The 245,191-nt window shown below is 46.8% G+C and overlaps 2 protein-coding genes and 1 pseudogene across 2 annotated transcripts; 2 read left to right on the plus strand and 1 right to left on the minus strand.

Moving 5' to 3' along the window:
• Window positions 1–12,425: 12,425 nt before the first annotated feature.
• On the plus strand, window positions 12,426–28,122 carry RNF34 (ring finger protein 34). Its single transcript, XM_043977080.1, is given in 12 exon segments — window positions 12,426–12,622; window positions 20,954–21,172; window positions 22,703–22,882; window positions 22,884–22,932; window positions 22,935–22,958; window positions 22,961–22,990; window positions 22,993–23,019; window positions 23,022–23,107; window positions 25,517–25,573; window positions 25,765–25,966; window positions 27,421–27,439; window positions 27,441–28,122. Coding segments are annotated over 12 exon segments (1,068 nt in total). The 5' UTR covers window positions 12,426–12,616; the 3' UTR covers window positions 27,610–28,122.
• Window positions 28,123–30,256: 2,134 nt separating this feature from the next.
• Window positions 30,257–183,466, minus strand: KDM2B (lysine demethylase 2B). The gene is given in 23 exon segments (XM_043976047.1): window positions 30,257–33,647; window positions 36,780–36,998; window positions 38,369–38,390; window positions 38,392–38,531; window positions 38,649–38,812; window positions 39,423–40,096; window positions 40,321–40,359; window positions 41,159–41,419; window positions 41,623–41,709; window positions 43,025–43,168; window positions 46,078–46,302; window positions 89,955–90,041; window positions 97,403–98,013; window positions 102,147–102,273; window positions 114,182–114,297; window positions 123,178–123,331; window positions 127,960–128,053; window positions 144,683–144,789; window positions 145,884–146,062; window positions 174,889–174,935; window positions 178,323–178,401; window positions 181,845–181,989; window positions 183,147–183,466. Coding segments are annotated over 23 exon segments (3,936 nt in total). The 5' UTR covers window positions 183,180–183,466; the 3' UTR covers window positions 30,257–33,465.
• On the plus strand, window positions 54,699–55,140 carry LOC122734885 (annotated as a pseudogene).
• Window positions 183,467–245,191: the final 61,725 nt, after the last annotated feature.

Raw genomic sequence — 245,191 nt, forward strand, 5'->3', positions numbered from 1 at the left:
AAAACAATTTGAAATTGTACAAATAAATTAACTAAAATGTTTACATTCTTTGGCCCAGAGATTCCCCTCCTAGTTATGTTTGCCAAGGAAGTTACTGACAAAAAAAAGTCTCCATATATATCCAAATATTTATCATTGCACTTTTTGTGGTAGTAAAGAAAGGGGAACAAAGTACATGTTCATTAGTTGGAGAATGGTTTAAATTAGATGAATGTAATATAATATTATTATGCAGTAAGAAATGGTGAATGCAGAGAAGCACTGAAAGACTTATTGAACTAATGCTAAGTAGACAGTCATAAAAAAACAAGATATACAATGAATACAACAATGTAAATGGAAAAAACAACCACAAAACAATGGAAACCTTAGGTTGCAAAGTATAAAGAACATTATGTTGCAAAGTATAAAGAACAACGACACCAAAGAGATTTGAGGAGACTACTCAATGCCCTGCTCCTTTGAAGAAGTAAGGATCTATAGGTGTAAAATAGTGCACTTAACATTGGATTTTCAATGTAATGTTTACTTTTGATGAAAATTTTTCATTCCTTTTTTTAAAGCATCTCATAAATGTGTGGCTCTCCAGAAGGAGAGAGTGATATAGTAGGAATTTTAATAGACTAAAACAAGGTTAAAATATCAAGTCTTCAAAACCTTATACCTCCTTGATAGATGTGAACACTTCAATAAAACTTCACAGAACTTGGATCAAATAGCTTTGGAGGGAGTGGTGTGTATCATTGACTAAACTTGTTGACCCATTCTTACCACATTTTTGATGAACCATTGAGTCATGGAATTAATTGGGGAAAAGCGGGGAAAGGGAGTGGTTTGATTAGGTCAGGTTCTTGTAGATCTGAGCTGTGAGACTTAGAAAAAGGAGATGGAGAAGCAGTGTGATAAGCTAGAAAGGGAGGTGGATTTGGAGTCAGATAACCAGTATTCAAATTTCATGTTCGACCTTTATTACCCATGTGACCTTGGGCAAGACACTTTTCTAGGCCTAAGTTCCTCATCAGTAAAATAAGGGGGTTGGACTAGATGACCTCTGAGGTCTCTTTCATCTCTGAATCAATGATCCCATGAAGAATAATTGAAGACCTCATTCTTTAGCCTTGTTAAAAAGCCCAGATTTATCTATAGTCATATGAAAAAATGCCCTAAGTCACTATTGACCAGAAAAATGCAAATTAAAACAACTCTTAAGGTACCACCTCACACCTATCAGAGTGGCTAATATGACAAAAAAAGGAAAATGTTGGGTGTTGGAGGGTTTGTGGGAAAACTGGGATGCTAATCCACTGTTGGTGGAGTTGTGAAAAGATCCAGCCATTCTGGAGAGCAATTTGGAACTATGCCCAAAGGACTATAGAACTGTACATACCCTTTGATCCAGCAATACCACTGTTAGGTTTTCATATCCCAAAGAAATCCAAAAAAGAGAGAAAGGACCTATTTGTACAAAAATTATTATAGCAGCTCTTTTTGTGATGGTTAAGAATTGGAAATCTAAGGAATACCCATCAGCTGGGCAATGGCTAAATAAGCTATGGTATATGATTGTAATGGAATATTATTGTCCTATACGAAATGACGAGCAGGATGATTTCAGAAAAAAACCTGGAAAGACTTACATGAACTGATGTGCAGTGAAGTGAACAGAACCAGGAGAACATTGTACACAGTAACAGCAATGTTGTTTGATAAAGAACTGTGAATGACTTAGTTATTCTCAGTGACACAATAATCCAAGACAATCCCAAAGGACTACTGATGAAACATACTCTCCACCTCCAGAGAAAGAACTGAGATTGATTGAACACAGACTGAAGCTTGCTATTTTTCACTTTTTCTTTTTTTCTTTTATTCGAGTTTTCTTTCTTTTTTCTTTTCTTTTTTTTTTTTAGTGAGGCAATTGGGGTTAAGTGACTTGCCCACGGTCACACAGCTAGTAAGTGTTAAGTGTCTGAGGCCAGATTTGAACTCAGGTACTCCTGACTCCAGGGCTGGTGCTCTATCCACTGTGCCACCTAGCTGCCCCCTCGAGTTTTCTTAAACAAAATTACTAATATGGAAATGTTTTACATAAATACACATGTATAACTGTGACATTTAAAATTTAATGTGTGGATGCCTTATTACTATCCCAAGTGTAGGGAAAATTAGCTAGGGTAATTATAAGTAATTATAAATTAGAAGCTTTAGCACCAGTTTTGGGCATTAAGCATTTATTAAAACATACCAGGTATTAGTAAAAAGAGAAAAAGTTAAGAAAAGGCCTATTCAGCCTACAGTTGCAGCCTGGCCTGGTTCTTCCTCAAGTCCTCCTCCACGAGCCTGTTCGCAAGACAAACTGAGCATGTAAGCTTCTGCGAACCAAGGAGAGGCAGTCCTTCCACGATGCTTCAAGCTAATTGGCTAGCATCACCCAAATTCATTGGTTCACTGGACTTGAGGGTGGTCCTGTGTTGAGGTCAGAGTCCGAAGTCTCTAAGACACCCTCACGAGGACCAGGCAAGTGTGGCTTCAACTGAATTAACTTTAAGTGAGTTAATCAGTGAAGTCAGTCAATCCCAGTCAATCCAATCAATCCAAATCAATCCCCTCAAACTGGGGCCTTTGGGCGTTGGCAAAGCCCATTATTTTCTTACATAACCTATATCTGACTGCTTACCCCATCTGAGAAGAAGAGATGGATAGAATTTGGAACTAAAAGCTTTAAATAAAAATGTTTATTATAAAAAAGAAAGGGATGGAGGAAAAAAGCCCAGATTTATTCTTAGTCATGCTATCACAATAACATATTCCTTGAACTTTCCAGAATAAAGAGTTATAATTTTTGTTTTGTTTTCTTATCTGTAAAAATGGATGGAGGGGAGGGGCAGCTAGGTGGCGCAGTGGGTAGAGCACTAGCCCTGGATTCAGGAGGACCTGAGTTCAAATCAGACACTTGACACTTACTAGCTGTGTCACCCTGGACAAGTCACTTAACCCCCATTGCCCCGCAAAAAAAAAAAAAAAAATGGATGGAGGGAGGTAAGGCTACCCTCCTATTTGGAACTAGCCTGAGAGGGGAATGCAATTATAATAAAATAGTCCTCAAAAGAAAAATCGCAAAAGATTAACAACCATATAAAAAGTTGTTTCAAAGCACTAATAACAAGAGAAAGGTAAATAAAAATTATTGTTGCCTCACACCCAGAAAAGTGGCAAAAGATGGAAAGTCCACATTGGAGTCCATGCTTCCTGAAGATACAAACACTAATATACACTGTTGGAAAAAATATGAATTGGTCCAATCATTGGGGAACCAACTGGGGATGACATTTTTAAAAGAGACTTTTTGACCCAAAGATGTCACTGCTAGACATATCGATAAAAAAAGGATTTATTAAGCACCGACTATGTGTCCAGCATTGAGCCAGGTGCTGGGGATATGCAGACGACAATGAAACATTTCTTGGCTTCTGAGAGCTTCCATTTTCTCATAGGAACGGTGTACATTTCTATGTCTTCATCTACATGCAATGGGGACTATGGAGCATACCTAGATCATGGAGGCATCCTTAACGAGGCTCACCTGGATCTCCTAGGATAGAGGCACTCTTGCTCCACTAGCTCAGTGGGTAGGTGTAGCCTCCTGTGATCAGCTGAATCACTGCAAAGCTGGCAAGCCTGAGACAGTCTCTCTCTTCCTGGCTAGAGCTCTCCCTAATGAGCTGCAACTTCCCTCCTGGTTCCAAGGTCATCATGAAACTCCAGAGTCCAGTGACTACAGCACTTGAAACTGAGGACAAATGACATAGAAGAGAAACAAATACCCCCAGACCCATTTATGGGAGTTGGGGTAAAAGGGAAGAACAGAGGAAGGAAGTCCTTCCCCTCCCACCAATTCAGCTCTTGGCACCCAGGCTGTGGGTAAACTGTGACCTTCCCTCCCTGGAGCCTCGAGGGAGGAGGGCACTAGCAGCTAGGGGGGGTTTGAAGGAAACAAGGCATTGTAAGAGGCCAAAGTGAGGAAGGACCACATGCCAGGCATGGGGGAAAGCCAGTCCAAGGGCATGGAGATAAGAGATGGGAATGTCTCATGCAAATAACTAACAAGGCCAGTTTGGCTTATAGGTCAGAGATCAAAGATAGAGAGATATATCCCATATAGACCTAAATAGTCATTCCAACACTTTTGGGCAGCAAAGACCTAGAAACAAAAAAGACACCCATTGACTTGGGAATGGCTAAACAAATGTTAGTAGTTGAATGTAATGGACTATTACTATGCTTTAAGAAATGACAGAAAGAAGTCAGAGAAACACTTTTGTGAGCTGATATACACGACTGTTTCAAAACTGAAAAGAACAAAGAAATACAAAACTGAGCTGAATTATATAAGCATGATGACAAACCCTGGCCCCAGAAATGAGCTCTCTTCTTTGAAGAGGTGGGAGGCTGTGGGTCTCTAATACTCACATGCCATCTGACATGTTTGGTGAATTGGCTTTTGCTGAACAACTTTTTTCTTTTGATTTGTTATAATGACGGTTTGCTGGGTAGAGACTGGGGAAAGATAGATCAGGAAATGGATATGATATAAAACCCAAAAAGCGGAATAAAAATAAGGCTTTCAGAAATAAAGTCTATTAATCTGCAGAATGAGTGTGGAGGGGTCACGTCACTCCCAAACCCAGAGACGGGCTGGAGGGCAAGCCGGTCGTTTCTACTGCCTCCAGACCACCTTGGATCAGCCTGCAGCTGGGCTGTTTCCGCGGCCCCCAGTCTCCTCGGCTGGGGTTTTGGAGGTCAAAGACAGAACGCAATGGAGGGAAGGGGGGCAGGGGAGATGGATGCACCACGTGGGTCTGAGAAGTCCTCCCACGGGGCCATGGATGGGAGGCTCGCTGCCCTGCTGAGGCTCTGGGCAGGCCCTGGTGGGGGGCGCTGCTGCAGGGACCTCCAGCCTCAGAGGGTCTGCTCCGGGCAGAGGCTAGAGGGGACCTTCGCCAAGGTAGGAAGGCTCCTAAAGCCACGTAGCGGCCCTTGATGACAGCTGCGAAGGGAAGGCCGGCTCTCTGAGAGGCGAGAGGTTTGATTGGTGGGCACTCAAGTACCTCCAGACTGACGTCAGAGCCTGAAGGTCCCACCCCGGAAGTGAAGTTTGTGGAAAGTGAGCCATACGTGCCCCGAGGCGCCCGAGCCTCCAGGAGCAGGGTCCGAGTTGTCCTGAGGGAGGCTGGGCACTGGGGTGGGCCATGAAGCCGACCCCTGAAGACGGGTCCGGCCACAGGAGAGCAGCCTGAGCCTTCTAGGGGCCCAAAGGTGGGTGTTATCTGGCCCCTCATACTGCGTGGGTGCAGCCACGCTTCCACACACATTCATAGACAGATGGCTCCACTTTCCGTCCAAGATATTTGTTGTAAATATTCATAATTGTTGGCATAATTATTACTATAGTGTGCATATATTTTCCATACTCACTCCACTCCCTCGTTACGGTATATGGTGTAGGATTCTTTTTATTATCAATAATAGGCATTAACATCATTATTCATGTTGTGTATATATTTTCTATATATTATACTTACAACAGGCTCTATTAGGGTATATATAGGCATCTTCTTTTAAAATGGTGAGGCCTTTGATAAGAATGAAACTTCAGAACCTTAGACAGTGCCCCCTTGGCAATGATTACATAGAAATGAAGGGTTTGACAAAGATACCGAGAAAAATATTTCTAAATGGGGGGTGGGGGTGGGGAGAGGGACTTAGTCTGCTTCCACACTAGCATAAGGGATTTATTGTAGAGAGCAATCTTCGAGGGGCCCCTCCTCCTTCCCTGTAGCCACTCTAGGCCCTGGCTTACCCTATGGTCCACAACCCCCAAGCAGACTGTCCTCCCCTCACTCCTCTCCCCTAACCCCGTCCTCCACGTTTTTGCTTCAGGAAAACAAATTCTCTAGACCTCAAAATCTCATCTTCCCAGATTGGGAGATCTGCCTTTCAGACCAAGTGTTTAGGAAGTGACTCAGTCTCTCACATGATGGCTTTGGTTTATTCAAGGACATGACTGCACCTTCTCACTTTCTGTCATTTCTTAAAGCATAGTAATAGTCCATTACATTCAACTACTAACATTTGTTTAGCCATTCCCAAGTCAATGGGTGTCTTTTTTGTTTCTAGGTCTTTGCTGCTGAAAAGTGTTGGAATGACTTACCTTAATCCAGAGACTTGTGAGAAAAGTACTTTGTAAGCCTTTAAGTATGATATGAATCCAATTTATTAAACCACTGGTTTGGACTCCCCATTCAGCATTCCTTCGACTGTGATGCACAGGTATCTTTTAACTCGATCTCTCCTACTTAGGACATAAAAGCACTTGCTCAGTAAGGGTTTGAATAGTGGGGTAGAGATGCCTTTTTGAATTATCCTGCTTTCCTCTCAAATACCTAGAGAAGTTGGTCCTATAGAAGAAGCCTTCTACCTCATTATTCTCCAACTCAATACAAACCAGCCCTCCCCATGTCCCTCATTTCCAGCTTCACACTCAACACACAGCAGGGTAAGGATTCAGTAAATAGTTGTCAACTCTACAAAACCATGATTCTTCTCACCTGGAATACTTAGTAGAGTGTGAAAACATTGAGAGAGAGGGTCAAGTGAAATAATCAAAGGAATGCAGAGACTTCAATACTGAGATAATAGTAAAAGCTGACATGTGTACTGGGCAACCCTAAAACAGGAGCCTGTGGGTATGAGTGTGTACCCAAACAGAGTATGAGAGTGTGTGTGTGTGTGTGTGTGTGTGTGTGTATGTATGAGAGAGAGAGAGAAGGGAGAAGGAGAGGGGGGAGAGGAAGAAGAACAACAGAGGGAGGGGGGAGGGGAGAGAGAAAAGGGAGAGAAAGGGAAGGAGGGAGGGGGAGGGAGAGAGAAACACAGAAAGTGAAGTCAGTAAGTATATACAGATTGCTATAGCTATAGCTTTATATACATTATACCCTAACAGAGGAAGTAATATGTAGATAGAAAAAATATTAAATATATCTAATATATTTATAGAAATAGATATACACACAGTATAATCCACAAAGTGGAGTCAGTATGTATAATATAAACACACATATTTACATACACATATATACATACTCTGTGTATTGTGGACATGCCCTAACAGAAGAAGTCCAGTCATTAAGTATATCTAGAGATGCAGATACATACAGGTAGCTATAGATATGAACAGAAAATCCAACCATTCTGGAGAGCAATTTGGAATTATGCCCAGAGGGCTGTGAAGCTGTGTATACCCTTTGACCCAGCAATACCACTTTTGGGTCTTTTTCCCAAAGAGATCATGGAAAGGGGAGAAGGACCCTTATATACAAAGATATTTATAGCTGCTCTTTTTGTGGTGGCAAGGAATTGAAAGTTGAAGGGATGCCATCAATTGGGGAATGGCTGGACAAGTTGTGGTATATGAATGTAATGGAATACTATTGTGCTGTAAGAAACGATGAGCAGGAGGAGTTCAGAGAAACCTGGAGGGTCTTGTGTGGACTGATGATGAGTGAGATGAGCAGAACCAAAAGAACATTGTACATAGTATCATCAACATTGTGTGTTGACCTACTGTGATGGACTATATTCTTCTCACCAATGCAATGGTACAGAAGGGTTCCAGGGAACTCATGATGGAGGAGGATCTCCAAATCCAAACTGTGGAGTATAGATGCTGAATGAACCATGCTATTTCTTTTGTTTTTGGTGCTGTTGTATTTCTATTTTGAGGTTTTTCCTCATTGCTCTGATTTTTCTCTTATAACATGACTAATGCAGAAATATGTTTAATGTTATTATATATATAAATATACATATATACATACACACACACACATAACCTATATCAGATTACCTGCTGTCTAGGGGAGGGGGGAGGGAGGGAGAAAAATCTGAAATTGGAAAGCTTGTATAAACAAAAGTTGAGAACTATCTTTACATGTAACGGGAAAAAAGTATTTTCTTATCAAAGGCCTCACCATTTTAAAAGAAGAGGCCAGGGCAGCTAGGTGGCGCAGTGGATAGAGCACCAGCCCTGGAGTCAGGAGTACCTGAGTTCAAATCCGACCTCAGACACTTAACACACACTTACTAGCTGTATGACTCTGGGCAAGTCACTTAACCCCAATTACCCTACTTAAAAAAAAATCTTCTTTCCCAAGACCAGTTACTCCCCTTCAGATGCACTGAGCAGAAGCCCCTGTGACAGGCCCTCCCCTCAGTGGCCCAGGCAAGGATCCCAATCCATCCCATCTTCTGTCTCTCCTCTGTTGGCTGCTTTCTGCTGCTTCTAACAACACCCATGTCTCTTGCCACCCTCAGTCCCCCACTCCACCAATCTTTCTATGCCTGGTGTCTTCCTGTATCTCTCCTTGACATTGTGGCCGTTCTGCAATGGCTATGTCTCCACTTCTTTTCCTCTCCTTACCTCTCTGCAGTCTGACCTCTGAGAGCTCTTCATTCATTTCAAACTGCTCTCTCCAGAGTGACCAGTGATCTCTTTTTTTTTCTTTTTAGCAACATTTATTTTTTCCAGTTACATGTAAGGGTAATTTTCAACATTCATTTTCATAAGATTTAGACTTCCAAATTTTTCTTCCTCCCCCCTCCACAAGATTGCAACCAGGTTATATATGTACAACCCACAAGTGTTCTTTTTATCAGTTCTATGGGGGTGCATAGTAAACTTCCCCATTAGTTCCTTGGGATTGTCTTGGATCATTGCATTGCTGAGAGTAGTTAAGTCATTCACAATTGCTCATTGAACAGTACTGCTGTCACTGTGCACAATGTCCTTCCAGCTCTGCTCACTTCACTATACATCGATGTTCATTAGTCTTTCTAGGTTTTTCGGTGATCATCCTGTTTGTCATTTCCTGTAGCACAAGACCATTCCACTACAATCATATAGCACAGCTTTTCCCATCATTCCTCAATTGATGGACATCCCCTTGATTCTCTATTTCTTTATTCATTTGGATTTGCTTTATTGTGTCTTGGTTTCTCATAAAGTCACTGGCTTCCATTTGTTCAATCCTCATTCTTAAGCAATTATTTTCATCGGAGAGCTTTTGTACCTCCTTTTCCATTTGGCCAATTTGACTTTTCAAGCTGTTGACTTTTTTCTCATGTCTTTCCTGCATCACCCTCATTTCTCTTTCCATTTTTTCCTCTACCTCTCTAACTTTATCTTCAAAGTCCTTTTTGGGCACCTCTATGGCCTGAGACCAATTCATATTTTTCTTGGAAGCTTTAGATATAGGGACCCTGATGTTGACATCTTCCTCTGAGAGTGCACCTCAGTCTTCCTTGTTACTGAAGAAACTTTCTATGGTCCTCACCTTTCTCTGTCTGCTCATCTTGTCTTTCTTTTACTTGACTTTTAGCTCCTTAAAGTGGGGCACTGTTTCCAGGCTGCGGTACCCAAGGTTAAGAAGTCCCAGGTGGTATAATTTAAGGAGAATCAGGTTCTTCCCTTGCCCGGCCTGTTCCCTGGTCCTTAGATGACCCCAGACCAAATTGCTAATCAACCAGCTTTGTGTGTTGTGGTTGTTAGTTCCGATGAGTCTGTGCCCCTCCCCCACCTGGGCCACTGCTACTCAAGCCTACCTCCTGGTTCTCAGCAGGGGTGAAAAATCCAAATTCTGCCTCAGCACCAGCATAGACCCCTGTAGTCTCCCCCCTGCCCAGGGCTCAGCGCTCTCACCAGACTGTGAGCTTAATTCAAGATAACACTGGCGCTTCAGCTGATTCAGAGGCTCTGGGGGTCTCCTTCTCTGGTGAGGCTTTCCTGGGACTGGATCTGTGTCAGGGTGACTGTGGGGTTGGTCTCCACTCCTGTATCAGCACAGCAAATCCCTCCTTCTGACCTTCCAAGCCGTTCTTGCTTAGAAGATGATTTCAGCACATTCTTCTGTGAGTTTTGCTGCTCCAGGCATTTTCCTATGGCATTATTTGGATGTTTTTGGAGCTATTGTGTCAACCAGTGAGTGATTTCTTTTTTTTTTTTTTTTAAGTGAGGCAATTGGGGTTAAGTGACTTGCCCAGTGTCACATAGCTAATAAGTGTTAAGTGTCTGAGGCCAGATTTGAACTCAGGTACTCCTGACTCCAGGGCCGGTGCTCTATCCACTGCGCCACCTAGCTGCCCCAACCAGTGATCTCTTAATGGCCAAATTGAATTGTCTCTTCTTGGTCCTCAATTCTTCTTGACCTTTCTGCAGCCTTGGACACTGAGTCACTCTCTGCTCCGGGTTTTCATGACTGTCCTCTCCTGGATCTCTTCCTACCTGTTTGACCTTGGTTTCTCAGGCTCCCTTGAGTCTTCAGGCCACCACTGCTAAGGTTGGGTGGCCCCACCAAGACTGTGTTCTGGGCCCTCTTCTCCTTCTATTCTATTTCATTTGCTGGTGTCTTTAGTTCCCATCTCCTTGCTGATGATTCTCAAATATATTTATCCAGTCTCACATCTCCAACTGTCTATTGGACTTACCCATCTGGATGTCCTATAGACACCTTGAAACTCAATGTGTCCCAAATTGAACTCATTATATCCCCCCCCCCCATCTTCCCTTTTTCTAAACTACTTTATTAAAGTCTCTGGTACCACTACTATCCTTAAAGTCCAGTCCATCCTCCATTCAACTGTCATCCTCTTACACAGTAGACTGCAGTGCTTTCTTCTCACCTCCAGGATCAAATACAGCAGGCTCTGTTTGGCTTTCCAAGTTCCTTATAACCCAGCCCCCTCCTGCCTTTCTGGTCTCTTTGGGCCTTGCTCCCTGACACATTCTCTTCTATCAGGGACACTGGCCTATGGGCTCTGGGCTTTCTGGGGCTGTCCTCCGGCCCTCTCCTGCTCTGATTGCTGATCCCCCCTGCCTTCCTTTAAGTCCCCACCAAATCCCCATCTTCTACAGGAAGCCTTTCCCTAAGGACTGTTCCTGCCTGCCATCAGACTCCAAGGGCATCCCTGGGGCTTATCCCAGGGCCTGGGACACAGTGGGCTCTGGTCATACCGAGTTAATTCACTAAGATCCACAGCCAGAGTCCCCATTTATCCAAGTCAGAAGGAGAGGCCTTAGAGGAAGCAGATCCCTATCGATCCCCGATTGATTGGGGAGCAGGGGATGAGTCAGAGCTGCTCCCAGCACTTTGGCCTGGCTAGGCGGGATGGTGGGATGTCACCTGTTTTCCAAGCCTCTGAACTACATGTGGGAAGAAGGGGCTTGGGCCAGAGATGGTCAAAGGTGGCGGGTCGGGGTATCTGGTTGGTTGGGGGCCCGGGTAGGGTTGGGGTCCGGGCTGGTCAGGATCGGGGCTCCTCCCCTCATACCTCCGAAGACCCACACACACACTTAGCAGAACTTAGCTCCACGGCCAGAACCTCAGAACTCCCGGTGCCTGAATGTCACAATGAGACACCAGCTCCTCCGCTGGATGGTCTGGAGGAAGCCCCCACCCACCATCAGGAATGTCAAGAGGCGGACAGGACAAATGGCCAAGAACCCCGGCCGGCCCCTGACCCCCGCTCCTGCCTGCAGGACGGGCGGACTAGGAGAGCCCTCCCTGGTTGTACAGCCCCCCCCCCCGTAACCCCCATGTAAAATATGGGGTTCAAGGGCCCTTGGCGCGCCCTGATTGGTAACAAGTTGTTTGTTTTTCCTCTGAAACTTTCCCGGAGGCCTGAGGAAGGCCAAGCCCCTTCCTGCCCGGGACCTGCACACAGTAGGCGCTCCTTGGTGCCTGCGGTCCACGGGCCGCCCGAAGGGGGGAGGGGCTAAAATGAGGCGCTCTGGGCCCTTGAGACACTTCTGCCCTGCTGACCCCGGGAGAACTTTCGTGTTTGATCCGACGTTCGGTTTCTGAATCGCTCGTCGCCTCATAAAGCCCGGAGGGCCTCGTTCGGGCGAAGAGGAGCGTGGGCAAAGGAGAGGGCGCGAGCGTGGCCCGCGAGGGGCCGTTACGACCGTTAGAGCCGTTTCGAATTCCCCTCTGCCTTTCGCGCCTTCTTCTTTCCCCTCCTCCTCCCCTAGCTGACGTCATTACCCAGCTCTGGAAGGATGGGGCGGCCCTTACCTCCGGAGAAAGATGACTAAGGAGCTCTTCCTTCTTGTTCCTTACTGGTGAAATCCTCCTTCCCCCCCTTTGGCTGAATGGTTTCTTCCGCCCCGCCCTTTTCCCCCTCCCCGCCCAGCCCATACCCACCGCCTGGTTGCAGATCCTCCCCTTTTCCCACGCTTGATTGGCTCTCATGGCCCGTCCCCTTTGGGCTCTCCCTCTGGATTGGCTGCCTCGGCCGCCGCTCGCCCCTCACTCGTCCCCTCCCCCTCCTAGTCTTTCCCCGTTCTCGCCTAGCGTCCCCCACGCCCCTTACGTGGCGACGCTGCCGCCGACGCTTCCTCCATAGACAACCGAGCGGCTCGCAGATCCGGAGTCGCCTGAGCTATAGTTGGAGGGGTTGCCGTCGCCCTCGCCCTGTGAGGACGGGAGGTCGGTGACTGGCCTGAGGTTGCTATGGTGCTGAGTTCTCCGGTAGAGCCGACTGAGGAGAGGTGGTTGCGGCCATGAAGGTGAGAGGACTCCCTCCTGGGGAGGGAGGGGGGGCGGGACGGGACCGGGGCCGGCGGCGGCCCACGACCCTCCTCCCCGTCTCCTCAGAGTCCCTCGGCCGTCCCTCCGCGGAGGGGCCTCCTCCGACTGCTCGCCTCGGGTTCGCCGTGGGGGGGCGGGGCTGTGATTGAAATCCGGCTCCCTGGGGAGACCCTCTTCCCGCGTTTGCCGAGCCCCCCTGCCCTCCCCGGCGGCCGGAGAGGCGCCCGGCCCTAGTCCGTCGGCCCCCCAGCCGGCTTTGGGTGCGCACCGCCAGCCTCTGCCCAAAGGGATCCCCGGAGCGCACGCCGCGCTCCCGGGCGCCGGTCCCCGCCGGCGATCGGCCGGCCTCGCCCGATGTAACCGCGAGGGTTCGGAGCCGGCGAGCTCGAAGCCTGGGCTCCTACGAGACGGATTGGTCCGTACCTGCGGTGCGCGGGCCCCCGGGGGCCAGCTGTCTGACGGGCGGCAGTCCTGAGCGACGGGGCCGCTGTCCCTGCCGCAGGACGGGAACTGCGGGACCGGGGGGGAAGGGGGGCTGTTGGGCCGGACGGGGCAGGAAGCTGGGGCAGCCCGGGAGCAGCGGGCCCGGGGCGTCTGCCGTCCGGGCTGCTCACGGTCGCGAGCCTCAGCCGAGAAGGGCGGCCTTGGGCCGGGGTCGTGGGGTGAGGAGCTGTTGACTTGGGAGCCCGGGGAAGTTCCGGCCCATACCTGCCGCCACCGCCTCCCAGCCCCGATCCTGTTTGCCCCGGGTCCAAGCTGGGACCAGATGGAAGGGGCCGTGTTAGCCCAGGAGGGACGGTCTCTTCTCCACCCAAAGGCAGCCCAGCTTTCCGATGGTTTAACTAGTTGTGTCTAGTTTTGCGCAGCACGATTTTAGATCTCCACAACAGGAGGTGACATCGGGTACTCGTCCTCTCCCAGCAGCCCTGTTTGCTGGAATCTGGAGAAAATCCACTTCTCCGTGTCTCTAAATTGGGGCTGATCATCCCCGAGTGTCAGCAGTGCAAAGAGTGAAGAAGGCACGCGGGTTCTGTGCCAGGGCCGTTTAAGTCCTGTGGGTTTTCGAGTAATGAAATCCGGACCGGTTAGAGCTATTGAGGCATTTTTCCCAAAGTGATTGTGAGTTGAAGTGGAAGGAAATTTTCTGAGGGGACTTTAGAAGCGGAAGGCTCCATGGCATTTGAGTGAGCCGTCTGACTCTTCCCAAATACCAAACTATTGAGTGATGGTCCCCATATGGTAGGAAAATAGTGAGATTTGGGAATGTAACAACATTCATATTAGTGCCCTGAACTGACTCTTAACTATGTATCCCATTACAAAATTTCGAGAACATACAGGAAGATGAGGGTTTCTTTAAGGAAATTCTGAGAAATTTTTTAAAATTAAATCTTCTATTTGGTAGCACTTTATCTGAAAACTGAATTAAAATAGCCCTCTTTTTTTCCTACTAATAACTTTAAAATATTTAAAATCTTAAGAAACAGAATGAAAAGTTGGATTGTGCTAACTGGATTCTCTGTAAAAGCAGATTAAATACTTCTGTCCTTGAACCTTGCCCTCTGATTAACAAAAAATAACAAGCCTAAAGAATAGAAAATTTTTACTAACTAGTAAATATGAATAAAATTTCTTTACATTTTAGTTGTTGTGAAACCGGTTTTTTCAGGATATAAGTCTGTACACAGAATTATAGCTATTTTATTGTTGCTTTTTAAAGGCTGGTAAAAAGTAATAATAATGGGTTTTGGGGGCATACGCACTTGTTCTGATTTCAATACTACTAACTACAGGGAATAATAAAATATGGGCATTCAACCAAATAAGTTCTCTTTTCAATGAAGTTAAAATGACTTTTTAACTACTGGGCAGTTGAATCAACATTGCAACTTTGCCATGAAAATGACTGTTTGGGGCATTTTGTTTTTTTCTTAAATTTTAGTTTTTATGAGCATTAGCTTTTCCTCCCACTCCCCTTCTCACAGAACAATTTTTAAAAGCATCAAAAAACAGAACCCTTAACAGCAAATATGCATGGTCCAGTAAAAACAATACACATATCTCATTCTGGATTTTGAATCCATCACCTCTCTAGCAGGGGGTGTTAGTGTCACGATTAATCTTCATTCCTCTGGACTTGGTTTTTCATTGCATTCATCAGAGTTCTAAAGTCTTTCTGTGGTGTTTTCAACCACAATGTTGTTTTAATTGTATGAATTGTCCTAGTCTGCTTTACTTCGTTTGGCATTAGATCATAGAAGTGTTCCTAGTTTTCTCTGCAACCATCCAGTTTATCATTTCTTATCACAATACGTTAGATTCATATACTATTGTGTTAGCCATTTTCCCCCAAAGATGGGCACCTGCTTAATTTCCATGGGGGAGGGGGGGGTATGACAAAAGCTGTAGCCACTGTAATTATATTTTGGGATATATGGGTAGTTTTGTGCAATTCTTTGATCTTTTGGAGTATAGGCCTAGAACCGATATGGTAGGGCAAACTGTATAAATCTAGTATGTATGGTTTAATAACCTTTGGGGCACAGTTCCAAATTGTTTTTCTGGAATGGTTGGACCAGTTGACAGGGCCACTAACTATTCATTGGTGTGCCCATTTTTCCACAGCCCTCCTAATATGTGTCTTTCTCTTTCCTGCATATTTTTTGTCATTACTGTCTTAAAATCAAATAACTTTCTAATATGAAGGACAGCCATTTCTCTTCCCACTTAGAGCAGGATTTTCAAACTAAAATCCACTCTCACGTTAATTAAACTTAGCTCTTGTATCTATTCTTTCATGGTCCTGGTGGTTCTGACCCTAACTAATTACATCTGTATATGTATCCACTGGATTTCTTACTTCATCCTTGTGGAGAACTACTATTGTAGAAAATTCCTTCCAGCCAGAGAGATGGACAGCCAGTTCATTTTAGAGTCTTCTCCGAGGCACTGAGAAGTCACTTGCTCATACTACTTTACTACCTATCAGAGTCAGAATTTGGACCCAGCACCTACCACTTCCAAGGCTGACCCTCTACCCACAATGCTGTACTGCTTCTCAAATATAACAAGGAAACAGAATGTGAAAGGGAAAGAGCCCTGGAAGAAGTAGAGTCTTAAGGATCTAAGTTTAAATCTTGACTGTGCCACCTAGTCCCAGTGAGACCTTTTACTGGTAACTCACTTCCTTGGTCCTCCATTTGTTGGAAAATGATGGTGTTGGCCGGCCTCTGAGGTCCCTTCTAGTGCTAGGCCTATAGATCTGTTACCAGGGCACTAAAGAGCAAAGTGCCTTAGATGATAGTGGGTTCTTCCTCACTGGAAGTTTCCAGAAGGAATTTATAGCTAACAATTAATTAGTGCTCCAAAATTCCTCAGCAGAGAATATTGCAGATTAAAGCATGGCAGGAGGAGAGTGAATCACCTATTCAGTTTTCTCTCCGCAGCTGTTTTTCTTGAATTCTTTACCTAGTTTAAGGTCTGGTGTGTTTTGAGGTTAATATATATGTGTAATGGGCAAGTTGTTTTGTGAATTCTATACAGAATGAAAGTTACCTCAAAATTACTTGTTTTCTATTGTCTGCAGTAACAATGCATTCAGAATGTTGTAGGACACCTTTTGAGAAAATCTCCAACATAGTGCAGATAATGCTGAATATCTGATCAAATATCCTGCATGAAACTTCATTAAGTTGTTAATAGTAATGCCTGTCTGTATAGGAATTTTCATTTCGAAATAGCTTTGTTAACATTTTGAGTCTATAATTTGTTGAATGAAAAAAGAATTCATTTATCATACGCTTACTAAGAATGTATTAGGTACTTTTTTCTCTTAATACTAGTAGGATGTCAACAGAGTTGAGTTCTATATGTGGTAAGCACAATAGATATTTATTGAATTATTATAATTTCTCCACTTTTGAAAATAGCTTTTAAAAATAAATCCTTATACGTGGTAGGGTAATTGTCCTTAGGGTCAAAATATTAGTTACCATTTTTAGATTCTTTGTTCATCTTTAATAAATGCTCTGGGGAAAGTAACTGACTTGAAATCTTTCTCTCCTATAAATAATATTTAATTCCAGTCAATGCTACGATTTAGGTTTTCTCCTTTTGTTAGGTGAACAGCATTAGGTTCATATTTTGCTGGTGCATTCGGTTTGGATGACAGATTCCTCCCAGATGACTGACCTGATGGTGTTAAAACATCCAAAATCTGAAGTTTTTTTGTTGCTGATTCAAATGACCTCTGTTCCTTATTAAAACAATCACATAAAATATTAGTGTGCCTGATTCTTAATATAGTTTGTTACAGAACTTTACCAACTGGGACTGAGGTTCAGGTGAAATAACTTAGGTTGTAAATGTCCAGATAAATTTGGTCAGATGTAAACTGCAACTTCCCCCTATTGTTCTGTACGACCATTTAATTTCCTAGGACAACAACAAACTTGTTTTCTCCCTCTAAGTTTAGGCTTGTGTGTCTGAATCACTAAAAGGGCTCCTATGCATGGGTTGTTAACCTTGGGGTCTTTGGAAACCCCACAAAGGGTTTGCAAATTGGAGGGAGTCTGTGAACTTGAATGAAATATTACAACTTTTAAAAGCTATAATTGATTTCCTTTATGATCCAATGTGTTTCACGAATTTAAATGAGCCGTTTTGCATACAAACATTCTTTGGCACAAAAAGGGTTCTAACAACCTCTGGCTCTAGTGACATTAGGACTATATTACAAACATATGAAGTGAACTATTTTTTTAAAAACCAGTTTTGAACTATTCTTTATGCAGGATTATAAAGTCACATTAGATCAGTGCCCATAAATAAATAAGATTTGAAGCTGACTGGCTCTGTCTACCTCTGTTGCCATCCTTGCTATGGAATCCATTTTTGTTCAGGGCAATTATAACAATGTGGGACAGTGTGGTTTGAGGCTACCTTAGTACTTTCATCTAATTTTTTTCTAAAGAATTACTTAAAAAGAGAAAGCTTAAAACTAGAGAGCTTGGGATGTAGTTTTGGAAAGGAGAAGAGCCTAGCCTACAGCATGCAAATTGTTTAGCTTTCCACATAAAGTTAAACAGTAATATAGTTACAGTTCTAGGGGGCAGCAAGTAATTTGATTCTCACTACAATGTCTAATAAAGCTTTTCACCGTGTTTTATCTCAAGATTCTGATTTAACATAATGGCTACTGTGGTTTCAATCTGTAAGGCTGTATTCAGACTCCCATCATCTGGGGGAGAAAAACCAACAAAATATGTATGGTACTGATTTCAATGGGCAGTATTCTTTGAGCTCTTTCCTTATTTGCTAAAGGTCTTTGTACTTATTTGAAGCCAATATTTTAATGGGGGTGGGGGGGGTCAAGGGAAGGCTTTAGTGCTTAGTGATCTCATTTAACATGGTTACTCCTTCCAGTGATGCCCCAGATTATATCTCATCTATCCTTTGAATTCTTATCCATGTTCTCCTGTAAATCCTCCACAGGGGGTTCACCTATTTCAAGCATTTCTTATGAGCCAATTGTGTACAAGGCACTGAGTGCTAGGTGCCTCAATCCTGGACCTTGCAGTCTGGAAGACCCGAGTTCTAATCCTGCCAAAGATACTAACGGTGTGACCCTGGACAAGTCATTTGACTTCTCTGCATCTCAGTTTCCTCATCTGTAAAATTGGGCCTCTAAGACCCCTTCCATTTCAATATCTGATCATTTGATTCACTTCAGGGAGAGATACAGTACTAATTGAGTTTTGATAATGAGATCAAGGTTAGGGCACTGCTTCTTTGGACTTGAGTAAGTACTGGTAGATTTCTCTGTAGTCCAAAAGAACCTGAGACTAATAAAAATAAACTTAAAAAGCCTTTCTCTATCACTAAAAAAGGAAATGGAGTGAGTTTCATATGCTTCCATCATAAGTCACACCTCAGACAGGGCAGGCAGAATATACTCGAGTATTTCCAAAGGCCAAGTAGAATGTTCTAGTGTCCCTGAATCACTAAGAATACTACATCAAGGAAGGAAAAATTTCCAGGATTCCTTTATGGTATTTAAAAAATCTTTGCTCATATTCAACCTTTGCCCCTTATCAGGCAAAGGGATTATATTGTGAAAGAACACTAATGCTGGCTTCATGTCTCACTTCTGAAACTACTCCCTCTGTAGGCTTCTTCAAATTGTTTGAACTCTGGACTTGGGAGGTTTCCTTATTTTTAAAAAGGGGGTTGAATTAGATCTCTATATTCCTTTCCAGCTCAAAACACATAGAATTTCTATGTATATAAATCATCATGCTACTGATGGGGGGGAGGGGGTTAACTCCAGGGGTTTATGAACTTGTGTGTTGATTTTTTAAAATCCAAAACTACTTTGATAATTTTCAATATCATTGGCTTTCTTCGTAATCATATGCATTTTATACATTTAAAAACATTCTGAGGTTTCATCAGACTGACAAATGGGATCTGTGATACAAAAAATGGTTAAAAACTTCTGTTTTGGATTTTTTTGGTTTTGTTTTGTGAGGCAGTTGGGGTTAAGTGACTTGCCTAGGGTCACACAGCTAGTAACTGTTAAGTGTCTGTTTTTTAAAAAAAATCCCTGTTTTTCAAGAACTTTGATGCAGGAACAGTAATCACACCTGAAATTCCAGGGCCGGTGCTTTATTCACTGCCACCATCTAGTTTGCTTTAAATGGTGTACCTGTCTACAGCTCCCACAGTTAAGTATTCTATATAACAGCTAGAGGTAGCACTTGTAATGCTTTACGGTTTACATAGCTGAACCTTACAATCCCAGGAGATAGTTGTTATTATTATATGTTTTAAAGATGGGGAAACTGAGGCAGGCAGGTTAAGTGATTTGCCCGGTGTTGAACAAACTAGTAAGTATCTGAGGCCACATTTCAATTCCAGGTCCAGTGCTCTATCGTGGTACCACTAAGCTGCCTCTTTTAAAATTCAGTTCATTAAACATTTATTAAGCGTGCTTTATATCTCATTTGGTCTTCACAATTCTGGGATGGAGGTGTTGATATCATCACTATTATTTATATGAGCATTTTTTTTTTAAGTGAGGCAACTGGGGTTAAGTCACTTACCCAGGGTCACACAGCTAGTAAGTGTTAAGGGTCTGAGGCCGGATTTGAACTCAGGTACTCCTGAATCCAGGGCCGGTGCTCTATACACTGTGCCATCTAGCTGCCCCCTTGAGCATTTTTTTGTATTAAGTCAATAAGAATGTATTAAGCACCCACTATGTGTCAGGCATTGTGCTAAGTTAATGGAGCTACAAAGAAAACAGCAATTCCTGCTTTTTGAAATCATGAGAGAACTCTTATCGTATTATTACCCAGAGGCAGCACTGTGAAGGGGAGAGTCAGTGAATTTGGAGACCACACATGGGAGGTCTGAGCCCTGGGCACCTTTGGGAACGGTTTTTAATCTCTTTATACCTCTGTATCCTCACCCTGAAACATTACTATCTAGCTAACCTGTTAAGTTGTAAGGCTTAAATGAGATTGGGTACAGTAAGTGCTTTGTAACTAAAACACACAGATCAGCAGTTAATTACAGATGCTACCCTCTAATTTGGAGATCTCAAAAGTAGCTTCAGAACTTTGGGCTATGGTTGATTCCCAGTGCTGTTGACCTGTGACTTCCAAGTATAAGCAAGAACTAAAATTATATTCTTCTTTGGCTAGACTCTCTAAATTAGACTTTTACAAATACTGCAGTTAATATTTTGATTGCTGATTCATAGAGGAATCAGACACTATATGTAACTACATTAAGGACTTAATCATCTGGCAGCCTTACCAGGAAACAGAGCCAAAACGCACCTCTGAAAAGCCAACATAAATGTCACAAAGCCTTTACATACTAACATGCAAGACAGATTGCTCAAAGCTTTTACTTTACACACAGTTCTAAAATGTTTTTGTTATCTGAATTCTAAGCTTAATAGCAAGTTGCTAAGACAGGGACTGAGAGGGAGCTGCTATGGGCAAGCACATAGCAGCTAAGTAGCTACTGAGCATTTTACTGTATTCGAGCAAATAAAATAATTCATCATAATGTTAACCATACAACTTTAAAAATCAAATTATGTTTATTATTCTTTAAAGCGCTAAGTATGTAATACATTTTAGAAAGATTTCTATTCATAAAATGAGAAATCTTGGTGCTTAAAGGGTTATTAAACCCTCGGCTAATTCCTAATAATTCATTTCCAGAGAGGTGTCTAGCTAGCTGAGGCTTACTGTACTTGGAAATCAATTTACTCATTGTCTGATGCTTTCTTCCAGGCGGGAGCCACATCTATGTGGGCTTCGTGCTGTGGGCTCCTAAATGAAGTCATGGGGACCGGAGCGGTGAGAGGCCAACAATCGGGATTTGGAGGAGGTACCGGCCCATTCAGATTTGCACCAAACACTGACTTTTCCACATACCCACCAGCAGCTACAGGAGGAGCTAATATAGTTTGCAAAGCCTGTGGACTTTCATTTTCAGTTTTTAGAAAAAAGGTGAGTTTGTTTATTTTAAAATGCAAAGATGGTCTTTGATACTTTCAATCAATAGAAGGTAAATTCCTTTAGGTGAAACTGTGAACTCCTTCAAGAAGTTTACCTTTTTGTTTAGTAAAGTTCTCAGAACCGGAAGGAGGTGAATTATATTTACTGCTCTGATTTCCTTCTTTTAGAAACAACTTGATGTTTTGTCCCGATGGCTTAGCACCAGCATAAAGCTGGGTTTTAGAATTTCAAGGTTTAATGTCAGTTGTGTTTCCAGGTAAAGGAGTGCTTTGCTGAAGTTTCTCACTTTTTCTGCTTCCAGTTGCCAGGGTTCAAAAGCTGTGTTAAATATCCCAGGATTCTATGTGTATGTTGATTTTGTATTTATGGCTGAAGATTCCTTTAGGGTTTTCAAAGAAGTACGCCTTGGCAGTAAGGTTTTATTAGATGGGTAAACTGAGGCAGATCCCAACTTGAACCAGGCCTGAAACCTGCCTGTTGACTTTCACAGCTTGCCTCAATACCCAGGAATCATGTGGTTTAAGCAATTACACTGCAGCTTTTGTTTAAGGAAGAATGAATTGTTTTCATAGAGATCTGTAGTCACTTCGGGGCACCAAGGCTCCTGCTTGATCTAATTGTACCAAGTGACTAGACCCTTATACAAAAGGTTTGAGCATTTGCCCAAATTTGTTGGGTTACCACAGTATTATTCTGATACAAATTTTTCAAAATCATTCATTGCTATAGTCTTAAGTATTAAATGAAGAGTCACAGAATAAGGAATTAGCTGCTGTTGCTCTAATTTCATAACATTTTTCATATTGCAAAGTAACTTTAAATGTTCTTTTCTAGGGTCGTCACATTCCCAGGTTGTCTTGAATTCTCTTAGCAGTTCACATCTTAATTTTTTTCTTTATGAAATATTATTAGCTTGTGGGAACACTGCAACAAATAGAAATAAATGATTGCATTTCTTTAACTACCATCTCTCTAAGCTGGGGCATAGAAATAGCTTTGAGAGTGATTAAGGCTATGAAAAGGTACAGATTATTGTATCAGCAAGGTTCTCTCTTTCCTAGGATTAACCTTGAAGGATCAATTGTCTTTTTCCTTTATTCACTCTCGAAGTGTTCACATCTTTTCTTTAATCTGGGAATAAATGTTCCATGAAAAGATCCAGGAAAAAAGTTTCACACTGTTTCTTCTCCACTCAATGGTGTCAGCTGTGCTCTGCTAATTATATGTTTGGGCTGGGGGTGGATAGGTTTTAATTCATTAACACAAGCTTGTATGGTTTTTTCCAAAGAATTCTTATTGAACCTCGCTGAACCCAAATTGTTAACATTTTTTTTCAAGTGTTCCTTCCTCCCTTACAATTTAAAGACCTGTGGAAGTGGGTCAGTGACATATAGTGCTTCCCAACAATGTCATGTAGTGTATTCATATTAAGAACTGCAATGCAAAAAAAACCAAAGAACTAAAGTAGTTGACTGTCTGGCAGCCATAATTAAGTGGTTTCTTTCCTGTCCATTTCTTTAGCATGTATGTTGTGACTGCAAGAAGGATTTTTGTTCTGTCTGTTCAGTCATACAAGAAAATTTTCGAAGATGTTGTACTTGTCACTTGTTACAAGAAACTGCCTTTCAGCGCCCTCAGTTAATGCGACTGAAAGTCAAAGATCTGAGGCAGTTCTCTATTCTTCGAAATATACCAATAGACAACTTGGCGAGAGAAAGCAGACTTGGTTGATCTTGTACTGTGCCATCATGGATTGGCTCTGAGGAAGACATGGACACGCACAGCTGAATTCTTCAAGGTCACAGACTTCTGCTTTTTTACACATCCATTTTTTTCAACGTACCAGTCCCTTCTCCAACAGTGTCTTCATCGCAGGGAGACCTCACAAGCCAAAGAGGAAACTCAGGCCCTGCAGCACTTTCACAGGTAGCTGACTTAGAGGGTAATTTCTATTAAGTACATGATGTTTGTTTGCTATATGAGTACTCTAGATAGAAAGTTCCCTAGGATTATTTAATTGTAGGTTATGTGAGTAGGAAGGACCCACAGAGGATCTCATCTTAAAATAAAGTAGTAAACAAAGTACCTGAAGCTGTAAGTATGCAAAATAGTACAATCCAGGTTTTCCTGATCTTTAGTCTGGGGTATCTTAGCAACTTTGAGGGCCTTTTATAGCATACTAATGGAAGGTGTCAGAATTGAGATGAGTGATTCTACCCATGCATCCCAGTTTATCTATTTTTAATGGGAATAACATTCTCTACCATTTTCTAGGAATGTTGAATTAATGGCAGCACATGCTGCAAAATGAGTATGTTCGCGGAATTGAATACATGTAGATGTCCCAAGTATTATAGAAATCTTTATATTATACAGATTCAGCACTGAAAGGTAACCATGCTTTGTTGCAGTATTGCCTCACTAATTCAGATTAACTGGGAAAGAAGAGCACTACAGTAATACCTCTAAGACAGCACTTAAGGAAAGTTAGTTTTATGTCTTCAGCAATTCAAAAGCAAAGTGTTGCTCATTAGCAATCCTCAGATTTAGCAGAATGAGATTTATCAATTCATATACACATATATATAAAATTAAATAGAAGTGGTGCTTCTGAAGTTTAGAATTTCTGGAAATCATTTCATCCTGTGCCCCTCATTTTAAAGTGAGTGACCTAGGGCCAAAAGAAATTGACTTTATCCTTAAAAATTATCTTAAATACTGTCCTCTGTAATCTCATTTACATTTTGCCATTCAACAAATCTGATGCATAGATATTAGAAGGAAAATCTTGGGTCCTATTATTCTCCAAACTTTAATTGAAGGAGTCAGGCACAAATAACTGATTCAAAAGGGAGTTAAGTGATTTGAGAAATCTTAGATGAGGAACATCTTTGACTCATGAAGGGAAGGAACAAGATCACCCATTGTGGGGGTGGAGGTCATCAAAGAGAAGGATCCCATCTGCTGGGGATGAAGTCTGTCATGGGGCTGGCATAAACAAAGACGGTAATTAGAGGGCAAGGTACAAAGTGAAACTTAAATAACAGTTGAGAATGCAAAGGAGTAATAATGAGATAAAGCTGAAAAGACAGTTGGGGACCAGTGTGTAAAGAGCATTGAATACCAGGATCTATTTTTATTTTTTAAGGAAGCAACATGATCAATTCTGTGCATTAGGAAAACTATTTCAGCATAGGCAGCACTGTGAACAGTGAAATGTGGGAAAGATATCTTGATCAGAGCAGGAGTTAACTTTTTTGTATCATGGACCCCTTTGGCAGTCTGGTGAAACCTATGGACCCTTTTCAGAATAATGCTTTTAAAGGCACAAGATAAAATACATATATGATAACAATGGCAACCAATTATATATAAGTATAGTTAACAACAAATATAAGTTCCTGGACCTCAGGTTAAGAACTAGAGGGGGGAAAAAAGAATTAGAGGGAGGAAGATTAGTTATATCCAAGATGACCTGATAATAATATTCAGGTGGTAGAGTAAATAAATATAGGACTGTAGCTGTAGGGAAATGGGAAAATACCTTAAGAGAAGGGAAAAGGACAAAACTTGGAGAGATGGCTATATTTAAAGGGTAAGACTAGGATGTGATGTGAAGACAGAAGAGAAAGAGTTGGGGGGGGGGGTTAGGGTTAATTTCTGCTTGTTCCTAATTAGAGGTTTTATTATTACGGCTACTCAATTGGATGGTGGTGGATATTGGAGAATGGGAAATTCATCTTAATGAAATTGAAGGCCCTGCTTTTAAACATTTTTTTAAAAACCCAATTAGCTTCAGCTGTCATTTTTAATGGGTGAGAGAGTAATAAAAATTTTCTTTTGGGGTATCCCCATAGGGCCTGGCTTTTACATTTCCTCTAGTATTCATTCCTTTTGGAATTAGCATTATAGTTAAACTGGCCATATTTTTGTGATCATATTTCTACGGTATTGGCATAACAACAACACTGGTGGACTCTTCCCCAGTAGATACTGTAGTTAGGTTTTGTCATTTCCTTGGTTGCTTTACTTGCATAGAAATTTTAAACACTAGATTTTCAGGCCTTTTTAAGGTGCAATGGGTTCTTTAAATTCAAGGGAATATACTACCTTTGCAGGGAGAAGTAGCTCCAAAGCATGGAATCATCCTAGGAAGTATATGGGTGCTCTGTCTAGAAAGCAAGAAACCTCCAAAACATTGGAGACTCTGGTGCTGTTTATAAAAATCACTTTCATCATTGTGTGGGAAAAATGGTTTTTAGAGACTGTCATGATGGCCTGAGTTTTATTAGGAAGGTGTCTTTTTGGTCCTGATCAGATTCATTATGTGCACAGGGACAAGGTGGAACGCCCTTGACAAACCCAGAAGATGAGGAAGAAAATGCTGAAGAGGTGAGGGAGCCCTCCCATACCTTTCAAACTTCAGATTCCTTTTGGCAGATTCTAGACTTGGTGGGTGGGGAAGAAAGCTGCCTTCCTGTGCTGGGGGGTATTGAGGTTGGAAGTACAAGTAGCATGTACATCAGTGCTGGAGAGCAGTCTGCTGTGCGGTGCAACATTGTGGGTGTTCTTTGTGTTGGTAGAGCCCTGGACTCTCTAGGAAGCGGATGAGAGCTTCATTATCTGATCTATCAAGTCTTGAAGATGTTGAAGGGATGAGTGTCCGGCAATTGAAGGAAATCCTTGCTCGGAATTTTGTCAACTATTCTGGCTGTTGTGAAAAGTGGGAGCTGGTAGAAAGAGTGAATAGACTCTACAAAGAGAATGAGGAAAACCAAAAATCATGTAGGTTTGTTTTCTTGTTTTCTTCCCCACAACTTCACTTTTATTTATTTGTTTTGTTTGTTTTTGCCGGGGCAAGGCAATGAGAGTTATGTGACTAGCCCAGTGGGTTCCACACAGCTAGTAAGTGTCCAAAGTGTCTGGGGCGTGATTGAACTCGGTCCTCGTGAATCCAGGCCAGTGCTTTTACCACTGCACCACCTACGCTGCCCCCCACCCAGGCATTCACTTTATTTATACTAAGGGGAAATTGGTGGCAGTTGGTATACAATGTGACTCAGTATATACACAAACAAACTTCCATCCTTTTTCACCCATACCAAAGTATAACCCTATAATAGTGTCAGTCACTAAAAAGGAAAAAAGGCATATCCAATGCACGCCTTTGGCAGGGCCAGTATCTTTTACGTTGTCGCATTTGTAAATCCTAAAATTTGTTTTTAAAGGTGTGGTGGGTATTCCTGTAATGAAAATAAGTGACTGAAAGGTCTGGGTAGGAGTCACCGAGTCACTTAAAATGAAATGTTTCCATCATCCTAGGTCCTCTGACTCCAGATCTTAATCTTCCTTCCCGTTATACCAGTCTGTCTTCAATGGACATAGAGTAGTGACTTTGGGGACATGATGTGTGGTCAAGGAAGAAATGCAAAAATTCTGCGTTGTTTTTGTTACTAGATAGTCAAAGGTTTACTTACTGTTCTGTGCCTTGGGCAGTTTTTATTTCACAAGCTAGCAAATCATTCAGCATTCTCTTTAGCAAGACTATTTTTGAACACGCGGGAAGGAATTGGACACTCTTAAGTTCCTGAAATAATACTTAAGTTTTTGGTGGGAACTGCCTATTAGATGTAGAGAGTCAGTCATCACCAGGCTACCATGGCCAAATTGCTTTTTTCTCCTCTCAATTCTTGTTCTTCAGCCATCCATGCCCCACACCAATATGGTTGTGGAAAGAGGACCCTCACATTTGGCTCTGTTGGCAACAGCCTCTCTGGAAACTCCCAATTCAGACCTAAATTTTCTGAATGAAGGCCCAGATAACTCAAATGAGATGTAATCTGAATTTATTTTATTTTTTGGTGAGGCAGTGTGGGTTAAGTGACTTGCCCGGGTCACACAGCTAGGTTAAGGTGTCAAGTGTCTGAGGCCGGTGCTCTATCCACTGTGCCACCTAGCTGCCCCATAATCATGATTTCTTGTTGGGTAGTTCCAGCAGTTAGAATGTGCTGTTGCTGAACACCAACCATTCCTGAGTTATCAAGTAGGCACAAGCACATGTGTGCATGTATGTATATGTATTTGATCTTGTCTCCCTATCCTTGAGTAGGAACCTGCTTCCTGATCCAAGGTTAGGAAAAACGGGTCTGTAGGTGCTCATCTGTCAGGCTGGGGTCGTGGGTGGTTTGGCTCACTGGGCACTTTCCAGGGGTTCTGCTGCACTTCTTCCTGCTTTTCAGATGGTGATAAGATGCAGCTCCAATAGTGAAGATGACAATCTCTGCAGGATCTGCATGGATGCAGTCATTGACTGTGTTCTTCTGGAGTGTGGCCACATGGTCACTTGCACCAAATGTGGCAAGCGCATGAGCGAGTGTCCCATCTGCCGGCAGTATGTGGTTCGAGCTGTGCATGTGTTTAAATCATAGAAAGTCTCCTACTCAGCCCCACAATTTTATTTCAATAAGCAGACAGGATTTGAAACCATTACTGTTCAAAGGCTGGACTTTTTTTGTTTTGTTGTTGTTGGGGCTTGGTTGGTTGTTTTTGGGTTTTTGTCTTAAATTTCATTATGAATTGTGGAAAGAAGAGTCCATCTTGCTCAGTTTGATGTGGAAACACTTTCTTTGTGACATTTCCTTTGGCAACGTGGGAGGGAGTTTAGGGGTGGTAGAAGGTTCCCAGGACCCTTCCCATTGACAAGAGCTTCCAGGTTTGTTCACAAACTGTTATAAGGAGTCAAACTGTTTGAGCTTGCCTGTTGCTCTCTTCTTAAGAATACTGCCCCCCCTCCCCTTCATCGCCCCAGAAATAATTTTTAACTGCTGCCCCCTTCCAACAAGATCAGTGTCAGTAAGTGTACTCTAAGCAGTGGTCACACAGATTATTTACCCTTTTAGTTAAGTGTGTTTAAAATGCTAATCGATAAATGTAAGTTTCCACATTGTTGCTCTTCTAGTGTTTAAATTCAATATAATCGGAGACGAATGAGTCTACTTAGAAAACTGCCAGCGCCTTAGAATAAACCTGTCGATTTATGTTCTGATTAAGCATTTCCTCCCAATGGCTGCATCAAGAGTATTTGTCATTACAGAAGTTTGTGTGTTAAGGACTTTTTTAATTAGCCTGTAACATCATTTTACATTCTTGTATAGTGAAGGTGTTTTTGTTTTGTTTTTCCCTCAGTGCTATCCTGCTAAGTCATTTCAAGTTTAGGAATAAATTACAAATTTTAAACAAGTCTTCACAGGTGTGTTATCTTGTACAATTTCAGTCAATTTCAAACATCTGTAGTATGGAAATAACTAATGTGTCATCAGGGTACTGTAATCTGAGGTGAATGTAGAAAAGAGTGCGTAATTTAGAACTTCTGCTTAAGACCCAAAGTGTGTCCGTTAGCATTCTTTTCTTCACTTGACACTTAACTATACAGAAACAAATCCATGAACCAGACAGGCTTTTTTACATTTTACATTTATAAAATGTAATAACTTGAATTGGCTCATTGTCTTGACTTATCACTTCCTTTTCATCTCTTAATAAGCATTTCTGGAGAGGCAAGCATTTGAGTCAGGGTCTTGATGTTAGACTTCTTACACTTGACTTTAAAACTTCCTGTGCTGTTCACAGGATTGTGTTTCTGTTTACATTCTCCAAACAGGTGTAGAAGGTAGGGCTCTCAACCCTCCTCTTTTGAAAAGAAAAATCCCTCTTAATTTACGTGTTGGCTGCTTTTAAACCATAGCCCCTGGAGCATGCCCAAATCTAGTCAATGTTCTAAGGAGGTGTTAACAACTCATTCTCTTCCTCCGAAGCATCCCCATGATCCTTGCACCTGCTCTTGCCTGAAGCAGCACTTAGCTTTTCTGAACTGAACCTAGAAAATAATACTGTTTCCCCCTAGCAACAAATAGAGGTGGTTCTTTCCCACCCAAGCTTCCCAGTGTTTTCAGAAATCCTAGAAGTAGCAGGTAGAGGGATGTTCATGAAATCACAAAAGCTGCAAGTGTTTTTGGGTGGAAATGGGGTCTACAGTTAAACTAAAAAAGATTTTAATCCAAACACTGTCACTTTAAATCTTTTTTTTTAAGGGAACAGAAAAAGCTGCTTGTGTTTTTAGGTACCACTCAAAATCCCCACTATTGTGACCTGTGTACAGGATATACTCTGATGGAATTGAGGTGTTTGGCATCTCAGGGGAGATATTCCCCAACACTGGCTCCTTTTGAAAACTAGATTCCCTGGATTAAGATGTTGAAATCTTATGTAGCAGAATCTTACTCGTTCTTGGGTCTGCTGCTAAGAAGAGATGTTAGCTGCATCTTGTTTAAGACCTCTTCCTTACCCCAAATCAGTCTTTGTTTACTTTTTTTTTTGGCTTAAGTGACTTGCCCAGGGTCACACAGCTAGTAAGTGTCAAGTATCTGAGGCCGGATTTGAACTCAGATACTCCTGAATCCAGGGCTGGCGCTTTATCCACTACACCACCTAGCTGCCCCTTTTGTTTACTTTTAAAATAGATATTTGTCAACTTCAAATACGGCTTTTTCTGCTGTTTAACATCCTCTGGAGAGCTTGGTTTGTCAAGAGTAGAGCAAGCTTTTCCTTTGGCCACTGTGAATCCTCTTGCTTGACAAGTCCTTGGTATTACTGGGCTCCTCTCCTCAGCCCCCTTCTCTGCACTAGCCTGTCTCCATGAAGGGGGAGAGGCACTTGCCACAGTGCTAATAACCATATGGTCTTTGTTGCAGCTGTCAGGCTAAGAACCTCTGTTTGCAGGTAACAACGGTTTGCCTGTGCTTAGCTTTGAAAAGCAACTGTAACCAACCAAAGAGCCATTCCCAGGAAGGAGCCTGACTTCCTGAACACAATAGCACCTTGGAAGTCCAGTGGGATCAGGAGAGAGCAACAGAAAGCCATAGCTGCTACGTGGACATTTCATGAGTGAGCTCCAGCTGCTCTTAGCAGTAATGGAAGAAGCTTTATGAGCCTTATGTGGCACTAGGGGTAGCTTGGGAGGGTAGGCATGGGTCACCCCCAAACTGGGTCATTTGAAAGTTGCCTGTTTAGGGGGCTGATTTTGGGGTGGCCTGTGTCCAAGATGGAAGTCCTAGATCATGCCTCCCCTCCTCTGACTCTATGGCAAAAGATGCTTTGGGAAGCCTTAATCTAATAAGCAGTTGGAAAGATTAAAAAATGACAGGCCTAAAAATCTACAGGGCAAGGAATTCTGAAGGCACAGGCCAGAACAAATTTGTTCTGGGCAAAACTCTAGATGACGTTAAAGGGAGGACTAGTCAACATTTCTCTCAAAAAAAGTGACCACTGAGACCCATGTTGGCACAGCAGTAACAGGGTCCCATAGGAGGACTGGGGAAGCAGTACAAGGCAGGGTTCTACTGAGAATCACTGGAGGATGGCAGTCCAGATCTAGAGAGCATTTGAAGAGGTACAGATGTAGATTTAGAACTAGCTAACTGCTTCACGTCAGCCTTGTAGGAAGTCTGCAGTTGAGTACCCCAAGGAGCAACACTTGGCTGGTTTTTATTTTCTCAATGGCTACTTAGAGGAGGGCTTAGATAGTTAACATGCTTATTGATTTTGCTAGTGACACAAAGCTAGGAGAAATGGCTAGACCAAAAAAAGTCAAAGACAAAGATCCAGACTGGCTATTGGGCTGAATAGAAAGTACATTTTTAATAGGAACAAATAGGAGTCATTCAACTTAGATACATGATAGGAGTTGCTAGACAACTCTTCATCTGAAAGATCTGGAGCTTTTAGCAGCCTTGAAAGCTAACAGATTCCACAGTGTGCTATGACTACATTGAGAAGCACAGTATCCAAGTCCTGCAGTAACGGGTCAGACCACGTCTGCAATACTGTGTTCAGTTCTAGGAATCCCATTTTAGAAAAGACATCAGTGAGGTGGAGAGCGAGATCAGGCGGCATCAGAAGTAGAAATGCTGACCCTCTGGGGGTGCACAGATTGGCCTTCCAGAATCCGGAGGGCTGTCATATGGAAGAGAGATTAGATTTGTTCTGTTTGACCCCAGATGGCAAAATGAGAAGCAGGTGGGGGTTACGAAAGGGCCAATTTAAGCAAAACCTTTTTAGTGACTAGAACTGTTCAAAAGTGATAGGGAGCCTCTGGAGGGAGTGGATCCTCTTTTTTACCGGAGAGCTTTAAACAAAGGTTAGGTGCTCACTCGTTAGTTACATGGTACAAAGAATTCTGAAGGCTGCTACTGAAGGGAGGAGAGATGGTGGCCTAAGCGACAAGGTCTTCCCAAACTCTGAAATTCACCTCTGCAGATGACAAGAGGCTTGATTTTATGAGCTTACCAGCAGGGCCTCAACTTTGTTATCTGCTACGGACAGAGGAAGCTCTCCATGACTGACATGACTTAATCTAAGCCTCTTATTATACAAAGAGAATGCTCCCCACGTGGACAGGCTGAACCCTGTGGTGAGGCAGGGTATAGGAAATGGCTTTGATGGAAACAACTCCCATGCACCCCATGCTCACTTTCCTCATGATGATACTGAGGCTGAGAGAATGGCTTGTGTATGTCACAGGCCTCGCAGATAATGGAGACCCAGGTCTCCTAAAGTAATTCAGCACTCTTTCCAAATGCCCTCCTACCTCTGGCAACAGAGGCAAAGTTCCGGAGTGAACTGACTGATACCCTGAAGGGCAGCGACCCGAGCTACCCAAATGTGTACGATGTGTTTTTCTCAAAACCCTGCTAGTCATCCTGAGGAGACTTGTTCTACCTGAACTATGTTGGAGATTTCCCGTCCCCATTCTCTAGCAAAGCCAGAAATTCAATTTGAGACTTCCTGAAGAAAAACCAACAAGAAAAAGTGAAAAGAACGTTCAAGTAGACATTTGGCTCCCTTACAGATGAGGACCCTGGACAAGTCCACTCGGCCTCCTTGCCAAGATGACCTGGTATCTTCCAGCTCAAAACCCAGGAGAGTCATCTGGGTTACTAGCAGCTAGAGGGCATTCCCATTCCCCGTGGTGCTTGCTCTCCTGTTACATGGTCAAGATGGGTTTGCCTTCCAAACCAATTCTTCCCACCTCCTAGAACAGAAACCCTCAAAGGCTCGTGGTGGTGTCTTTTGTACAACTGTTTATACAAATTCAACAAAGGTAAAACTTCATTGGGAAGGGCTATGAAAACACCACCTTACAACAATGGCACTTATGAATGCATAATCGTACAATAAGGAAAAAAATAATGGCAGAAAACCTGAACCGAGAACTCAACTCACACTGCAAAGGAAAAGAGAAAAGAGAGACTATGTTTGACCATTTATTCTACGGCTTGACTCACTGTATAACTTAGGTCTAGAGAGTAACAAGAGCTCATGCTGGAGCAAAAACCTCCTATGTGCAAAAGCTGAAATTGGAATTGGAAAATTTTGAGGAAAAAAGGTGAATTCTATACAGAGAAAACTTGGCCAAATGTCTTCAACTATGATTGACACCATTTTTCCACAACATGCTTATGTCACTTCTGAAGGATACAAGCAGGATATAAACTCCCATTCAAACATGCTTAAATTGAAAGTGTGAGCCTGCTTGGCCAGACCTGGGCACATTTGCTGAAGGATTATTTGTATCTATGAAGTTGAGGTTAAGTTCTCTCCTACCTTAATTAAGTAAACCATAAATGTTGGCAATCCCAAACCAAAATCAAAAACGAAAAACAACACTGGTGTGCATTCAAATGTTGCATAAATAACCTTTAAACAATTTATACAAAAATAGTTCTGCATCATGTCTCATGTAACAAAAACAAAACAAAGGATGGGTTGAGGCGGCAGAAATGCAGCTTGTGGTCCATTGGAAAGATACTAAAAACTTGGCAGGGGGAGGGGGGGGGGTCACCACGGGAAACAGAGGAGCAGAAATTAAAAAAATGTACACTTCCAAGCTCATGCTCTGGTACTTTAAATAATATCTTGACAGTCCATCCTTCCCTCCCCCCCAACCCCATCCCCCACGCCCCAGCTGTGAATGTCTCTTAGGAATCTCACAAAAGCCAGGGGGTGCAGAGTGCCCCGACCGTGCGCTGGGCTTTCACAACGTGGGAGGTGAACTCGGTCCTTTCTGGGATCGATCAATAGGCAGGGCTTGTCAAATGGGATCTTTACTCTCCTCTGCGAGTCAAAGTTCCAAGTGTAAAATAAAACCCCCTGTATTTGGAAATGAAAGTCATTTCCCCCTTTGCTCCCCCCCTCCCCAGTCCACTATTTACACACCTGTCCTTGGACTAACTCAGTTTCTGTAGGAGTTTTTCTTCCACTTGCCCAAACTGGACACTCACTGACATCTCGGCTATGAACTGCTCACAGCCTTCCTTGGTCACCTGTTTACAGTACCTTAGGTCAATCTGACAGATATTTCCACAACGTTTAAAGAAGGACAGGCACTGGTCAGTAACCTTATTGCAGTCTGCAACAAAGACAAAACAAAGAAGACAAACTGTCAGTGTTCTTGTGTTTCAGGACATTGACATGCATTAAGGTATGACTGATGCTGGTCAGGGTCTGGCAGGGGAAGCCCAACCTCCCTCCCTCCCACAAACAACCTGAGGAGCGATCATGTGTTTGTAGGTGGCCAGTGAGATCCTAGACTGAGAATTGAAAAGGACCTGTGAGGTCATCATGTTCAACCTCCTCTCTTGGTAGAGGTGGGACTGAGGATTAAATTAGTTGTCTGTTAAGGAGCTGAGCAGTTTCCCATAACAGCCCTCCTCAGAAAGAAACTTAGACGCCATCTAGTCTAATTTTACTTAGAAAGAAACTGAGGCCCAGTAGTCCTTAATGAGTCATTTGTTGAAATGACTTGTCCTGGATCAGAGCTTTGCAAGGTCTTGGTAAGACCTACCCCTGCGGCCCCGCCCCTTCAGTTTCCTCATTCTCCTCCTGGAAGCAAAGACAAGTCACTTGAGACCCAGGAGGACAAGCCCCATGTCCCTAGGCCCAAGTGGGGGCCAAGACGAGAGATCCCACATACACCCTGGAAGCTCAGGGTCCACAGGGCATGTTATGTCCACATTCCACATGCTGGGGGGGGGGGGGTGTTAATGACCAAAAGTGAGAGTCCCAGGGCGGCTGGATGGCGCAGTGGATAAGGCACTGGCCTTGGATTCAGGAGGACCTGAGTTCAAATCTGACCTCAGACACTTAACACTAACTAGCTGTGTAACCCTGGGCAAGTCACTTAACCCTCATTGCCCTGCACCAAAAAACAAAAAAGTGTCCCCATCAAGTAGCCCCATAAGGGCCCCCTCTGCCCCTCGCCCTAAAACAAAAGCTGGTGTGAGTTTCCACTGCCAGGCCAAACCATCTGTTCCAACAGGGAAGCCCTGCTGGAGGATGCAAATGATCCTGCTCCCCTGCCTGTTTCAGCACCAGAGGGAGGGATGAAAAGCATAGGCAGAGTCATGGGGTAAACCCTGTAGTATGGAGGGGGCCACAGGGAAACAAAAGAATCAAAAAGGTGGGTCTTAGCACTACCAATTCCACACCCAGGAGTTGGGTTGCGACTTCAAAGGCCTGGAGGTGGCTAGAGATTCTGCCACCAACCAAGAGGGCCGCCCACAGTGGAAAAGATGTGGCCCCTGTCCTCAGCAATCTTTATGGGGAAGCAGAAGGAGCATAGGGAAGGGAAACAAATCAAGTCTACAGCAGAATGTAATGATGCGGCTGGCCAGCCTGGCCTGCCTCAGAGGGGAGGGGACAGGCTAGAGTGCTTAGGATGAGAGGAGGCCCCGCAGGGAAGGCAGAAGCTAAGTTACACAGGACAAGAAGGAAGACCCCACAATCTAGAAGAGACACCTGTAAGCTGGAGACCACCAGCATTTAGGATCCTGGAAAGTCCTACATTCATGACATGTGGCAGACCCACTGAAGGAGCTGAAAATACTGAACCTAGAGAAGAGAGAATGTAGGGGACAGAATCTCTGTGTCAAGTGTCTCAATGAATGAATAAAAAAATGTTGACTCAGCCTGACTCCGAGGCTCACTGTGGATGCCGGAGACAGGACACAGAAGTGAGACAGTCGCTGTCCTTCAGGGGCTCACTTCCAGCACGTGGAGAGCCAGGGAGGTGTGTCTGGGGGATCTAAGTGGGGCCATGACAGCCCAGCCCCTGGCTCTCTGCTGATGCAATGGGAGTGTTTGTGTGACATGTCCGGCTGTCAGAGAGGAGAGACTTGAAGGCAGAGGCAGGAACTTGGTGAAGTTTCAAAGAAGTCAGCTCAGATGATGTTCAGAAGCACTTCCTAACAACAGGAGCTGCTCCCAAGTGGGAGGCCTTCAAAGAGAATGATGCCCACTTGTGGACCCATTTAGAGCCGGAAGGGATGTCCAGCTCAGATAGAACTAGAGCCACCCAACCACAAGGCGTTAACTATGTTTTACTGGGTATTTATCTTGTTAACATGTCCCCCACTGCATCTGAATCTGCCCCACTAGGGAAGCTCTGCAGCAGCTGCATGTCTGACATCTCTGATCCAGGTCAAGGCTTCTTAAACTTCTTCCACCTGTGACCCCTTTCTGCCCAAAAAATGTTTATGTGACCCCAGGTATGTAGTATACAAAATAGGTACTGACTTGTCCAATTTTTCACAACCTCCACATTCAGACCTACATGGGGTTGCGACCCAAGTTTCAGAAGCTAGGATCTATCTAGTCTAATCCCTTTTTTTTATGGATGAGGAAATTGAAGCCCAAAGAAAAATGACCGCCCCCAGATCCAGCAGCTTGTCAGTCTCAGCTCTGAGCTCTTGCTTCTGTATCCTATGACTCGGTCATAGAAGCCTGACCTGGCCTGCTTGGGACAAGGTGGGGAGGCTGGGAACTGTCATGTGATGAGCAGAGCGTGTTCACCCAGTGTTTCTGCAGCCAGGGCCACAGCCAGGGCAGGGGGGCTCCCGGGGGGCAAGTCTCAGGCAGGGATGGCCCATGGCTCAAAGGCCACCAAGAGGGTGGATGGAGAGAGATCCTGGCTCACTCACAGAATAGTGGTTGGAGCAAGAAGCTACAAATGCAGGAGGTGGGGCTAAGGGTTATGGGAGATAGGCTTGGCCCAAACCACAGCTAATCAAATGGACGGAGAGTTCCCTGTTAACCCAAAAGAGAAGAAGGGGAGGGAGGAGATGGGGGGTGGGGGACTTGAGCTCTCTAAGTATCCTAGGGACTTTCAGGCACCATCTGCTTTGGTCAAAGGATTCAAAGAAGAAAGCCAGAGTGACCTACCACGTGTGCGCACGCACACACACACACACACACACACACACACACACACACACACACACGCCCACAGACACTGCGGCAAACAAGGTGTGATGGTGCCTGCCCCGGGTGGGGTGTCTTTCCCTTTCCCACAGGAGGAGTAGCAGAAGTGGGTGTCCAAACCACAATGGTGAGTAGGCAGGGACAGGAGTGTACCAGCTTTCCTCAACAAAGGGAATGCCTGAGCTCCTAGGGGTGGCTCCGCTTCTGGCCAAAGCCCTAGGTCATGGTCCTCACTGGATCCCTCCTTCCATAAGGCCCTGGCCAGCTGCAGACAGGTCCTCACCTGATAAGTTAATTTCCGTTAAGGAATCCCTGGTAGTCGTCCCTACTGCTGTGAGCAGGTTGATGGACTGGTCAGTGACATGGTTACAGTAACTGAGGTGCAGTTTGGAGAGCAGGGGCATGTGGCGGATGATGAGCCGCAGGGAAGCATCGGTGATGTCCAGACCAGCTAGGCGCAGTTCTACAATGTTACGGAGCTTACTCCTGTTGTCAATCTGGCCTGGGGAGGGGAGGGAAGAAGCCGTTGGGTTAAAATTAAGTTTCAAAAAAAGAGCTGATCCTGGCAGAGGCCTCCCATAAGTGGGAAGGGGCCGTTGGGTGAGAGCCTGGAGTGGTGCAGCCCCCAAAAGCCCAGGTCCAAATAACCCCACAGCCGCCAGCCTCAGCCGCATTTGGAGAAGGACCGGCACTTAACGAGGCCTATGCTGAGGCCCCTATGACAGCATCTGGTTAGTGCAGGGGCAGCCAGGAGGGAGGAAGAGGGCAAGGAATCTAAGAAAGAAGGAAGCCTATGTGGACAAAGGCACTTTCCTTGCACGCCCTGGTGGGAGCAGGAGCAAGTGTGACCATACGTAGATGGTGAGACACACACTGCAGATACGGTTTTTAAAATTCAAAGCTCCATCACATCAGCAGAACATAAGCCACCTGATAGCAGCAAACATGGGGCACAGCGTGGAGTGTGTTAAGGGACTTGCGCAGGACAGGAAAGAGGTGACCCAATGAAGGGCCAGTCAGTGACCAGGAGGCCTAGCCTCCTGGGGAAGGCCAGGGCCCAGGCCTCTTGTCCACCTGATAGACTGGAAGGGAAGGGCCTGAACCTGCTCTCAACCATGCCCCTCGGTGCTCCCCTTCCACACCAGTGCTCGGCACCGAGTATGGCATTAACGTGAACCTTTGGTTCCCATGGACAAACTTTGCCGTTCCTGAGCCATGAACAAGTCAGAGCAAGTTGGGGAAGACTCAGGAACCGACCCATGCCAGATGAAGAAAGGAGCACCCAGAGAATTTATAAAATGGCCAGTGCTGCAAACTGAAAGGACGTCAACAGAAGCAAAGCCGGTCGATGATAATGATGGACCCACTGGATGGGGGGGGGCGCCGTGGGCATGGGCAAGGGAAGACTTACTGAGATGGCATTTGAGGGAATGGACAGCTAAAAAGTCTTTGATAGGAAAACAAAAGCTGTCAGCAAAACCTTAAAAAACTCTAATAAAATTAACTTGTTGAATGTGTTTGGACAGTGTGATGTCCAAGAGCCCTGATCCATGTGAGTGTGCTGGCAAAGGGGGTGGGATCTGCTGGGCAGACAGGCCCCCCTCGGCCACCCAGCTCTGGCATCCCTGCACCCCTGGCCAGTGCCTTCCCCACCTCCACCTGCCCTGCCGTCTCTCGCAGTTACCTACTTATGGGCCCTGACTCCACCGTTCCAAGGTGAGCTCCCAAGGCAGGGACGGATGTTTTTCCCTTGTGTCCTCAAGGCCTAGCACAGTGCCTGGCACACAGTGAGTGCTTAATAAATGCTTACTGGTTTCCTGCTCCCGGCTTCCGTCCCTGCCCCTTGACAAAGGTAGCCGCCTGCCATCGTACCTGGCCGGTTGTCTGTGGGGGGGGGACAAGAGGTCCCGCATCTGGGCGTCCCTGAGTCCTTCCACCCACTGCACGTCCAGTGTTCGCAGCAGAGGACAGCTGGAACTGCACAGGGCAGAGACCGCAATCCAGGAGCAGCCAGACAAGAGCAGGTCCCGGAGCCCTGCAGAGAGGCGAGCACGGTCAGCAGTCGGCCCTGCACCGGTTCCTGCTCAGAAGGTTCCCCCTTCCCCCCTGCGGCTCCTCCCAGCTCAGGGGTCCCAGGGGCAGGCCCACTCACCAGGCAGCCTGTTGATGAGCCAGCTGAGTTGCTTCTTAGAAATGTTGGTCCAGCTGAGGTCCAGGGTCACGGGCTGTCGGCGGATGATGCCGCTGAGCATCAGCGGGGTGATGGATTTGCAGTGGTTCAGGTCAATTTTGGTCCATAACCGCTTATCACAGCACCTGTCACCAGTGCCCATGGAGAGAAGGTGAGAGGCCCAGAAGCAAAGTGGAAGGGCCAGGAAGGGGCTGGCCGGACTGGACAATGTCACAGAATCCTTTCCGGGAGACCCCAAGGGCAGCCCTTACTTTCCCCTTGGCCTCAGGGACTAGCCCTACGATGCCTTCTGCTAAAGGAGTCCCCTGCCCCAGAGCAAGGGGCTCTTCACCTGGGGTGGGGCAGGAATGGGGACGAGAAAAAAACCACCTCTTTCTGTTCGCTGAGCTCGACCTGAAATTTAGTGTTTTCTTCAATTTAAAGAAAAAAAAGATTGTGCCTGGAACCTACAAGGTCCCCCAGGTGGCCAAATGCCACAGAGCTCATTCCCATTTCCTTGGAGCCCTGCAGGCCTTGCCCTCCAGGACCTTCTGTGCCACCCACCTGGGTCCCGGTCTTTAGCTCAACCTGTCCACACCAGCAACAAACACCACTCCCCACGGCTACACCATAGCTGTCTGGTGCTGGGGTCAGCCTTCCCCAGGGGGACTAGCTGCCCCAAACTGATAAGTATCCCCAGCGAGGGTGGCTTTCCAACCCCCTACACCCCCACTCCCAGCACCCCACCCTCCTCACCAGCGGTTCCAGGTCTTGCAGACCCGCATGCAGACACAGAGGTCACTGTGGCTGAGGTAGCTGAACACGGCCATCCACACTTCCCGCTGCATGACGTGGGCGGCGCCGTCATCCAGGGGCAGCGAGTCTGGCGGGGGGCTGATGGGCGGCGGGCGGATGACGTGCCGCTCCATCTGGATGCACTTGGGTGGGGACAAGGACGGCGGGGGCCGTGCCGGTATGCGGGGGGGGCTGCGTAGGCTGGGCACGAGTGGATGCCGCGGCTCGCGGGGGGCCCCATTGAGGCCCTTGCTGAAGCGGGGGGGCCGCTCTCCCCCTCCCAGCATGCGCTTGGGCTCCTCGTTCTCGCTCTCCGGCTCTGACTTAATGGGCTGGTGGTTCTCGTTGGCGAGGCTGTTCTCAGTCTTCTGGATCTCTTGGTTCAGTTCCTTGCTCAGCTCCTTGCTCAGCTCCTTGTTGGGGAGCCGTCGCTTCCGGCGGACCTTCATCTTCTTGTCGAGGCCCTCAGCGCTCTCAGTGCTCGGCCCTGCTGTGGGAGAACTGGACCTGGACTGGTCACTCTCCTTGTTCTTGGGGGGCGCCTCGGGCAGGTCTTCCTCAGGTTCCTGCTTGAAGCGCCGAGGGGGCTTGGCGGTCAGCCCCGCCCGGTCCTCGGCGTTCTTCCAGGATCGTCGCTGCAATGACAAGGCAGCCTAGCCTTAGAGGAGGCGTCCATGCCTCTTCTTGTCTCCCTGAACAAGCTGGCTCTGCCCAGGACCTCTGCACATGCAGCTCTGCCCACCCTGGGAGCTCAGGGCTGGAGCCCCACATCTGCAGTGTGGCAGGAGACAGACAGACAGACAGACACACGGTTCAGTTGAAACTTGCAAGGGGGGGGGGGGGGAGGAAAGGAAGGTACCTTTTTCCTGAAGAGTTTCTCCTCCTTGCCCAGTTTTAGCTGTCACAGTAAAGGAAAAAAGAACACAGAACTTGGCCCCTGTTTCTAGGGGCAGGCCCAACCCCAGTGTGGCTCTCCCCATCCTTGCTCGGTCCACGGTCCCGGGGGAAGCTTCCGGTCCCATCCCTCCCTCTCGCTCCCTGGGCAGCACCAGACTGCTGGACGGTACCAGGGGGGCCCTGCCTCTGCTTTGTGGGGAAGCAGAAAGTTGAGGGAGCAGAATCAGAGGCCTCCAGAGCTCCTCTCTAAACTGGGCTCCTTCCCCTGGACAAACCCCATTCCCTAAGTATCTGCTGGAGGCTGGGCCCAGCAGAGCCCTCTGGAGGCAACGTGCCCAGGAGAGACCCAATCACAGCCAAAGGGAGCAGAGACTGCAGGCGCCCCCCAGTGGACAAGGAAGGGAAGGTGGACTGTGGCCGAGATCCTGTTACTGATGCTCCTAGAAGTGCTTAAGGTTTGCAGAGCACTTGGCAAGCATTAGGGGAAGAGAGGCTTTCTCAGAGACGGACTGATGCATAAAGGACTAGACCAGGCCCATCCTGCTGGCAAGAACCAACCTGATGCTTCTAGCTCAGCTGGCCCCGGGGAGGGCTGGGACAGGCCTGTGCTCCCTCCCTGTCCCCAGGCCTTCCCCTCTTTGTGCAGGGCAGCAAGCAGCCAGGACTCCTGGGCTCTCCCCCACTGGCCCCATACCCAGGTCACTGGGCTCACTCTTCTGGGGCCACAGACCTGACCCCACCCTTCCTTTTCCCTCTCCCTGCAGAGGCATTACGCCACCCGCTGCCCAGCCCAGCCCTACCCGCTTCCGAGTGTTTAACTCCTGGGGCTTCTCAAACTTCCGCTTCCGCCTCAGGTGAACTTCATCGGACTTTCTGCGAAGGATGGTGTCAGCGGGCACCTTCTTGGCATGCTCTTCTGACTTCCGCCGGGCAGCCTCCTCACACTCTCCTCTCCGTTTGGCCGAGTCCAGCCCCTCCTTGTTGTCCCGGTTCATCTTCTGCTCCTTCAGCAGCGAGCCAGGCAGGTTCGAGGCATACTTGAACCCGGGGCCGCGCTTTTGCTTGTACGCCAAAAAGAGAAAAACACAAACAACCTTTATATCTTCGGACTAGAGCCTTCCTTTATCCATGCCTGCCCGCTGGGATGGGTTCCCAGGGTAGAGCTGAGGCTGGAGAGCATCCCCCATGTGGACCAGCCAGCCAGGCAGGCTCCGCGCCCCCTCCCCCTGCCCAGCCCTTCCCCGGCCTGGCTGCCGACACTCACTTTCCCGGTCTTGCCAGCGTGATTGCACTTTGGACATTCCCAGCAGTTAGGAAGCTCATCATTGACCACACCATCCGACTCCTTCACCTGTACAGGAGGAGGCATGTGCTGAGTATGGAGGATGAGAGAGCGTCCCTGTCGGAGTCACGCCTCCCCCCCTTCCAGAGCCACCGCTGCTGGGCACCCCCTGGCCAAAGCCCCACCTCGTCCAGACACAGGAAGAACGTGAGGCCCAGAGGACGGTGGACGTGAGGGACAGAGAGGACAGACACAAGAACCAAGTGGCCCCCAGGCAGCCTGGCCCCAGGGAGGCCTCCGCAGTAACCATACCCCGCCTCCTCTTTGCTGCCTTCATGCCTGTTACTGCCTGGGCAGGGGCCAGGGGTTAAAAAAGGTTTTCTCTGAACAGCAGGTGCCTGCTGGGGCCAAAGCAGCATTTTCCTCTCAAAAAAGTTGCCAGCTGCTGCAGGAAGCTGGCCCTGGCCAGTGTCTAAGCCAGGGAATAGAAGGGATGAAGTCATCCTGCCCCTTGGGCACCAGCTTCTATTCAGGTGCAGTGAGGTCAGCCCTCAAGCACGAGTTCCCCCAGCAAATGCCACAAAGGGATGTGGGAAATCCCTGGGGCCCCCAGAGGAACCAAGCAACTGATGGCTGAGGCCGAGGGCTCAAGAAGGCTTGTGAGTGTGGCTGGAGAACGTCACCAGCCTGGGGGGCTCCACCTTCTCCCCTCCGCCCTGCTCCTGGGAGGCAAATTAGTCAGAGATCTGGGCCAAGCTAAGAGAGCAAAGGGCCAGCGTGAGCAACCCCCCGGGCTCCCACCCTTCCCCAGGGCCCCTGCCTGCACCCAGAAGGGCTCAGGGCCCTCCCCCTCTGCCTACACCTCCTTTTCTATGGCCAGGGGCCTCTCTGCTTCCCTCAGAGGAAAAGCAGGGGAGCCGGGGAGGGCACAGCCACAGGGGATTCTAGGAGATGTAGTTATGACCAGGGTGGAGATGCCGGCTGACTCCTCAGACGATGCTGGTGACCACGCAGAACCCACCGCCGGCTCTAAGGGCCTTCTGGGGCGGGCCCAAGGAAACACACCCATGGGTATGTCCCAGCATGAGCAGCAGCTCCCAAGTTAGAGGGCCCAGAGCCCAAGCCTGCCAGGTACAAAACAGACGCCCTGAGGGGGTACAGAGGGGCCAAGCCTGGAGCCACGGGACCTGGCTCTGGCATCTGAGCCCTGTGTGACCTTGGGCCTCCCTCGGCTCCTACCCAGGCCACCTCAGCCCCACTGTAACCGGCCACTCGTCACCATGGAGACGGACCACAGCCCTCCTCTGCATCCCCCTGTTGTTCCAGAAGCCAGGTCTAAAGGCAGGGGAGGCTGGGGAGTAACCAGGAGGACCCCATCACTCACCTTAAGGCATCCAGGGTGGATGATTTCGTTGCAAATGGAACACTCCATAAGCATGAGGTTAAACTTGCCTTCTTCCTCCTCCACCGTGTCCTCCTTCCCTGCCTCTCCACACACCAGACACACGGCAGTGTGGGGCAGCACTGGCTGTGATCACCAGGAAAGACAAAACAGAGGGAGAGTCAGGCCCTGCCAACAGGCAGCATCCACGGTGACCCGTCCGGCACCAGACGACTCACTGCCATCCCCCTCAGGTGTGTGACCCTCCATCAGCCAACCAAGTGGCAGCTCTGCGCCTCCAGCCCCTGGAGGACCTGCAAGCTGCCTCCAGGGAGGATGCCAAGGCACGGATGAAGCCACCAAGCAGAGAGAGGCAAAACCACACATTCCGTCATTTCTGGGCAAACCCCCGAGGAATCAGAAAAGGGGCAGCCCTTGAGTTCACGACAACACAGGCACCGGCAATTCTAATACCAAATGGGATGTGCCCGGGACCCCGGACAGAGAAGGGGGAGCTCAGGACTGCTGGGTCTGAGGCCGGGACCCGCTGCCTGGAGGAGGTGGTGCGTAGATGAGCTGGGCCTCCAAGGACTGGCAGGACCCTGAGGGGGAGGACAAGGATTGTACTGGAGTTGGGATGATGGCTGAAACAGAGTCCCCCCATCCGTATCAGGCAGAGCAGAGGGAAGAGAAAGTGAACGGCCAGTAAGTCAGCTGTCATAACTCAGGCCAGTCCAATGAGAGCCTGAACAAAGGGAGAAGAGAAAACTATGCCAGAAGCTCAAGAACTTGCAGGTCAGACCAGAGGAGCCAGACAGGCAACGGACTCAAGGGGTCAGTGACGGAACATGGGGTCGAGTCCAGGCACAGGTGCAAGGGAAACCAGAATAAGAGCATCGATTTGGAGCCAGGAGGCCTGGGGCGAGAGGGCCCTGGGCAGCCGCAGCAGCTCAGCCAGAGACAGGAGGGACATTCAGCCGGGCTGCTGACATCAAACGGCAAGGACGACCTCATCATGTGCAGGGCCAGGGCTGAATATGTGCCGTGTGCAAGTGGGACAGCGGAAGGTCCAGAGGCAGAAATGAAGAGCTGGGAGTCACCTGAGCAGACAGATCCCAGGATCCCAGATTTCATGCTGGTGAGACCTTCAGAAGGCATCAAGTGTAACCCTGAAGCTCAGAGAGGTAGGGTGTCTTGGCCAGGGTCACCCAGCTGGGATGCAAACCCAGCTTCTCCTAACTCTTTAATACACCACACACTAGCAAGGGCCAAAAGGCAGGGTCTGGGAGCATTGATCCAGGGCCTCCTGTGTCTGAATAAGAGCCAGAAGCATCTCCACAGCTCAGTGGACAAAGCACTGCGCCTGGACTCAGGAAGACCTGAGTTCAAATGTGGCACTCACTGGCTGTGTGACTCTAGGGAAGTCATTTGGCAAAACCACTCCAGTACCTCTGGCAAGAAAACTCCATGGACAGATGGTCCACAGGCTCACGGAGCACTAGGCACAAGTGAAACACTGAACAGCAAGCTCGGGTGCCGGGGAGAAACCTACAGCTGGGCAGGCCAAGTCAGTGGTGGAGACATCAACAGGGTGCAGGACCCCAACAGCCCCGCCTCAACACCCACGGAGCTGGGTGGAGAAGGGCGACTAGGGCAAAATGGCCAGTCTCTCCAGTCTCCGTTCTGCTCCGGGCACCTATGTGGTCCTAGGGGTTGGTCTGATGTCAGACAGATGTAACAGGATCTGACAGGCCACGTCCGTGACGGCTTCCCCCAAAGACAGACTTATCAACCATCTCCTGCAAGGGCTGTCCAGGGGCAAGGTGATGCCTCAATGGGTGTGGCTGGGCTCCGGAGCCAGGGCCCTCCCAGCCTGCCTGCCACAGCCCAGCCTCGCTGCCAAAGGAGTCCAGGGTGGGATCTGTGGGAGATGCCAGCCTGGCCCAGCTCTGCGGGCCATCGATTACCCCACATCTCGTGCAGGAGTCCCTGGTGACCGAGACCTCTTCCTTCGAAGACAGAAAAGGAAAGACCTGAAATATTCATCAGCCCAGCTCCAAACTGAGGGCAGTCAGGTCACAGACGGGACACGCTGCCGCTGGGGGCCGAACTCTGTAAAGACCAGCCTTAGAGAGGCTGAAAATGACCGGGGGGAGCTCGCTCCTGAGGGCAGCTCGGGCCCTCCTCAAGTTATGACCAGCCGTCCTTGGAAGGGGAGCCCAAAGAAGCCTCAAGGCTGCCCACGGGCCATGCTAAGGACGGGCCCTCTCCATCTGGGGGTGCTCTGCCCACCTCTTGGCATTTTTCCATCTTTTTTTCTCCTCCAGGTCTCATAGCAACCTCCAAGCAACAAAGGGCCAAGCTGGGGTGAAATGCAGAATCATCTGGGAAAGGGGCTGCCTTGTGGGAGCCCAGGTAATTAGTAATGAAATTAAGTTGGAGACTAGTATCCTGTGAGCCACTCGAGGGCCACCAGTGCCAAGGTCAGCTCCTAGGCAGGCCCCTCCATCCCAAGATGGGACGAATGACGGGCAGCCCGAGAGCCCAGGAGAACAAGGCTGGGGCTCCCCAGGCTGGAGCCTCCCAGAGCTCCCCATGTCTAGCACAGTTCCTAGACCATGACGGATGCTTCATAAATGCTTGGCTATTGACCTATTCCTTTGAGAGAGCGAGGATCGGGCTGCTGCTGTGGGATGAGACTGGTGAAACCCCCCAAGTGGTTGGCAGACTTGGTGTCCCTGCTGGCTTGGCTTGGCCGGCATGGCCTCTCAGAAGCAAAGGTCCTCTCCATGCCAGGATTAGGCCTCTGAGAGGACCTAAAGAGAGGAGTGCAGACTAGACTGTGTCACTGCCTTATGCCTAAGTTCAGAGCAGCACAGGGGCATACGAGGGGATACTATCTCTGAGACTCTGACTAAGGAGCTCCCCGACTCAGTTATTCCCAAACTTACTGTAAAGGGGCAGAGTGGGGAAGCCCAAGGGCCGGCAAACTGGGTAGAGGCACCCTGGCCCTGACAAATCCTGCCCCCTCCAGTCCCAAGCCTGCTGACACTTACCGCAATGCACTGTCTCATGATGCAGGACTGCTTCATCCGCCCAGGCCCCCCAAACTTCTTCATGTCCTTGCAGAAGTGACACTCGCCACACTCGGTCCTCAGGCAGGCCTCGCACTTGCGGCATCTCGTCCGTCGCCGGCGCGCCCCTGCCGTCGTCCGATTGGCGGCCAATTTCACGGCTGAGGCTGGACCCAGCTTCCCCTTGGGCCGACCTACTGCCCGGTTCTGCAAGACGTCAGAAAAGTGTCTTGATGAGGAGCTGCCCCAAGAAGATCCCCCAGCTACATCCTCATGGGCAGAGCCACGGATTGAGCAGGACGTGGAACACGCAGCAGACGTAGTCTCTGCATCTCTGCTTCCCTGAGAGGACCTCAACCTCTGGGACAGGGAACTAGAGGAGACCAATGGCAGGGACGCTTACTGGCAGAGCGGGGAGTTCAATCCTGGGGTCTTTATTTCTAACCCCTAGCCCCAGCGCAGTCAATAAGACCTGACGCTTCCTCTAACTCTGAGCCACATCATACTGATGCTGGCAATCAGCCGTGTTCCTCTGCTCAAAACCTATTTTAAAAAACCCAACCCCCAAACAAAAAGACCCACAAACACTAGAGGCAGTGCAGGACCATGGGAAGAGTGCCAAATCTGGAGTCCTTTAAATTTGGGTTCAAATGAACCTGGGTTCCAATCCAGCTCTGCAATTCACCTCAGCGAGCAATCGCGGACTTCACTTCAACCTCTCAGAGTCGGTTTCCTACCTCATGACCACGGCAGAGAATTTTTAAAGCACTTTCCCCACCTTATGGCATTCTGACTCAGCCACCAATCCCAGCGTGTCCTATTTCTGGAGTGCACCGGGGATAGCGATGCCCCTTGGTGCTCATATCCCATCCTGCACACAAGGAGTCGGGGGTTCCATGGCTGGCCCAGGGTCTCCCTGCTGCTGAGTGTCCCAGGCAGGATCTGCCCTGATTGATGTCTTCCTGCTCAGAGATGAAGGGCTTGCCCACGGCCTGCACTGTCTCTCCAGGCTCTAAATCTAGGAAGCCATAAATCTCTCTAGGAGAAGGAGGCAGAGCTTTCAGGCAGGGCGGGAAAAGGTGAGTCCATTTCCCTTCCTCTTGCCCAGGCCTGGGGCCTATGAGCTGTCTGGGTCACCTTCTACTTAGTGTAGCCTAGGCCACCGCTGCTTGAAGCTTTCCAGCCTACTGAACACCGGGCATGAACCCCAGGCCCTGCGAAGGCTGAACCGTTTGGGACAAGAGACATCTGCCACATTTCAGGCCATTCGACCAGGAAGCAGGGCAGCTCATTCTAAGTGCTGGACCCCCCCCTTCCCAGGAAACCACCCAACTGTCTGTTCCACCACACACATCCACAAACACCCTGGTTGCCGAGCAGGGCAGGAAGAGCAGAATGCCCCCTCGACATCGGGGCCCCCCATCCCAAGGGGCTGCCTCTGGAAGGAGAGCAGGCCCCAGAGGGCCCTCCCTGCTGGGCCAGAGGCCTAGAGCCCGGCAGGGGCCATTACCATAGGGTGGCAGCCCCAGGGCAAACCCAGTCCTTCAGTTACAGTGCAGGAAAACTTAGGCAAGTTCCCTAAACCCAGCGGGGCTGGCTTCCCCATCAATAAAGGAGGAGGTCTGGCCTCTGAGGCGCCCCCTGCCCCTGTGGCTGCTCTTCCACACCACCTCTTTTACATTTCCCTTGCTGGCAAAGCTCACCTCGGGCACTCCGGAACTGGCACTGAAACTCATAAGCGAACACACCCCCTGCTTCTGCGATCAAGAGACTGTCTACTTAGAACTAGGGCGTCAGAACCCCATTTCTCAGGTGAGGAAACTGAGACACAGATAGTAAATGACTTGCCCAGGGTCACCCAAATAGTCAGCGTGAAGCTAAGACTCTAAGGTCTACTTAGAGTGTGAAGCTAAGACTCTAAGGTCTACTGTGCCACGCTGACAGTTTCTCCTGGCTCTGAAGGGCTCCCCAGGGGAAGCCTGCAATGCCCCTCCCCCACCTGCTCCAGGACCACAGGGCAGGAAGCTGGTTCTCCAGTCGCCCCACCCCCACCCCCTATCTCAGGCCGACTGGCCCATCAAAGCCAGCTTTACCCCCAGCCACTGCCCAAGGCTGTTCAGGCAACGTGCCAGGAATTCACGTGTGGGTAGGTGCTCAGTGAACGCCCCGGAGGGAAGTGTAGGCCTTTGGGACCATCTCAGCACCCCGGGAAGCCCCGAGCTTGCTAGAAAGGAAGGAAAGGCACAGCTGACTGTGGAGAAGCAGCTCCTGCCAAGGTGCCCCAAAGGAAGCACAACAAGACGTTGAGGAAGGAGGCAAAGGAACATCTGCCAAATCCACCAATGAGGAAGCACTTAATGCCTTTGCTTTCTTGAAAGCCCATAGGACCAAAAGCCCAGAGCTGGCAGGGACCTTGGAACCCACGCTGCTCATCCCCCAATCTTACAGACGAGGACGCCGAGGCCCCAAGAGGGGAGGCCACTTGCCCACACAGCTATGTGGCTGAGCCAGGTTCCTGACTCCATCTAGCAGACTAACCACTGTCATGTGCCTCTTCTCCATCAAAAACGCTGTCCATGTCGGGCTGATGTTTAGCAGGAAAAAGAAAAAACCAGAGCCAACGAACCACAGTTATGGGGCCCACATGCCATATAATTTCTAGAAAAGCTTACATTAGTATAGCATTTTATTTTTTGATACACTTTCCTCAACTCATGCAACCAGGCGTGCGTCCATCCATCCACCAATCCCTCCCTCTAGAATGTCCGTGGTTCAGCGGCCCAGGTTCCATGCTAGGGATGAGACATCAATTACGGCAGAACCTGTCAAACCCCACAGGCAAGAGACCGCCTCTTCAGGCTATGGATTCCCCCTCGCCAGGTCTTCACGCCGAGCCTGGTCTCCCTGCCTTGGTAAAGGGCACATTCAGCAGGAGTGAATTTGGCCAACATCTCACAGTGCTGAAGACAAGCACTGAGTTCATTTCCTAAGTATCTCTGGGTGTCCTCATCGTCCCCAACAGACTTCAAGCCTCCTGAGGGCAGGACTGGTCTCTTCTTCCCCAACACAGTGCCTGGCACAGAACTGGTGCTTAAAAACACTTGACTGATTGGCAGGAAATGCATTCAGACTATCAAAGACAGAAGAGAATCAAAGCTAGGAGACCTCAGAGGTCACCAAGTCTAACCCTGCCATTTTACATCTGAGGAATGAAAGGAGAAGGGACTTTCTCAAGGTAAGTATCAAGTGGGATTTGAACCCAGGTCCTCCTGACTTCAAATCTGGTGCCCTCTCCACACTACATGTACCTGGGGCCCTCCAATGACCCCAGCATCAGCTATGGTTTGGAGGTGGAGGGCATTGTCCATGATCAACAATAAGAAAGTATCTGGAAGGGAAAGGATGAGAGAAGGGAGTACCCAGGTCAGAAAAGGCATGATGGGAAGAGGCAGCAGAAAGGGCCAGGTCAGGAAATGGAGCCTGAGACCCGTCCTCCACCTTGGCCATCCCTCTGGTCCACAAACCACACCCCCACCAAGCAGTCTGTAAATCCTAGAGACAGTCACAACCTCATGAAGACACAATCTAGAGGAAGATGTGGGTCGGACACCCAGACTCCTTCACTCACCAGCATCCTGTCCTCTCTTTTCAGCCGAAACACAAACGAAACCAAAACAGGCAGATATAAACAACTCTGATCACACTCTTCTCCTCCTCCTCCCCCAGGGGAGTATGCAAGACAGCAGAGGGCTTTTGTGTGTGTTACAGAGGGTGTCACCTTCTCATCCTAGCCCTCCCAGAGAGCCTGGTAAGGTGACTTTCCCAGAATCACACAGGCAGCAAGTGGCAAAGCTAGAATATGAAATGCAGACACCCTGACAATCAGCCCAGCTGGACTCCCAGATCCTCGGACCCCAGCAGATCAGAGCTGGAATGGATCTCAGAAGCCGGAGTCCAACTCTTACTGAACAAGAATTCCCTCTGTAACACACAGAAACCTCCAATGGCTCCCTAGTACCACTCAGATGGAAAACAAATTCCTCAGGATGGCTTAATTTAAAGCCTCCCACAATCACCTGGCTCCTACAGCCCCTTCCAGGCTCATTAGACAAGCACCAGCCACACCCTCCTGCTGGCTCTTTTCTTTTCTCCTTTGTGAAATTCCATCTCCTAATCCCATGCTTTAAATCACTAATAATTAAAGAAATGCAAATCAAAGCAACTCTGAGGTCCCACCTCACAGCCATCAGATTGGCTAAAATGACAGAAAAGGCAAAGGACAAATGCTGGCAGGGCGGTGGGAAGAGAGGCACACTGATGGAACTGTCAGCTGTGCCAACCTTTCTGGAAAGCCACATGGAACTATACCCAAAAAAGCTATTAAACTGGGCATACCCTTTGGCAAAGCAATACTGCTACTGGGCCTAGAGCCCAAAGAGTCAAAGGAAGAGGAAAAGGACCCTTTTGTGGCGGCAAAGATTTAGGGAATGGCTGAACAAGCTGTGTTCTCTGAGGGGGACAACACTGATTTCAGAGAAACCTGGAAAGACTTGTTTGAACTAAAGCCAATGGAAGGGAGCAGAACCTGCTTCCTGTTGGGGAGGTGATAGAGACTCAGTGTAGCCCAGATACTTGTTTTTTGCACGAGTCAATCCAGAAATTGGTTTTGCTCCACTCTTCCTATCTGTAATGAAGCTCTTGTTTTTCTTGCTTTCTTTTTGTTGTTTGTTTGTTTTTTGTTTTGGTTTGGTTTTTTTGGTTTTTTGTGGGGCAATGAGGGTTAGTGACTTGCCCAGGGTCACACAGCTAGTAAGGGGCTGAGGTCGGATTTGAACTCAGGTCCTTCTGAATCCAAGGCTGGTGCTCCATCCACTGCGCCACCTAGCTACCCCCTCTTTTCTTGCTTTCTAAATGTTTTGGGGGTGGGGGGGTTTAAAGAGAAAAAGAATGAGGGCCTGAAATGAAAATACTCAGTCTTCCCTCTGCTGCTTACAACTGACTGAACTGCCAGGAGAGACTGGGCCCACACCAGAGCCATCCATGTGATACTTCAGATAAGGAAGGGAGGCCTCCCCACTGCAAGCAGTTTTAGACAACTCAAACCCTGTCTTACAAGCCTGAGAGCCAGGGAGCCTGGAAGTGTCAGGCTCGGGCCTGAGTTTCAACCAGACTCCTGAGTTGGAAGGGGGTTAGGGGACCATCTGGCTCCACCCCTTTTGCACAACCCCTGGGAGCAGGCTCCGTCCCAAGCAGCTCCTTCTGCCTTGGGCCCACCTAACTATGGGGAAGGCTTTTTTCACATTAAGCTTGAAACCTTCCTCTCAAGGCCGGCCTCTAGATTTGTGGCCCATCAGCCTGATTCAGGATCAGGCCCATTTCATACTATTACAGAAGCCAACAATCTCAGGAAGGTTATAAACCTAAGGGATTGAAGTAGGCACTGGGACAGCAAGAGGGAGCAGTGGATAGAGTGCCAGGCCAGGAGTCAGGAAGACCGGAGTTCAAACCTGGCCTTGAACACTGACTAGCTGTGTGACCCTGGTTAAGTCACTTATCCTTGTCTGCCTCAGTTTCCTCATCTCTAAAATGAGCTGGAGAAGGAAATGGCAAAATCACTCTGGTATCTATGCCAAGAAAACCCCAACAGGGTTGCAAAGAGTCAGACATGACTAAAAAAGACCCAAGAAACAGACACTGGGAACAAGGAGGGAACAGTGAATGGAACGAGAGCAAAAATAGACTCCTTGGTGGGTCATGAGCTAGGATTTCACATGGCCCCTCCTCATTTCACAGAGAGCTGAAGCAATTCGCCCAAGGTCATACAACTAGTGAATATCTGAGATGGGATTCAAATCCAAGTCTTCTTGACTCCCATGCCAGCACTCTAGCCCTTACGTTACTTATGTCACTCAACACCACCAATGTTTGAACCTGGCTATCCCAGCATCTCCATCCCTTCCATGGCCTGTGGCTGAAGGTCTCTGGAGAAGGGGAAGCCACCACCAAACCAGCCACAGCCCCAGGAAGGCCATTCCATCCAGGGCGTCTCCAAACAAGCCTCTACTAAGCTCTGGCTGTGTGCTGGGCATTGCGGAAAACAAATACAAAGAATGAAGCGACCTGCCCTCAAGATGCTGGCGTTCCAATGGCATACAGAGAAGGGCACGGTCTGAGGAGGTGTGGCAGCTGATGGCCAGGGAAGGCCAGGGGGCAAGTGAGGCACCAGGAGAAGGCTGATTCTGCTGGGAGGCAGAGGTCAGGGCTGCCAATGCCCTCCAGAAGAGCTTCTGCCTCATCCGAGACAATCACTGCTATTGAGTCTTTCCTTAGCCCAGTTCTAAGCTGGCCTCTCCCTCTCGGCTCGGCCCTTAGCTCAGCCTCTCCAGGCCTGGACCCGGGGACTCCAGGCCCTGCGTGGGTGTCCTTGGGTGGAAACCCCCCAAATCCCTCCACTCTGGGGTACTGAGATTCACACTGACCTTGGCATCCTCAGCTGGGCCCCAGGGTAAGGCTCATGAGAGATCAGAGCAGAAACCAAACCACAACACGAAGAAAAGAAAGGCTTAGATGAAGATGGGATAAGCCCAAGGGTCTGGGAGCCTCATCTACTCACCATCTGCTCTCCAAAGTGCCCAGACAGAGCCCTTGGCCAGCAGGGTAAAAGAACACCAGCTCTGGTGTCTAAGGACCTGAGTTCAAATCTCACTTTTAATCTACTCTGGGCCCCCGTTTCCTCTCCGAGGGGGTGGATCCAACGACCCTTTCCAACTCCACACCTACCATCCTACCCAACAGTATAGTTCTGCTCTACCCCGCCAAAGCCCCCAACCTCATCACGGTGAGAAACTGAGGTCTGGGAGAAGTGGCTCGGCCCAGGCCCCAGCCATCCCAGGTCCTCAAGTGCCAGGCCCAGGGGCTCTGCACAAGATGAGCGAGTGGACTCCACTGCTTCCCGCCCCCTGGGCTGAGCTTTGCCCTCCTCTCCTCCCAGCTCATCCACCAGCACCTACAAACAGGAAGCCCTTCCTGATACCCGCCCCCAACCTCCATGTGCGTGTAGTACAGCAGAGGGAGGGAAGCGTCCGGCCAAAGAGCCGCTGCCACACACGGAGCTGGGTTTCTGAGCCGAAGATCTCTTCTGTGCCGGCAGAACGTGGCAAAGGGGCATTCTAAGGCAGCAGAAAGGCTGCCTCCCAAACGCTAGGGCAAACATTTGTTCTGGACAAAACAGTCCCTGAGCTCCTACAGTTTCCACTCTAATGGCAAGTGATGAGAACAGGAAAAAGAGGAGCTATACACAAACAGACGAAGGCCATGGCCGTACAAAACCGGACAAACGTACCAGGAAAGGTCTAGTGCCCTGAAGGAATCGAGGCCCTAAGAGGTAAAGGGGTGGAGGGAGTGTCCCTAGCAGAGGGCACAAAGAGGCCACATCCAGGGACCAGCAAGCAGGTCAGTCTGGAAGAGAGAGGTGGGAGACCGAGGGTGGGCGGCTGTAGGCGCCAGCCTAAGGAGCTGATACATTATCCTAGAGAAAATAGGGAGCCAGAGAAGGTTTGAGTAGGGGAGTTACAAGAAAGTCTCCCCAAACTTCTCAGGGGTCTGACGTGTATGGAAGGTACTCAGACCCTGGCCGCTGAGTCGCACTGTCCCTAAGATTATTTACAGAGCCCATTTTAGACACCCTGTGGGGGATGCTGGCTATTTCACAAACCAAGAACTTGCCTGGCACCTGACACCTGACACCCACTTCAATGTCAGTGGTAGGTTCAGATCCCGCTCTCTCCTGCATTGCTCTAAGCTGACAAGGCACCGGAGAAAAAGAACTAGACTTAAGAGCCACCAGATGTAGCTGCCTGTATGGATACCAATCCTCTCACTCCCATCTGCCGGGTTCTTACATTGGGACAAAATTAGGAACCAGAGGATCTGGGTTCAAATCTCGTCTCTGATACTCCCTCCACAGTGTGTGTCCTCAGGTAACATGTCACTTCATGCTTCCTTGTATACAAAACAAAGATATCTGGATGATCTCTAAGGTCTTTTTCCAGCTTTAAAATCTACGAGATCCTCTAAGCCTCAATCCCAGTCCTTCCATTAGAGCGCACTGACTCCCCTCCTCCCCAAGGCCCAAACCTCTTTGAATTAATGAGGACTGACAGTGTATCTGATTAGGGAGAGCTGGACTTGGTGTCCAGCCTCAGACACTTAGCAGCTGTGTGACCCTGGCTGAGTCACCTAACCTCTGTTTGCATCTGTTTCCTCATCTGGAAAATAGAGACAGCACCTCCCTCCCAGAGTCATGAAGATCAGTGAGATTGTAAAGCCCTTAGCACAGTTCCCGGCACATAGTAAGTACTATAAAAATGTCAGCTGCAATTACTATTATTACTATTATTATTAGTTGGGTGACCCTGGGCAGGTCATTTCTTTTAACCTTAACCTATTTCCACATCTATAAAATGGAGATAATAACACCCCCTGTGCTTATCCAATAGGGTTATTAGGAGGACTAAATGAGATAGCATATGTAAAACCCTTTGCAAACTTTCAAGTGTGATTTTTAAAAAAATCAATTCTTTTCTCTTGCAGTGGCATACGATATGCCTTCCCGACTAAGGAAAACACGGAAGCTCCACGGGCATATCGGCAAGCACCAAAGCACCCCAGAGGTCGAGGAAATGCGGGAGGCTTGCACCATCACCGCATCAACTTTAACAAATATTATCTGGGTTACTTTGGGAAAGTGGGTATGAGGCATTACCACCTGAAGAACCAAAGATACTGCCCAACTGTCAACCTTGATAAGCTGTGGACACTGGTCACTGAGCAGACCAGGCTTAATGCTGCCAAATACAAGGCAGGACTTGCCCCCGTCATTGATGTTGTGCGGTCAGGGTACTACAAAGTCCTAGGAAAAGGGAAACTCCCCAAACAGCCAGTCATCATGAAGGCACCATTCTTCAGCAGAAGAGCAGAGGAAAAGATTAAGGGTATTGGTGGAGCTTGTGTCCTTGTGGCATAAAACCAATGTTATCAAATAAAACAAATGTCTTTATTAAAAAAAAAAAATTTTGTTGTTGTTGTTACATTTTGAGTTCCAAGTGGTCTCCCTCCTTGCTTCCTACCCCACATCAGAGGCCAACATTTGATAAAGCCCTATATGAGGAATCATATAAAACACCCTTTCATAGATCAGTTCTTTCTCTGGAGGTGGATAGCATCTTATCTTCCGTCAGAGTTCATTTAAATGTTCACATATCAGGGGGCAGCTAGGTGGCGCAGTGGATAGATCACCAGCCTTGGATTCAGGAGGACCCGAGTTCAAATCCAGCCTCAGACACTTGACATTTACTAGCTGTGTGACCCTGGGCAAGTCACACAACCCCCATTGCCCCACCAAAATAAATAAATAAACCAATAAATAAATGTTCACATGCCTCAGAATAGCTTAGTCATTCACAGTTACTCTTCGAACAATATTGTTACTGTATCCGTTATTCTCTTGGTTCTGCTCATTTCACTCTGTTATTTCATGGAAGTCTTTCCATGTTTTTCTAAAACCAACCTGCTCATCATTTCTTATAGCACAACTTGTTCAGCCATTCCCCAGTGGATGGGCCTCCCCTCAGTTTCCAGTTCTTTCCCACCACAGAGAGATGCTATAAATAGTTTAGAACACATAGATTCTTTTCCCTGATCACCTTGGGAAACAGATCCTTTGTATTGCTGGGTCAAAGGGTATACAGAGTTTTATAACACATTGGCATAATTCCAGATTGCTCTCCCAGTTCACCAACAGTGTATTAGTGTCCCGATCTTTCTATAATTTTAGCCAATCTAATAGGTGTGAGATGGTAGGCCTCAGAATTGTTTTAATTTGCATTTATTTAATGAATAATTAAAAAATTTTTTTTCACATGTGATGTTAATGTCAGCTTGTTATTGCTTTTCTGGAGGAAGACGAGCAGGAAGAGGAGTACCATCAGCCCCACGGTAGGCACCGTGGAAGACACAAGAGAATCAATCAATCAGCAATCATTGAATAAGCACTTACTATATGCTAGGTAACTATATCAGGTAGTAGGGATGCAAAGACCAAAGAATGAGATCATAAGGATCCTTGTTGTACACTTTGGGTTCTCTGCAGACCCAATTCTATAAAATCAAGATGCCTCTGCCTTCCAGGAGTTTACCCAGATCAGTTAATACATCACATGTACAAAACGAAGGCCAAGTGATTCCAGGTGGGGAAGGGGAGTGGCCCAAGCAGCTATCAAGGTTCCGCAGAGTGCAGAGTTAAGGAAACAATTCTGACTATCAGGGAGTTGCCTCAGAGGGAGCCGCCACGAGCCACAGGTGTGCAGGGAAGAGGTGGCTGGGCAGGTGCTGCTTCTCTCCCCTCCCACTCTCCTTACCCCAACACCTCAGTACTGCTGACAACACTTTACAGGATGTGATGGGGATGCTGACAAAAGGGATGCTCAGGTTCTCCCCATACCTCCCCAGCCTCCCAGGCAAAGCTGCCACAGACAAAGGCAATCAATGGGTAGAAGTCGAGCATGTCCAAAGATCAGGGCCAAGGGCCTGGGCCTATGGAAGACTATGTCTTACCTAACGGTACCACCAAAGGTGGTAGCCTAGGCCTGAGACAGAAGTGGCCAAAAGTCTGCCCCTTTCCCACCAGCCATCAGCTTAACCGAGCCACTCTCCTAGGCTAAGCTCTCCCTTCTAAAACAACATCCCCACACAGGGGTGGGCTGACACTCAGAAGCCAAGGGCACAGCAAATTCTAGGGAACAAAGGAGGAAGACAGGGTGCTGGGGGACAGGTCCCAAAGGAGAAAACTGGCTGGGCATCAATAAGAAATGATGTTAGTAAACTCAAGACAGTGGAAAATGGAATCCCAGCTCTGCCTCCTGACTGCTGCACAAACAATGTCCTTCATCTCTCAGCTCCAGGCAGTTTCTCTGGCTGTCCCCATGCCTGAAAAGCTCTTCATTATCTTCCTTTAAGTGCCAGCTAAGGTCCCATCTCCTACAGGAAGTCCTTCCCCGCCCCCCCCCCTTAATTCCCTCCTCAGTTATTTCCTGTTTATCCTGCAGGTAGCTAACTTTGCCTATATTTGTTTGCTCGTGATTTCCCCCAAAGATGGTAAACTCCTTAAGGACAGGACTGATTGTCATCAGCCTCTTTTTGTGTTCCCAAGAAGGATTAGCAGTGTAAGGGGCTAAAATTCTAGTGAATCTGTCTAAGATAGCTAATGAGTGGTCGCCAATAAATTATAAACTTAGGAAGAGTTTAGACTTTTAAGCATTTATTAAGAAGATTAAGAATTTGGTGGAGAGAGAAAGGCCTAGATTCAGCTGTCTATCTCGAGGAGCTAGCATCTCCTGCTCTACTCTCCACTTGAGTCCTCACTCCCAGAGTGAGCCACACCTCCTTGATCCCACAAGCCTCCTGTGAAACTGGAAACATCCCATCCACTCTCGCACGCGTATCTCCAAGCTAACTGGCTGGTAGCCTTGATTAACAGTACCCACAAGCAAACATCACTTCCTGATACCAAGGAAGTGCATGGCTTGCCCTCAGAAGCAGTAACTCTCTAGCGGGTGGTGTCATTCCAATCATTACAGTAGCATGCCTGGAATACAGCAGGGGCTTAATATATGTTGACTGACTGATTTACAGCGAAGGAAACAGAAGCCCAGCAAGGGGTGGTGACTGGTCCAAGGTAGCAGAGTAAGCCAATGCCAGAGCTCCTTGAGGGCAGGGACCACCCTTTGGCCTCTGTTCAGCACAGGTCTGGCAGGGTAGGGGCTTCATAAATGTTTCTAGATTGAGGGCAGTTTACTCCAGGCCCTAGTTTAGGCATCTAGAATAAGGAAAGGGTCAGGCCAAGGTCCCTTCCCTTCCTGTTCTTTTTTCTTTTTTTTTTTTTAGTGAGGCAATTGGGGTCAAGTGACTTGCCTAAGGTCACACAGCTAGTAAGCGTTAAGTGTCTGAGGCCGGATTTGAACTCAGGTACTCCTGACTCCAGGGCCGGTGCTCTATCCACTGCGCCAACTAGCTGCCCCCTTCCCTTCCTGTTCTAAATCTATTACCTCAGTTATGGGGAAGAGTCCAGGACCACAATGCTTCAAAGGTTCCCCAAATCCAGATGGAATTGAGAAAATTTCTAGAGGAAAGACCATGCCTTTAAGAGGTTCTACAGAGTCCCCAAACTCCATCTCTTCATTAATAACAATAATTATTAATAATAATGAATATACAGTCACTTTAAGTCTGCCATGAGCTTCTCGCAGGTTGTCTCACGTGAATCTCACAACCACCCTGGGAGGAAACTAAGGCTTTGAGAGGTTACATGACTTCCCCATGACTAGTAAGGATCAAAGGCAGGATCTGAACCCAGATCTTCTGGACTCCAGGTCAAATATTCCATCTGTTCCACATGACCTTTTCACGCCAGCTGGGATCAGATTAGTGCAAATGAATTTGCCCAAGTGGCTGCATTATCTGAATTCACACAGCACATTTCCATGGGGCTGAACCCAACAACCACACTTTACATAATAAGAATTTGAACACGGCTGACTGTGGGATTCCTAACTCTCAATGCCTGCCCCTACCTGCAAGGGCGTCAGGGAAGAGGTTCTCCTCCCTGCACCCCCCCCCCCAAGCCCACCTTGGGACAGCTCCCACATTACTTCTGGTTCTGCCCTCTTTGCTGTTCAGGAGTTTTCTTTATTGGAGTGGTTTTGCCATTTCCTTTTCCAGATCATTTGACAGATGAGGAAACTGAGGCAAACCAGGTTAAGTGACTTGTACAGGGTCACACAGCTAGTGAGTGTCTGAGGCCAGACTGAACTGGAGCTCTATCCACTGCGCACCCAGCTGCCCCTGGGACCAAGCAGAACAAGGACCTCAACAACCCTGCATTATTAACATGTCATTTATATAGAACTTTCAAGCTTGTAAAAGTGTGTGTGCATTCACGTGTACCCTTTGAGATAACCTCTAGGTATCATTACCTCCACTGTACAAAAGAAGTTAGGTAATTTGCCCACCATCACAGTGTCAGAGGCAGGATCTGAACCCAGGTCTTCCAGATACCAAGGGCAGGGATCAGTCTGCACTGCCGTTGAGCTATAATGCTATCTCCAAGGCTTCTCTCGTCCAAGCTAAACAGCATCTTCAACAGGCACAGGAGTCATCACCCCCCACCCCCCACCCCACCCCCCCGTATCCAAGTCACATTGCCTGATTAGAAAGTAAGCTCCTGGGGGAGCTAGGTGGTGCAGTGGATAAAGCACCAGCCCTGAATTCAGGAAGACCTGAGTTCAAATCCTGCCAGAAACACTTGACACTTACTAGCTGTGTGACCCTGGGCAAGTCACTTAACCCTCATTGCCCTGCCCCCCCAAAACAAAACAAAAACAGAAAGTAAGTTCCTTGGGGACAGGGACTGACTGAGGTGGGCATTTTGTATCTCTGGCAATTAGTAAGCTGTTCATTTGCTCACAGGATCCTAGATCTAGATCGGAAAGGCAGGGTCCTCAAAGGTCATCACGTCCAAGCACCTCAGTGTATAGATGAGGAAAACCAAGGCCCAGGGAGGAAAGACTTGCTACCCCTGCCTGCAGCCCTCCCATCTTCGTGGGGCCCAAGACCACACAAGCCTCCTCAGCTGTCCCCATCCCTGACTCAAGAGACCAGCGTCCAATCAAACTCCCAGCTCGTCGGCACACCTCTCCATCCTGGAATCGGGAAGTGAATCTGTGGGACCCAGCACTCCCAAACACTCGGCCTGCACCATTTGGCCCAAGGCTCTAGACTGTGGCGATCCCCCTGAATCCCAGCGGCCACTTCTTCCAGCTCTATCCTCGGCACATCTGATAAAGCCTGCCATTAACAGCCTGGGGTCAAGGGAGCACAGAATCCAAAAAAGGAGCACTACCTGGGGCACTCCCCTGGAGACCTCCCCAAACTGACCTCTGATGCTCGAATGAGGACTCTTAGGGTCTGGTCATTCATCTAGTCCCAAATCTTACCATCTGGCCGTTAGTCCCCTGGGCTGCCATGTGACACTGTGTAACACTGGGCAAGTCACTGGACCTCCAGGCCTCTTTTTTTCACCTGTCAAATGGGGATAACAGCAGCAGTACATATTTCCATGGCTCGTCCAAAAATCCTGCTGTCTCTGACACTGCCCTGCTTTGCCAGCTGGGTTAATTACCTGATCAAAAAGGAAAATGAGGGGGCAGCTAGGTAGCACAGTGGATAAAGTACCAGCTTTGGATTCAGGAGGACCCAAGTTCAAATCTGACCTCAGACACTTGACACTTACTAGCTGTGTGACCCTGGGCAAGTCACTTAATCCTCATTGCCCTGCCAGGAAAAAAAAAAAAAAGAGAGAGAAAATGAGGCTCGTCTGGCATGGCCTGTTCCTAGTGGAGCCATGAAGGTTTCTAGGGAAGAGGTGGGTTCAAATCCTTCCTCAGACACCTACTAGCAGTGTGACATGAGAGAAGTCACATAACCAAGCCATGCCTCAATTTCCTCATCTGTAAAATGGGGGTGATAAATTGACCTTCTTCCCCAGGTCACTGTTCCAAAGAGACATGAAGGTAGATTGCTTTGTAAATCCCAAGACATTCCAGAAATGAGAACAGCAGCACCTTTGGGTAAGGCCCACTGACTTGTCTAAAGTGACACAGGGGGTTTAAGAGACCCCAGGTTGCTTCTTAACTGCTATTTAAATAACCACTGACTGAAAGTACAAGGCAGAAGGCTACATGTGGAGCAGCTGGTTCAGGGTAATGAAGCATGAACCTGCCACTTAGCACCTGGTGACCACAAGCAAGTCAATGAGCTTCTATGAGTCTCAGTTTCCTTATCTGTAAAATGAGGGCTTAGACTTGATGGCTTCTGAAGTCCCTTCCAGCTCCACGGAGGGGACCTGAGTGACCATCTAGCCCAAGGAATGCCCAAGAATCCAGTGTGAGCCAGCCCCAGACTCTGCTAGAAGAACCCCTGGGAGAGCTCCCACACAGAGATCACAGCCTCACAACTGGAGAAACGGCCCCAGCAATGGGAAGCTTAGGATGACCCAGCCCTCCAAGGGTTACACAGCACTTGGCTTTAGTGCAGAAGACCCAGACTTGAAGCCCACTCCTGTGTGGCATTGGTCGAGTCCCCCAACCTTTCTGGGGCTCAGTTCCCTCATCTGCAAAACAAAGGGTTTCAGGGGTCCCTTCTTACTGTACATCTATGTATGCCTTTATCTTCCCAGCAAGCTGGTAAAGCAGGTGAGAAACTGAGGCCTAAAGTCTCACGCTGAGCAAACGTCTGAGGCAACAACCTTGAACCCCCAAACTAGCATTCCAGACACATGCCTTTATAATAACGTAAAACGCTTTAGTACATGGTCTCACACTTGGTCCTCCAAAGGACCTCCTATGATATTATTGTGCCATTCCTATTTTACAGATAACAGGACAGCTAGGTGGATAAGGCACTGGCTCTGGATTCAGGAGGACCCAAGTTCAAATCCAGCCTCAGACAACTTGACACGATTACTAGCTGTGTGACCCTGGGCAAGTCACTTAACCCTCATTGTCCTGCCCAAAAAAACAAACCAAAAAACCACCTATTTTACAGATAAGAAAACTGAGGCTCAGGGAGCTTATGACTTGCCAAAGGGGTCATACAGCTTTTAAATATCCAAGGTAGGGATTCGAACCCAGATGTTCCTAACCCCAAGTTCCACTCACCAGCTTTTGTGAGGGAAAAGCCAGCCACTGCCTCCTGAGGCAGCCTACTCCAGCTCAGGCCATCTTCCCCTAAAGAAGGAGAGCTCACCATGCCTAGCACGCACCCCGACTGTCCCTGGATGGCCCTCCCGGCTCATCGAAGCCTCTTGGCTTCCTTCAAGTCCTAGCACAAATGCCACTTTTTACAGAAAAGCTTCCACTTTCATTCTGGCACTTTCCCTCTGTTAACCTACAATTTATCCCACATATACCTCACAAGGATGGAGCTATTTGCATGTCGTTATCCCCATCAGAACGTAAGCTCCTTGGAAACAGGGATTGTCTTTTGCCTTTCTTTGTATACGCGCAGTCAGCCCAGTGCCTGGAACATCATAAGGATTTAATAAATGTTCACTGACTGAATGACATCAAATTTTGTATTAGGGTACTAATGCAGAGAGTTTGAAGGGACTTCACTTCAACCTGAGATATGCTAGAGCCAGCCCTTAGAGGCTCTCAAGGGTTACACTGCCAGGGTAAGCGTTTACACTTCAGAAAATCTTCGAATGATAGAAATCGGGGTTTGATTTGTTCTGTTGATTGTGTAGAATCTAGCTTCTTAAACTGTGGGTCATGACCCCATATGGGGTCAGAGTAAATGTGTGGCTCAAAAAATCTGGCTACAATAAAAGGTTACATATATTTTATATACCCATGTACCTGGGTCACATAAAAATTCCTCCAGTGAAAAGGGGTCGCGAGTGGAAAAAAAAACTTAAGCAGCCCTGGTCAAGAGACCTTAGAGAATGATGGAGAAAATGTTAATAACACAGATTAAACTTAAAAGTTTATAGGTTCTAGAGAGTTGGTTGTTAAATATTTACTGAGTCTAACCCTCTCACTTTACAGAAAAGGAAATGAAGTCCATTGGTGTTAGTGGCAGAAGAGAAATTTGAACCCAGGTCCTCCAGTTTTAAATCCACTGCCCTTCTGTACCAAAGGAGTCTGGTGCCAAATTGTGGAAAACTGACATGGGCAAAGCTACAGGTGGGAGATTTTTTTTTCATCAAAATTAAGAGGCTTGACTAAATAAGCCAGTCACACTTCTCTCTGTGCCACTCATCAGGTTGTCAAAAGTTGGCAGGCTCTAAGAGGGAGGGGACACTCCTCCGGTTAACCCAGCCCCAAAGGCCACAACCGCCTCCTCCCCCCCCCCCTGCAAATCAGAAGGTAAGTAACCGAGTCCTGGCATAAGCCCTGTGGTACAATAAGACAAACTCAGTGAAACTTGGCTGATTACACCTAAAGAAGCACCCTTAGCACACCAGATCGGCTTTGCCGGATAACGTGTATACCCCCCCCCACACACACACACACAGATTCGGTTTCCTTTCCTGCCTTCTATGATCAGAGACCCATCTATTCTGGGCAGCATCTTCTCTCCATCAGCCCAAGGCTGTGGTTATTATGGAAAAATCACCAGGCACTTCCATGCCCTGCCTCCCCTGACCGGGACTTGAATGCCTCCTCACGAGTCACAGACATAATCTGTACCACATGTTTCTGATATTATTTTACAGATTACTTCATAAAACCTGAACTTTCTTCCCCTCCTTTAAAACCCAATCTGTTTCAGGAGAGGAAAATACACTTACACGCACAACCCAAACCCTCGAAGTAAATTCCAGTTGTAAATACACCCACGGCTTTGTTTTACAAGCATTTCTCCCCTTCCCCCCTCCCCTCCCCCTTGCCCCCAGAGAGAGGATTTTTCCTTATAGATCAAATTAAGGCCAATTAATGCAGTCTTGGAGTCAGTTTCCTGCAGCAGTCATGCCAACGTCCTGAGCATCTCCGAGCCCCTTCAGTAAAGCCCCCCAGAATGGCCCAGGCCGGACCGGGCGAGAGTATGAAGACGAGGCAGGACGGTCCCACCAGAGGCGTGCCCCATAGCCGCTCACCTCCCGCCCCCGCCCCGCCCGGGCGGCGGGAGGCCCCGGTCCCAGCACAACTTTGCAGACTGACAGATACGCGGGCAGCCGGAGCGAGTGACTGACAGGGAGGAAGGGGAGGCCGAGGAGGAGGGAGGCGGCGGGGGCTCGGCGGCCCGGCCCGGCCCGGCCCGGAGCGGCGCCCGTGCCCACCAGCCCCGGCTCCATGTGCTCCCGGGCCGTGGCAACTTGCGAAGCGGTGCCCGGGGCCGGGCCGGGGCCGGGCTCACATTGTCTCCGTCCCTCCTCCCCCCGCCGCACGCTCGCACTCACACCCCCCGCGCACACCCGCACCCTCCCGCACGCCCCCGTCCCCTCCCCCAGGCCCCAGCTCGCCAGTCCGGGCCCGCGCCCCGCGGCGCCCCCGGGCCGGGCCGGGCCGCGCGGGGCCGGGCGGCTCAAACTTTGTTGGGCGGCGGGGCCGCGGGGCTGGGCCGGCCCTGCCTCCCGCGCCCCGGGGCCGACCTGGTCGTGCTCCGGCTCCTCATAGTCGTCCTCCTCGGCGCTCACGGACATGGCCATGGCTCATGGTGGGCCCAGGCTCGGGCTCCCGGGCATGGCGGGAGGAAGAGCCGCCGCCGCCGCCGCCGCTGCACCGCGGGAGGGAGCCCGGGCCGCGGCCGCCGGGCTCGGGCTCCTCGGGCTCCGCCGCCGCCGCCGCTCCGGCTCCGCTCGCGCACCCTCCCTCCCGCTCCCTCACACACTCTCTCACACTCGCACACACTCGCGCACGGAGGGGGGGAGAGTAGGGGGGGCGGGCGGGCGGGGGGGCTCATGCATATTCATAAGCCGAGCCAGGAAGGGGCCGGCCCCCCCCCCGCCCCACCCCACCCCCCACCCCCGGTCAGCCAATGGCGGGGCCGCAGCGGGTTCGGATACACACAAAGGGAGCCCTGCCCGCGGTGACACGGGGCCGCCCGGGGGTGGGGGGGAGGAGGGGGAGGGAGAAGGTGCCCGCCTCCAGCCTCCCCCCTCCCCTCGGGGCCCCTCCCCGGCGGCCCGCGGGCCGGCGGGCGAGCGCGAGGCTGGGGACGGGGGCGGCGTGGGGGCGTGCCCCGCGCGCGGCCCGGGGTGCACATGTGGGGCGGCCGCGGCTCCCGGAATTGCACTCTGGGGCTGGGGTGGGGTCTTTTGTGTGGTCCGACGGATCGCGGACGGGGGAGGCGGCGGGGGGCAGGGCCCATCCCCCACCCCCACCCGCCAAGACGCCCGGCGGGCTGCGCTCGGCATTCGGCGACGCTCCGGGTGGATTGGGGCCGGACCCTCGAGAACGGGAGCGCCCGAAGGGGCAGGAGCCGGCCCGGCCCCCGACTCGGGGACAATACAAAGGAAGGAGAGGCTCGCCCCTCCGCCAAGTGGCCCGTCTAGGCTTTCGGTTGGGAGGGGGGGAGCTCCCAGTGCGGAAGCTCCCTGCACTGATACCCACAGCCTTCCGTGAGACCGAGGGGTGGGACCAGACGGCCCCGCAGGTCCTGCCGCGCTCCAGACCGCCCCGATCCCGAGAACTTGTCCCCGACTTGGAAACTCAGCGTGGCCTCGGGCACGGTGGCACGCTCCGGGTCCCACCGCGGCGAGTCTATGGTGCTTTGCGAGGAACCCAAAATCAAGTCTCCAGCTCTCTCCTTCGGGGGAGAGGCCTTAGGAAAAAGGGATAGCCTGACCCACCCACCCATAATGCCCGCTGCTCCCAGTGGCCAGGCCAAACGCTGAAAGCCTGCCAACCGGCTGCGGAAGGAGATGGGCCAGAGGGAGGTGTGGGTAGAGACGTCCTGGGGTGCCGGACCAAAGCAGCCTTTCCCTATCCAAAGGTGGCTTCTATGCATGCTAAAAGAGCTTCATCCCACCCAGAGGTCCCAACCAAAGGAGACAGAAAAGAAATATGGGGCAGGAGATGCCATGGAGGTTCAGTTCTCTCCACCCTTGGAACACTGAGGATCATACTGTTTCCCTTGGCTAAGTCACTTCCAAGTGTCCTTTTTTCTCCGCTTTAAAATGAGAAGATTAGTCAGAGCCCATTTCAGGGGGCAATGGTCCCTAATCAACTTTTGAGATTGAAATTTTCAAATGAAACAATACAAAAAGCAGCCTCCTGAGATGCTAAACTTGGGTCAGACCCAAGGAAGTCCCTCGGACCTTCAAGGCCAGTGACTCCAATGACCAACACCACTCAGAGCAGGCCCCAGAACCTGGCCTGCCTATCCATCATCTCCATTCCAAAGGCAGCATCTCAGCAATGGGAGATCACAGGAGGGCTCAGCAGGGCCCAGCAGGTCACGGCCTGGGCTTTCAGCTTGAGTGAGCTGGAGGCATGAGGCCTCCTGAAGAAAGCTCAGGAGAGACCCCGAGCCCCAATCCATTCAACCGACAGCTGGATCTTAGAGAACTCTGTAGACAATCTCAATCACCAACCTGAAGACTTGTTCAGCCACTACCAAACTAAACACTAGAGACAAAGTGGATGCCCCATGGCTGAGCAAGAGCTGGGGTAACAGGGTTAAAAGAACATGATGGAATATTGTTGCAGAGTGAGAAGAAACTGTTAAGCTCAGAGAAGACATACAGGAGACAACACACAAACGAATTCTGTGTAAATTCCAATACTCAAACCTAAATAGGGGGATTAAATGAGGAAACATATTTCCTTCCTTTCACTGGGAAGGTGGGGGGCAAAGGGTACAGAATGCTGTATGCCCTGTCGGCCTGGCTCAAACTGTCAATTCTACTTAATTGTTTTGTTTCTTCCTTTATTATAAAAACAGGTTCACTGGGCTAGAAGGAGAAAGAGTGTTTTTGAAAATGACTATGAAGAAAAAAAGGAACTATCAAAAGAAACTATTTTTTCCCTAATCCACTAATATCACAATCCACTTAGCTTCAATGGCTCTTCTTTTCCTCACTGAGAAAAAGAAGGGGTCATACAAGTTAAGCTAGCCCATAAGGTCCATGTTCTAAGTCCTAACATTCCATATTCTCAGGTCCTATCCGGTTTTCAATCTAAGAATCCCACTAACAACAACCCAAAGTCAAACCTCAAAACAGTTTAATTTAAGGCTCCTAAAACTCTTCCCAGCATCAAGTAGGGGTTCCCCAACATTTTCCCTCTTCGCTCCTCAGTTCCATGGTGCCACTGGCTCAGTACAAAGAGAAAGAGGCAGCCATGAAATCCCCATCTTATTTTCAAATCAGCAAGTTCATAAGAATTAGTCAAAACCAACAGAGTCAGGGGGAGGGCAGGGAAACTATTGCCATCAATAAAGAAAACAACAGGCAAAAGGGTTGTCCATTAATAATAACTCATTTCCATAGCAATGTAAAGCTTACAAAACAGCTTTCTGGGGCAGCTAGGTGGTGCAGTGGATAAAGCACTGGCCCTGGATTCAAGAGGACCCAAGTTCAAATCTGCCCTCAGACAACTTGACACTTACTAGCTGTGTGACCCTGGGTAACTCACTTAACCCTCATTGCCCCGCAAAAACTCCCCAAAAAACAGCTTTCCTCTACAACAAGCTCATGAGGTAGACGGTAAATAGGTTATCACCTCCATTGTACACATGAGGAAACTGAGAAAGAGGGAGGGAAAGTGACTTACCCTAAGGTCACAGAAGTGTGTTTGGACTTGCTTTTGAAGTCAGTGTATTGTTATTACTCTCATTCATTTAGTCATTCAACAAATATTTATGAATGGATTTAACTGAATCTCAAAAGTTCTGGGCCAAGTGAGACACAGTCCAAGGAGCAATTGATTGGCAAAATAAAAGACCTGAATTCCAGGCACTGGGGAGGTCTATTCTCCTCTCTGGGTCATTCATAAAAAGAGGGGTGTTGGGGCCATCTCTAAGGTCCCTCCCAGATCCTGCTATGATTTTGACCCCAGATTAAGAAGAAGATAGAGGAAAGGCATAACAACAGGATCATAGGCAACCCAAGAACCATCCTCTTGTCACCAATAAATTCAACTTCTCTCCCTGCTGAGTCTCTGATATACCAGGATATGAACTACTAATACAGAGGGTTTTTGGCCTGGACTTGTGATTTCCTTGACTCAGGGAACTCCTAGTAAGGAAGCTCCCTTTACCAATGCAGATCAACTTGTCTTCAGCAATTTAGAGTGTTCTAGACCTGTTTAGGGGAACCGAGAGGTTATTAAGAGTGACTCACTTGTCCAGGGTGACATGCCAGTTTGTATATAAAGAGAACGTGAATCCATTTTACAGATGAAAAAACTGAAGTCTGGCCCTCTTCCCACAACTCTCTTCCCCCTCCCCTCTCTCTCTCTCAAAACAATCCCAATAACCCCAAAGGCTAAATTTATAGGATGCTGGAAGGTATGCAAAATGTAATTTACATACATCCTCTCATGTGATTTTCCCAACAGCCCAGTGAAGAAAGCACCAGCCCTGGATAAAGCACCAGCCCTGGAGTCAGGAGGACCCGAGTTCAAATCTGACCTCACACACTTGACACTTACTAGCTGTGTGACCCTGGGCAAGTCACTTAACCCTCATTACCCCACAAAAAGGGGGGGGGAGAAGAAAGCACTTCTAGGAATATGATCTCTATTTTACAGATGATGAGACTGAGACCCAGAGAGTACTAGTGACCGGCCCATCCATTCTCACATAGCTAGTGAGTGTCTGAGGCAGGATTCCAACCCAAGTCTCCCCTGGCTGCTCTTTCCACCTCTCTACCGAACTGCCCCCCCCTCCTGCTCCTCCCTATCCATAACTAGCATGACAAAGTCCACATGGGTGTGAAAAGGAGAAAAATGACCAAGGGCCCTCTCTCATCAATATACTTCATACTCCACCAATGGAAAATGGAGAGTTATAGGAAGGAAGGAAGGGAGGGAGGGAGGAAGGAAGGAAGGAAGGAAGGAAGGAAGGAAGGAAGGAAGGAAGGAAGGAAGGAAGGGAGGGAGGGAGGGAGGGAGGGAGGGAGCTGAAAAAATGTTTTTAAGCGCATTGAAAAAAAAGTTTCCAAAAGGCATTAGAGACATCATCTCACTGGAGTCTCTCAACAACCTTAAAAGGCAGGAAATATTCCCCAATGTACAGGTGAAGAAACTGAGGCTAAGAGATAAGTGAATTCCCTCTGAATGAAGAGACGGGGAAATGTCTGAGAGAGGATTTGAACTTTCGGCTTCCTTAGCCCAAGCTCAGTGCTCTGACCCATTAAACCCCATCAGTACCACAGTTTATGATTTTAAGAATTGTAAATTTGGGGGGCAGCTAGGTGGTGCAGTGGATAGAGCACCGGCCCTGGAGTCAGGAGTACCTGAGTTCAAATCCGACCTCAGACACTTAACACTTACTAGCTGTGTGACCCTGGGCAAGTCACTTAACCCCAATTGCCTCACTAAAAAAAAAAAAGAACTGTAAATTTGGGCCAAGCAAAAACCAAATAGGAGATTAGGAAGTGGAGTGGAAGGGCCTGTTCTATGAGGAACCTACTAGGGCTCCCTAAGACATGATTAGGAAGTGTTCTATTTTAAAATAATAATTATGCATACTCATGTGTCTACTGTCTACCCAGTGATGACTAAATACCTGATTCTGGCATCAAGGCCCCCCATAACCTAGTTCTCTTCCTCTCCGTGTGTGCCTGTATGTACACACGAGCATAAAATACATCACTGGGCCTGGAATTGGGAAGGCCTGAGTTTAGATCTGATCTCACACATATATTAGCTGTGTGACCCTGGGCAAGTCCCTTAATCCTTGAAATCAAGGAACCCCAGAGGCCACCTCATCACCTCCCTCCATATCACCCCCATTATGAGTGGCTTTGCCCAAAGACCTCCGGTGAGGAGCAGCCCACTCTGAGTGGCAATAGTTCTGATTCTCTAACCATGGTCCTTGGCTCACAGGTCCCCTAGGCTTGAAGTGAGGCCCTCCCCACCAGCAGATGCCTATACAACACTCTCTCTCTTTTCTTTTCTTTTCTTTTGTTTTTTTGCAGGGCAATGGGGGTTAAGTGACTTGCCCAGGGTCACACAACTAGTAAGTGTTAAGTGTTTGAGGCCCGATTTGAACTCAGGTCCTCCTGACTCCAGGGCCGGTGCTCTACCCACTGTGCCACCTAGCTGCCCCTACAACACTCTCTCAATTAGCTCAGGTGCCCGGCTGAGGCCACCTCCTCCATGAGTCCCTCACTCCCATCCCCATGTGAAAACGACCCCACGACTGCCTCCAAACTTCTCGTGGCACCATTCCCAGCCCTCCCCTGTGTCCAAATCACTGGGCCATTGGGCATCTGCACAGAGAGCCAGGTGGCACTCTAACATAGTGTTTTCTGCAAGTCCTAAGACATTCACAGGGGAAGATTTGGAGGCTAAAACAACCTCAGATCTGGGTCATTGAATCCAAACGCCTTATTTTACAGATCAGGAAACTGAGGCCCACCCAGGTGAAGCCAACTGAGGTCACACAGGTACAAAGTGTCCGAGGTACTTATGCACCAAGCTGAGACCCTCTCAACACTAGGCCTGGGACCCCCGCATCACTATTCCTCACACAGGACACTTCCTGTCTCCATGCCAGGGTGTAGACCTGTGAACCTACTGGCATAAAGAAAAAGAAAGATGCCCTAGGGCTCCCCGGGACAATGACAAGTTAAGGGACTTGTCCACAGTCACACAGTCAGTACATGTCAGAGATGAGAGCATTCTGACTTCTACCCACTAAGCTAAAACGTCTATGGCAGAATAACAGCCCTTGTCCTGGCTGATTCTGTTGGCTGCATGCTGTGGACAGCACTGGGGACCTGGGAATCAATAAGATCTGGGTTCAGAACCTAGTGAGGACACTTCGAGGCTCCAAATGAGGCCACTCGATATCTGAGTATCCTCTAAGTCCCATGGAAGGGCCTCTTTGTGTAGGTGGTCAAAATCTCCCACACCTGTGCAAGCCGGGACACTTACAAACGGCCACTTGCCTGATGGTGATTTCTGCTTAGTAAGCAATAAAAGAATGCTGATTTTATTCATTTTCCTACTTGTCTGTGTGTTCTAACTAACTTGAAAAAAATGAAGGGCTCAGGGAAAAGAGATATTTATTCGAAAATTTGTAGAGAATGTCACCAAAGCAGGATGCTCACATCTGAGTTGGTAGCAAGCCAAGGCCCTAGGGTTCAGTAGAAAAACTATAGAGTGGGGAAGGATGGGCCTGACAGAGGAAAAGGCTACAGATTTTTCTTAAGGAAATTATTAATGTTGCTTCCACAGATGTCTCTTCCTCCTGGGGAGGCCCTATCTGTAGAGCTCAAAGAGAGCATTTATCTCTTGGAAGCTTCTAAAAGGGATCCAATTGCTCTTAAACAGACAGCTATCCCAAGAGGCTTATTTCATGGAGAGGAAGAGCTGAGGGCGAGGGGACCTGAGAGATCACCAGGGGACCAACGCCTTCGCCAGAGCCTGACTGTGAACCCAAGCCTCTAGAGAGCAAAGCCAGCGTTCTTCCCATTTTTCCACTCTGCATTTATTTAAAGCGAAGCGACCCGCCAATGCACATGGAGACCTCAACGTAGTCTTTCACCAGGTAGTATAAAGTAGCAGAGCCCTGACCTAGATTGGCGCGGAAAGCCCTGCAGCAGCTGACTGCAGCCTTCCTTCCCAGCCTGGCTGGGCACGGCTGCTTTTCATCGAGTCTGCAGCATGGCCAAAGCAGACCCTGCACCCCCAGTCTCTGAGCCTCCTGAACTTGCCTGGAACACCACACCCCCACCCCCACCCTTAAAATCCTGATTCCTCCAAAGCTCATCTCATCCAGCTGCTCTTACAGCCACCTCCCAGGCTGCTGGCACCTCCACCTCCAATGACTGTCATGGGTTACCTCCCCCATTAGAACAGAAGCTTCTCTTGGGGGCAGCTAGGTAGCACAGTGGATAAAGCACAGGCCCTGGGTTCAGGAGGCCCTGAGTTCAAATTTGACCTCAGACACTTGACAGTTACTAGCTGTGTGACCCTGGGTAAGTCACTTAACCCTCACTGCCCTGCAAAGGGGGAAAAAAAAATAGAAGCTTCTCTAGGGCAGGGCCTATTTCATTTCTGTCTTTGTTTCCTTGGGGTCTAGAACCTGATAGGCATTTAATAAGTGCTTGTTGATTGATTCTGTGACAACACCTCACCCCCCCCCCCCATCACTATCAATGAGTACACATATTATTAAGCACTCACTATGGACCAAGCAGGCAGCAGACCTGGAGTCAGGAAGACCCGAGTTCAAATGTATCACATCCTAGCTGTGTGACCCTGGGCAAGTCATCTAACTCTGTCTGCCTCAGTTTCCCCATCTGTCAAATGAGCTGGAGAAGGAAATGGCAGACCCCTCCAGTATCTTTGCCAAGAAAACCCCAAACGGGGTCATGGAGAGTGGGGCACGACCGGACAATAACAAAAACCAGGGAGTTGGGCCAGATGGCTCCCAAGGTCCCTTCTCCTCTAATCTGATGATCCTATTAGACTTAGTCTAGCTAGCCCCACAATCAGAACGTTCATTATTTCAAATTCGAGGAATATTTTGAATTAAAGGGAAAGACTAAGCCACGGCTTCTTCCCCAGACCAGACTGCCCACCCTAATACCCTCCAAAGAAAAACAGTGGTTGAGGAATGGGCCACAATGTGCAGGGGCCTCCTGAGTTTTAAAAGCAGGAGGCAAAGATGGAGACATACAGGAAGGGGAGGTGTCAGAAGGCACAGGTTCAAATCCTACCTTGGACATACTACCTAAGTGACCTTGGACAAGTCACCATTTCTCAGGGACTTGGTTTCTTCATGGGTAAAATGAAGGGGTTGGACTAAATTAAATTAAATATCTATCTCCTGTGAGATGCTTCCACCTTGAAAGTTCCGCAATCTGTGTCCCTTCCAGTCCTAAATCTATGTGCCCAGGATCAAAATACCCTGTGTGCTCTTTACATAACTGAGTAGCGTGGTCCCTTGAATAATAGGCAAAATTGATATTGTCCTGTTTTGGGCCACCAGCATGCATTGACTCTGATAGAGGTACACATTTTACAGATTCAATTCTCTCCCAGATTTATTCTTTCTTGGGAGTAACTCCTAGCTGGCTCACCAAAACTGTAGGGGCCAAATTTTAATTGGGGAGTGTTAGCTAGGTGACTCACGGCAATATTGGGGCAAGGAAGGAGACCAACAGCCTCCCTCAAAAATAGAACAGGATAGGGGGCAGCTAGGTGGCACAGTGGATAAAGCACCGGCCCTGGATTCAGGAAGACCTGAGTTCAAATCCGGCCTCAGACACTTAACACTTACTATCTGTGTGACCCTGGGCAAGTCACAACCCCAATTGCCTCACCAAAAAAAAAAAAAGAACAGGGTTTATTAACAAGAATGAATTTAAAAACACAAGCAAGATCAGTAGAATTAAGGGAAAGGAAAAAAATGGGGGAAGGGAAACGATACAACCTGAAAACGCCAGGGCCCAGGGATCAGCTGAGAACACACAGTTGTATCCTGTCACTTTCCAGGTTCAAGCTAGAATGGCAAAACTCCTCCCTTCTCCTTCCCAGCAGACCCCAGGCCAACCACACACAGCCCCAAGCCAATTGGCTGGCAGCCCTGACTGAAAGTCACATGACTACCCTCACTGGGCTTCCAGTCATTATAATTTTGCCAGGCCCATGGTGATAGCTACAAACAATGGATGGAGCACCTTGCCTTGCAGAGGCAGAGGAGCCTGAGCCCCAGCACGGGTTTTTTTTTAAATTCTAGCCAAAAGATGGGGCCATAAAAACCTCAAATAACAATTAATTCTTTACATTAATAATAAAAGGAGAACAGTTGTGGGATGTCAGAAAGATAGCTCAGTTCATGACCAGAGGAAGTAGGTTTGAATCTTGACCACCCATGCTACCTGTGTGAACGACTTCTCCGGGACAGACTAACTGGATTTTGAGGTCCCTTCTAGATAGAGGGGCCCAAGGAGCTTCCATTCTCTTAAAAATAGGCCCAGGGGGCAGGTAGGTGATACAGTGGATAAAGTACTGGCCCTGGATTCAGGGGGGGACCTGAGTTCAAATTCAGCCTCAGACACTTGACACTTATTAGCTGTGTGACCCTGGGCAAGTCACTTAACCCTCATTACCCCACCCCCCCAAAATAAAATAAAATAGGCCCAGTTGGAGCAGCTAAGGGACGCAATAGATGGAGAACTGACCCTGGAGTCAGGATGCCCTGAATTCAAATCTCATCTTGGACACTTACCAGATGTGTGGCCCTGGGAAAGTCACTTAACTCTGTTTAACTTAACCTTTAAAAAAAAAAAAGGCTGCTTTTAACTCAAACTTTAAAAAAAATTTTTTAATTGTTTTAATGTGTGTGGGGAAAATTAAATATTTTTTAAATGGCTGTTTGTAAAGAGTCCTCTTCCACTTCCCTCTATACCCACCAAACTAAAGAGATTAAATCCAAACTAAGCATCTTATTTGACACTGTTTAACACAAGCCTGAAAAAGAGGTGCTATTATTATCCCCGTATTACCGATGAAAAAACTGAGGCAGAGAGTGGTGAGGCAATTTGCCGAGGGTCAGAGGACTAGCACATGCATGAAGTGGGATCTGAACTCGGGTTTTCTCCATTCCAAGCCCAAGTCCAGCTTTCTATCCCCCATATCCCCTGACTACCCTTATAAGAAAGGCAAAGATGAGGCAGAAGGAGGTTCAGGGGAAGGTGGCATTTAGGGTCCCATTGCTAGGTGAGTGGGCAGCCTGGGCCCCAGAGGCCAAAAGTTCTTCCAAGGAGCCGGCTCTGACTTGCCAAGTCTCACCAGCCCCACACAGGAGAGGACAGGGGAGAGGGGAAGGGAATGGGCATTCCTGAGCTGCCACCCTCTGCACTGGGCCCAGCCGGACTCTCAGACATACTGAGGAGGTGTGGCAAACACACCTAAAACAAGCATCACACAAATGTGGGCACCTGTCCATCCTCCTCTCAATCACCCCCTAAACATTCCATAACAACCCAACAGGCATTTATTAAACACCTGCTGGATGAAGGGCACTAGGAAGCCAAAGACAGAAACAAAAACAGGCCCCACTCTCGGGGGGCTCCTGCTGTAAGATGAGGGTCACAGCTCCCACAGCCATCATTCAGTTCAACCAAGTGCCACCCAAAGGGTGGGCAAGCCAGCTCCCAGCCTGAAGCAGCTCATGGAAAATGAGGGTGTCAGCCTACAGAAATCAGTTGGTCAATAAACATTTATTATGTGCCTCCTGTGTGTCCAGTACTGTGCTGTTAGGGATACAAAAAGAGGCAAAAGAGTCCCTGGGGACAGCTAGGTGGCACAGTGGATAGAGCATAGGCCCTGGAGTCAGGAGGACCTGAGTTCAAATCTGACCTCAGATACTTGACACTTACTAGCTGTGTGACCCTGGGCAAGTCACTTAACCCTCACTGAACTGACAACAACAACAACCACAGCAACCAGTCCCTACCCAGGAGCCCTGGAGGAGCTTATAATGGGGGGGGGGGGAGATGAGACACGGCAACAAATATGTACAAACAAGCCCTATCCAGGAAAAAAAGGGAAAAACCAAAAGAGGGAAGATCCATTCCAGTTCTAGGTTTCTGCTCTAGACCCTAGACCCCTCCCTGCCTCCATTTCCTCATCTGTAAAATGGGAGTCACATCAGCACTGACCTTCACAGGGTGGCTGAGAGGATCAAATGAGTCCATATTCATAAAGTGCTGGGCCAGCCTCAAAGCGCAGTAAAAACACTTGCTATTAACACTCAAAAATGTCTGGCATGATTTCACACGTGTAACTGCTGTCCCGTTTAACTTCTCAGTGGACAGGGGAGGGTTTGGAAGGGAAAGAATTGGGAATTCAAATTTTTTTTAAAAGTTAAAAAAAAATAACTTTTTTTGAAAAATCATGAAAAGGTGGGGGGACACACTAGTGGCCATTATCATCCCCATTTTACAGATGAGGAAAACAGAGGCTCAGACAGAAAGAGACGAATTCCCCCAAGGTCCCTCCTTGCACGACACTTTTTTAGGTCTAAAAGATTACTTTCCATCCCACACTCTCAAAGGATGCCAGAATCTCAGAGAAGGTAATGGGAGGGTGAACAGAAGATCTGACAAGACTCCCCTCTACACCCCCCTACCCCACCCCCACCCCCGCCCAGAACCCCAGCATTCCACACCAGCCACCGCCAGAGGAGCCGCCCACTTTGGATCAGGGAGGGAGGGGCTGGTCTGACTGAATGCCTCACAGTGCCCTGAAACCTGGCGAAAACACAGGACCCAGTAGAAAGGCATGGGCTCAGCTCTCAAGATCCCAGACCGGGAGAGTGAAGGTCACTTTTTGATCATCCAATCAAATGCCTCTGTTTTACTGAGGAGGAAGCAGGCCCACAGAGGCCCAATAACTTACTTGTGGTCACAGAATCAGTCAATAAGCATTTTGTTTTGTTTTGGTTTTTTGCAGGGCAATGACAGTTAAGTGACTTGCCCAGGGTCACACAACTAGTGTCAAGTGTCTGAGGCCACATTTGAACTCAGGTCCTCCTGAATCCAGGGCGGTGCTTTATCCACTGTACCACCTAGCTGCCGCTCAATAAGCATTTATTAAGCTCCTACTATGAGCCAGCTACTAGACCACACACTGGGGATTCCCTCAAGGGCAAAGACAACATGGTGGGGGGGGGCAGCGGGGAAAGCATGTTCAAACAAGGTACAGACAGGATGAGTTGGAGGTCATTTAGAAGGAAGGCACCACCATCGAGGGGGGACCTGGTGAGAACAGCTTCTGGAAGGCTGTGGGATCTTCGATGGGCCTTGAAGGCTGCCACGGAGGCCAGGGGGCAGAGATGAGCAGGGAGAGCTCGTCCTAGCTTCCCGCCATTATTGTCAGTGGTCTCTGTTACTGGCCTACCTACCTCCAATCCCTCCCCACACACCCTCTAACACACTGCCCCCAGAGCACAGCTCTGAGTGTGCTCTGGAATCAAATAGAGAGGTTCCCTCCCCAGCTTGCCCACGGAGGCCCAATAACTAACTACGACCAAGATCCTTTCCTATCTTTCTAGTCTTACACCTGACTCCAGTCTATGCCCTTTATTGACCATCTCCACACCTTTGCCCAGGCTGTGCCCCCTGCCTAGGATGCCCTCCCCCCTCATTCTCACCTCTTAGAAACTCTGGTTTCCTTTAAAACTACTCAAGTGCTACCTTCGACAGAAGGCCCCTTCCTGTCCCTACAGCTACTGGGGCCTTATTCTGCATGTATCTAATAGATACTACTTGGATGTATTAACTTGCTCATTAGAATATAAACCCCAGAAGGCAGGGACTGACTGGGCAGCTGGATGGCACAGTAGATAGAGCCCTTGGCCCAGAGTCAGGAAGACTTAAACTTCCTGAGTTCAAATACAGCCTCATACTAGCTGTGTGACCCTGGGCAAGTCACTTAACCCCATTTGCCTCAGCTTCCTCATCTGTCCAATGAGCTGGAGAAAGCAATGGCAAGATACACCAGTATCTCTGCCAAGAAAACCCCAAATGGGGTCACAAAGAGTGAGACAGGACTGAACAACTGTTGCAGTTTCCTTGTATGCCCAGTAACTTCTGAGAAGGAAGTCTCAATGACTTGATTTCATGATTAAACTTCAGTGGCTTTAGCTATAGACACTTACTCAGGGCCATTTCTCCCTGGTATATCATTTCCCCTCCCCATCATCCAGGACCAAACCAAGGGGGCAACCAAGCATTAAGGGGTCACCCCTCCCCCAGCTCGCTCGCTCTCTCCCGTTCTGTTTCTCCTCTCTTTCTCTCTCCTCTCTCTCCTTTTCTCTCTCTCCCTCACACACACACACACACACACACACACACACACACACACACACACACACACACACACACACGCCTGTACCATCTCCTAACTCAAAATCCCAGAAGAAAAAAAGAATGTTGACCCCAAACAGTTTAAAAGCTCTGAAATTCCCTCATCACCCACCACAGGCTACTTGTGGCTGAAAGCCCGGTCTCCTCACCTGCCCACATCTGGGTGTGGGTAGGCAGAGGGGCCAGCAGACATTCAAACACTTTCCTTTGGTTTTATTTTGCTTTCACTTTCTAACCAGTTTACTGACCCGTGGCTGCCACGGGGAGATGTCAGTTTCCTTCAGAAACCTACTTCCTATCGGAGGTCCTCACTTAGAACACTCCCTCCTCCCCCTCCTTGAACCTTCCGCGAATCACAAGTGAAGGCAAATAAAGAGGACTCAACAAGGGGAGCTCCATTTCCACCCAAGCAAAGCCCCTTCCTCCCCGGGGCCCAGGGCCCTGATTTGTGGGATTTCCAAAGTCAACAAGCAAGAAAAAAAAAAAAATCAGCCTCCGGTGACTCTTCCTGGGCCTCCACAGCAAGTCTCAGGGATGTGACCACATCACTCCCTCCCTCAGGAAACTCCAATGGCTCCCTCTGGCCTCGAGAATCCAACAGAAACACCTCTGGTGGGGCAGCTAGGTGGCACAGTAGATAAAGCACAGTCCCTGAATTCAGGAGGACCTGAGTTCAAATCTGACCTCAGCCACTTGACACTTACTAGCTGTGTGACCCTGGGCAAGTCACTTAATCCCAATTGCCTCACTTAAAAAAAAAAGAAAAAAAAAACACTTCTGGCTTCTAGAGCCTTCCACAATTGGACTCAATCTAGCACACCTTGCCAGGCTTTAGTCCCCTTCACCCCCTTCTTAGTAACCACCAAACCAGCCTTCTTCCTGCTCCTCAAACAAGATGAGTTTCCCATCAACAGGCTTTTGCACAGAATGTACCCCAGGTACTCCCCTCCTTATCCTCAACCTTTTAGAAATCCCCAGTTTCCTCCAAAACTCACCTCCTACATGGGGCCTAGCCTGATTCCCCAGCTGCTAATGTCTCCTCCAAATCACCTCATAGGTCTTTAGTATTTATCTGGTATACATACACATATTGGTTATGTCATCTTCTTCCTCCCAGACAGACTATAAGATCCTTGGGGGTGAGAAATATTTCATTTTTTTTCTTTGTCTCCCCAGTGCTTGGCACATTGTTAGGCAATTAAGAAAAATTTGCCGATTGTTTGGCTGACTTATGGAACCTGGGCCAAACTGGAAAAATCCTGCACATACATGATTGGGGGAGCTGAAAATAGAGATGGAACAACATAGGTTCATGGGATCAGGGATTTAGAACTGGAAGGGGCTCAGAGGCCATCCAGTCAAACCTCTTCATTTCACAAAACAAGTATACGGAGGCCCAGGGAAGGGAAGCAATTAGCCTAAGGTCTCACAAGGTTATTCCTTTGTGGCCAAAGTAGAATTCTAACGCAGGTCCTCATACTCCAAAGCCAATGCTACCGATCTAACTTCTGGTAGTTTCCCTCACTTCCTTCAAAGCTTAGCTCAGGCATTCCTGTCCGGCTTTTCTGAGCCCCCAAGTTACCGGTAATGTCTCCCTCTTTTTTTTTTTTTTAAGTGAGGCAATTGGGGTTAAGTGACTTGCCCAGGGTCACACAGCTAGTAAGTGTTAAGTGTCTGAGGCCAGATTTGAACTCAGGTCCTCCTGACTCCATGGCCGGTGCTCTATCCACTGCACCACCTAGCCACCCCATGTCTCCCTCTTAAAGTAACATTTATGTTTCATATCATGCACATTGTCCCACCTCCAAGAAGAATAACAGCTAGTACTTACCATACAGTGTTTTAAAGTCTGATGATCATTTGATCATCACACTAGTCCCATGTTACAGATGGAGCAACTGAGGTTGAGAAAAGTTGAGTGACTTGCCCAGGGTCACATATCTAGTAAGTATCTGAGGCAGGATTTGAACTCAGATCTTCCTGGCTCCAGGCTCTATCCACTAAGTCAACTAATTGACTAAATAAACTCCTGGAAAGCAGGGATTAGATTCTTTTTTTAATCTTTGTAACCCCAGGCACACAGTGTTGTTTGTTGCTCAATCCTTGTTGTTTTTAAATCAACTCTGTGACACTATTTGGGTTTTTCTTGGCACAGATACTGGAGTGGTTTTGCCATTTCCTTCTGCAGCTCATTCGCTAGCGTAGGAAACAGAGGCAAACAGGGTCAAGTGACTTGCCCTGGGTCACACAGCTAGTAAGCGTCTGAGGCTGGATTTGAACCAACAAAGGAGTCTTCCTGACTCCAGGCTGGACACCGTCTACTGCTCACCTAGCAGGCAGGCACCCATTAGGGGGGTCCCTAAATGCTTGCTGGAGTGGATTAGTTTTCAAGTGCCTGTATAGTAAGCTGAGGGCAGGGACCATCTCTGGGTTTGTTTGTTTATTTTTAATCACCTAGCCCCAGAATAGTGCAAGAACTTTTCATAATAAATGCTTGTTCACAGGAGTATCCATTTAAGGCTGGGTGGGACCTTAAATGCCTTCTTATCCCAACCCCCTCATTTGACAGAGGAGAACAACAGAGGTCAGCTGTTCTGCCCACAGTCACATGGGCAATAACCAGCAGAGCCAGAATTTGAACCCAGGTCCCCTGACTCCAAGTCTAATGCTCTCACCATGTCACCAAAGGGCACCCCTTCCAATCTCAGAGGCACTAAGCACACCTGACTTGTCCAAGGTTGGGCGCCAGATTCCACCAGAAGTGACAGCAGATACTCCCCAACAAAGGTGGGCGGCCCTAGTGGGAGCATCCTTCTCTCACCCACCCAGGACTGCATTCCTTTCCACACCCCCTCAAGTGTTCCAGCATGGGGGGGGGGGGCCATAACAACCTATTACAAATGTCTCCTTTGAAAATGGAAGAAGATAAGCTGACATTTGAAAAAGTCACCAAAGTCTGAAGGATCTGCTATTGTTCCGGAAATAAAATCCTGATAACGGAGCGCTGGGCAGTGACAGCGCCTTGCTCCATCTTCTAATTATTTCACCAAAGGCTAGAGCCCGCAATATCTCAATTGCTTCGAAAGAATCTGTCTCTGCCATGATGAAAATGCGAGCCACAGAGCAGGTTATCAGGATGAGAGAGGGGCAGACGCTAATTAAAGGGTATTACTGCTGCCCAGAAGTGAGCTCTAAAGGGGGGCAAGCAGGTCCAGGTAAAAGATGAGAAAGGGGAGGGGCTCTGGAAGATAAAGAGGGTAGGGAGAGGAAGCTTAGGAATCCAGCCAAGAAGGAACAAAGGGCAGAAGACATTCAATGGGATGGGGAAAGCCAAGTGCAGTGGCATAGAAAGGTCCTGTTATCATTAACTAGAGGCAGGGTAGCACAGTGGGTAGAGAGGTGGGCTCAGATCCCAGATTACAAGGGTTCCAGTTCATCTCGAACCCAGACTGGCTGCGTGACTCTGGGCAAAGTCATATAACATCTCAGTGCCACAAGCAACACTCAATCAATACGCATTTATTTATTAAGCACCAACTGGGTGCTAGAGATACAAAGATGGCGGATACTAAACGATCCTGTCCCTAAATTCACAGAATTAGAGGACTAGAAGGGACCTCATTGACCATCTGCTCCAGCCCATGCAAAGACCCATTAGACCAAACCCAAAAGGTGGTCAGACATTTTGCTCGAAGCCTTCCAAGGCCGGTGAGCTCACCACCTCCTGAGACAGGGCCTTCCACTTGGAGACAGAGTGAATGGCTAGGAAGGTCTTCCCAACAGGGAGTCTCAATGGGTCTCGGCAACCCCCCTCCACCCAAAACTGACCATGGGGCCAAATGGAACAAATTTAATCTCTCTTCCATACTGAAGGCCCTTCACACGTCTGAGGACAATTCTCACGGCCTCCCGAGTCTTCTCCAAGCTAAACTTTCTAAGTCCATTTAGGTCACCAGCCTTTGTCATTAACTTGAACCCTCATGAGTTACAGAAAGGGGAAGAGAGAGACAGAAAGACAGAGAAACGCACACACACACACACACAGAAGAGAGAGAAGAGAGGGGAGAAAAAGAGAGGGAGAAGGAAGAGAGGAGAGGGAGGGAGTGTGAGAGACAGAGAGACAGACACACACACAGAGAAGAGAGAGAGAAGAGAGGGGAGAAAAAGAGAGGGAAAAGGGAGAGAGGAGAGGGAAGGAGTGAGTGAGAGAGACAGAGACAGAGAGACACACAGAGAAGAGAGAGAAGAGAGGGGAGAAAAAGAGAGGGAAAAGGGAGAGAGGAGAGGGAGGGAGTGAGAGAGACAGAGAGACAGACACACACAGAAGAGAGAAGAGAAGGGAGAAAAAGGGAAAAGGGAGAGGGAAGAGAGACAGAAGAAGAGAGGGGGGAAATGGGGAGGGAGGGAGGGAGGAGAGGGGAGAGAGAGAGAGAGAGAGAGAAAGAGAGAGGGAGGCCTGGACAGAGAGACTGAGATACAGAGGGATGGATAGATACAGAAAGAAAGAAAGATATGGACAGTTGGATAGTCAGATAGATGGATGGGTGGAGAGATGACAGAGAAGAATGGAAGGAAAGAGATGGTTAGATACAAGGATAGAGGGATGGATATAGATAAAGAGACAGGCAAAGATGAGAGATGATAGAGACAGATGACAGAGACAAAGATAATAGATACATACAAAGATAGAAATAGATGATAGGATGCATAAAAAGACAGGCGATAGACAGACAGACAGCTAACAGGAGAGAAGACAGGCATTACGGATGCATATCATAAGCTCCAGGTACCATACAAGTATATCGAAAGACAAAAACCAAGCTGTCCCTGCACTGCAATTATTTCAATAACCAGGTAAAGCCAGGGTGGGGCAGGGGTCTGGGTGCTGGATGTGGGAGTCCCCAAAGACTCGGGTTTTCTCCCTTGCTGGGCCGATCTCACTGAGCTTCCATTTCTGGCCACGAATCTTACAGAGGCTAGAACTCACTGGGTTTCCCTCACTCTGAGCTCACTTCTTACCTTCTGCAAAAGGCCAACAGTGGGGGGCAGCTAGGTGACGCAGTGGACAGAGCACTGGCCCTGGAGTCAGGAGTTCAAATCAGGCCTCAGACCCTTGACACTTACTAGCTGTGTAACCCTGGGCAAGTCACTTAACCCCAATTGCCACACACACACAAAGGCCAACAGTGATACAGACAGCTGTGCCAGAGGCTGCATACAGGATTTATTTAGAGGGTCTGAACCTGATTGGATTCAATTCAACAAGCTTTTATTAAGTACCAAATGCATGCCAAGTGCCACGCTAGGCCTGGGAGGATAAAGACCAAATGAAAAACAAAACCTGCCCTCAAGAAGTTTACATTCCACTTGGGGATGGGTGGTGGGATATATAGACCCAGACAAGAAAATCACTGAGAGAGATCAGGAAAGATTTGTGGAACCTGAGCCCTGAAGGCAAGGATTCCAGCAGAGGGAGGTGAGGAGGGAGGACACTGGAGGGATGAAGGGCCACAGGCCCTGCAGACGTGGAAGATGGGAGAGTAAGCTGACAGCTAGCAGGACTGGGATGGAGGCTGTATCAAGTGGGGAGCGATATGAAACAAGTCCGAAATAGGTGGGTGAGAGGCAGATTGCAGAGGGCCCTCAACACCAGGCTTAAGAAGTACTGGGGAGCCAACGACGGCTTTTGAGTAGGAACAGTGTCTCATCCACACTTTCTATTTCTGACAGCGCCTCACACCTTATGGACTCTTGTTCAGTCGTGCCCAACTCTCTGTGACCCCCTTTGGGTCATGTTTTCTTGGCAGAGATACTGGAATGTTTTGCCATGTCCTTCTCCAGCTCATCAGACAGATGAGGAAACTGAGGCAAACAGGGTAAAGTGACTTGCCCAGAGTCACACAGCTAGTAAGTGTGTGAGGCCAGATTTTAAATCAGGTCCTCCTGACTCCAGGTCTAATGCTCTATCCACTGCACCACCTAGCTGCCCCAGAGCCATATTAATAACTCTTTTTTTTTGCTATATAGATTCTTGTTGTAATTTGTTTTGTGTTTTTTGTGTGTCTGTTTTTGTTTTTGCAGGGCAATGGGGGTTAAGTGACTTGCCCAGGGTCACACAGCTAGTAAATGTCAAATGTCTGAGGCTGGATTTGAACTCAGGTCCTCCTGAATCCAGGGCCAGTGCTAATTATGCCACTGCACCACCAAGCTGCCTCTCTAATTTGTTTTTATTTTTTATTTATTATTATTATTTTTTTTTGTAGGACAATTGAGGGTTAAGTGACTTGCCCAGGGTCACACAGCTAGTACGTGTCAAGTGTCTGAGGCCAGATTTGAACTCAGGTCCTCCTGAATCCAGGGCTGGTGCTAATTTATCCACTGCACCACCTAGCTGCCCCTATAGTTTGTTTTAAAAGTAACCAGCACTTGATCTAGGTTCAAATCTCTTCAAGCCTTTTCAGTCTGACATCAGGAAAATTCTGCCCCACCAGGACCGTGCACCCCACCAGGCCTATGCGGCCCATGTTCCCTCCCTCTGGGCCCCTCCTTCCCCCCTCGCCCCCACCCCCCCCACCCCCACCCCCACCTTCCTGATACTTGCCTCTTTCCTCTCTCTGGTCCCTCTAGCTCCATTTTTCCTCCTGGCTTCTTCCCCAACTTCCTGCCTCCTCCTTGCCCTGCTCGGACACATCTTGTGTCTCTGGGCTGCTCTCTGCCTGGACTTCCTCCTCTTTGCAGAGGCCTTCTGCTCCCTGGGGCGCTCCTGCTCCCATGGGCTCTCTCCCATGACAGGACAGCCAAACGCTCCCAAAGCTCTCAGCTCGTCCTCACACTGCACTTCCTCTCCTCCTCCCCCATCCGCCGTCCCAACTGCCTCAGAACCCTGGGGAAACCACTGTGCAGCCCAACTGTCCCAGGCCGGGCTCTTCTGCTCCCTCATAGGGGGCACTGGAACTCCAAGGAGGTTACCCAGATTAATAATAGTAACAGCCGGGTTTCTAGGCTGCTTTGGAAAAGGAGGTTTAAAGACCATGTCATAGCAACAGCAAAGGAAGGAAGTACAAAAGTCTGGATGGAAGAAAGGACTCGGGAGAGATGCGATAATCCAGTTCATCAGAAAATGAAAGGACTATCCCACAGAAGAAGGGTGCAATGATCCTGATTGGCCCAGGGGGCCGAACTGGGACCACAGGGTGGGCAGACTTTTGTTTGTTTGTTTCAGGTTCTTTGCAGGGCAATGAGGGTTAAGTGACTTGCCCAGGGTCATTCAGCTAATACGTATCAAGTGTCAGAGGCCGAATTTGAACTCAGGTCCTCCTGAATCCAGGGCTGGTGGCTCTATCCACTGCACCACCTAGCTGCCCCCAGTGGGCAGACTTTTAACTCAACAGAGGGTAACATATGACATAGGAAAAATCAAATTGCATGTCAGACCCTTACTGGCTGTGTGACCCTGGGCAAGTCACTTAAACGTTTCAGGCTCGGTTTCCTCAGCTGTAAAGTGGATATAGGGCCAGATGTAGAACTTGGTATGAGAATGCGCTGTTGGCAAGATCAGATGGCATGACATTTTATAAAGCCCTTTGCAAACTGAAAATGTCAGCAATTATTATTATTTATTCTCACTGTTATTATTATTATTCATTATCACCATTATACAACTACTACTGTTACTGCGGCTACCACTATTACTAGTAGAGCTACCACTAGCATTTCTGTAAGACTTCAAGGTTTGTGAAGCACTCTACTGATACAGAGTGTCCCCAAAGTCTTAGTACAATTTTTAAGCTCTCTAAAGAAGGCCAAAAACTGCATTAAGACTTTGCGGGTAGGGGGGCAGCTAGGTGACACAGTGGATAAAGCACTGGCCCTGGATTCAGGAAGACCTGAGTTCAAATCCGGCTTCTCAGACACTTGACACTTACTAGCTGTGTGACTTTGGGCAAGTCACTTAACCCTCATTGCCTTGCCCCCCCCAAAAAAATACTTTTGGGACACTCTGAATTATCCTTGTAGGAGACATATCAGATTGGTGAGACTTTCCTTACCAGGATGTTCCCTCCATGAGTGAAGTCACTATTATTGAAACTCGAGGGAGGAGGCTCAGCCACCACTGGGCCCTCCCAACGGCACTCGGCAATCAGGGTCAAGTCACAGAGCCTTCCCCTTGTGCAACAAAGAGAGGAAACCGGGACCTGGGAGGAGGGGGCTGGTGTCCTGCTGGGGCTCCGCCCCTGGCAAACTGTGCCAGGGCAGTATCCCATCCTCAGCAGAAAAATCCACTAACTCATGGGATTTTAGAATAAATGAACAAACAAAGACGGAGAAAAGGTAGAAAGCAGAATTCAACTCTCTGGAGACTTAGGTTGTGGTGGAGAAAGTGCCTACCTGCTTTGGGAGATGGATTTCCCTCCTCTGGAAGTCCCCTACACCAGTGGAATCCCAGGTTCAGTTCCAAAGCCCCTCTCAGTATTAGAAAGAGTCTTCTCCAGAAGAATGCACAATGAATGATAGCTGACATGGACGTATCACGTTAAGGACTGAAGGGTCTTTCCAAGAGGCAGTGGAGCACAGAGAGCACCAGACTTGAAGACCCAAGTTCAAATCCTGCCTCTGACACTTTACTAGCTGTGTGAGCCTGGCTGGGTCACTATACCTCTGTCTGCATTAAGTCATCCTACCTCTCACGGTTGTTGTGAGGATATAAATGAGGAAGGTGAGGCCCAGACTTACTCTAAGTCACAAGATAGTAACAAGTAGGATATGAACTGAGGGTTCTCTCTTAACTCCAAATTCTATACAACCTTACCAATTGTACCATGATGCCTCTCAGAAAGTAAGTGACTTACCCAGGGTCACATAGCTAGTTAAGTGCTAGAGATAAGATTCTAAACTCAGGCCTTCCTGCCAGCCTGCTAGCCGTGATCCCATTAAACCCCGACCTACCCGCCATCTACCCTCTGTGATAAACAGAAAAGGAAACCAGGACTCAGAATTCAGAAAAGGAAGGTTATTTGACCTCTTAGACCTCAGTTTCCCCATCGGCACAAGGTGGGGTTAGACAAGACGGCCCTGGAGGTCCCTGTATATATACACAAATGAATGCCGTGCTATTTTATATCATAAGCTCATCAGTAGTGAGAGAAACGAGTCAATAAACATTGATTAGGCACCTACCAAGTGCCAGGCACTAAGCCCCAGGAAGGCAAAGACTATCCCTGTCCTCGAGGAGATCCCATTCTAATAGACCAGATAATATTAAAATAACTATGTACAAACAAGATAGAAACAGGACAAACAGGAAATAATCAGCACAGGAAGAATCCCAGAATGAAAGGAAATTGAGAAAGGCTTCCTGCCTCTCTGGTGGGATTTCAGCTGGGACTTGAAGGAAACCAGGGGAATTGGGGGGGGGGGACGAATTGGGGGGGGGGATTGGGGGAGGAGATATTTGGGGATGAGGGACGGGACAGGTAGGGGTGGTCACAAATATGTCCCAAAGGATAAAGCACCAGCTCTGGATTCAGGAATACCTGAGTTCAAATCCGGTCTCAGACACTTGACACTTACTAGCTGTGTGACCCTGGGCAAGTCACTTAACCCTCATTGCCCCACCAAAACCAAAAACAAACAAACAAACAAAAACTATGTCCCAAAGGAGACACACACACACACACACACACACACAAGACATACCAACCAGACCCATCTCAGCACCCCAAGCTGGAGGTCCTTGACCCCACCCACACTAGCCTCACTTTCCCAGAACAATGACCAGTAATGAAATATAAGGGGCATCATGTTTTAGCCCCTAGAGACAACAGTACAGAAACCAGACCCCTTTCAACAGTCTCTTTTCTAAGGCAAATCAGTCTTCTCTCTCCCAACTCAGTTCCATCCATAAATCCAGACGGATCTTTTCCATCCAGGGATTAGATGGGGCCAGTTAGTTTGGCTGGATGGGGGAGGGAGCTAATGAGTCAGAGGTCATGGGTTCAATTCTCTGGGGGCCTCTATCAGTTTGGCTCAGTTCTAAGGTTGCAGACGGCAACCCCCCACAACTGACCCTACCAGCTGGACATAAAAAAGGAATAAGGCCAGGGGAAGATGGTCCAGCCAGACACAAATCTGCCATCACTCCCGGGGAAACAGTAATTCACGGTAAATACGGGATGACGATGATTAGGCAGCATCTTTGTTAAAGGCAAAGCATTTAGCCACGACCCCCCCGGCCACTAATTGCTTCCAGAAACAGGCTGCTGCCCTCCTCCCAGAAAGGTGTCAGATCAAAGTATTTTTTTAACTAATCATCATTTAGCACTAATCACTTATTACTTGCAGAGGCCGGTAACCAGATCTGTGCAAGGTGGAGGGGGGGAGGAAGGGAGGCGGGAGGATGACATCCTTCCCAGGTAGCCTTGATCTTTCATCCGGCCTGTTTCCTCAAAGCCTTAGAAGGCTAAAGCAGTCCCTTTTTTAATGAGCTTCTGCTTTAACGACCCCTGCTCTCACCCCTCAACCTTAGGCGGAAGGGCATAAAAATATCAACAAGGCTCCCTCTCCCCTCCCCCCTTTTCTGGCTTCTCTCCTAGGGACCTCAGAGGTCATCTAGTCCACCCCCTTCCCTCATTTAACAGATTGGGAAACTGAGTCCCAGGAAGAAAAAGTGATTTGCCCAAAGATACACATGGAAGATGTGGACGTTGAGTCCCTCCTATAGTGCAAGCCTTTCCAGACAGAGACAGACTGGCTTTGATCGAACCAATTTCAGTGGGAATCTCCAGGAGAATGAGTTCCGCCCTCCTCTCCCATCTCCCCCCACTTTCCCCAGTCCCAGAAGTCATCTCACAGTCTCCTGGGTCTTTATGTAAAAAGGCAGTTTTGCAAAGACACTGGAAATCTCCTTGGGAGAGCAGCCAGCCCCGAGATGAGGGAGCCATTGCTGGGCCCTGGCTGGACGAGGCCCGTGTGCAGCTGGGCCATTCCTTTGGGACCCCGCGTTAATCCTGAGAGGAGATCAGGTGGTGGTGAGCTGTCTTTTGGCTGGTTTGGGGGTCTCTTAGGAGTCCATGTTTTCTTGACCCTAATCTGTGCCCTAAAGCTATTCCCCAGTGGATGGGGAGTTGGGGGCAGGGTGTGTGGACAGTGTGGTCCGTGGTTCTGGTCCATGGTTCTTCAGAGCTGCCCAGCCAGTGCAGGACCCCTCAGGAGGCTGAGTTCTCCTAGCATCCCTCTGGATGCTCCGAACTCCTCATCCCTACACGTCAAGAACGGCAAGGGGCACCTTTTCCATTCCCCAGAAATCCCAAAGTTTAGGGAGGTAGAGAAGGGAGAAAACGGGGTTCTGCAGCCCTCTTTTCTTCAGTGGGGACTTCTGCCCCAAAGCAACCAGGGACACTTGAAAAAAGCCAGTGAAAAAGAAGAAAAGAAAAATCAACCCCCGAGACCGAAAAGAGCTAAGACAGTAACAATAACAAACACTGTGATGGAGTTAAGAGGATCTCAGGACTAAGGGGGTGCTGGGGGCACCTGAAACAGAAACCAGAGCCAGCCCTGCCAGGATCGTGTGCTCAAAACATTAAAAAAAGAAAAACAAACCAACCAAAAACAGGAATCTGCCCAGCACCGAGTGAGCCCATCAAGCCAGCCACGCCATTCTCCCAAGCACACAGTGGGTCTGTTCTCGATCATACACTTTAGGGTTTGGTGGGTAAAGCACATTAAAATACAACCTACCAACGGGTGATGGAGAGATGTGGGCGGTGAGTGAACACAGGCTCGCAGGCTGCGGTTTATTATCAACTTCACCATAAAAGACATCCCCAAGTACATGTACGACCGGCAAAGGAGGTGGGCAGCCAAGGAGGAAGAGTGGAGCATGAGAGATGGACACCCCACATGCCGCAGTGCTAGGCACAAATCAATAAAAGAGACGTAGGAAGTCGTCCTCAGGATCAGGCACAACTTCTAAGGAAGGGCATGGGCACGGGTTGCTCACAGTGAGAAGAAGGTTCTCGTCATGGCCTCAATTCCCTGCCTTGTCCCCCAAACCCCATGGAGCGGCCCCCCCAAGACACCAAAGTCAACATACTTAGCATTTTCAGCTGTTGAAAGGAAAGCCACCAAGAAAGCATGGAAAGAGAATATTCCACCCACCCAGCCACCCCCCTGACTTCAGCAAAGGGGTCGGAGAGAAGAGGATACCCAGGGTCAGGGAGGTCCCCTGAAGCCCCAGGGGCATCATGCTCACCTTTGCTGTCTTCTTGGGCCACGTGACCACAGGCACGCCAGTGATTGCCAGGCTTTGATCATCATCAGCATGCTCCTTCAGGACAGTCTGTGGTCAGAGAAAGGGCCTGGATTAGAATACTCGGTAGAAGGAGGGCAGCTAGCTCTGAATGGACTGGACTCGATTCAGATTCAATTCAACTAACATTTAGGGGCAGCTAGGTGGCGCAGTGGTTAGAGCACCGGCCCTGGAGTCAGGAGGACCTGAGTTCAAATCCGGCCTCAGACACTTGACACTTACTAGCTGTGTGACCCTGGGCAACTCACTTAACCCTCATTGCCCCACCCCACCCCCCAAAAAAAAACTTGGTAGAAGAAAAGGGAGCAGGGGCTCCTAGTGGCCCTTCTGCTCTCACTGACCAGTGGCCAAAGGGTCACAAGTAGAGGCCACATCCAGGATCACAATACCTCCACTTCTGCTCTTGGGTCTTCCCAGTGCACCATCCTAGCCTAGAACCCATAGAGGATGGATATAAGCTACTAGCAGACTATTTTGCCTTTCTATCCCGAGTGCCCATATACACTCAGTAGAGAGGTAGTGCGAGCAACCAACCAACCCGGAGGCATTCGCTAAGTTCTGACAAAGTGCCAGGCACAATGCTAGATGCTGGGGATACTAAAAGCACACACAGTCCCTACCATCAAGAAGCCGACATTCTCTCAGGGAGACAATATGTACATATAGCAATCTAGCTAGCTGAGCAACTAGCACTTATTAAGGACCTGCTGTATGCCACTGTCCTAAGCACTGAGTTAAATATAAAATAAACAGTAATTTTTTATACGTAATAATTTATACAACTAGCATTTTTTTTACACAAAGCACTAGACCTAGTCAGTCAAGGAGCATTTAATAAGCACCTGCTGTATGCCAGACACTGTGCTGAGCACTGAATTAAATACAAAATAGACACAAAGTAAACTTTTTTACATACAATAGTATATATGGTCAACTACCACTTATTAAGTGCCTACTGTATGCCAGACACTGTCCTAAGCACTGAATTAAATACAAAATAAACAGTAATTTTTATTATTTTTTTATTTTTTTTTTTCAGGGCAATGAGGGTTAAGTGACTTGCCCAGGGTCACACAGCTAGTAAGTGTCAAGTGTCTGAGGCCGGATTTGAACTCAGGTACTCCTGAATCCAGGGCCAATGCTTTACCACTGCACCATCTAGTTGCCCCAACAATAATTTTTTAAATACATAATAGTGTATATGACTAGCATTTATTAAGCACCTATTGTATGCCAAGTACTATGCTAAGCACTGAGTTATAGGTTTGTTGGTTGTTTTTTGAGGTCTTCATCAGAGGTATTTTAACTTTCCTTTTCTTTTTCATTTTTTTTGGGGGGAGGGGTTTCCCAGACCTACTAATTTCATCAGTAGATGGAACTCCCAGTGCAAAGAATCCCTCCACTCATGCAGATAGTCACCAGGTCTCTAAATTAGACTCCGAGAGGGTTACCCTGCAGGGTAGTACTGAGAGATTTGCACCATGTTGATAGAGCAGAGATTCACAACTAAGAGGACGTAGGTCCAAAACCCACTTCTGGTATTTATTGCCTCTGTGATTTGGGGCAAGTAACTTAAACTCCCTGGGTCTCAGCTCTCTCTTTCCAAAAAGCAAAGTTCAAATCTGACCCCAGACACTTGACACTTACTAGCTGTGTGACCCTGGGCAAGTCACTTAACCCTCATTGTCCTGGCAAAAAAAAAAAAAATTAGAAAAGAAAAAGGGAAAATACTAGCTCAAATTTACTCCTTTAGGGCAAGGACTTTGAACATTCAATATGTACTTATTAGGCACCCACTGTATGCCAGGTACTATGACTGTGCTTAGCCTTAGTAATACAACAAAGAAAAGCAAAAGAGTCTCTGCTCCCTGAAAGCTCAACATCTAATGTGTCTTTTTTGAATCCTTCCCCATGGCAGGAACATAGCATCTTTTTTTTTTTTTAAGTGAGGCAATTGGGGTTAAGTGACTTGCCTAAGGTCACACAACTAGTAAGTGTTACGTGTCTGAGGCCGCATTTGAACTCAGATCCTCCTGACTCCAGGGACGGTGCTCTATCCACTGCACCACCTAGCTGCCCAACATAGCATCTTAATTGTGGTAAAAGCTCAGTAATCAATCAATCAATCAATAAACATTTATTAAGCACCTACTCTGTGCCAAGCACTATGATGAGTACTTGTTGTTTGTTCTTCATTCTTGAAGGGGACCATGACATTGGGGTGATGTCATGATTTGCACTGAATTGGATTTAAGTGAGGCAGGGATATGCAAAGTCACCAGCCTCACTCTCCTCCAGAGCCATCTAGGTCTCATGGCAAGATATATTATCAGGAAAACTGAGATGGGCCCAGAAGTTTAAGGAAATTGGGGTTAAGTGACTTGCCCAGGGTCACACAGCTAATAAGTATCTGAGGTGAGATCTGACCTCATGTTCTCCCAATTTCAAGTCCAGTGCTCTATCTGCTACTGAGCGCTAGGAATGAATGGAAGGACCAAAGGATCGCAGACTCAAAGCCAGAAAGGACCTCACAGCTCACCTACACCAACCTGCCTCACTATACCTTTAGAAGCAATGGGTAGAACACTCAGCCTGGAGCCAGAATACCTCTATTCAGATCCAGCCTCAAGGGGCAATTAGGTGGTGCAGTGGATAAAGCACCAGCCCTGGATTCAGGAGGACCTGAGTTCAAATTTGACCTCAGACACTTGACAGTTACTAGCTGTGTGACCCTGGGCAAGTCACTTAACCCTCATTGCCCCACAAAAACAAACAAAATCAAATCCAGCCTCAGATACTTACTAGCTGTGTGACCCTGGACACATCACTTCCCCTCTGTCTGCCTCAGTTTCCTCCATTGAAAAATGAGGATAATTAACAGCCCCTATCTTCCAGAGTTCTTGGAAGGCTCAAATGAGACAATATTTATAATATACTTAGCACAACACCTGGCACGTAGTTGGTACTTAATGAATGCTTGTTTTCTCCTGTCCTCATTCCAGGGGAGGAATCTGAGGAAATGACTTTCCCAAAAGTACCCTGGTGATGCTCAGCTTCTATCATGTTGTTCGGGTCATTTCAGTCATGTCTGACTCTTCGTGTCCTGACTTGGGGTTTCCTTAGCAAAGATACAGGAGTAGTTTGCCATAGCCTTCTCCAGCTCATTTTTACAGAAGGAAACTGAGGCAAACCAGGTTAAGTGACTTGTCCAGAGTCACACAGCTAGGAAATGTCTGAGACCAGATTGGAACTCAGAGGTGAGTCTTCCTGACTCGAGGCCCAAAGCTCTACCTAGCTGCCCCACATTCAAAAATGCACTTATTGGGGCAGCTAGGTGGCGCAGTGGATAGAGCACCGGCCCTGGAATCAGGAGTACCTGAGTTCAAATCTGGCCTCAGACACTTACTAGCTGTGTGACCCTGGGCAAGTCACTTAACCCCAATTGCCTCACTAAAAAAAAAATGCACTTATTGACAAAAAGGCTAAGTATGGATGGGTAAGTATGAAGAGACCCTGAAACTCACCCCTCCTAAGCCCCAGCTTTTCCTCAGGCCCTAAACATCATAAGCTCATAAAACATCTCAAGCTCATAGACATCAAGTATGGAAAACTTAGGGTGCCTGGTCCTGGGGCCCACTGAGACCCAGTCCCCACTAAGGGGAGCTAACATGTCAATGCTATGGCTCCTGATGGGCCTAGATGGCACAATCTGGGCCTTCGACAGTGAATCACTCACTTCCATTTTAGAGAGAACAATCTAATGAAACTAGCAGGCACTTTCTTTTCAAACTCAGAAGAATTCTCCAAGACACAATGAAAAAAGCTCTGAAGCGGGGGGCCAAATCAAGGGTCCCAGGCCTTTGTGTGGATCAAATGAGCTAATGCGGGAAAAGTGCTTCCTAACCAGAAAATACTGGATAAATGCTAGCTAGTGATAACAGTAGTAGGTGTTGTTATTGTCATTATTATCTTTTTTTTTAATTGCAGGGCAATGAGGGTTAAGTGACTTGCCCAGGGTCACACAACTAGTAAGTGTCAAGTGTCTGAATCTGGATTTGAACTCGGGTCCTCCTGAATCCAGGACCAGTGCTTTATCCACTGTGCCACCTAGCTGCCCTCTATTGTCATTATTATCAACCCTAACCCTTGTTGTTGTTATGGTTATTATTTGTTTTTGTTGTGGGGGTTTTTTGCGGGGCAATGAGGGTTAAGTGACTTGCCCAGGATCACACAGCTAGTAAGCATCAAGCATCTGAGGCCAGATTTGAACTCAGGTCCTCCTGAATCCAGGGCCGGTGCCACTGTACCACCTAACTGCCCCCTGTTATTGTTATTATTACTACCAACTGTGATAAAATAATGGAATTTGGTAGACGCAACCCTTATTGTCATTGTTATAACCCTTGTTGTTGTTAATATCGTTACCAACCCTAACCCTTATTATTATTGTTCTTGTTGTTGTTTTTATTGCTGATTCCCCCCAGGGCAGGACGTGTAAAATCAGAAACTTCCTAGAGAAAGGAGCTGAGAATACATCTGTATTCACACAAAAAAGGCAGGAGGAAGGAAGGAGCAGAGAAGTCTTGCTTTGACAGGGCCAGCGTAAACCTTGAAGAACCACAGAAATGTGAGGGATTATAAGCACTAATTACTACTAATTAATAGCTAACACTCTTAAGTCTCAACATAGCATCTAAATTGATAGAGGAGATTTTCTCAACAGGAGCTCCCTACCCCCATGAAGTCCCAGGTCTGCTCCAAAATGTAAAACATGTAGAATAATGAATCGGAGAAGCAGCATGGGATAGTGACTAGAGAGCTGGCTTTGGAGTCAGGTTCTGGGTTCGGGTCCTGCCTCAGACCCATCCTGGCTGGGTGACTCTAAATTTGTGACTTAACCTCTGTGTATTCCAGATGACTCTCTTAAGATTCTTCACAGAGAATTTTTTATATTGACAAAATCATGGGTCCAATCAAAATCAAAACAAAAAACCACCAACAAATTAATAAATAAATATTAAATAATGATAACCAATTGGTAGTTAATTTAATAATTAGTAAGAGCTTGCTTACCAATAATTAAATTAATAATTACTTAGTTAATTGGATGGTTTGGCCAACTGCTTAGTACTTGCATTAAAGCTCATATGCCTTCACTAGCTCCCAGGTACCTATAGGTTAAGCACTAAATTCACTGGCCTAACATTCTTAAATGTTAAATTCTTTTTTTGGCGGGGCAATGGGGATTAAGTGACTTGGCCAGGGTCACACAGCTAGTAGGTGTGCCCCCAAATTGGGGGCAGCTAGGTGGCGCAGTGGATAGAGCACCGGCCCTGGATTCAGGAGGACCTGAGTTCAAATCTGACCTCAGACACTTGACACTTACTAGCTGTGTGACCCTGGGCAAGTCACTTAACCCCCATAGCCCCACCCCACCCCCCAAAAAATATCTTAACATTCTTTACCCGAATTCTTCACATGGGGAAGCTAGGTGGCACAGCAGATACAGTGCTGGGAGAGAACTCAGGAAGATTCATCTTCCTGAGTTCAACAAGCACAGTGCCTGACACATACTATGGGCTTAGTTAATACTCATTTTGTTCCTTTCTTCCTTCCTCTGAGCCTCAGTTTCATCCTCTGTTAAAAAGAGGGGCCTGGATAGGGAGGGTATTTTGGTGGCAAAGGCAGAGAGAGGCTCTGGATTCAAATCCCAGTCCTACCACTTACTAACTGTATGAGCTCTGAGAAAAATACTTAACTGACTCAAGTCTCCGTTAAGTCCTCTGGGAAATGAAAGGGTTAAGTTCGATGATCCCTAAGCTCCTTCTCAGATCTGACCTTCCATCAGAAACCCACCAGTTGTACAAGGTAAGGCCCACATGGCTTCCTGAAGGTGAACACTACTGCCCCCTGCTGCCTGTACCTGGAGATTCTCTGACAGTGACCCAAGGCTTTCCTCCTGAAGGGAAGAGAGCACCACTCTACTGAAGGCTGGATTTGAACTCAGGTCCTCCTGAATCCAAGGCTGATGCTATACCCACTCCATCACCTAGCTGCCCCTGTTCATTCGTTTTTGTTTTTGTTTTGCAGGCAATGGAGGTTAAGTGACTTGCCCAGGGTCACGCAGCTAGTAAGTATCAAGTGTCTGAGGCCAGATTTGAACTCAGGTACTCCTGAATCCAGGGCCGGTGCTTTAACTACTGCGCCATCTAGCTGCCCCCGTTCATTCATTTTCACCTGAGCCTCAGAACTACCCAGGGACACAGGTCATAGGATATATGGGCATAATGACAATAATATCATTGTTATTTAACAAACAAGGAAACAGGTCAAGTAACCTCTCCAGGGTCACACAGTTAAGTGTCTGAGAAGGAATTCAGACCCACGCACCGGTGCCATCTACATCCTGTCCTCAGGGGTCTCTAACGAGAGACCACAACTCTGGAGATCAGTGAGATTTTGAATCTATCTCTTTACCACAGTGCTACCAGTGACTGGAGATTTCAGTCCTCTGGCCTAACTCTGGATTATCAGCACAGGCTCCAATCTTGACTCTGACACTCAGTAGCTGTGTGACCCTCTCGGCCTCTTTCTCTATTTATATAATAAGACTAGATGGCATGTGTTCCGTAAAATGAGGATAATCGATCATCAAGCATTTAATAAGCACCTACTATGTGCCCCAAGCTACAGTAGCCATTAGGTTTACAGAGATAAAAATGAAACCTGCCCTTAAGGAGTTTACACTCTATCAGGGAAAACAATGGGTAGGTATAGAGGTATATGTGAAAACAGATAACCAGGCCTGTAATACTACACTCAAAGGGTTGTTATGACCCTTGCTTGAGATCACAGACATGACAGGCTGTAGTAGCAAAAAGTAAACAAAAATTTCAAATCAGACACAATGGGAAAGAGTTCGAATCCCAGCTAGACCAGCTCCTTAGTAGGTGAATATAGCCAAGTCCCCAGTAGCTCTGGTGACTTGTCCATAAAACGAGCGGGCTTGATTAGATCATTCTTAAAATCCCCTCCTGATGTGAAATCCTCGGGACATCTGAGCGTGCAGAGCTGCAAAGACCTGTATTCACAGGATCTCAGGCCAATCCTGCCTCTCACGCTTACAGCTTGGATAACCTTGGTCCTCAGCTTTCTTAGCTGGAAAACGAGGAAGGGGCAGGCAGGACGAAGGACACCCACTCACTCTCCCAACACAGTGCTTGGCACACAGTCACCGTCTCACAAATGCCTTTCATCCATCCCATACCTCCTATAAATGGGGCTGGGAGAGCCTGCTGGCATTAGGTCCTTCCCGAGCCCCTTCCCCCTACCCCCTTGTCTAGAAATCCCACATAAAAGGGTCCCCCCCTCTAATGCCCTCTGCCACCCACCTTCATGTCCTCCAGGAGGGCCTGGGGATCCTCAATGCCCTCAGGGACACACTTCTTGTTCTCTGGAAGGGATTCAAGTTTCTCGACCAGGGCTTTCAGGCCCTTCAGTTCAAACTCCGTGAGGTGAGTCCACTTGGTGGAGACTTCCGTGGCAGGGGAGCCCGTGGGGGTTTTGGGATAGTCTGTGGTCATGGCAGACTTGACGCTCTCATCTGACTCATTGGACAAAGTTCTTTTGAGGTACCGCATGGCGGTGGCTTTGGGTTTTTTCATGGCGGCCTCCTGGCCCTCCAAGGGGGTGCTGGTAGGAGAGGCGGTGGCATTGGGGGGCAGGAAAGGCAGGACAGGGGGGACAGGCGGGAGGGGTGGGACAGGCAGGGCCAGTGGAGCCAAGGGCTTGGGTGCCTTATCCACGCTCTCTTCCTTCTCCTCTTCCTTCTCCTTCTCCTTCTCTTCCTTCTCCTTCTCTTCCTTCTCCTTCTCTTCCTTCTCTTTCTCCTCCTCTTTCTTTTCCTTCTCCTCCTCCTGGGGGTGCAGCTCACAGGATTCGTCATCCATCTCCAGCCAGGAATCAGATGAGAAGCCGTCTACACTGGGTTTTCTCGAGGCATCTGAATGACATGATAAAGAAATCATGAAACATGGAAGGCAATGTCTTTCAATTTGTGCATGTGTGCGCGCGTGTGGGTGTGGGTGTGGGTGTCTGTGCATCCATCCCTCTCTCATCTCTCTCTTTCTCTTTCCCTCTCTCTCATCTCTCTCTCACTCCTCTCCCCCTCCCTCTCTCCCTTTCTTTCTCATCTGTCTCCCTTTCTCTCTCTCATGTCTCTCTTCCTCTCCCCTCCCTCTCTCACTCCTCTCTCCCTCTTCTCATCTCTCTTCCTCTCCCTTCTCTCTCTCTTTCCCTTTCTCCTTCCCTCCCTCACCCTCACTCCTTCTCTCTTTCCCTCTTCTTTCTCTCTCTCATCTATTTCTCTTCCTTCCCTCCCTCTCTCTCCTCTCTCCCCCTCCCTCCCTCTCTCTCATTCCTCTCTCCCCTCCCTTTCTTTTCTCTCTCTCCCTTTCTCTCTCTCTCTCTCTCTCTCTCTCTCTCTCTCTCTCTCTCTCTCTCTCTCTCACACACACACACACACACACACACACACACACTCTTAAGATTAGAAATACAACTGACATAGCGGAGAGAGCACTGTGCTCAGAGTTAGGAAGATGTGGGTTCAAATCTTCTCCCTGAAATTTATCAATTCTGTGAACATGAAGCACCTCACTGAATTCCTCAGAGGCCCAGCTGCATCTGCAAAAGGCAGATGATCACATGCATGATACCACATCAGGGAGTAGTGAGGACTGAATGAGACAGTGCAGGCAAAACATTTATTTTTTATTTTTTGTGGGCAATGGGGGTTAAGTGACTTGCCCAGGGTCACACAGCTAGTAAGTGCCAAGTGTCTGAGGCCGCATTTGAACTCAGGTACTCCTGAATCCAGGGCCGGTGCTTTATCCACTGTGCCACCTAACTGCCCCTGGCAAAACATTTTGCAAACTTTAAAACATTAAAAAAAAAGTCCACCATTATTCCTGAGATTGACAAAACATGTTTCCCCTACTGCAAGTCTGTGAGAGAGAGGGCAAGTATTACTTGTCCTATATTACAGATAACAAAACCGAGGCTGTGGGGGCAGCTAGGTGGCGCAGTGGATAAAGTACCGGCCCTGGAGTCAGGAGGACCTGAGTTCAAATCTGCCCTCAGACACTTACTTAACACTTGCTAGCTGTGTTACCCTAGGCAAGTCACTTAACCCCAATTGCCTCACTAAAAAACAAAACAAAACAAAACAAAAACCAAGGCTGTGCCTCCCTCCATTCTTCAGGAAGGCGAGGAGCAATAGGTGTACAAAACATCTTTCTTTTTCACTTTTTGTTGCAAGGGATGACATATAGGATGGAGAGGGGAGAGGGATATATTTGTAAATGAAGGCCACATTAAACAAAAAATACCGAAACAATTATTTTCAAAATATGAAGTAACTTTGGGCCAAGGAAAGGAAGAGAAAAGAAACCTTCCTCCCTTCTTTCCAGAAATGGGGGGCTATGGGTGTGGAATGTGGTATACCCAACTGATGCATTGGCATAGTTTTGCTAACCTCCTCCTCTTTTTGATTCTCGGGTTATGGCTCCTGGTGAGCATCCCGGCTTTGGAGGGGGTAGGGCATGACCGTGGTGGTGTTATTAATGAAGGTCCCGCATCAACTCTTATCCCAAGAAATGACTGCCAATGTGGGGGGCCTTGGCAAACTCTTAGGCCTTGGGCAGCTAAACTTTCTTATGTTTTCTCTCTCCCAATCAGAGCAGGCACTCTTCAAGGAGGCCACTGGTAACAAAGCCAGGACTGTGGAGTCAGGATAAACCTGAGTTCAAATCCAGCCTCACACAATTACTCGTTGGGTGACCCTGGGCAAGTCCCTTCATCTTTTTCTGCTTCAGTTTCCCCATCTATACAATGAGAATAAAAACAGCACCTCCCTTTTTCAGGGTTGTTGTGAGGATCAAATGGGATCAAATTTGGAATGCACTGACCACAATGCTTGGCACAGAGAAAGTGCTCCGGAAGTGCTTATTTCCTTCTCTCCCGCTTGAGAACTGAACCCACTTATAGCCCCAGGGCTTGGCAAGTTTGTCACATAGTAAGCTTGCTCATTCTTTCAATCAATCACAAAAATGCGTCTTCATACCTTCACCCATCTATCTTTCTTCCTTCTCTTTCCCTTCCTTTCTTTCTCTCTCCCTTCTTTTCTTCCTCCCTTAATCTTTATTTACTTCCTCCCTCCTTTCCTCTCTCTTTTTTTTGGGGGGGGCAGGGCTATGAGGGTTAAGTGACTTGCCCAGGGTCACACAGCTAGTAAGTGTCAAGTGTCTGAGGCCAGATTTGAACTCAGGTCCTCCTGAATCCAGGGCTGGTGCTTTATCCACTGCATCACCTAGATGCCCCCCTCTCTCCCTTTCTTCCTCTCTATCCCTTCTTTCCTTTTTCTCTCTTCCTTCTTTCCCTCCTCCCTCTTCTTTCCTTCCTTTCTCTCCCTTCTTTCTTTTCCCCTTTCCTTCCTCCTCTCTCCCTCTTTTCCTCCCTTCCAGGAGATCCTCAAAGATCAAGATGTGAAGTCTTGGGATTGAGAACAAGTGACTCAGTTCCAAATACCTTAATATATACCACTTGTTGAGAAGCTTTGGCAAGAGCATGAGAGCCAAAAAGTGTGCTTAAGCGCACACACGCGCGCGCGCGCGCACACACACATGCACACGCACACGCACACCTCCAATGCCACGGAAGGCGCCAGAGGATGGGTCAGAGGAGGGCTGGGGGAGGAATTCCTGTTGTATGAGAAAATCTAGGAAAGACACCAGGGAAAGAAAAATGGGAGAAGACCCGGGCTCCCTCCTCCCTCGGCTGCCAAGAAAGCAGTGAGCGTGTGTGCTCTAGGCCCAGAACTGAGGAGCTCCAAGGTGCACATTTGGAGTCAGGAGAACCTGGGTTTGCCAGCTGTGTGACGCTGGGGAAGGGAATAAGCACCTACTATGTACCAAGCACTGTGCTAAGTGCTTTTGTGTGCAAGATTTCACAGGAGCCTTGCGACAACACTGTAGGTTGGATTAGTTCCCATTTTATTTATCAATATTGCCTCATTTGATCCTCCTAACAACCCTGGAAGGCAGGTGCTATCAGGGTCCCCATTTTACACTTAAGAAAACTGAGGCAGATGGAGATTAAGTGACTTGACCAGGGTCACACAGCTAGACAGTATCTGAAGCCGGATTTGAACTCAGGTCTCCTCAATTTAAGGCCCAGTCCCTCTCCACTGAGCCATCTCTCTGAACCTCATACCCTAGCTGTAAAAAAAAAAGAGCATCTTACCTACTACAGATAAAACCTCAGATCCAACCTATCTGCAGACTCTCATCAGCAAAAACACATTAGTTATTAAGGAGTCCTGGGCAGAGAGCCCGCTCAACCTTGTCCACAGATCCCCACTGCCTCCAGCTGTTGGGATGCAACTTCAAGATGGATATGTGAGAGAAAGAGAGGGCAGAGCCAAGCGTGGGATGATGTCCCTTTAAATAAAGGCAGGGGGGCAGGGCTACTGCAGCTGCGGGGATAGACGCTCTCTCTCCTTGCCTGGATCAGTATCACCCGCCACCTACTGCTCTCCCTTTCTCAGCCACCCCTCCCCATCTCCCAACCCGATGGCCCCTTGTAGCAGCTGAGTTAAAAATGGGCCCCGGGCATTCTCCCCAAGGGCCTTTCTCCTCCATGAGATAAAAGACACTCACCGATGCAGAAAAATCAACCAGGGACAAATCAAAGGCTTAAACAGAACACACTGTTATGGACACCCCCAAATCTGCAAACATACCAGGGACCGGTCACGCAAAGGGCTCCCCCTTCCCAGGACCCTCCCTTTTTGCAAAGCCACAGATGCTGTTAAGGCTCACAGGTCCCCAAAGAGCCAGGGTTGCCATCATCCAAGGCAGGGACTCTACCTCCCAAAGGATGACCACTCCCCAGTCAATCCCTGGAGTTTTTCCCCCAATGCTCTCATCTCTGTAAAGAATCCTGAGTTCAGGGCTCTCTCCTGCAACATTCCCCAGTGGCTTCTTCCCCGCTCTATAAGACTGAGGCAGGCACAGAAACAGACTTCCCAGATGCATGGCAAGCCTCCCTCTCCCGGCCCCCCCACCCAGCACTCACCAATGAGCATTGATTCTCGCCGGTACTCCTGAGTGAGGTGGGAACGCTGGGTCACGCAGTGTACGTATCGCTCCAAAACATACCAACACATCTCATAGTAGAAAGGGTACCGGAATTTGGCCTGGACCTAAAAGCAACACCCGGTGGGTGGAGGTCAGTTTCCGGAGGAGTGAGCACAGAGGGGGGGGGGCATTGGGGAAGAGGGAAGGGAAGGGGAAGGGGGAGCAAGAGAAGTTTACAGCGGAGGGGCCCCCTGAGGCATCATTTTCATCATCTTAGCAAGACATGAATGGTGTAGGGAGGAGAGGGAAGGCGGAGAGGCGGGCGGGCGGGCGGGAGGGAGGGAGGGGCTGGAAGGGGCCAGATGCCAGCAGCATACACAATGAGGCAGCCAGGGGTGATAGCATCCTTTCAGGGTTCGCTACCGTGCACACCAAGGAGGAGAGGAGAGGAGAGGGCCGAAGGACCAGGGAGCTGGGTGCTCAACAAAGTGCTCCCCCAAATCCCACAGGGCTCCCCACCCACCCCTGGTGATTCACCTGGGTCACTCAAAGAGGGTGCCCAGAGCTAGATCCGAAGTCACTATCCCTACTACAGTAGAGACAGGCTCATCTGGTCGCTTAAATGATACTTGAGGAAGTCTCCCACCTTCCTCCTTTCTCCCTAACCCACTGAGAAAAGAAAAACCATACACCCCTCCCCAAGCAAAAAAACACAACACATTTTCTTTTCTGTCCTCATTAACTCTAAGCCTAAGTGGACTCCAGAAGGCAGAAGACAAGAGCTAGCCAAGCAAGAACAAATGTACCAAGGAAGTATTCTTCCTCTGTCCACACCAGCGTGGAGTGGTGGCTGGACATGGGTCATCCCCTAGAACTCGAGACTTCCCAGTAGGGTCTGGACTTCTGCCCAAAAGGCCAGACAGGGATTAGCTTCTACTACTAACTGTTTCCTCTTTACTTCTGAGGACTGAGGGGGTGGGAAGGGATCACCCTTAGTCATCACTGCAACAGTAACTAACTCAGCTCGAAAGGGAGAGCTGGGGACCACAGTTGCGTAGCTAGGCAAGCTCTGGAAGGAATGGGGTGGAGATGGAGCCTGGGAGAGACCCAACGCCATGAGGCAGCCGCCTCGTTTGGGTTCTGCTAGGTCAATTCTACCATAAGGATGGGAAGCCAGGGGAAGGGGAGGAGAGGATGGGGAGTGGGAAGGAGAAAGGGGTAAGAAGGAAAAGGGAAAGGGAGGAAAGGGAAAGGGAGGGGAAGAGGAAAGAGAGGGAGAGGGAAGGAAAGGGGGGAAGGGAGAGGGAGGGGAAGGGGAGAAGGGAAGGAGGGATAGGGAAGGGATGAGGAGGAGAAGGGAGGAGAGGAATAGGATGGGGAAGGGGGAGAGAGGAGAGAGGGAGGGGATGGATAGGGAGGGGAAGGGGGGAAGAGAAAGGTAGAGAGAGAAAGGGAGGAGGGAGGAGAGGGATAATGAGGGAAAAGGAGAAGAGGCTAAGTGGAGAATATGGGAAAGGAAGGGGGAGGCAGGTGGAAGGGATAGGAAGGGGAAGAGGAAAGGGGAAGGGGGAGAGAAGGGAAGGGGGTCCCGGGCATCTCCCAGATTTTCTGTCTGCCAGAGATGGTCTCTGTGTTTCTGGTCACGCACACAGCCCTCTCTCTCCTCCCCCACTCCCTGACAAGCCCAACCACGTGTAGCATTAAGCCAGCAGGTTTGGGAGCCTGAGGAGTGAAAGAAGTTTCCTTCCCCATTAGGAAGGGGCTTGAATTTCTACTTCTCCAGACTGGTGCCCGGGGAGGGTGTAGAAGACTAAGAGCACATGAGGAAGGGGCAAATCCCAGCTCCCTACTCACTGCCTGAGAGAGCTTACCCAAGTCACTTCCCCAGGTCTGTTTCCTCATGTATAAAACAAGGGGTGGGAAGGGGGCAAATTAAGTGATCTCAGAGATCCCTTCCAACCCTAACCCTCTGATTCTACGCCATGCCCCTTTTCTGGGCCTGGTTCCTCATCTGGAGAATGGAAGGGTGTGACCAGATGGCCCCTGACAGTCTCTTTCAGTTCTAGATCTATAATCTATTCAAAGACTTGTACATATGTGTGAACTTGGACATGCCATTTCCCTAGCATGGGGCCTCGGTTTCCCCTGCTGTAAAGTGAGAGGGTTAGACTAGGCTTCTGAGGTCCCTTTTTGGCTGCTGAGCTGGGATCCTATGAGCCTCACTTTCCTCCCAATCAGAGACAAAATCACTGGGGCCATGAGCCAACACAACCCTACCAGAATCACTTGGCTTTATCCTGACCAGCAGAAGGGGGTCCGGAGAATGAAAGGGCTTCTGTCTTCCTAGGGATCTGGCACAAAATCTCCCAGGATCTAGCACAGGCTAAGGGGGCAAGCCCCTCCATAGACAACAACGAGGACCACGGCCCCCAGGAGTTCTGCCAGAGACCACAAGAACTGATGTGTCCAAAAGTGATCAGCCTCCTCCCTAGACTTTCAATGAGCTTAATTAGCCTTGGCTGTCCCCAGGCCTGATCCTAAAAACATTTCTAGTCCACAAGAGCCTTCTGCTGGGCCTGCATCGCCTTTGGGAAAAAGGAACCTCTGTGGACCCCCTGAGAATCAGCAGAGAACCAAGACTGGGCTAACGCAACCCTCCATCTCTCCTGGGCTAACCTCCCACAGATCCCCACTAAACCCACCTGAAGAGGAAAACCTGCCCAATTTCTCCCAGGTTAAGTAACATCCCATGCCACTTCGAACTCTGTGGGAGCTGGGGCCGCTGATTTCCCTTGCTGGGGCTTCATTTTACCTCATTGGTTCACCCTGTTGTTTCCCTACCTCGGCAGAATGCTCGATATGAAACAAGGTTCCATTGGTCAAATATGCCAGGGTGTCTCTCTCCCTTTTTCTTTTCTCTCTCCCTCCCTCTTCTTTTTTTCTTCCTCTCTCCTTTCCTTCCTCTCCCCCTCCCTCTTTTTCTTCTCCCTCTTTTCCTCCTCCTCTCTCTCTTCCCTCCCTCCCCCTCTTCTTCCCATCTCTCTTGCCTCAACGGCACCTTTGCCGTCACTGGTATAGGGAGTGTCTCGACCAAAGCAGGTCAGCAGCTTCTCTAAGACATATACACTTGGAGTTGCCTGGGGCACCTAGAGGCCAACTCAGTTCACTCAGGGTCCTGCAGCCAGTACTTGTCAGAGGTAGGACTTGAACCCAGGTCTTGTGGCGGCTCTAAGGGCAACTCGCTATCCCAAGTCATGTCCCACTGGCTCTCTGGAGGTCTTGTACTTTGCACTGAGCGTTCTTTGGGGATGTAAGGGAAGGGGAATGTATTAGGTTGGGATTAGAATTGAGTTCATTTGATCCCTACATGTTCTTTCCTTAGCTACCCCAATTTTAGCCAGGTAGAAGATTTTATTACTGTATTTTTTATCAGTACATCAATTCTCTCAGTGTCTTGCAGAAAAAAAAAAGCACCTGGCTAAGGAGCAAATCTGATCCTCTGGGGACGAAGGTTGTGTCAGGTTTCTGAGGACCCCCTCCTTTGAGAATTCCTTCCCGAGTTCTAAAATCAGGCCAAGGCCAGACCATACTCCTTTATTCTGTCCCAATAAAATGGAAACTCCCCGAGGACAGGGGCTGTTTTGTGGTTAGCTTTGTATCTCCAGCACCTAGGACAGCGCCTGGCTGCTTGAAGAATTGCATTCTATTCCCTTTCCTCCAAACCTGAGGCCTCCCTAACTCTGCCTAATCAGACTGGTTCAATTTCTTCCACTCCTTTATATAATATTCTGGGTCAGCATGCCATTGGCCAGGCGCTATCACACCCAAGTGTCTTTCTAGATTAAAAAAAAAAAACAAAAAATGAAAACAAAAACAAAAACAAAAACAAAAACAAAAACAAAAACAAAAATCAAAAACTTGGTCACGGATCAGGAGGGAAAGAAGGATCAATCCTCCTCTCAGCTGCTGAACCTCGAGGGAAATCAATCAGGTGAAAACAGATGCTAACGAAGGAACTCAAAAAATAATAATAATGATGATGATGATCATTTTTTTTCCAAGAGAGCACTGCAGGAAACAAAATTTGCAAAAGAATTGACTTACAAACAGGGAGTCGCCTTCCACCCTTCGCCTTCAAAAGGTTTCAGCCACATGCCTGGGGATATTAAAGACAGCATTGCTCAATATTACTTGGTGATAGATTCCAGAACCTCACCAAATTTCCATGTTACTCATGTTAATCGCATGTGAATAACAAGGCAGTCGGCCTCAAGCATGCAGTGCTCCCGGACTCTCTCAAGTTTTTTAAGGTTCAAATTGAGTTCCTTCCCATTGACCTCGTTGTTAACCCTGACCTTAACAAGAGAAGTCCAAAGCCACACTGGAGGTGAGTGAGCTGAGGCATTAGGAGGTACAGCACAGGGTCTGGGAAGTCCCATAACCGGCTGATACTTCTCTTAGCATTTGAGTGTCAGGTGGTGGAAATCCCCCAAGCATCTGGAGGTGGTTGGGGTGTTTGTTTTCAATTTATCTTGCTTGAGGGAAAGGGGACGGGAGTCTGTTTGGTTCTTTTCTCCTGGAAAAAAAAAATGGGAGTTTGGAAGCAGTCAGTTGGAATGAAATCATTTCCGTGTCTACAAAGATGGCAAGAAGGTTTTTAAAGATTGCTAGATTTGGCGTTGGGTGACCTGAGTTCAAATCCTGGCTCTGACACTAACCTGTGCTTTGGGGCACAAGGAAGGCCACATCACACAGTAGAAACTTGACTGACTCTGGAGTATCTGGACCTGGGTTCATTCACATCGCGGCTTTATCACTTTCTCCTGAGGTGATCTCGGGCAAGGCATTCCACATCATGAACTGTTTCCTTATCATTAAAATAAAAAGGTTTCCCACAGATGACCTCTTAGGTCCCTTCTAGACCTGATCTGATGATCCTGCATCGTTCTCTGGGTCATGACCTCGACTAAGCACAAAATGAAGTTCCCTTCCAGTTCGAAGACAATGATCTTGAGTTAGTTATTTAACCTCCCTGGGCCTCAGTTTCCTGATATGTGAAAAGAAGGGGTAGTACTAAGATGACCTCTATAGTCTTATCCAGCTCTAAATCAACACTTACCACAGTGCCTGCCATGTAGTAAAGGCTTAATGACTACTGATTGATTGACCAAGATTGCTCATTATAAGTCATCTACTGGGGGCAGCTAGGTGGCGCAGTGGATAGAGCACCGGCCCTGGAGTCAGGAGGACCTGAGTTCAAATCCGGCCTCAGACACTTAACACTTACTAGCTGTGTGACCCTGGGGAAGTCACTTAACCCCAATTGCCTCACTAAAAAAAAAAACAAAACAAAAAAATAAATCATCTACCTTTTTGAGCCTCAGTTTCCCCATCTGCAAAATGAAGGGGTCAGAGGAGATGGCTTCCAAGGTTCCTCCAACTCTAACTCTACGACTCTAAGCCTTTAAGCCTCCTGCATTCCAGTTTCCTCATCTGTAAAGTGAAAGGATCAGAAGTGATCGAGTCTAAGGTCCTTTTCAGCTCTAAATTGCTGATTCTCTGATCCCAAAAGGGCAGCTAAGTAAATGATGCAATGGATAGAATGCCCAGTCTGGAGTCAGGAAGATTCATCTTCCTGAGTTCAGATCTGGCCTCAAACACTTCCTAGCTGGGTGACCCCTGGGCAAGTCACTTGACCCCATTTGCCTCAGTTTCCTCATCTTGAAAATGAGCTGGAGAAGGAAATGACAAACCGCTCCAGTATCCCTGCCAAGAAATCCCCAAGCGAGGCGAGGAAGAGTCAGACCCGACTGACAAGACTGGACAAACAAAACAACCCCAGAGTCCTCGGTTCAAGGGGCCCTGGGCAGATTAGGTGATATTTACTTTCACAGACAACTCACATGCATTCTATTTTAGAAACCTCAGTCAGAGTAAGAGGAGGAAAAAGAAAACTCTAAGAGAGATATCTGTCTCTGCACTGAAGGATCAAAGGGGTGCTTTCTGGTACAGCGAGATGCTGAAGAGGATCGCACAGGCGTTAGCCGTTCCCTTAAAGCAGCCTGCATTGAGCTCATGGCTGCTCCCAGGCATGGCCGGCTCTCTAGAAGGCTTAACCCTTTAGGAGACATCAACATTTCTACCTGCTTCAGGCCAATCCCATTTCCAACTGGCTAAGGAGGAGAGAGGAGGAAGAAATGGATCCCTGGATGAGGAGACGCCCAAGATTCCAGATAATCTAAACCATAGGAAGCTGGAAATGACTACCTAATTTCCATCGGTTTCTTGCAACATGTTCAAACAAAAACTACCAGCTGGGTAGCACTCAGAGGATGAGGATTTAACCATCCCTTGGCAAAGCCCTCGAGGGGCGACTGAGGGGCCCAGGGCTGGCTGCTGAGGAAATGTCTTTTGTCCCCCTGGCTGAGCCAGTGGAGGCCAAGTGAGCTTAGTCAACGGGCCAGGCAGTTCCCTAGTTTCTATCATGGGACTGAAAAGTAAAAAACACATTATTTCACCCCCTTCCCCTTTTACTAAATGAGGAAAGAAAACCACAAGGCTGAAATAATGAGTGTTTACCTCTGTTCCCCCATTAGCAGGTGCTTCTAATCCAAGACATGGTTTTTATTACTGCTGAAAAACTATTTTTAAATAGTCCTAACCTTCTTTAGAAGTCTCCCAGGGATAGGAAAAATGTTTTGTTTTGTTTTTTTAGTGAGGCAATTGGGGTTAAGTGACTTGCCCAGGGTCACACAGCTAGTAAGCGTTAAGTGTCTGGGGCCGGATTTGAACTCAGGTCCTCCTGACTCCAGGGCCGGTGCTCTATCCACTGCGCCACCTAGCCGCCCCAGGGATAGGAAAAATAAAGCCGGAGTGTGCATGACAGGGAAACTCAGTATTTTATCTGACTCTGAGAGCCCATTAGCCTCCCTCCCCAGCGTCTCTTTCCTTGTCTTGGTCCCCAAGACACATCGGGTTTGTAGCCAAACCCCTCCAAAGACCAGAAATTGAAGAGGATTCAACAGTCTGCCAATGAGAGGCGGCCTGCACTCATAGCCTTGCCAGGGATGGAGACAGGTAGAAAAGCCCCATCCAGGGACAGTGACTCTGCTCAGGAATCCCTCAGGGACTTCATCACTCTTTTTCATCCTACCATAGGTTTACTATTCCGAAAGAGTTTAAGGTAAAAATGCCTTGGGGCAGCTAGATGGAGCAGTGGATAGAGCACTGGCCCTGGATTCAGGAATACCTGAGTTCGAATCTGGCCTCAGACATTTAACACTAGCTGTGTGACCCTGGGCAAGTCACTTAACCCCAATTGCCTCACAAAAAAACAAAACAAAACAAAACAAAAAAACAAATAAAAATGCCTTTCCACCTTGCTTCATTGGGGGAGAGGGGAGATTTGGATTACAGATAAAATGACCAGTGTAAAGAGCAATAATGATGGGCAACTCTGCTACCTGCTCCTTCCACGACTTATGGAAGGTATGATCTTGGGCAAGTCATTTTCCCATCAGGGAGCTGTAACCAGAAGAACACAGGTGCACAGATTTGGAGCAGGAAGGGACCTTAGAAATCCATTTAGTCCAATCCCCCCATTATATAGATGAGGAAACTGAGGTATAAAGGAAGGATCTGCCATGGTCCCGTGGGCAAAGTGACAGAGAGGGAGATTTTAGACCCAGGCCCTCTCTCTAAGGTTCCTTCCTATGAAAACACATTCTCCATGGGGAAGACGCCATTCTACTCATGCCCACCCCCAAGGAGGAATGGCTTTCCTAAAAGCTTACAACACCTTTAAAATTCCCAGTTCAACTTACAAGTTTGTGAAATGCCTAGAAGACCACAGGCTTGGGCTTTATCTATCTCTCGGCTATTGGCCTATAAACAACATTGGTCATTTCTTATAAGGAAGTTAAGGAGCCCCTGGACCTTAATCCTGAATAGCTCCTGGCCTAGTGGAAAGATGTCTGTTTGTCGTTAGGGCAGTGGGGGGTAGTCGGAGGGGGCCACGGCATCCAGCTCTGTGATTTCTGCATTTTCAGTGTGGAAATGCCCTCCACTGGGACAGAGGGGAAAACTCCCTTATAACGTGAAAGTCTTAGAAAATTACCCGGTGCAAGGGCATGGTTAAATCAACTTGCCTAATCAGAGGAAGGTCTTGAACCCAGGTCTCCCTCTATCCACTACACTCAGCTCTGGGTGCACAGAACCAGGGGTGGCTCCATGACACTGAATGGGTCTTACCACCCCCTCCTTGGTTCCAGCATCCCCTCCCACTGCAGGGCCCAGGAGTCAGGACCATGAAGTAGGGCAGGAATAGTCCTAATTCGCACTTAGATGGACCTTCGGGGCTTGAAAGAGCTCTTTGTGAGCTAAAGAAAAAAGAGAAGATCGCGGGGAACCCCAGAAAGAGAAATCTGAAGGGGAGTCTCTTCCCTGTAAAAGTCTCTGAAAGGGAGCAGCTAGGTGGCGTAGCGGATAAAGCATAGGCCCTGGATTCAGGAGGACCTGAGTTCAAACCTGATCACAGACACTTAACACTTACTAGCTGTGTGAGCCTGGGCAAGTCACTTAACCCTCATTGCCCCACCAAAAACAAACAAACAAAAGTCTCTGAAAATAGACCACAACGAGTGGAGGCCTGTGGCTATTACAAGCAACTAAAAGTGAAGGTTCCCCTAATTATTGCATGCATCTGACTAGGACCCCAATGTGGCCAACTGCTATGAGTTCTGGCTTTTTGAGGCAACAGAGATCTGGGTTCAAATCTTGACTGTAACACTAGTTGCGTGACCCTGGCCAAGTTGTTTAAACTCTCTGTGTCTCAGTGTCCTCGTCTGAAAAATGAATGGGGGGACCTGAAACGGATAACTTTTAGGATTCCTTCCAGACCTAACCCTATGATTCTCCCAAGGGGAAGCCCAGTGCATCCATCCCTCCTCCCTGCTCCCCTCCAACACACTCCATAAAATATAAAACCGGGCCAGACAGCTGTACCTGCTCAGTACCCCGCAGTGGCTGAAAATGGGATGAATTTTTATTAGATTCCCCAAATCCAGAGGCATGAAAATGATAGAAAGAAAATGAGGACTCTACATACCTAGAAGCAGCTAGGTGACGCACTGGATAGAGCACCAGGCTTGGAGTATGGGAGATCTGAATTCAAATTCAGCCTCCCAATACTTACTAGCAAATCGCCTAACCTTTGCCTGCCTCAGTTTTCTCAACTGGAAAGTGGGAATCATCACAGCACCTACCTCCCAAACAGTCTGTCTCAGTGTCAGCAATGGTGGGCAAGAGAGAGCGGAAGTTTTAAAAAGTGAACAACTCAGGGCAGCTAGATGGCGCAGTGGATAGAGCACCGGCCCTGGAGTCAACAGGACCTGAGTTCAAATCCGGCCCCAGACACTTAACACTTACTAGCTGTGTGACCCTGGGCAAGTCACTTAACCCCAATTGCCCCCCACACACACAAAAAAATTAACAACTCAGGGACAGGGAAGATACAGAGGGAAGCCCCCTTTCCCCCCCAATCTCCCCTCTCCTCCCTCCCCCCTTCACTCCTGGTTTTCTTGAGCTAAGTAAAGGAGAGGCAGCTAGGTGGTACCACAGTATACAGAGCACTGGGCCTAGAGTCAGGAAGACCTGAGTTCAAAACTGACCTCGGGCATTTTTACTAGTTGTGTTACCTTGGGTGAGTCACTTAACTGTTTCCTCATAACCATAATTTAAGAGAACTAATGATGAAACATGCTATCCACCTCCTAATTCAAAAGGTGAGAGACTCAGAGTACAGATTGGAGACAGGAAGGAAAGAAGGAAGGGAAGGAGGGAGGGAGGGAGGGAGGGAGGAAGAAGGGAAAGAAGGAAGGAAGGAAAAAAAGATAAAATTTTTTAAAAGATATAGATCAATGTAAATATAGATAAAATAGAGATAAAGATAGATATACCTCTAGCTATAAATATCCATATTGTTATGTTTCTATATACATATGCACATATTAATAGTTTTTCTTTTGGATATGGAAAATATGGAAATTTGTTTTGCGCAAATATACATGCTTGTAATGGGTTTTATCCTTTCATTCTCAATTGTTGGGTTAGAGGAGTGGGAATTGGGGAGAAGGGAGCTGGAAGGGAAGAGGGCAGATTTTTGTTGATTGAAAAACAACTTTTTGGGGGGCAGCTAGGTAGCACAGTGAATAAAGCACCAGCCCTGGAGTCAGGAGGACCTGAGTTCAAATCCAGCCTCAGACACTTAACACTTACTAGCTGTGTGACCCTGGGCAAGTCATTTAACCCCAACTGCCTCACCAAAAAAAAAAAAAAAAAGGAAGAAAAGAAAAACAATTTTTTTTTAAAAATTGAAGTAAAGGAGAGGCTGGGCAGCTAAGTGGCGCTGTGGGTAGAGAACTGGAACTGGAGTCAGGAAGACTTATCTCCCTGAGTTCAAATCCAGCCTCAGACACTTACTAGCTGGGTGACCCTGGGCAAGTCACTTAACTCTGATTGCCTCAGTTTCCTTATCTGTAAAATGAGCTGGAGAAGGAAATGGTCAACCACTTTAGTATGTTTGACAAGAAAACCCAAATGAACAGTCAGACACAACCGAAATGACTGAACAACCACAAAAATGGGAGAGCCTGATACTATTGTCTGCCAAGCTCATCAGCTGATGGGACACTAGACCCTCGGACCCTTGTGGATGAGGAGCCTCAGAGGCAGAGCTCAGGTAATTCCAGGTGTGCCGATCACCGGCCGTATTACCTTTGGGCAAGTCATCTGCACTTGGTCCAAAGTCTTCTGTTGGGATGACTGATTGAGAAATGTTATCACCTAGTTAAAGTGTCAGACTAAAATGACGTGGGGAGAGGGTTAGACTAGGCATCCACCAAGGACCATCCCAGCTGAAAAACCAATGAATCTGAAGAGCAGAAAGCCTTGCGGCCCAAGACTGGGAGCACAGACAGCTGCGATTCCCCAGAAAACCACAAAGCATTGGGAAAGAAGCCGAAAGGACTAGCTTGTGCCTCAGTTTCCTTGGGAGTTCTTTCAATGGGCAAGAGGCAGAAAGGCCCAGGTTGCCCCATTCCCTCTGGGTCACTTCCTAATTGACAAGGGGGATTTTGCTGCCTAGATGAACAGAAACTCTGGGGGAGGAAGGGGCCGGCTGGGCCTGACCTCAAGTGAACATCCCCCTGTTGTCACATGGCCAACTTTGGGGGTAAGGACGGTGACTCTCTCCTCCCACACAACTGACCCCAGAGCCCTTGTCCATCCCCCCTCTGAGAGTCTGGAGCAGAGGCCAAGGTCCCTTCCTGAAGGAGAGGGAGAGAGAGAGACAGAGAAACAGAGAGACAGAGACAGAGAAACAGAGAGAGACAGAGACAGAGACAGAGAAACAGAGAGACAGAGACAGAGAAATAGAGAGACAGAGACAGAGAAACAGAGAGACAGAGACAGAGAAACAGAGGGAGAAAGACAGAGACAGAGAAACAGAGGGAGACAGAGACAGAGAAACAGAGAGAGACAGACAGAGAAACAGAGAGAGACAGAGACAGAGAAACAGAGGGAGAAAGACAGAGAAACAGAGACAGACAGAGAAACAGAGAGAGAGACTGAGAAACAAAGAGAGAGAGACAGAGAAACAGAGGGAGACAGAGACAGAGAAACAGAGAGAGACAGAGACAGAGAAACAGAGAGACAGAGACAGTGAAAGAGAGAGAGACAGAAACAGAGGGAGACAGAGAAACAGAGAAATAGAGAGAGACAGAGACAGAGAAACACAGAGAGACAGAGACAGAGAAACACAGAGAGACAGAGAAACACAGAGAGACAGAGAAACACAGAGAGAGACAGAGATAGAGAAACACAGAGAGACAGAGATAGAGAAATAGAGAGACAGAGACAGAGAAACACAGAGAGAGACAGAGACAGAGAAACACAGAGAGACAGAGACAGAGAAATAGAAAGAGAGAGAGAGAGAGAGAAACAGAGAGAGAGAGACAGAGACAGAGGGCTCCTTACCCGAGTCCTGTCCTCTATCTCATGGATGCGCAGCTGCATGGGCACATTAAAGCTATGCAGGATATTTCCGCCAAACACCAGGGAGTCTACCGGCGTGTACACGGCATGGATCCAGCCTAAGAAAGGAGAGGGGGAAGGCAGTGAGCTCATATAGCCAGACTGGGGCAACCCTCCCATTTTCCAGATGAGGGAACTGAGGCTCAGAGAGTTTAAACCCGGCACCACACAGCAAGGAAGGGGCTCAATTGAGATTTGAACACAAGTCTCCTTAACTCCACCTATAGCCCCCCAACCCACTAAAGCAGCAAGTTTTAGTCTTGGGACTCCTTTGTTGTCTTCAAAATTAGTAAGGACCGGGGCAGCTAGGTGGCGCAGTGGATAGAGCACTGGCTCTGGAGTCAGGAGTACCTGAGTTCAAATCCGGCCTCAGACACTTAACACTAGCTGTGTGACCCTGGGCAAGTCATTTAACCCCAAATGCCTCACTAAAAAAACAAACAAACAAAAAAATTAGTAAGGACCCATACACACACACTCTCAGTTAGGTGGTGCAGTGAACAGAATGAGCAGCTTGGAGTCAGGAGGACCTGAGTTCAAATACAACCCCCAGAAACTTACTAGCTGTGTGACCCTGGGCAAGTCACCTAACCCCATTTGCTGCAGTTTCCTCATCTGCAAAACGAGTTAGAGAAGGAAATGGCAAAGCACTCCAGTATCTCTGCCAAGAAATCCCCAAATAGGATCATGAAGAGTCAGACACCACTGATAAGGCACCAAAAACACACACTCCCCAAGAGATTGCATTTATGTGGGTTATATCCATCAAGTATGCCGGGGCCAGCCTGCAAGAGACAAATGTGAAATTTTCAGTGTGGGCATTTATACCTTGGCAATCAGCAAATGCTAGCAACCCGGCTTTATTTCAGATACGGCTTTGTTGACTGTTTAGTCTTAAGAAAGTGATAGAAAAATGTTAATGATTGAAATTAAATTTAAAAGTGTGTTGGTCACTTAACCCTCATTGCCCAGCCAAAAAAAAAAAAAAAAGTGTTGGGAGCACATTTTCTCCCCTGAGAGACAGTCGTTAAACATTTACCAGCCCGGGCCTGGTCATCTAGCAATATTTACCACGTTAGAAATGAAAATGTCCTGCTATTATTATGAACATCATTTGAATTTGACAGCCCATCCCTCTGAAAGAGTCTCTGGATGCCCAGGGGCCCTCACACCACATTTTAAACGGCTGTGCTACAGCGAACAGGAGGCTCCCTTTGATGCCCCCTGGTTGGCATGGAGATGTTCAGGTGAAGTAGAGAAAGACCTACTGAAGCAGCCTGAGAGACAGGGAAAGACAAAGAGGTGATGATAAATAGGAAAGAGCTAGAAAGGGGAGGGGGAGGGGAGAGGGAAAGGGGAAGGAGGGGGGAGGGGGAAAGAGGAGGGGGAGGGAGATGGGGAAGGAGTGGGGAAGGGGGAGGAAGGGGAGACTGAAGGAGATGAAAAGGGGGAAGAGAATGGGAGAGGAGGGAGTAGGGGGAGGGATATAAGGGGGAGAGAGGGGGAAGGAGGGAGGAGGAGGAGAGTGAAAGAGGGAGAAGCAGAGAGACAGGGATGGATGGGAGGAGGAGGGAGAAGGGGAAGGGATGGGGGAGAGAAAGAGAGGAAGGGGAGGGGGAAGGAGAAGAGGAGGAAGGGAGAGAAGGAGAGAAGGAGGGAGGGAGGGAGGGAGGGAGAGGATCTAGGTAGCCTGCTGCTGCTCTCTTTTATCCAATATATCTAACACCGTCTCTGGGAGCTAGAGAGAAAAATCTACAATACCCCACCACAACCCAGAAAGGTGCTGGCTCCTTCCCAAACTGAAGCTGCTCTTCTTCAGTTTCAAGCCCCCTCCAAGCCCACAGGCAGAGTCAGCTTCCCCAAAGACCAAGGCCAACTGGCAAACAGGGTTGGCAAGGACCCAGGAGACAGGTCCCCTGCCCCCTCAGCAGCTTTCTCATATGGAAAGAGACCCAGGGAGGGCCCAGAACACAGAGGGGAGGTGGTGAGCTGTGTGACATTCCTGGAAAATGGGAGGGGGGATTTCTATGGTATAACATCTGTAAAACGCTTTGCAAAGCGTGCAGTGCAAGCAACTATTAATGACTGTCTAGGTGCCTTAAGAAACCCTAGGACAAACTCAAGAACGCTGCGGCCCTGTTGACCAAGTACATTCCCAATGGTAACAACAATAATGATCACTGACACTGACCCAGCACTCAAACAAACTGCTTTATGGACCGGACCTCATGAGAACCTCCAAACGACCCCATGGGGGTCGGTGCTGCAAGTATTATTGTCCCCCTTTTGCAGATGAGCAAACCGAGGCTCGCAAGGAGAACTAACCTGTCCACAGACACAGAGCTAGCACCAGGAGGAGGTAGGATTTGAACCCAGTTCCGGGGATATGAGATTTACTGCTCTTTCCTCTCAATATCTACCTTGCATTTAAGATTTGCTTTTCAGCTCCTTCCCAAGAGCTAAATCCTGGTGTGTCTTCTCAGTAACTGTGGTTTTTGTTTCTCCTGAGGGGAATGGAAGCCTGGGTTATTATTAGTTGTATTGTTATTACCACCCTCAGCTTCATTGCTTTTAAACAGTGTTTCTCAATGTTCATGCCCCTAGCCACGGAGTCCCACTCACTGGGCAGTTGGGAGGTACCAAGCAATGTGTTCTGTCGCCAGCTCTCACTCACACAAGGTGACTACGCCAACCAGGAAGAAGAAAGGGTCCCTGAGGGTTCAGCCAACCTGGCCAGGCCATGGGAAGGTAGAGGACCAGGGGTCCCAGCTCTACTGGCCCACTCTACAATACTGGGCAATTAATTTCCCCCTCTCTGGGCCTTGGCTGCCCCTCTCCCCACCTGTGAAATGGGGAGAAGGATCCCCACACAAACATACAAACGTCTGAGGGAAAATGGGCTCATCCGTGAACGAGGTACGGGACATGTGATTTCACTGGTGGAAGGACTTCCAGGTGAGGGAACTCCGTCCCCGAGTGCAGGTCAGCACCTTCTCTGCCTGGAGCAATGAGGGGTTCAGGGACTCACCTAGGATCTCACAGTCAGAATGTGTGCCAGGCAAAACTTGAATGCAGGGCTTCCTGACTTGTCCTGCCTACCAACTCCCAGCTGCCTCTGAGTGGGAAAGGGATCAAATTGTTCAAAAGAACGAAACCATTTACAGAGCCTGGCTCCACTGAAGAGCTGAGAAAATCCGCTTCCCTGCCTTCTCTGGAGAGGCAATAACAAGGAGGATGAGGAAGATGATGATAATAAAAATAATAACCTGTATTCACTTAGTGTCTACTATGTGCCAGACACTGCGCTAAGCGCTTTACAAATATTAGTTCCTCGGATCCTCACAACCACCCTGGGAGGTAAGTGGTGTTATTATTCCTATTTTTCAGATGAGGAAACTGAGGCAGACAGAGGTGCAGTGACTTGGCCAGGGTCACACACCTACTGAGTGCCTGAGGCTGGATTTGAACTTCTTGACTCCAGGCCCAGCGCTCTGTGCACTATGGTGCCCCCTAGCTATTTTCTGTTCTGGAAGTCCCTTACCCTGATGAAATCACAGGTCTGGGCAAAGATAAAAAAAAAAAAACAATGAACAAAACAGAAAGGGAGAGGGAAGGGATCCTAGGACCACAGATCTCAACCAGAAAGGGTCCTCCGAAGTCATCTAGTAAGTATATGGCCCACTCTTTACAGATGGGGAAACTGAGGAAAGAAAGCAGAAGTTACTTATTCAAGGTCTCAAAGGCTGGGAAGTAGCAAATTTGAGATTCAAACCCTGGTCTTTCAGCTTCTGGAGTGTTTTCCACTGTACTGTACCAGAAAGTGGAAAGAGGAAGGGAGAGAGGAAGGAAAGAAAGGAAGAAGGGAGGGAGGGAAGAAGGAAGGAGGAAAGGAGGAAGGGAGAAGGGAAGAAGGGAGGGAGGGAGGGAGAGAGGGAGGAAAGGGAAGGAATTAGGCCAAAGGAAGCTCTTTCCTCTATCTCAGATCCAGGGCTTTCTTCCTTGCTCCCCTCCCCAATCCCCAGCCTATAGAGCCAGAGCAGTCCACCCCGCCCCATGGAGGTCTGCTAGCTGGGTTTCAATCCCTGGACCTGCCCCCCTCATCCCCCCAACACCTGCTCCAAGTCTGCACATGGTTATCACTGGGATAAACCTGTAAGGTAGCACAAGCAATGCTGAAGGCTTCCTGAGCCATTCACAAAAAGCCTCCCCCCTCACCCCCAGCATCTCATTACACCCCAGAAACGCTGGAGAACACCTGCTCCGACACCGGCAGGCTGGTTCCCGCATTCGGGAGGCTGGCAAATGCCTCCTGCTTGCAGATTGGGGCCATCACACATCTGGGAGTTATAACCGCACACATATAAACCCTGAGCTCCTGAGGCAAACGGGTCAGGGAAGTGAGGATGGTGGGGCAGATGGGGCAGATGGGGCAGATGTCCCACAGCTGCTGCAGCAGGGGTGGAGAGGGGGGAATCCACTGCTGCGACCTGGTGTCGAGTCTTGTTAGTGCCCTAGGCCAAGGCAGTGGGGAAAATCGGAGTGGGACAGAGTGTGGGATCACCTTCCTCACACCCCATAGGGAAGCAGGTTGATGCAGCAGAGAAGAAACTGCATGGCTGAACCCCCTGAGGAAAGGAGCATGAGCCAGTAGAAAAAAGGATGCAGGAGTCAGAGGAGCTGAGTTCAAATCCCACTCTTATGCTTGCTACCAGTGTGACCTTGGGCAAGTCACCTCCCTAGGCTTCAGTTTGCCCATCTGTAAAATAAGGGAGATGGAAGCCCTTTCTGGGTCTAGACTTATGAGCTTATGGTCTTTAGATAACAGATTATTTACCCATTTACAGATGTGAGAACTGAGGTTCAAATAGAGAAGGGAACTGACTTGGTGCCTGGAAGAAATAAATGCTTTGGGGATGGATGGATAGGTGAGTGGGTGGGTAGATGGAAGGGAGGATGGATGCATGGGTGGGTGAATGGATGGATGGATGGATGGATGGATGTGTGGGTGAAAGGAAGGAAGGAAGGAAGGAAGGAAGGAAGGAAGGAAGGAAGGAAGGAAGGAAGGAAGATGAAGAGATTAAGTGTGCAAGGTCACAGAGGCAGTCAATGACTGAGTGAAAGCCAGAACCCAGGCTACCTGGTTCATAAACCACTGACGCCACACTGCTACCTCCCCACAAAACACTTTGCATCCAGCAGGAGCTGCCAAGTACTCTTTCTCCTAAGAGATAAAACCATTGCAACCTACTCGACGTCACGTGTCCTAAGAGATGAGGAGGACTGGATTTTATTCACCCCATTTTCCAGGGTGGCGAGCTTCCCAGGGTGCCAGGGTGCAGATCGACATCCTCGGGAGGGGCAGGCAGAAGGCAGGATGCAGAGAGAATTGTGACCGGATCTCCCCTGGCCTACGAGGCACCAAGGCCACCCCCATACTACTGAGAAGCAAGTTCAATCTGCAGCCGCTCCCTGGGCCCCTGCCCATGTGGCACCCGGCCTGAATCCCACCTGCTGCTTAAGCCAGTTCGGCCCAGTCCTACCTTTATCTGGCAGAGAAACCTGCCTCTCCATGGTCCTCCCATAACGTAACTTCTCACCCAAATACACCAGCCCCAGCCTCCGTCCCTGCAACTTGAACTCAAAGCAAGGGGGTGTGGGTCGGGGGAAGCGTGTCCACTGGGCCTAATGATCAGAAAGAGGAAGTGCCAACGTTTGTTGTGACTCAGGAAACGTGATGAAAATGGAACCAGTTAGCCTACAAGCTAAGGAACCACAGAATGTTGGAAGAACCCTGGGAAGGAGCTTAGAACAGGGGGTGTCACAGCAGGCTGGGGCCTTAGAACAAGGAATGTCAGAGCTGGGAGGGGCCTTAGAACAAGGAGTGTCAGAGCTGGGAGGGGCCTTAGAACAGAGAATGTAAGAGCTGGGAGGGGCTTTAGAACAGAGAATGTAAGAGCTTGGAGGGGCCTTAGAACAAGGAATGTCAGAGCTGGGAGGGGCCTTAGAACAAGGAATGTCAGAGCTGGGAGGACCCTTAGAACAGGGGATGTCAGAGCTGGGAGGACCCTTAGAACAGGGAATGTGAGGGGCAGCTAGGTGGCGCAGTGGATAAAGCACTAGCCCTGGATTCAGGAGGACCTGAGTTCAAATGAGGCCTCAGACTCTTGACACTTACTAGCTGTGTGACCCTGGGCAAGTCACTTAACCCTCATCGCCCCACCAAAAAAAAAAAAAAAAAAAGAAGAGGGATGTCAGAGTTAGGAAGGACCTTAGAGATCATTTAATCCAGCTTCACCTATTTTACCAGAGGACCCCAGAGGACAGAGAAGATGCCACTTGTGCAAGAACAGGGAGCTCCCAATGGCAGGGCCAAGACCAAAATCTTTTGGGCTTTCTGAGCCCCCCATGAATAGCTCTTTCAGACTTCAGATGTCCAGAGAATATCGGTGCCAGGACCTTTAGAATCTACCACCAGGAGACACTGGATGGTTTTAACTCCCCCACAGGGAGGCACCTACTTTGTGGCTTGGTCCCTGCCCCCAGAAGACCCTCCTCATCCCCTCAATGGCCTTCGACAACCAGCCAGGCTTCGGGACTGAGCCAGGTCATCACCTATGTTCAGGGTTAAAATTCTAGCTATTCTGTCTAAAATATCTAATGAGTGGTCGCCAATAAATTATAAGCTTTAGCAAGAGTTAGACTTTTAAGCATTTATTAAGGAGAATAAGAGTTTGGTAAAGAGAGAAGAAAGGCCTAGATTCCTATCTATTAAAGGGAGAGCACATTTCTAGCTCCACTCTCCACCAGAGTCCTCAGGCAAGAGCCCCAGAGCGAGCGCCAGTCTCTTCCTTCCTCCTCCCACTAGCCCGCGTCATTTCCTGACACCAAAGAAAAGACTCCTGGTCTTGCCCTCAAAGACCTTCGCTTCATGGGCGGAACTCTTCTACAGTAAGTCTCCAGCAGGTGGCGTCATTCCAATCGTTACACCTATCACTATTCCGCAAAGTGGTGATGGAAGGTAAGACTTCACTACCGTAGCATCTAACACAACACTACCGGCCTTCCCTGCTCAGTCTGAGCCTTAGGCACCAGCTGGACCACACAAGTACCCCCACTCCTGATCATCCATACATCAGACAAGCTACCCAGTGGCACAGAACCAACTCTGACCCTCAAAAAAAAATAGAAAAGAAAAAAAGAAAAGAAACCTAACCCTTTATCTCTTTAACCAGTTTCAGAATTGGAAGGGACCCTTGGAGGTCGCTATCCCAACTTCCTGCTCTATGCAGAAATCCCCTCATTATATCCTGGGAGGTCACTTGACCTTCCTCTGCTTAAAGACAGGGAGCTCACTGTCAAAGGGGCAAACCCATTCCAAGTAGAGCTGCTGGATAGCACTAATCGAGAACACTTCTCGATACAGAACTCGGTTTTGCCTGGACAGAACTTTGAGGCCAAGCAGCCCAAATCTATAACCCCTCTTCTATTTGGTGTGGCATGCTAGGTTTCAATTAGCGTTCATTCAGATTCACACTATCTGAAATCATCATTATGTAAACTGCAGTGATTCTATAAAAATGCTTGTTCCAGCCCAATGGAAACATGCCGTGTGATTCTGAATAACGAGACCACTTCACAAGTTCACGATTCACATTAATTAGGGCATAGCTGTCATATATTTGGAGTCCATCCTGGAACAGTGAGATGCTGACTGTGTGACTTTAAGAAGGCCCAAATCCTCTCTTCTATAAAATAAATAAGTAGACTCAAAGGGTTAGAAATCCTAACTCTGCCACTTCACTGTATGACCTTGAACTAGTCCCTGAGCCCTAGACCCTAAATCTGACCCCCTTCTCGGTAGAATGGAGGGAGGGGAACAGATGATGTCTAAGGCACCAAGTCCTCTTGGCACAGGGGCATCAGGACCCTGGGTGGTGAGATGCTCCTTCTCCCAGGTAATCCCAGGTAAATTTACTAAACCGGATGCTGAGGAGGCAGAGAAAAACATGGGACTCTAATCCCTGCTTATCTCCTAATGGGAAAGAACAACAGAGTCACAGATAAAAAAAAAATACAAGGAGTATAGGGAAAAAAGAGACAGGGCAGTGATGGTGGCCTCAGATTTAGAAAGGCCTGAGGCTTGCCTCTGACATAGACCGGCTGTATGACTTTGGTCCAAGACACTGATCACATGAATTATTTGTTAAGATGCATCTTTCCCATATGATTGGGTTGTTTTTTTAATGTTTGTTGTCAATGAACTCCATCTTACTCTAGAAAAAGAAGCTGTCTCACACTATCCTTCCACAATCCCCCTTCTCTTTGCTCCCAGACTGCCCTGGGATAGCTCTCAACACTCTCATCAGACTGGGGTCCCAACCTTGTGGATCACGGGCTTCATGGGCTCTGACCAACTCAGAACCCTTCAGTCCACCCTGGCCCATTCCTCAGATCAGAAATCATGGGGTGGAAGGGACCCGTCCTCTCAATTTTAATAAGCGGGAAACCAAGGGAGACCAGAAAGGGGAACCAAAATGCACAAAATTAAGGGGATGGCAAAGCTATGATTTAAAACCTGGTCCTACTTCACCCCCAATGCCTCCCAGCTCCCACGAGTCAGACCAAGGCTCCAGGGGTATCTGAAGAAAAGAGGAAAGTGGGAAACATAACCCCTACCCTTGAAAATAGACCCGCATCCAACAGACAGCCCTGCTAGACAAAAAGGAGCCCCCAAAGCATCACCACGGGGTTGCAGGGTGTTAAGTTCATCCAGGACTCCCCAAGAAAAGTTGTCTGAGAAGAGCCCAGACTGTTTCCCAAAGACGCATCTCTCTGGCTAGTTACTAGAATGAAGGCAGCCAAGAGGTCATTTCCAAGGACAGAGAGGACCAATGCAGAGGCAGAGACCACAGCCAACCCCCTGGGCCCAGGCCACTTACCCGAGGGAATAAAAAACGTGTAGCCCTGTGTCAGCTCAATTCTTTGGCATTGCTCGACTCGGTCTCCCAGGAAGATGTCGCTCTGTTTTCCTGAGAGTACCCACTCTTCATAGAGTTCCAAGTTATGCAAGGTGGGGGGAATCAGCCAGAAGATCTGAGAAAAGAAAGGAGTCCATCACAGCCAAGCCCAACCCAGAGCCAGGGCCTCTGATGCTTCCCACCTTCTGTGGTGTGGACGTGGGTGGAGATCTGGGTGGAGGAGACAGGGATCTGTTTGGAAAGGAGTGACTGGAGCTAGGTAGCTTAGCTGCCTGTCATAGATGGTTGTGCTGGAAGACCTGGGTTTGAATCCTGCCTCAGCACCAACTGACCAAGTCTCTTTACTTCTAATCTCAGTTTCCCCAGCTGTAAAATGAAGTTTCTATGATCACGGGACCTCTGGCAGCTGTCACTGATGGTGCAGCGGATGGAGTGCTGGGCCTGGAGTCAGGAACACCTGAATTCAAATTTAGCCTCAGCACTAAGTAGCTGTGGGACCCTGGCAAAGTCACTTCACCTCTGTCTGCCTCAGTGTCCTCAGGGATAAAACAGGGATATAATAACAGAACCTCCCCCCTGCCCGCCAGGGTTATTGTGAGGATCAAGTGACATAATATTTGTAAAGGACTTACCAAAGTGTCTGGCATACAGGAGACACTTAATAAATGCTCACTCCCAAAATAAAATAAATAAATAAATGGATGAATGAATGAATATAGATGAATGAATGAATGAACTGATTAAAAAAGAAATGCTTATTTCCTTCCTCCCATAATCCTTAACAGAAGGGACTGTTTGCTTTTGTCTCTGCACAGTACCAGGCACATAGCAAGTGTTTACAAATGATTGTTCTGGGGATCTCATTTGAGCCTGGAAACTACCCTGGGAGGTAAAGCCCTTGGGCTTTATTGTCTCCTATTTTATAAATGAGGAACCTGAAGCATGAAGTGGTTAAATGACTGAGCCAATAGTTAGGATTCCATGGCAGGATCCGAACCCAGGGCTCACCTGCTTCCAACAAAGGCCTCCCGCTTTTCTTTTTGCCTTTCTGGGGGGCAATGAGGGTTAAGTGACTTGCCCAGGGTCACAAAGCTAGTAAGTGTCAAGTGTCTGAGGCTGGATTTGAACTCGGGTCCTCCTGAATCCAGGGCCTGTGCTTTATCCACTGCGCCACCTAGCTGCCCCCAGGCCTCCCTCTTTTCAAGACAGCAAACTGACTCTAATCAACTGGGGCTCCCGAAGGTCTGAAATCCCAGGGGTCCCCTGTTCTAGACTCTGCCCCAGGACGGAGGGGCTCCGTGGGCTCTCAATTGGTTCAGCAGTGTTAAGTGGAATAGGTGGGGCATTCTGCTAGGCAAGGGAAGGGGGCAGGAAAATTTTGTAAGATATGCAAATAAAATCAATCCCCAGCTTCTGTTTGTTTGGCAGGAGGAAAAACATCTAAAAGAGAGACTGCAAAACACACACAGACTCACAAAGATAGATGATACTGTTAAGGGTTAAAATTCTAGCTAGTCTGTCTAAAATATCTAATGAGTGGTCGCCAATAAATTATAAGCTTTAGCAAGAGTTAGACTTTTAAGCATTTATTAAGGAGAATAAGAATTTGGTAAAGAGAAAGAGAAAGGCCTAGATTCCTATCTATTAAAGGGAGAGCACATTTCTCGCTCCCTTCTCCACCAGAGTCCAGAGGAAAAGAGAGCGAGACTGAGCGCCAGTCTCTTCCTTCCTCCTCCCACTAGCCCGCGTCACTTCCTGACTCCTGGTCTTGCCCTCAAAGACCTTCCCTTCATGGGCAGAACTCCTCTACAGTAAGTATCCAGCAGGTGGCGTTATTCCAATCGTTACAATACCTACCCCCATGTCCATTAGGGCATGGGACCCAGAAGCCAAAGCAAACCTATACAGATACATCCACCCCAACATAAAAACAGAGACAGAGGGTGACTTAGAGTCCAGTACAACCCCTTCATTTTGTAAATGAGGAAACAGGCCCCAGGAGTAAAGTGACTCACCCAAGGTCACACATATCCCAAGCAGGTCACTGCTTGAACCCACGTCTTCTGAATCTAAATTTGGAGGGTTTTCCCTTAACCTCTGACCAAGGCACAAACACAACCACAAGAACCACAGAAATACAGAAAGTGCTTTAAACTTTATTAACTCTCTGAGCCTCAGTTTCCTCATCCATTAAATGGGGATAATAGTAATATTTGTTTCATAGAGTTATTTTATCTTCTCCAATAGAATGTAAGCTCTGAGAGCAGGAAATGTTTCTTTTGTCGGGGGGCTTCGTGTGCCCCATCAATTAGCAAAATAATTCTCAATAGCGTTTGCTAACTGATTAACTGGTGGCTCAAATGCAATACCAAATAGAAAGCATTTTTTGAACTTTAAAGCTCTATTAATTTTCTGATATTATGAGAATGTTGATGATGAAGGAGGAGGAAGAGAAGGAGAAGGAGAAGAAGAAAAAGGAGAAGGAGAAGGAGAACCAGCATTTAGACACCGTTTTTGTTTTTAGGGTTTTGTTTGCAGGGCTATGGGGGTTAAGTGACTTGCCCAGGGTCACACAGCTAGTAAGTGTTAAGTGTCTGAGGCTGGATCTGAACTCAGGTACTCCTGAATCCAGGGTCGGTACTTTACCACTGCACCACCTAGCTGCCCCCTAGACACCACTTTTAAGGTCTGCAAAGTGCTTTACACTAATTTTTTCACATGGTCCTTAACAACAACCCTGGGAAGGCAGGTGCTATCATTATCCCCATTTTATTTTTATTTTAATTTATTTATTTTTGGTGAGGCAATGGGGGTTAAGTGACTTGCCCAGGGTCACACAGCTAGTAAGTGTTAAGTGTCTGAGGCTGCATTTGAACTCAGGTCCTCCTGAATCCAGGGCTGGTGCTTTATCCACTGCGCCATCTAGCTGCCCCTATTATCCCAATTTTACAGATGAGGAAACTGAGGAAGACAGGACGAGTGACTTTCCTAGGGTAATACAACTAGGAAGTATCTACAGATCTGAACTAAGGTCTTCCTAACTCCAGGCCCAGCATGAATTCTGGGTTTAAAGGACTCAAAGTCCAGCAGTCTATTCACTGGGCCACGTAGGCACCTCTTTACCATTACTATTAGATTAGATTCCATTATTGTAATTCTCATCTCCCTTGAGTCTTTTTTTTGGTGAGGCAATTGGGGTTAAGTGACTTACTCAGGGTCACACAGTTAGTAAGTGTTAAGTGTCTGAGGCCAAATTTGAACTCAGGTACTCCTGACTCCAGTGCCGGTGCTCTATCTACTGCGCCACCTAGCTGCCCATCCCTTTGAGTCTTTAGAACCAGAGGCAACTAGGTGGCAAGTGGATAAGAGTCCTGGGGTCTGTAGTCTGGAACATCTGAGTTCAACTCCAACCTGAGAAACCTATTAGCTATTGTGGCCTTAGGCAAGTCACTTGAGCTGTCTGCCTCAGTTTCCTTATCTGCAAAATAGGGATGATAATAATAATAAAATAATAATAATAATAAGCATCTACCTCCCAGGTTTCTTGCTGGGGATCAAATGAGATAATAACTCTAAAGTGATTTGCAAATTTTCAAGCACCATATACATGCTAGCTATCATTGGTCCCATTTTATAGATAAGCAATCAGAAGCTCTGGAAAGTCATGGGGCTCACCCAGGGGCAGCTAGGTGGTGCAGTGGATAAAGCACTGGCCCTGGATTCAGGAGGACCCGAGTTCAAATCTGACCTCAGACACTTGACGCTTACTAGCTGTGTGACCTTGGGCAAGTCACTTAACCCTCATTGCCCCGTGCGCCTCCCCCCCCCCCAACAAAAAGAATCACAGGTAGGATTTGATCCCAGGCCTTGATGACTCATGGGACCAGCATTCTAAGACAACCTCAAGCTGCCTCTGGAAACATCCCCTTTACAAAATTCTTCTATCCCTATGTAAAGTCGGCTGTCATCAGAAAGTTAGGGCAACTGCCCCATTAAGGGTAAGGGTCCCTGTCCTGGAGTTAGAAGCAGAGATGGAAGCAATGAAGTCTAGTCCAGCCCTTTAGTTTTACAGATGACAAAACAGGACTTGAAAGGTAAGGTGACTTACCCAAAGTCACATAAGTATTAAGCAGCAACATTTGAACTCAGGTCCTCAGACTCAAAAGCCTTTGGCCATGCTTTCCCTAGTACTATGAGAACTCTGAGTTATAGGATCCCGATCTCTTCCCCCAGACCCCTGGATCTCCTCTGATCAGTCCCAGGGACTGGACCAAAGCATAAGGCCACCCTCCATTGCTTGAGGTGGGGCCGGGGTGTGGGGGGACTCCTTTCGGGCCAAAAAATGATCTATAACCTGTGTGGAGGAGGGGAATACAGAGAGAAGGAAAAGAAGATCATAAGATTAAGAGCTGGAAGGGCCTGGAGAGATCATCTCATTCAATTTTTACAGATAAGGAAACTGAGGCTAAGAGTTGAAGCATCTTACTCAGGGTCACACAGCTTGAAGGCATTCACAGATTTAGAACCAGAAGGGACCCTGGAGACCATCTAATCCCTCATTTCACAGGTGAGGAAACTGAGGCCTCACATGGAGAAAATGACCTGACCTAGGCGATGTGGGCAGGCAGTGACTGGAACCAAGCCAGGGCTGGAACCAGCAACTGTAAGCTCCAAATCCTTTGGATAGGGATTTGTGAGGGGACCCTGGCTGGAGTCAGGGAGAACCTTCTCCCATGCACTCACCTTCTTGCCCCGGAAGACGTGGTACCAGACGGATGTCCCTCCAAAATCAATGTGGAAGTCCGTGAAGCAGCCTTTGACGCTCATCAGACAATACCTGCAGGCAGTCACAGAGGAGGAAGAGAAGAGGAACCCTGAGAGGCCAGGTTCACACCCAAAGGCACCTCCCTTACCTATGACACAGGGGAATTCTAGGGGCTACAGAAACACCCAGCTCCCGTAGGCAATCCCCTTGGGGGAAGTCCCTGAGGTCGGTGACACAGCCAGACTGTGCCTAGCTGCCCCTCCTGGCTGAGAAGAGAGCCTTGTTTTCCATGGACTGCTACCAAAGCATAGGCTACTTCTTGTAGCTTCATCTCCCCATCTCCTGCCTCCACTCCCAGCACTCTGCCCAGCCCACCTGCAGCTAGTTACAGGCACCAGGGCCGGCGGGGCCCAGTGATCAGCTGCCCGCTTGGCCTCTGCATCCCTGACACCCGAGCAACCCCCTCATTCATTCATTTATCCACCCAACATCTCCTGAATACCCACAGTGAACCAAAGAGGAGACAAGCTACTCAGGTCCCTTCTCTACCCTCAAGGAGCTCCGGGTCTCCAAAGGGGAGGGAGACAAAAGCTGGGTAACAAAGGGGACGAGAGCTATCACAGGGCAGTCCCTGGCAAGGGATAAATGAGGGCTGGGGATTGGGGGTGGCACAAAAGGTGGCAAGAAATGAATGGGCAGGGAGGGACCCAAAGTATAGGACTTAGAACCAGAATAGCCAGTCCAACCCCTTCACCTTACAGATGGAGACACTGAAGCCCACACTGATAATCAAGTGACTTGCCCAAGGTCATTCAGGGAAGCAGGAGACAGAGCCGGGGGTCCAAAGCTGGTACTCTCCTCCCCCAACACCCTTGCTTCAAGGCTATCCCAGGCAAAGCATTCTAGGAGGGACAAATGGTCCCCACTCATTCCACAACTGTAAAGTGGGAAAGAAAGGGGTGCCCACCTGGAGAGCACGCCCCCTCCTTCCAGGTCTGGAAGAACCACTGCCCTCCTGGGTGGGGGGCACAGGTTAAAAGGAAGAGCCTGGAAGAGCAGAAGCTAAGCGCTGTGGAGGGAGCCTGGGCTCCAGACCCCACAGGCCCCTCCCCAGCTGACCCACTGTCTAGAACAGGACGCCTCTTCACTGCATGCACCCCGCTAGATCACGGAGCCCGGGCACACACATGCACACACGCTTACCCCACTGACCTCTTTTCCTCGTTGCACATTCCTTTTCCATGGTCTGGGGAAGGGAAGGAGGGGGGGGCTTGGGGTAAGGGGGAGAGGGCAGGAGCACCTTCGGACCTGACTTGCTTCAGAGGAAGGATGGGGAGGGGGATGAGCTCAAGAGAAAGCGGGAGCGGGGAGCTTCCTCTCTTTCCCTTCCCTTCTCCCCCTTTCCACCCCACATTCAGGTAGAGGAGCATTTGGCAGTATGCAAACAGCGTGCCCCCAGTCCCTCCACCCCATAGGCTGCAGGGAACCTTAACCATGTGTCTGCAGGAGGCTAGCAAATCACAGGGCCTTCCCGTACATCAGAGCCTGGCTGCCTAGCAACCCCATCGGAGGGGTGTAGTTGACAGAACAGGGCTCAGTGCTGTCACCCAGGCAGGCGGCAGGCATTGGCGCTGCCTTTTTAAAAGTCCTTTTTAGCTGGACAAGCCTTGGCTGGCCGGTGAGCACCTTCTTCTGGGGACTGATGGGGGGTGTCTGCCCCCGCCTGCCCACCCAGCCTGGCCCAGCCCAGCCCAGCCAGCCCTCCAGGTGGGCTGCCCCTCCATCTCAACATAACTCTTCCTTTCTTCAAAGAGGGCAGAGAGCAGGGTGGTGGGGGCAGTATTTGGGAAGCTCTGAACCCACCACACCTCCAAGGACCAACTAGAATCTTCAATAGGCATCCTTTCAAAATATAAGTCCTTCCCATCCCCATCCCCCCTCAAATTATCTCCTCTTTTCTCCCTTTTAAAATCTTGGATTGGTTCCTACTGAACACAGATCTTGGTGGGAGGGAACCTCAGAACCCCGTTCTGGGAAAGAGACCCCCTTTCAGACTACTGTTACCCCCCCAAACTTGTTTTCTTTACTGAAACTGGTCTCAGGTGTTGAGAGAAAGCCAGGGAAGGAGCTGCTAAGGAAGTTGCCTCCCCTTCTACAAAGGATGGGCACCGGCCAATCTTTACCCTCCCCTGCACCCCCAAACACTCCTACTTCTAGAAAACCCAGGAGATCCAGTTCTCCCAAGTCTAACCTTAGCGCCCAAGACTTCCGCTCCCCCTCCAGCTGCCAACCAACAACTCAAGCTGAAAGTCAGTTGGGAAAAAGAGGCAGAAACTTCACCACAGTCCCCGGGGAGGAGGGATTCCCACTCTGGAAGAGAGAGAAGGCCAGAGACCGCCTCATCCCCGTAGGTCACAGGCTCCCGGCCCTGGCACGGCTTGAATCGCCAGCAGCCCCATAGACACCAATGTCCCCAGGGCTCCAGGTCCCCTTAGAGCCTCTCCCCTCCTCCCCACCCCCAAGCTGGACGATCCAACAATTGCATCACTCGAGGCTGTCAGGGAAAGAGAGCTGCTCTTGTCGGAACAAGGATGCTAGCTAAAAGGGGTGCTGGGAAGGGTGGCCCCTGCCATCTCTCCTGTCCTCTTCCCCCCCCCCCCCCCCTTCTCCTGGCTGCATGGCTTCGGTAAGCTACGCCTTTGCACTGACCTCTGCTGCTTCCTCTTCCAAAGCACACCGCAGTCACATGGGCGCGCGGCTCTCTGCCACAGCCAACTAATCTCCCCCCCTCCCAAGCCTAGCCCCGGCCTGGGCTGGCCGGCTGCTCCTCCCTCGCCCACCCGTGGGCACAGACCGCACACATCCACACACGTCTGTCTATCTCTCTGGCTGGCTGGGTCTCCAGCCTCCAGACTGCTTAGCTTGGGCTTTTCCAGGGCCGGAGATGGGGACTACAATCCTCCTACAGTCACAACCCCGGGGTGGGGTGGGGGTACTGAACGACCCCCAACCCAGGGGGGAAAAAAAGGCAAAACAAAAACTAGTAAGTCGCAAACGGGACGCCTAGAGGGGTTCCACCACCCCCCTTCAACGAGCCCAAATAGGCCGGGAGCTCAGAGGGTCTGGGTACCGGAGGGCATCAACTTTGCAGTCCTCGATCAGGGTCCTCCCCCTGGAGGCAGGGAGAGCTCGAGTCCGTCCCGCCCCCTTCCCCCCGACTCGCCTACCCCACCCCCAAGCCCTAGGTGGTTTCACCCAGTCCTCCAACTTGAGAAAACTCCGCCTGCCCGCCTAGCTGGCAGTGGGGAGGATGGGTACTGTGGGCGTCCCCTCCAGGAGAGGTCCGGAGCCCGGACCGTGCCGGGGTGACCAGCAGGGAGGGCGCGCAGGCGCGTGCACACACACACACATACATACATACATACATACATATATACATACATACACACGCACACACAAACATCAGCCTCTCCACCACCACCCCCAACACACACTCGAGCAGTTCCAGCCCACACAAAGCGGGGACACACACACACACTCACTCTCTCTCACACCCCTCGATCTGCGCACAGAGGCGGGCTAATACACCAGCTCACAGCCACCGCCTCCTCCTCCTCCTCCCCCTCCGGGGCACAAGCTGAAGACCAACCCACAACACTCAACCAGGAATCCACAAAACCCGCGCACACCCCCACGCAGGCACCTACAACGCTCAGGGGTGGGGGGCTACCCAAGCCGAGTCCCTCCCCGGCCCTGCCCGCGCCACGCCAAGCCGCCCTCTCGGTCGCTCGCTGGGGTTACCCCGGCCTCCGCGGCCCGGCCCGGCCCCAGCTGCCAGGCCCAGGTGGCCAAGTGAGCCCAGGCAATCCCGGTCTTCCGTCCCCGCCGGGCCGGCTTCCTTCCTTCCTCCCCGGAGCTGGGGGCTAGCTGGTTGCGCTCATCCCCGCGCTGAAACTGAACACCAGCCGAGCTGAGCCGAAGCCCGGGCGGGAGGCGGGCGGGCGGGCGGGCGGGTGGCTGGCTGCAAGGGGGGGACTCGGTAGCGGTGGCGGCGGCGCCCAGCCCCAGCGAGCAGCAGGGGACGCCGCCGCCCACAGCTCGCCCGGCCTGGGAGGGGAGGGGACGCGAGAGGGGGCAGTTTCACTCATTCTCCCAGACCCCCTCCCTCAGCTTCTTCAGAAGGGAACCCCTCCTGCCCTGGCCCATGCACCCGGTGGGGGGGGGGGGCGGGGCACCGAAGACCGACGAGGGTCCGGGTGGCTCTCACAAAAGTACATCCTTCTCCGAGGTTGGATGCCCCTAGCCCCTAAATGGGACTGGGGGAAGCGTCCCAACCACTAATCGGGGAAGGGGGTTGGGACACATGTGGGAGTGAACATAGGCTAGGGGATCCCCTGGAGGGGATCGAAATCTGAGGAGGGGCCAGGCAGGAAGCTCTGGAAAAGACTGGAGTGGAAAGAGCATGGGGTCCGGGAAGCCCATTCTAAGAGCCCAGAATCTGGGAAGCTGGAAGGGAATAACTGGTCATCCAGCCCCACTACACTCATTTTACAGAGGAGGAATAAAAGGACACTCTGAGGGGACAAGCAACTGCCCTAAGGTCAAGTGGAGGGGCAGAGATTTGAACTCAGGCCCTGTGACTCCCAAGTTCATCCTTCTTCCCATTTCCCCAGTTTACTTCTAAGTGACCTTGGACAAGTCACTTCCCTCTCAGGGACCAAGTCTTCAAAAGGAAAGGCTCACTGGGACTGTTCCAATAGTCTAGGAATCCTCCAGGAGAGCCTTGAATTTCCCCAGGGGACAGGACAGCCCTTGGTTACTTTAAAAGTTGAAAAGGACCTTAGAAGTTATGTAGTCCCAAACCCAAGCCTCAGTGCTTACCTGGAGGGGAGGGGCAGGGCCAGACCAAGATGACCCCCAAGATCCAGCCCAGGTCTCCCGACTTGGGGCAGGGTCTCCTTTCCCCTCTACCACAAGTGACCCCTGACCCACTAAGAGTTAACTCCACACTAAACACCCCACTCCTTGACTTGGGAGAAAACTTATATAGATGCCCTCCAGCCAAGGTCAGAAGCTGAATTCAAGATGAGGTCAGTGAAGGTAGGCCATGGCCCACCCCACCCTTCTCCCATCATCTTGAAATGTATTTTTTCTTTAGCAAAAAAAAAACGAGAAAAACCCCAACAACCCACAACCAGAGAGCCTGGGGAAAAGACCTATACAATAAAAAGAAGTTTGACTAATTGATCTCTACGGGTTCTAGCTTGAAAAGTCTATAAGCTTAAGTAACAAAAGGAGGCAGATTTTGGCTCTGGAAATCTTAAGTTCTAAAAGTTCTATCTAATAAGTGAACTAACCCATGGCATCACCATCATCTACTGTGCCCCACAAATAGAAAGAGCCTGAGACTTGGAAGTCAGAAAACATGGGTTTGAAAAAGTCCAAGGACCAAGTTTGGTCTCAGAGAGAAAAGCTAAGAAAAATAAATGCACCTCCGTCCCTTCTTTGCAGAGGTGGGGGAATAGGGCTGTGCAATGCTGCATACATTGCCATCCCCTGCTGATGGTACTGATCAATTTTTGTTGAATCGTTTCCTTTTTCTGTCTTTGTTATAAGAGATGACCAACCCCTCTGAGGGAAAGGGGATAGGTTAAGAAATGAAAATTTATGGGGAAGTAAAAATCAATAAAAATCAGGGAAAAAAGTGAGTTCTTATTTACATACATTCCCCACCTCTTCCACCTTTGAGAGTCCTAAGACTCAGCTCAGGTGCTATCTCCTATGGGAAGGCTTTTTTCTGACTCCATTCATGCTTGGGGCAAGTTATCTCTTCATTCCTCTTTCCCTTCTCAAATGATCACACAAATATTTATCCATGTACATTTTATATTTCCTCTCAAGGAAGTATGTGAAGTCCAGGGTGGTAGGAACTAGTTTGTCTATGTCCCCTAAATGCTAGAGGGATTGAATGACTAGTCACGTGACCTTGGAAAAGTCCCTTCTCTGGACCTCAGCTTCCCAATCTGTTAAATAACAGAGTGCCTAGAAAATCCATCCATTCTCAAACTGTCTGATCTCCAAACCCCTTTCCACTCTTAAAATTACTCAGGAATCCCCAAAGTGAGTTATATCTATGAATATTTAACTGTATTTGGAAACTAAAATGTGTTAGTATGATTATGAAAAGTGCTGACCTTGTAGACCCCCTAGCCCCCAGGACCACTGACCTGGATATAGCCTCAAGAGTCTTTCTGAATCTATAGCCTGTATCTCTTTTTTCCTTTTCTCCCAAACCCTGTGATTGATTTGAGATCCCCCCCCACCCCCACTAATTCCCAGCATGAATTTCCTGGAGAAAGGTCATGGTTATAATTTTAAAGAGCTGAAGGGCAGCTAGGTGATGAAGTGGATGAGGCACCAGCCCTGGATTCAGGAGGACCTGAGTTCAACTCCTGCCTCAAACACTTGACAACTAGCTGTGTGACCCTGGGCAAGTCACTTAACCCTCACTGGGGGGGGGGAGCGGTGCCTCTGACTGAGGGCCAATGAGCCCAAGCTCAAAGTTGTGGTAAGTAGAAGAGGATTTGAATCCTAGTCCCCTGAGGCATTTTTTCTCTCTCTCACAGAGATACACACACGCGCAGGCACACACAGGCACACCCCACCCCCGCACTAGTGGTTCTGCTCGGCTTGTTCTCTTTACTTCATCCACGGTAGCTCCTCTGTAGCACCACTAGGGGGCAGAGGGCCTAGCAGTTTTCGGAATGGATTCTTTAACCAAACAATACTTCCTTATTCCCTTCCCTATTCTCTGGCCACCTGCCCATTGGCTTTCCAGCCTTCCAGGGAATTTACCGACCACAGAGAGAGAGGAGTCTGCCCGATTCGAGGCAGGCAAAACGCCTCGTTTCTGGTCTGTGCTTCAACCCCCGCCCTCCAATCCTTTTACCGATCGGTTCGTTTATTGAGGCCCTCAATTTAGCCACCTGGAAAATTGAAGCAATGAACCCTGCCCTTTCTACCTCAAAGGTCTATAAAGAAAACTCTTCTTTTGGTGAGAATCACAGGGCAGAATGGAGGTGAAAGGACTCTGGCACTAAGGAGAGCCAGGCACCAGACTGTTATTTCTTTCCCATTACAGTTTTTTGGGGTTTTTTTTTTTTGGTGGGGCAATCAGGGACTTTAAGTGACTTGCCCAGGGTCACACAGCTAGTAAGTGTCAATTATCTGAGGTCGGATTTGAACTCAGGTCCTTCTGAATTCAGGGCCGGTGCTTTATCCACTGCACCACCTAGCTGCCCCAGACTGTTATTTCTTTTTTGTTTTGGTTTTGGGTTTTTTTTGCGGGGCAAAGGGGGTTAAGTGACTTGCCCAGGGTTACACAGCTAGTAAGTGTCAAGTGTCTGAGGCTGGATTTGAACTCAGGTACTCCTGAATCCAGGGCCAGTACTTTATCCACTGCACCACCTAGCCGCCCCCCAGACTGTTATTTCTTGAGGAGGGGAAATGTTAGCTCTTGGGAGGCAAGGGACTGCCTCCCCCTCTATCTTTTTTATTTTTTGTTTTGTTTTTTTGGTGAGGCAATTGGGGTTAAGTGACTTGCCCAGGGTCACACAGCTAGTAAGTGTTAAGTGTCTGGGGCCAGATTTGAACTCAGGTCCTCCTGAATCCAGGGCGGTGCTCTATCCACTGCGCCACCCAGCTGCCCCCCTCCCCCTCTATCTTTATCCTAGGAGCACAGATTAAGGGTTAGAAGGGACCTCCAAGGTCGTCTAGTCCAACTCAGTCATTTTTCAGATGAGGAAAACTGAGGTCCAGGAATGTGAAACCCAAGATCACATGGGTATTAAGTTTCATCTCTATACATCCTAGCTACCCAGATTCCTTCAAGACTTGGTTCAAATCCCATCTCTGGCAGGAGGCCCTCTCCCAGGCCCACCTCTCTGAGTCCCCTGCCCCTGAGATTATCTCCCATTTACACAGGGTGTATCTTGGCCATACATGGATATAATAAAAATGTGAGCTCCTTAGGGGTAAGGACCCTACTTATTCCTATAAAATGGGTTTGATGAGACAGGTTATTTTTGGTGGGGAGCAGGTGTCTGGATGCACCTCTGATTTCATTGGTTATAAGTCCCAGGGAGGCAATTCTCTCCACCAATGTAGTTCTGCCACTGTTCTGTAACTTAACTCTCTAAAAAAAGTTGGGGGGGGCAGCTAGATGGCCTAGTGGATAGAGCACCGACCCTGGAGTCAGGAGTGCCTGAGTTCAGATCCAGCCTCAGACACTTGACACTTACTGGCTGTGTGACCTTGGGCAAGTCACTTAACCCCAATTGCCTCACTAAAAAAAAAAGGGGGGGGGCAGCTAGGTGGTGCAGTGGATAAAGCACCAGCCCTGGAGTCAGGAGTACCTGAGTTCAAATCCAACCTCAGACACTTAACACTTACTAGCTGTGTGACCCTGGGCAAGTCACTTAACCCCAATTGCCTCACACACAAAAAAAAATTGGGGGGGGAAGGGAGCAGCTAGGTGGCCCAGTGCATAGAGCACCAGCCCTAGAGTCCTGAGGACCTGAGTTCAAATCCAGCCTCAGGTACTTCCCAGCTATGTGACCCTGGGCAAGTTACTCAACCACAATTGTCTCAAAAAAAAAAAAAAAGCTACCTGAGGGGACTACGTGGTTAAGTGACTTACCTACAGTAACCCAGACAGTGTCAGGGTAGGATCCAGGTCTTCCTGACTCCAGACTGGCCCTCTATAGTACACTACCTCAACTAGGGCTAGGGTTGACAATTGGTATGGGGGAGTGGATGAATTCTTAAGAGTTAGTCTGAAAGTCTCATGTTCAACTGACTATGTGATTATAGGCAAATCACTAAATTTCAGACTGCCCCTCTGTAAAATGAGGTTCATCATACTTACACCCCCAATCTCAATGGATTATAAGGAGGAAGGCATTTTACATTCTAGTTGTTATCCCATTTTTCAGATAAGGAAACTGACCTGTCTGGGTCTCCCGACTCAAGTCCAGCACTAACCAATTCCCAGGGTGGTGATGGAAGTGCTATCACAGACACATCTCAGCAGATCCCAAGAGACAGAGAAATGCCAGGGGGAACAGCTAGTAAGTCCCAGTTCCTCCGGCTTCCTTCGAGACTCAGCTGAAATGTCATCTTCTCCAGGAGGTCTTTCCCAGCTCCACTTCCCCCCAGTCCCATCCCTCTGGGAACACTCAGTTCTTGAGGGATTGATTGTTGAATCTGTACATTTCATAAACCAATCTGGGACCTCTTTCAGAGGATGAGTAGGACCCTGGAAAAGTCACTTAACCACTCTGTATGAAGAGATACAAGGCAAAACAGCGCTGAGCTATATACATGTGGCCAGGTTCCCCTCACTTGGCATTTTCCTTCCTTCTACCAAGGAAAAGGGCAGCTAGGTGGTGCAGTGGATAAAGCATTGGCCCTGGAGTCAGGAGGACCCCAGTTCAAATCTGACCTCAGACACTTAGTAGCTGTGTGACCCTGGGCAAGTCACTTAACCCCAATTGCCTCAAACATCCAGGGCCATCTCCAGTCATCTTGATATATATCTTGCCACTAGACCCAGATGGCTCTGGAGGAGAGAGTGAGGTTGGTGACCTTCCGCAGACCTCCCTCACATAAATCCAATTCAGTGCAAGTCATGACATCACCTCCTGATGTCATGGTCCTCTTCTAGAACAAAGGACCAACAACCAAGGAGATCACAGGTCTGGTTAAAAAAATAATAATTAATCACCAACTATGTATGCTCAGGGCACACTGTGCATTATGCCAAATCCTGACTTTCCCTGTGCCTTCTTTAATTTTTTTTTCTTTGCTTGTTTTTCTGTGGTGCAATGAGGGCTAAGTGACTTTCCCAGGGTCACACAGCTAGTATCAAGTGTCTGAGGCTGGATTCGAACTCAGGGCCTCCTGACTCCAGAGCCAGTGTTCTAATCCACTGCGACACCTAGCTGCTCCCCCTGTGCCTTCTGCATGACAAATTATTTCTCTGTTCCTTGACACTTGCTATAAGGAAAGAATATGTTGGGGGAGGGGGTGCATGGAAGGTAATCAGAGGAAGTCAAGAGAAGGGTGAGGCTTTTTCCACAGCTCTTTTGTTAAGTCATTAAGCAGCAAGGCTCTTCAACTCCAACTCACCCCTCCTAAAGCATCCCCAAAAACCCAATATTAAAATTTACACACACACACATCACCCCACAAGAGAATACACAGCAAGATCCACCAACCAAGACTAGGAAAGAAACGGGCCTGATAAATATCCCGGGCTCAGAGTATGACAGTTTTAAAAACAGCTCATAAACTCTTTAATACTTTGCCAAGTACGTTCACAGGACAACGAGTGAGATGGAGAGTGTTCTGCCTATTTCACAGATGAGGAAACTGAGGTTCAGAACTGCTAAGTTACTTGCTCAATGACACACGGATAGTAAGTAGCAGAGCCAGGAACTTAAACTGACTCAAGGTATGGCCTTCTTGCCACAAAAAAAGATGCAGCCTTTTCAAGAAAACCATGCAATCTCCCTGGTTTCATTTTAACCATCACAGAACTCTGGAGGGAGGAGTTCCCTAAGTAGGAATCCCTCACCTCAGGGGAGGCGGGGTCCAGGCTAGGAGGGAGAGCTCAGCCAACCTGAAGACACCCCGCTCCATCCAGCATAAAAGCTGCCGCTTATATAGCGCTTAAAGGTTGGCAAAGCACTTTAAGCTGGGGCCTGCTTAGAATGGAGAGATGCTATTGTTATCCCATTTTCCAGATAAGGAAACTGAGGCAGAGGGCGGCTAAATAAAATGCCCAAGAGTCACACAGCTAGTGTCTGAGGTCCTATTCAGGTTATCAGACTCCAGGCCCCTCCCCAGCAATCTCCATTGCCCAAACTAGTCCTCTGATTTTGCATGAAGACCGCCAATGAGGGGGGAACCCACCGTCCCAAAGGCTCCACTTGGAGAACAATATGAGTTTTATAAAGAAGAAATGGGAATGGGGCAGCTAGGTGTCACAGTGGACAAAGCACCAGCCCTGGATTCAAGAGGACCCGAGTTCAAATTTGACTTCGGATCTCGACACATACTAGCTGTGTGACCCTGGGCAAGTCACTAAGGAGGAGGAGGAGGAGGAGGAGAAGGAGGAGGAGAAGGAGAAGGAGAAGGAGAAGGAGAAGGAGAAGGAGGAGAAGAAATGGGAGCCTTAGAGGAGGGAGGTGAGTCCCCTAAAAAACACAGACCGTAGGACCTGCCTCAGGCCAGAATTCTTTCTACTCTATTGAATTCTTAGAGACAGGGAACTACATGGGAGAAAAGAGCTAAACTAAGTCAAATCCCCTCTGACACACCTATGACCTTGGGCTAGGCCCATAAGGACCCTGGGCCTCAGTTTTTTCTTCTGAAAAATGGGCCTCCAAGTTCTCTTCCAGCTAGAGACTTCCGGATGCTGGGATGTGGGTTTCAATTCCCCACCCCACCCATGAAACTTATTACTTAACAGGACCTGGGGCAATGTTATTCAGCTCCCTGGGATTCCAAGTTCTTATCTCTTCCAGCTGCAGATATAGGATCCCATGACCTAAGCAAGAAGGCACTCAGCAGGGTGGAAGGTGATTGGGCCCAATGGGGAATTTTTCCTTTTAGGGGCAGAGGGAATAAACAAAACATACCATGCTCCTCCCTCCCACCATTTTTCTTTCTAGTTATCACAGCTAGGAAATTATCTCCAGTAGTATTAAGGTTCCACAGGATTCTTGGGTGCTCATGGTGGTCCCAACATTAAGAGGCGGTACTGGAGCAGCTAGATGGCGCAGTGGATAAAGCACCAGCTCTGGATTCAGGAGGTCCTGAGTTCAAATCCGACCTCAGACACTTGACACTTGCTAGCTGTGTGACCCTGGGCAAGTCACTTAATCCTCATTACCCCACCAAAAAAAACAAAAACAAAACCAAACAAAATTTAAAACAACAACAACAAAAGAGTCAGTACTTCTGGTCAAGAGAAAAGTGGGTGTCAAGATTAAAGTCTAGACTCTGTGGCTTCCTAGCTGTGACCCAGGGCAACTGCCCAGACTGTGCCTCAGTCTGCTGGTCTATAAAATGGGAAGAATCCATCCAGGAGACAGATGGGAAGAAAAGACACAATAAACTATAAAGTGGCCACCAAACCACCAGTTATTATGGTTTGTTCCAATAATCTCATGCTAAGTATGAGCTCTTTGAGGTCAGTCTTTAAAAAGAAGATCACAGAGGAAAAGGGCTTGGGAAAACCTTTTTAAAGTAGTGGTTTTCCATCTTGGTGATTCTGTTCCAAAGTAGAGAGCCCAGCATACTGGCTAGCACAGTGGGTTCTAACAACATACTGATGGGTCCACAGGATGGAGAGCTGGGAGGGGCCTTAGAACAGAGAATGTCAGGGCTGGGAGGGGCCTTAGAACAGGGAATGTCAGGGCTGAGAGGACCCTTAGAACAGGGGATGTCAGAGCTGGAAGGGGCTTTAGAACAAGGAATGTCAGGGTTAGGAGAGACCTTAGAACAGGGAATGTCAGGGCTGGGAGGGGCTTTAGAACAAGGAATGTCAGGGTTAGGAGAGACCTTAGAACAGGGGATGTCAGAGCTGGGAAGGGCTTTAGAACAAGGAATGTCAGGGTTAGGAGAGACCTTAGAACAGGGGATGTTAGAGCTGGGAGGGGCCTTAAGCCAAGCCAATAAGCATTTATTAAGAATGCTCTATGGTAAGGGATGGAGATAGAAAGAAAGAAAAGTAAAAATCAGTCTCTGCCCTTGAAGGGCTCACAATCTAATGGGGGTGACAATATGCAAACAATTCAGTACAAATAAGCTGGAGGTGATCTCTAAGGAGAGGACACTGAGTAAGCCTAGAACACAGAACATCAAACCTTCCAACAGAGAATAGCAAATGTGGGACATGAGAACAGAGAACGGCATACCTTGGAAGGCCTTTAAAACAGAATGCCAAGGCCAGGAGGGGACCTTAAAACACAGAATGTCAGAAAGACGAACATAATGACAATAATAATGTTAATGAAAACAACACCGAAAGATTTTGAGAATTCTGAACTGACATCATCAAGTAGACAGTGAAAGATACCTGTCTCCATCTCAGCAGAGAAGTGGTGAGCTATGGGAATAGAATGAGGCATACATTGTCCAACAGGCATAAAGCCTGTCTTTCTTAACTACACTTCTCTGATAAAAAGGAAATCTCTACTGGAGTCATCATTTTTTTTGTTTTGTTTTGTTTTTTGGTGAGGCAATTGGGGTTAAGTGACTTGCCCAGGGTCACGCAGGTAGTAAGTGTCAAGTGTCTGAGGTTGGATTTGAACTCAGGTCCCGACTCCAGGGCCGGTGCTCTATCCACTGCACCACCTAGCTGCCCCCAGTCATCATTAAAAAAAGCAACAATAAAGCTTACTTTAAATAAAAGTTTAGAATGAGATGGCAGCTTAGAACACAAAGGATCAGAAGAGTGGGGTTGGGGGGTGAGCTTAGAACTTAGAACTTCAGAGCTGGAAGGGGTCTTAGAACACAGAAGATCACAGTTAACAGGGACCTCACAAGAGAGAGGATCACCACTGGAAGGCATCTTAGAGCATAGACGGTCAAAGCTAGGAGGGACCATAGAAAACAATGTTAAGCTTAACAGGCATCCTTAGAAGTGACGGATATGGATTGGGAGAACCTGGGTTTGAATCTCTGATCTGCTACCTGATGTGGGTATTTAACCTCATTGGTAATTCAGTTTTCTTTCTTGTAAAATGAAAGCATTGAATCAGCTGATCTCTAAGGTCCCTAACAACTCTTACTTTAGAATAAGAGGGGGAGGGAAGGGAAGAAGTCTGTGTCAAGCTCCTGCTCAGTGCCAGGCACTACGTCAAAGCATTTTTCAAATAATATCTAATTCGCTTCTCACAACAAACCCGAGAGGTAAATTATTATCATCCCCATTTTACAGTTGAGGAAACTGAGGCAGAAAACATCTAAGTGACTTCCCATGGATCACACGGCGGTAAGTGTCGGAGGCCATATTTGAACTTAGATCTTCCCGACACCAGGTCCAGCGCTCTAGTTGCCTCTTGAGATAATATTTGTAGAAAAAAAAAAAGATAATATTTGTAAAGCACTTAGCAGTGCCTAGCACATACTAGACAAAATATGAATGCTAGCAATGGTGGTGGTGGTGGTGGTGGTGATGACGATGATGATTACAACAACTGTAAACTGGATGAGATTTTAGGCTCACAATCTAAATTTCCTCATTTTACAAAGAACTGAGGTCCAGAGAAATTCCGCCCAGATTCCCCTACCTTAGTTTCCTCTGCGATCCAGTGACACCGGCCTCTTGACTTGCTCCTCAGACAGGACACCCCCATCTCCCAAAATTGGACATTTTACTGGCTGTGGTTCTGCTCACTCCCTCCCATGCTTGAAATTCTCTCCCTCCTCATCTCAGACCCGGGTTTTCTTGGCTCCCTCCAAAGCCCAGCTAAAGTCACACCTTTGGTAAGAAACCTTTCCTGATGCCCCTTAATGCCAATGTCTTCTAATATCACTTTCACCTATCTAGCCATCTGCATGTCATTTCTCACCATTAGACCATGAACTTCTGGAGAAAGGAGACAGCGAGGTTTGTTTTTTGGCTTTTCTCATTATTGCCAGCACCCAACACAGTGCCTAGCACATGAATAATCCTCCATGAACACTCATTGACTCGACTACTTAGCAGTGGATAAGAATTCCAAGAAGTCCTGAGCTGAAATCCAGCCTCGGATACCCACTTACTGTGTGACCCTGGGCAAGTCACTTCACTTTTGTAAAATGGGGTCAGTAAGAGCACCTGCCTGCCAGGATGGTTGTGAGAAGCAAATGAAATATAATTTGTAAAGGGCTTAGCACGTGGTACGCCCCACATAAATGCTAGCTATTATTACTGTTATTATTTATGAACAAAATCCTTAGCAATCTCAGCCCTCCCTCCAAAGTCCAGTCTTTTTTTTTTTTTTTTACCTGTCCAAAGGGACAGTTCTGTTTCTATTACAATCTGAGTACCCATAAGGCACTGCCCTGGCCACCAGCTAGAGCTGAGGAATCTTTCTGTCCTCCAACACAATAGGCAGGTGAGAAGAGAATGAGATGTGGAAGAGTTGTGTGTCAGCTTAATTCAACCAGTTCTAGAAGAGTACCATTCCCTGCTCTTTAAAAGAATCTCAATCTCTCTCTCTCTCTCTCTCTCTCTCTCTCTCTCTCTCTCTCTCTGCAGGGCAATGAAGGTTAAGTGATTTGCCCAGGGTCACACAGCTAGTAAATGTCAAGTGCCCGAGGATGAATTTGAACTCAGGTCCTCCTGAATCCAGGGTCGGTGCTTTACCTACTGCAGCACCACCTAGCTGCCCCAAGAATCCCACTCTCAAAGCATTTGGGGGGGAAGCAAAGGACACATTCTATAACTGGAGCATCCATCCCCATCATTTTTTTTGGTGAGGCAACTGGGGTTAAGTGACTTGCCCAGGGTCACACAGCTAGTAAGTGTTAAGTGTTTGAGGCTGGATTAGAACTTAGGTCCTCCTGAATCCACGGCCAGTGCTCTATCCACTCCACCATCTAGCTGCCCCCATCCCCATCATTTTTCTTCTGTGTGAACCAAGATTGGGCAGGGTGCTTGGTTTGTCTGATGTGGGGTGTGCCTGCCTGGAGCTGGGCACATGATGGCATTTGCAGAAAGTGATTTAAGCTCAAATATCTCTTAAAATCACACATGTAGAGAAAGACATTGAAGCCACTGGGAAAGGAAATGGCTGGTTCAAGGTCATGATCACATGCCCACCAATGGGAGAAGAGGCTTGGATTCCAAATGCCCTTTCCCACTGGTCTTATCTCTGGCTCCTACTCTGACCCCAGCATGAAGCCTTGGATCTAAGGGGAGAAAAAGGGGGGGAAAGAAAAGCAAGCAAGGAAGTGGGAGGCAGGTCCAGAGGCTCACGTCCACCAAGGTGGCACCCCTCAGGCATATTCACTGCAAACTGGGCTTTAATGAGAAACAAAGCTGGTGGGGCCGACTCTTCTGGGGAAAGAACTTCCATGTTATTCCTGACAGGGTAAAGGGCTATTCTACCCACTACAAGGATGGGAAAAGAGAGGCCAAGGAAAGACCAGGTCCCTTACCTGGGATGTGGCACAGACGATGGCAACAGTGGTCTCACCTCTGCCTCTCTCTCTAAGTATGTTACCCAGTTCACACAGCTACGAAGTGGCTCAGGCAAGATCTGATTTCAAATGAGGCCAAGGTGGCAGTCTACCCACTACAACATGCTGCCTGGCACCATGTTATCTGGAGAAGGAGCTATTTTTCCTTTTATTGCTGTGTCCTATAGTGTGCTAGCACCTACTATGGTGACTGGCATACAGCATACAGCAGGTGCTTACTAAATGTTTGCAGGATCATGATGATCTCCAGTCCAACTGTGTTCTCCCTACTCAAGATCAAGGTCAGGGAGTTTGGGGACACTTGGGAGAATCCCCAAGGAAGGGTTTGAAGTGTCACCTAAGAAACCCCTCTCCGCTCCTCAGCCCTCCCTTTAAATTGGGCATCTACACCCAGGCCCACACCACCATCCCCTGCCCTCTACCCCCAACCCTGAATGGCCTTACTTCTTAACCTTGGGGTACTTCATCTCTGCAATGAGATTGGTAGACTCCGTCTGCTTCTCTTTCAGGTGCTGGGGCCACATGTTGTCTACCCAGTCCACCAAGTCGATCTGAAAGCCACATAACCACGGACCCGTCAGGGCAGCTGCTCCCTGGCTTGGCTCAGCCTGGCCTGGAGGCCCCTTCCTTCTGTCTCTGCCAGGGTCAGAGCAATTCTAAAGACCATGCGCTGCTTTCTCCTCTCCGCTTCTGGGAATTCCAAGCTGCGGTTAAGGCTGGGCTCAACTACCAACTCCTATGGGAGGGCTTCCCTGATCTCCTTACCTGTGTGAGCGCTCCTTCCTCTGCAAGTTATCACATCTATACCCTCTGTTTACATGTTGTATCTCCCCACCACCCCATTCTCGTAGTAGAACAGAAATACCTCTAGGAGCGCCTGGAACACAGTAGGCACTTTACAGATGATGGTTAGATTAGTTTGGTTTAGTTGGATGAGATGAATGATATGGGCTTGATTGGAGTGGAGCTTATTTGAATTGGGTTGAGTTGGGTTGGCTTGGACTGGACCGGGTGGGTTTGAAAAGTGTCAAACTGAATTGGATCAGATTATGATGAATTGGGTTGGGTTGAGTTGAGTTGGACCATGGGCCCTAGATGCTGTGGACCTTGGGCTCCAAGGAGGAGCACAGAGAGACTCCCTAATATCTCCCTGGTTTGATATAAGCCCTCTGCAACACACCCCGTCCAACTCCAGAGTTGAACCATCCCTTCTTTTCCCCAGGACAGCTCCCGGAGCCAGGATCTAGTCAAGGTGTTAGCAATGCCAACCTTGCCTCCTCCCTAGTATTCCCCAGTCTTCTTCCTCCAATCTCAATCACCATTTAAGCCAATGATATAAGAACGGCAGCATGGAGCAATGAATGGAATGAGTATTGGATCTGAAGGAAGCTAGGTTCAAAAACTACCTGTGTCACCTTGGGTAAGTCACTAACCCTCTTTGGAGGTTAATTTCTCCTTTAGGAAAGGAGGGGAGTAGGAGAGACTAGATGACCTCTAAGTTCCCTTCTAACTCTGTATCTACCACAATCCCATGATTCCCCAGTTCATTGCAAAGTCCATACTGACACACGGTCAGCAAGGAGAGTGGAGATGGGTGTGGGGCGGGGGAGGGGGGGGGAGGAAGGGAGGGATCAACAGTCTTTACCACATTGGGCCGCTTGACCAGGTTCTCCAGCTTGGTGTGGCTGAACTCGAGGCTGATGACATTGTATAATTTCTCCCGCTGGCTTTCAGGCATCTCATAGTAGCGCACGAACTGGGACATACTCATCTCTGTGCCCTTCTGGCTGTTGACATCCATCACATCCACCAGTCGCCGGCTCCCTGGTGGCAAAATCCATACACAGGCACCCCGAGCTGACTCAGGACTCAAAGAGACATGCTTTCCCCAACCTAACCATACTCATCCATCCAAGGGACTCTGAACACGAGCTGTCTTTTGCCTTTCTCTGTGTGCCCCGCACTTACCACTGTGCTTGGCACATAGTCAGGGCTTAACAAATCCTTGTTAATCAACTAACTGACCTAGCAGGGAGCCCCACTGTCCCTGACAAATTGACTGAGGAAGAGACATAGGATCTGGGTTCTAGGGATGCAGCTTGACCAAGGCTGGAGGACCTAAGTTCTAATACTGCCTTGGATGCTTACTGCCTAAAGGAATCAGACTACACACTGGCTATGGAATCACGGGACCTGGGTTCAAATCCCACCAATGACACAATATCTATGTGACCTTGGACAAGTCATGATCTGACTACGCATGTTTTCATCATCTGTAAAATCAGAAGGGGTAGAATAGATGGTCCCAGAAGTCCCTTACACAGTCCTGTGACTCCATAAACCTCACTTTCCTCACCTATGAAATGGGAGATAACAATTCTAACCTCACCAGAGAGCACAACAGAAATATGAAAAGTGTCATAACTGGGGCAGCTAGATGGCGCAGTGGATAGAGCACCGGCCCTGGATTCAGGAGGACCTGAATTCAAATCCGGCCTCAGACACTTAACACTTACTAGCTGTGTGACCCTGGGCAAGTCGCTTAACCCCAATTGCCTCACTAAAAAAAAAAAAAAAAGAAAAAAAAAGTGTCATAACTGAGCAGTCACCAACCTTGAGGCAGAGGACTGAAGGCAAAGCATGTGTCCCTCCTCTCAGAAGAGAAGTGGGTTGGGCAAGTCACTTAACCCCCATTGCCCCGCCAAAAAAAAAAAAAAAAAGAAAAAGAAAAAGAGAAGAGAAGTGGGGGGCCACAGGTACAGACTGAGGCATACACTGTTAGCCATGACCATTATGTTGATTTGTTTTGCTTGACTACACTTTGTTGCAAGGGACAACTGGTGGGATGAGAACCACTTGGGATGTGGCTTCAATGTAAAAATATATACATATAACATTTATTTATTATAGTTATTTACTATAACTATTATATTCTAAATAGTATGATAATATATTTCTATTATGATATTAATTTTATATTTCTATATTAAATATATGTTATTAATATAAAATTTATTTAAAAGCTTGTAATATGCGTTATTACCCTTAAACCCTTTAGAAAGCCATCTGAATGTGAGAGACCACACATTCCCTACACCCACCTCCAACTGAGAGCCCTAGCAGAGGGCAGTAGCATAGTGTCCTGGTTGATTAGAATTGGAGTAAGGAAGGCTAAAGTTCAAATGCCACTTTTGACACTTGAGCTGGTTGACCCTGGGTAAGTCACCTGACATCTCTGGAACACCATCTTATCTGAAAATGGGGATGATGAGGACTATAGAGCCTACCCCACGGGTTCAAGTGAGTCTATATGTGCAAAGTATTTTGTGACCATTCTATAAGTGGAAATCAATTCAAACTTAGCCTCCAAAAAGAGAGATGAAGAGAAATCTCCCCCGCAACTTCTTTGCAAAGGTGGGAAATTAGGCCACAAAATATTGCATGTAACATAAGGCTTTTCTGATATGTTGGTTAGTTTTGATGGGCTGGGGTTCTTCCTTTTTTTTATTTCTTCTTTGTTTCTTTCTTTCTTTTTTCTTTTTTTTTTTTTTGCAGGGCAATGAGGGTTAAGTGACTTGCCCAGGGTCACACAGCTAGTTAAGTGTCAAGTGTCTGAGGCTGGATTTGAACTCAGGTCCTCCTGAATTCAAGGCCAGTGCTTTATCCACTGCCCCACCTAGCTGCCCCATTTCTTCTTTCTTTCAAGAGACAGCTTTTTAGAAGGGGCAAGGACATATTGAGAAATAAATGTAGGTGATAGAAAAACCAAAGATATCAATCAAAAAACAATTTTTTTTTAATGTCAGTTAATGTTCTTATGGGGAAGAAGAGAAGGTGGGAAGGTTGGCCAGATCGTCTGTTTGGCGTTTGGTTGCCCAGGACCAAAAATAAAAACCAAAACCCAACCAAGTTTCTTTTTCTTTGGGGAGAAAAAATCCACCAGAGGGAATCACTGAACCAGTTCTCGGCCTATAGATCTGCAAATTCTCATAGGAAAAACTGCCCCGGTGATCCATTTACAACTCACCTTCCAGGCCAAGCTTGCCAGGCCTCCATGGCCTCAGCACTGGGTCCCTACGCCCCCCAGGTCTGATTTGGGCCAACTTCTTCTACTCTAGACCTGTTCCACCAAGACTAGGGCCCAAGGGCAGCAAGGTAACTGGTATACCGGGGGACATGGAGACTATTCTCTCTTCGGTCCTGTCCCCTGGGCTTGCTTTCCTCCCTTAACTCCTCCTGTCTTTTCCTCCGCTCTCCTCTCTGCCCTGCTGTTTTGTTCCAGAGGCATGGGACAAAGAACAATGACCTAGGAGTCCTGTGCCTCATTTTCCCCATCTGTAAATTTGCCATAATAATCCCTTCCTCAGGTACCTCACAGGGTGGTGCTTAGGGGATGCTCTTATAACTAGCTACGGTCCAAACCCAGACAAGAGTGCTATGAGGCAGCTGGATGGCTCAGTGGATAGAGCACTGGATCCAGAGACAGGAAGAGACAAGTTCAAATCTGCCTCAGATGATCACTAGCTCTGTGGGCACCATATAAACAATAGCTTTTTGTTTTTCTTTTTTTTTTTTAGTGAGGCAATTGGGGTTAAGTGACTTGTCCAGGGTCATACAGCTAGTAAGTGTTAAGTGTCTGAGACTGGATTTGAACTCAAGTCCTCCTGACTCCAGGGCCGGTGCTCTATCCACTGCGCCACCTGGCTGCTCCCTTTTTGTTTTTCATTAACTGAATTTGAACATTTTTAAAAGGCTCTCAGTGCTAAATGGCTCTTTCCTGCTTCCACAGTGACTGTGGCAGCAGGGACTGAGAATCACATGGTTTTTAGGCCCAGTTTGGTGGCTGGTGTTCTGAACATGAATTCCTAGTCCAAAGGAGTTAAGGCAGATGAATCTTGACATTCTTTCTATAAATGAAAGCTGAACAAGGACCAGAAGTATTAGCTAAATGGAAAAATAGGGGCAGCTAGGTGGCGTATTTATTAGCCCTGTGACCCTGGGCAAGTCACTTAACCCTCATTGCCCCACCCCCCCCCAAAAAATCGACTATTTAAATGGAAGAATTGTTTGCGAGTATTTCTTAGAGAAAATAATTACATTAGGAATATTATTACTCTGTTCTTGTTGTTGTTATTCAGTTGTTTTTCAGTCACGTCTGATTCTTTGTGACCCCATTTTGGGTTTTCTTGGCAAAGATACTGCAGTGGTTTTCCATTTCCTTGTCCAATTCATTTTACAGATTAAGAAACTGAGGCAAACAGGGTGAAGTGACTTGCCGAGGGTGAAACAGCTAGTATACAAGGCCACATTTGAACTCAGGTTTTTTTGGACTCCAAGCCCAGTGCTTTAACCACGATGCCACCTTGATGCCCAAAATTACTCGGAGGTTTATTCAAAGGGAAAGGGAGAGGCCCATGGGGATCACTAGAGTACAGCAAACACTAGATTTGGAGAACAGAGATGGGATCCCGGCATTGCCATTTACCATCCTGCATTGACCTTAGACTAGTCACTTCACCAAGGAGGGGATTAGACTAGATGAACCCTGAGCTCCCTCTCTGGTCCCTGGGCATATACTCTGTGATCCGATAAAGCCACCTTGCCCTTGAGAAACAGCATAAAAATGTCACCTCATCAACACCTTCAGATTCAACAATCCAAGTAACTACTGGCCAGTTGCCAAAGATGAATCAAAGACAGAAAAAAACACCCCTAAGGCATCCAGATGTTCACAGCCCCATTTTCTGTGGCTGCCAAAAAATAGAAATAGAATCAGTTCCCATGGTCTGGAGAATGGCTAAAGAGACTGTAATATTTGACTCTAATGAGCTATTAAGGTCCCAGGAAATTCAGAAAAACTTGGGAAGATTTGTATGAGCTGATGCAGAGAAAAGTAGGAGAACCCAAAGAACAAGAAACACAGTGGCTACTATTGATGTTTTGTTTTGTTTTGTTTTGTTTTGGGCAAGCAATGGGGGGGTTAAGTGACTTGCCCAGGGTCCCACAGCTAGTAAGTGTCAAGTGTCTGAGGCCGGATTTGAACTCAGGTACTCCTGAATCCAGGGCCGGTGCTTTAACCACTGCGCCATCTAGCTGCCCCTACTATTAATGTTAAGTGGGCTATTGAACTCAAGTTGAAACAGTTTAGCCGTGATTGTACATAAGTAACCTATATCAGATTGCTTGCCGTTCTGGAGAAGGGGGAGGGAAGGGAGGGAGGGAGAAAAATGTGGAACTCGAAATCTTACAAAAATGAATGTTGAGGAGCAGCTAGCTAGATTTCAAACCCAGACTCTAAATCCAGATCCAATTCCTCTATATTAAACTTCTTCCCAGGTTTTATAAAAGAAGAAACTTTTATGGGGTAGCTAGGTAGCACAGTGGATAAAGTGCTGGCCCTGGATTCAGGAGGACCTGAGTTCAAATCTAGCCTCAGACACTTGACACACTAGCTGTGTGGCCCTGGGCAAGTCACTTAACCCTCACTGGCCCCCCCACACACACACACACACAAAAGGTTGAAAACTATCTTTACATGTCCTTGGAAAAAAAATAAAATGCTTTAAGTGAAACAGTTTAGCATACTAACTTAGAAAACCACAAATTGGGGCAGCTAGGTGGTGCAGTAGATAGGGCACCAGCCCTGGACTCAGGAGGACCTGAGTTCAAATCCAGCCTCAGACACTTGACACTAGTAAGCTGTGTGACCCTAGGCAAGTCACAACCCCAATTGCCTCACCAAAAAAAAAAAAAGAAAACCACAAATTAACTATCTATGTAGTATTGAATTTTTACTGTCTCAATCCTTATTCTCCTTGACCTCTCTGCTGCCACTGACACTTGAAAACCCTCTCCTTCCTTGGTACTCTCTTCTCTCTGTATATTTGGGACATCCCTCTACCCTGGCCTTCCTCCTGCTTATCTAAGGGCTCCTGCTCAAGACTCCCCCGCTGGATGCTCCTCCAGATCATTCCCCCTAACCATAGGTGGCCCATAGGGTTCTCTTCTCCCTCTCTGCTGTTTCACTTGATGATCTCATCAGGGCCCACTGATTTAATTTAATTATCATCTCCATGCTGATGATTTGAGAATCCACCTTTTTTGCCCCCATCTCTCTGCTGATCTCCAATCTCCAACTGCAAACGTCTCAAATCAGATGTCCAGAAGACATCTTAAATGCAACGTGTCCAAAACAGAAGTCAGTATCTTTCCCCCTAAACCCTTCCCCCTTACTGCAGAGGCAGTGCCATCCTCCCAAATTCCCAGGCTCTCAACCTGAGGGTCATCTTCTACTCTTTACTACCTCACATCCAAACTATTACCAAAGCCTGTTCCTTTCACCTTCCCTCCCCTTTCCTTCCCTTTGCAACATCTCTCAAATATACACCCTTCTCTCTTACATAGTCCCCCCCCCCCATACAAACCCTCATTACATCATGCCTGGACTATTGCAATAGCCTTCTGGGAAGTCTACCATACCTACAGTCTCTTCCCATTTTCCCCCATTCAGTCAACAAAATGATTCTTCCAAAACTCAGGTTGGACCATGTTACTCCCCTACTCAATAAACTCCAGTGGCTCCCTATCACCTCCAGAATCATATAGAAAATCCTCTGGGGGCAGCTAGGTGGCACAGTGGATAGAGCACCGGCCCTGGAGTTAGGAGTACCTGAGTTCAAATCCAGCCTCAGACACTTAAGTAGCTGTGTGACCCTGGGCAAGTCACTTAACCCCAATTGCCTCACTAAAAAAAAAAAAGAAAAGAAAATCCTCTGTTTGGCATTCAAATCCCTTCCTAACCCGGACCCCTCTTAATTCTAGCGATTTTTCTCTGTTGGTTATTTCCTCTTTATTCTGCATATAGCTAGCTTTGTATATATTTCTTTACTTTTTATGTCCCTTTTCCATTGTAAACTCCTTGAGGGCAGGATCTTTTGACTCTGTATCCCCAGTGATTAACACAGGAGCTGGTATATTATAGGCAAATAATAAGTGTTTATTGATTATTCATTTTGTTCTTTTTTGTTTGTTTTGTGGGGCAATGAGGGTTAAGTGACTTGCCCAGAGTCACACAGCTAGTAAGTATCAAGTGTCTGAGGCCAAATTTGAACTCAGGTCCTCCTGAACCCAGGGATGGTGCTTTATCCACTGGGCCACCTAGCTGCCCCCACTCCACACACTATTAATTTTAATCCGCATTATTAGCATTTTCTCCAATACTTTCTTAACTCTAGACAATTCACACAATATGACTAACATCCCAACTGGTAGTGTTTGCCGATTTCTGAACAATGTATGCTCACATTAAAAAGGTCTGCCCTAGGGGCAGCTAGGTGGCACAGTGAATAAAGCACCAGCCCTGGATTCAGGAGTTCCTGAGTTCAAATCCGACCTCAGACACTTGACACTTACTAGCTGTGTGACCCTGGGCAAGTCACTTAACCCCCATTGCCCCGCAAAAAAAAAGGTCTGCCCTGGCTCCACCACTCCCCTGAGAAACATGATTTGAACTCAGATCCTCTGGCTCCAAGGGTCACTGGCCCTTTCCATTATACCACACTGCCTGCCTATCCCAGACTGACTTTGCTCATGATTTTTCCTTAACTGTTTTTCTTTTGTACAGTACTGCTCCTTTGTTAGAAGGTGGGGGAGGGGGAAAAAAGTTGGGGGCAGCTAGGTGGCACAGTGGATAAAGCACCAGCCCTGGATTCAGGAGGACCTGAGTTCAAATCTGGCCTCAGACACTTGACATTTACTAGCTGTGTGACCCTGGGCAAGTCACTGAACGCCCCACAAACAAACAAATAAAAAATTTTTTAAAAGGGGGGGGCAGCTAGATGGCGTAGTGGTTAAAGTACCGGCCCTGGATTCGGGAGTACCTGAGTTCAAATCTGGCCTCAGACACTTGACAATTACGAGCTGTGTGACCCTGGGCAAGTCACTTAACCCCCATTGCCTGCAAAAAAAAAAAAAAAGAAGGGGGGAAGGGACTGGTATGGAACCCTGATAAAATCCACTTAAGAAGCAGCACAGCCCCTCAAAAATGTTTGAGGAGACCCAGATTGTCCTAAGAAGCCGAGAGAAAAAGGAAACCTTCAATAACAGTTCTACAAAGGACCTGCTGGAAGGCAGAGATCACAGAGGGAGCTGGAACAATGGTAGTACATCAGTTCATTTACATATGACTCCTTTCAGAGTTTTGAAGGTTACAACTGAGGATTTGTAAATCAAACGACTATTTGGGAACTATGGGATGAGGAAATAGGAGCTGTAAAGGTCATACCTAACAAAGAGCAGATATTTTTTTTTACCATCTTAAGTTAAAAATGGGCACCGCTTAGGAACGAACTCTGACCCAAGACAATAAAAGGTATAGGAAATTTGAGAGATGCCTAGATGAAGACAGGAGCAGATGAATTCATGAGGAGTTATAGGAACAGAAGGCATATGGGTCAACTGGAAGAGGTGCTCATAGAAACTGAGCTGCCTGCAGATTTTTGCTGGTATCTGTGCTGTTTGGAGGAGAGATAACACTGCTGAGAGCTGATTTGATGGAGAAATACAATACTGCCCTTTAAAACCACCTAATGTCTGAGAGAAGGAAAACCTCTCAGGTTTGCTTGTATTGCCTTTTTAAACCTCTCAGAGATTTGCTTGTATTGCCTTTTTCTGCTTTCTTTGATGGAGATCTGTCTGTGATAAACAGAGCACTGGCACTGGAATCAGAAAGACTAGAGTTCAAAACCAGCTTTAGACACTCACTATCTTTGTGACTCTTAACCTCTGTGTGTCTCAGTTTCCTCATCTATTAAAAAAAAAATGACAATAATAACAGTAACTATCCCTCAGGATCATTAGGATCAAATGAGATAATGTTTGCAAAGCACTTTGCAAACCTTTAAGTGTTATATAAAGGTAATTATCGCTGTCATTGTTGTTCCTTTTTTGAGATGAAGAAATAGAGGGAGAGATAGTTTTCACATCTGAACTGCTGTGAGTTATGACAATTGACAAAAGGATGTGGCTTTGTTGAGAGTTGATTGGAGAAAACAGAATCTTCTGTTATTTGAAGGGTGGACTGTAAAAAGACAACCTGATCCTAGGACTATCTACAACTTGAGACAGAGAAACTTCTCAGAGGTCCAGAAGATGTGAGGGACTTGACAGTTCTCAGGCTCAGTCAGATTGCTTGTCGATGAAAGTGCACAACGATTTCTCAGCCCCCTCGCCAAGGGTGGCTATGTGCTAAAAGGAGCTTGACCCTGTTTCAGCAGCCCAAGAAAAACAGAGAAAAAGCTTTTCCCAGCAGATAATGCATGGTTTAGACTATTCTCTAAAGAGAGCAACAACATCAATATCAAGAGTCTACCCAGACACAAGGGTGTCTGCACTCGTGTTCCACATGAAGGTTTCTTTAAGTGTGTGCCTACTCTCCGTGATGGACACTGCAAGCATTGGTGGGAGAGTCTGACTCACAAATGAGTTATGGTTAGATATATATTTGATTCCTCCTGCTCTTGCCTCCTATCAAGTCAATGTGATGATATGGTATTCTTGTTTTATACTCAATGGAAGAGGATGTATCATGATTATTCTTGGTTTTTTGTTTTCTTTTTTTTAAAATGAGATAATGAGGGTTAAGTGACTTGCCCAGGGTCACACAGCTAGTAAGTGTCAAGTGTCTGAGGCTGGATTTGAACTCGGGTCCTCCTGAATCCAAGGCCGGCACTTTATCCACTGCACGACCTAGTTGCCCCCTCATGATTATTCTTTCTCTTGTTTTCTATTAAGTAAATGTTTTGGTTATTATTTTCGCCTTCTCATTTGGAAAAGTGTTTCTTGTTTAGGAGTCAATTTTGTTATTGTGATTGATTTTATGTAAATGGTAAACATGCTTGGAGCTTTGGAGTGACAGTGATAAGTAGCAGGACCTTGAAATAGTTTGAGCTGTAAACCACCTTTACCTGCTCTCTGGTGTACAGGTGGGATGAACAAACCAGCCCCAGCTCAGGGAGAGAGAGTGGAGGAGAGACAGAGAGACAGGGAGAGACTCACAGAGACAGAGACAGAAAGACAGAGACAGAAAGACTCACAGAGACAGAGAGAAAAAGACTCACAGAGAGAGACAGACTGGGGAGAGTTGCAAGTTGGTGCCATGCCTGTTCTATACTTTGTTATAAGGGACTCACTCATTTGGTGCGTGCTTGGGGTTAGGTGTGGATATCTGGAAAGGTAAAATAAGGGAAAGCCCTAAAGTCTCCTCCATCTCTAGATCTATAATTCTATCACCTAATAAAACTTACTTTGAAATAATAAAAATAGTTACCATTGGGGGCAGCTAGATGGTGCAATGGATAAAGCACCAGACCTGGATTCAGGAGGACCTGAGTGCAAATCCGGCTTCAGACACTTGACACTTACTAGCTGTGTGACCCTGGGCAAGTCACTTAACCCCCATTGCCCCACCCCCCCCCAAAATAGCTGCCATTTATATAATACTTACTATGTGCCAAGCACTGTGCTTTACAACTACTATCTTATTTGATCCTCTCAACAATCCTAGCAGGTAGGTGCTGTTATTATCCCCATTTTTCAGATAAGGAAACTGAGACAGAAAGAGGTGAAATGACTTGTCCAGAGTCCCACAGTTAGTAAGTGTCTGAGGCCAGATTTGAACTCAGGTCTTCCTGACTCCAAAGCTCTATCCACTGTGCCACTGGTCCTCAGAAAATACTAAAGACCAGGGACAGGAGAGTGGGGGGGAGAAGGGAGTGTCAAACACATTGAGGAGTTTCTCAGTGGAAGATTATGGGAAGAACCACCTGGAAGAAGTCACAGATGGGCTGGACTCTGGAACATCAGAGGAAATACTGAGCAATGACCCAGTCAGATTGTTCTGGCCTCAGGCAGACTCTCCTTTCCACAGACCAGACCTTCCCCAAACCCCCTCCTGCCCAATGAATCAAAATCTACAATCAACAAGCATTTACAGTTCTCCCTTCCACATCACGACTTTTCCCACTGTGGTTTCAATATATCTCGGTTTGTCATAAGAAATTACATGGAAATTTGAGGGGGGAGGGGTTTGAGGAAGCCACAGATAACATGCGAAGGCCAGCAGACACACAGAAAAAGTTGGAAAACTCAGAAATGCATAAAAGATATGTATAGTATTATGTAACACTAACATATTTTATCTTTTAATACCACAGTAATTCAGACTTCTTCTCTGATACAAAGGGAGGGCTGAAAAATTTTACGTGGATTTTCCAGATCACTAGGGGGAGCACCCGCCCCTAATGTGGAAGGAATAACTATATGAAAGGCTTATTATGTGTGTCTGAACACTTCGCCCCATTCTAGGCCCTCCTCGTTTTTCTCAGCCTCATTAAGTCTGACAGCTCTATTTTCTACCCATCCTATCCCCCTGGCAGCTGCCCACCATCACTGACCCTCAAAGGGAGTCACCCAGCTGCTCAGTTAAGCAAGTTACATCATAAAGACTGCCCTGGGGGCAGCTAGGTGGCACAGTGGATAGAGCACTGGCCCTGGAGTCAGGAGGACCTGAGTTCAAATCCGGCCTCAGACACTCAACTTACTAGCTGTGTGACCCTGGGCAAGTCACTTAACCCCAATTGCCTCACCAAAAAAAAAAAAAAAAAAAAGACTGGCCTGGGCCCACACTCCCATCCCCATCTCAAACTCCACATGTACGCAACAAAATGAATTATATAGCCCCTTCCCAAATCTATCCCTCATCTAGACTTCCCCAGTTCTGTTCAGGACAACACCATCCCTCTAGTGTGCTTAGGTGGTGTAATGGAAAGAATATTAGATTTAGAGACAGAAAGACCTTGGTTCAAATCCTGCCCTAAACATTTGTTAGCTCACTCTGGGGAAAATCATTTCTCCCACATGAGGCCGCTAGGTGGCACTGTAATGCATAAAGCATGAGGCCTGGAGTCAAGAAGACCTGAATACAAATATGATCTCAAGACACTTACCAGGTGTATGACCCTGAGCAAGTCACTTAACCTGTTGGCCTCAGTTTCCTTAACTATAAAACAGGGATAATTTGAGAGGGTCAAATGAGACAAAAATTGTAAAGTAGAATAGATTTAACTAAAAGGAGTCCTATACTTTATTGTTTGTTGTTCAGTCATGTCCCACTCTTGGTGACCCTGTCTGGGGTTTTCTTGGCAAGGATACTGGAGTGGTCTGCCATTCCCTTCTCCAGCTCATTTTCCAGATGGGGCAAAGAGGGTGAAATGACTTGCCCAGGGTCACACAGCTAGGAAGTGTCTCAGGCCGGATTTGAACTCAGGAAAATTTGCTTTTCTGACTCCAGGCCCAGCGCTCTATGCACTATGATGACACCTACTTGTCCAAACCCTACATAAATGTTAGCTGTTGTTATTTAACCTTTCTGAGCCTGTTTCCTCATCTGGAACATGGGCATAATATAGCATCTACTTCCCAGAGTTACTGTGAGGATCAAATGAGGTTAACACATACACAGTTCTTTGCAGACTTTAAACTGATGTATAAATAAATGTTAGATATTGTTATTATTATTATTACTATTATTATTATTATTATTATTACACTCACCCTGGGTCCTAACTTTAGCTAATGTCATCTTTCACTGTTCTGCGTCCCTCATTCTCCCTAATGAATCTGTTGCCAAGTCCTGTCTACTTCCACAACATCTCTGACATCCCCCCCCATCTTTCTTCTCACGTGACTGCCAGCTTAGTTTGGTCCCTCGTTTTACAGTAAAGGTCCAGTTAAGTGACAACTGGTATCAAATGTCATAGTGTCAAGTGCCATCTAGACTTTGGAGAGACAAATTAATTAATGCTCACCGTAACCCATGATTTACATCATTCTTCATCCTAGCATTTCTCTGCCCTCCACTTGTCTGGTCTAGCCCGGTCCAAGAAGGAAAGTTCTTTGAACTCTCAGCTCTGATGTGCACCCAGGTGCTGGGCTGGCTGTATGCTAGAGTGGGCTCCTAGACCTCCTCCTTTATCTGGGTACCAGGCTCACTCATCCATCAGAAAGAGCCCCCACCCTCAGCCCAGAGTCCAAGAAGGGAGTTACTTCTCCCAGAGTGGCCTAACATCCCCATATTCCAACAGAAGCCTCGGCTGAGCCAGAGGGGAGGAGAAGGAGCTGGAGGCGGTGGTTGCTTATTAGGAGCTGGCGGCATGTGGGGACTGTGATTTACAGGGATGTTCTGTGCTAAGAATAGCCTCGCTGTTCTGAGCTCCAGGGAGCGATTCTGGACAGGCCACGGCTCCCCAGGTGTCCTGGAAGCTCAGCACCACGGCCAGAGGGAGCAGAGCCAAAATCAATGGCCCTCTGCCTTAATTAGCCATTTCTGGAGCTCTGGACCTCCCCCCATCTGGTGGCCCCTCCTCTTATTAACCAATACTGATAAGCATATTGGGTGACAGAGGGCTGGGCTTAAGAGTCTGGGAGACTTAAGTTCAAATATGCACATACAGAAGTCTATGACTCAAAGAATCCACAGAATTCTCTGAGTAAATACGGAATTAACCCCTCACCTCCTCATTTTGCTTATAGGTGTCCTATTCTAGAACTTAGCGCACATGGCAGGGACTTAATATATGTTTATTGATTGTTTGATCCCTGTCTACGTATATGGGCAGCTAGGTGATTCAGTGGATAGAGCACCAAGGACTGGAGTCGGGAGGAGGGAAGTCTGGCCCACTAGGTATGTCCCTGGTACATAGCAGTATAGTGGTGGGGAGGGGAGTCAGGGGCATGTCAGGGAGGATTTGATAAACTCTCTGCTTCTGCTCACAGTCCATAGGCTGAGTAAAGAAAGGAAGGAGTCCTTCCTAAAAGCAGAGATTAATTTTGCACCACCAAGCCTCTGCCCAGGGTAGACAACAGTGACCAGGCCCCTTTGTACATGCTGACCTCCTCGGGCCTCAAAGGATTCTTTCCACCTTCAATCAGTCAACAAACATTTATGAAGTGCCTACTATGTGCCAGGCACTGTGCTAAGCACTAGGGATAGAAAATTAGGTCAGATAGTCCCTTGCACTCAAGAAGCTTACAATCTAATTGGGGAAGACAACAGCCAACTCTGTACAAACAGCTAAAGACAGGATAAATAGGAAGTAATAAAGAGAGGGAAGGCACTAGAATTAAAAGGGATTGGGAAAGGCTTCCTGTTAAAGATGGGATTTTAATTCAACTTGAAAGAAGCCAGGGAAGGCATCAAAAGATGCCTGTTTGCATTGAATTTGGTGTCATCCCTGTGTTCAAATCCCGATTCCAACACTTAGCAGCCACGTAGCCCTGTGGAAGTCACTCTGAAGATGTAAAATGTAGATCAATAGCTTCCTCAGGCCACTGATTTAAAGCTAGAAGGATCTTAGAGGCTGTCCTGCTAATTCCCTCATTTCACAAATGAGGAAACTGAGGCCCAGAGAGGTTAGCAGACTAGCAGGAAGTGCCATCTCTAGGAAAGGAGCCATTCTCTCCCCTGCTGGCCTGTTCCTGACTTCCTGGGATCCACAGTCACTTGCAGCCTCAACTGCTGTCCCCTCCTGTATTCCCACAGCACCCCTTACCCAGGAACATCCCGTCACCCATGACACCAACTGCCCTTTTCCCATTGGTGACTTCCTCCTGGAGTCCGCCATTTTGGGAAGGGGCCCTGGCCGGCCAGCCTTCATTCCCCTCTCAGCCATGTTCCTGACTTTGGGGATTTCAAAACTCAAGTTCCCCAGGTCTAATACTTCCTCCTCTGCTCTGCCTTTTCTGCTCCCTTTTGTGTTGTCTCCCAGCCTCCCTGAGGGCAGAGACTGTCTTTCTTTTTGCTTGTATTTTTATCCCCAGCTTACTAAAGCCTTCCTTCCTCCCTCCCTCTCCTCCTTTCTTCTTCCCATCTTTCTTTTCTTCCTTCCATTCTTCCCTCCCTCCCTTCCTGCCATTCTTACCTTCTTCCCATTCTTTCCTTCTTCCCTTTCTTCCATTCTTCCTTCTTCCCATCTTTCCATTCTTCCCTCCCTTTAATTTTTCCCTTCCTATCTTCCATTCTTTCCTTCTTCCTTTCCTTCCTGCCATTCTTCCTTCTTCCCCTTCCTCCCTTCTTTCCATTCTTCCCTTTTTCCTTTCCTTTTTTTGGTTTTTTTTTTTTTTGCGGGGCAATGGGGGTTAAGTGACTTGCCCAAGGTCACACAGCTAGTAAGTATCAAGTGTCCGAGGCTGGATTTGAACTCAGGTACTCCTGAATCCAGGGCCGGTGCCTTATCCACTGCGCCACCTAGCCGCCCCCTTTTCCTTTCCTTTTATTCCTTCCTTTCATTGTTCCCTTCCCCTTCCATTCTTCCCTTCTTTCCTCCTTGTCTCCCTCCCTTTCTTCTTTCCATTCTTCCCTTTTCCCTTTTCTTTCTTCCTTTCCCTCCAACCTTCCCTTCATTCCCTTCTTCCCTTCCTCCCTTTTTCTTCCTTCCATTCTTTTCTCCCTACCTTCCTTTTTTCCATTCTTTTTTCCCCTTCCTTTTCTTCCTTCCCTCCATTTTCCCATTCCTCCTTTCCATTCTCCCATTTGTTCCTTCCCCTCTTCCTTCTTTCCTTTCTCCCTTCCTCCTTCCCTCCCTCCCTCCCTTTCCTCCCATAAAACCAATATATGTCATTTGTAAGAAGCCCCAGTCTTCCTGACTCCCAAGCTGGCCTTCTACCACTATACTAACCTATCTCTCAAATATATGATTAATACAATTAATTACACATCTGTACTCCAGACCTATGTTTTCACTGGTGATAGGAACTGCTGGTGAGCAAATTCCCTGAACCAACCCAGTTCAGTACCTTTCCTGCATTTTAGAAAGGTCTTAGAGTCTACCTGAGTTCCCAACCTGAGAAGTAAAATGACTTATCCAGGGTCACACAGCGAGGAATTGTTTGAGGTACAATTTGAACCCAGACTGAGTCCACTGCCTCACAATTCCTTCTCAATACAATCAATATTAATGTAAATAAGTATACAATTACAAAAAGAATTTATGACAGGAATGAATGAGTTAGACACTCCAGAGGTGTCATCTAGCCTGGAAAGCCAGATGCCTTCTTTGCATCCCATTCCTGGAGGGAGTGCCCTGTCCTGTGCAATGGAAAGAGCCCATGTATGTGTATCATCATCGGGTGTGGGTTCAAAGCCCAGCTCCACTCCTACCTCCCCCCTATCTGGGCCTCCATTTCCTATTGTAGAAAGGAGATATGCTTGGGCAGATGGTGGCTAAGGCCCCACTTGGCTCTGACATTCTCGGCTGCTCCGTCTGTTACTTCCCCTGGGAGCTGGGAAAGCTCTTGGCTCTAATCTGACTGATCTGGTCCCCTTTGAGATAGATTCCTCACTGTAGATGGGTGGGTCCCCCTCCCTACCACCACCTTCATCCCCAGCCCTCATGCCTGATCAGGTTGTTTTGACACCTTAGCTGGACCAGGGAAGAAACTTAGGTCAGGGGCATCAGTGAGCCGAGTTCTTCACGGGGGTCAGAGCATAGCCCAAACAAATCCCCACTTTTCTGGACCGCCTGGGGGCTGCTGACTCTTGTACCCAGGGTCCTCTGTGCAGTCTTTAAATTACAGCAGGAATTCTCTATTTCCAACTTGAGACTAAGGGTCTTAAGTAGGCCATCAGCCTCCATACTTCCCTCCCCATCTCTCCCCTCTCTCCCTGCTCCATTTGTATTCTCAGCTCACAGCCCCAGCCTCCTGCTGCAGACACATCAGACAAATTCCAACAGGGGAAATTAATCCTCTGCCCGCCTACAGCTTTAAAGAATCCCTTACCCCACCCCAACCCCCATCCCCTCCCCAGGGTCCAGCGTGTGGGGCCTACAGCTGGCTTAGCACAGTCTATTTTAAAGTCCTATTGAAATAAAAGCCTAGTGTTTGACCTGAGTCTAAGGACACCCCAAGGCTGTGACTAGCCCCCACCCCTGCAGGTACCCCTTCCCTCCTCTGGCCCCAACCAAGTGACCCCCCCCCAAGAAATGCTTGGATTTCATCCCTCCCCACCTCTAACTCTTCAGATAAAGGGCATCCCCCTCAACTTCTCCATCCCTGATCGATCTGGAGCCGGGTTGCACAGGACATCTCATCTCCTGCCTTCTTGCCTCAGCAGGGGGGAGGGGGGTTCTTACTCCTTGTCTCCACCTCACAAAAGCCTTATCTCTAGTCCAGGGTAGGGTCATCTTTCAGTCCTTATGAGCCCCCCCATCAGCCCTCTCTTCCCCCACCCCAGTTACTTTTTATCCACTTGGTTATCTTGAATTTACTGACCTGTACACATGCTGTTTGCACTCAACAGACACAAATGAATTAGTATTATTGTTAGCATGCTCCATAGCTGTCGTCTCCATCAGTCAATGATCAAGAAACATTTATTAAGCACCTACTATGTGCCAGGTGGGCCAGTAGGTGGCACCATAGTGCACAGAGCACTGGGGCCTGGAGTCAGGAAGACTCAACATCTTCCTGAGTTCAAATCTGGCCTCAGACACTTAGTAGCTGTGTAACCCTGGGCAAATCACTTCACCCCATTTGCCTCAGTTTTCTCATCTGTAAAATGAGCTGGAGAAGGAAATGGCAAAACCACTCCAGTATCTGCCAAGAAAACCCGAAATGGAGCCACGGAGAATCAGACACCAAAAAAACCTGAATGATGTACCAGGCACTAGAGTCCAGATCCACCCACTGGTTTTGTCATACAACAGGCGTATAATAAATGCTCACTGAGCTGAGTTTAGGTCAATCATGATACAGTCAAGGCAAAGATGCAAGCTCCCTGAGGGCAGGGCCTATTCCCTTCCTTGTCATTCTCCACCCCCCCCACCCCCGGGAGTTAAGTGACTTGCCCAGGGTCACACAGCTAGTGTCAAGTATCTGAGGCTGGATTTGAACTCAGGAACTCCTGAATCCAGGGCCGGTGCTTTAGCCACTGTGCTACCTAGTTGCCCCCACGCCTTCCTTGTCATTCTATCCCTAATGCCAAGCACAGAGTAGTTATGCCATGAAAGGCTGTTGACTGAGTAGATCCTGAACTGGGGGTCAAGAGAACTGGTTTCTCTCTAGTCCCAGCTCTGCCTTGCTCTGTATGCAGGAAAGGGTGGGAGGGGGAAGAGATGAATGAATCAATCAATTAATTAAAAAGCATAGTGATAATATGTGCAGCTAGGTGGCACAGTGAATAGAAAACTGGGTCTGGAGTCAGGAAGACTCCTCTTCTTGAGTGCAGCCTCAGACACTCATCAGCCATGTGACCCTAGGCAAGTCACTTACTTAACCCTGTTTGCCTCAGTTGCAAAATGAGCTGGAAGAGGAAACAGCAAACCACTCTAGTATCTTTGCCAAGAATACCCCAAATGGGGACAGCACTGGCCCTAGAATCAGGTACCACCAGACTTCTAGTCACCTAGGTTTCAGTGTCATCCCTGACTCCTCACTCTCTTATTCCCAAGAGATCCAATCAGTTGCCAAGTTCAAATCCTGCCTTGGATACCTATTAGCTGTGTGACCCTGGGCAAGTCACTTAACCCTGACTGCCTCAAAAAGGGGGGGTGGGCCGAATGAGGTCACAAAGAGTCAGACGTGACTGAAAAATGACTCAACAAGAAATAAATGATAATAACAACACTATGGTTCTACAACATTTAAAGCACTTTCCTCCCAATAATTCTGCCATGGATTTGAAGTCAGAAGACCTGTGTTCGAATCTCAACCCTGATACCAACTAGCTACAGAACCTTTAACAAAAAATTAACCATCCCTGGGTCTTACTTTCCTCCTATGTAAAATGAATGGATTGGACCAAATTTTTAAGGTCCCCTCCAGCTATGGGGGGACGGGGCGTGCATAACTACTCTCCCGTGTAAGGGTGGTAGAAGAAAGCCAGCCAACCAATCCCAGCTCAGACCATTCTACTGCTGGCTTCCCGACTACCATCCAGCAGGAATCTCTGGGCTGCTATAAAATTAAACCACCTAGAAAAGCACCAATGATGCTTTCCTGCAGGGAGGGAAACCGTGTGTAAACCATGGTCAGAACTGAGCAGAAATGCTGGCTTCAGAATCAGTGAGAAGATCTGTATTCAAACTCCTGGATGACCTCAGGCAAGTTACTTAACGACTCTGGGCCTCATCTCTTCTATAAAATGAGGAAATTGGACTATTCGGGCCTCTGAGGTCACTAAGATGTGCAGGTTCTGGAGTCCTGTGTAAAGAAAGGAATTGAAATATCTGGGCCTCAGTTTCCTCAGTTGGACCAAACAGCCTCTGAGACCTTCCAGCTTAAAATCCATGAGTCAATGTTCCACATAACTGAGTCAGAAAAAGTAAAGTTCAGAGATGGGGCCTGGGGGTAGCTAGGTGATACTGTGGATAAAGCACTGGCCCTGGGTTTGGGAGGACCCAAGTTCAAAGCCAGCCTCAGACACTTGACACGTACTAGCTGTGTGACCCTGGGCAAGTCACTTAACCCTCATTGCACAGCAAAAAAATTTAAAAATTAAAAAAATAAGGGACAGAGATGGGGCCTGACCAGCCCTCCTCCCAGTCACCTGACTAAGGACAGAGTGATGATCTGACTGGCCACTCAGTCACCAAGCATCTGTGAAGCACTTCTAATGGGGCCAGGCACTGTGCTAAGCACGAGGGGTACAAAGAAAGACGAAAAACATGATATGGTGAGCCCTGACTCTGGAGTCAAAGGGCTTGGGTTCAAATCAATCTCTCCTTACCTGTGGAACCTTTTGTAAGACCCTTAATTTGCCTAAGAGTCAGTTTCTTCCTCTGTAAAATGGGGGTGGGGAAGTTGGGGTGGGGGAAAGGGGGATGCCTGAGGTCCCTTCACCTAATCTGTCTCAAAGTCAGGTCTGCACCCCACTCCTTGCCCCCAAGAACATTTCTAGCTCAAAAGTCCAATGGTTCCCCACCACACGTGGCACCTCAAGCTAGATTCTAGCACCGTGCTTAGTCAGGAAACACCTCCCCCTCTCCTTTCTGGGAAATGCAGATATAATTTCAGAAGTTGGCTGTGAAATCCACTGGAAAAAAGAAGGGAGTAAGAGGTGGAAGGGGAGTGGGGGAAGAAGGGGAGGTAAGGGAAGGAGAGAAATGAGAGAAGGGAAAGAAGGGAGGAAAGAAGAAAAAGGGAGAGAAGGAAGGAAGGGAGGGAGAGATGGAAGGAAGGAAGGAAGGAAGGAAGGAAGGAAGGAAGGAAGGAAGGAAGGAAGGAAGGAAGGAAGGAAGGAAGGAAGGAAGGAAGGAAGGAAGGAAAGAAGGAAGGAAGGAAGGAGGAAGTAAAGAAAGAAGGAAGGAGGGAGGAAGGGAAGAAAGGAGGGAGGGAAGGAAAGGAGGAGGAAAAAAGGAAAGGGAGGGAGTGAGAGAGGGAATAAAGAAGGGGAGAAAAAAGAAAGAATAGACAGGAAATTGAAAACAAATCCAAACAAGAATTTACCAAACAGCTACACTAGAGGGGGATAATTCACCTTTCAGGAGACAAAGAAAAGAATTCCCACCTTCCAGAGCTCTCCCAGAAAAGCTAAGTCTGCCTGGAGCCCCTGCAATACAGCAGGGAAGGACAAAGGTCAAAGAGCAGGGCAGCTGACCCCCCCCACACCCCCACATCCCTTACAGGATAGCCTCAGGAAATGAAGAGAAAACATTTCAGAGAAAAATGTCAATAGGGAAATCCCAACCAATTAACACCTAACTTTCTAGTTAACAGCTCCTGGAAATTCTGAGGCTCTCCAAGGGGCCACCATCAGGCTAGTCTCTGGTGAAGAGATTTCCAGAAGCCAAATACATTTCCAGACTAGTGGTTCCCAGTCTGCAAGGGGCAGCCCCAAGCTCCACTAAGAAAGGGGTAGTCATTTAGCCCAGGAAAGCCCCCTTCCCACGCTCTTCTACATGTCCCCCAATTGAGATAAAGAGTTCTTTCAGCCCCTTAGGAGAACGGTGGAAGAACGGAGAACAGAACACAATTTTTAAAATTTTACACGAGGAGGCAGCCTGGTATAGAACATCTCTGGAAGCCAGAAATGGGTTCAAATCCTACCAGAGACACAATGTGGCCATGTGATCCTGGGCAAGTCACTTAACCTCTATGGGTTCTAAGCCAGTCTCTACCGCCATAAGTTGCAGAGAAGGCCCTTATGAGAAGGTACCTCCATGGATGACATCAGAGGTCCGGTTAAAAACAATCTTCTTCCTACTCCCTTTACAGAAATGGTTAATTACATGATGTTTCACAACTGAGGGACTGCTTGATTTTCCTGAACTATTTTTTTCTTCTTTTAAAACATTTCCTCCAAATTAGAAATTGAGGGGCTGCCCATCAATTGGGGAATGGCTGAACAAGTTGTGGTATATGAATGTAATGGAATTCTACTGTGCTGTAAAAAATGATGAGCAGGAGGAGTTCAGAGAAACCTGGAAGGACTTGCATGAACTGATGATGAGTGAGATGAGCAGAACCAGGAGAACATTGTACACAGTATCATCAACATTATGTGTTGATCAACTGTGATAGACTTGATTCTTCTCAGCAATACAACGGTACAAGATAATTCCAAAGGACTCATGATGGAAAAGGCTCTCCAAATTCAGAAAAAAGAACTGTGGAATATAGATGCAGATTGAACCATAGTATTTCTTTTGTTTTGGGTGCTATTTTTCTTCTTTGAGCTTATTTCTTTTTGCTCTGATTCTTCTCTTATAACATGACTAATGCAGAAATATGTTTAATGTTATTGTACATATATAACCTATATCAGATTACTTGCTGTCTTGGGGAGGCGGGGAGGGAGGGAAAAAATTTGAAACTAGTAATCTTATAAAAACAATTGTTGAAGGGGGCAGCTAGATAGCACAGTGGATAAAGCACCAGCCCTGGATTCAGGAGTACCTGAGTTCAAATCCGGCCTCAGACACTTGACACTTACTAGCTGTGTGACCCTGGGCAAGTCACTTAACCCCCATTGCCCCACAAACAAAAAACAATTGTTGAAAACTATCTCTACATGTAACTGGAAAATAATAAAATACTTTCACAATTAAAAAAAAACATTTCCTACAAGGGATGGTTCCCTGGGTAGAGAAAGTAAGAGAGGGGAGGTATTCTGAAATGAAACTTCAACAGAAGACAATAAATAAAATAGGCTTAAGTAAAAAACAAAATTATAATAAAAATAAACTAGAGATGGACCAGTGTAACGATTGGAATAACGCCACCTGCTGGATACTTACTGTAGAGGAGTTCTGCCCATGAAGGGAAGGTCTTTGAGGGCAAGACCAGGAGTCAGGAAGTGACGCGGGCTAGTGGGAGGAGGAAGGAAGAGACTGGCGCTCAGTCTGGGGCTCTTTCCTGAGGACGCTGGCGGAGAAGGGAGCTAGAAATGTGCTCTCCCTTTAATAGATAGGAATCTAGACCTTTCTCTCTCTCTTTACCAAATTCTTATTCTCCTTAATAAATGCTTAAAGTCTAACTCTTGCTAAAGCTTATAATTTATTGGCGACCACTCATTAAATAGTTTAGACAGTTTAGCTAGAATTTTAGCCCTTAACAGATGGCTGACCACGAAGAGGAAAGCTAACCCTCAGTCTTCTTCTGATCTGCTGGTTGGGTAAGAAATTTCCCCTCCCTCTCCCTTTAACTGCTAAGTACTGGTGTACTGGCTGTGTTTTTCCTTTGAATTTTTTCGAATGGACCTTTTAAACTCCCTAATTATCCTATTTTTGATTTTGGTCTGTTTAACCAGACAAATGGGAGATAAGATCATGTTAATGCTTTGTTTTTGTGGATTTTCTATTTTTCTTTTTATTTTTGTTAAAAGAGCCAGCAACTTACTCACACAAGGAAATATCTCTCCCTCTCCCAACCATGCTTTTTCAGAGAAACCTGAAGAGATTCCTGCAGCTTTTCCCAATTCTAACACTAATTGTTGCTCTAATTTTGCATGCCTGGAGGCAATGACCCACCCTCTAGAAGCTTTTAATCCCCTAGCACCTGGAGGCAAAGTGGGGGAAGAGGAATCCAGGCCTGAGTTCAAAATCAAATCTGATTCAAATTGCTCTGGTCCCTCCCCTCCTCTCCAGACCCCACCCTCTACTCCTCCTATGGCCAAGCCCATAGCTTCCCCTGCCTGGGAAGTCCAGAGATCTGGTACGCATGCTCAACTTTTTCTACCTGCATTTGCAGCTTCAGGCTCAGCCCTTCCCCGGCCTGGCTGTGCTTTTGAGACAATCTTAGAAAGCTCTTTAAATTCCAGATATGCTCGTTTTGTTCATAATTTTGCTAACCTGCTTTTGTCTTTCATTAGTAATCTTATAAAGCATTTGTATGGTGAAAAGACTGACAGACAATATAGAGGGGTTAAAGAAGAAAAACTTAAGCTGAATAAGAATGACAATCATCAACATAGTTCAAGACTCAGCTTTTGCCATGGAAGGGTATATATTTTACAGAAATGTAGAAGTAAGCAGCAAGGTATTGATATGAGTATTGGGGATTTTAGATATCGGAATCAAAAGTGTTCTGAATTCACTCAGAGTAATAGTATCAGTTCAGAGGTTACATAGGATTTCTGTGCTATTATATATACATTTTGAAATTAATGGTATGGGTTTATTTTCATAGAGATTTTCATGCTTTTGAGATTGTGTCTTATACTTAGTTTTTAAAACAAGGAGAATATTTGTAAAAGCTTTTTATAGTCATGTGATCAAGTTTATATTTTATAATACTCTTATTGATATTAAATTCATATTCATTTAGATTTCCCTAGTTTGAATTTCATTGTCTTTTATTATTCCACGTGTATTTTCTTCTATTCATTCATCTATCTAATTTTGAAACATGGTTTTGATTTCATAATACAATGTTAATTCTAGGAGTATTGTGCTCCCATATTCTGAGTTGTTTGTTTTTGTTATTTTTTTTTCCTCAACTGATTATTTGATCAAACTCTTTAAAGCATTTCCCTGGCAAATTGGTTGCCATGGCAAGTGTAAATTGATTCTAGAAGTATTATTTTTGATAAGCATATTCCAAAAAAAAAAAAAAAAAGAGGGGAACATTTGTAAAAGTTTTCTTTTTTAAAAAAAAAAGTTTTCTTTGAGATTCTGTTGTGCTTTAACTTGTATTTAAATATGTTCTGATTTTTCACAAAAGTAATTGTATACTAAGTAAAAAAAAAAGGGTATTATTTGAAATTGTTGCATAATTATATATTTTGAGTCAAGACGTATTCGCATTTTTTGCAATCATTTATTATCCTCAATTTTTAAATCCATATGAGACTTGGATTATGGGAACTTATCATTTAAGACATTAATTGCCTTTATTCTGAGTTATCAGATGCCAGTTGGCCAAGATGCCATCCAATCACAAGAGGAATACATGCAAGAGCAGACACTGAACTGTCACATGAGGGGAGACATGCATGAAGTCAAGGTATGGCCGAGGGAACGGCTTTTGACTAATGTTGAGGTTGGATTCTCTTGGTTTAATATTTTATTTTATTTTTCCCCACAATATTGTACAGATGGCTGGAAGTATTCATCCCACCCATCTCACTTCTATACCTGGCTTCTATGCTCCCTCCTATATGCCTGATGCCATGGACATCTCAATCCCATGCATCTGATTAAGTCTGACTCAGTTTCTTCCAATATGTTCGGTGGCATGGACATATATTCCATCCACCTATTTTAAGCCTGGCATACTGCATGGACAGTATATATTGCTCAAGTGTGGGAATGCTCATATCCCATCATTTCTCTGTTCTTTTATGGTAACCCCCATAATTATCTCAGATGTCATGATAAATAACAGTGTTGAATTTGGCCTTGACATCTGTTACCAATTATATTAGATTTGTAATTTCTCATAATGGCATGAGGATAATTAGGCAGATGATGCAAAAAGTGATGAAACAAAGATAAAAAATTATTTTTAAAAATTAATATCGCAGCAATTGTCTTCTCAATTACTCTTCATAAGGGGGGACTATAATAATAATGTAATTTTAAAGAATGGTTCAATTTTTGTTTTATTGTATGTTTCACGTGTTAACAACTAAGATTCTGTATTCCCTTAGACATGTTTTTGAGAACTTTCATTGTTTGATTTGATTATTGACAAAGCTATTTTAAAGTTGTGTTAAGCTCAATTTTGTAGGAAATTTTCCTGGCTGATTACCAGCATCCACACATCAACCCCTGAAAAGACTTCCATTCCACGACTACACCTAGAGGACATCTGAGAAAAGACTTTCAGAGACTTTAAATGAACAGTTTTGATTTGTTCTTTTTGTTGGTTTTTTTCTCTTTCTGTTATAATATACACCATCTGTAACATGTATTCTCTGCAGAGGCCCTCCCTTTGCAAGACTAATGTCAAAGCGTCGGTTCATGAGGACAAAAAAAAAAAATTGCCCCTCTGGACAAAACTTTCCTCTCTTCCTTTTCTATATTGTTGTTCACATATTATTAGTTAGCAATAGTTATCATATTGTTTTTACTGTTCCGTCAAGGAAACATTTTGTTTCTTGAGGAACAACAGGGGGGACTGTAACGATTGGAATAACGCCACCTGCTGGATACTTACTGTAGAGGAGTTCTGCCCATGAAGGGAAGGTCTTTGAGGGCAAGACCAGGAGTCAGGAAGTGACGCGGGCTAGTGGGAGGAGGAAGGAAGAGACTGGCGCTCAGTCTGGGGCTCTTTCCTGAGGACGCTGGCGGAGAAGGGAGCTAGAAATGTGCTCTCCCTTTAATAGATAGGAATCTAGACCTTTCTCTCTCTCTTTACCAAATTCTTATTCTCCTTAATAAATGCTTAAAGTCTAACTCTTGCTAAAGCTTATAATTTATTGGCGACCACTCATTAAATAGTTTAGACAGTTTAGCTAGAATTTTAGCCCTTAACACCAGTGAGTTCATTGACAAGGGGAAATCTTAGATGAAGAAACTCCCTCTACCAATGCAGATCAGCACTTTCACTGTTATTTATAATCTTTTTTGTTTGTTTGTTTGTTTTTAGTGAGGCAATTGGGCTTAAGTGACTTGCCCAGGGTCACACAACGAGTAAGTGTTAAGTGTCTGAGGCCGGATTTGAACTCAGGTACTCCTGAATCCAGGACTGGTGCTCTATCCACTGTGCCACCTAGCTGCCCCTATTTATAATCTTAAAAGAATTGCCTGGGACACAGAGAGGTTAAGTAACTTGCCCAGGGGTTGGTCACACAACAGGACTTGAACCCAGGTATTCCTGGCTCCAAGGACTCCAAAACCAGCTCTCTTGTCCACTTTGCCATTCTTCCATCCTAAAGCAATCATGTTATACTTTTTTTTTTTTTGGTGAGGCAATTGGGATTAAGTGACTTGCCCAGGGTAACACAGCTAGTAAGTGTCAAGTGTCTGAGGCCAGATTTGAACTCAGGTCCTCCTGAATCCAGGGCCAGTGTTCTATCCACTGCACCACCTAGCTGCCCCAAACATGATATACTTTTAAAATAAAAAATAAAATTTTAATTTTAAAATAAAAATGTGCTTTTATGTATTGGGAAGGCAGGAATCAGGGAGCTCAAGCCAGAGCTGGCTCTAACACAGCAATGGTCCTAGTCTTGGCAAGCAGTAATGCTGACCTATGTGCTTCATCATTACTAAGGAGGGTACCACCAGACTTCTAGTCACCTAGGTTTCAGTGTCATCCCTGACTCCTCACTCTCTTATTCCCAAGAGATCCAATCAGTTGCCAAATCTTGTCATTCCTACCTGCCTCTCAAGCCTCTCCCTGTTTCAAACCATTTTCCAACTCAGCTGCCAAAGTGATTTTCCTAAATCACAGATCTGACCAGCTGTCCCCACTCAATAAACTCTAGTGGCTTCCTATTACCTCCAAGTCCGAATATCTACTTCCCTGTTTGGCATTTAAAGCCTTTCCCAACCTGTCTCTTTCTGACCTTTCCAATCTTCTTACCCTTGATCCCCCGTCTCATGCTCTAGCCACAGTGATCTGTGCCTCATGTCTATCACTCCAGATTATGGCTGGAATGCTTTCTCTTCTCACCTCCAACTCTTTAAATCTTTTATTACAGACTCAGCTGAAGTGGCAGCTCCTATAGGAGATCTTTCCCCAATCCTCCCATGGGTACCTTGTACCTTCTCATATCTGTTATGTATCTTGTACGAATCTTCCTATGTGCTGTTATCTTCCCCATTCCAATGCAAACTCCTTGAAAGCAAGGACTGATTTTGCTTTTTCTTTGTATCCTCAGAGCTTAGCCAAGAGCCCCACACATTGTCAGTGCTAAATAAACACGTGTTGACTGATTGATTGCGGAATTGGAAATTCCATGTAGCTACAAAAATATTTATAATGGCTCTCAGCAGTAGCCAAAAACTGGAAACACCTGTTGGGGAATGTGACAGAACATTACGATGCCGTAAGAAATGCCCAACAGGATGGCTTCAGAGGAAACTGGGAAGTCCTTGAGAAGCTGATGTCCATAGAAGTGAGCAGAACCAAGAGACCCATTCACACAGTGACAACATTACAGAGAAAAATAGCTTCATGGCCAATCGATGTGAAGAGAAACCACAAGAACAGAAAAAATGAAGTGGAAACTCAAAACCTACTTCCTACCAGAGAGGTGATGAACATAAACCCAGAATGAGACCATGGGGGCATGGTCAATGTGGGAATTTGTTTTGCTAGACTATGAGTGTTAGGTATAAGGGTTTTGTTCATCATTTTTAACTGTTCAATTAGGAGAGGCAGTAAGAGGAAATATGGAAGGAAGGAAGGAAGGAAGGAAGGAAGGAAGGAAGGGAGGGAGGGAGGGAGGGAGGGAGTAGAGAAGGAGGGAGGGAGGGAGTAGAGAAGGAGGGAGGGAAAGAAAAGAAAGAAAGAAAAAAGAAGAAAAAAGAAAGAATTTTTTTTTAGTGGGACAATGAGGGTTAAATGACTTGCCCAGGGTCACACCAAGAAAGAAAATTTTAAAGTATGATTCCAGTTTAACTCCTTCCAACTAAAGTCATTAGGTATATGTGTGACCCTCTTCTGATTCCTTTATGCCTTTAGGAACATTCTCCTTCCCTTCCACCTTCACCCCTGAAACTGTCTGGCTCTTTCCTCTCCATCATTCCACAAAACTGGTCCTTGACAAAGCTCAAAAACAAATTTCTTCTAAGAAGCCTTCAATTAACCTGTATCTACCTGCCACTGTATAGCACACAAACCCTTCACCACTTCTGAGTATTTGGAATGGAGTCTCCCATAATACATCTATCCAGAACCACTCACTTCTGGTTAGCCAAGGATGTTTTTAGGAAGCTCTGAGAACCCCTAGGACCCAGGCAAAGCCCATAATTAACCAAGGACCCCAATCCAAGTCAATGCCCTGTTTCGAACAGCTACTGGACCAATCCAAGTAGCAGGCACAGTTGAGGAAGTTTGAGGAAAGAAGAGACAAGCTCTGAGTCTAGAAAGTGTGTAGTCTCACTGGAGAAAAAAGTCACCTTCCCAGAGGCCTCAAGAACCAAGCACAGATTGCACCTAAGCCCTGAGAAGACCCAAAGTGGATGAGATGGGACATCCTAGGAAGAGTGGGACAGCAGAGAGAACTTTGGGTTAGATTCTAGTCCAGCCAGCCCTGGAGACATTTCTTCCTCTGTAAAAAGTGTAAAGGTAGACAGCCATGACATTCATTTTCTCTTCTAAGGCCCGTAAGGCCCCTGCCAGCTCTGACACCCCCTGTTCTAAGGCCCCTCCCAGTCTTGCCATGCCCTTTTCTAAGGCTCCTGCCAGTTCTGACACCCCGTTCTAAGGCTCCTGCCAATTCTGACATCCCCTGTTCTAAGGCCCCTCCCAGGCCTGACATTCTCTGTTCTAAGGTTCCACCCAGCTCTGACACCCCCTGTTCTAAGACCCTTCCCAGTCTTGCCATGCCCTTTTCTAAGGCCCCTGCAAGCCTTGACACCCCCTATTCTAAGGCTCCTGCCAATTCTGACATCCCCTGTTCTAAGGCCCCTCCCAGGCCTGACATTCTCTGTTCTAAGGTTCTTCCCAGCTCTGACATCCCCTGTTCTAAGGCCCCTCCCAGGCCTGACATTCTCTGTTCTAAGGTTCCTCCCAGCTCTGACATTCCCTGTTCTAAGGCCCTTCTCAGGCCTGACACTATCCTCCCACCTCTGATTATTTCCAGGATTAAGGTCTCTCCTACCTCTGACACTTTCTGCCCTAAGATACCTTCCAACCCTGATGTTCTCGGTTCTAAGGGCCCCTCCTAGCTCTGACTTCTGTGTTTCTCTATTTCTCTGCTGGGCACTGAAATGCAAGTCTACCAACCTCCAAGCCACACTCTGGTTCTATTTTTCCTGAGGCTGGTGTCCGAGCCCCCACCAAGCTGTCTCTTGGAGAAAGATAGTGGCAACTCCCCCAGAACCAAGGGCCCTTCCCTTTATTCTCCTGCTCCCTCACCAGCTAGACTCTATATGTGACCAACCACTTCCTCCTCACCACTTCCCAGGGGACCTCCGTGCCTCCCCAAGGCACCCAGGGGATTTTATCTCCAGGGCAGAAAAAGGAAAAACCAAGCAACTTACCCACTAGGAGCTTCACGTCTCGGACGGTAAAATCGGGGTCAGGCATCCTGGAGGTGGCAAAAGATACAGGTAAGAAAACTGAGTAAACAGAGCCCAGGAATCAGTTTCAGAGCTCGAAGGAACCTCAGGGGCCCTTGGCCTCCAGCTCATACCAGGAAGGAATCCTACCTGACAAGTGGCCATCCCACTTTTGTCTAGAGATCCCCAATGAGGGAGAAATACATGGATTTCCCAAGGCAATCCATTCACTTATTTCACTCATAGAAAGAGTTCTCATTTTTAGGAAGTTCTCCCTAACATCTAGTCTAAAACTGACCTCTTGGCAACTTCTATCTATTGCTTCCAGGAATCCCCTGAGTTCTCTAGCTGTCCACTTGACAGCCTGCTATGACATGACTTGAGATCTTACAGCTAGGTGGCGCAGTGGATAGAGCACCGGCCCTGGATTCAGAAGGACCTGAGTTCAAATCCGGCCTCAGACACTTGACACCTACTAGCTGTGTGACCCTGGGCAAGTCACTTAATCCCAATTGCCTCACTAAAAAAAGAGAGAGAGAGAGAGAGAGAGAGGAGATCTTACATGATCATAGATCAAGAACTTCAAGAGACTTCTAGTCCAAGCATTCTGGAGTGCCATCAACAAGATAAAAATGTAATTGTGGGATATGATAAAGAAACTGTGAGATAGAATGTATGATAACCTATTATATGATATGTTACATCCTATAATAAATATAACAGAACAAAGATATGATACAACAAAGACATATAAAGGATATAACAATAAATTAAAAATACCAGAGAACATAGACAATGTTAGTATGTGGTTTTGTAAGGAGACTTACGGCCCAGTTAGTGGTCCCGGTTTCTATTTGCATTTGGTACCAGGGAGCTGGTAACCCACTGAGCTTTCAAATGACATGGGAAAGCCCTGCAAGTGATGGGATTTACCCAAAGGTCACACAGGTAGTTCGTATCAGAGGCAGGTCATAAGATCAAAGATCTAAGCTTGAAGAGATCTCAGAGGCCATTTTGTCCAACTTCCTTACTTTACAGTTGAGGAAACGGAGGCTCAGACAGGTGAGGGATTTGCCCACCGTCACACAAATAGTAAAAGGCAGAGCCATATCTCAAACCTAGGTACGGACTGCAAAAACAGCACCTCCCACCCTAAGTCTTTTTCTAGGTTAAACACCTATAGTTCTTTCAACTTCTCCCCTATGACATGGGACCATTCACCATCCTAACTTCCTTCCTCTGGACACTCCCCACTTTGTCAATGTCCTTCTTTTTTTTTTTTTTTAAGTGGGGCAATGAGGGTTAAGTGACTTGCCCAGGGTCACATAGCTAGTAAGTGTCAAGTGTCTGAGGCTGGATTTGAACTCAGGTCCTCCTGAATCCAAGGCTGGTGCTTTATCCACTGCGCCACCTAGCTGCCCCCTACTTACCACATTAGAAATGAAAATGTCTTATTACTAGGAAGAGTTTTGACCTCAAAGACCCTTGAAAAGGTTTATACTTTTGAGAATCACTGACCTAGATTAGAGAACGGAACTTGGAGAGAGTGACTTTTCATCAGGCATAATACTCCCACCTCCTACCGTGGTGTCTTTGTACCAGCTGTCCCTCCTGCCTGAAATGCCCTCTCTACTCACCTCCACCTCTCAGAATTCCTTGTTTCCTTCAAGACACAACTGAACCTTAATTTAAGTTGTAAGCTCCCTGACAAGGGATGTCTTTTGCCTGTAGGGGTATCCTCAGAGTTTAGCATATAGTAGGCACTTAATAAATGTTTACTGAATTGAACCATCACCTCTTGAGGAGGCCTTTCCCACTCCCTCCCTTTTACTCTCTCCCAGATTATACTGTATCTGTTTTGTATATACCTATGTAAGTATATGTTGTCTCTCCTTAGAACGTGAGCTAGGTGAGGGGAGGGATTGTCTATTTGTCTATGGTGAGACTTTGGATCCTCAGCACTGAGCCCAGTGCCTGGCATACAAGCAAGCAGTTAATAAATGCTTGTTAACGGACTGATTCATTGACTGAAGCCACTGGGTGGTATCCCAATCCGACCGAGAGATGTATATGGGGAGAGGCAGGGGAGAGCTCAAATACCTGACTTCCCTTGGGGATCCACAGACCTCTTCTATGTGTATGTGTGTGTGTGTATGTATATGTGCATACGTGTGTATGTGTGTATGTATGTATACATATGCATATATAGGCATACATATATCCAGATAGATATAGATATAAATAGAGATAGAGATAGAGATAGAGATAGAGATAGAGATAGAGATAGAGATAGAGATAGAGATAGAGATAGAGATAGAGATAGAGATAGAGATAGAGATAGAGATAGAGATATTTCTACTCCTAGGCCTTCCTCTCCTCACCTCCATCTCCTAATTTCCACCAGGTCACTTGCTGGGCTGAAGAGGTTATTGGTTGGGGGTGTGGGGATGGAAGGGGGCAGGAATGGCAGAATCTTCAAAGAGATTTGTCATCATTAACCATAATGGTTGTGGCAGAATTAATGAGATCACTATAGTGACTGGCTCTGTGATTTCACTGACATAGAGAACTCTCTCCTGAATGAGGAAATTCCCTCCATGGATGTAAGTTGGCACCTTTGAGTCAATTTCCAGCATTACAAAGGGGCCCCGTTTTAACTCCTAATCAATAATGACACAGCTGATTTAAGTCCAACTTCACAGAATTAGGGATCAGAGCTCTGGAAACTTCCGATTCTGGACACAAGAAATGTGAATGATTGGATAGGAGCCTCCTCCCTCTGTTCCCTCCCCAAGGGCAGAAACCCGTTCTTCCAGCCTCCACTTTTCCCAACCCAGCCATCCAGCTGCTCTTACCTCCCTCCCTCCCTCTCTCTTTCTGGGTTTTGACAGATCTCAACGTGAAAGAATGTAAACAGGGGGGAGAGAGAGAGAAAGAGGAGGCAAGGCCAGGGAGGGAGACTGGAACACAACACAAGCCCCATAGCAAACAATGCTGGAGAGAGAAAGGTAAACCCAGAATGCATAGAGGAGAGGCAAAGGGGATCCAAGTGGGCAAACCAGCATGAACCAGGTGGACTCTGAATGTCAGTTTCTGTCCTAGGGAAGCCTCGTTCGGGGGTATCTAAAAGGGACCACTGGGGACAGATGCAAAGTCAAACACCAGCCGGTCCAGGCCCTCTGGTAGCTCAAATTCCAATGAGAGAAACAACACATGCACATATAGGCCTATAGAGAATAGGAGAGGGTGCCAATTCCACAGTGCTTAAGAAAAAGTAGCTAAAGATGGATTCCGTGCTTGGGCCAGCTTCTCTTTAAAAGAGCCAACCCTCTTCACTCCTTTCGCCCACGGTCAGAACACTTGGCTGCCAGGAAGATGCAGAGGGAGGGAGAAAACATGTAACAACATAGACTTACTTAATTCCTAGTCCATCGGGATTTTGGAAGACCAAAGGCACTCTGAGGGCTTCTCTTTGTACGTACTCAAAGTTGAAATCTGAACATTTGGATTAAAGCAAATCAATCAATACACAAAGGAATGAAGGAAATCCCCCTACTGTTACTTCCCCCAGGTGAGATTCGAGCTGCCCGGAGCCCCCCTGGGCCTCAGTTTCCCCCTTCAGGAAGAGGAGGCAGTTAGACTTGATGGCTATGTCTAGCCTCTATACCTCTCCCCATGATTAAAATGCACCCCCTGTTCACATCTGCCTCGACGCTTTCAAGGCAGAATTTATGTGCTACTTCCTATAGGAAGTCTTCGCCAATCCCCATAATCCTTAGGGCTCTCTCCTTCCTCCTCATAATTCTCAGTTGACAGGTTACATTCCCCCTGGAGGATCCTTGAGAATAAGAAATCTTTGTCATTTTGTATCTAGAACCCTAGGACACAAACCTTTAAGAAACGCAGCGGCCCAGATAGGGCCTGGGGAGTCAGGAAGACCCAAGTTTAAATCCCATCAGAGAAACTGTCCTCAGTGGCCCTAGGCAAAGTCACTTCACCTCTGTCTGCCTCAGTCTCCTCGTCTGCAAGTTGGGCATAATAATGGCATCTACCTTCCGGAGCCCTGGTGAGGCTCCTTCTAAATCTGAAATCTATACTAAGGTCCCTTCCACCTCCAAGTCTACTTCTCAGCTGAATAATAAGCCAAGGTATGCCTGGCATCAGGGAGGAGAGATGGCAGTTGCATGAAAAAACAACCCCAAATAAGCAGAGCCCAGCCTGCCCCTATTCCTACTCAGTCATTCCTAAACCCACTGGTCAGAACTTGTCAAGAAACACCCTGAGGTTTGGGGGGGGGCGCAGATGGGATAGCGGTGTGGAAGGGAGCCTCGATTAGGCACAGCCTGGAACCTGGAGCTGTGGCTGGTATCCGGGGTGAGGCTCAGGCCCAGGCAACCCTCCCCATCTCTGCCTGACACCTGGATACACGTGCAGAATAGGAAAGCAAGGAGGAGGGGGGCTCCCATTGTAACCAGGGATCTGTGAAGGCCTTATTGTAATTGCCTGCATAGTGAAGGGGAGGGGAAAAGAGCGGTTTCCCTGGAAACTCTGTATTTGGTGCCAAAATAACCAGGGAGTTTAGGTACGATTCTGTTGTCTTGACAGTGACAATTCTGTGACATCCATCACATATTTCCTTCACCCAGAGGATTAGTTAAGCTTTTCTTTTTGGGGGGATGAGGTGGGGGGAAACAGAGAGGTGGGGAGAGGGACTTTAAAACACCCCACTTAGTAGTCCTCTCCCCTCATCCAAGGCCGATCTGGGGTCTACCTAGGGGTCTAGAGCTAACTAGAGACCTGTCTTCTTAACTTCAGGGACCCCGGCTCTGCATTCATTTTTCTCAATGAATCGGTCCCTAAAAGACTGATTGATGAGGGTTAGGCTGAAAAAGCATCTCGACTTCTGCCTTCCTCCAAACCCCACACCAGACTCGGTTACACTTCTGAGAGACGTCAAGTCAGAAAGACCGGGCTAAACTGGAGAAGCTTGGGTCCCGAGTCCACCCCCACCCTCCCCACACACTCCCGTCCATCCCCACAAGGCAAATGTCATTCCGGTCATCCCAGCCCTAGGGACGGATGAATAAACCCTTTTCTCTGGTTCAGGGGCCCGGAGTGCAGTGAGATGGAAGAGGGCTTGGCTAAGACTTAGGCCCGGGACTGGGGCACTCACTCACTCCCCTCCCCCTTTCCCCCCTCTCCCAACCACACCCCGGGCAGTTTCCCAGAGAGGAGGGGGGGGGCGGGTCACCCCAGAACTCTACACAAACCCACTTTTGGGGAAAGGAAGAAGAGAAAACACAGAACTCGAAAGAACTAGGGGTGACCGGTCTCAGAGCCCCAAAGGCTTAAATATTCAGGATTAAGAAGGGCAGTACAAAAGTTTAACAACTGAAAGCTAAAGGTAGACAGATCCCAGGCCAGGGTTTGGAGAAGACTAAATACCAAATAACCTCGGGCAAGTCATTGCCTCTGGTCCAGGAAGTATTCGGCACCCCACCGAGTAAGACACGACCTCCCCCACCTACCCCCTTCCCAAGGTCAGGGTTTCAGAAGGTCCAGAAAGAAATCTCCATAGATTTAAAGAGATCTTCGTGGCGCCAACTAAAGAATCCTCCCTTCCCCCGCCCCCCAACACCTCCCCAGGTCACCAATTCAATGACGCCAAACCAGGCCTTCTCGGTCTTCCTCAAAGCATCTCCCAAGGTGTTAGGAGATCTTCAGAAAAAGGGAGGAAGGAAAGGTCTCCTCTTCCCCCTCCCCCCAAGCTAGCTTTGGAGAGGATGGTAAACTAAAGTTAAAGTGTAATGAGCAAGAAGGCTCGGAAGAAACTCCTTCCAGTCCCAAGCTCTTAGGCCCAGCCCCAAGGAGCTCGAAACACAACTTGTGAACCAAAGACAAATGCAAAATGAAGTTCTGCCTTCCCCGGAGCGGACTTGGGAAGCTGAATCGTGCATACATCTAGGCAGCTAAAATCGTCAGTTACTTTAAAGGAGGAGAGACCAAACAAAACGAATTCGAAGGCATCTGAATGAAATAAAAAGACTTTTTTTTAATAAAAGGAGGAAAAAATAAAACCAGAAAGGAAACGCCAAGATGATATAAATTGGGGGTACAAAGGCATAGACACCCCTTTAAAAATGCCCGATAAGGCAGCCTGAGCCTCTGCAGCCGGATTGCCGGCAGACTGAGGTGGACCCGGACAGTCCCGGGCCAGTAGGACCGCGCACAAGTCACCGGGCTCCGGCGCAGGGAGCTGTCCCGGCCTAGATCGGCTACCAGGCGACCAAGCTCAGGTACGGAGGCCGGAAAGAAACCCACAAAACAGGGCTAGCTGTCTCCTACCCTTTTAAGGTCCTGGCCCTACCTCCCCTAGAATCAAAGGCTGGGACGGAGAAAGGGGCTGCCGGTGGGGCAAACAGGCAGAGAGGAGGAAGAAGGGAATGCGGGCCCGGAGAGCGCTCTGGACTGAGGATGAAGCCAGGATTGCACCAGCCGGCCAGGAGAGCCCGCAAGAAGAGCGGCAGAGGAGACGGCCGAGCTGAGCCGACTAGACGGCCTGCTCCAAGGCGCGCAGCCCCTTCCCCCCAAGCTCGGGACCAGGACACCAGGGTGACCGGGTGATAGGCACAGAACTGGTATAGGCCCCACTGGGTTACCCACCCCTAACCCTGGCTGTCACCCTTCCCCCAGCCCACACCCTCCCCACCCCCACCCCCCCCATGGCTCAGCCTCATTTCGTCACCGGATCCCCTGGAATGGGGGACAGGAGCGCGAAATATGAACCAGCCACAGCTTTCCCACGTGCGCGCACCGCCGACTGGGATGTTCTGGGCTGGCCTGTGCCGCTCAGCTCACGGCTGGCCCGGGACCCCCGGGTGCCAAGCAGTGAAGGGCCGCGTAAATGGGGAAGTAAGGCAACACTGGGCCAGGCTCACCTTTCCCGTCCATGGCACGTACGAAGTCCCCCTGGTAGTGGTGGCTGCGTAGTTTCTCCTCCAGGCTGAAACCCCGGACGCTTACAATCTCCTCCACGTCCGACGAATCTTCGTTCTCGTCATATCCCTGCCGGTTGATCGAACGCTGCGGGGACCCAAGAGACCCCGCGGGCGTTACTGCGAGGGGCATTTCAGGGTGTCCCTGGGGTCTGCCAGAGCGCACCGACCAGACCCACCAAGCAGGTGCAGGCGCAGCGCACCCACACGGCCGACCCCCAAAACCAGAAAACGAGCGAAGTCACCTTTACAATCCGGGCAGGGGCCAGGAGGTTCTCCTCCCCCTCGAAAAGCCAGCCAGTGGGCAAGCTGACCCATAGCTATTCCCTACTTCTCCCAGCCTGATAATCGGGAACTGAGGGGCCCTCAGGCAGCTAGCCCCACCCCTACTATTTTGGGGGTGCCCCCCTATTCTACGAAATCGCCCCACCAGCGGAAGCCGCGGGCCAAATCCCGGGTTACGTAAACTCAGAGGGAGCGCTCCGGCTGGACTGGGCTGGGGGGGCGCCGCGAGGGGAATTGGAGGTGAGGGGCATGGGGAAGGTGGGCTCTCGGGAGGGGGGGAGTAGGCCCTAAGAGCTTGCAAAGCCTGGCCCGACAGCGGCGGGTGGCGGCGGCTCACTGGGCGCTGGACCCGGCTGGAAGAAAGGGAGACCTGGGTATCGGAGAAGCGAGGTGCCCCCGAGGGCCTCCGGGGGAGCCGGGCAGCTGCTGCACATTGAGCTCGCCCTGCGCCCGCCCGAAGAATGGGGGTGGGGGAGAGAGCGGGGACAGGAGAAAGGTGGCCGGCTGCTCACAAAGCTCCCACTGGGGACCCCAAACACACTAGCAGCTGCCTCCATCCGCTGCTCATCCCCCCCACCACACACACATACACACGCACGCGGCGTGGAGGGACATCCCCCCACCCCTTTCCCCACATCTCCAGCTCTACAACCCTCCCACACACACCCCCCCATCACCACCACGCTGGCGAGTCCTAATCCCCAGCGATCGCCCCCCACACCCCGTTCCCACTCAGGCAGCCACCTCCCCCAGCTGCCCCCCCCACCTAAGTGTCTGAGCTGGGGGGCCAAGAGTAAACTGCCTGCTTCCTTTTGCATGCAATTTATTATTTCTTTTCCGGTCCTCTTCAACACACGGAAAGGAAAGAAAACGCAGGGGAGGAGAGGAGGGAGGAGGAGGAAAAATTAGAGAGCTATAATATACAAACACAGATTAAAAAAAAAAAAACCAGCTACACACCAATCTTCGTCCAGAGCCTTTCTCTGCCTCCATTTTTTTGGGAGAGTTCACCAATTAATTGGCAACACTCCTGCCCCCTGCATTTTGGCCCCGAGGGGGAAGGAAGAAGGACCGAAGGAAACAAAACAAAAACAGAATCTGAAAGAAAAAGAAGCCAAAAAAAAAAAAAAGCCCCAGCCGAGATCTACAAAGTTTTTTGCACCAACACTTTGGGGAGATCCGTTTTGCAAAGTCCTAGGAAACCATTTTCACTGGGGAGGGGGGGAGGAGGAGGGCGGCGACGTCATAATCCCCGGAACGTAAACATTGTTGCCGATCGCGTTCGGAGCTGGGAGGCTCGGCCGGGAAGGGCGGGGGCGGGGGCAGAGAGCGGAGGGGGGGGGGTGAGAATTCGGCCGGGCGGGGGCGGAGGCTGAGGCTGCCGCGGGAGAGAGAGAGCCCGGAATGCACCGGGCGGGCGGGCGCAGCTACTGGCTTCCCATTGCTGGGTTTGGTGGTCGGGTCACGAGTGTGCAGCAGGCAGCACGCCTGCGCCGCCGCCGATGGCTGCGGGGACTTCTAAGGGTTCCGTTGGCCCCAGGGTTGCTGCAGCCGGGGGGGGAGGGGGTGTGGGGGGGTGGGGAGGAAGGGGGGACGGTGAGGGAGGGGCAGACTACTGGAGCACCCCCACCCCCAGACCAGGAGCCTCCCCTTCCCGGCTGCATCCCTCTAACCCCCCCTTCCCGCTGCATCCCTTCCCCCGGCCCTCCTACTTCTATCCCAGGATATTCCATCTCTAGTCTTCCCAACCTTTGCTCAGTCTGTCCCTCGTGCCTGCCCCCCGGTTTTTAGAATCCCTAGCTTCCTTGAGACTTGGCACACGCACCGCCTTCTGCAGAAATCTTTTCATGATTGATCCTCCCAATCAAAAAGTATCTTGTATCTACCCATTGTCCCTTCTAAAAAGGGAAGTACCTAGAGGGATGGGACTGGGGCCGGTTCTGGTTCTTGGGGGGGATTTGTTTGTTTGTTTGTTTGTTTGGGTTTTCTTTCCATCCCCTAAACCCAGCGCAGTGCCAGGCACACAATAGGACCTTTAAAAGTCAATGAACATTTAAGAACCCACTAGGTGCCAAGCATTGTGCTAAATATAGAAAGATCTGTTTTCAAGGAGGTCTAAAAGGGGCATAAACTATGAACAAATAAGGTATAGGCAGGATTAATTGGAGATCACCCCCAGGGAAGGCACTATAGAATTAAGATCAGGAAAGGCTTCTCATAGAACCGGGACTTCTAGCTGGGGGACTTGAAGGAAGACAGAAGATGGAGATAAAGAGGGGAGCACTCAACCCATGGGGGATGGATGGGAAAAATGCCCAGCAGCCAAGAGATGGAGCGTCTTGATTCGGGATTAGCAAGGCGACCCCAGTGGCTGCAAAGAAGACGTGGGGGACGGGGGTCTTCAATTATGTTGATAAGATAAAGTTAATAATAGCTAGTAATTGAGCCTCACAAACACCCATTCCGGTATTATCACCCCCAGTTTACAGAGGACAAAATTGATCAGTGACTTCCTGGCTAAAATTCCACTTTCTACAGGAAGTCTTCCCCAACTCCTAACTCCTTCTGTTAATTATTTCCTGTAGATTCCGAGTATAGCTCGCTTTGCACACATTTGATGGCATGCTGTCTCTCCCGTTAGATTGTGAGCTCCTTAAGGACTGGGACTGGTTTTTGCCTCTTTTGATGTACCCAACACTTAGCACATAGTAGGCACTTGATGCCTGTTGATTGAATTGAATTGAAGTTAATCTCCTTGCCCAGGGGTATCAAAGCTAGCTAGCTAATGAGTAAGACAAGATTCAGACCCAGTTTTTCTGGACTCCCAGGTGCAGTGCTCTATCCACCCGCATGTACTCCCACTGAAGCACTTGTTTAGAAAGGGAGAGGAGGGGATAAAGAAGAGGGTCAGGAACACCGTGCACAGTAGGTACAGATAACTTGTTTCCTTTTGTTTCATTTTGAATCCCCTACCCCTCTAATGCAATTAATTAACAGAAGAATGTTTGCTGGGGCCCAGATCCTACAGCCCATAGTCAGGGTATTCTCAGCTCTCAGAGAACTTCCTATCTGAAATGGCAAAGGGAGAAATGAACACAGGAGGTTCAGGGCAGACTGGGCAGATGTTTGTGTTCTGAGGTTGGGTCTCTTTGACTCCAGTCCCCTGCAGTTTCCTCATCCTTTAGGGTCTAGCCCAACAAGCCTGCTTTCTTCTTTGGGCCTGTTAGCCTTGGTCCCGACTGGAATGCACTTGCTCCTCAATTTTCCCCCCTTAGAATCTCTGGCCTCCCAGTTTAAGCCCCAACAATAAAACCCAATCTATAAGAGCCCCACCCTCCATTATGGTGGTAATTTATTCTGTATATATTTTGAATCTACATGCTGAATATGTTTATACTTGTCCGTATCATTTCCATAATAGAAAGTAAACTCTCTGAAGGTAAGCACTGTTTAACCTTTTAAAAAAATCTTTGTATCCCCAATGTCTGAGTGCTAGACCTGGAGTCAGGAAGAGCTGGTTTCAAATTGTTTCAGAAACTTGCTAGCTGTGTGACTCTGGGCAAGTCACTTCACCTCTATTTGCCTCAGTTTCTTCATCTATAAAATGGGGATGATAATAGCACCCACCTCCCAAAGGAGATAATATTTGTAAAGAGGCTTGCTGTCATTAATAATAAATGTTATTAATTGGTGGATGGACAGATGGATCAGAGGCTCTCCAGAGTTGTGCCAGTAGAGGCTGAACGTTCAAGCTGAGAAAGCTTCTAAAAGAAGCCCCAGACTGGATTTTATATGTGTGTGTATATGTATGTACACACATATATTTATATAAATTATACATAATTGTTTTATATACACATTTGCTTATATACATATATGTCTTGTGTGCACATATGCATACTTTATACACATGTGTGTACATGTATGCATAAATTTGTTTTATATAAATATTTTATATACGCATATATGTATTGTGTGCACATATACATATTTTATACACATGTATATATAATTTGTTTTATATAAATATTTTATATACACATATGCATATGTGTATAGTGTATGTATGTATATACATGTATTTATGCATATCTACATTTGTGTGTGTGTGTATGTGTGTGTATTTTATTCAGCATGGCCAAATTCAGAGTCTTGTATATGGGAAATTGGCCACCAGCTGATGAATGTAGGAGGGCTCATAGCAACCCAAGACCTGGCCACTAAGATTAAGAGTGGGTGGCAATCTGCATGGAAGAAGGATTCCCCTTGGATGATTAAATTCATAGATCCTTGAAGCACTGAGAGTCCATACAGTATCCCAGTGAACAGCTTGGACTTGGCTGGAGATGGGAGAGACCTGGATCGGCAGGCAGAGGATGGGGGTTCACATGGGGGATTCAGCCATCTGCCATCCATGTGATCTTGGGCTCGTCATTGGCCCTCGTCTCCCACCCTGTGCTAGAGGATGAGGCTTCAGAAACAATAATACAGTCCCTGCCTTCAAGGAGCTTCCAATCTATTGGAAAGATCCGACATTTTTACAGAGATAGCTTCATGGTGGCTCAAGGAGGGACTGGGAGGTTGGATTTGAATTCAGGTCTTCCTGATTCCTGGGTCCAGCACTCTTTCCACCTTGCTCCAACTTGGCTGATGGGTGTCGAGAATACAAACACACCAAAATAATGAAACAGCCCTTGCTCTCAGTGGGGTCATCCTCTATTAGGGGAATGAATGATATGTAAGCATTCCAGTGGATACAAAATGTATAGGGTAGAACTTACCAAGTAATGGGTGAGGAACCATGGCTCTTGTACCTGAAGAAGGTGACATGGGGGGGAGGTGGGGAGGGGACCTTGAAGGAAGCAGAGATGACTCGGGAGTCGATCCCAGCCACCAGCTTGCCAGATGGCATCCTGCATGAAAGGCTTGGAGGGGGGGGATGGCAAGTTCAGAGAACAGGCAGTTTGGCTGGAACACAGAGTGCATGAAGAGGAGTAATAAAACAAGGCTGAAAAGATAGATGGGAGCCAGGATGGGGGTGGCGTCCTGGAATGCCAGGCAGGGGATGATTTTGGCAACTGCCTGGAAGATAAATTGGTAGAGAGGAAAAACTGGAAGCAAGGAGACTGACTACGAAGAAGCCATAGATCAGAGACCATCCAGATTAACTGCCACATCACAGAGGGAGAAACTGAGGGCCAAGGAAGTCAAGCAACTTGTACTGGGTCTTAGTGGTAAAATTAGGGCAAGAATCCAGTGCTCTTCCCACTGTACTTGGCTTCATTACAGTGGTCATAGGGGAAGTCGGGAGATGATGAATCCTGAGTTCCTGAAGGGGAATGGTGGCCCCTGTGAGCATGAAGAAGGCGATTTATAGCAATAAATATTTGGGACAGCTGGGTGGTGCTGTGGTTGAAGTACCAGGCCAGGAGTCAGGAAGACCTGAGTTCAAATCCAGCCTGAAATACTTACTAGTTGCGTGACCCTGGGCTAGTCACTTCACCCTGTTTACCTCGGTTTCCTCAGCTGTAAAATGAGCTGGAGAAGGAAATGACAAAACCACTCCAGTATCTCTGCCAAGAAAACCCCAAATGGGGTCATGTAGAGTCCAGACATGACTGAACTAGAGTGGTGCCTCCAGGGGAACACAGAAAAGGATGAATTTCCTCCTAAATTGAACAATAAATATTTGTTAAGGCCAAGGATTACAGACTTTGAACTAGAAGTCAAACACATGGCTCAGCCCCTTCATTTTAGAGATGAAGAAACTGATGTTGAAAGGAATTAAATGATTTCCCCAGTCATACCATTAGAGTCTGACTCCAAGGCCAGCACCCTGTCTCTTAGTTGTTTTTTGTTCCATATTTGCTTAATTTTCCCAATCATTGAATTTTGCAATTCTAATTTATCATGTATTGTGTATTATGGCTGTCTGAAGATGCATCCTATCTCCCATTAGACTGTAAGCTCCAGGAAGGCAAGGGCCGCTTCTTATCTTTAATCTCCCTCCAGGCCTAGCAGTCCTTAGAACACAGTAACAGTAAACCCTGACAAAGGAGTTAAGCAACTAGGAAGAAAGAAGATTCATACTCATACTGGTCAAGTCAATAAGTCAATTTTACTAGGTGCCAGACACCGAATAAAGAAAGAGTTGGGAATACAAAGTGAAAACCAGTCTCTGCCCACAACGGGCTTACATTCTTACCAGAGAAGACAATACTGAAAAAGAAGCAGGGAGGGGTAGTAGTGGGGAGATAAAAGTATCCAGAAGAGAAAGTAAAGGAAGGTCAGGAGTGCAGCCTGGAGAGGAAGGGGTGGCTAGGGAATGAAATGGAAGTTTGGGGAGGAGCCAGAAAATCAGAAGGAGGGGTCACAGGGCTGCAGGTCTTTCTACTTTTAGAGAGGTTTTCAGGACATAGTAGCAGGGCTGGGGTGGGGGGGTGGGGGAGAGTCAAGAGAAGAATGAACTGCTCACATTTGTATTGCACCCTGATATTTACAAAGCACTTTTTTTGGGGGGGAGACAGGGCAATTGGGGTTAAGTGACTTGCCCAGGGTCACATAGCTAGTTAGTGTTAAGTGTCTGAGGCTGGATTTGAACTCAGGTCCTCTGGACTCTAGGGCCAGTGCTCTATCTACTGCGCCACCTAGCTGTCCCTACAAAGCTCATGGGAAGGCTCACAACCATTCTAAGAAGGTAGGATGCCACGTATCTTAATTTGCCTTAATTTGTTTTACAGATGAGGGAATTGAGGCTCAGCTGGAAAGCAGGTTGCCCATTCTCCCGGTTCCAATTCTAGGTCCTATCCACCAAATAATGACTTGAGATCGGGGATTATTGGGGAACAGGGAGGATTGCACAGAACCTTCCTTAACTCTTCTGAAAATGTAGTCCCCAGCTGAGCTTCCTCTTTGCCTTCAAAAGGGCCTTTTCTTTTTGTTACTTCCTTCCCGGTGCCTCTGAAAGTACTTAATGAATGTTTGTCCATTGGTTAATTTCTCCTGCTTTTCATCAATACCACTATAGATAGAAACAATTAGTTGCCCAGTAAACTTTCACATTTATAATGCTGGAAATTATTATTCCCTAAATTCAATTAATGTAATTCAACATTTACTAAAGCTTCTACAACTTTTTTGCTTTTTTTTTTTTGCTTTTTTTGCGGGGCAATGAGGGTTAAGTGACTTGCCCAGGGTCAAGTAAGTAAGTCCGAGGTCATATTTGAACTCAGGTCCTTCTGAATCCAGAGCCGGTGTTTTATCTACTGCGCCACCTAGCTGCGCCTAAGAGAAACATTTATTTATTTATTTATTTTGGTGAGACAACTGGGGTTAGGTGACTTGCCCAGGGTCACACAGTTAGTAAGTGTCAAGTGTCTGAGGCCAGATTTGAACTCAGGTCCTCCTGACTCCAGAGCCAGTGCTTTATCCACTGTGCCACCTAGCTGCCCCTAAGGGAGACATTTTGATGAAGTAGGAAGAACCCTGGATTCTCCAAGCCTGGGGAGCAGAGTTTGTTTCCTTATCTGCAGAAGAAAGGAGCTAGCCTCAGGTCCCCAGCATCTCACTCCCTCATCCACCACATATTCAATCTGGGGCCAAGTTTTGTGGATTTTACCTCCAAGATTCCCATTAGTCTCATCCAAAACCACAACCAACCTACGGGCAGCTAGGTGGTGCAGTAGATAGAGCACCGGCCCTGGAGTCAGGAGTACCTGAGTTCAAATCCGACCTCAGACACTTAACACTTACTAGCTGTGTGACCCTGGGCAAGTCACTTAACCCCAATTGCCTCACTAAAAAAAAACAACAAAAAAACACAACCAATCTAAACCAGGCCCTCATCACCTTTCCCCTCCTATTGGTCACCCTGCTTGAAATCCCTTGAGTCCTCAGTCCATCTCACAGCTGCCAAAATGATTTTCTTCAAGCATAGGTCACTCCCCTGCTCAATAAATTCCTCTGGCTCCCTATTACTGTTGTTTTAGATTTAAAACACAACTTTTACAACCTGGCTCCATCCCACTTTTCCAGGCTCATTATACATGTCTCCTCTTCAAAGTGGCCTATTTGCTGAAGTTTACAATAGGATAGTTTATTTCCTGTCTCCAGAGCTTTGCACAGGTGGTGCCCCATGATTGGCATGCATTCCCTCCTCACTGCTGACTTTCAGAAGCCCTTAGCTCCAAAGTTAGCTTAGTTCCTACCTCCTACATGAGACCTCTCTTGATCCCTCCAAATTGACTTGATATTTGTTTTATACATATGTTATGTATTCTGGTTATGTGTATGTGTTGTATCTCTTAATAGAATGCATGTTCCATGGGGTATGGGATGGTTTCATTTTTCTCTGTATCTTCTGGTCTAGCTTTGTATGTTAACAAGTACTTGTTAGAGTTACTTAGGTGGCATAGCTGGGGAATCAGGAAAACCTGAGTTTGAATCCTGCCACAGATGTTGGTTACATGACCTTGGGGAGGTCACTTAACTACTTTCAGCCTCAGTTTTCTTATCTGTAAAGTGGGCATAATAATGGGCCCTTCCTCACAGGGCTCTGGTGAGGACAAAGAATATATGTCAAGAGCTTTGCAAACCTTCAAAGCACAGCATAGCAGTTAGCTATGATTCTTCTTCTTCTTCTTTTGTTTCTTGACTTGCCCAGGGTCACACAGCTAGTAAGTGTCAAGTGTCTGAGGCCGGATTTGAACTCAGGTCCTCCTGAATCCAGGGCCAGTGCTTTATCCACTGAGCCATCTAGCTGCTCCCTATGATTATTCTTTATTATTTTATTTATTTTTTTTTTTAGTGAGGCAATTGAGGTTAAGTGACTTGCCCAGAGTCACACAGCTAGTAAGTGTTAAGTGTCTGAGGTCGGATTTGAACTCAGGTACTCCTGAATCCAGGGAATCCAGGGCCAGTGCTCTATCCACTGTGCCACCTAGCTGCCCCGCCTATGATTATTCTTAATTGCCTGAATGTTCTAAGAGGGGAAAAAATGGCTAAGTTCCAAGTCCAATCTATTTCTTCAACTATGATCCCATGACTTGAGTCCTAAACCTTACTCTGCCACTAACTCAAGGTAATATTGGTTCCTTCACTTGCCTTCTCAGATCCCCAATTTCCTCTTTTTTTAAAATAAAGGGACTGGAATAAATAATCTCTAAAGTCTGATAAACCAACCTTGCTTTCTGAACTGAGTTGAAGGAGCCATTGGCCTTGCCCCCACCACCTGTCCCTCACCACCCCAGCTTCCTCCTCAAATACCCCTTAGGCTGTTATCCTTATGTGATCCCCTTTCTGTGTCCAAGATTGCTTCAGTCAAGTGTTTATTAAGTATTCACTATGTGCCAGGCACTGTGCTAAGATACAAAGAAAGGCAAAAGACAGTCCCTGCTCTCACAAGGAGATCCCAGTCTAGTGGGGGAGACAACATGTAAACAATTATGTACAAACTAGATATTGACAGAATATGCTGGAGGTGATCATGAGAGGGAAGGTATTGACTCTAAGGAGGGTGAGGAAAGGCTTCCTATAGAAGGTGGCCTTTTATCTGGGGCTTGAAGAAAAGCAGTGAAGCCAGGAGGCAGAGGAGGGAGAGAGTCCCATATATCAGGGACAACCAGTGAAAATGTCCGAAGTCAAGAAACTGTGTCTTTCTCCAGGAACCTGGGTCACGAGAATCCATAGGAAGCCAGTGGCACTGGATTAAGAGCATGGGGTTGGGGGAAAAGTATAGTTTAAGAAGACTGCAGGGGCAGCTAGGTGGCACAGTGGATAGAGCACTGGCCCTGGAGTCAGGAGGACCTGAGTTCAAATCTGACCTCAGACATTTAACACTTACTAGTTGTGTGACCCTGGGCAAGTCAAGTCACTTAACCCCAATTACCCCACACACACACAAAAAAAAAAAGGAAGGAAGGAAGGAAGAAAGAAAGAAGACTGCAGGGAGCCAAGCAGGTTATGAAAACCAAACAGAGGGTCTTTATATTTGATCCAGGAGGTGATAGCGGACCACTGAAGTGTATTAAATTGGAGGGAACTTCCTGATTTAGGAAGTTCAATTTGATAGCTGAGTAGCAAATGACTGGAGTGGGGAGAGACCTGAGGCAGGCAAACGCACCATCAGCTACTGCAATACTCCTGGTGTTAGGTGATTTGGATCTGCCCCAGGAAGGAGAATGTGTACAAGAAGAGAGAGAGGGAACATGTACAAGAGATGTTACAGCAGTGGAATCCACAGATTGGATATGGGGGGTGAGAGAGAGAGTGAGGAGTCAAGGATGACACCTTGGGAGGACAAGTTGGGAGCCTGGAGGAATTGGAAGGATGGTGGTTCCCTTGACCTATTAAGGAAGTTCTACAAGGGTGAGGGTTGGGGATGGGCAAGGAAATGAGAAGAGAAAGGCAATGGTGTTCCCTTTAACCCGACATTCCCATGAATGAATGACTAATAGTGAGCAAGGAAGGATAACTAATTTGGAGCTGGAACTTTGGGAGACTCTCATTTTAGCTTTACCATAGAGGAATAACACTGATTCCTCAAGTCTGGTTTTAGGGAGTTTCTTTTCTTTTCTATTCATTTTGGTTTTTTGTTTGTTTTTTGTGGGACAATGAGGGGTAAGTGACTTGCCCAGGGTCACACAGCTAGTAAGTGTCAAGTGTCTGAGGCCAGATTTGAACTTAGGTCCTCCTGAATCCAGAGCTGGTGCTTTATCCACTGTGCCACCTTGCTGCCCCCTTTTCTATTCATTTTGAATTAAAATACATAAAGAGCCCCAAAAGAACATTTCTATGTACACAGAACAACATAAAAAGAGGGTTCAGAATGAAACCACGAATTGATGTTTTACACTGTTTACTTTTTTGAAAAACTATATAATAAATACTATATGTCATTTTCAAAGCTACTCTGTTTTCTTTTCTTTTTATTTTTTTTAGTGAGGCAATTGGGGTTAAGTGTCTTGCCCAAGGTCACGCAGCTAATAAGTGTCAAGTGTCTGAGGCTGGATTTGAACTCAGGTCCTCCTGACTCCAGGGGCAATGCTTTATCTACTGCACCACCTAGCTGCCCCTGCTACTCTGTTTCCTATGCTTCCTTTTAAATTTTATACTTTTATTCTCTGCTATGCACTTTTTATATTTTTATTTATTCATATTTATATTTTATATTTCCCCCTTCCTTGACCTAGAGATGGCTGCCATTAGATACAAACGTGTATGTATATGTGTATATATATACATCTATATTTTCATTTATTTATTTATTTGGTTGGTTTTTGCCTGACAATGAGGGTTAAGTCACTTGCCCAGGGTCTCATACCTAGTGTCAAGTGTCTGAAGCAGGATTTGAACTCAGATCCTCCTGAATCCAAGGTCAGTGCTTTATCCACTATGCCACCTAGCTGCCCACATCTATATTTTTATATATATGTAGAACCATACTATACATACTTCTATTTATCAGTTCTTTCTCTAGAGGCAGATAGCATCTTCTGTTATAGGACCTTTGTACTTGACTTGATTATTGTATGATACTCAAAATGAGTTAGTTGCTCAAAGTTGTTCTTAAAGCAATATTGCTGTTACTGGTTCTGATCATTTCGCTTTTCATTATTTCATGTCTTTCTATGTTTTTCTTTTTTTTATAAAAATATTTTATTATTTTCCAGTTTCATGTAAGGATAGTTTTCTACATGTGTTTTCATAGGATTTTTAGTTCCAAATTTTCCCCCCACCCTCCCTTTCTTCCCCCTAAACATATTTCTGCATTATCATATTGTGAAGGAAGAATCAGAGCAGGGGGCAGCTAGATGGCGCAGTGGATAAAGCACTGGCCCTGGATTCAGAAGTACCTGAGTTCAAATCCGGCCTTAGACACTTGACACTTACTAGCTGTGTGACCCTGGGCAAGTCACTTAACCCCCATTGCCCCACCAAAAAAAACCAAAACAAAACAAAAAAAGAATCAGAGCACAAGAGAAAAACCCCAAAAAAGAAGGAAAAAGGGGCAGCTAGGTGGCACAGTGGATAAAGCACTGGCCCTGGATTCAGGAGGACCTGAGTTCAAATCTGGCCTCAGACACTTGACACTTACTAGCTATGTGACCCTGGGCAAGTCACTTAACCCTCATTGCCCCCTCAAAAAAAGAAGGGGAAAAAACAGCCTAAGGTAGAAACAGTATGATTCAATCTACATTCAGAATCCACAGGTTTTTTTTCTAGATGTGGAGAGCATTTTCCATCATGAATTCTTTGAAATTATTTTGGATCATTTCACTGCTGAGAAGAGCCAAGTCTATCACAGCTGATCATCACACAATGTTGCTCTTACTGTGTACAATGTTCTCCTGTTTCTGTTCCTCTCACTCAACATCAGTTCATGTAAGTCCTTCTAGGCTTCTCTGAAATCCTCCTGCTTGTCGTTTCTTATAGCACAATAGCATTCCATTATATTCATACACCACAACTTGTTTAGCCATTCCCCAATTGATGAGCATTCCCTCAATTTTCAATTCTTTTCCCTTTCCATGTTTCTTGTTTTTTGGCGGGGCAATTGGGGTTAAGTGACTTGCCCAGGGTCGCACAGCTAGTAAGTGTTAAGTGTCTGAGGTCGGATTTGAACTCAGGTCCTCCTGACTCCAGGGCCGGTGCTCTATCCACTGCGCCACCTAGCTGCCCCTAGCTCATTATTTCTTACAGCACAGTAGTATTCCATCACAATCATATACCACAACTTGTTTAGCCATTCCCCAGTTGATGGGAATCCCCTTAATTTCTAGTTCTTTGCCACCACAAAAGAGAGCTGCTAGAAATAGATTAGAGTATATAGGTTCTTTTCCTTTTTCCCTGATCATCTTGGGAAACAGACCTAACAGTGATATTGCTGGGTCAGAGGGCATCTATGGTTTTGTAGTTCATTGGGCATAATTCCAGATTGCTCTCCTAAATGGTTGGCTCAGTTCACAGGTCCACCAACAGTGAATTAGTGTCTGTTTTTCCACATTCCCTCCAACATCTGTCACTTTCCCCTACTATTATTTTAGCCAATCTCATAGGTGTGAGATATCTCAAAGTTATTTGAATTTGCATTTCTCTACTCAATAATGAGTTAGAAGGGGCAGCTAGGTGGGGCAGTGGATAGAGCACTGGCCCTGGAGTCAGGAGTACCTGAGTTCAAAGCCAGCCTCAGACACTTAACACTTACTAGCTGTGTGACCCTGGGCAAGTCACTTAACCCCAATTGCCTCACTAAAAAAAAAAATTAAAAAAAAATAATGAGTTAGAACATTTTTACATGACTATAAATTATTTTGATTTCTTCATCTGAAAATTGCCTGGTTCATATCCTTCAACCATTTATCAAGATCCCTCATATTTGTAAACTAGAAAAAAGACATTGAGCTCTCTTCAGTTCTCTGGACAGCCTTGTAAGGGAAGTCAGAGTAGGTATTATTTTTGTTTTACTGCTGAGGAAACCGAAGCCTGGAAAAGATAACTTTTCTCTCTCTCTCTCTTTTTTTTTTTTTGCAAGGCAATGAGGGTTAGTTAAGTGACTTGCCCAGGGTCACATAGCTAGTGTCAAGTGTCTGAGGCCAAATTTGAACTCAGATCCTCCTGAATCCAGAGATGCTTTATCCACTGCGCCACCCAGCTGCCCCCAAGAAGAAAATTTTTCATTGAGATCCACCAAACTCCTTCAGGATCCAGGTCTAGTGCTCTAGGCCCATTGTCCTCAGGGGAGTTGGAGACATTGAAGCTACACTTTGTCACATGGGAATATCCCACACCACAACCTAATTAATATAGCTAACTAGATGCCTTGACAAAGGTATGGAAGAGTAGGTGGGGATTGGGGGGGGGAGTACAATGGAATTATAGATTCAGAGCTGAAAGGGTCAGATAGTCCAACTCCCTCATTTTGCAGATAAGGCAACTGAGGCCCAGAGATGAAGTGACTGTGGTCACAAAGGTAGTAAGAGGCAGAGATAGGATATAAACCTTCTTTCTCAAGTATCCCCTGCCTCTCATTTGGGCCTCCTAATAAATTTTTTTTTGGGGGGGGGGGCTGGGCAATGAGGGTTAAGTGACTTGCCCAGGGTCACACAGCTAGTAAGTGTCAAGTGTCTGAGGCCAAATTTGAACTCAAGTCCTCCTAAATCCAAGGCCAGTGTTTTATCCACTGCAGCGCCACCTAGCTGCCCCCTCCTAACAATTTTTGAGGTAGGTGCTAACACTAGTATTATGTCTATTTCATAAATGAGGAGTTTGAAATTCAGTGTGACTGAGCAGCTAGATGGCGCAGTGGATAAAGCAGTGGCCCTGGAGTCAGGAGGACCTGAGTTCAAATCCGGCCTCGGACACTTGATACTTACTAGCTGTGTGACCCTGGGCAAGTCACTTAACCCCAATTGCCTTGCAAAAAAAAAAAAGAAAAGAAAAAAATTTAGTGTGACTAAGTCACAAAAAAGATTTGATCCTAAGACTGTATGGCTCCATGCCTAGGGTTTCTATTTATTTATTTAATTCATTTTCCCAATTTATTTATTTATTTTCATTATTTATTTATTTTTATTTTTCTCAATTGCATGTAAAGATTTTTTTTGAGTTCCCAATTTTTCTCCCACCCTCCCTTCCCTCCCTGCTCCCAAAGCCAGTAAGCAATTTAATATAGGTTATAAATGACAATTATGTTGAACATATTTCCACATTAATCAGAAAAAAACACAAGAAAAAAGAAACAAGAACAATAACAAAAAAGCAACAACAAAAGGGAAATGAGTATGCTTTAGTCTGCATTCAGACTCCATAGTTCTTTCTCTGAATGTGGAGAGCATTTTCCACCATAAGTCTTAGCATTGTTTTGGATTATTGCATTGCTGAGAAGAGCCAAGTCCATCACAGTTGATCATCACAAAATGTGCCTAACGTTTTCTATCTACTATACCACCCAGGCTCTCACTTCCAGCCCCCACCCCCAGCACCCCAGCAAAAACCTACCACCCATAAAAATGCAGCTTCAAAGATGGGATGGTCATACTCCAAGAGGTAGATGAGGCAAGTGGGAGTGTGGAGGACAAGTACGGAGAAAGAAAAGCTGGCTGGTAAACTTCCTAGCTGAGGTCAAATTGATTCAAGTCAAGTCTTCAAGTCAACCTCTCTTCTCTTCACTTCTTCTCCAAAGAGGCAGCCTCTCTCCCTCTCCAGGCATCAGTCATTGGTGGAAGTAACCTGGATATAATCACCCCTGGTTAACTAAACTGTAAGTTTCTTCCAGGAAGCACAGTCTTCTAAACCTAAACTATCAGAATGGGACTTTGGACATCCCAGAAAAGGGCTGGCTCCAGTCTACCTTTCCAGGGTTATTACACATTACAATCCTTTGTGTAGGCTTAGGTACAGTAGGACCTCAACAGAACATTCCAACTTGCTTCTCTTACCTTTGCCCAGACTGTACTCCATGCCTGGAATGCACTCACTCCTCACACCCCCAATCAAGAATCCCTGGAATCCTTCAAAGGTCAATTCAGATGCCATCTATGTGAGCCTCTTCTTACCCAAGCAGGGCTAGTTTCTCTCCTCACAATTTTTTTTTTTTATTTAGGAACCTCCTTGTCATCTATCATTAAGACCCACTGAATCTAAGATTAAGACCCAGAAAGACTAGTTCTATTTGACCCTGAGAGCAGAACTATGAACTATGGGGGCAAGTAACAGAAGAAAATTTTGGCTGTATAAGGAAAACCTTCCTAATCGTGAAACCTATTCAAAAGTGGAAGGTGCTACCTTGGGAGATGATGGGGTTTTCTCATCCATGCTGCTCTTCAAACTGGATGATCACTGGAAGGAAGGAAGGAAAGGAAGGAAGGAAGGAAGGAAGGAAGGAAGGAAGGAAGGAAAGAAGGAGAGAGGGAGGGAGAGAAGGAGGGAGAAGAGGGAGGGAGGAAAGAAGGAATGGAAGAAGGAATGAAAGAGGGAAGGAAGGAGGAAAGAAAGAAGGAAGGAAAAGACATAGTTTAAATTCTACCTTCCTCTGGAGACCCAATTCTGCTCCAGTGCCTCCCCTCCCAGATTAATTTCCACTAATCCTGTACATCTTGTATTTATATATTTATTTCCCTGTCATCCAATAGAACCTAACCCCTGGTAGACTGGGAAACCTATTTTTCTTTACTTTGCACACCCCGCCCCGCCACCTCCCCACCCCTCCCTGTGCTTAGCACTAGGCTTGGTACATAGTAAACACTTTGTAAATGCTTTCTGACTGTGCTAAAAATCTGGGAAGTCAATTACAGGATACAGACAGTTGCTGCTCTTGGGGAGCGTGCCTTCAAATAGGGGGAGACAAAAGCCCCATTCGTTGGGGGCATTGGAGAGGGGACCATGGTTCCGATAGGAGCTGGATTGTGGAGACTGTGAGTTCCTTTCAGTTCTGGGATCCTGTGACCCTTTTAATCCCAATGGAATCTGAGGACCAGAGAGAGACAGAGAGACACACAGAGACAGACAGACAGACAGACAGATAGACAGAGACACAGAGGGACAAGAGAGAGAGAGAGAGAGAGAGAGAGAGAGAGAGAGAGAGAGAGAGAGAGAGAGAGAGAGAGAGAGAGAGAGAGAAAGAGAGTGTACCTTGCTCTGGGGAGGCTTAATAGATGTGTGATGTATTCAATCTTCTTACCCAAACAAAGTCCCACAGAGAATCTTACTCTTCTTTGTAACTGAGGGTGGATGGAGCCTGGGGGTTCTCAAAGGGAAGGCATTCAGTAAATATTTGTTGATTGATGGATTAGCTCTCTCTGGGCTATTTGCATTTTAAGCTTTATCTCTAATTGGGAAATGAAAGGCTTTGTTGCACTGCTGGAAGAATTTCAGACTGGGGGGGGGGGGGAAGGGGGCGGAGGAGGGGACTGAGAACAACCCTTTGAAATCCTTCTGGTCAATTCTCCTTACCACCACCGGACACCCCCACCCCCATCCTCAGCAGAATAGTGGAGAAAAGACATGCCAGATTAAAAGTCCCTGGGCCCACAAAGCTTGGGACATAGTATTTCCTTAATTAATATGTTTTCATTCATCCATCCATTCACCCACTACCCACCCATCCATCCGTCCGTCCATCCATCCATCCATCCATCCATCCATCCATCCATCCATCCATCCATCCATCCATCCATCCATCCACTCATTCATAAATTTAAGATGGAAGCATTTCCCACTCCATACTCCATCTCTGGTATGAAGACTTTGCACTGGCTCTTCCCCCCTGCCCGAGATAAATTCCCTCCCCCCCTTGGCGTCCTTGGAATCTCTGGTTTCCTTCAAAACGCAGCTCAAGTGACAAAGGCATGAGGCCTTTGCTGCTTCCCCAGCGACTGAGGCTTCTGCCCATCCGGTGGCCTTTCATCTGCCAGGTAAATACCCGTGTGTGTGTGTGTGTGTGTGTGTGTGTGTGTGTGTGTGTGTGTGTGTGTGTGTGCGCGCTCGTGCGCGCTTGCGCTTGCGCTCTGTACACATTCGAAGGTGGGCCCCCTGAAGGCAGGGACTGTTTGGTATCCCCAGCACCTAGCATGGGGTCTTCAATAAAGCTGCCACTTAAAAAATGCTTGGTGAAGGTTATAGTTCAACAAAGTCCTCTGACAGTTGAAGAAACTGAGGCCCAGAGAAGCCGAGTAATACACACTCAGGTGGATTTCATTGAAGGTTCTCCGACTCAGCTCTCTCCATGCCTTTGTATATAAGCTTTCCCCTCTCATATCTACTTTTAGAATCCCCAACCCCCTTCAAAGGGACAGCTAGGTGGCGCCATAGTACATAGAGCGCCAGGACTGGAAACGGGAAGACCTGAGTTCAAATCTAGTCTCAGACATTTACTAGCTGTGTGACCCTGGGCAAGTCACTTAACCCTCATTGCCTTGCCAAAAAAAAAAAAAAAGATAAAGGGATACAAAAGAGAAAGAGTAAATAGTTCCTGCTTTCAAGGAGTTTCCATTTTACTGGGGAAGGTAGTATGTGTGTATATATACATGTGGTTGTATATGTACAGATTATACATATATAGGTATATATACACATACACATAGGTCTATATGCACATACATACGTATACATGTTTGTATATACATATATGCATGTGTTTATATGTTTATACATATAGGTATCTATACCCACGTGCATATCTGTACATTTAGATATACATATGCATATATAGGTATACATACACATGCATATATATATACAAATGCAGAATTTATGTATTTCCATATAGACATATATATATGCGTAGGTATACACACATATACATGTATATGTGTACACACATATATAAACACAAACACATGTTTATACATACACACAATGGAATCAGGGAAGACTTGTAGAAGATGGTCCTGGAGCTGACTAGGAATTCTCTGGAGGGCAGGTGAAAAGGGAGAGCGATCAAGTCCTAGGGGCTGGAACAAAGGGACTGGTGGGAAATGGAGTAAAGAGACTTCCTGAAGGGTAGGTTTATCTTATTTTACTCCCCACCCTAGTAGATTAGCAACTCCTTGAGGGCAGGAACTCTCTCTTTTTGTCTCTTTATCCAGCAGGATGCCTGGCACACACAACTGATCAAGTTCCTTGAATTTCAGCTCTCAACCTTATTTCTGTGTCTGGCCCAGCCCCATAAGGTCATGGATCAATAACTGGAATGGGTCTCAGAAGCCATCAATCCACCCCTTGCATGAAGTGAAAGATACCTGGAGAGAAGCAAAGAGGACTGGGTTAAAAAGTCTGGGTTAGAATTCTGGCTCTCTTATTTAGAAGCACTTGGTGACCTTGGGCAAGTCACTCTTCATCAAAGATGGAGCCAAAGTTTGAGTATCTGGAAAATATATGTGTTGAACTAAAGAATCTTAAACTGCCTTCCAACTCTAAATTTTATAATCTCATGAAAGAAACAAATATAGAGGCAGCTAGGTGGCACAGTAGGTAGAGCACCGGCCCTGGAGTCAGGAAGACCTGAGTTCAAATTTGGCCTCAGACACTTAACACTTACTAGCTGTGTGACCCTGGGCAAGTCACTTAACCCCAATTGCCTCACCAAAAAAAAAAAAAAAAGAAAGAAATAGAAATATAGATCATATATTTACATCTAGAAGCAGCAATTTGCTGGTAAATGTTTGACATCTGACTCCATGGGGGGCATGGGGGTAGATTTTGTATACTTGACACACTTTTGAGTTTAATCTGCTTAATAACATTTTCTCCTTTGCTTTCTTAAGTCTAGAAAATTTTAAATAACAGGGGGCAGCTAGGTGGCACTGCAGTAGATAAAGTGCTGATCCTGGATTCGGGAGGACCTGAGTTCAAATCCGGTCTCAGACACTTGACACTAGCTGTGTGACCCTGAGCAAGTCACTTAACCCTCATTGCCCCGCAAAAAAACAAAAAACAAAAAAACAAACAATAAGTCAAGCCCTTATTTGTAGTGTTTCCTGATTTCTGAGCATTCTATAATTGCTCATCACTGCTCTCAGGACCTCCAGCATACTACTAGCTGTAATAAAAGGATCTCAGAACCCATCTAGTTCAATGCCCTTATTTTATGTTGCCTTGAAAAATTCTAAGGGTACCTACTGATGCAAACTCTGGCTTGGCATTGGTGAGAGTACTCTACCAAACAGGGCTAGCTACATCTCATCCTCAGAATTCTAGTGATAGATACCCTTGAGGGACTGTGGGTTTCTTTTTGTGCTGTGGGCTGAAGCCGGCATTCCAACGATATCAATTTCCATGGCTATAGTTAGTATCTTTTTTATATCATTGATTGAGTGGTATCATTTTAAAAATTAATATTGATTGCCTTCAACAAAGGGATATTTTACTATCACCACCCCTATATTACCTCAGGCCCCTGGGGAGAGTGGGCTCCAACTTATAGTGGCTACAGGGTATTATTCCTCACCGAGTTCACTTCCAAATGCTTCATTGTCAACTGACTAGTAATGCCCTTTGGGCTGCCATCTATCTACTGCTACCCAGGGTCAAACAAGGTATTCTTCCCTAGACTCTACTGCAAGCAAACTTTGGCATAGATTTCAATTACTGGACCCCTGGTTCTGTCCCACGCTCTCAAGTTCTCAAGGTTCTGTCTGTCTCCAATACTCTTTCACCTAAGTCAGGAAAGAACAGACACAACAAAGCAACAACAGGGCTATGTTGTCCCATGTGAGATGGGTAAGTTCTACCTTTTATCCACTGGAGGCTTACAATAGTTATTGCTTCCTCACTCAAATGCAGCCAGGGAGGAAAGAGACTGAGCTGCTGCTCTCTGTAGATTTTTATAAGCATACTCAGTTTGGGCTCAGCATCCAAACAAAAAGGCATGCAATGAATGGGCAGACATGCCCAGAAGTAGATTCAGCAAAGAGCCACATGCTCTTTCAGTGGCCCATCCCCCTTAAATCCACATGTGGAAGTCAAAGGCCAGGGAGGTTAAGTGACTTGCACACAGTAAATCAACCAATGTATATTAAGCACCTACTATTTTCCAGGCACTGTGCTAAGTGGTAGAGATACAAAAAAGAGGCAAAAGATAGCCCCTGTCCTCAAGGAGCTTACAATCTGTCATGGGAGACAGAAGTGACTACACCGAGGTGGAAGATTGTGACATAAACTCAGTTGATAGAATGGAATAGAAAAGCATTTACCAAGAACTTATTATATGTAAAGCACTGTGCTAAGCCATGGTAATACAAACAGAAAATTGCAACAATCTCTCTGTCCTTAATGAACTCCCATTCTAATTGTGGGAGCTTGATTGTTGGTTGGTTTTGCTGAAAGACCTTTTGTAATCTTTGTTAAATCTTGATTGCAAGTGATTGCTTTCTGGGAAGGGGAGGAAGAGGGATATATTCAAAAATAAAGCTGATGTAAAAATAAAATATGTCAACAATTTAATGGGAGAGACGCCATGCAAACAAATGTATATGAAACAAGTTGTTAGAGGATAAATAGGAAATAATTAACCGAGGGAAGGCACTAGAATTGAGAGGAGTTAAAGAAGGCTTCCTGTAAAAGGTGGGATTTTGTTATTGTTTGTCCTTTATGCTCAAAGAGGACCATGACATTAGAGCGATGTCGATGTCATGACTTGCAGTGAATTGGATTTAAGTGAGGGAGGGCTGTGCAAGGTCACCAACCTCACTCTCTCCTCCAGAGCCATCTGGGTCCAGTGGCAAGATATGCATCAGGATGACTGGAAATGGCCCTGGATGTTTGAGGTAATTGGGGTTAAGTGACTTGCCCAGGGTCACACAGCTAGTGTCTGAGGTGAGATTTGAACTAAGGTCCTCCCAACTTCAGGGCCAGTGCTCTATCCACTGAACCACCTAGCTACCCCAGTGGAATTTTAGTTGGGCCTTAAAGGAATCCAGGGAGGACAGTCAGAGAGAATGCCCAGAATCATCTTCTTTGTGACAGTCAGAATCAGAAGGAAGTATCGGGGTGGATTTGAACCTAGTTCCTCTTATTGTAAATCAGTGCTCTTTCCAAGGGCCCACCAAGAAACTTTAGAAACAAAGACTTCAGTAAATGTAAAAGATTTTCTGGTCAAGACTTGTAAATCTCATTCACTGAGAGAAGGGCTTTTTCAACTTTTTCCACTTGTGACCCCTTTTCGCCCCCAAAATTTTATGTGACCCTGAGTATATAGGTATACAAAATAGGTAGGTATAACCTTTCACCATGGCCAAATTTTTCATGACCCCCACATTCAGTTATGAACCCCATGTGGGATCAAGCCCCACAGTTTAAGAAGCTAGGACTTCGAGAATACAACACATTGATCACTAAGAAGTTGCCGTGGCACCAAGAGGTTCAGTCACTAGCTTGTGGTCACACAGCTTATAGGATCAGAGATTGAGAGCTGGAAGGAACCCCAGAAGCCATCTTGTACAAGCTCCTCATTTAACAAATAAAGATGCCAAAGCTCCAGTTAAGTGACTTGCACAAGGTTACAAGAGTAGTTAGTATCAAAGGGAAGGTTTAAGCCCTGGATTCCTGATTTTAGTGGCCAAACCTCTCTCCACTGGATCATAACTCCTCAAAGCAGGCAAACTGTAGCAACAAACACTTAAAAGTACATGCTGGGGCAGCTAGATGGCGCAGTGGATAGAGCACCGGCCTTGGAGTCAGGAGTACCTGAGTTCAAATCCAGCCTCAGACACTTAACACTTACTAGCTGTGTGACCCTGGGCAAGTCACTTAACCCCAATTGTCTCACTAAAAAAAAAAAAAAAGTACATACTACAATTTCTATCTCGGATAACTGAAAATGTAGCATATCTCCTTCCTTTCAGTAGAGAGGTGGAGATCCATGGATGTGGAACAAGATATAAACTGTCTCATTCAGGGTTTCAGCTGGTTTTGATGAAATGTTTTATTTTTTCTTTCTTCCTTTCCTTTTCTTTGTTTCTTTTTTTTTTTTTAGTGAGGCAATTGGGGTTAAGTGACTTGCCCAGGGTCACACAGCTATTAAGTGTTAAGTGTCTGAGGTCGGATTTGAACTCAGGTCCTCCTGACTCCAGGGCCGGTGCTCTATCCACTGCACCACCTAGCTGCCCCTGTTTTTTTTTTTTAAACAAAAAAGTGAATTAAAAGCATTATTAAGCAATTATTTACCAAGTAGGGTAAAGATGACACAAGGTTTCAGGGAATTCAGAGATTACCTATCCACTTCCACTCACAACTCTCCCTTAACAAGATAGCAGCTCTCCTTTTTAATAAATGGATAATCAAGCAAAACATATTGACAATTGGGTCGTGTCTGAAAATGTATGTCTCATTCCACACCTTTACTTTGCCACTTTCTCTGCCAAGACATGCTTTGTGATTGGTCTTATGGAGTTTTGATTGGAGTCTTTGAAAGGTTGGTTTCCTTTCCCTTCTGTTGATCATTGTATAAATTGTCCTTCCAGTGTTGCTCATTTCACTATGTATCAGGTTCTACAAATCTTCTAAGGTGTCTCTAAATCTGTCCCTTCTGTCAATCCTAATACTACAATAATATTTCATTACATTAATACACAAATTTGTTCCGTTATTACCCCAACTGATGGATCCTCACTTTTCCCCCAGTTCTTTGCTATAACAAAAAGTGCTACTATAAAAGTTTTGTACATATGGGAACTTTTCTTCATCTTTGATCTCTTTGAGGTAAATGTCTAGAAGTGATGATGCTGGGTCAAAGGGAACATTCATATTAGGGACTTTTGGGGTATAGTTCCAGATTGCTTTCTAGAATGGTTGTGCCAATTCATAGCTCCTCCAAAAGGGGGACATTAGTATGCCCATCTTCCCACAGCCCCTCCAACAATTGTCATTTTCCTTTATTTGTCCTGCTTGCCAATCTGATGGGTGTGTGGTGGAGCCTCAGGATTGTTTTAATTTGCATTTCTGTAATCATGAATGCTTTTTCATGATTTATCTTATTTGTTCTTTTTTTTTTTTTTTGCAGGGCAGTGGGGGTTAAGTGACTTGCCCAAGGTCACACAGCTAGTAAGTGTCAAGTGTCTGAGGCCAGATTTGAACTCAGGAACTCCTGAATCCAGGGCTGGTGCTTTATCCACTGCGCCACCTAGCCTCCCCTATCTTATTTGTTCTTGATCCCAGGGTTGTAAATCAGGTCACCTCACAGATGAAGAAACAGAGGCCCAGGGAGGCTAAATCAAATAACTTACTCAAGGTTATCTCAGTAATTAGTATCAGAGATAACATTTGAACCTAGCTCCTCTTCATCTACCGCCAGTATATTTTACACTAAGCCTTGCATGACCAACATCTCATTTGCCCCACCCCAGACACCAACCCTTTTAGGCAATCAGGACTGGCATTATTCTCTCCCATTTTTTTTACATATGAGGAAACTGAGACCATAGAGGAGAAAATGACTTACCCATAGTTATATAAGTAGCAAGAGTAAGGACTAGAACTCAAGTTTCAAGAACCCTTTTCTTTGCAGAAAGTCAAAATGTGATTAGCTTTAGTTATATTTATTTCATTTTGTTATTAAAGCATATTCAGTATTTTTTTTTTTTTTGCGGGGCTATGGGGGGTAAGTGTCAAGTGTCTGAGGCCAGATTTGAACTCAGGTCCTCCTGAATCCAAGGCCGGTGCTTTATCCACTGCGCCACCTAGCCGCCCCCTAATTTTGTTATTTAGTTTAGTTAGAAAGGCTTCTTAAAAGAAAGGCCTTTGTGTGTAGACATTTTACTTTTTTTCATCGAAATATATGCATTTAGAAAGGACCCGATCGGGGCAGCTAGATGGCGCAGTGGATAGAGCACCAGCCCTGGATTTGGGAGTACCTGAGTTCAAATCCGGTCTCAGACACTTAAAACTTACTAGCTGTGTGACCCTGGGCAAGTCACTTAACCCCAATTGCCTTACTAAAAAAAAAAAAAAAAAAAAAAAAGAAAGGACCCGATCTAGTCCAACTGTCTAATTAGGAAACTGAGGTCTAGAGAGGAGAAAGTGACTTATCCAAGGTTACATACCTAGTTAACAACAGAGCTGGATTTCAAACCCAGACTCTAAATCCGGATCTAATCCCTCTATATTAAACTTCTTCCCAGGTTTTATAAAAGAAGAAACTTTTATTGGGCAGCTAGATAGCACAGTGGATAAAGCACCAGCCCCGGAGTCAGGAGGACCTGAGTTCAAATTGACCTCAGACACATGACACTTCCTAGCTGTGTGACCCTGGGCAAGTCACTTAACTCCCATTGTTCCATCAAAAAAAAAAAAAGAAGAAGAAGAAACTTTTATATTAATTTCTTAAATTCAATCATGTACTTTATCAATGCTCAGAGTATTAGCAATCAAGAAATATATAATTTTAAAACATTTTTTTTCAATGAACAAAAATCTATTTTATATCTCTTCCATTGGAAAAGAAAAAAGAAAAAGAGGGGGGCAGCTAGGTGGAGCAGTGGATAAAGCACCGGCCCTGGATTCAGGAGTACCTGAGTTCAAATCCAGCCTCAAATACTTGACACTTACTAACTGTGTGACCCTGGGCAAGTCACTTAACCCCCATTGCCCCACAAAACAAACAAACCAAAAAAAAAAAAAAGTCCTTTAATCCTTTTAACAAATATGTATAGTCAGGCAAAATAAGTTCTCATGTTGACCATATCTAAAAAATATAGGTATGTCTTGTTCAGAACCCTGCATCCATCTTTCCATCTGCAGCCTGAGTATTCTGTGAAGAGATGGGTAGCATGATACCCAATGTTAAATGGTTAAATAAAATTGGTTTGCTAGTCAGAGCCCCTAAAAATGAGAACACATCTGATGGGGGCTCAAACTAATTGCAGAAAAAAGACACCCACAAACTCTTTAGGATACCCTGCAACCTTGAAGAGATATATAGCCTACTTCCTATTTTGCCTGGTGAGGGGGCAAATCGACCATGTTTCATAAGAATGCATTTAAAATACTTAAAAAAAATAATCCATCAACATCCCAAAAAAGAACTATGGAGTCTGAATGCAGATTAAAGCATACTACTTTCACTTTTTTTGTGTGACTTTTCCCTTTTGGTCTGTTTTTTTCTTTCACAACATGAGTAATGTGGAAATATAGTTACATGATTCAACATGTATAACCTATATTAGATTGCTTGCTGTCTTGGTGAGGGGGGATGGGAAAGAGAGAGGAAGAAAAGATTTGAAACTCAAAATCTTATAAAAAATGAATGTTAAAAACTATCTTTACATATGATTGGGAAAAAATAAAAAACTATTTACCAAAAAGTAAAATAAAATAAAAATTTATATAACCCATCATCTGGAATACTACTGTGTTATAAGAAATGACAAGTAGAATAATTTCAGAAAAACCTAGGAAGATTTATGTGAGCTGATACAAAGTGAAGTGAGCAGAACCAGAAGAACATTGTACACATTAACAGCAATATTGTAAGGATCCCTAGCTGTGAAAGACAGCTACTCTAATCAAGAAAATGATCCAAGGCAATTCCAAAGGATTATGATGAAAAATGCTATCCACCTCCAGAAAGAGAACTGATGATCTCTGAGATTGAAGCATACTTTTAAACTTTATTTTTCTTTCTTCGTGTGTTTTCTTTTGTATATCTTTTGCACCAGGGATAATATGGAAATATGTTTTGTATGACTTCACATGTATAATTTATATCATATTGCTTGCCTTCTCAAGGAGTGGGGGAAGGCTGGGAGGGAGAGAATTTGGAAATCAAAATTTTAAAAAATGAATGTTAAAAAATGTTTACCTGTAATTGGGGAATATTTGATGAAATAAATAAAAATATATTTTAAAAATAACTCCATCGACCCTAATCCACTGTTGCTGGAGTTGTGAAAAGATCCAACCGTTCTGGAGAGCAATTTGGAACTATTCCTAAAGGGCTATAGAATTGTGCATAGCTTTGATCCAGCAATACCATTGCTAGGTTTATATCCCAAAGACATCCCAAAACAGAGAAAAAGACCTATTTGTACAAAAGTTTTTCTAGCAGCTCTTTTTGTGGTGGCTAAGAATTGGAAATTAAAGGAATACCCATCAATTAGGGAATGGCTAAACAAGCTGTGGTATATGATGGTGATGGATTATTATTGGGCTATAAGAATTGACAAGCAGGATGATTTCAGAAAGGCCTGGAAAGACTTGTATGAACTGATGTATAGTGAAGCAAGCAGAACCAAAAGAACATTGTGCACAGAGACAGCAATATTGTTTGATGAAGAATTGTAAATGACTTAACTATTCTCAGCAATACAATGATCTAAGATGATCCCAAAGGGCTAATGATGAAGCATGCTATCCACCTCCAAAGAAAGAACTGATATTGATTAGACACAGACTGAAGCATGTTATTTTTCACTATCTTTCATTTTTTTCTTTGATTCAATTTTTCTTGTTCAAAATGACTAATATGGTCATGTTTAACATAATTCCATTTCTATAACTGAGGTCTGATCGCTTACCATGGGGTGGGAGCTGTTGGGGGGGGGAGAAAGGGGAGATAAAGTTTGGAATTCAAAACTTTAAATAAAAGTGTTTATTATTAAAAATTAAACGAATGAATGAATAACCCCATCACCACTGATATTCTCTGTGAAAAGCAAAGGATCTTTGTGGGAGTGCTGGACCTCAATTTGACTTTCACCTCAAGCCTGTACTGTCTTGAGTGACTCACAAGATCCAGATTTCCTGGACGACTAGGGTGTGGCTTGAGTTTTCTTAGTCCTTTCAGCTATGGCATCCTCCTGGTAGAAATGCTTCTCCTCATCCAAGAAACAGTCTAGCTGGAGGAAGTGCCTTCTTCTGGGCAGCTGGCACCAACCCAGCAACCCAGGACTTCTCAAATTTGACAAGGGGTAGCCAAGACTGGAAATTCCCATGTCTCTCTCAGAATTACGGTTCAAAGAAATGTGCTCAGGCATTAGAGTCTGCTTTGCTGCTGTACCCCAAAAACCACAGGACCTTTCCATCTGACTTAGCCCTGAAACCTTCCATATATGTCGGTTTCCCCATTTGTATGTGAGATCCTTGGGAATGGGGACTTTTCTATGTGTATCCCCGATAGTAAGCATAGTGCTTTGTACAAAATAAGTGTTTAATCAATGCTTTGGTTAGTCAATAGGAAACTACTGAAGATTGGGGGGGGGGGCAATGAGGGTTAAGTGACTTGCCCAGGGTCACACAGCTAGTAAGTGTCATGTGTCTGAGGCTGGTTTTGAACTCAGGTCCTTCTGACTCCAGGGCTGGTGCTCTATCCACTGTGACACCACCTAGCTGCCCCTCATCACCTTATTCTTGGACTATTATAATAAGATGGGTCTGCCTGCCCCAAGTCTCTCTGCACTCCAATCCATCCTCCAGCTACCAAAATCATTTTCCTAAAGCTCAAATCTGACGGTGTTACCGCCCCCCCCCCCACCCCCTATTCAATAAACTCTAGCGACTTCCTCTGAACTCCAAGTTCCAATACAAAGTCTCTGGTTAGTGTTCAAAGCCCTTCATAACCTAGATTAACCTGCCTACCTTTTCAGTCTTCTCACACCTCAATCCCTACCACCTACTCTTTGCTCTTGTGATGCTGGTCTCCTTGCTGTTCCCCAAACAAAGCACTCTATAGCTCTTATTTTGTGTCCTTCCCTTCTTGGCTCTAAGGTGTTTACTAGCGTTCTCCTCCACACCTGGAATACCCTCCCTCCTTATCTCCACTTCCCTGGCTTTTGTCTTCCTTAAAGTCCCATTCAGAATCCCACTTTCTTTTTTTTTTTTTTTTTCAGAATCCCACTTTCTACCAGAAGTCTTTCCCAAGCCCTCTTCATTCTAGTGCCTTCCCTCCGTTAATTATTTCCTACATAATTTATTTGTATATGTTTGTTTGCTTCTTGTCTCCTGCCATGAATTGAGAATTCCTTGAAAGCAAGAACTGTTTTGTTGTTGTTGGTGGTGTTTTTGGGAGCTTCTTTTTCTATCTCCAGTGCTTAGCACAGGGTCTGACATTTAACATGCTCTAAATAAATGCTTATTGGCTAACTGACTGGTAGCCATTTAAAAAATCTTTTATTGATGATTTTAGAGGTGAAGGTACTTCTAGATGGTAATATCCACTTCACCTAGAACAAAATTATTGTTAGTGCCCATCCTTAGCATTTCTGGAATGAGGGTTCGTGACTTGCAAACTGTTTCTGCTCTTCAGAGGTAGGTCAGGGCCTCCTTAATCAAAACAAAGAGTTTCCTAAGCAACCAAATAACAAAGTAGGGGATGGGCTGTTGTTAGTCATTGACCAAACTGAAGAAGTTCCTCAATCAATCCCATTATATGATTTAGTCCATTGGAAGGTGGCCACTGAAGGAACCTAGGAAACTGCATGTGATTGGCTGGCTGGGAATCAGCCAAATCCCTTGCAGCCTATAAAAGCCAGCTGGACCAACTCTGTATGGCTCTGGACTTGTGAGGACTAATTCTTCACCTTTTCCCTTGTACATCTTCAGAGTGCAGGAGGGAAGGATTTCCCCCACCCCAACCGGGATAAGCAGTGGTAACTACCTGCAGAAGTACATGGCCATAGGAGAGTATGCTTTCACAGAGGAGAGGTGATCCTGAATTCCCCAGACAGCATGCCCCCAAGGATCTAGCCTTCTAGCAGAAAAAAGAGATTTTGGTTTTTTTGGCAGGACAATGAGGGTTAAGTGACTTGTCCACGGTCACACAGCTAGTAAGTGTCAAGTGTCTGAGGCCGGATTTAAACTCAGGTCCTCCTGAATCCTGGCCTGGTGCTTTAACCACTGTACCACCTAGCTGCCCCCGAAAAGAGATTTCTTAGGCAGAACCAGTTTATAGGGCTGCTTCAGGATTTGGGAGTTCTAGACATAGGACCTTCTTGTGAGAGATGAATTTTTGGATTCATTCTGTTCTTTTGAGAAGGAAAAAGATAGTCCATATCCTTTCTGGGACAGCATCTAGCACTGTCCAGCTGAGCAGCATAGGGCAAACATGTTCCCTACGTTTGTGCCTTTCCAATCATGGCATTGGTATGCGCCCACCCTTGCCACTGATGTTACAGGAGTCTACGGGTTTGTGGGGGGAGATGTTTTGTCACTACTTTTCTTGCTATTTAATTTCAGTAAATGCCTTTTCTTTGAGCTACTTGTGTCCTCGGGTTGACTATTGTAAGTGTGGGGTGATTGATACACTCAACGCCACTTAAGTAAGTGATAAGATGATCAATCAATCTCATAGACCTTAGATGAAGTTTAGGAAAGCCCTTTGAACTATGATAACAGCCCAAGAATCATATTCTTTTTTTTTTTTTTTTTTTTTTTGCGGGGCAATGGGGATTAAGTGACTTGCCCACGGTCACACAGCTAGTAAGTGTCAAGTGTCTGAGGCCAGATTTGAACTCAGGTCCTCCTGAATCCAGGGCCAGTGCTTTATCCACTGTGCTACCTAGCTGCCCCCAAGAATCATATTCTAATGGGTGGAGGATAATTGGTTATGACTCAACGGTCATTTACTAATTCTCAGACTAAGCAACCAGAGTTAGGAGAGAAGTTGGAGCAAGTGGTATATTCTAGCACACCCTTGAGGGGCAAAGGAAGGACTGAGCTGCAGCAGAGAAGGCAGATGTTGACGAGGGTCATTGACTGCTCTGTAGAGATCTTAGAGCTGAAGATTCAGACTAGGGGAAGTCCCCCCAAAAGGTCAACTCTTTCCCCAACTTCCCCTCCCAGTCTACCCACAGGTATGACACTATAATATAATCTGCTCTTTAATTATTGAACATTTTTCAGTAAACTGAAATTTTCCTCTTCCACAAAAAGAACAGGGATTCACTAGAGATAGATATAAATGGAAACTTGGGCAGAGATCCCAAATTCTACATGAATCATAGGAATTTTCCTAACTGGACGTTCTAAGTCATTGTAATCGAATGCACAATTTTTCATCTAAGAAGCTCTCTAAAACCAAAAAGGAGAAAATCACATGTACCTTAGGGAAGGAAACAAACATTCATTAAGTGCCTACTATGTGCCAGGCACAGTGCTAAGCCCTTTACAAGTAGGAACTCATTTGATCCTCACAACAACCCTGGGAGGTAGATGCTAATATTATTCCCCTTTTGCAGTCAAGAAAACTGAGGCAGACAGAGGGCAAGTGACTTAGTCACACAGCTAATAAGTATCTGAGGCTGCATTTGAACTCAGATCTTCATTACTGCTGACCCAGCACTCTATCTACGGTACCACCAAGCTTTCCTGGGCCGCCATTGTATTGGTTCTAGGCTTAAACAAGTTAATCAGTATAACAGGGTATGACACTATTAAAATGTAAACATCAATAAAGGCTAATGGATGATAGTTTTAGAGGTGTGGACTCACAGAATACCTTGAACCTTGTGAAAGGCACTAAACTATATAGCATGAGGAGATAGGTACTGGATGGTCTTGTGTGTTTCTTTCCATCATTGACATTCAGTGCTCTCATGGGCTCTTGCAGGTCTGATCTTCTCTGTTTTGGAGCCTGTTCCTGCTCTGATAATTTATATTTTGTGTTTCTTCCTATTTCACATTCTTACAATTTGAATCAATAAAATATAAGCTTCTCTATACTCTTTTCTTGTCAGCTCATTGTCCCTGAGGGGCTGGGCCATTGTGCCTGGAGTTTAAACCTATGATAAAATACACACTGGTTTTATTGTACTTTACAAAAGATAGGAAATGACCCGGCACAGAGCCATGGAACATGCAGTAGATTTGGAAAGAACTGTGTGGCCTGCTTCAGTCTCTGCCTTTTAATAATGGTGTGACTTTGCACCTGTCATTTCCTTCCCCTCTATCGATTTTCCCACCTTTGACACACCAAATATTTTTTGTTTGTTTTGCAGGGCAATGGGGGGTCAAGTGACTTGCCCAGGGTCCCACAGCTAGGAAGTGTCAAGTGTCTAAGATCAGATTTGAACTCAGGTCCTCCTGAATCCAGGGTCCATGCTTTATCCACTGCCCCACCTAGCTGCCCTCTTCCCACCTTTCCACAAGACTGGTATGAGAAATACTTCAATGACCTATGATTTCCTCATCTCGAGAACTCCTGTTCTTTAGTTGTTTCCGTTGTGTCTGACCCTTCATGACCCCATTTGGAGTTTTCTTGGCAAAAATACTGGACTGGTTTGCCATTTCCTTCTCCAGCTCATTTTACAGAGGAGGAAACTTAAACAAACAGGGTTAAGTGAACTCTCAGGGTCAAGCAGCTACTAAGTGCCCAAGGCTGGATTTGAACTCATATCTTCCTGATTCCAGGTCCAGTGCTCTATCCACTGAACCACCTCTTGGGAACTCCTAGCCCTCCATAGCTAATATGGCTAGGTCCTGCAGGATTAGTGTGAATAATGAATCCCAGTAAGTGGTCACATCAATTGAATTAGCACCGAATATTTCTTTGAAGTGGAACCAATGACCATGTTTTACATAATGATAATTTTGAATCCTTGGAAATCTAGGGATGCTTCACAATGATTCATTATTCACATTCATTGGAACCTAGGTGTTATTTGCATTCATTGAGACCTAGTTGTTCAGTCATATGTGACTCTTCATGACCAAGTTTGGGATTTTCTTGGCAGAGATACTGGAGTGATTTGCCATTTCCTTCTCCAGCTCCTTTTGCAGACCAAGAAACAGAGGGAAACATGTTGAAGTGACTTGCCCAGGGTCACACACCTAGGAAGTTTGTGAGGCTGGATTTGAACTCAAGTCCTCCTGACTCCAGTGCCAGTGCTCTATCCACTGTGTCACCCAGCTAGCTGTCCCTTATTGGGATTTAGCCTTCATCTTAAAGAGCTGCCTGAGGTTCAGGGAGGGTACCTAGCTCACCCAGGTAGGAAAGGGCAGAGATAAGATTTAAATGTTAGACCTTCCCTGACTCCAGGTTCAGGTCAGCATTTGGTCTACTATGCTGCCTTGGAAAGCATGATCAAAATAAGTTATCATTATACTTTGGACTGGGAAAACTTCACCTTTCTACCTCAGCTCCTTCACTTATGAGATTTTACCCACAAGAAAATACTGTGGGGGCAGCTCAGTGGCACAGTGGATAGGGCAGCAGACCCAGAGTCAGGAGGACCTGAGTTCTAATCCAGCTTCAGATACTTCCTAGCTGTGTGACCCTGGGGGAGTCACTTAACCTCGATTGCCTGGAAAGGGAAAAACCAACTGCATTCAGGAGAAATGTTAACTAAAAAATTGGAGCAGAGCAGGCGATGGGTAGACATAAAGAGGAAAGGTAGGGAGTCTTTGTTCTGTCTCTGGCATAAGTGTGTCTAGCCAGAGTGTTGGGCAGATTGTATTCCTCCTGGAAAGGAGTCAAGTTGTATTTCCTGCCCAAAGATATGGGTGGTAGATAAGAACTTTTCCAGTGGGACTTAGAGTTGGACAAGTGTTCTGTCACCATTTATTTCTGCATCACAAAGCCTTTGTTCTAATATCATCAAATCATCCATATCTGAGAGGCAATTGGCTATTTGGGTTCTTACAGAAAGCACATTCAGCTAAATTAAGAGACCTGGGTTCAAATCCCAGTTCTGCAGTCTGCTATGCGACCTTGGGCAAGTCACTTAACTTGCCTGGGCCTCAGTTTCCTCATCTGAAAAATGACAGGGCTTGGATGTATTATCTGTAAGGTTCCTCCCAGCTCTGAAAACTCTGTTGTACATTCTCCAGTAGGTCTGACATTCTGTTTTCTAAGGTCCTTCCCTTCTCTGACATTTTATGTTGTTTGTTTGTTGGTTGGTTGGTTGGTTGATTTGGTTTGGTTTTGGTTGTCTGTGGGGCAGTGAGGGTTAAGTGACTTGCCCAGGGTCACACAGCTAGTAAGTGTCAAGTGTCTGAGGCTGGATTTGAACTCAGGTCCTCCTGAATCCAGGGTAGGTGCTTTATCCACTGTGTCACCTAGCTAGCCCCCATTTTATGTTAAAAGACACCTTTCGTATCTGATAATTCTGTGTTCTAAAGGCCCTCCCAGATCTGACATTCTACATTCCAAGGGCCCTCCCTACACTGACATTTTTCTGTTCTAAGTTCCCTTTTAGCTCTGATGTTTTCTTTTACGAGGTCCCTCCTAGCTCTGAGATTCATTGAGAATGGCATCAAGGCAGTTTGGCATAGTATGTTTGTGCACTTGGAAGTGAGAGAATAGATTTCAGTACCAGCTATGTCACAATGGGCAAATCTGTTGCCAGATCTTGTCATTTCTTGCTCCACAAAATCCCATCTTGTGCAAGAAAGCCTTTTTTTTTTGGTGAGGCAATTGGGGTTAAGTGACTTGCCCAGGGTCACACAGCTAGTAAGTGTTAAGTGTCTGAGGTCGGATTTGAACTCAGGTACTCCTGACTCCAGGGCCAGTGCTCTATCCACTGCACCACCTAGCTGCCCCTCTCAGCCTTTCTTGATCTTAGTGCCTTCCTTTTGAAACTACCCCAAGTTATATTAGGGGCAGCTAGGTGGTGCAGTGGATAGAACAATGGCCCCAAAGTTGGGAGGACCTGAGTTCAAATCTTACCTCAGACACTAGATGTGTGATCTTGGGCAAGTCACTTAACCCCAATTGCTTTAAAAAAAACATCTGGGGTCATCTCCAGGCATCCTGATGTATATCTTGCCACTGGACCCAGATGGAGATCTTGCACAGCCCTCCCTCACTTACATCCAATTCAGTGCAAGTCATGACATCACTTCATGGTCCTCTTTGAGAATAAAGGACAAACAACTCCCAAGTTATCCTATTTAGATCTTGTTTGTACACAGCTTTTGGCATGTTCTCTCAGCCAAATGACTGTGAGCTCCCTCACAGAACTGATGCATAGTAAAGAGAGCAGAACCAAGAGAACGTTGTGCACATAGACAGCAATATTGTTTGATGAAGAACTATAAATGACTTGACTATTCTCAACAATACAATGATGCAAGACAATCCCAAAGGACTATTGATGAAACATACTATCCAACTCCAAAGAAAGAACTGATATTGATGGAACAGACTGAAAAATGCTATTTTTCACTTTCTTTCATTTTTTTTTCTTTTAATCAAGTTTTCTTGTACAAAATGACAAATATGGCAATGTTTTACATAATCATACATGTATAACCCATATCTGATTGTTTGCCACCTCACGGTGGGGTGAGGGAAGGGAGGGAAAGAGGGATAAAAAATTGGAACCCAACAAAACTATAAATAAAAATGTTTGTTACATTAAAAATAAAAAAGTAAAGAGGGACAGCTAGGTGACACAGTGGATAAAGCATTGGCCTTGGATTCAGGAGTACCTGAGTTCAAATCCAGCCTCAGACACTTGACACTTACTAGCTGTGTGACCTTGGGCAAGTCACTTAACCCTCATTGCCCATAAAAAAATTTTTTAATTAAAAAAAAAAGAGCTTCTCTAAATATTTTTTGTATATATGGGTCCTTTGATCTCTCTCTCTCAACACAGAATACTGAAAATAGAAAGCTAGGAATAACTGGAATCTTAAAATCAGACTTTATCTCTGTCTTTTTCTCTTTTCTCCTCTCCTTTCTTCTTCCTCCTCCTCCATTTCTTTCTTCTCTTTTCCCTTTCAGTCTGTGTCTCTGTCTCCCCTCTTACCACCCCCTGTGCCTATCCCAGCTTGGCTGAGTCCAGGGCTGATTCCCTTAGTCTTATTAACCAAGGCCAAAATCTTTGGTAACAAATGGTTATGTGAACGAGTAGATCCCCAGCTCAACTTCCATGGGTTTATTTATTTATTTGGGGAAGGGGGAGGAAAGGTACCTCTTTCCTATTAGATATCACAAAGGTGAGGCAAGTAGGTGGCACAGTGGATTGAGCACCAGCCCTGGAGTCAGGAGGACCTGAGTTCAAATGCGGCCTCAGACACTTAACACTTACTAGCTGTGTGACCCTGGGCAAGTCACTTAACCCCAATTGCCTCACCAAAAAAAAAAAAAAGATATCACAAAGGTGTTTGTTGATATTTCTCTCATACAGGTTCTCCTTCATATAGTTACATTTTATCCCTCTAGTTTTTTGTTTTGTTTTGTTTTGTGAATGGGCAGCCACCCCCTCCCCCCAACTAGATTGGTTGCTCCAGGAAGGTCATAGGAAAATAGAATTGCTGATCTAGAGATGGAGCCAGAAGAGAAATGAGAGGTCATGCAGACCAAGCCCCTTGGTTTCCATGAAGTTCTTCCTCATGTCTCTAAAGGAGAGATCTTTTAAAAGGACTCCTGGGTAAGCCTAGGGATAGTTTGTCCTTCCCCACTGGGTGGTCCACTTCTTTATTGCAAACAGTGCCTCAGAATGCAATGAAAAATAACTTATCCTTATCTGGAGACAAAACCCATTATAAAAGTACAGACAGTAAATAAACAAGATTTAAAGAGATCAGGAGGCTCCGGAGGGTCTCTTTTTTTTTTAAATTTTTTTTTGGAGGGTCTCTTTACTGATGCCAGCTTACCCGGCTGGATGGATGAAAAGGGGCATGAAAAGGGGAGGAAGCAGAGAAGGGATAAATTCACCAGCTGCTGTGAGTGGCAAGGACAACCATGGAAGTAGCAAAATTCTCTCCAGGAAGATCATTCCTTAGTTGGGTCGATGAGATGAGCCAGAGTAGCTGAAATCTCTCAGGGTTCTGCTGGTTCTAGTGCATATTCCCAGGCCCTTCCCCTCTCAGAAGAGTTCCAGAGTTCCCAAGATTTTCCCTCCTTCCAGTACCTCTGCCTCCCATAATTCTTCAGTCAGTTCCTCCTTCCAGCTTGAAACAATCACAAACTTCCCATCAGCCCCTTTGCTGATAAGAGGCTACTTGTAGAGAGGAAAGGGAAGATCTGAGAGATGAAATGACACATAAGATCAGAGATTTAAAGCTAGAAGGGAACACTTAGGTCTTCTAGTCAAAACTCTTCATTTTACAGAAGTCCTAGGGAAGGGAAACCATCTGCCCAAGATCCCACAGGTGAGATGGCAGAAGTAGGATTTGAACCCAGGTTTTATGGACTCCAGAGGCAGCTAGGTGGCTCATCGGATAGAGTGCCAAGCCTGCAGTCAAGAAGACTCATTTTGGGGCAGCTAGGTGGCACAGTGGATAGAGCACTGGCCCTGGAGTCAGGAGGACCTGAGTTCAGGTCCAGCCTCAGACACTTGACAATTACTAACTGTGTGACCCTGGGCAAGTCACTTAACCCCAACTGCCTCACCAAAAAAAGAAAAAAAGAAGACTCATCTTTCAGAGTTCATATGTGGCCTCAGACACTTCCTAGTCATGTGACCCTGGGCAAGTCACTTAAGCCTGTCTGCCTCAGTTTCCTTATCTGTCAGATGAGCTGGAGAAAGAAATAGCAAACCCTCCAGTAATTTTGCCCAGAAAACCCCTAATGGGGTCACAAAGTCAGACATGACTGAGAAATGACTGAGCAACCACAAAATTTACTGTCTCCAGGTGCAGTACTCTAACCACTACCCCATAACTTAGCTTTAATTATCATCCTCAGTGCTGAGTCCAGAGCCATGTACATGGTAGATACCTAATAAAACCTAATAAACATTTGTGTAATTAAAGGCACACTATTCATTGACAGAGCTGGCTCAGGTTTGGGACTCTTGGGTCCCAATTCCCACCTTTGCCAGCACTGACCTCCTTTGATCTCCAACCTTCCCACCCTTCTTGGACCCTGGACCTTGTCTGCTTTGATAGAATGTTATCACATCTGCCTCAGCAGGTGCCCAGGTTTTCTGGAATTAATGATGATCCCTTCCCATGCCACCAAATCCTGAAATGTATATTCAAAGAGAAACCCTGATCCTTCATTGTGGCTTATAGCCCCCACATACTTAGGGCCCTGGAAGAACTCAGGGGGTATCAGGGATCTTAAGATGGTTGGGGAGATAATTCCTTGCTTAGAGTGTGCGTTCTCATCTGAGCTTGGGCAATGAACTCTATTCCATTCTCCACCTTCCAGATAGGTTTTCAGTTTGGCCAGCTCGATTTGGCTGATAGGATCCAAAGTGGGGCAGCTAGGTGGTGCAGTGGATAGAGCACTGAGCTTGGAATCAGGAATATTCATCTTCCTGAGTAGCCTCAGACACTTCCTAGCTATATGATCCTGGGCACATCACTTGACCCTGTTTGCTTCAGTTTCTTCCTCTGGAAAATGAACTGGAAAAGGAAATGGCAAACCACTCCAGTATCTTTGCCAAGACAGCTCCAAAATGGGGTCCCCAAGTGTGAGACAGGATGGAACAACTCAACAACAAATTCCGAGGAGGGGGCAGCATAGTTCCCTTGGAAGCCTGCTAGTTCAGGAATCAGAAGACTTCATTTCAAATCTTTCCTCTCTTCTTATCTGCATAACCTTGGGCAAATCACTTAATCTCTCTGGGTGTCAATTTCCTCATCTGCAGAATGAGGGGACTGAGTTAGAGGGTTTTTTGCAGCTATGTAGCTCAATGAATATAGCACTGGACCTGAAGTCAAGAAGACCTGAGTTCAAATCTCACCTCAGACACATTATAGCTATGTGACCCTGGGCAAGTTACTTAATCCCAATTGCCTTAAACACCCAGGGCCATCTCCAGTTGTTTTTTTGTTTTTTGGTGGGGCAGTGAGGGTTAAGTGACTTGCCCAGGGTCACACAGCTAATAAGTATCAAGTGTCTGAGGCCAGATTTGAACTCAGGTCCTCCTGAATCCAGGGCTGGTGCTTTATCCACTGTGCCACCTAGCTGCCCCCTCCAGTTGTTCTGATGTGTATCTTACCACTGGGCCCAGATGGTTCTGGAGGAGAAAGTGAAGTTGATGACTGTTGCAGAAAATTGGTGGGGTGTTGGGGTGTTGTGGTATTAGGGTTCTTAGGAATTCCTCTTTAAAGAATTACACCCTCTTGCAAACAAATCCAATTAGAAGAAAATAATATTTTATTTAGGCACTAGAGAAAGGAAACCAAGAGAGAAGTCCTTGGACTTCTCATAGGGAGAAGGCACGGCACAGAGATGTGGCTCTCTGAGATACCTATCCCCTTGAGCAGGAAATAGGCAGATATTTTTATAGAGGACTGATGGTGGTTCGATGGGGCGATCATCTGACTGTGAAAAGTTCCCTTATTGGGGGAGGACTGTCTCCCACTGGTGGTGGCAAGGGGAAGTCAGGTGAGAGGTGGCTCTGATCTCTCAAGCCATCTCTGTCCCCCTCACCCCTTATGCCACAAAGGCAGCTGCCACACCCGATGGGCCTCTCTCTCTTACTTCAAGGTGTGTCTCAAGGAGAATACCTGTGTCAGCTGGCCAATCAAACTTCAATAGCCCTACTCCAATACAGTGATCTTGCACAGACCTCCCTCACTTAAATCCAATTCAGTGCAAGTCATGATATCACCCTCATGTCAAATGAAGGACATGCAAAACAACAGATCTATGAATCTGAGCTGAGAGGAGCTTAGTCCAACCTTTTAATGTTTTACAAACAGGGAAACTGAGGCAAGGAAGTAAAGTTCATGATGTGTTGGACACAGCTATGTTTGGAGTCAGAAGATCTGGGTTGGAGTCTGGCTGTCTAGATTTACAAGCTGAATGACTCTGGTGGAGTCACTTTCTGTGGGCATCAGTCTCCTCATTTATAAAATGACAACATTCTCTTCACAGGGTCATTGGTAGGAACGTGATGAAATCAGGAGTTGTTGTTATAATAAGCGCTCCTTACAGATAATAAGTAGCAGAGTCAGGATTTGAACCGAGGTCCTTTCACTCCACCACCAGCCCCTAGACTACCACTCCCAGTCTTCACCTTGTTTTGTAGAGTGTTTGGTGCTCCTCCATAATCTCTGTGTCTTACTGGAGAGGGAGTTATCCCCATAGGACATTTTTTTCTTTTTTTTTTTTTTAAGTGAGGCAGTTAGGGTTAAGTGACTTGCCCAGGGTCACACAGCTAGTAAGTGCCAAGTGTCTGAGTTCAGATTTGAACTCAGGTCCTCCTGACTCCAGGGTCACTGCACCACCTAGCTGCCCCCCCATAGGACATTTTTACAGTAGTGGCATCCCCCTGCAGAAGGAGCAGCATCAGTACCCTACTCTTGGGGATCTTGGGTACTTTATAATGCCTTCCACCCGTTCTACATGGATTTCTTGATCCTCTGGACTCAGGGGAGGAACAGGGAGGTCCTGGTACCTCCCCAGGGATGACCCTAGTTCTGACTCCCATCACCTTTCATCCTAGACAGACCAAAGACTCCAAGCAGGATAAATCCATCTTTTCCATCCCCCTAAAGTGTTCTTCCTAAAGCCTGAGCCTGTCTAGGTTCCTTTCCTGCCCAGAACCCTGAGAGGTATCCCAGTTTCCCTACAGATCTGCCCTTTTGTTGGGCAGTTCCCGTCCTTCCCAATATGGCTCTGGGCCACCTACCCAGCCCCTACATTACTCTCCATCATCTCTGAGCATCCTAGCTCTAAACAACTTACCCCTATGCCTCTCACTTCCACCTCAGCCAATCCTAAGCTTCCTTCAGGACTCAGCTGAGGAGCCTCTTTTGTGAACTCTTTCCTTCCCCTCCACATTTGCTCTGGTTACTTTGAATCTATTTGTGAGCTCATTTGTGAGCTTGTTATTTCTCCCTGATAGAATGTAAACTCTGCAAGTGAGGGAACTGTAGCACAGATCCGTTGCATGATAAGCACCTCATAAATGCTTTCCTTGAGTGATTTGAACAAATGAATGCACTAGTGACATCCTTATGCCAAGTCATAACTGGCATATGTCCCCTGAACTCCACTGGTATTCTCATGATGTCAGATTAATAATAATGGCTAGCATTTGTGAAATGCTTTACAAATAATCTCATCTCATGCTATTGTCATTCCCATTTGGGGGGGAGGGTAATGAGGGTTAAGTGACTTGCCCAGGGTCATACAGCTAGTAAGCATCAAGTGTCTGAGGCCAGATCTGAACTCAGGTCCTCCTGAATCCAGGGTTGCTGCTTTATCCATTGTGCCACCTAGCTGCCCCCGCCATTCCCATTTTACAGATGGGGGAACTGAGGCAGAGAAAGGATAAATGTATGCACATCTCCCCAGATAGAGTGTAAGCCTCATGAGGGCAAGAACCTTGAATAGGACAATAATCTCAAAAAAGCTTCCACTCACCTTGGCCTTGGGACTGAATTAAACTGGCCAATGAATGAACACAGACCCACTAAAAGGTCTGCACTATTGATGTCAAACTCATATAGAAACTGGAGCTGCTGAATCATACATAAGGCTGCATATTGACTTAGAAAACCACATATTAACATTATCTATTCTATTGCATTTTTTGTTAACTATTTCCTAATTACATTTTTTTTTTTGGTGAGGTAATTGGGGTTAAGTGACTTGCCCAGGGTCACACAGCTAGTAAGTGTCAAGTGTCTGAGGTTGGATTTGAACTCAGGACCTCCTGAATCCAGGGCCGATGCTCTATCCACTGCATCACCTAGCTGCCCCCTCCTAATTACATTTTAATCCGGTTGGGGTCTGTTCTGAAGTGTGTCTAACCACGTGTTGGACATCTCTGTTCTACACAGTTCTTAACTGACTTTGTTTGATATCCTTCCAGCCCAGGCATCTAGGGACCTCTCTCCATCGGCTGGGCCCCAACCACCATCTTATTCAGGGAACATGAATCAAATAAATCAACATGACTACTGCTTCTGTAAAAGACAGGAGAAGCAAGAGAACAGGCAGTTCTCACTTTATGTAAGTGGACTGCTCTGCAGACCTTTGGGTAAAGTGACTTTTACTTAATGCAGATTTGCCATGGGGGACATGGAGAAGGGAGGGATTGAGGAAGGAAGGGGGTCCTGAAGGGAGGAGTCCCCCACAGGGTTCAAGGACATGTGGAGGCTGGAAACAGAGAATTAAGAGCAGGAGGAGAAACACTAGGGGCCAGCTACATATGGGGACTGGGTATGGACACAGACAGGAAAGGAAGGATGACATGCAGGTTCCAGGACAGACACACAGGGGTCCAAACATTTGGGCAGGTGGGCAGAAAGGGGCAAAAGTCTCCTCCTTTGGAGCCTCAAGCCACAGAGAATCCATTCTTTTTTTTTTTTTTTTGAGGAGGAGGAGGAGCAATGAGGTTTAAGTGACTTGCCCAGGGTCACACAGCTAGTAAGTGTCAAGTGTCTGAGGTCGGATTTGAACTCGGGTCCTCCCAAATCCAAGGCCAGTGCTTTATCCAAGAATCCATTTTCTGCTTTGATTTAGAGGGTTGTCTGGTGTGCTTTTTTTTGGTGGGGGTGAGGGATGGGTGGGAGGACGCTGAGAGGAGAGGCAGGAGCAGAGAGCACAGTTCTGTACAGTAAACATAGGTGTTTTGGGGAATGCGGATTTCTTTCAGAATTCTTTACCCAAAGTCATAAAGTCAAATTTACTTAAAGCCATAACTGTCTGAATATTGTATAGGGTCCTGCACTTGGGGTCAGGAACAACTGTGTTTATATCCAGTCTCAGATGCTCACTGGCTGGGTAATCCTGGGCAAATCACATCACTTCTCTGCCTCAGTTTCCTCAGATGTCAAAAGAGCAGGACTGGATTTTGATGACCTCAGAGGTCTCTTCAGACTCAAAATCCTAAGACAATGGACTGCCCTTCAGTCCCACTGGCCCTTCCAGTCATATCTTCCTTCCCCAGACTCTACTTCCCTTTATGTATTGTCTGCCCCATTCGAGTGTAAGTTCTTAGAGGGCAAGGTCTATCTCACTTTTGTCTTCATATCTCCAGTGCCTAGCATTGTGACCGAGACATCATTTGGGCTTAGCAAATGCTTTTTTTTTCATCCATCCATCCATCCATCCATCCATCCATCCATCCATCCATCCATCCCTCCCTCCCTCCCTCCCTCCCTCCATCCATCCATCCACTTTGGCGATATATGTCCCTCAGTTCTCTAGCTTTGGAGATGAGTAGGAGGATAGGAAGAATTCTTGGACCACACCATTCTTCAGAGCCTGGGGGGGGAGGGGGGGAAGGGGTAATATTAGCATTTGACTAAACCATTAGGGGGAGGGGTTGGGAGGATTAATCACTTTCCAAACAGGCCTCCCTAGGGCTTTGAAGACAGATTGTTCCCCCGCAGAGATGGCCTGGGGGCCTGGGAGGGAGAGGAGTGAGGATGGGGGTCGGGGAAGGCCTGCTGTGGGGGCAGGGCAGGGGCCCGATTGGCTCACAGAATAGAGAACAATGGAACTTTTTTCCAGAGGAAGTGGGGTGGGGGGGTATTTTGGGGGCGGAAGATAATCTCTCCATCCAGTAGGAGCCCCTCCCCCACTCCCCAGCCCAGAAAGGGCTTTCCTTCCTTTCTTTCCGCTCTGACAGACTCTATGGTCTTCCAGTCCTTTGACACTTAGGGTGAGAGAACTTTACAGTTAGAAATGAATTGAGGCTAAAGGATGCTGGGGCTGAAAGAGACAGTGAAATGACTTTAGAGATCACGGATCCGTCAATCCATCAACAAGTATTTATCAGGCATCTGCTATGTGATGGGCACTTGGGATGTAAAAGCAAAAATTAATTATCCTTACCCTCACCAAGCTTACATTCTAGATGCATTCTTTTTTTTTTTTTAAGTGAGGCATTTGGGGTTAAGTGACTTGCCCAGGGTCACACAGCTAGTAAGTGTTAAGAGTCTGAGGTCAGATTTGAACTCAGGTACTCCTGACTCCAGGGCCGGTGCTCTATCCATTTCGCCACCTAGCTGCCCCTCTAGATGCATTCTTAATGCACGTTATACTCTACCAGCAAAGGAGGGGGGCAGGGTATAGACAACATTTACAATCCCTTATTTTATAAATGAGGGAAATAAGATCTAGAGAAAGTGACTTGTCCAGGATGAGTCAGCCAGCCCTTGATTTCCTATTTGTCAGTTCTCCAAAGCTTCCCAATGCTTAATCACAGAATCTCAGAGAGGGAAGAAACCCGGGAGAACATTTAGTCTTGTACCTGAACAGGAATCCAGGCTCCAACATACCATAGATCACTCCTCTGACCTTTGCTTGAGGCCCTTCTGAAGCAGGGAGCCCTCCATCCTCTGGCAGCCCAGACCTCCCCTTCCCCCCACAGGTTCTACATTAGGAGAGCTCAAGTTGATCCAACCCGAACTGTTCCCTTTACAGCTTCCTCCCACTATCCCTAGTTCTGCCATAAATATAATCCCTCTGCCACGTGACAACCCTTCCGATCTGTGAACAAAGCTGTTGTGCCCCTCCAGAGTCTTCCCTTTCCTCCCCAGGTCCTAATCAGCTCCCATGCCGGTCCCCTTGCTGGCCTTCCCCTGAATGATCTATGACTGGCACTTAGAACCAAACTCAATATCCCAGAGAAGGGATGACCAGGGCAAAGGACAATGGGACAGCTAAGGGTCCTTGCTCTGGGTATGCTGCTTCTCTCTCTCTCTCTCTCTCTCTCTCTCTCTCTGGGGCAATGACTTTTAAGTGACTTGCCCAGGGTCACACACCTAGTAAAGTGTCAAATGTCTGAGGCTGAATTTGAACTCAGGTCCTCCTGAATCCAGGGCCAGTGCTTTATCCACTGTACCACCTAGCTGCCCCAATGCTGCTTTTCTCTCACAGGTAGCCTGAAGTCCTGTTACAAAGTTGGCGTTTGAACCCAAGCGTTCAGACTGCACATCGAACTCAACCCACACTGATGAAATGCTTCCCATAAGTCGGGCACTATTCCAGCTGGTGGAGGGATAGGGAGAAAACAGACTGTCAGAGGATCCTGGATGTAGGGCCAGAAGTCACCTCAGAGGCCATTTAACCCAACCCCCTCATTTGAAGGAGCAAACTGAGCCAAAGAAGTTATGTGATGCACCCAGGGTAATATAGAGATTAAGAAATGGAAGCAAGGGCAGCTGGGTGGTGCAATGGATAAAGCCCACCCTTTCTGATGGAATACAAAGTGCATTAAGAATGCATCTAGGAGGGGCAGCTAGGTGGCGCAGTGGATAGAGCACCGGCCCTGGAGTCAGGAGGATCTGAGTTCAAATTCGACCTCAGATACTTGACACTTACTAGCCCTGTGACCCTGGGCAAGTCACTTAACCCTCATTACCCCGCAAAATAATAATAACAATAATAATAATAAAGAAATAAAAATATGGGAAAGAACGCTGATTATAAAGCGATTGTGAAAGGCAGTATGGTATGATGTAGGAGGTCAGATGATACCACGGATAGAGTGTCTGGCCTGGAATCATTGGGAAGACTCAACTCATCAGCTCAAATCTAGCCTCAGATACTACTTAATAACTGTGTGACCCTGGACAAGTCGCTTCACCCCGTTTGCCTCCGTTTCCACATCTGTAAAACGAACTGGAGAAGGAAATGACAAACCACTACAGCATCTTTGCCAAGAAAACTCCAAATGGGGTCATGAAGAGTTGGACACAACTGAACAAGAATGATTATTATTATTGATCAGAGTCAAGAAGATCTAAGTTCAAATTCCCCTTCAGATCATTTTTATTCTCTGTGTAATCCTGGGAAGTCACTTTTCCTATCTGGGCCTCAGCTTCTTCATGTGTAAAATGAGGGGATTGGACTTCATGGCCCCTAAATTCTTGTCCAGCTTTAAATAGATGATCCTCTGAAGTAACCAGAATTCAATAAAATAGGGGGCAGCTAGGTGGCGCAGTGGATAGAGCACTGTCCCTGGATTCAGTAAGACATGAGTTCAAATCTGGCCTCAGACACTTAACACTTACTAGCTGTGTGACCCTGGGCAAGTCACTTAACCCCAATTGCCTCACCAAAAAACCAAAACAAAACAACAACAACAAAAAAGAATTCAGTAAAATAGGGAGCTACTGGTCTCCCTGGGGCATGGGGGTGGAGAGGGTGGGTGAGCAGCCTCCTAATTCAGCCTTCAGGGTATTGGTCTCCTCTCCCCCCCAAGTGGTGCTGTCCATCCCTCTGCTCCTATTAGAGGGCACTTTTACTGCTACTTGCCCTAGGGGAGGTTTAGAATGCTTCCTAATGAGTATGAATTCCCATTTATGGCTCTGATTCCCTAGAGAGTCGACCCAGGAGCCCGACTTCCTGGACTTAAATGCAACTAATAGGAGCACAGCCGGTTTAAGGAAGGACATCCTCCAGAAATATGAAGCATCTGGTCCCACTATTCTCTGTCCCTTTGAGAGTGCATCCGGAAGTGCTCTGTCCAGCGCCAGGCGCTGAATTTCTTCTGCAGGACATTGATAGGTTACAGTGTCCAGAGAGGGAAAACTGAGGTCAGGAAGCAACTTGAATCCGTGGTATACAAGGATAGATGAAGAAACTGGACAGATTTAGACTTGAGAGAGATAGAGAACTGCCTTCCAGTACTGAAGGACTGTCATGGGCAAGAGAGAAGACCTTGATTTACTTGGCCCCAAAGGGTAACACTGAGAGTGATGGGGGGAAGTTGTAAATTAGGAATGATGTCAGAGAAAACTTTCTAACAACTAGAGCTGCCCCCACAGTGCAATGGGGCTGCCTCAAGATGTCATAGGATCAGAGATTTAGAAACTGGAAACTTCTACTAGAAGCTAGAACTGACTGAGTCTTCATATTTGTTTTTTGGTTTTTTTAATTAAGTAAAATTGGTTTTCTCTCCCTCTCACCATCCCCAATGAGGGGGGAAAAAAAGAAAAAGAAAAATCCCATAACATTTGCATTTTGGCCCTTGCTCACAGTACACAACACTGCCATGCTCTTGGTCACTTTTCCTGGGCACTTGTGGCCAGAGATCCTGCTCTAGCTGTAAAGAGACAGAATTCTGCTGTAATGTGCCAAGGAAAACTTTCATCCTTGGCCCATCCATGACTTCAACCTGAAGGCCTGGGTTTGAATCTACACTTCTATTAGCTGTGTGATCTTGGGTAAATCTCAAAGCTTTCTTTTCTTTTTTTTTCTTTTTTTTTTTTTTAGTGAGGCAATTGGGGTTAAGTGACTTGCCCAGGGTCACACAGCTAGTAGGTGTCAAATGTCTGAGGGTGGATTTGAACTCAGGTACTCCTGACTCCAGGGCCGGTGCTATATCCACTGCGCCACCTAGCTGCCCCTCAAAGCTTCATTTTCAAAGTTCTCCCAGAAGGTGACTCTGGGTCTTAGCCCTTGATGACGTCTGGGCATGAGTGGGCTTCTGACCTGGTGGGGAACCTAGCCTTCCTGTGGGTACTTTGGTTTATAGCTTCAGTTTTGGAGTATATTGGAGATGAGATGGGCCTGGGAGGTCATCTAGGTTAGGCTTACCACACCCCTTCAGAGTTTACACAGGGGGAAACTGAGGCTCAGAGAAATCAAATTATGAATTTAGAGCTGAAAGAGACCTCACAGATCACATAGTATAACCCCTACAGATTAGGCAACTCTGGCCCAGACAGATGAAATCACTTGCCCAAGGTCACAAAAAAGAAGTATCAGGTAAACTATTCCTTGCTTTTGGGGGCAGGTAGGTGCAATAGATAAAGCACCAGTCCTGGATTCAGGAGAACCTGAGTTAAAATCTGGCCTCAGACACTTGACACTTACTAGCTGTGTGACCCTGGGTAAGTCACTTAACCCCAATTGCCCTGCAAACAAACAAACAAACAAACAAAAACCTATTCCTTGCTCTGCTAATTTGCTTATGGTATTACCCTTCGAGTCTAAACCATCTACCCATTTTGACTTTATCTTGGTATATGTCGTAAGATGTTTAGATTTATCAAAGGTGAGATTTGAACGCAGCTCCTCAGACTGCAAAGTCAATGGTCTTTCCATTGCACCTGTAGTAGCTCTACCTTCCCTGTGGGCCCTCAAGGATTGTTTGACAGAAGGGCCCCAGGAATGTAGGGAGTTATTATTATTATTATTATTAGGCTGAAATTGTTCTGGAATGAAATGCCCCCAGTCTAAAAGGCTTTCTGGGACCAGGCCTGGAGATTAATAGCAGCAGGGCCCCGGGGGAGGGCCCTGGGTAAGAAATAGACCCATTTGGAGCCTTTTCATCTAAACCTTAAAAAGCTTCCATTACTTACTCCCAAGGCTTGCAGTGTCACTTTAAATACATGTTGGGCAACATCAGCTGTTCTATTTTTCTTTTTCATTATACAAAGTGAGATCTGAGAACAGCTCAGCGTCTGGAAAGGGGGCGGCTGGAGCAGAGGGGGAGGATACTGCCTGGCAGAGGTTTCTGGCAATTAAGACCTACTTGCTGCCTCTTCTGGGGCTCTGAAGGGAGAGAATCCTTGGCTCCACCAAGGTCGCCAAAGAATCTCCAGAACCTGGGAAGGTTCTCCAGCTGAGAGAGGGTCAGCCCTGACTCAGCATGTCTAAAAGGGGCCGGGAGGAGTAACCAGCCCCGAATGGAGGGATTGGTTAAAGAGTTATGGCCAGGGGATAAAAATATCCCCAATACCAGGGCAGCTACTCACACCTTGAATCCATCCCAGTATCTTCAGTCCGATGCAACAAATGGTTGTTCAACATGTCAGCAGCTTTGGGGAATGCAGAGAAAATTACAGCGGAGGAGTTTACAGTCTAATCATCTCCCCCTTTGTGCCTTTGCCCAGGCTGTGACCCTACCTTGTCATGCTCTTCTTTTTCTTTTTTTGTGTGTGGGGCAATTGGGGTTAAGTGACTTGCCCAGGGTCACACAGCTAGTAAGTGTTAAGTGTCTGAGGCCAGATTTGAACTCAGGTCCTCCTGACTCCAGGGCTGGTGCTTTATTCACTGTGCCACCTAGCTGCCTTGTCATGCTCTTCTTGATCACCTCTATCACCTTGAATTCTGAGCTTCTTTCAAGGCTTGGTTTATGTCCCATCTTGGCATCCTTCAGTGGAGAGAGTTGCAGGCCCTGGGTCAGGAAGTTGTTGTTGTTGCTGTTCAATTGTATCCAACTCTTTGTGACCCTATTTGGGGTTTTCTTGGCAAAGAAACTGGAGTGATTTGCCATTTCCTTCTCCAGCTCATTTTACAGATGAGGAAACTGAGGTAAAGAGGGTAAAGTGACCTGCTCAGGGTCACACAGCTAGCAAGTGTCCGAGACTAGATTTGAACTCAGGTCTTCCTGACTCCAGGTCTGGCGCTCTATCCACAGTGACACCTAGATGCCCCTGAGTCGAGAAGACCTAACTTCAGATCCTTGCTTACTTGCTGTGGGACCATGGGCAAGTCATTTCACCTTTTTCAGCCTCAGTCTTTATTTGTTTTTTTTGTTTTTTGTTTTTTTTTGGTGGGGCAATGGGGGTTAAGTGACTTGCCCAGGGTCACACAGCCAGTAAGTATCAAGTGTCTGAGGCCGGATTTGAACTCAGAAACTCCTGAATCCAGGGCCGGTGCTTTATCCACTGCGCCACCTAGCTGCCCCCTCTCAGTCTTTATTTGTAAAAAGAAGTGGTTTGACATGGTGGCCTTCCAGCTATATCCCCTCGATTATTTTGAATGTATCCTTCACTGACTCATCTGTGTTCATGTTGTTTCTCTCTAGTAGAATGTAAGCTCTTTGGGGGGCAGCTAGGTGGCGCAGTGGATAAAGCACCGACCTTGGATTCAGGAGGACCTGGGTTCAAATCCGGCCTTAGACACTTGACACTTACTAGCTGTGTGACCTTGGGCAAGTCACTTAACCCTCATTGCCCTGCCCCCCCCCCAAAAAAAGAATGTAAGCTCCTTGATGACAAGAACTATTTCTTTTGGGGAGGGCGGGGCAATGAAGGTTAAGTGACTTTCCCAGGGTCACACAGCTAGTAAGTGTTAAGCGTCTGAGGCCGGATTTGAACGCAGGTCCTCCTGAATCCAGGCTGGTGCTTTATCCACTACGCCACCTAGCTGTCCCAACTGTTTCCTTTTGGTCAGCTTCTCATTCTCTCAGAATAGTGCCTAGGTGCCTAGTACAATAGGTGCTTAATAAATGCCTGTTGAATGAATGAATAGTAATCACTCACATTCAACCCTGTGAGGCCACTAGTGAAAGTAGAATTATTTCCATTTTGCCGACAAAGAAGCTGAGATTCAAAGAGTATAAAGTGACTTGCCCATGTTAATATTAAAGTAGGAAGGAAACACTGGCTCTCTCTCCCAGAGCATGGCAGGCTACAGCTATTCCTTAGTGTTTGTCCCAAGGATACCCTCAGGGGTTGGCAGGTTCCTTCTCTTCTCAGCTGTCAGGAGCTCAGGCCACCTCTGGCTACTTTCCCCTAACTTTAAGGTGTCAATGAGTAACACCTCAGTTCTATTTAAGCACTTAACGGTGATTGTGGATTAGCTTTTACTATGGGATGACCCTTTTTGCCTCAGTTTCCTCATTTATAAAATGAGCTGGAGAAGGGAATGGCAAACCACTCCAGTGTCTCTGCCAAGAAAACCCCAAATGGAGTTATGGAGAGTTGACATGACTGAAACAACAACAAGGCCCCCCTAGGTGGCGCAGTGGATAAAGCACCAGTGCTGAATTCAGGAGGACCTAAATTCAAATCCGACCTCAGACACTTGACATTTACTAGCTGTGTGACTTTGGGCAAGTCACTTAACCCTCATTGCCCCGCAAAAAAAAAAAAAGAAAGAAAAGAAAAGAAAAGAAAAAGAAACAAAAAAAATTTACTTTGAATGCAAGAACCAAGTACAAATATTTCCCCCCAAATACTTTGGGGGCCATACTTCTGCCTATACCAGATAGGTCTCTAGGAAGGCTCAATTTAGCTCAGTTCCTATACAGCATTGGCCCTCCCTAGTTCATGTTCAAGGGCAGTCAGCCAATTAGCATTTTTTACTTTATGCCAGGCACTAGACTAAGCCCATATACTAATTGTATGGAGATACAAAGAAAGTCAAAAGATATTCCGAGCTCTTTAGGGTCTCACAATTTAATGGGGGAGACAAGATGCCAACAACTTTGTACAAACAAGCTGGATACAGGACAAATAAACAGCAACCAATGGAGGGAAGGCACTAGAATGAAGAGAGATTAGGAAACGTTTCTTGTTAGAGAATGGGACTTTAGCTTTGACTTGAAGGGTGGTACTGATCTTTTTCCCCTAAAATGGAAAACAGTAGATTCAGAGGCCGGAGAGGGAGGCAAAGCCTCTTCTTGGGTCTCCCCCGTTTATGGAATTCTCTCTCCTTGGGTGCTGTGAGTAGAGTAAAACTGATGGAGCAGAAGAGCAGAAAGAATTGAAGCAAGAGAGATGGCGGAAGCTTATGGAATGCATCCACATCCAATCAAAGAGTAGCCTATTCACCGTGTAGTCAGTGGACCAGAAGCAGTTACAGAATGCCTGCGCATGCTTCTTAAGGGTCTCTCCAAGAGACTTCCCTTTGCCTGGTATCATGACTGTCCTTCTAGAAGTGGCTTCCCCATATGGGGAGACTCATCCCAGGCGTCTGAACATGTGTCAGACCCCATTAGTGAAACAACTGACATTTATATAGTGATTTAAAGTTTGTATTTGATCAGACCCCAAGCTCTTTGATGAATTCAGATGTGATTTCTTTTTCTTTTCTTTCTTTTTTTTTTTTTGGTGAGGCAATTGGGGTTAAGTGACTTGCCCAGGGTCACACAGCTAGTAAATGTCAAGTGTTTTAGGCCGGATTTGAACTCAGGTCTTCCTGAATCCAGGGCCCGTGCTTTATCTACTGTGCCACTTAGCTGCTCCTCTGATTTATTTGGTTTTTGGGGGTTTTTTTGCGGGGCAATGGGGGTTAAGTGACTTGCCCAGGGTCACACAGCTAGTAAGTGTCAAAGGTCTGAGGCCGGATTTGAACTCAGGTACTCCTGACTCCAGGTCTGGTGCTCTATACCCTGTGCCACCTAGCTGCCCCCAGCACTTTACAAACTTTAAATCAGAGGAGCAGGGGCAGCTAGGTGGCGCAGGGGATAAAGCACCAACCCTGGAGTCAGGAGTACCTGAGTTCAAATCCGGCCTCAGACCTTTGACACTTACTAGCTGTGTGACCCTGGGCAAGTCACTTAACCCCAACTGCCTCACTAAAAAAAAAAAAAAAGGTAAAGTTTGTAAAGTGCTTACATAGAGAACCTCATTTAATGCTCACAGTAAACCTGTGAAGTAGGTGCAATGGGCAAAATTATCTCCATTTTACAGATGAGAAAACTGAGACTAGGAGAGTTAAAAGTGGCTTGCCCAGGGCCACCTAGTTAGTATGTGTCCAGAGTGGGATTTGAACCCAGGTACTGTGCTGTATCAACTATACTATATTACCTCTCAAGGCAAAGATATAAATCACTGTTACAAGGGGAGGGGATGTAGCTAGATGGAATGTGGATGGATCATTAGATTTGGATCAGGAAGTCCTGAGTTCAGATTCAGCCTCAGATACTTACTAGCTATGCAATCCTGGGCAAATTACTTAACCTCTCTTTGCCTGATATGTAAAATGGGGATAATAATAGCATACTCTTTCCAGGGTTGTTATGAGGAGAAAATAAGATAATATTTGTGAAGTGCTTTGCAAACCTTTAGAAGCTATAGAAATGCTAGCTGTTATTGTTAAATGCAAAGGAGAAATCCAGGCAAAGTACTATGAGACATTTGAGCACAGCGTGGACTAGGAAGACCCTTTGGAGGAGAGACTGAGTTGAAGTTTTAAGAAGGTATGGATTTTAATTGCTGGAGAAAGTGGGAGAATGCATTTGAGACCTGAGGGACAGTGGGAGTAAAGGAGATGGCAGAGAGGCAAGATGCAGATGGATAGCAGAAAGCAGTCTAGTCAGAACACACAAAGTGGAGGAAACAAGTCTGTGGAAGGCCTTAAATGAGAGTCAGGAGTCTATGCTTTATTCTGTTTTGGAGTAAGAGAATGACATGATCACAACTGTGGGCTTCAGGGATTACTTGGGCAGAGATGTGAAGGAAGGATTAGAAATAGGATAGGCAGGGAGAGTTTCTGTTCACTTTTTTTTTTTTAGGCAGGAAGACAAACAGGGTTAAGTAACTTGCCCAGGGACACACAGCTAGTGTCTGGGGTCAGATTTGGACTCAGAACCTCCTGTGTCCAGGGCAGTGCTCTATCCACTGCACCACTTAGATGCCCCTATCTTTATTCTTACTCATTAGCTAGTTACTGCCAAAGACATTTAATTAGAAAACATATCGAGAAAAGTAGAAGAAAACATTTTTCCCATTAATCTGGGGTACCTTTTTCCAAGACTTCACATCAGTGAAAGTGAACATTCAAAAAGGCACACCTCCCTGAAGGACCCAAATCCCTGGCTAGCATCTACATGGATATATAATAATATGGAAAGCCTTTGAGATACTAATACAAGGGGCAGCTAGGTGACCCAGTGGATAAAGCACCAGCTCTGAATTCAGGAGGACCTGAGTTCAAATTTGATTTCAGACACTTGACACTTACTAGCTGTGTGACCCTGGGCAAATCACTTAACCCTTATTGCCCTGCAAAGAGAGAGAGAGAGAGAGAGAGTAATTCAAGGTGCTAAGTGGCCCTGCCCCCAGGAAATCTAGAATCTCACTAGGGGAATCAGAGGACCTGGCCTATAGCTAGTCAACAGAAAGAATCCTAAACTCACAGAATCTTGCATTGCAAGGACCTCAAACATGACATAACTCAACCCATTCCTGATCAGAAATCTAATTTATAACGTCTTTAATTGGTGTTCATCCAGAATTCAGCTCCACCCAACATTAATCTTAGCTCCTGTTATTTTAAACTTTTGTTGTTGTTGTTGTTGAGTTGTTTCGCAATTCTTTGTTGACCCTATTTGGGGTTTTCTTGGCAAGGATACTGGAGTGGTTTGCTATTTCCTTCTTTAGTTCATTTTACAGATGAGGAAACTGAGGCAAGCAAGGTTAAGCCATTTACCCCCCTGGGAGTGTCTGAGGTCAGATTTGAACTCAAGAAGTCTTCTTGACTCCAGGCTTGGCACTCTGTCCACTGTGCTACCTAACTGCCCCTATTTAAAACTAAAGAGAAATAGAGAAGCGAGAAAATCATTCCATGGAGGAATTGAAAAGTAACCCAGCAGGACATATTTTCCATAATTTAAAAAATAAGAACTCAAATATGAGAATGCATCTCCTCACAGAAGTGGGGGCCTATGGGACTAAAACATTGCATATACCAAGTGTTTTTTATTTCTTTGAACTCTCTTTTTTCTTCTTTGTTACAAGGGATGGTTCTCTGGGTAGGGAAGCGATATATTGGGAAATGAAAGGGACGTAAAAACAGAAGGTATTAATAAAAACCCCTCAAAACACTTGGACAGACTTGGAGAGAAAGCAGAGCATAGAAGGGTCCCTATGTGTCATGGTCCATGGGGTTACAAAGAATCGGACACAACCAAACCACAAAAACTTTTTTATTTGACAAAGTCTTTTCCATACAACAGCCATGTGAAGCAGCTGGTGAAATCAATGCCCCCATTTATTTATTTATTTATTTATTTATTTATTTATTCATTCATTCATTCATTTTTTATCCATTCATTCACTTATCTATCTATCTATCTGTTTATTTTTTGTGTGGGGGGGGCAATGAGGGTTAAGTGACTTACCCAAGGTCACACAGCTAGTTAAGTGTCTGAGGTCTGGATTTGAACTCAGGTCCTCCAGAATCCAGGGCTGTTGCTTTATCCACTGTACCACCTAGCTGCCCCCAATGCCCCCATTTTTTTTTTTTTAGTGAGGCAATTGGGGTTAAGTGACTTGCCCAGGGTCACACAGCTAGTCAGTGTTAAGTGTCTGAGGCTGGATTTGAACTCAGGTACTCCTGACTCCAGAGCCGGTGCTCTATCCACTGCGCCACCTAGCTGCCCCCAATGCCCCCATTTTAGAGATGAGGAAACTGAGGACCTCAGAAAGAAGGGGCCGGGCAGACAGTCCTAAGTACGGTAAACAAATGCCTGCAGAGTGTGAATACTCATGGATCCCACATGCTGGGTTCAACATGTCCAAACCTGCCCTTCCTCCTCCTGCTCCTCCTGCTAACTTCTCTGTTTCTGTGGCTGGCATCACCATCATTTGTTGCCCACATGCCAAACTAGAGAGTCATCTCTCACTCCTCCCTTACTGTCACTCCCCCCACCCCCCATCTGAATTACCAAGAAGCCTTGTTGATTACAAAGTGACCTCCGACATGACTTCATCTGTTCCCTTAATGCAACCAAAGAAATGAAGCATCTGGTGTGTTTGGAGAAAATCCCAGGTATAGACCCCCCCATTCCCCCCCAAATCCCCCGACAACACAAAACACAAAAAAACTGAGGGTCATATTGGGATGGGAAATAAAACAAATGTTGCTGATGATTTGAGAGGATCATAGATCTAGAGGTTGAAAGGATCTGGGGACATGGAACTCAACCCCCTCATTTTACATATGGGGAAACTGAGGCTTAGATCATGGGATAGTAATGTAGATGCAGGAGGGGACCTCTCAGTCTGTTAAGTCCAACCCTCTCTGTTTTCTCTCTGATGATAGGTTATGCTCTAAAGCCTTCAAAGGACTTCCCAGCCATTAGCTTTCCTTTTGTTCCTCACTTAACAGCCCAAGGAGAGTCAGCCTGGCTTGGTGATCCAAGAGCCTTGCAATCAACAAAACTCATTCAAATGCTACCTGTGATACCTACTGGCTGTGTGATCTGGGGCACACCAGAGCAATTCCCAAAGACCAGAAGTAGGAGGTTCTTCCTCTTATGGTAGTCATTACAGGACCAGTTCCTATTCCTACCGACCCTGTGAGGTAGGGTCTACAAGCATTATCATTCCCATTTTACAGATGAGGGAGCTGAGACTTGGACAGGTGAAGTTATTTGCCTATGGTCACACAGCTAGTAAGATTTAGAGCCAGGATCTGAACTCAGTTCTTCTTGACCCCCCAAGTCAAGCCCTGTACCCGCTATATCATGCTTCCTATATAAGACAATGACCTTTGGAGGACTTAAAATATGGATGGGAACTATAACTTGTTTACAAATAACAGTGGAGCAGCTAGGTGTTACAGTGGATAGAGCACTGGCCCTGAAGTTAAGAGGACTGAGTTCAAATCTCTCCTCATACACTTACTGTGACCCTGGGCAAGTCACTTAACCCTGACTGCTTTAAACATCCAGAACTATCTCTAGTTGTCTTGATGTATATCTTGCCAGGGGACCCAGATGGCTCTGGAAGAGAGAGTGAGGCTGGTGACCTTGCACAGCCCTGCCTCCCTTAAATGCAATTCACTACAAGTCACAACATCACCTCCCCAATGTCATGGTCCTCTTCCAGAACAAAGGACAAACAATGACAAATAACAACATTGCAAATTAGAATCAAAGAATTTTAATTAGATCATCTTGTTCAACCAATGCCGCTTTTTTTTTTTTTTTTGCAGGGCAATGAGGGTTAAGTGACTTGCCCAGGGTCACACAGCTAGTAAGTATCAAGTGTCTGAGGCTGAATTTGAACTCAGGTCCTTCTGAATCCAAGGCCAGTGCTTTATCCACTGTGCCGCCTAACTGCCCCCGCCAATGCTTATTTTTAAGGAATTATTTTCTTCAGTCAGCTTTTGCACCTCCTTTTCCATTTGGCCAATTCTAATTTTTAAGGAGTTGGGGGTTTTGGTGTTTTTTTTTTTGGTGAGGCAATTGGGGTTTAAGTGACTTGCCCAGGATCACACAGCTAGTAAGTGTCAAGTGTCTGAGGCTGGATTTGAACTCAGGTCCTCCTGACTCCAGGGCCAGTGCTTTATCCACTGTGCCACCTAGCTGCCCCAAGGAGTTGTTTTCTTAAGTGGATTTTTTCCTATTTGGCTCATTGTACTTTTTAAGGAATTGTTTTCCTCAACAAATGTTTGTCCTTTCCCAAGCTATTAACTTTCTCTTGTATACTTCTCATTTCTTTTCCCATTTTTTCTTCTACTTCTACTTCTCTGATTTGATTTTTCCCCAATTCTTTTATTTTGTTGCTGTTGTTATTTTTTTGTGGGGCAACAAGGGTTAAGTGACTTGTCCAGGGTCACACAGCTAGTAAGTGTCAAGTGTCTGAGGCTGGATTCGAACTCAGGTCCTCCTGAATCCAGGGTTAGTGCTTTATCCACTGTACCACCTAGCTACTCCCAATTTGATTTTGTTTTTTGTTTTTTTTTAGTGAGGCAGTTGGGTTAAGTGACTTGCCCAGGGTCACACAGCTAGTAAGTGTTAAGTGTCTGAGGCCGGATTTGAACTCAGGTACTCCTGACTCCAGGGCTGGTGCTCTATCCACTGTGCCACCTAGCTGCCCCCCAATTTGATTTTTAAAATCCTTTTTGAGTTCTTTTTCTTTTTTAACATTCTTTCAAGAATGCTTTTTGGTTTTCAGACCAATTCATCTTCCCCTTTGAGGCTTCACATGTAGGCATTTTGCCAGTGTTATCCTCTTCTGCATTTGTATTTTGGTCTTCCCTGTCACCATAGTAGTTTTCTATGGTGAGTGTTCTTTTTTTTTCCTTACTCATATTTTAGCCTATTTCAAGACTTTTAAAGTTGAGCAGTGGTCCTGTGGCACAGAGAGGACTGTCCCAAGTTTTTTGTTCAGTGACTCACAGCGGCTTGCTCATTGCACTGGGGTGCCTCAGCCCAGCAGCGCCTGTTGTGTAGCAAATAACCAGCTAGTAGATTGCCTTCTGTGTCGGGGCTGGGGGACCTCACAACTGGCTTGCTGTGCCACTAGCCTTCTAAGCCTGGACTGAGGGTCCTCAGCTGCTGATCTGTGCTGTGGCTAAGAGCCTTCCACTGGCTTGACTGGATACCCTCTGCACTGAGCTGCACTCCCCCAGCTTCTCTCCACCATCTTGACTCCACCTCCTCAACCAATGCTAAGCATGTGGTCATCTAGCCTTTGCCTGGAAGGCATCTAGTGAGGGAGAACTTAGCCCTGCCCCCTCCAGACAGCCCATTTCACTTTGGAGCTGTCCTAATTTTTCAGAAAGGTTTTCTGATTTTAAGCCTCAATTGGCTTCTGCTGCTCCTAATTCTGCCCTCTGGGGCCAAGCTTTGTTCAGTCTAGTCTTCATGACCCCATTTGGGGTTTTCTTGATGAAGATACTTTTCCTTCTCTAGTTAATTTTACAGATGAGGAAACTGAGACAAACAGGATGTTATCTTTTTTTTTTTTTGGTGGGGCAGTGGGGGTTAAGTAACTTGCCCAAGGTCACACAGCTAGTAAGTGTCAAGTGTCTGAGGCCGGATTTGAACTCAGGAACTCCTGAATCCAGGGCCGGTGCTTTATCCACTGTGCCACCTAGCCGCCCCCTGAGACAAACAGGATGAAGTGACTGGTCCAGGGTCACACAACTAGGAAGTGCTTGAGGCCAGATTTGACCTCAGGTCTTTCTCACTCAAGGCCTGGCACATTATCCACTGCACCACGTAGCTGCCCCTAGATATTGAATAGTTGAAGAAAAATATCATATATCCTTCCCTCCCTCCCCCAAGACTTTTCTTTTTTCTCATTTTCATTCCCAATTCCTCTAATTGATCTGTGAAAGGCTAATTTACAAGTTTCTTCCCCAGTCTAGTCATTGGCTAGAACACAAGCAGCCTGTTAATATCCCTCTGAACCTGAGGCTCATAAACTTTTTTTTTTTTGGTGAGGCAATTGGGGTTAAGTGACTTGCCCAGGGTCACACAGCTAGTAAGTATTAAGTGTCTGAGGCTCGGATTTGAACTCAGGTCCTCCTGACTCCAGGGCCAGTGCTCTATCCACTGCACTACCTAGCTGCCCCAGCTCATAAACTTTTTTTTTGGTGGGGCAATGAGAGTTAAGTTCATAAACTTGTTTGTTTGTTTGGGGGTTTTTTTGTGCAGCAATGAGGGTTAAGTGACTTGCCCAGGGTCACACAGCTAGTAAGAGCCAAGTGTCTGAGACTGGATTTGAACTCAGGTCCATCCTGAATCCAGGGCCGGTGCTTTGTCCACTGCACCACCTAGCTGCCCCCCAAGTTCATAAATTTTTCTTTCTTTTTTTTTTTGCGGGACAATGGGGGTTTAGTGACTTACCCAAGGTCACACAGCTAGTAAGTGTCAAGTGTCTGAGGCCGGATTTGAACTCAGGTACTCCTGACTCCAGGGCTGATGCTCTATCCACTGTGCCATCTAGCTTCCCCCCCCCCCCCCGTCATAAACTTAAAAAAAATATTTTGAGAACTACATTTCAACAGGCTTGGTCTTCTTTGTGGTGGATAGAGCACAGACCCCGGAGTCAGGAGGACCTGAGTTCAAATCTGACCTTGGACATTTACTAGTGGTGTGACCCTGGGCAAGTTACTTAACCCCAATTGCCTCCCCTTCCAAATTCCTGTCTTTTATGCATTTAAAAACATCATTCTGAAAAGGCAGCCATCGCCTTCTTCACACTACCAAGGAGGTTCAGGACACAAAAATCTTTGGAGCTCCTAATACTCCAGATGTGGTTTGAGGGTGGCATGGCACAATGAGACTAATATTTTCTTCTTTCTAAACAATATGTGTCTAGGGGAGGCAGTGTAGTCTCTGAAGTTAGAGGACTTGAGTTCAAATCCCATCTCTGATGCTTACCACCCTTGCAATTTTATTATTATTATTATTATTTGGTGGGACAATGAGGGTTAAGTGACTTGCCCAGGGTCACACAGCTAGTAAGTGTCAAGTGTCTGAGGCCGGATTTGAATTCAGGTCCTCCTGAATCCAGGACCAGTGCTTTATCTGCACCACCTAGCTGTCCCCAACCCTTGCAACTTTAGATAAATCACTTTATGATTGAGGCAACTTTGTGGTGAAGTGGATAGAGTCCAGGACCTGGAGTCTAGATACACCTGAGTTCAACTGTGGCTTATTGGTTGTGAGATCCTGGGCAATTCGCTTCCCTCTTTGACTCGGTTTCCTCAACTGTATATAACCGTAGTTACCAAAACCCATTGGTGGGGGACTCTCTCTTTATTGGTGGGGCTGGATATCCTGTTCTTTTTGAGGGGATAGGGCAGAATTTGAGAGAATGCCAGTGTTTGATTCATTTTTCTAGAGTCTCTTTCAAGTTTTCTTCAAGTCTTGTAGTAGATTCGGACACTTCTGGCTTCCTGCTTCCAGCGGGGATGTGGAAGAGGCCAACCCTACTTCAGGTTTAAGGAAAAGGCTCTGGGAAGAGTCTTTTATACATATTATATGAGCAGCTGGCTGACTCTATCACACTCCTGTTCCCAGCTTGTTCCACAGGAGACTTCCCCTTGGGCAAGGTCTTGGAATCTCTTTCTAGTTGAGTTGAATTACCTCCCTCCTCATGGGAGAGCTCCTGCACTCTGAACAGCCTGGCTTATTTTCTCTCTTGTAGACCTTCTCTGATTTCTGTTTTGTTGTTGCTTTGGAGAAATGGGTTTTTCTTGGCTAAGTGCTGGATGTGTTCATTGTGCAATTGGCAGTTGGTGGGAAAGGGATCAAATCTTGGATATAAAGCTTGGGGACTTCCCCCTCCAATAATGAAAGAAGGCACCAGAAGTTCGCTTGAACCTGATCACAACCCCTCCGCCAACCAAAATTAAGGGAGCAGGTAGCTTTATTTCTGGCTTGCTACCCTTCTCTCAGAAGAGAATGGAGAAGCCTCTGGCCTCCACTTCCTGTTTTCCCTTGGGGCAGGAAGTAAAATCTACCTTACCTAAAAGGGCCTGGGGTGGGGAAGAGGCTAGACATAGCTATTCTGACTCAAGCCACACAAAGATACCTCTTGCTACATGTAGGGGACAGGGCTCTCTGCATGTACCACAGGGTTATTGTGAGGATAAAAATGAGATCATTTGTAAAGTGCTTAGCACAGTGTCAAGTATATAGTAGGCACATCATAAATGCTTATTCCCTTCTCTTCCCACTTTACTTCCATACATTTTTTCTAGGGGTTAAGTGACTTGCCCAGGGTCACATAGTTTGTAAGTGTCTGAGGCCAGATTTGAGCTGAGATTCTCCTGACTCCCGGGCCAGTGCTCTATCCACTGTGCCACCTAACTGCCCCCCCCCCGACTTTACATCTTGAGACCTCAGTTTCCTCATCTGTAAAGTGAGGGGGTTAGACCTAAGTTCTCATTAAATTCTTCTTCTGGTCAGAATAGACGACTGACTCATATGCCTAAAAACCCCAGGTCTTTTTTCACATCAGTTTCTGAAGGTCTTTTTCAGCTGAATTATTTCTTAGTATCTCTCCCCCCCCCCCCAATCCTGTACTTTTTGTGGACTTCTTAAACCAAAGTAGAGGACTTTCTCTTTCTTCCTATTAGAACATAAGTAGGGGCAGCTAGGTGGCCCAGTGGATAGAGTACTGGCCTTGGAGTCAGGAGGACCTGAGTTCAAACTTGGCCTCAGACACTTGACACTTACTAGCTGGGTGACCCTGGGCAAGTCACTTAACCCCCATTGCCCCGCAAAAAAAAAAAAAAAAAGGTAAGAATTTTAAATAGGCTACATTTGAACAATCATGTGAAACATATTTCCATATTAGTCATGTTGCAAAAGGAGAAACAGACCAAAAGGAAAAAAAAATCACAAAAAAGATAAAGTTGAAATAGTATACTTCGATCTGCATTCACATTCCACCCGTTCTTTCTTTCTTTCTTTCTTTCTTTTTTTTTTGGGTGAGGCAATTGGAGTTAAGTGACTTGCCCAGGGTCACACAGCTAGTAAGTGTTAAGTATCTGAGGCTGGATTTGAACTCAGGTACTCCTGAATCCAGGGCCAGTGCTCTATCCACTGCACCACCTAGCTGCCCCTTACCCATTCTTTCTGTGGATATGGGGAGTATTTTTTCATCATAACTCCTTCAGAATTGTCCTTGATCATTGTATTGATGAGAAGAGCTGTTAGTCATAGCTGATCATCACACAACGTTGTTGTTACTGTGTACAATGTTCTTTTGGTTCTTCTTACTTCACTTTGCATCCGTTCATGTAAGTATCTGAAATCTGTTTGCTTGTCATTTCTTATAGCACAATAATATTCCATCACAATCATATACCACAACTTCTTTTTTTAGTGAGGCAATTGGGGTTAAGTGACTTGCCCAGGGTCACACAGCTAGTAAGTGTTAAGTGTCTGAGGCCGGAATTGAACTCGGGTCCTCCTGACTCCAGGGCCGGTGCTCTATCCACTGCTCCCCCTAGCTGCCCCATATATACCACAACTTCTTCAGCCCTTTCCCAGTTGATGGGCATCCCCCCAAATTCTAATTCTTTGACACCACAAAACTGCAATAAATATTTTCGTACGTGTAGGTCCTTTTCCCTTTTTATGATCTCTTTGGGATACAGACCTAGTAGTGGTATTTAGGCAAATTTATTAACTCTATGTTTATGCTGGATATATTTTTATATGTCCTTCCATTGGAATGCAACCTCCTCCCAAACAGGGATTGTTTCATTCTTTGTACTTGTATTTCCATGCCTCACACAGTGCTTGGCACAAAGTAAGATGGCGATAGATACTGGCTGACTTCTTGATTCTATTTCCAGGGCTTGGCAATGCCCAGAAGCCTAAGGTGACGCGTCTCTGCCACCAGAGGGAGCCATGAAGGCAGCCAGAGCTAAGAGGCAATGTAAACCAATTCACTAACCTCCTATTATGTGACAGGCACAATGCCAGGGACCAGGGATACAGATGTAAAAAACAGTACAGTTTCTGCCCTCAAGAAGTGTTTGTTTTAGGGGCAGCTAGGTGGCACAGTAGATAAAGTACCGGCTCTGGATTCAGGAGTACCTGAGTTCAAATCCGGCCTTAGACACTTGACACATACTAGCTGTGTGACCCTGGGCAAGTCACTTAACCCCCATTGCCCTGCAAAAAAAAAAGAAGTGTTTGTTTTACTGGGAAAGACAATACAACTTGTGAACAGATTAGGGAATACAAAGAAGGAATTCGAGGAGGGAGAGCATATTGATAAATGGGAAAGCAGAAAAGTCTGCATGGAAGAAATGACTGGTGAACTGGATCTTTTGGGAAGGTAAAGATTCCAAGAGGCAGAGATGAGAGGGACTAACTAGCATTCTAGAAAGGGGCACAGCCTATGCAAAGGCTTGGTGGCGAGAGACGGCATACTGAGTTTGCAGAACAGGAAGAAGATCATTTTGACTCTGGAACCTAGAGTGTGTGGAGGGGAGTGAGATGAAATGTCTGGAAGCAGGAACAAGATTATGGAAAGCTTAATGTGAAAGGTTAAGGAATTTGTAAGACCTAGTTGCGGCAAGCCACCATCATCCTCCCAGCAAACTCTTACATTTGAAAAAGACCAGGTCACTGTGAGCCAAAAGTTCAACATGGTTGCCAAGAAGTGAAATTTTGGGCTGCATTAAGAGAGGCTGGGTGTTGGAGGGTGAATAGTTTAGGGAACGTTCCCTTCTTTACTTGCTTGGGAGTTTGTATCCTTTTTTTATACAGGGGCTGCGAGTAATTTCACTGCTTGGTTAACCTCCTTTGTTACTTATCTTGTTTCTGTGTTAA

Source organism: Dromiciops gliroides, chromosome 1 (assembly GCF_019393635.1).
Source record: "Dromiciops gliroides isolate mDroGli1 chromosome 1, mDroGli1.pri, whole genome shotgun sequence".
NCBI lineage: Eukaryota > Metazoa > Chordata > Mammalia > Microbiotheria > Microbiotheriidae > Dromiciops > Dromiciops gliroides.